The sequence below is a fragment of the Hyperolius riggenbachi genome, chromosome 9 (assembly GCF_040937935.1).
Source record: "Hyperolius riggenbachi isolate aHypRig1 chromosome 9, aHypRig1.pri, whole genome shotgun sequence".
NCBI lineage: Eukaryota > Metazoa > Chordata > Amphibia > Anura > Hyperoliidae > Hyperolius > Hyperolius riggenbachi.
Genome location: NC_090654.1, coordinates 28405480 through 28635053, shown reverse-complemented (window position 1 = coordinate 28635053; position 229574 = coordinate 28405480). Strand labels below are relative to the sequence as shown.

Below are 229574 nucleotides of genomic sequence, written 5' to 3'. Positions count from 1 at the left end.
AGAGTGCTTGGGGGGCCCCAATGTAAAACTTGCATCGGGGCCCTCAGCTCCTTTGCTACGCCACTGGATCAGATGCTATGTAGATTGGGACGAATCGTTGTTTGATGAATAGGCTACTCCTCAGTCCTATTTTATACATAAACACTTCCATCAATTGTCATGATGCTTGATAGCAATTTAGTAGCAGCAGCAGATCTGAGCGAAGTGCACAACAGTGACAGTCAGCAGCAAACACAACGAAATATCACCTCGGTCTGAAGGCAGAACAGCTTCAAAACAACGGGTGGCAACCAGGATCTCCCTGTATATCACATTGCATATGTTGGTTCAGCTCTGCATAAAGCATATAGCAGACAGTAGGTCACACGTAAGTGCATCTCACCCACTCCTTGGACAATTCACAGCATTGCTGGATCCGGCAAGAGGACAGGGAGCTGTCAGCATGTGGCATCCAATAAGTCCCTCCCAGAAGTGTGTGTGTGCACCAACTCCGGGCACCGGAGAGTGTTAGGAACCGGCCAGTTGGTAAGCCTATCCAAACCGGCCACCAGACGGGTGGCATGTGTCACGACCGTTGCTGGGTGTTGCGCTGCTGGGTTGGCGGCGTGGCGTCCCATGGAGGGAAAGCGGTTGCGTAGCGGTTGTAGCAGCAGTTTCTGGCCCCTAAAAGTGTCACTTAAGGCTAGAAAAAAAAATGAGTTTTACTCACCTGGGGCTTCCACCAGCTGTACCGTGCCCTAGCAGTCTCGCTAGGATCCTCCTGGCCCCGCTGGCAGGTATTTCCGTTTTCGGCGACAGGCCTGGGAGCGCAAGTGATATTCTTCGTGTTCCTGGCCACAATAGCAGTAGAGATGTAGCGAACTGTTCGCCGGCGAACGGTTCCAGGCGAACTTTGGTGGTTCGCGTTCGTCTGCACCAGGCGAACTTTTGCAGAAGTTCGATTCGCCCCATAATGCTCTATTGTGAGCAAAACTTTGACCCTCTACATCACAGTCAGCAGACACATTATTGCCAAACACACTGCTCTCACTGCTGGAGGCCCGCCCTCCCTCCTCCAAGCAAGGTCCTTATGCCATTTGACTCATTTGTCTGCCTACACTAATTAGTTAAGAGACAGCTGCTTCCCTCCTCCCCTCCTCCCTCCTCCACCTCCTCCACCCTCCTCCACCCTCCTCACTCCTCCTCCTCCACCCTCCCACCCTCCTCCCTCCTCCCAATGTTATTTGTCCTTGTCTAATTTTTCTTTTGGATTGAGCCTAAATTGTACATGCTAGGCTAGCTTCAGCTAGTAGTGTTGGTGGTATAAATGGATATGTTAGTTACCTACCATACACTGAGACCTGGGTTCAAATATCCCAGCCACGGTATGTAAGCTGGCTTTTGAAAATACTGGAATTCCCTGGCAGATGAGACCCTCCTCCCTCCGGTAGGGGGGAGAAGGGGTGGAGGGTGACCAGGTATTAGAACCCTTGAAACCTGTTTTCTATCTTTTTTTTAGCCAGTAGAAATATTTGTAAATTTTGAAGTTCGCATCCCCATTGAAGTCTGTTGCGGTTCGCGAACTTTTTTCGCAAACCGAACTTTCCGCGGAGGTTCGCGAACAGGGGTTCGCGAACCGAAAATCGGAGGTTCGCGACATCACTAAATAGCAGTATAGAGGGCGCTATTGCGGTCAGGTACACGAAGAATCACTTGCGTTCCCAGGCCTGTCGCCGAAAACGGAAGTAGCTGCCGGTGGGGTCAGGAGGACTCCGAGCGAGACTGCGTGGGCACCGGACAGCTGCAGGGGGCTGGTGAAAGCCCCAGGTGAGTAAAACTTTTTTTTTCTAGCCTTAAGTGTCCCTTTATGGTCCAGAAACTGCTTGGTACCGAAAAATAGAGCCTGCTAACTTCTCACCCTAGGGACCCGAATCGCTTGCCTGTTCGCGTCGCTCACCTGTCACCGCAGGCCACTCCCTCTGTCGTTGCTATTACGGCAGAGCTCTGTGAGCCGGTCAGGAGGCGATTTCATTGGCTCCTGACCCTGTCATCAATGTGTGCCAAGATTGGCTCACAGTGATCAACGGGGCCAGGAGCCAATCAAATCGGCTCCCTGACTGGCTCACAGAGCTCTGCTGTCATAGCGATAGCAGAGCAAGTGGCTCTATTTGTTGTACTTTCAACCATTTGATTCGATCATTTTATTGAATCGAAGAGAGAATTGAGTGTGCCCCCAGTATGCCTTGATCGATGAAAAACTGGCCGATATCATATCAAATCAACCAACCAAACAAAGATTTTGTGTTCACATGATTTCAATCGACTAAGAATCAATTTTTGGTTTCAGAGCATGGAGGCACGTCATTGTTCAGATCGAATGTGAAGGAGAATCCCATAAGATCTCCTTTGCTATGTGTGGGCCACTAGTCGATCGACTTAAGATCAGACACACTGAAGTTGATCGTCCAAGCGAGAGACAAATCTCTCTCTGATCGAATCTGATTAGAGATAGATCTGTTGGCTGCCCATTACTCTGCAGGCCGATTCCCGATCAGCATGAAATCTCACGGGAATCGTCTCCGGAAATAACTTCCTGAGCTGCGCCCCTAAGTGTTTAAATATGGCCCCCAAGTATGCATTTATACATTACCCGTCTTGTGCCATCCAGTGGGGCAACAATAGGGGTTGCCCCTGCACATTTGTGGGGGAGCCCAGGACCCCTCTGGGGCCCGCCCAGGGCCGTTTTGGGGGGGTAGGAGCGTGTTGCAGCATGAGGTGAGAGCATGGTCACCTTCATCGGCGGGAGGGGGGAGTAGATATTCGCCGGTGGCGTGTATAGCACTAAGGGAAGACTGAATGGGCACCACGGGGTGGGTGACACCAGGGGTGTAAATAGAAATCATGGGCCCCCCTGTGAAAACTTGGATGCCCCCCCCCCCCCCCCCCGCTCAGGGGAGAGCAATGCCACCTACATCGGTGGGGAGGGGGGCAACTCCCTCACTTTGGGCTCTCCCCACAGCGCTCCCCCACCAGCATTAAATAGGTGGCAGCAGCAGTGGGCAGGAACACAGACATACCTCCATGTGTTCCGTTCTCTAAGCATCTCACGCTACTTCCTGTTTATCAGGAAGTAGCATGTGGCACTTAGAGAGCGGACCTCCGCGGTGGAACACATAGAGATATGCCTGTGTTCCCACCCACCACTGCTGCCACCTATTAAATGCTGGAGGGGGAGCGCTGAGGGGAGAGCCCGAGGTGAGGGGGAGTGGCCCCCTCCCCGCCGATGTGGGTGGCATTGCTATCCCCTCATGCTGCGACCCATCCGGCCCCCCCAAAACGGACCTGAGCAGGCCCCGGGGGGGAAGGGGAGGGGGAATTTTCGCAGGGGAGCCCATGATTTCTAGTTATGCCCCTGATGTCATCCACCCCGCGGTGCCCATCTGTCTTCCGTTAGTGCTAAACACACCACCGGCAAATAGCACGCAGTCCATGTGTGATGTCACACACTAGGCTGACCAGGCGTCCTCTTAGTGGTATACATGCCACCGGCAAATAGCACGCAAGTCCATGTGTGATGTCACACACGCGCCACGCCGGTGGCGTGCATAACACTAATGGAAGAGTAGGGGATTCCGAAGTAGGATAGGCACTGCGCAGTGGGCGACACAGGACAAATAATGTATAACTATACACACGGTGGGCACACTTATATACTAGGGGGGGCAGCACCAGGGGTTTTGTCACATTCATTGCTCATCCCGACATCACTCGGCATTATTGCCGCTCACCTGAACGACCACGTCATCCCGACATCTTGCAGCATGTCCGATTGATACATGCAACCAATTTCGGCGCAAAAGTGGTGATATCGTTGGTCAGGCATGCCCTTGGCAGCACCGATTTATATCCAATATGAAATTGGATGGTCAATCGGCTACATTTCGAGAGATGTATGGACACCTTAAAGTAAACCAGAGACTAAGACATAGAACGAATCGATACTTACCTGGGGTTTCCACCAGCCCCATAAGCACTTGTAAGTTCCTCACCGTCCTCCCGCGGTCTACCGTTCAGCCTCGATCAGCCTCGGTAACTGGCTCAGTCGCATCAGTCATGGCCTTCTGCGCATGCGCGGGAGGTCCTTGCATGAGCAGAAGACCCAGACTAGACCTGACTGAGCCTTTTACCAGGGCTGACCACATCTGAACGGCAGACTGTGGGAGGACAGCGAGGGACTAACGTGCTTATGGGGCTGGAGGAAGCCCCGGGTAAGTATCAATTCGTTCTATGTCTTAGTCTTTGGAACATTTAACTTAAAGGGGAACTGAAGTAAGAGGTATACGGAAGCTGCCATATTTATTTCCTTTTAATCAATACCAGTTGCCTGGCAGCCCTGCTGATCTATTTCTCTGCAGTAGTATCTGAATAACACCAGAAATAAGCATACAGCTAGTCTTGTCAGATCTGACTTTAAAGTCTGTAACACCTGATCTCCTACATGCTTGTTCAGGGGCTATGGCTAATAGCATTAATACAATAATACAATACAATAACATTTGTAAAGTGCTTTTCTCCATAGGACTCAATTAGAGGCAGAGGATCAGCAGGGCTGCCAGGCAACTGGTATTGCTTAAAAGGAAATAAACATGGCAGCCTCCATATACCTCGCTCTTCAGTTCCCCTTTAAGTCAATCAAAGCAAAATTGCTAGATGTATGGCTCGGTTACCGTTACTATTTCAGCTTTGTTGCACGTTGAGCTTCTGTTTTGACACTATTAGTTCTGTTATGACGGCGGGAGAAGTCCCAGCGCTCTCTATTGCGCCAGAGCTGAGGCAGGGGAGGGAATCCCATCCACACAGAGAATTATGGAAGTTTAGAAAGTTTGAAAAGCGGTGGAAGTCCGTGAGTGGCTGTTTCCCGTTAGCTGTGTCTGGAGAGGAACAGGCTGTTCTGACGTGTGAGTCAGTGGACTTCCCTAGGACAAATCCGCAGCTCTGAGGAAGCGTTACGTACGCGCTGTGTCAGTGGGCACCCCAGCCAGGACCAGCCTGTCTCACGCTCATTATTAATCAATTATCGATTAATAATCACCTCCCAGTCATAGGCATCACCATGTTAAAGGGGCAGAACATAGTTTAATCTAATAAAACAGTAATCAAATACAGAAACCTGTTCAAGAAAGTCCCTATATCCGCAGACGATATCAGGGGATCAACTGATTGCTAGAAAAGTAACGTTATTTCTGTAGGTAACATATCACACAGCGCTGTACAATAGATAGGGGAGACATTACAATCTTAAAGTGGACCAGAACTCTTGCACAGGACAGAAGGAAACGTAGAGAAATGCACCCTGTATGTATTTAGAGAGTTTAGTCTGTCTAATTCCCCCTCATCTGTGACTAATCGCAAGTGTAATTTGATCTCTCAGCTGGGTGCCTCAGCAGAGCAGCTAATTTGTAAACACAGGATGTTAACCCTATGTCTGCTTCCATGAAAGCAGGAAGTAGACACACTGCAGATTCATTGCAGGATTTGTATCAGCTGTAACAAAGATCTGTTTTTCTTTAAAGTGAACCTCCAGACTAAAAATCTACTCAGCAGCACTGAAAAGGCTTGGTGTTTCTTTAACAGTTTCACAGCATCAGAACTGGAAGCAGGAGATTTGGGCGCATGAGACAAGTGGACAAAAAGGGCGCCCCATTTACTCCCATTATAAATATCGTTTAATGGGCGCCGAACAGGGAAAAAAAGGCGCCGGAGATTATTAACGTTTTACAAACGGCGCCCGGAGATTTTTAAGGTTTTATAACTGTGCTTGTGATGATTTAACTTTACAAAATGAGCCGGTGACGAATAATGTTTATAAAGATACTGAATCACTATTTCTAAAACATTTCTAAAACATTATTATCCACCCCAAAAAATTATTTACATTTTTTTATTTACATTTTTTATTATCCATACGGGGTCTTAGGTTTAGGCACCACCAGGGGGGGGGTCTTAGGTTTAGGCACCACCAGGGGGGTCTTAGGTTTAGGCACCAACAGGGGGGTCTTAGTTTTAGGCACCAACAGGGGGGGTCTTAGTTTTAGGCACCAACAGGGGGGTCTTAGGTTTAGGCACCAACAGGGGGTCTTAGTTTTAGGCACCAACAGGGGGGTCTTAGGTTTAGGCACCACCAGGGTGGTCTTAGGTTTAGGCACCACCAGGGGGTCTAGGGGTTAGGGATAGGTACAGGGAGAGTTTTTAACAAACGTAAATATAAGTTTCAGTTTAGAAACAGGGAAGATTAACGTTTTAAGAATTGCCGATCTCAATACACATTATTTAATGATTTATAAATTCTTAAAACACTATTTGTAAACGCAATTCTACACAATATTTTTATAAACGATAATACTGCTTATCGTTTACACCACGCGCCCTTTTTTCCCAACGCCCTTTTTTGATGTACGCTCAGAACTTTGTTTTTCTTATCCAAAACTCATTTTTAGCTGCACAGAAGAAAACTGCCTGGGTATTTTTCCCCTGATGCTGTGCAAAGCATGATGGGATTTCTGATGATGTTCTTGTTCTGCTGTTTTGGTGCAATTTTTTTTACTTTTTTTTTTTTTTTAATTTGAGATCTGAAGCCTAGCGTGTGCAGCTGGGAGGTTGTGATCAGGGCACAGGGATGTTGGAACTGTGTCTCATGCTCCCTGTCACCGCCTTTCAACCAAAAACATGGCTGCCCCCATTAAATCACAAACATTTGCCTGTTCTTTTAAAACAGTGTGGGTAAGAGATTATATTACCTATCTATTCTACTTAATATAGCTAATGTAACTTAATGACAGTATGTTTGTTTAGGCTGAAGTTCTCAATATGATCTTATCTTTTTAGAATAGAGAGGAAGTTCTTATTTTAGGTCTGCTTTTAAACAATGGTACACAAAATAGTGATACAACAATAAACAATGGTGCACAGATTGCGAGGTAGGGGATAAATATGGCAGACGAGACACTGAGTCCATATGGTGGAGGAGAAGAGCACAAGGGGAGAAGGGCCCTGTGCCAAATAGGCTTATAGGCTCATCATCTAAGAATGGAGAAGTGGGTCACATTGAATGGTGGGTCGGGGGGGGGGGGGGGGAGTTCAATGGGAGGGATTGAAGTGATAAAGATGGCGGGTAGGTTATGGGAAACAAGTAGGTCTTTTAAGGGAACCCGACGTAAGCCTCTGGGTGCTGTAAAGACTTCCTAGAGACAATGATCTGAGCCAGGAGCATAGCTGGCACTCACGAGGTCCCATAGCAATCTTTTTTGCTTGACCCCTCCTACCATCCATAGTCAAACAGTCCGCCCTATAACTTTCCCTGCTAGTCTAGTGGTCTCCCCTACCCCTATAGCTTTCCCTGCTAGTCTAGTGGTCCCCCCACACCCCTATAGCTTTCCTTGGTAGTCTAGTGTTCCCCCAACACCCCTATAGCTTTCCCTGGTAGTCTAGTGGTCCCCCCACACCCCTATAGCTTTCCCTGGTAGTCTAGTGGTCCCCCCACACCCCTATAGCTTTCCCTGGTAGTCTAGTGGTCTCCCCATGACCCTATAACTTTTCCTGATAGTCTAGTGGTTCCCCCTACCCCTATAGCTTTCCTTGGTAGTCTAGTCCCCCCACACACACACCCCAATAGCTTTCCCTGGTAGTCTAGTGGTCCCCCCACACCCCTATAGCTTTCCCTGGTAGTCTAGTGGTCCCCCCTATCCCTATAGCTTGCCCTGGTAGTCTAGTGGTGCTCTCACGCCTTTTTAGCTCCCTGGCTGCAACTAAAGATTAATTGTTGGGCCAGGGAGGTATTCATGTGCAGGCAGCAATAAAAATAGTCCCTCTTCACCTGCCTGCTGCTGCGCCACCTTTGTGAGGTAGTGGTTGGGGGTGGGTGTCTTAGTCAGGCGTTTGGTGCGGGGGGAGTTTCTGGCCCCGGTAAGGGAGTTCTAGGATTTATAATTTTATTACAGAGCATATTAGTTGCCTGCCGCTGGGCCCCTCCTTGGGCTACGGGCCCCACAGCAGCTGCTATGGCTGCTAATGGCGATCCCCACGCCAGTGTTCTGAGCCTCTGAACAAGTCCATTATACAGAGACGCAAGGAAACGCCATAAAAGGCATTAACTATTTCATATCCTATGTCATCGGTGTTGGGTTAATTGTTGCAAGTCCCGCTACCTGGATGTGGCGCAGAAGTTACACAAAGTTGTGCCAAAAAAGTTACAAAATAGCCCCTTTCAGCAGGACGTTCCTGAAGGGAAGCCTGAGGGAGTTTATGTTTGTGCCCCTACCATACCGTCTGCAGATTTTACAAATGTTCCACTCTCACAAGAACTCGGGTCATCCCGGCACCACCAAAAACACAGGATCTTGTCGCAAGATGTGCATGGTGGCCTTCCTTGGCATCCGACTGTAAGGAGTTTGTAAGAGAAGTGTGCAGTGTGCGCTAGGAGTAAAACCTCCCGTCTGGCACCTGTGGGAACATTGCAGCCTTTGCCCACCCTGAGTGAACCATGGACCCATTTGTCCATGGATTTTGTGGGGGAACTCCCGAGATCTGAGGGCATGTCGGTCATTTGGGTGGTAGTCGATAGATTTAGCAAAATGGCCCGTTTCGTGCCCCTGAAATCGTGGCCAATTTTTTTAATTGGGCACATCTTTCGGCTGCATGGCATTCGGGAAGATATAATGTCTGATCGGGGAGTCCAGTTTGTTTCGAAATTTTGGAGGGCATTTTGTCAACATTTGGGCATGAAGCTGTCATTTTCGTCAGGCTACCACCCACAGACCAATGGGCAAACGGAGAGAGTCAATCAGTCCCTGGAGCAGTTTCTCAGGTGCTATGTTGGCAGAGGCTCAGACTGACTGGGTCAAGTTCACAACGCAGAGAGCTGTCACATCACTGACGTGCTGAGACGGTGAACCGGGTGTTTGTCATGTACTTTTGTAATATGCATATGTAGAAGCGCTGATTGGTTAGTATTACCATAGGTATAAGTGGGGGTAGGTGTCGGCATTGTGGCATATCAGGATTGGCATTCCCAATACACTTGTGCTTATTTAGTATACTGCTTTAGTGCAAATTAAGACCTGACTAGCACCTAACTCCTCCTCCTTAAAGAGGCACCCCAGTGACATATAGCAGAATGCAGTAAATTATTCAGGATACCTACTTTTACAGTCATTTTCCTGGTTTTAGTATCAGAAACATTTCCTATAGCTATATATTGTGGTATATTGGTATGTAGCTCCACCCTCCAAGTGATGCTTAGCCTAGGCTGATTAGCTATGCTAAATTCTCCTCCCAGAGCATTCTGGGAGACCAGGTATATTTTTTTATACTGGCTTCAGAACTCTCAATAAACAAACATTCTGCAAAGATCACCTGACAGGACTAAAGTTATCCCAGATATGGGGTCACAATCAGGAACAAAAGGGTGGGCAATGGACACCACCAAGTTAAAAAAAAAAAAAAAGCCCACCTGTTTAATGTCGAGCGCTAAGCAACTAGCCTGTGTGCTGCCCCCCCCCCCCCCCCAGCACAGGCATGGCCACGACCCCCCCCCCCATGCGCACTGTTGCACAACCACTGCCCGAAACCTGCCCGCATATTGAGCATGCATGCCAGACACCTGTGGCACAGACGGAGGGAATTATTATGTAGGATGGTGATGCAATAAACCGTTAAAGGATACCTGAAGTGACATGTGACATGATGAGATAGACATGGGTATGTACAGTGCCTAGCACACAAATAACTATGCTGTGTTCCTTTTTTTCTTTCCACTGCCTGAAAGAGCTAAAAATCAGGTATGTAAGTGGCAGTTCCTGTCCAGGTCGGGGACCAGGGGTCGGACTCTAGCGTAACCCTCACTGATAACAAATTGCAGCCATAAAACACTTTTGTGGCAGTAAATGGCTTCTAAAGCCGCATCTACGCATGTTCCTTGTCAATCGAGCCGCTGACGCGGCTCGATGCGGCTCGATTGATAAGATCCTACAGGACGGATCTCCCACACCTTGCCGATTCCCTGCTCGCTTCCCCGCGAGGGGACAATGGCAGGGAATCGAGCGGAAGATAAGCGGCACGGGGACGAGCGGGAATCAAGCGGGTATTGATTCCGGCACATGCGCGGCGATCGGGGACGCGGAAGAGGCGATCCGGCGGCTAATCGAGCCGCCGGATCGCCGCCTCATCTACGCGTGTAGATGAGGCTTTAGAGCAGGAAAGAGATAAAAAGTGTCAATAGTTCATATATTTTAGCCCTGGCATACTTCAATTAATGTGTCATTAAGAAAAGGCCATGAAACAGTAAAAGCTTAAAAAGTTGATTGAAATATAAAATAAAACTGTGGGATAACTTTAAAAGTCATTATTAGAAGTAGGAGGACAGATACAATAGTGTATCTCAGTTTTTTTTTCCGCCTCGGATGTCCTTTAAGAGCTATTATTACTACTTTGTGGTGTCGATCCTTTTGCTTGTAGTTGGCAAGACCTGATATGCAGATAACCAGAGCCGGATTTACCATAAGGCACTGTAGGCACGTGCCTACAGGCGCCTGATGATGGAAAGGCGGTTCACTCCCCTCCCCTTGCGCCTCCCTCCCTTCTTCCCTGTGCAGAGTCCTGAGCACAGCATAAATGAGAGGTTACTTACCCTGCTCTCAGCATTCCACTGACAAACTCTCCGTTCAGTCAGGGCCAACACTAGCTACTTAATACTGAGGGTACCTAATACTAAGTGGCATCTGTAGCTACCTATGACGGGTAAGGGAGAGGTAATAGCTGGACCAGCCAGCACACTTGTGGTGCAGTTTGGCGGGGGTTTGTTGGTTAATGGAGGGCGGAGTCTAGGGTGCCAGGACATCTGTGCCTACAGGCTCCGGTGATGTAAATCCGGGCCTGCTTGTGTATACTAGTGGTGTTATCTGCAGTGTAACCAGACCTGATATGCAGATTACAGATGTGTAATTAATGCTGTCAGACTCAGCAGCCATGCTTGTGTATAAGATGGTAGTGTTATCTGCAGTGTAACCAGACCTGATATGCAGATTACAGATGTGTAATTAATGCTGTCAGACTCGGCAGCCATGCTTTTTTATAAACTGGTAGTGTTATCTGCAGTGTAACCAGACCTGATATGCAGATTACATATGTGTAATTAATGCTGTCAGAATCAGCAGCCATGCTTGTGTATAAGCTGGTAGTGTTATCTGCAGTGTAACCAGACCTGATATGCAGATTACAGATGTGTAATTAATGCTGTCAGACTCAGCAGCCATGCTTGTGTATAAACTGGTGGTGTTATCTGCAGTGTAACCAGACCTGATATGCAGATTACAGATGTGTAATTAATGCTGTCAGACTCAGCAGCCATGCTTGTTTATAAACTGGTAGTGTTATCTGCAGTGTAACCAGACCTGATATGCAGATTACAGATGTGTAATTAATGCTGTCAGACTCAGCAGCCATGTTTGTGTATAAGCTGGTGGTGTTAACATGGTGGTGTTATCTGCAGTATAAGCAGACCTGATATGCAGATTACAGATGTGTGATCAATACTGTCAGACTCAGCAGCCATGCTTATGTATAAACTGATGGTGTTATCTGCAGTGTAAGCAGACCTGATATGCAGATTACAGATGTGTAAGTACTGTTGTCATACTCAGCAGTAATGCTTGTATAAGATGGTGGTGTTATCTGCAGTGTAACCAGACCTGATATGCAGATTACAGATGTGTAATTAATGCTGTAAGACTCAGCAGCCATGCTTGTGTATGCTGGTGGTGGTAAAAAGACCTAGGGGTTGATTCACAAAAGAGTGCTAACTGATAGCACGGCCGTGCTATGCAGTTAACACGCAAGGTTACGTGCGCACGACCTTTGCGCACAATAAAGCGGACATTTGCGCACGATGGGCGCGCAAATGTCCGAATTATCGTGCGCAAACGTTAGTTATTGCGCGGGCATAAGACTTTGCACGTGCAAAGGTGCTATCAGTTAGCACTCTTTTGTGAATCAACCCTCTGATCTGTAGATAACAGATGCAGGACCCGGCCGAGGCGAGAGAGGCTCCAGCCTCAGGGCGCAGTGTAGTAGGTGGCGCACAACTCACTCAGCTATCATTCCCCTATTGTGTTTGAAGCAGAGAGAAGTAAGAATAGGGGATACATGGCAGTGTTGCTCAAGTCCAGTCTTATCAGCTGAACTGTACACACACCCGATTTGACGTGCAAATGACCGGACGTTCAAACGTCCAAACAACGGGTCATTTGCGAAAATCCGACGTGTGTATGTACCTTAAGTCTAATAGCAATCAGTGGGCCTGATTCACAAAGCGGTGATAACTCAGTTATCACGCCTAAAAGACTTTAGGCGTGATAACCTTTGCACCACACTGGTGAAAAGCCAGTTTAGGCGTGATAAGTTTAGGCATGCTAAGTTTAGATAAGTTTAGATCGCGCGCAAAATCCTGCACGCAAAGCAGCGCCATTAAACTCTATGCGAAGTGCACCAGACTTTGCTAGCGCAAAACTTTTGATCAGCTGTGCACTGCGGTGCTAACCCAGTTGGTGCTTAAACTTATCTCGCCTAAACTTATCACACCTAAACTTATCACGCCTAAACTTATCACACCTAAACTTATCACATCTAAACTGAGTTTAGGCGTGATAAAGGGGTTTTAACCAGCGTGCTAACTGTTAGCACCGCTTTGTGAATCAGGCCCAGTGAGTGATGGCTGGGGTGGGAGGGATGGAGGGGTGCACTTTGGCGTCTCAGGCTTGGGTGCTGGAGGACCTTGTCCCGCCTCTGAACAGATGTGTAGGTAATGTTGTCACACAGAGCAATGAGTGCTATATTGGAACATGTGCAGTTACACACACTATGTTACCTGGCTATGTATATTTTCCGGAGATGGCAGTTAAAGTGGATCTGAACTCTTGCACAGGACAGAAGGAAAACAGAGAACTGCACCCTGTATGTATTTAGAGAGTTTAGCCTGTCTAATCCCCCCTCATCTGTGACTAATCACAAGTGTAATTTGATATCTCAGCTGTTTCAGCTGGCTGCCTCAGCAGAGCAGCTAACTTGTAAACACAGGATGTTAACCCTATGTCTGCTTCCATGAAAGCAGGAAGTAGACACACTGCAGATTTATTGCAGGATTTGTATCAGCTGTAACAAAGATCTGTTTTTCTTTAAAGGTGATTATGCTGTTGCTTATCTTTTAGAGCAGAGAGGAAGTTCTGAGTTCAGGTCCGCTTTAAAGTTCATTTAGTAACGCGCATTTCGCAGGCCGGATCCTTGCGTTTCCAACATACAGAATGAAATTTGGGCAGATTAAAGCCTCTCGGGTTAAATAAACCTTGCGGTTTCCTTCTGTACAGAAAATAAATATAATATTGGAGTAACTGGTATTGACCGTGACTTCATTTTAATTACCGTTCGTGTGAATGTTTCTTATATAAGTAGAGGATGTTTGTTTTGCCCCAAAAGCAAGAAACCGCGTCTCGCGGCTGCAACCAGGGGAAGACAAGATAAAGAGGACCAGTCTGGTGATGTCACAGGACGGATATACCGGGGCCACGCTGGAGTCAAAGGCATCACCATCTGCGCAACCATACTATTCATTCTCTTATTGCATTTCCAAATTGTAATATTAATAGAGGGTGACTGTGGTCCGTGCAGAGACTGCTGGGAATGGGTCAGTGATCTCTGTACAGCGCTGTGGAATATGTCAGAGCTATATAAATGTATAATAATAATAGTGTGTGACTGTGGTGAGGACATTAGAGTGTAAGCTCCTCTGGTGCAGAGACTGATGGGAATGGATCAGTGATCTCTGTATAGTGCTGTGGAATATGTCAGAGCTATATAAATGTATAATAATAATAGTGTGTGACTGTGGTAAGGACATTAGAGTGTAAGCTCCTCTGGTGCAGAGACTGATGGGAATGGATCAGTGATCTCTGTACAGCGCTGGGGAATATGTCAGAGCTATATAAATGTATAATAATAATAGTGTGTGACTGTGGTGAGGACATTAGAGCATAAGCTCCTCTGGTGCAGAGACTGCTAGGAATGGATCAGTGATCTCTGTACAGCGCTGTGGAATATGTCAGAGCTATATAAATGTATAATAATAATAGTGTGTGACTGTGGTGAGGACATTAGAGTGTAAGCTCCTCTGGTACAGAGACTGATGGGAATGGATCAGTGATCTCTGTACAGCGCTGGGGAATATGTCAGAGCTATATAAATGTATAATAATAATAGTGTGTGACTGTGGTGAGGACATTAGAGTGTAAGCTCCTCTGGTGCACAGAGTGATGGGAATGGATCAGTGATCTCTGTACAGTGCAGTGGAATATGTCAGAGCTATATAAATGTATAATAATAATAATAATAATAATAGTGTGTGACTGTGGTGAGGACATTAGAGTGTAAGCTCCTCTGGTGCAGAGACTGATGGGAATGGATCAGTGATCTCTGTACAGTGCTTTAAAAAAACAAAACAAAGAAAAACCAAAAAAACCAAACAAACAAACAAAAAAACCACTCAGTTTATCTTTTGAATAGCAGCATTGCAGAAAACTAGGAATCAGAATTTAGAATTCGAGAGAGCGATTTACAGCAGCGCAGACAACGCGTACACCGAAACAGCTGTGTCAGAATTTGGCTTGCAGCCTCTTTGTTTCTGCAGTTGAACTTCATAAAATATCCCCGGCAAATTTAACCCCTTCCTTACACAATTTCCCATTTCCTCTGACAAATTTCCTTTTTACTCTTTGTTTGAAAGGAGGAGGATTTATATCCTGAGCTGTAAAAAAAAAGTTTGTGTTTCCCCATTTGCGTCTGAAGTTCATCAGTGTTTAGAGAAAGAGTGAAAAAAAAAAGTGGGCCAGCCCATCTCTGAGCAGTCACAGCAGCTGTTAAATACAGCACAGAGCAGCAGACCCATCAGTGAGTTCTTAGAACAAGAGCAAAGAGGAGGCAAGGGAGGGAGAAGCTGGAGTCAGCAAAGCCAACAAGGACTTCAAATTCTTTCCAAGAATTTTTCAAGCTAAGAAAACCAATTCGTGGATCAGGACTTTTGTTATCTGCTTCTTCTCTCGCAATCCTCAGACAGATTCTTTAGACCTTTTCTAAACATAAAAAGCAAGATTCTGTATTTTTTTTAAGCAGTTGCTTTTAGAATTATCATATATTTGTTATTTTATTATTATTATTTTTTAGAAATTACAGTTTTAAAGCTGTTTGTTAGTTGAGCTGCCAAGATGGACTTTGTGGTAGCTCCAAAACTTTTTTGAACTTTTCAAAGAGTTCTGAGACTCTTTTTTTTTATAATTTGGTCCTCATAGGATTCAGTTATTGTCTTGGTTTCAAGAATTTTTTACTTTTTAACTTTTTTGTTAAGTGACTGTTGCAGTTGTTTTACACCAAGTTTTTGGTCTTTTTTTATATTGTACTGAAAGATAATTCATTAATAAAAGTCACAAAAGTTTTCCTAAAGTTCTTAAAGGCAAGAGATTTAGAAGATGAGTTGTAGAGCGATGCTGTGCCTCTGTGTTGTTTCTGCCACTTGGATCCACGTGGTCCTGGCTTTTGGAGAGAAGTCCCAAGCCGGCTACAAGGAGGAAATCGTGTTTCCGGAAAGGCTGAATGCTAGCTTCCGCCAGCAGCAAGCAGACTGGACTGGAAATGATGGTGAGGGGACATCCTCAGAAGGCCACCTAGTTTTCCGATTTCGTGCTTTCGGGGAAGAAATAGTCCTAGATTTGGAGAGGGATCCAAGCTTCCTCTCCGAAGACCTGACGGTGCAGTACCTGGGCAGAAATGGGCAGTCGGACGCCAGCGGGCTCTCCGAATCTGGCAGCTACTTCACAGGATCCGTCAATTCCGACCCGGAATCTATCGCCGCCGTCAACTACAATGGCGCCTCTCTGCTTGGTGTGCTCCAGTTCAGGGGGTCCGAGTATCACATCCAGCCCTTGGAAGGCGGTGGACAGAACAGTGCCGAGGGTGTCGGGGCTCATGTCATCCGCAGGAAGGTCCCCGAGAAAGCCAACGGGCCCATGTGCAACGTGGGGCCTCAAGTTTCCATGCAGGTCACAGGAGAGGTCAACAACGAGAGTACTTACCGAAAGTACAAGATGTCAACTTCAAAAAGATCCAAGGTAAGACGACAAGTTTGAGCTAAAAGTCTGTGTTAAGATTTTGTTTGAAAGTTTTATACACTGCTTATTTAGAGTCTTCCTTGTCTATAAGAAAAAAAAATCAGTTGGCCAAAAAGAGGTACAAAAATATTGTTACAACAAAAATGAGTGCCAGCAAGTCTTGGCCAAATAGGGCTTTTACAACCCAGTCTTGTGTCCTAAACTGACTCAAAGTTTTGGGGCCCATCAGCCAACTCCTGGGTTTTAAATAGGTTGACGGAAAAATCAATTTTCATCTTCTGCCCTAGGTTGTACCCCACACAAAAATGTATGCATTTTGGCAGGGAATATTTCCAGCCAAGCCTAGGAAGGAAGGACTGGCATCTCAGTGGCTGGCAGCAGTGGGCTGGAGATCCCATCATTGTGGAATTTTGGCAGCAGAGTTTAGAAAAACTTTAAATGCTGAGTCAGCGGTTCTTGCACCGATCACTGCCAACCAGAGCGCTGTGGAAACATGCTCCCCTCACTAAGCTGGGTTCAAACTCCCCAGGGACCTCATTACCTACTCTCTGTCTAGTTAGTAAGGTCACCATGACTAATCTGACTAGTGATGGCTTCAAATAAAAAAGGGGTCACTTTAAATAGCAAAGGAATTGTTCAAAACTGAGCCTGTGTCCTTTAATAGGCCAAAAGGGGGTCCTAGTTCATAGTTCAGCTAGTTTAAAGTGGACCTGAACTTTTTGAACAGGACAGAAGAAAAAACATAGATAAATTGACGCTGTATGTATTTAGAGAGTTTAGCCTGTCTAATTCTCCCTCATCTGTGACTATTCACAACTGTAATTTGAACTCTCAGCTGTGTCAACTGGCTGCCTCAGCAGAGCAGCTAATTTGTATACACAGGATGTTAACTCTATGTCTGCGTCCATAAAAGCAGGAAGTAGACACACTGAAGATTTATTGCAGGATTTGTATCAACTGTAACAAAGGAATGTTTTTCTTTACACGTTATTATGCTGTTGATTATCTTTTAGAGGAGAGAGGAAGTTCTGAGTTCAGGTCCGCTTTAATGACCACCTCATCAGTGGTATCCTGTCATCATTTCAAAGGCTTAGTCCAATCACTTGTGATAAATCTTGCTTGGGTGGGTGGCAATGAGTTGAATTACCCTCTGGTCTCTCAGAAATGATGCTGGTGAGATCAGTTGCTTTGTGTTTCCACCGATGGTTAGTGGCCAAGGTGGCCTGTGCTGAGATTTGCAGTTTGGAGAACGCTCATTATGAGTTTTGACAGTAAAATACATTTTCACAACCTTTACAGACAGAGAAGCTTTGGAAACTCCTTTTGAATGAGGGTGGTTTAGTTTTGGGGAAGAATTTTTCCATTGCACTGCTGACTTCCTGTCTAGCTTTGGCACAGAATGACTGACTGACTACCGAGCCACATTTGAAGAAAACTTGTCCATCATCAAGTAATTTCGAGACATGCATGTGAATGTAATATGCCCGTTCTTAATCTCATCTCTATGCTTTGTTCATTTTGTAATAATGTATGGAGCTGAAAGTATTTGCTCATTAACTACACACTCTCTGCTTCCTGTCTAGCAGTTCTCTGCTGTGATTGCACTATTTGAAAACAATAGACTATGCCAGTGACCTGCAAACTTGGCTCACCAGCTGTTAAGGAACTACAAGTCCCACAATGCATTGCAGGAGTCTGACAGCCACAGTCGTGATTCATAAAGGCAAGTGCATTGTGGGACTTGTAGTGCGTTAACAGCTGCAGAGCCAAGTTTGCAGACTATGCCAAGGCTTAGCTGGGTACACACTAGAGATTACTGTTGCCCAACAGGGATTGGGAAACTCGGTCCTCCCTCGGGCAAAAGGTCGTAGCTGAGGCTGTACAGATAGGTTACTAGCGCTTCGTTCTGCCGCTAAAGAAGGGCTGGAGGGATGGTGTGTGGCGTAAGCCGTAACTGGAGGGGTAAGGAGAGAGAATAACAGTGTCAGGCAGACAGTGTTCGGCCGAGATGATCCAGATCTCTCGTTGACCCATTAGAGCGGGTCGGGGGCTTCTGTACACACACTAGTTTTTTGTATGAGTTGAAAGGACAACTATTACGGAGAATTTTAACTGCACACACACGTAAAATGCACTGTAGATTACTAAATTTCCTATGTTGCTGTCACTTACTTTAGGCAGTGGAAATCTGCCAGATCTGTCAGTCTCTGGACTAGTCCATCTCCCCATGGGGGATTCTCAGTTATTTTGTTATTTACAAAAGCACCTTTCTGAACTGCAATTGCTCAGTCCAACTGACGAAATAGTGTGCAAATTAGTAGGGAGACATTTTTGTTCAGATGCTTTCCAGTGAGTGTTTTTCAAGGAATAAAGGCGATAGTGAGACCCCCCCCTACCCCCGTGAGAAGATGGAGTACTCCAAAATCTGTCAGCATTTTACAACCTGCTGTAAGTGACGGCACCATAGGAAAAAGTAATATACAGTGCATTTTACTCCGGGAGAAATGTACATTTAACATGTGTGTATTTTAAGCTCTACAATCTTTCACGATAAACGTCTTTCAATCTCGTTTACAAGTGCTAACCTTACTAATCTTTATCTCAGCAGTTGGTTGCACTGCACTGCTAGGTACAGAAATGACAGCTAGGGCAAGAGGAACTGACAAAACTGAAAATGAAATTACACAGCAAGTTGCTACACGTGTGAATGTGACATCACTCATAAACATTACAGCGGTGACTCACAACGTGTCCTCAAAGCACGGCCAATCAGATGCCAATAATTCCAAGTTGATGTAAATATTATGCTAACTTTATGCAAATATATGCAGCTTGGAACTTCACAATTTACATACATTTGGCATCAGCTCAGAATGGGTCACAGTGTCTTCATTTTATTTGTACAATATTTTTATCTGTTATGGACTAGTCTCTGAAAGGAGCAGCAGTAGTTGACAGCAGGAGCAGAGGGGGCAGTGCTATGCTGAGCCAGATCATCCATTAGGCAACTAGGCAAGTGCTGAGGACCTGGTGGGTGCCAAGAGGATTGTCTGCCTCCTTCACAATGCCCCAATTTGGCGCCCAGAAATAGCCGATCGTAGAATATTGGGAAATTTACTTTTGCAGTGCTAATTCTGATAGCAGAATATTGGTAAATGATATCGGTAGATCATATCGATATTTTACTACACCTAACTGTGTTCTCACACAGAATACTCACTCTACCTATACCTAATGCTAACCAACCTCCCATCCGATGCCTAAACTTAAAGAGGAACTCCAGTGAAAAATAATGTAATAAAAAAGTACTTATTTTTTACAATAATTATGTATAAATGATTTAGTCAGTGTTTGCCCATTGTAAATTCTTTCCTCTCTGATTTACATTCTGACATTTATCACATGGTGACATTTTTACTGCTGGCAGGTGAGGTCACTGGAAGCAGATGCTGCTTGCTTTTTTGGCAGTTGAAAATAGCTGTAAACAGCTGTTGTTTCCCACAATGCAATGAGGTTCACAGACAGGAAACTGCCAGGACCATGGTCCTGACATCACACTGTGGGAGGGATTTCACCACAATATTAAAGTGGACCCAAATTAAAAATACAAGATTTCAGAAATAAAATCTATTTTCTAACTTATAATAATAAATAGCAACCCTTTTCAGCTGCATGATGACAAATATAAAATATTTTACATTTATTGGAGGAACCCCTCCCTTCCTTTCAAATTGCCGGGATTTTTCCAGGAAACTGGTGGAGTAGATGGTGTCCGGCAATGGAGGAATTGCTAACGGCTGCCCCCAGTATAACCCTAGCTATGAAAAGAGAAGGGTGAAAAGCATGCACTGAAATGATCATAGGCTTGAAGGAGTGTTTATTTATCTTTGCATGTGTCAGAGTGGTGCAACTAAATATTTTTAATTAAAAAAATGTTTGGTTTGGGTCCGCGTTAACCATACAGAGCCCCCTGATGATCTAGTTAAGAAAGGGAATAGATTTCGCATGTAAAAGGGGGTGTCAGCTACTGATGGGGATGAAGTTCATTTCTTGGTTCAGGGTTTCTCTTTAACTTCCCCCACTCCACGCCTAACTTTAACCGTTACCCCAATGCCTAACCTTAACCACCACCCCTCCACGCCTATCCTGACCTGTTCTCCCAATGTCTAACCCTAACCCCCCATGCCATATGTCCCCAATGCAAAGGTGTTGCAAAATATGGGAAATATTGGGTGCTGCACAAGCACCTGCTGTTTGTAACCCTGATTTCCACCCATGGCTGATATAAATATGGGTGTCTATGGCTGCGCCCGAACTTCTGAGGCACTCGGCACCCAAATGTCTTGCTTCCCCTTATTTGATTGGCTCAAATCCAAGCTGCTTCAAATGCATGATATCTACATGGAAAGCCCAATAAACATAATCTCATTGAGCATCTGCAGCGGTGTGTAAACAATGAACACACGCCAATATCCTGGGTAGTCTGAGGCTCCCGTCTACCCCATACTCACCTCCCAGCGTTTCCCAGGCTAGAGTCCCCCTTTAAGAGGGCCGGTGTGCCCCGTCCTCTGCATCTGCGGGTATAACATGAACACACGCCGATATCCTGGGGGGTCTGAGGCTCCCGTCTACCCCATACTCACAATGTTTCCCAGGCTAGAGTCCCCCTTTAAGAAGGCCTGGTGTGCCCCGTCCTCTGCATCTGTGGGTATAACATGAACACACGCCAATATCCTGGGGGGTCTGAGGCTCCCGTCTACCCCATACTCACAATGTTTCCCAGGCTAGAGTCCCCCTTTAAGAAGGCTGGTGTGCCCCGTCCTCTGCATCTGTGGGTATAACATGAACACACGCCAATATCCTGGGGGGTCTGAGGCTCCCGTCTACCCTATACTCACAATGTTTCCCAGGCTAGAGTCCCCCTTTAAGAAGGCTGGTGTGCCCCGTCCTCTGCATCTGTGGGTATAACATGAACACACGCCAATATCCTGGGGGGTCTGAGGCTCCCGTCTACCCCATACTCACAATGTTTCCCAGGCTAGAGTCCCCCTTTAAGAAGGCCTGGTGTGCCCCGTCCTCTGCATCTGTGGGTATAACATGAACACACGCCAATATCCTGGGGGGTCTGAGGCTCCCGTCTACCCCATACTCACAATGTTTCCCAGGCTAGAGTCCCCCTTTAAGAAGGCTGGTGTGCCCCGTCCTCTGCATCTGTGGGTATAACATGAACACACGCCAATATCCTGGGGGGTCTGAGGCTCCCGTCTACCCTATACTCACAATGTTTCCCAGGCTAGAGTCCCCCTTTAAGAAGGCTGGTGTGCCCCGTCCTCTGCATCTGTGGGTATAACATGAACACACGCCGATATCCTGGGGGGTCTGAGGCTCCCGTCTACCCCGTACTCACAATGTTTCCCAGGCTAGAGTCCCCCTTTAAGAAGGCTGGTGTGCCCCGTCCTCTGCATCTGTGGGTATAACATGAACACACGCCAATATCCTGGGGGGTCTGAGGCTCCCGTCTACCCCATACTCACCTCCCAGCATTTCCCAGGCTAGAGTCCCCCTTTAAGAAGGCCTGGTGTGCCCCATCCTCTGCATCTGCAGCGGTGTGTATAACATGAACACACGCCGATATCCTGGGGGGTCTGAGGCTCCCGTCTACCCCGTACTCACAATGTTTCCCAGGCTAGAGTCCCCCTTTAAGAAGGCTGGTGTGCCCCGTCCTCTGCATCTGTGGGTATAACATGAACACACGCCAATATCCTGGGGGGTCTGAGGCTCCCGTCTACCCCATACTCACCTCCCAGCATTTCCCAGGCTAGAGTCCCCCTTTAAGAAGGCCTGGTGTGCCCCATCCTCTGCATCTGCATCTGTGGGTATAACATGAACACACGCCGATATCCTGGGGGGTCTGAGGCTCCCGTCTACCCCATACTCACAATGTTTCCCAGGCTAGAGTCCCCCTTTAAGAAGGCCTGGTGTGCCCCGTCCTCCGCAGAGTGGCAGTCCGGAGCCCCAGATCCAGGTGACGGAATTGGTGCAAGCTGGGCTGGGCTCATAATATCCAGAAACAGGCAGAGGTGGGGGTATGATAGATGAAATCTGGATCGTATTCTGGGGTCATTGCCTAACCGTTCCCATCTGACGAGAGAGACGGCCGCACAATAATAAGCTATGTGGGGCCGCTTCTGTCACTCACTGGCGGTCCTCAAGGCCCCCCTAACCGCCGGCTTATTCGGTGCTCTACAGACTCGAAAGCAAGATTATTAGTGTTATTATCTGACATAGGGAAAGAATTAAAGGGTAACCAAACCCAAAGCTGATAATTCAGTGCTTGGTGTGGGGTGGAGACACCACTTAACTGTTTCTTCTCTCTTGCAGGGACTCAGGTAGTGGGATCTCTTCTCTCTTGAGTTCCCAGCTCTGTAGACCTCCCACTGTCACTGTGAGGGTCTTCTCCAGACCCTACATGTCCCACCCTTCTCTCGAGATGGGCGTGGCCTAAGGAGGCTGAAAACATGCCAATGTGACCAGACACCCTCTAACCCAGGCATGGGCAAACTTGGCCCTCCAGCTGTTAAGGAACTACAAGTCCCACAATGCATTGCAGGAGTCTGACAGCCACAGTCATGACTTATAAAGGCAAATGCATTGTGAGACTTGTAGTTCCGTAACAACTGGAGGGCCAAGTTTGCCCATGCCTGCTCTAACCTATAAGTGGCATATAGATAGGAGCCAGAACCAATGAAAATTATCAGGAAGTGCATACGATTGCTAAAATTTCAAATCTGCATACAATTTGCATTTCTTTCTGCTCTAAAACCTAAGCAACAGCATAATAACCTTTAAAGAAAAGCAATTGTTTGTTACAGCTGATACAAATCCTGCAATAAATCTACACTGCTTATACTTCCTGCTTTCATGGAAGCAGACATATTGCTAACATCCTGTGCTTTCAACTAAGCTTATCCGTGGCAATCAGGTGACACAGGGAGAGATCAAATTACAACTTGTGATTAGACACAGATAAGGTGAAATTAGACAGGCTAAACTCTCTAAATACATACAGGGTGCATTTCTCTATGTATTTCCTCTGTCCTTTGCAAGAGTTCAGGTCCACTTTAAATAAATCTGCCTGCAAGTAAAAGTGCCCATACACCAGGTGATGTATGGGCAGATCGACCATGAGACAAATCTCTAGCTGATCAAATCCGATCAGAAAGAGATCTGATGCCTGCCTGCCCATACACTGCAGACCAATTTCCAAAAGGTTTCAGCATATAACCCATCAGAAATCAGGCTAGCACTGCCGCCTCCGCTGCCTGCCCCCAAAAATGTCCCCTGGTGCTTGAGGCGGTCGTCATCGGTCGTCTCAACTAACTTTGATCATACGTTTGTATGTAGCTTTAGTTCTCAGGGTCCCCCAAGAATTCATAACAAAGATCTCAGATTTCCACGGAATTTCTGATTTCCCAATTTCCGCAGAATGTTTTTTTGCTATTTTTATCAATAAAGTTTGTTCTAAAAAAAAAAAAGGTTTTGCATAATCCGATATTTTCTTTACGTACATAGACTTCTGTGTTCTCTGGTTGGCCCCAGAGCCGGGACAAGATCCTCCAGCACCCAAGGCTGAGACACCAAAGTGCGCCCCTCCATCCCTCCACCCCAGCCGTCACACACTGATTGCTATTAGAATAAGGCACCCCAGGGCCCCCAACACCTTAATCTCTAGTTATATGGCTTGTAGTCACTTCCATGTATCTCCTTTTCTTATTTCTTTCTGCTTCAAACACAATTAGGAATGACAGCTGAATGAATTGTGCGCCCCCTCCTACACTGCGCCCTGAGGCTGGAGCCTCTCCAGCCTATGCCTCGGCCCGGCCCTGGTTGGCCCTATACTTCCGAGTCTTGGGATTGGCCTAAAAATTCTGTGGTATTCCGATTTCTGTGGTATAATACTAAAGGTGGCCATACACTTATAGATTTGCAGCAGATTCGACCATCAGATTTCTGTCAGATGCCTGTCAGGTCGAATCTGACACACACTAGGAACAGATTTTCCAATAGATTTCAGAATGAAATCTATTGAAATTCGATCGAAATGCAGTGTTGCACCATTCGATCCAATGCAACCCTATGGGCAATCAATCGGCTGCCAGGAGCCGATCGACCCAGATTTTCCGTCCGGACCGATCGAGCAAATCGATCGAAATCGGCCAGAAATCGATCGATCTACCGATCGATCATGCTTTCTGCTGCATTGATTTCTAGCCGATTCGGTCAAATGCTTGAATCGGCCGTCGATAGATGGCTTAAATCGACCAGTGTATGGGATCCTTAAAGGATACCCGAACTGACATGTGACATGATGAGATAGACATGTGTATGTACAGTGCCTAGCACACAAATAACTAGGCTGTGTTCCCTTTTCTTTCTCTACCTGAACAAGTTAAATATCAGGTATGTAAGTGGCTGACTCAGTCCTGACAGGAAGTGACAACAGAGTGACCCTCACTGACAAGAAATTCCAACTATAAAACACTTTCCTAGGAGAAAATGGCTTCTGAGATCAAGAAAGAGGTAAAAATAAAGGGGAGTTTCTTATCAGTGAGTGTCACACTGTAGTCACTTCCTGTCTGAGTCAGGACTGAGTTAGCCACTTACATACCTGATATTTAACTCTTTCAGGCAGAGAAAGGAAAAAAAGGAACACAGCATAGGTATTTGTGTGCTAGGCACTGTACAAACACGTCTATCTCACCATGTCACATGTCAGTTCGGGTATCCTTTAATTCTCTGCTTGGTCCAATACTTCCGAGTCTTGAGATTGGACTAAAATTTTCAAATCTCAGAAACGCGGAATTCTGATTTCGGCACACCGATTTCTGCCGCATGAAAACCTATTTTTGTTTGGAAAAACAAAAGTCAGCGAAATTGGAAGCGCATCTCTAATGGCGACAGGAAGTGAGGTAATTTACATAGAAAGTATTACCCTTCTCTGCCCCCAAAACATTTTTCAAGTACTTTCCAAACTATGTAAAACTTTTCCTCCCTGGAATTAGGTCACATTTCTGTGTGTCCCCTAATGCCGTATATAAACTTGTCTCCACGCTGCCTCAACCTGCCGTGCGAATTCCACTCCAGAAGCTTTGAAAGAACAGAAGCGTTTCCGTCACTTTGAACTTTATAAAAAAAGAGAATCCCTCGCTGAAAGTATCAATTAGGTAGCGAGCGTTTGGCACGGGGGGAGCGGACAGCTGCCATATTATGGTCGCGCTCTGATCGCTGCTGGATCCCGACCGCCTTTTCCGCGCCAGCCTACTGGCGGCGCCCTGCCACAGCAAACATCTCGCCTAAGCCGGTACAGGTGTATTTGCTGTTGAATTAAGTCCTGGAGAAGAGATAAGAGGATTGGACAGGGAAATCAGACAAGGCGAGCGTGTCCCGACCGACCACAGAGCGCGATTCAGAGAGATTGTTCTGTCACTTCCACAACCGCTTCTCAAAGGGCCAAATGCACTGATCAAAGCATGATTGTGTCCTATGGCACCAGCCTACTCCACAGCACCGTACAAAGAGCGATGATCCATTCCCATCACTCTCTGGACCAGAGGAGCTTACACTCTAATGTCCTCACCACAGTCACACACTATTATTATTATACATTTATATAGCAATGACATGTTCCACAGCGCTGTACAGAGATCACTGATCCATCCCCATCAGTCTCTGCACCAGAGGAGCTTACACTCTAATGTCCTCACCACAGTCACACACTATTATTATTATACATTTATATAGCAATGACATATACCACAGCGCTGTACAGACATCATTGCTCCATTCCCATTAGTCTCTGCACCAGAGGAGCTTACACTCTAATGTCTTCACCACAGTCACACACTATTATTATTACCGTATATTCCGGCGTATAAGACGAATGGGCGTATAAGACGACCCCCCAACTCTTCCAGTTAAAATATAGAGTTTGGAATATACTCGCCGTATAAGACTACCCCTATTCCAATGCACACCAAATTAAAATAAAAATAAAAAAAATCATGTACTGGTGCTGTGTATGAACAGGTACTGGTGCTGTACTGTATGTGTTACTCAGTATATAACAGTATGTAGTCAATTGACTTGTTGCATTGGTCAACTCTCCTTAATTAGACTGGTCTGCTCTCCTTGTCTACCTGTTTATCAGAGCGGTATGGAAGAATAGATTGCGCTCCCTCAGCAGGGAGATCTGAGAGGCGGTAACAGGATAGGGCGTATCAACCGGCATCAATGACGCCCGGCGTATAAGACGACCCCCAGCTTACCAGAAGATTTTGAAGGGTCAAAAAGTAGTCTTATACGCAGGAATATACAGTATACATTTATATAGCTCTGACATATTCCACAGCGCTGTACAGACATCACTGCTCCATTCCCAGCAGTCTCTGCACCAGAGGAGCTTACACTCTAATGTCCTCACCACAGTCACACACTATTATCACTATGCACTGATATACGTCTGACATTTGGAGAAGGACACCCCTCGGAGGCTGTGTAGCTTCGCCCCTCTCCTCGTACGATCTGGAAAAGTCCTTTTGGAGCAAAGGATAAATGCAGAGATGTCTTATAGGCGGAAGGCTCCCCACTCTCAGACGGAAGGAATTGCACATAAAAGGGGGTCTCGAGTCATTGATGTCTCCCACTGCTCTGCGTCTGGGCCGATTGTGGGGGCTGCAGGAAGATGGAAAAGGAAACATGGCGGCGGTCGGCTGACAGAGGCTCGGCCCCCTCTGAGCTGCGGCCAAAGAATTTAAAGGTTGTGTTGGTTAATGCCTTTACCACAGACGCATTTTCCGACAATCATGTCTTTTCCAGAGAGACCCTGTCATGCACTTTTTCCATCTTGCCTGGAGTTGTGGAGGAAGCTGGAAAAGCTCATTTGAAGGAGGATTCCTCTAAGCATTATTTCATTTTCAAACAAGAAAAAAAAAACGAAAGGGATTTTATCAAATCATGAAATAGCCAATGGAGTGAAGGACTCTAGCTAGCTCTAACACTCCTATCTGCGCATCTGGGAAGCCTCTCTGAGGGCTGGTGCACACCTGAGCGCTTTTAAAAACACCAGCGCTTTAAAAAGCGATTGGCTAGTGTATTTGAATGGGATGGATGGATCACACCAGAGCGATGTGATTTTCTCCCAAACGGAAACGCAGGTCCTGCAGCATTTTTGAAAAGATGGACTAGTCCGAAACCTGTCACTTCTGTCAGATTTCTACTACCTACTGTTATGGTGGCCATACATGGTACAATAAAAATGTTCGATTATCCCGTTTATTCGATCTTATGATTGAATTGAATGAAAGTTGAAAATGTTTTTTTTCGATCAAGAAATTCAAACCATTATCCATTTTTTTCGAGAAAAATCAGATCGGACATGCTGGAAAAATCTTTATATTCGATCTAACGGAATAATCGAACTAAATTATCTAATCGAGAAAAAATGAAAAATTGTACCATGTATGGCCACCTTAAGTGACAGCAACCTAGGAGAAACGTAATTTATGGCTCATGTTACTCGGGACACTGTATATGTTTGCACATATTTTAAATTTTACAATTTTTTGCCATAGCGCCCCTTTAAACAAAAATCCCTTTCATGTCCTTGTAGTCTTGCTTGTAACAAAAGCCATAAGACAAAGATTTGTGGCGAGACAGTCCACCTAAAATCCAGGCGTATCAATTGATTTTCACGCCCCCCCCCCCCCCCCCCCCCCCCCAGTGGCATAATCTTGCTTGACGTAGCATAGTGTTCTGTACACGCAGATAGGTACCCGGTATAACAAGTTAGAACTCTTTACTGAAGAAAATGCACAGATATAAATCATACATAACCATCAGGAAATGCATGCATCCTGCTTAGAACTGAGAGGATCACAGAGAGAGAATACAGGAAATAACAATACCATAGAGCTCACCATCATCGCATTTTACAGACAGTGACATCTTGTGGTTCTTTTACTATACTGCAGTTTAGGTAATAATCCTGTTGATACTTCCAACACTTCTATTTTTTGTTCTGCTTCAATAAGCATTCCCATTGACAAGGCCAATACAATAATTTGACGGTACTCCCCCATGCAAACTTGTAAACAACGAAAACAAGTGGGCGATTTTTATCTTGGCTCCGCTCCTGCAGAAATGTATTTGGAAATGTTTTGAACACAAGGACGTGTTTCTCACCCTTGATTCTAGGGCCCATAAAAGCAGGAGAACAGAACGCTCCAAAACGCTTGTTCTGCGGCGACTTTGGCCGTCCAGCGCAATAAGATCCGGAACATCGCCGGCGTTGGCCTTGTTTGTTTCTCCCAATGTGCTGACAAGGTGAGGAAGAGTTTGGCCAAGGCAGAGCCCAGCTGCGAGCAATTATTATCCTAGTACCTGCGCAGTTCTACGCTACTCCCTCCTGCTAGCAATTAATCACATTAGTTTATTAAAGTTTGGATTCCTTTGTTGTAAAACAATAAAGGCGATAAGACGTTTACAATCCAACAACAACAACAAAACCCGACTTCAAGGGGGGAAAATGTTAGTACTGATAGAGTGGAACAGGCTTAGAATAAATGTAACCTTTTAAAGAGAACCAGAGACGAAGCACCCTCATGTATTTTACCATATAGATCAGTGGGAACATTAGAGAAAACACCTACCCTGCTCTCTGTTTCATTCTGCACTGCACAGCTTGTTTCTTATCAGACCTGATAAAATCCCGACTGAGCATTCAGTCTGGCTTTGCTATAATCACTCAGCTATAATGATTCCTGAGCAGAGCCAGCAGGGTAGAAACACACCTGATTCTAAGAGTTTAACGAAGATATACCCTATTGGCGATTCATAAAACTTAGCTTTTATTATTAATACATAAAAGGGAACAAATATGCTGATCAAAATGCTAAGAAATGTGACCAAGTGGACTGGAGGTAAGGAGTAGTCAGTCAAAAGACCATCCTCCTAGTTCACACTTATATCTATTACAACCCTACACCAAAACTCAACATGTTTCATTTCCTAAATTGGAAACTTCGTCAGGAGAAAGAGATACCCTAGTGATAGAGTGATACAGTGCTCAAAATAATAAATACATTAAAGATTCACATATCTACATTAAGTTAGCATAGTAACAGAGTAACGGCCACTATCAGCAGCCTGCTAAGGAATGGCTCTGTAACCTCTCCTTTTATAGTGTAGTCCTACACCCAAAGGATGATGGGTAGGGAGGGTAGCAGACACACCCTTCCTGGGGGTGTGAAAATCCCTAGTGATTGGTCAGGACAGTTGTCCATCAAACTCAAGGACCAATCCCTGCTAGGGGCCATAAGAACCCATATATATATATTTTGAGCACTGTATCACTCTATCACTAGGGTATCTCTTTCTCCTGACGAAGTTTCCAATTTAGGAAATGAAACATGTTGAGTTTTGGTGTAGGGTTGTAATAGATACAAGTGTGAACTAGGAGGATGGTCTTTTGACCGACTACTCCTTACCTCCAGTCCACTTGGTCACATTTCTTAGCATTTTGATCAGCATATTTGTTCCCTTTTATGTATTAATAAGAAAAGTTAGGTTTTATGAATCGCCAATAGGGTATATCTTCGTTAAACACAGAGCCAGCAGGGGGCAGGCTTGGACTTGAAAAGACATGAGAGAACACAGACTGAGCTATAAATATTCCTGAGCAAAGCCAGACTGAATGCTCAGTCGGGGATTTTATCAGGGCTGATAAGAAGCAGGCTGAGCAGTGAAGAATGAAACAGAAAGCAATGTACTGTAGGTGTTTTCTCTAATGTTCCCACTGATATATATGGTGAAATACATGAGGGTAATGTACAAAGTGGAGACGGCACACAAATGGCTTCAGTAGCAAAACTGTATTAGAGCATGTAGAGGCACACACGACATGTTTCGGGCGGAGCCCTTCCTCAGGTGTGCCACACCCAACACCTGTGACCCTTAAATACCCACCCACAAAAGGTCATGAGACCAACATAGCCACATGACCAATTCGACATCAATAATAACAATACAATTTCCATCTGGGGAACTACACTAACAGTGTCTACCCCAGTTAACTGAGGAAAAGATCACCCAGATACTATCTTCATACATATCCATACATTTGTATACATTTTCAACATTAATTCATCATAATCATAGGTATACATCTTTCTTAACAAGAAACGATACCCCTCCAATTAAAGTCCTGTTTCATACAATCTGTGCAGACAATTTCACCCTAGAAGAAAAGAACATTTATAAGAAACACTTTAGGCTCAGGTATTCATTTAAGCCATTAGGACATACACAGTTGAATTTTTGTATCCATTTCGCCTCACATTGCAAAAGTAATTTCTTTCTATTACCCCCTCTCGCAAGTACTGGCACATCCTCAATCACAAACCACCTCAACTGGCTCGCCCTGTGGCGATGCTGCAAAAAATGTCTAGAGACCGAAGTCTCATACTCTTTTTTACCCAATGCAAAGTTTGTAACATCTCTCTTGTGCTCCTGTATCCTCTCTTTCACTGGTCTTTCCGTCTTTCCAATGTAAACATACCCACAGGGGCACTTGAGCCCGTATACCACATAGGAACTCAAGCATGTAAATCTGCCCCTAATGGGCATGCCAACACCGGTGGAAGGATGGGAAACACTGCTGCCTTTTATAATAGCACCACAACAGTTACAACTTAAACATGGAAATGTGCCTTTTCTAGCACTTGGGGTCACATCCCTCTTTTTTATAGCAATGTCAGACCTGCAAACCCAATCTTTTACTGACCTGCCCCGGCGGTAAGCAAACACAGGGGGTTCAGCAAACAATTTGCCAAACTCCCTGTCCTGCCCAAGCAGAGGCCAGAACTTCCTCACGACCGAGCGTATCCGCTCGGACATATAACCATAATTGCACACAAAGGGTAATCGGTCAGAGGTGCGTTTAGCCCTTGGCAACAATAATTCCTTTCTATTAAGGGATCTCACCTCATCACTCACTTTTTGAAGAGCATGTCTATCATAACCTTTTTCAGCCATTTTCTCAATCAGGCCTTCCGCTGCCTTATCATAATCCGCAATTTCCGTTGAAATGCGCCGGGCCCTTAAAAATTGGCCTTTAGGAATGCCCTTTTTCACCGTGGCCGCGTGAAAACTATCGGTGCGCAACAAATTGTTGCGCTCCGTAGGTTTCTGGTATAAGCTGGTCACAAGTTTACCACCCTTTTTGCTGATCGTCACATCTAAATAGTGGATGCAACTGGTGGACCACTCAGCTGTAAACTTAATGGTGGAGTGTGCCAAATTGGCCTGCTCCACCATTTCCTCAAATAGCTCAATAGGGCCATTCCATAACAGCAAAATGTCATCTACAAAACGAAAAAAACGAAAAATATGTTTACCATATAGTTCGTGATCAATAAACATGCTCTTCTCAAGATCTGTGAGGAATAAATTTGCAAACATGCTTGAGTTCCTATGTGGTATACGGGCTCAAGTGCCCCTGTGGGTATGTTTACATTGGAAAGACGGAAAGACCAGTGAAAGAGAGGATACAGGAGCACAAGAGAGATGTTACAAACTTTGCATTGGGTAAAAAAGAGTATGAGACTTCGGTCTCTAGACATTTTTTGCAGCATCGCCACAGGGCGAGCCAGTTGAGGTGGTTTGTGATTGAGGATGTGCCAGTACTTGCGAGAGGGGGTAATAGAAAGAAATTACTTTTGCAATGTGAGGCGAAATGGATACAAAAATTCAACTGTGTATGTCCTAATGGCTTAAATGAATACCTGAGCCTAAAGTGTTTCTTATAAATGTTCTTTTCTTCTAGGGTGAAATTGTCTGCACAGATTGTATGAAACAGGACTTTAATTGGAGGGGTATCGTTTCTTGTTAAGAAAGATGTATACCTATGATTATGATGAATTAATGTTGAAAATGTATACAAATGTATGGATATGTATGAAGATAGTATCTGGGTGATCTTTTCCTCAGTTAACTGGGGTAGACACTGTTAGTGTAGTTCCCCAGATGGAAATTGTATTGTTATTATTGATGTCGAATTGGTCATGTGGCTATGTTGGTCTCATGACCTTTTGTGGGTGGGTATTTAAGGGTCACAGGTGTTGGGTGTGGCACACCTGAGGAAGGGCTCCGCCCGAAACATGTCGTGTGTGCCTCTACATGCTCTAATACAGTTTTGCTACTGAAGCCATTTGTGTGCCGTCTCCACTTTGTACATTGACTACGGCTGTGCAGGGGTGGTGTACCTGCAGGAGGTGGGCACCGGCACGGGGGTCTGTCTTTCGGACCTGGAAAAGGTGTGTGACGGGAGAATCTTTTGAATAAAATACATGAGGGTACTTCATCTCTGGTTCCCTTTAAAGGACACTTGAAGTGAAGTATATGGTGGCTGCCATATTTATTTCCTTATAAGCAATACCAGTTACCTGGCTGTCCTGTTGGTCCTCTGCCTCTAATACTTTCAGCTGCAGACCCTGAACAAGCATGCAGCTCAAATGGCCCGTACTCACGGGCTGCAGAAGTGGCCTGTCGCCAGCACACGTGAGCGTGCTAGCGACAGGCCGGCGACAGCTTCTCTCCAGGTCCCTCCGCGTACACACGCGGAAGAGGGACCAGCGGCGAGACGGAAGCTGTCGCCGACGTTCCTCCTCCCCCCGCCGGAAGCTCCATTTACCTCTATGGAGGTTGCTGTCGCTAGTCCGCGTACTCACGCGGACTAGCGACAGTTGCGGCGGAGGTGCGGCGGCGACTGTTGCCATGCGATTGAAACTTTCAATCGCATGGCGACAAGAGCGACGGGCGACAGTTCGGGGTGCGCGCGCGTGCAACGGCCCATACTCACGGGCGACCTGTCGCCGCAACACGCGCGCGCCGCGTGTTGAGGCGACAAAAGTCCCTCGTGAGTATGGGCCAAAACGTTTCACTGAAGATTAACTGTATTAGCCTCATGCTTGTTTCAGGACGGTGATTTAGACACTACTGATGCATGAAAGATCAGCAGGATGCCATGCAACAGTTATTGTTGAAAGGAAAAAAAATGTCAGCGTCCATATCCTTCTCACTTCAGGTGTCCTTCAAAGTCTAGTTTCCTGTAGGCCACACATTCTCCCAGATGAGGATACAGCTGGCAATTAAACGCAAAGGAGAGTCTCCAACCATTTCCTATACACCGTATATAAAAATTCTCTCCTAAATTTTGGATGTAATGCCCAGTTATTCACCTTTCAGAATCAAAATTTAAGTAACGACAAATATAAAAAGTAATTGAAAGAGCCACTCATAGGTTACTCGGCGTAATAAGCAGAGATTTGCGAAATATCACGTGCAAACCTCCGCTTATCACGCGGAGTAACCCTTTGCCAAACCTTTGCGCGTGGCAGATCGCGTGATAACTGCTTCCTCCAAGACACATCTCCTCCCTGTTGGCCTGCAGCATCTGATCCCCAGGATGCCGGGTATATGCTGCACCTCCTCCCATAGCATCTCCTCCCTGCTGGCCCGCAGCATCTGATCCCCAGGATGCTGGGTATGTGCTGCACCTCCTCCCATAGCATCTCCTCACTGCTGGCCCGCAGCATCTGATCCCCAGGATGCCAGGTATATGCTGCACCTCCTTCCATAGCATCTCCTCCCTGCTGGCCTGCAGCAGCTGATTCCCCCAGGATGCCGGGTATATGCTGCACCTCCTTCCATAGCATCTCCTCCCTGCTGGCCTGCAGCATCTGATCCCCAGGATGCCGGCTATGTGCTGCACCTCCTCCCATAGCATCTCCTCCCTTCTGGCCTGCAGCATCTGATCCACAGGATGCCGGGTATGTGCTGCACCTCCTCCCATAGCATCTCCTCCCTGCTGGCCCACAGCATCTGATCCCCAGGATGCCGGGTATATGCTGCACCTCCTCCCATAGCATCTCCTCCCTGCTGGCCTGCAGCATCTGATCCCCCAGGATGCCGGGTATATGCTGCACCTCCTTCCATAGCATCTCCTCCCTTCTGGCCTGCAGCATCTGATCTCCAGGATGCCGGGTATATGATGCACCTCCTTCTATAGCATCTCCTTCCTGCTGGCCTGCAGCATCTGATCCCCCAGGATGCCGGGTATATGCTGCACCTCCTTCCATAGCATCTCCTCCCTTCTGGCCTGCAGCATCTGATCCCCAGGATGCCGGGTATATGCTGCACCTCCTCCCATAGCATCTCCTCCCTGCTGGCCCGCAGCATCTGATCCCCAGGATTAGTGTTGGGCGAACAGTGTTCGCCACTGTTCGGGTTCTGCAGAACATCACCCTGTTCGGGTGATGTTCGAGTTCGGCCGAACACCTCATGGTGTTCGGCCTTTTAAGTTCGGGTTCGCCCCGAACTTCTGTATGCCCCCGAACAGGGCCGAACAGGGCCCCTGTTCGGGCGAACAGGGCCCTGTTCGGCCGAACAGGCCGCAATACGGCCCCCCTATGAGGTCGCAGGCATAAGGGGGGAGCATGCCCCGATCGCGGGGGGGGTCGGAAATTCCCCCCACCCCCTCCGCTAGCGCTCCCCCCTCTGCCCGCTTCCCCATTCAAAAGTTTCAAGAAGTACCTGTATAGCGGATGGCCTGGCAGTGGCACTGTGGAGTGAGGAGGAGGAGTCCGGAGAGTGACGAGTTGAGGGAGGCCGGGCAGCGGGCGTGAGGTCAGAGAAAGGGCGAGTTCCGCCCTTTCTCTGACCTTACGCCCGCTGCCCGGCCTCCCTCAACTCGTCACTCTCCGGACTCCTCCTCACTCCACAGTGCCACTGCCAGGCCATCCGCTATACAGGTACTTCTTGAAACTTTTGAATGGGGAAGCGGGCAGAGGGGGGAGCGCTAGCGGAGGGGGTGGGGGGAATTTCCGACCCCCCCCCCCCCGCGATCGGGGCATGCTCCCCCCTTATGCCTGCGACCCCATAGGGCCCCCAAAATAGGGATGTTCGGGAAGTTCGGGGTTCGGCCCGAACATGCCGAACATCTCGGCCATGTTCGGCGAACTTTCCCGAACCCGAACATCCAGGTGTTCGCCCATCACTACCCAGGATGCCGGGTATGTGCTGCACCTCCTCCCATAGCTTCTCCTCCCTGCAGGCCCGCAGCATCTGATCCCCAGGATGCCGGGTATATGCTGCACCTCCTCCCATAGCATCTTCTCCCGCTGGCCCGCAGCATCTGATCCTCAGGATGTCGGGTATGTGCTGCACCTCCTCCCATAGCATCTCCTCCCTGCTGGCCTGCAGCATCTGATCCCCAGGATACCAGGTATGTGCTGCACCTCCTCCCATAGCATCTCCTCCCTGCTGGCCCGCAGCATCTGATCCCCAGGATGCCGGGTATATGCTGCACCTCCTCCCATAGCACCTCCTCCCTGCTGGCCCGCAGCATCTGATCCCCAGGATGCCGGGCATGTGCTACACCGGTGCTGTATCCCTCACCTGCTCTCAGCAGATTAGCGATGGGATCACCAGCCACACTGAAAATCCTGCTTCCTCTCTGACTACAGTGGCACCTCACGTGACCCGGCAGAATGTAACAGGGCACATGGGGCACCGCTGTAGCCATGGATTACAGGACATTGGACGGGCAGATTAAGATTCCATCAGTGAAACGCTGAGATCAGGTGAGTGAAGTGGCGCTGCGCAACTTGGGAGGGGGAGACAGGAGTGCGAGGAAGGGGACATTTGGGGAGGGGAGCTCCCTCTTGCTGAGCACTAGATTCACGTTGTTTTATGGAAGAACCGCCCCTGGTCTATGTTCCTATCCACCTTGGGGGTGTCTTCCCTTCTCTATTTGAATTCTCCACCCAAGAAAAGAATAAGTGCTGTCAAACTTCAGCCCTCGAGGTCCTAACATGTTTTTAGCACAGCTCAAAATTGATGGGACTGAATCAGGAAAGGTGTGGTCCATCAAGTAGAACACCTTTCTCCATCCTTCCTAAACACTGGCATGGATTTTGCCCTTGAGGACTGATGTTGGACAGCCCTGAATGCTCCAACAGGGGGAGGGGACACCCCTTGTAACGGGTACAAACCTTGGAGCTCAGGGGGGCAGAGATGTCACCACCAGAGTTCGTAAGAGACCGCAAACACCGTTGGTTTAACTCTACACCCTCACATCACACCAGAGCAACGAGATCCTCTAGGAAACTTTGGTGTGGCACTGGTTAAAGTTGCCTGGCCTCCAGAAGTGGCAGAGTGTGCCTCAGCCTTGGCACGGCAGCCAGGAAGAGCTTCGACAACCTTGCATGGACAGCTGCCAACAGGCATTCAAGGGGTCCAAACACGAGGCTCCATGTTACATTGCCTTCGTCTGCCCCCCGAACAAAGCATGAATGTCTCCTTTGTGCAATGGGCCCCGGGTAAGGTTACCGCACAATGCTCAATAGGTGAACGGCATCCAGGCCATTGAGGCGTAAAATCCTGTGATGAGCGACAATGCGCTGCGATGAGGGGAGAGATACTTCAGGAAATGAAAGCGGGACACAGAGGAAGTGAAGTCCTGCTTCTTCTCCCCCCCCCCCCCTTTTTTTTCGTTGTAATTGTACCGCCCTGATAACATCTTCCGAAAGGAGCGCTCGGGGGGCCTTTCTGACTTCAGAGGCTTTCGAACAAAACCTATGTTCTAAATTTCGTAGCCAAGTACCTCCTAGGACGGATCTCATGATCAAACTACGGACCTTGAAAGGACTAACGGCAGCTAATAGCGCAATTACCCAACTTTGTACATCGTAAACTTTTTTTTCCCTTCCTTTCTTCTATATATATTTAAAGCAGACTATTTGTAACAGAATGAAATCGATATTTTGCTGTATTTTCATAGGAAATAGTAGTTCAGAAAGTGATCTCTGGTGGAAGAGGAACGGGGGGCACCTATACCAGGCTGCCTACACAAGGGGCACCTATACTTAGCTACCTATACTGGGGCACCTATACCGGGTGCACCTATACCTGACTACCTATACAGGGGGCACCTATACCTGCCTTCCTATACAGGGGGCACCTGTACCTGGCTACCTATACTGGGTGCACCTATACCTGGCTACCTATACTGGGTGCACCTATACCTGGCTGCCTATACTGGGTGCACCTATACCTAGCTACCTATACTGGGGGAACCTATACGGAGGGCACTTATACCTGGCCACCTATACTAGGGGCACCTATACCTGGCCGCCTATACAGGGGGCACCTATACAGTCCTGGCTTACTGCGCAGGCAAAGCCATATTCATGTAGATAATCGTGCTAATACATGAAGAGGGGTGCAGCCATGATCAGGAATTCAAGAAGCTCTTGTCGGGTTTCTTTCGGGGTCCACGCACGTTGAGTACACTATAAATAACAATGGAACTATATTAAAAGTTTAGGTCACTGTTAGGCAACCACTTATACAGCTGGAGGGGAATTTGTGCCCATCCTCACATGGGCCAAGGATGATGTTCCATACCAAGCCACACTTGCAAAAAGAGTGCAGATCAAAGATCCCCCCCCCCCCCCCCCCCAGTTCCTTACAGCAGGTGTAACTGTAAAAACAGAACTGTAGGAGGCGCTCAGACTCTCTGACAATGTTTTTGTGGCCAATGCCACTTTCTCAGGAATGTGTGCCATTGCCAAATACCAAATAGAAGTAGACCACTGGCCCATACTGTTAGTGTATGGGACAATTACTTTCTTACAGGAAGTACCTATCCAAAAGATGGTCAGTGAGAGGCAAATAATTCCCCTCTGTTGTAGGATTATGCAGATTTTTTCATGCAGATTTATAGAGCTTGAAAATGGACCAATCAAATGAAGTTGAGGGGGGAATCTGATTGGTTCATTTTCAAGCTGCAAAAACATGGCTAAGCTATTTCGCCTAATTCTGCATTATTTCGGACTTACGTGCGTCTGATTGGCCACCCCCTAAAACGGCACATCCGACTCCACCCCTAACGGATAATTCCATGTTTGGTTTCTGTCGGAAGGTTAACCAGAAAAAAATAAATAAATAAACCAGATAGTAAATTGTTCCATCCTGGAATCATCTCAAGGAACAGCTAATAAACCTCTCTGGATGGCGGGTGCCAGTGACGTCATGTTATAGATAGTCTCGTGCTGGAACTATGGCGAAACTTCCCAGATATGGTTACAGTCGGAGATAATAACATTAAACTCTGAGCAATTCGCACCCCCCCCCCCTTCCTCCTCTTTGAGGATTGCACAGGACATCTGACAAAGTACGTACCGTACTCATCAGTTGTTCCCTCGGCCCACACACATGTGCATTAATGTGTATTACGCAGTGTTTATACAACGCAGGACATGCCATTAATACTGGGTTTGCGCAAGCTCTTAGAGAAGCGTTCTTAGCAGGCGAAAGACGTTCCAGAAAACTGTCACACCATTAATAACAAAGACGAGGGATCCTCTGGTAAGGAGAGCCACGTGGCGGTGTTTGGGTATCGGGGATGGTGGGAGGCTGCGATCGGTTATAGAGGGGATGGAAGACCGCATCCCGTCAGCAATGATGTCACCTTCATATATGTGAACACGAAATGATACGCGCCAGACGCAGGTCTTCAGTTCTGAGGATTAAGACATCTGTACGCTCGTAACTCATCAGAAAAGAATTGCAACACTGTCTTCCTGTACTTTCTGTTCGAAGTAACTGCATAATATTTGGCTGTCCCCCTCACCACATAAAGGGAACCCAAGGTGAAAGGGATATGAAGGCCACCTTATTTCCTTTTAACCTCCTGGGGGTTACAATTATATCGCCCAGGAGGTGGCGCAGCACTATTTTTTAAATTTTTTTATTTTTAAATCATGTAGCGAGCCCATCCACCCACCCCCTCCGATCGCCTCCGGCAATCAAAGCAAACAGGAAATTCCGTTCAGAACGGGATTTCCTGTTTGGCCTCCCCCGTCGCCATGGCGACGATCGGGATGACGTCATCGACGTCAGAGGGAGTCTCGATCCACCCCTCAGCGCTGCCTGGCACTGATTGGCCAGGCTGCGCACGGGGTCTTGGGGGGGGGGGAGCGGCGCGGCACAGCGGGTAGCGGCGAATCAGCGCGGAGCGGTGGCGATCGGTATATACACGCAGCTAGCAAAGTGCTAGCTGCGTGCAACAACAAAAAAAAATTATGCAAATCGGCCCACCAGGGCCTGAGAAATCCTCTGTGGCGCCTTACCCCGAGCTCAGCTCGGGATTAGCCCCCAGAGGGTTAAACAATGCAGATTGCCTGGCTGTTTTGCAGATCTTCTACCTCTAATACATCTAGCCATAGACCCTGAACAAGCATGCTGATCAGATGCTCTGACTGATCCCTGAGTGATGTCGGGCGTACGCTGTACACACATAGAATAGGGGAATGATCGCTGGCCGTTATCAGGGCTGGATTTCTGAAACGGCCACAAAGGCCCCGAGCTTGGGCAGCTGCTCTTCAGAGGGCAGCTGGAAATGGAGGCGGGGTTAATGCGTATGGAAGAGGAGGCTGTAAAGAGGAAGCAGCACATAGAAGAGGGGAGGAGCCCTGCTGAAGGGAGCAGAGCATGAAAGAGGTGGACTGCTGAACATGGATGTTACACATAGCAGACAGGGCTGCATATGGGAGGGGCACTGCTCCATATGGAAGAAACAAGAACGGTAGCCTAGGGGCAGAAAAACGTTTAATTGACCGTGATCTAATGTGTGTATGTACTTAAAGGACCACCATCGTGAAAATCGTAAAATGCGTGTAAACACACACAAATAAGAGTTAAAATCTGAAAGAACCAACAGGTTTTGAACTAGTCCATCTCCTCATGTGGATTCTCAGGGTTTTCTTTGTTTTCAACAGCATTGCCTGAACGACAGTTGCAAAGTCTAACTGACAAAATAGACTGCATGTGAACACACACAAATAAGAAGTATGTTTCTTCCAGAGTAAAATGAGCCATAGATTAATTTTCTCCTATGTTGCGGTCACTTACAATAGATAGTAGAAACCTGACAGAACTGATGGGTTTTGGACTAGCCCATCTGCTTGTGGGGGATTATCAGGGTTTTCTTTATTTTCAAAAGCAATTAGTGAATGGCGGTTGCTCCGCCCAACAGCCAAAAAAGTGTATGGTGAGCAGGGAGGCTGGACAGCAGCTTTGTATAAATCTTTTTCAGGGAGTGTCTTTATGAATAATAAAGGCCTTCCTTGGAGTCGGTTCACCATGAGCTTGCTGGGCAATATGTAACTGTGTGTTTCAAGTCCTACTCCATAGAGCCACATTAATCCATACTATGCATTAATGAGTAACAACCAATCCAAAACAGTCTGTATGCATGATGGATTATTGTGGCTCTGTACAATTAACAAGCTGTTACTTCATTGCATTCCAGCGGTTCTGGAGGCGTGGCTAGTTACAGGGACAACAAAGGGATGATTTGCATAATCAGCAGTGATGCATTGTGGGACACCTCATATGCTCACTCCAACCTGAATTATCACAAATACCTTCTGTTTTAAGAAGGCAAACTTTTGTTTTTCTTTTCTTATCGACCCTCTTTGCTGTAACCAAAAATAAGCTGATGGATGATTCCCCCCTCTGAAAATAGGAATAGGGTTCCAATCCTGAGACCTAGTTTTAGCTGGTGTTCCCTTTTCATTAAGCAATGCTTTTACTAGAGCAGTGATGACTGGGAAAGAGCTTGCGCTGCCACGAAACAGAGTCAGGCCTTTCGGATGACATCATCACAAGCTATAGCCAGGCTGTGGCGATGTGGCGGGATTAGACCGATCCGAGGCTGAAGGTCAGGGTCCCCAGAGATGCGTCATGTTCATGTATCTGGAGGCGCCATACGACTGGGCGGACGTAGATAGTTATGATGGATGGTTAATTGTTCAGTACACACTGCTGCAGAAAATATTCCAGCATGGATTATGAGTGGAATCCTGGGGAAGATGGGGCCTCTTGCTGCGTCTACAGCTCTGCATGGACTTTGTCAGTTTGTTATTAATGCTGTAAGCTCCAGAGACTAATAGAAAAGAGAATCTGTCATGCCGATTATATAGCACTAGCATGCCTATGTCTACTGTGGAAGACCATAGCTGATGAATAATTCACTTCCTGCTGGCTTTGATAGGTTTGATTTCCCACCCTTCCTGGGTTAGCGGATATTTGCATATTAGGAGAACTTTGGGTTCATTCCTAGTTTCTGCCCTCCTAAAGCTGGGGGAGACGTGTCTAGGAACTGGTGCTGGAGGAGAGAGGAGGGGTGGGGGATCCAGAGGAACTGGCAGCAAGATAGCAGCTGGAGGAGATATTTTGGGGGAGTTACAAGAAGCACCGGAGTCAGAGGAGAGATGTTTCAGGAGGGTTACCGGAAATTCCGGAGCTGGATGAGATATTTTTGGAGAGTTACATGGGGTGCCGGAGCTGGAGGAGATGTTTCAGGAGGTTTACAAGAAGCAACGGAGTCAGCGGAGAGACATTTCAGAGGGATTTGAGTCGGAGGAGAAATATTTTTGGAGGGTTAGAGGAAGTACCAGAGCTGGAGTAAAGATGGAGGGTAACAGGAAGTATCAGAGCTGCAGGAGAGATGTTTTCGGAGGGTTACAGGAAGTACCAGAGTCAGAGGATAAATACATCAGGACGCTTACAGGAAGTACCAAAGCTGCAGGAGACATGTTTCAGGAGGGTTATAGGAAGTCCCGGAGCTGGAGAAGAGAAGCTTAGGGAGAGTTACAGGAAGTACTGGTGTCAGAAGAGATGTTTAGGGAGGATTACAGGAAGTACCAGAGCTAGAGGAGAGATGTTTCGGGAAGGTTACAGGAAGTACCAGAGCTAGAGGAGAGATGTTTCGGGAAGGTTACAGGAAGTACCAGAGCTAGAGGAGAGGTTTCGGGAAGGTTACAGGAAGTACCAGAGCTAGAGGAGAGATGTTTCGGGAAGGTTACAGGAAGTACCAGAGCTAGAGGAGAGATGTTTCGGGAAGGTTACAGGAAGTACCAGAGCTAGAGGAGAGATGTTTCGGGAAGGTTACAGGAAGTACCAGAGCTAGAGGAGAGATGTTTCGGGAAGGTTACAGGAAGTACCAGAGCTAGAGGAGAGATGTTTCGGGAAGGTTACAGGAAGTACCAGAGATAGAGGAGAGATGTTTCGGGAAGGTTACAGGAAATACTGTATTTGGAGAGGGAGGGTTACAGGAAGTACCAGAGCTGAGGAGAGATATTTTGTGAGGGTTACAGGAAGTACCGGAGCTCCTTTTTCATCTGTAGTTACTTAGTTAAGACTGTGAAATAATTAAATTGCTGTAATTATTGCTACGCTGACCATAGTGTATAATTCACACTTATCTCCTTCTCTCCCCAACAGCGCTTTGCCTCTCTCCCCCGTTACGTGGAGACCCTGGTCGTAGCAGATGAGACAATGGCAACCTTCCATGGGGCAGGCCTGAAGCGATACTTACTGACTGTCATGGCAGCTGCGGCCAAATTCTTCCGACACCCAAGCCTGAAGAATCCGGTCAATGTGGTGGTGACGCGGCTGGTGGTTATCGGAAGAGGGGACCAATCCAGTACTTATGGAGGGCTGAAGATGACCACCAATGCCGCCGAAATGTTGAGGAACTTCTGTGAGTGGCAGAAGGGACTGAACAAGCCCAACGACTCCGACTCTGAACACTTCGACACCGCCATTCTCTTTACTCGACAGGTGAGTGGCTGCTTCCAGCAGCAAGAAGTTTAGCAAGAGTTAATTAGCAGATGTCTAAAGGAACGTATAGACTTATTATGTATATGCTTTATTTACAGAATCTCTGTGGGGTTTCTACGTGTGACACCCTTGGCATGGCCGATGTTGGCACAGTTTGTGACCCGTCCCGAAGTTGCTCCATTGTTGAAGATGATGGCTTGCAGTCTGCGTTTACAGCCGCTCATGAGCTAGGTAAGTGGCCACCTACGATACTAAAGAGAGTAATGCATGAAACGAGTCATATTTTACTTGAAGTGGAGGGTGGTATGGGCTTCCTTTGGGCAGCTAGGACTTGCTAGGGCATCTTCAGTGAGATGACTAGTAGGGATAGGAGTAGTCAATGGGACTGTCTGCCAAGACGGCCAAATGTCCACCTTGGCTGGGAAGCGTGTAGCGTGTGCACAAGGCTTTACATTCTGCACTTTAACCAGATGAAGGGGGGGGGGGGGGGGGATCCCTGAAAACGCTTTGTTTGGTGGTAATAATGAATTTCTTACACGCTGTTGTCCTATCTTGGGTGGTGTGTGATCCTTAGCTTGCACTTCTTTTTAAAGGACCACTATCATTAAAAAAGTTGGCAGTTAAAATCTGGCAGAACCAATAAATAGGTTTTGAACTAGTCCATCTCCTCATGAGGGGTTCTCAGTGTTTTCTTTGTTTTCAACAGCATTGCCTGAACAGCAGTTGCTAAGCCTAACTGACTAAATAGTGTGCAAGTGAGTAGGGAGGCTGGCTGGTATCTTACTGTTTTGGCATTTAAACTGCTGTTCAGGAAATGCTGTTGAAAACAAAGAAAACCCAGAGAATCCCCCATGAGGAGATGGACTAGCCAAAAACCTGTCGGTTCAGTCAGATTTTAACTGCCTACTTTTTTCGTGGTAGTGGTCCTTTAAGATCTTGGCTATTTTAGTCTGCTTGAGCGACTTCCAATGGCAAGAGATGGTCTTTAAACATTGGCGAGATTGTTGCTATAAAGGTCAAATAAAGGGCAAAAAAGAAAGTCAAAGAAAACAGTCTAATTTATAACGTTGTTTCTGCCTGCAGGCCACGTCTTCAACATGCTCCACGATAACTCCAAGCCTTGCATAGAGCTGAATCGACCAGCAAGCAATACCCGTCACATGATGGCCCCGGTTATGTCCTATGTGGATCCAGAAGAGCTGTGGTCACCTTGCAGCGCCAAATTCATCACTGACTTCCTGGACAATGGAAATGGTATGTATTTCTACAGTTCCTTTGGTTTAGGTTTCCACCTCTTTGTGGACCAGATTCAGTTACATTTATCACAGGCATTAAAGAGACACTTAAGTCATCCCCCAAAAAAATGAGTTTTACTCACCTGGGGCTTCCAATAGCCCCCTGCAGCTGTCCGGTGCCCACACTGTCTCCCTCCGATCCTCCTGTCCCCACTGGCAGCCACTTCCGGTGTCGGCGACAGGAGCCGACAGGCCGGGAACGCGAGTGATTATTTGCGTTCCCGGCCACAATAGCGCCATCTATGCTGCTATATGATATATACTCCATGCTATAGCAGCATAGAGGGCGCTATTGTGGCCGGGAACGCAAAGAATCACTCGCGTTCCCTGCCTGTCGGCTCCTGACGCCAAAACCGGAAGCGGCCACCGGGGGGGACACAAGGATCGGAGGGAGACGGCGAGGGCACCGGACAGCTGCAGGGGGCTATTGGAAGCCCCAGGTGAGTAAAACTCATTTTTTTGGGGGGATGACTTAAGTGTCCCTTTAAGGAGGAACTTCATCCCAATCAGTAGCCGATGACCCTTTTCCCCGAGAAATCTTTACCTTTTCTCGAATAGAGCCTCTGGGGGGTTTCTATGGCTGATATTGTGGTGAAACCCCTCCCACAGTGTGATGTCATAACCATGGTCCTTTAATCGAAAGAACCGCACACCTGAAATGGAACGAGGCTGGTGCAAGGAGCCCGTAGCAGCAGTAATCCAACACATCGAAAGAGGAATCCGCACACAGACTTTTCAAGAACAACGTGACTTTTATTGTACCAATGCACACATACACAGCATCCAATCGTTCAAGCCGTCGATTGTTTCGGGACAGATCCGGTCCCCTTTATCAAGGCATAAGCAGCCAGACATAAAGGGGACCAGATAGGCCCCAAAACCATCGTCGGAACAATAAAATTTACGTTGTGCCTGAAAAGTCTGTGTGCGGATCCCTCTTTTGATTTGTTGGATAACGATGGTCCTGACAGTTTCCTGTCTGTGAACCTCATTGCATTGTGGGAAATAACAGCTTTTTCCAACTGCCAAGCAAGCAGTATCTCCCTCTGTGCATAGAATTCTCAGTACTGAACATTCTGTACAGATCACGTGGCAGAACTAAAGATGTCACCACCCGTGATAAATTTAATAATCTATAACTGAATATTGTAAAAAAAAAAAAAAAAAAAAAAAAAAAAAAGTGGTTCTATTCATTACGTTAATTGCTAATTTTATTTTTTATTATTTTTTTTTTTTTTACAGTTTTCATTGAGACATTTTCTTTAGTCAGTGTTTGCCCCTTGTAAAATCTTTCCTCTCCCTGATTTACATTCTGAAATGTATCACAGGTGCGACATCTTTGGTCCTGTCAGGTGCAGCTCTACAGAATGTTTGTTTGTGAGAATTACAAAGCCAGTGAAAACAGCCTTGACTAAGCATCACTGGGAGAGAGGGTGGGGGTAATATACAACAATATATAGATATAAGAAGCGTTTCTGATTCTGAAATCAGGGAAATTACCATAAAAGTGGGTATTCTGAATAATTTACTGCTTTCTTCTATATGTAACTACAGGGCCTCTTTAACCTCATGCCGTTATTCTAAAGCACCAGTTTTTTCACTCTTGCCATTGAATCAGGCCCAGTAATTTTATATTTATGTCTCAAAGCAACCACAAAGGCACAAGATGACCGTTTTTCTTATTTCATTACACAGGTCGCTGTCTTCTCGACAAGCCCCGGGCTCCGCTGCGTCTGCCAGTTCCATTCCCGGGGAACGATTATGACTCCGACCGCCAGTGCCAGCTGACTTTTGGCCCCGAATCTCGGCACTGCCCAAACCTGCACACCCCCTGCTCCTCCCTGTGGTGTACTGGCAGGATCGACGGACACTTCATGTGCCAGACCAAGCACTTCCCCTGGGCGGACGGAACGCAGTGCGGCATCGGGAAGACTTGCATGAACGGACGCTGCATCAGCAAAGTGGAGATGAAGGCCTACAATGTAAGTTTTGTGGATCATTTTATTCTATAGACAATAGGTGAGAAATGGCAGCGAATCCTAAGCCTGCATCTGAATGACTACCAACAGAGGTGTGCAGAGCCCCCTAGAGGCAACATGCACACCTTGTATTCAAAACAGATGCTACGATTATACACTAGAGCCCTAATCTTTTGAAAAAAAGGGAATGCAAATATAAAATATCAAATGTGTGCAGCTAGCCATAATGTAAACTTTACATGTTTTCGACAGCAGGGAGGGGTGGCAGCGCTTTCCCAAAGCAGGCTGCATCTTAAAGGGGAACTGAAGAGAGAGGTATATGGAGGCTGTCATGTTTATTTCCTTTTAGACAATACCAGTTGCCTGGCAGCCCTGCTGATCTTCTGCCTCTAATACTATTAGCCATAGCCCCTAAACAAGCATGCAGCAGATCAGGTGTTTAAGTGGTTCAGACTTATAAGTCTGATCTGACAAGACTAGCTGCATGCTTGTTTCTGGTGTTATTCAGATACTACTGCAGAGAAATAGACCAGCAGGGCTGCCAGGCAACTGGTATTGATTAAAAGGAAATAAACATGACAGCCTCCATATACCTCTCTCTTCAGTTCCCCTTTAATGACTAACAGCAGAGGTGTGCAGAGCCTAATTATAGGCAGGCGCCACATCTTGCATTCAAAACAGATGCACCAAATGAACATTTATGGAGGATGTTCGCTTCCAAAAACAGTTTGCATGCAGAGTTTTCCGTACTGGACCTTTCCACCGTGATGAGGGACCTTAACTTTTAGCTAATTACCAAACAAGCTTTTATTCTACAAGAGATTTGCTGCGTTTTGAAATCCTGTTTCCGATCGCATGCAAATCGCAAAAATGCAAGGATGTCTGCAAACGAATGAAAATCGCAGGATCCCTTTTATACCACTGTGATACGATTGTTCCCGATTGCATGTTGTATTTCTTCCTCATATCTCCTTGTGTTCTTAACATCCAGAGAAAATCGCTAAACGCAATTCCAGTAAAATAGCATTTTTTAAAATCGCACTGCATTTTCTATTTGCGAATGCGTTTGCGATTACTTTTTGCAGCATACAAAGATTTTATTTGCACTAGTAGCGTTTTGCAATCCGATTCTGATCGCACGCAGAATGGAAAACGCAAGGCCACTTACTAGATAGCATACATTGAAAGGTTACCGGTACGTTTCCATTGGGGCAATGCAATTGCGATCCAATTTTCCCTAATTGCCCCAATCCTGCCTGCTGCATTTTTTTTGTACGTTCGCACTTATGTTCCCAGCATCCAGTCAGTGATATGCTCATAATTACAGCTTGCATGCAGATGTAATGCAAATTGTATGCAGCTTGGGATTGGACCAATCAAAATGAGCAGGAAGTATAGTTCATTGGCTCAATTCTAAATGGCATATAATTTGCATTATATTTGCATAGAAGATGAAATCTCAGCATTTCACTGGCCAATCTCTAGTGTCGATATGAGGAATGTCATCCCATTGGCTAGGAGTCAGCTGGGTTGTAAATAAAAGTGCAGTCTTCAAGGAAATGCAAAGAGCCAATTAAAGGAGCAGGAGGATGGAGAATAAACTCCTGTTGCGCTACTATAATAGTCATAAGAAAGATGAATGTTACAGTTTTACAATTTCTTTAAATGTTTTTTCCCACTTTTTTTTTTTCAGACCCCGGTGAATGGCGGCTGGGGTTCTTGGGGGCCGTACGGGGAATGCTCGCGGACGTGCGGAGGCGGAGTTCAGTTTTCTCACCGTGAATGCAATAAGCCTGTCCCCAGGAATGGCGGGAAGTACTGCGAAGGGAAACGCACTCAGTACCGCTCCTGTAATATCCAGGAGTGCCCGACCGGCAATGGTAAGCTCCGCCCTATAGAAAGTTAGTGCTGTTTCATTGCCTTTGTGGAAGCGAGTCCTCTGACCCAATTCTCCTTCTGGCCAAACAGCCATGTCCTACAGGGAGCAGCAGTGTGCCGTGTACAACCACAGGACCGACCTCTTCAAGGGCTTCCCCTCCCCCATGGACTGGGTACCCCGCTACAACGGCATCGCAGAGAAGGACCAGTGCAAACTCACCTGCCAGTCCCGCCCGCTGGGTTACTACTACGTCCTTGAGCCACGGGTAAGTGAATGTCGCTACCCTTTCACTGACAGTCTTATAGAGGAACTCCAGTGAAATAATGTAATAAAAAAAGTGCTTCATTTTTACAATAATTATGTATTAATCATTTAGTCAGTGTTTGCCCATTGTAAAATCTTTTAAATCCCTGATTTACATTCTGACATTTATCACATGGTGACATTTTTACTGTGGGCAGGTGATATAGCTGCTGCATGCTTTTTTGGCAGTTGGAAACAGCTGTAAACAGCTATTTTCCACAATGCAACAAGGTTCACAGACAGGAAACTGCCAAGAGTATGTACTCAGAATTTCTTTATGGGAGGGGTTTCACCACAATATCAGTCATACAGCGCCCCCTCATGGTCGGTTTGTGAAAAGGAATACATTTCTCATGTAAAAGGGGGTATCAGCTACTGATTTGGATAAAGTTCATCGACGTCGTGACGTCAAAGGGAGTCCTGATCCACTCCTCAGCGCTGCCTGGCACTGATTGGCCAGGCAGCGCACAGGGTCCGGGGGGCTAATCGTCGGGTAGCGGCGGCGATCGGAATGTACACGCAGCTAGCAAAGTGCTAGCTGCGTGTTGCAAAAAAAAAAAATTATGCAAATCAGCCCGGCAGGGCCTGAGAAATCCTCCTACACGGCATAGCCCGAGCTCAGCTCGGGCTTACCGCCAGAAAGCACGAGGTGAAAATTAACTGATGAGATAAACAATTGTATCTATCCTCCTGCTCCTAAAAAGGGCATTTTTTAACTATCCCCCAGTTTTATTTTATATTTAAATCTACTTTTTAAGTTTTTACTGTTTCATTGTCTCTGCTCAATGACACATTCATTGAAGTACGCCAGAGCTAAAACCTAGGAATTATTGATTTTATTGATTTTTTTTTTATGGGCTGGTGCAGACCAATCGTTTTTTGGTAGCGTGTTCAAAACCGTTGCCGCCTGTGAAAACGCTTGGCTAATGTATCTCTATAGGATGGTGCACACCAGAGGTTTGAGGTTTTTAGCAAACCGCCAACGTGGCTCCTGCAGCATTTTTGCGGTTTGCAGAAGCGTTTCTGCCTCAATGTAAAGTATAGGGAAAGCTCAAACCGCTCGGGAAAACGCCAGATCAGAGCGGTTCTCCAGGCGTTTTTGTCACAGAAGCTGTTCAGTAACAGCTTTACTATAACAATATATGAAATCTAACGCTCCAAAAAACGCTAGGCATGTTTAGAAAACCTCTCTAAACATGCCTAGAATCGCTCTGAAATCTGTTTCAAAAACCTCTAGCATTTTGGGTATCTGCTAGCGGTTTTTGGTGTGCACTGGGCCTATCTCTTCCCTGTTCTCAGAAGCCATTCCCAGCCAGGAAAGTGGTTTATAGTTATAATTCCTTATCAGTGAGGGTTACGCTGTAGTCTGACCTAGTTACGACCCGGACAGAAACTGTCACTTGCATACCTGATGTTTAACCCTTTCAAGCAGAGAAAGGAAAAAAAGGAACACAGCCTAGTTATTTGTGTTCTTGGCACTGTACTATCCACGACCAGTTGTGGACAATCGTTTGTTGAAAACGATCTATCTTGGTGGCTTCTCCACATAGAATTTCAATAATCGTCCTCAGTCGACACAGCGTAGAAAATGAACGAAAAGTCATTACGTTATATACAGAATCCTCATTGTGCGTCACATTGTTCACAGATGATGGTCGTTTAGCGGCAATTTTTATCTGGCTTGTGTACTTAATTTTGCAACTAAATCTCTACCAACCCCGGGAGGGAATTAAACTGAGCTTTAATGGTTTTAAAGCAAACCTGAAAAAAACCTTATGATATAATGAATTGTATGTGTAGTACGGATAATGAATAGCACATTAGTAGCAAAGAAAAGAATCTCATATTTTTACTTTCAGTTATATCGCTTTTTTACATAATATTGCATCATTCTGTCATATTTGCAGTTTAGAAACCACACTGTCTTTTAAGCTTTAAAACACAGCAGATATAATGACTCTTTGAACTTCCTTGCAGTAAAACCTTATCTCAAGCTGTCTATCACTGTTTCTTGGATGTTTAAATGCTCCAGAAAACAGGACTGTATTCCTCCCAGTGGGTCGAAGAGCTCAGAAAAGCTCTTTTGCATTGATAACTGAAGTTTTTTTTTTACTCTTCCTGTACTGGAAAACAATATGAGACTGTTTTCTTTGCTACGAATGTTGTATTTCTTAGCTGCACTACACATACAATTCATTACCTCATAAGTCTATTTTACTTATTTGCTTTAATATGCTCAATTTATTGTCTCTTAATTTACGTGTTAGGAGACTGTTCAGCTTAGCACTATTCAGGAGAGCATTCTGTATGCCCATCTGCATATGGCCGACATACCATAACTTGTAGTGATGACCATAATTAAGGCTGTCTGTTTTCTCTCTCGCCACAGGTAGCAGACGGTACCCCATGTTCTCCAGACTCCACCTCCGTGTGCGTTCAGGGCCGCTGCGTCCATGCTGGCTGCGACAGAGTTATCGGATCAAAGAAGAAATTTGATAAGTGCATGGTGTGCGGGGGAACCGGCTCTGCTTGTAGCAAGATCTATGGATCCTTCACAAAACCAAGGTGAGAAATAGGAGGGCTTCCCTTCATCATGTGGTGATGTAAAAACAGACCATTGTAAAAGCTGACACGAGAACAGATGGGCAGGTGCCAAGGGAGATAACACACCTATTAAGGGCGGAGCATCTGATCTCAGAGGAATTGTCACCTAACGGAAGGAGATCAAACTAGCCTATTTTAAAGCAGCAGGGACAACCATACTATCCCAGGGAAAAAACACATATATTAGTAGAAAAGTACTAGATCTACTTACATAACACATGTATTGTACTGTCAACATTTTGGTTTCAGTGAATTTTATATAGTAAATAAAAATTGTTCCAGGCAATTTCCATCTTTACTGCATATGACTGAAGCCAATCCTGGTGTCATTTCCTCTCTGTTTTTTTTTCTCCTTCCTGAAATGGTGTATGTATTGCCAGACCTTCTCCCCACTGAGCTCTGTACTAAAAACTGCACTGTCTTATCTAGCTTGCTTTGTAAACACGTGAGCATAGCATAGATTGTATTTCAGCAGCTTCTGCAGAGGGGTGAGGTGTATTTCCCTTCTCAGCCTCCTGTCCATCTGAGCTGCCAATCAGTGAGGAGCAGGAATGTGAGAGCGGAGATAACAAGCTTCCCTCTCCCCGGCAATGTACCAGAATAGAGTCAGGCTGACTAAGATAAGATTCATTACAGCAGAATCATTTATGATTATATTGGAATACTTGCAATGCAGACTGCATGTAGACTTCATAATAAACACAGAGCAGTGGGTAAATGGAATTTGATTTTATGGCTGACAATCCTGCTTTAAGTTCCATTACGACAAACTATTAACAAAGGATTCCTTCAATCTCATCCTTTGATCTCCATCAGTGCTGTCCAACTCCAGTCCTTGTGGGCCGAGATTCTCACACTCATTTTTTGAAACCGCTCAAATTGGCACTGAATCAGGAGAGGCGTGGCTTATCAGGTAGAACACATTCCTCCATTTCTCAGTCTACCCTGAACACTGGCATGGATTTGGCCCTTCAAGAACTGGAGTTGGACATGAATATGCTCTTCATATTATGTGATATTTAGGTGGACACTTTCATAAACTGTTTGACATTAATAACGTTTTCAATACTATCAGTACAAAATAGAAGCCGCAGTGCAGGGGGGTAACTAGAGGGGAGCAGCTCCTGCAATCGCAGGGGGGCCCACAGCTGTGGGGGTTCCCCCATGTACTAACCTTCTCTTCCTCAGATACAGCAGACTATACTTCACATCAGGTGTTTTTGTAGATACACTTGTTATGGGCGTGAAGATCCTGATGACCACATTTGTTTTATGACCTTTGTGAGATGGGCCCCAAGGCCGTGAGGGTCACTCTTGGGAGGCAAAGGAAGGGGTGTGCAGATTGAGGGGATCCCAATAAAGTTTTGCGGGGGGTCCAGATGAATTGTAGTTACGCCACTGTCACAGTGTACACTGATAGACCTTTTGTAGCTGGGTAAACTAAAAATAACTTCTAGACAAAACTCTACTACAACCTGAAGTTAGGTAACCCTTACAGAAGCATTCGTAGATGTCAAAAGGCAACAGAATTCACTTGTCCTACGTAAACCATAAGTAAATTCTCACTACCAAATGAAATATCCTTAATCCTGGTTTCCTTTATTTTTTAGGTACGGTTACAATGACGTAGTCACTATCCCAGCTGGAGCCACAAACATCTTAATACGTCAGAACAGCGGATCATCCTCCACCAGTGATGGAGTCTACCTGGCTTTAAAACGGCAAGATGGATCCTACGCCCTCAATGGGAACTACATCTTAGTGCCGTCAGAAGTCGATGTCAACATCGGGGGAGGGCTGAGCCTACGTTACAGCGGTGCCACCAAAACCATGGAAACCATAGTTGGACGTGGACCCCTGAAAGAATCCCTCACTGTCCAAGCTTTGGTCGTCAGTGACCAGCGAGCCCCACGTCTTAAATACACCTTTTTTGTTCCAAAGCCAACCACTAGAGCCACCCAACCCAAGAAACCAGCAGAAGACTGGATGAAACGGAGAGCACAGATACTGGAGATTCTGAGGAGGACAAGGAACAGCCGCAAATAATCAGTACTCGACATACTGGAACATTAATGTCTCGATTCACAGAGACGAGATAGCACATTCCTACCTAAATATCTTAGGCTGGAAGTTAATGTGTTTTTGAGGTGCCATCTTCAAGAAAAAGACTGGATAGAGACACCTTGCCAAAAAAACAAACAAAAACAAAAAAAAAACTTTCAAAATTTTCCAGAACTGAAATTAGTGGCTAACCCACTAGCTGCACTTTTCTACGTGCTTGTGATTTGGAAAGCTCTTGCTAATGTAATTCTATGTGTGTGATCCCACTTGAGGGATGTGATTATTTTTAAAAAACATTCCCCATAGCATTACATTAGCAAGCGTTTTTTAAATCACAAGTGCTTAGATTGCTAGTGAGCCCCGGGCCATAGTCCGCTTTAAACTTCTAAGCAAAATATCACAGAAGATAGATGACCTGGCGGGGTAAGGAAAGTTTCAAGAAGAAAACCTCAAAAACACTTCAAAAGACTTTTTTTATGCAGCTCAACAGCTGAAGAGGGAGGCCAAATGGACTCAGTTCTTGAATTAAAAGGACAGATTACTGAGCCTTAAGCCTGTGCTGCTGGCTGGTCCACCACCGGTGGCTTCCCTTTGGACTTAGGCCTACTGCCTCACATGACCAACCACCTACTGGACTTTGAACGTTAAAGACAGTCTTTAGACAGAACTTTGAAAGTTGTATTTGATCACTGCGGTGTTCAAAAAGGTTTGGCCCTGCAGAGGCAATCAAGACATTCAGCGTCAATTTCTACAGTAGCTTGTTAAGAGGAAAGGCCTCCTTGTGGACATAAAGAAGGGTCTGGTAACCCATTTTATTTAATAGGAACCTAAAAAGTTAGCTAGGATAACTATGTTATTAACATCCCTGAGGGACAGCTTGATGAGATTTGAAGACCTTCACAAAAACAGATCTTCACGAACGAGTATGAACTTGGGAGACATTTTGTTTTTGTGAACAGCTTCTTAACCACGTAGAAGATTGGTGGGAAATATTTCTGGGATCCGCTGTACAGCATTAACTACCTGTAAGCATGTGAGTTTTGGCCAGATGACCAGTGCTGCTCACACAGAGATAGAAGCCCATTCAGTTATAGATTTGTAATGTGTCTTTTGTGATTAACCACATGATCTGGTGCTAGACAGAGTTCTCTCCACCGCCAATCAGGCTTGGTGCTGCTATGCAGATCTGGTTTTCAGATACACTGAGAACATCTGCTATTAATCCCATTCCATGTTGAAGTACGAGGGAATAAGTGGTACATCAAGGCAAGCGAGAAACAAAGAGAGCTTCGTACCTGCTGTAAGGAGTTACCAAGCTCTACAATGGTGCTACCATTAGTAAACAGACCATGAACACAGATTTTCCACAAAGTAATTCTTAGCCGTGGAGTGCTATTCTAAATGAGATTTTCACAAGGGTGGCAAACTTACAGGGATCTCTAACTTTCGCTATAGTATGCACAACGTGGTAGCAAGTTGTATTTATAGCTATATATAAATATATGTATTTATTATTTTGTCTACTTGTCTCAGATTTTAATGGATAGGCCCTAGTAGACTGCAAATATCGAGACATACTATCAATGCAATGTTCTAGCAACCACCTTCAAAAGAGACAATTTAAGACAACCGTTCGGTTCACAAGGATTAATGTTTAGAAATGTCTGTACTTCACTGACACTACAGAGGTGCGAATTGTATTTATATCTTAGCGTAGGGACCCATAATGTTCTGCAACAACTTCAAATCCTAAACAATTTTGTAAAAAACATTGGTCAATTGCCATAAAACTGATATATATATGAATGAAGGAATCACATAGCTTTTCTAAATTTGTTTACTGGGCACATTTCAGTTTTAATTTTTCTCCTGGGAGTAATTCAATTACTTCAAGGATGGCAACTTTTTTGGACGTTTTTTGGCGAACCAGTTTTGAAGGTAGGAAACTTGACATCTCCTCCAAGATGTGTGGCCAAGTCTACAATTTGTTATTCAAGGCTTTTGTGGGCAAATCTTGCACAGGTGGGGTAAAAACACTGTCTATTCAACACTAATTTCTTTGACCACAATGGGTACAACCGCCCATCTGAAGCGCCTTATGATTACCTCAAAAATATTTGCCAACATCTCAGGCAACCAAGTTTCACAAATTGTTAGCGGTACTAAATGTCTCACGGATACATCCTTCATTACTTTCAACAGTTTTAAATTTTGTAAATTTTTACAGTGATAGAATTGCGCAAGGTCGTTCTAATGGGTTCTGTGTTTGCTAAGTGTAAGAACACATCTCTACTTACGAGAAAATTTTACAGAAACAAACCAGGTATAACGAGAGTTTACTAATGTAGCAAAGTTTCACCTTCGACCATCACATGACACAAATGACACGCCTGCTGACAGCTCTTTAAGCACCTGCTAACCACACTCCCTCTGGCTGTGATGTAACAGTCACGGAAGGAGAACCCACCAATTTCGTTCCAATGGCTGGGAACTCTCAGGACCGCACAGGGCCCACTGAATGAAGGGATAGGCAACAAATCCTCCATTAATTATGGTGATTTTATATATTTTTTTGTCTTTTTTTTCTATTGTTAATATGAAGATGCACAGAATTATTTAAATACTATTTATATAAAATAAAAAATTAAAATATGAAATATGGCTTTGGTTATGTCCTAATTCATCGTTCTCACCACAAGGAATACTCCTGGGACCTCTAGGACTCCCATAGATTTTGGTCTACCCACTCACCTCCTGTGTTCCCTATCCCCTTAGTAGATTATTTGAAGTAAAGTTATTGTACGCTCGTTTGATTTTCAACACCCAAATCATTAATTTGTGGTCATTTCTACTGCATGTCCGCCAACTTGGTGGCCACCCCCCGTTGCACAATTGGCCAAGCTGGAAAATCCTTGGCTGATATTACTGTTGTTCACAGAGTTGAGAACTAGGGATGAGCTCTCGGAAACTAAACTGTTCCAATTTTCCAATTTGGCCATCCCAAATAAAATCCCGATAATCGGAAATTTCGAGTACCACGTTCTGTGCTGCTGATGCAAAAATTGGCTTTGGAAACAAGAAATTTCAGCAAACACTGGGTTAAGCAGTTGTAGAAGAAAGGCAAACCAGGCAACAATAGTTTGCAAGTCACCAATTTATTTCATCCCATCCAAAGACAAACACAGGCAACAAGTAGCTGGTCTTACTTGTTGCCTGTGTTTGTCTTTGGATGGGATGAAACAAATTGGTGACTTGCAAACTATTGGTGCCCGGTTTGCCTTTCTTCTACAACTGCTGGACATTTCTGTTACTGGAGGCACATATAGTAACCACCAATAACCCCTTCCGAGTGTCTGACCATCATTGAATTTGGTGTCGATTTTTTTCCTTTGCTCTTTTGAATGCAAAACACTGGGTTAACATGGTAAATATTGGATTTGAAAACAAGAATATTCAGCAAACACGGCATTAACACAATGGCTAGAAAAGCGAAACTTGGCTTCTAAAACAAGAATTTTCGGCCCATTGTGATGTCAACAATTATGCGGGTTTTCACATGAATGGGGGGATCCTGTGCCCTAATCCCCTGGACCCCCAATCCATGTTGAAAAACGCTCATTCTGCCACTCTAAAGTGGCCTAAGGAGCTTCCACGGTGGCCATCTTGTTGGTGTCACTGTCTGCTGAAAAGCCTTGTTTCAGAAGCAAATTTTCACGACAAACTAATGACCGCATTGACTTCAATAGAAAATGCCTTTGGAACAAGAAGTTTGGTATTTGCCTATGGACTGCTGAATTTCGACAAAATTGGAATTAGGCTCTTCCCATCAACCCTATAGAGGACTTCCCACTTGTCCTCCACCCTCCCTTTTCCATAGAACAAAGCCGGTTGTTCAGCCTTGTGCCGAGAGACCACACGTCTGGACAGTGATCATTCCAAAGCGCTCAACAAGAATGATCAAGAATGGTTGCTTCCAGTGAAAATGATCCATGGTGTGTATGTAGCTTTAGAGAAATATTTGGGGCATGGAAGGAGATTTAGACCCTCATGGTGGTTGTGCACGCCATAGAATTCAAGAGCACAAGACCAGTAAACCACTCGTGTCCTCGAGAGAAAGAAGAAGCTGGAAGGTGGCTTTACTCTACACCATTCCCTGAACTCTGAGATATCCGTTCTAAGCGGAGTATCACTTTAACGTCACCTGTAAGAGAAAACACTCTGTGTTTCCGAGCACAATTGTGGTCAGATAATACAATAACTTGACAGTTTGAAGGCATCATTAGCAAACTAGCTTCCTGAGCCAGATTCTTATCGTTGACCCAATTAAATGTTGACTTTCGCCTGGGAAATTCTGGCTCAGACTAAACAATAAACATGCAGCTGCCTATGGGGTGGGCAGGAAATGCCCAGGTAACCCTCTGCCAGGTTCATTCCTGATATAACCACATGTGCTATAAATACTGAGGCCAAGACAATAGATCCCTGTATAGCGGGTTCCTGATTTAGCCTGAACGGCAGCTTAATTAAACTGTTCCACGCAAAGCAGATGTTGTAACAACACACTCTAGGCATATAAGATGCCTTGTGAAACATTAATAAAGGGGCTCTCTGCAGATAAACATGAGCTTTTGGAAGGTAAAGGGACCCTGTAGTAGATTCAAGTATATGAATACATTATTACATCCTGAAAGAGAAGCGTTTATTTAAAGTAATGTTGCAGTCCACTCATGTAGCTTAATGCTAGGTACACACGATGCAATTTTCTGACTGATTTGCTGTCAAATCGACTATTTCCAACATATCCGATCTGATCTCTGATCGATTTTCTGATTACATTTTCCATTCACTTCTATGGAAAATTGATCGGAAATCTCATCGGACATGTTGGAAATAGTCGATCTGACAGTATATCTGAAAATTGCATTGTGTGTACCAAGCATAAGATTACTCGATAGTGTAGCTGGATCTGCAGCACTGCTTCACCTAAATGTAAACTCCCAAGCCCCTCCCTCCTGATGAGTCATGCTGTCTGCTCCAAGTGTGCAGAGACAAAATAGCTGCTGTGTGTTTTCAGTGCTGTCTACAGAGCCAGCCTGTCTCTCCACACTGGAGAGCAGACAGCATGACTCATCAGAAGGGAGGGGCTTAGAATTAGCAGAGGGACTCAGAGCAGCAGATCCCTCCAGGCCAGGCTTTCTCAACCAGGGTTCCTTGAGTACTCTGCAGGGGTTCCTTGGCATTTCATCCCCCATCGAGAGGGAAGTATAATAGAGCACAGGGGACAGTGTAGCAGGGGGTATTTGGCTGCAGTAGTGTCTGAATCACACCAGAAACAAGCATGCAGCTAATCTTGTCAGATCTGACAATATCAGAAACACCTAATCTGCTGCATGTAGGGTTGCCATCTCATCCCTTTAAATACCGGTATGAATTATATATGTCTTGTGGCTAGTTAGATGCAATTTAGTCACTGATTATGTGAGTAGCCCCAGAACCTGTATAAATTAGATGTGTTGGTATTTAAAGGGATGAGGTGGCAACCCTGGCTGCATGCTTGTTCAGTATTCGAGGCAGAACATCAGCAGGACAGCCAGGCAACTGGTATTGCTTAAACGATACCGGAAGTGACATGTGACATGATGAGATACACATGGGTATGTACAGTGCTTAGCACACAAATAACTGTGCTGTGTACCTTTTTTCTTTCTCTGCCTGAAAGCGTTAAATATCAGGTATGTAAGTGGCTGACTCAGTCCTGACTCAGACAGGAAGTGACTACAGTGTGACCCTCACTGATAAAAAAAAATCCAACTAAAAGTATAAAACACTTTCCTGGCAGAAAATGGCTTCTGAGAGCAAGAGATAAAAAGGGGAATTTCTTATCAGTGAGGGTCACACTGTAGTCACTTCCTGTCTGAGTCAGGACTGAGTCAGCCACTTACATACCTGATATTTAACTCTTTCAGGCAGAGAAAGAAAAAAAGGAACACAGCCTAGTTATTTGTGTGCTAGGCATTGTACATACACATGTCTATCTCATCATGTCACATGGGGTATCCTTTAAAGGGAACCTAAAGTAATTGAACAAAAAGCCAATTTAACTTACCTGGGGTTTCTACCAGCCCCTTTAATAGGAAATAAATATGGCAGCATTCATATCACTCTCGGTTCAGTTGTACTTTAAAGGGGAACTGAAGAGAGAGGTATATGGAGGCTGCCATGTTTATTTCCTTTTAAGCAATACCAGTTGCCTGGCAGCCCTGCTGATCCTCTGCCTCTAATACTATTAGCCATAGCCCCTGAACAAGCATGCAGCATATCAGGTGTTTCAGACTTTAAAGTCAGATCTGCCAAGATTAGCTGCATGCTTGTTTCTGGTGTTACTCAGATACTACTGCAGAGAAATAGACCAGCAGGGCTGCCAGGCAACTGGTATTGATTAAAAGGAAATAAATATGGCAGCCTCCGTATACCTCTTACTTCAGTTCCCCTTTAAATATACAAGCCCCAGGGCTTTCATGCAAATACCAGATTCAGGGGGGTGTATGCCATAAATGCACGTAATTCTGCATAAAGAGAACCCGAGGTGGCAGATGGGACGCAGAGGAATGTTCTCTGCCTCATGACATTCCTATGTGTCCCCACAACACCGCTCTCTGTCCCCCCCCCCCCTCAAAATTTGTCGCTATCTCGGAGGAAAACACAGGGAGACAGGATTCCCTGTTCAAAACGCCTGCCAGGGGCATACCTGAAGGGTTTCCAGAGCTGCTATTGGGCAGCTCTCTATCCCTAGCCATGCCTCCTGCTGCTCCCCACCTCCCTGCGCGCTGGTGAGAGAGTGAATCTCTCTTTTTAGCGACATGACCTATAAGTCACGAAAGTGAAAGTGGACCAGTGCGGCCCACAGGAGCAGCGGTTATTTGGGCTACCTGAGCCGTTAAACCCCTCCCCCGGATCAGGTAGCCTACTTTTTTATCAATTTTTTGAGCCCACCTCGGGCTCTCTTTAACCCCCTTCCAACCACCTAATGCTGATCGTCGGCAGGAGGGTGGCAGCCCCAGGACCACCTAACAACGATCAGTGTCAAGTCCTGGGGGGTGGAGATCAGCAGGGAACACGCGTGCACATATGCAATGGTTCCCTACACAGTCACAGAGCGGAGCTCCGTGATCAGCCTGCAAGCCGCCGTCGCGGCTGGCAGGCTGTTAGTAAACAAAAGGGGGGAAAAAACCTCTTTGTTTACATTTGTACAGTGCTGTGATCTAGTGCAGCGCTGTATAGGGGACACTCGGCTGTCCCTCAGAGCGGCTCACAATGAAAGCCCTCTCATAGGCTGATGTGTATGAGAGGCGGGGAAGAGGATGGATCGCTGTCCTATGTTAATTTAGGACGGGGAAGGGGGGGGAAATGCTTTTTTTTTTAATTAAAAAACAATCACAGCAGCGATCAGACACCTCCAAAAGATTGTCCTGTTAAAGACAAGAAAAGGAGGTAAGACTCATTTGTGTGCTGAGTTGTAGGGCTGTGCAGCACACTGTCAAAGCTGCACAGCACTTCTTTGTGAAAAATGGCCTGGTCACTAGAGGGGGGTGTAAGCCTGTGGTCCTGTAATGGGTAAATATACAAGCCCTGCAAATGCCAGATTCATTGGGGTGTATGCAATAAACGCACGTAAATCTGCTTAACACAGTTTATTGCATACACCCCATCATTTGCTGAATCGTTTCTTGGACCAACCATCAGAACATTCTGGAGGGCAGCTGCTGCATGCTGGTTCCCGGGTGGTGGCTCAGTGATGACTGCAGCGAGGATCAGGATGGGGGGAGCCCCAGAGCTTGCATCTACGTTTCCCTGCACTATGGATGGAGACGGATGGTGAACAGCTTGTCCTCTGGAGAGGCCGTGTGTGCGCGCGCCTGCAGCTGCCTCCTGCTATAAATAATGACCGCGCTAATTGTGCTCCAGCCCTTGTAATACGCTCCATATGTTCCCCTTCTCTCTGCCTTGTACAGAATTGGCGGCATGTTGCTGGGTCATTAGTGCAAGCCGTTCTTGCATAACGGCCCCAGCCCAGCGCCACGGCGTTTCAGCTCCAAAACCAAATGCACACGTGGCTCCCAATGTTTATTTCTGTGTGCTGTACCTACTACAGTATAGTCTCGTTATCACAAAAAACCTCTGATATAGTAAACTAAGTGTCCAGGGGCGGGCCAAGCCCCATTATAAGCATATGGGAGTAACGCCTGGTAAAGTGAACCCTGATAAAATAGAACTTTGGTTATAGTGAACCTGTTCTTTGGCCCCTGCAGAGGCGAGAGAGGCTCCAGCCTCAGGGCGCAGTGTAGGAGGGGCGCACAACTGACTCAGCTATAATTTCCCCTATTATGTGTTTGAAGCAGAGAGAAATAAGAAAAAGGGGATACATGGCAGTGACTGCAAGCCAGATAACTAGGGATTACAGTGTTGGGGGCCCTCTTAGGCCTGGAACCCACTACAAAACGCTATCGATAATCGCAATCGCTAGCGTTTTGTATGAGTGGTTTGTAAGCAATTTTGGTAGCAATTTTAAAAAGTGTAATCAATTTGCCAGCGGTTGTGTAACGACTAGCGATTAGCGTTTTAAAATCTGATTGGTCCTTTCAATTAATTTTAATTTTGTTACAGTGTGCAGTAATGTAAAACCGCTAGCAAAAATCGCTCTGTGTAGGCTTTGACGAGCGATTATTCCAGCATTTATATAGTTTACATTGCAGAAACGCTAACCGCTAATCGCTGAATGCTAAAAATGCTGCATGTCCTGCGTTTGCGATTTTGGTAACCGCAATCGCTCCAGTGGAATTTGGCCCATCCATAAACATTAGCTGAGCGTTTAGGGAAATCGCTAGCGGTTTGAATCGCTCCCTAAACGCTCAGAAAAATCAATGTAGTGGGTTCCAGCCTTATTCTAAAGGTGGCCATACACTTATAGATTTGCAGCAGATTCGACCATCAGATTTCTGTCAGATGCCTATCAGGTCGAATCTGGCAGGAATGTATCGGATGTGTGCCACACACTAGGAATCGAATTTCAATCGATTTCAGGATAAAATCAATTAAAATTCGATCGGAATGCAGTGTTGCACCATTCGATCCAATGCAACCCTATGGGCCATCGATCGGCTGCCAGCAGCCAATCGACCCAGATTTTCCAGCCCGATTGATCAAACTCGGCCAGAAATCGATTGATCTGCCAATCGATCATGCTTTCTGCTGCATCGAATTCTAGCCGACTCAATCAAAACGGCCATCGAGCGGTGGCTAAAATCGACCAGCGTATGGCCTTCTTAATAGTAATCAGTGTGTGACGGCTGGGGTGGGAGGGATGGGGGGGGCACACTTTAGTGTCTCAGCCTTGGGTGCTGGAGGACTTTGCTCCGGCTCTGCCCTGCGGTATTCTGTATCCACCTATGGTGGAATGTGGGCGGGAACATGCGTCATACATCAGTCGGAGACCCATGAGCTGTGGGCGGGCTGGCAGCCACTTCTAGCTTGCTCGCTATCTGCATACTACTCTGGGCCAGCATGGATTACCTCAAAAACACCAGCTGATGAGACCTCTGCTTCCTGTGTAAGCTGCTGCCTGATTACTGAGGGAATTGCCTGTCCTCTGTGACTTGCTTGTGCATGGCTGCAACAGTACTGTACCTGCATCTACTGGTGAGACCTCTGCTTCCTGTGTAAGCTGCTGCCTGATCGCTGAGGAAACTGCCTGTCATCTGTGACTTGCTTGTGCATGGCTGCAACGCTACAGTATCATCCAGGCTGCACAGAAACGTGGACAGATTATTTAGCACACTATCAGTACTGTACCTGCATTACCTGGTGAGACCTATCCTTCCTGTGCAAGCTGCTGTGTGATTATTGCATGCAAATCCCTGCATAGATGAAGACTGTGCATTGTGATCTAGCTTAGATGCTGCATGTGCTTGTTCTGGTTACTGCAGCCAGTGTCTTGACAGGAAGTGGCAACACAGAATAGCAACACAGACAGTAGTATAACTAATAATATATAATAAGATATTACGTGGGTGCATTTGGGTTCGCCATGCTGGATCTAGTCCAGAACAGCACCAGCCTATGCATGTTGACCAAAGCGATCCCCTTTGGTACCACGATGCGTTATTTGTTACTATGGTGGCATGCATGCAATGGGGTGGAGCTACATCTGGGTCGCCTCCCAATATGAGGATAAGGGGGAGGGGTTTGCCAGGTTAAATACTCACCTGTACCGTCGTATTTGGGACAGAGGTGATGTTCCCTCCCAGATGCAGCCATGTTTCCAAAAACTGCTAAAGCTCTTCGGAAACCTCTGACTGCATCACCACTGTTCCACCCCCACCTCAGCAGCCAATTAGGCAGTGGGTGCCAGGCTGGGGGTGGCCTGTGGCAAAACCAATGGGTGTGGCCAGAGCCTTAGCGGGGATTTTGAAAAAAAAATCGTCATGGCGCTTTCTGTGAGGGAGACGGAGTGATCACCTGCGTGGGGGGGGGGGAAGACATCAGGACAGGTAAGTATTTAACCCCATGGCCACCCATGCTCCATCTTTAAGACAGAGCCTGTCATGACAACTGAAGAGAGAGGTATAGGGAGGCTACCATATTTATTTCCTTTTAAGCAATACCAGTTGCCTGGCAGCCCTGCTGATCTATTTGGGTTCAGCAGTGTCTGAATAACTCCAGAAACAAGCATGCAGCTAATCTTGTCAGATCTGACAATAATGTCAGAAACACCTGATCTGCTGCATGCTTGTTCAGGGGCTATGGCTAAAAGTATTAGAGGCAGAGGATCAGCAGGTCTGCCAGGCATCTAGTATTGCTTAAAAGTAAATAAATATGGCACCCTCCATATCCCCCTCTCTTCAGTTGTCCTTGGCTATCAGATAATCTATTTAATTGGGTCCGGGGGTAAGCTATCTTTTTATTTCATAATAAACACATACATGGACACAAGATACCATAAGATTCATTTAATAGCACCCAAAACACCCAAGAAATGTACATAGTTCATCAAGTGTAAAAACACAGAGAGCAATAAATATTTTTACAGCAACATAATAAATACAAACAGATACAGAATGAGCAAATGTCTTTCCCCGGAGTGCCTCCATAGAGAGGAGAGACACCCAGAGATACAAACGGAAGATTTGGGGCTCAGGCTGTGAGCAATACCGGAGATAATACCTCTCAGGCCTCGTACACAGAAGCCAACACACACGTTCAATCATTGGACAATCTGATCAAAATGATTGGATTATCCGTCAGCCCAAAACGAATCCTCCTGCCAACTGAACGGAAATGATCGATAACTGATTGTTTAGTCGGCCAGCAATCAGACCTGGTGGTGAATATCGATTGGTTATACATCCATGTTGTGTGGGAGTGCCAACAACCCACTGATCAATGCGACCAGAGCGAGTAATCTGCTGGGAACTGAAGATTAGGTGAAAGAGCCTTCATAAAATGTAAAATTCTGAGAATTCCGCCTTGCATGGAAATTTTAGTCAAATTGTATGCAAATAAGATTCCAGAACTATGGCCTAGGATACCATTGTTATACAGATGACACACAACTGTATCTGTCCTTCAAGCCTGGCACCCAAGACCCATCAGCATCCATAAATGCGTCTCTAGTGGATTTACAAAATTGGATGAACACCAGCTGGCTGAGGCTGAACTCTGACAAAACAGAGGTGTTGGTGGTAGGTGGTCCACACATGATGGATAAAGTTCAAAACGCTCACAACCTCAAACTATCAATTGGGGGAGATACTGTGTACAGTATAAAGACTCTGTGCGAAACCTTGGGGTGATCCTGGATAGAAATCTAAAGCTCAGACAGCAGATATCAGCTGTCGTCAAGTCTTCCTTCTTCCATCTAAGAAATATAGCGAAAATCAAACACCTTATCCCAGCTGAAGACCTACCTGCCCTGGTTCATGCATTTGTATCCTCCCGCCTAGACTACTGCAACTCCCTGTTCATCGGATCTACAGAAAAGGTTCTGCGCCTCTTACAGCTAGTACAGAATGCTGCAGCCAGACTCCTAGCCAATGCCCCCCGCAGCTCACACATCTCCCCAGTACTGCAATGCCCCCCGCAGCTCACACATCACCCCAGTACTGCAAACTCTTCACTGGTTGCCAGTAAAATGGAGAATCAATTTTAAGATCTGCCTGGTGACATTCAAGGCTCTACACCACATGGGACCCAAATCCATAGCAGATCTATTGGAACTTTATGCCCCTCCACGCACCCTCCGCTCTGCCAACAAGATGAAGCTGATTAGTCCCAGGATACACCTAACATTTGGTGCTCGGGCCTTTTCCTATGCAGCCCCTACTCTATGGAACTCACTTCCACAATCCGTACGAGAGGCTCCTTCTCTGGACAGCATGCTCTGCTTCTAGCTATGGTATCTAAAGTAGGGCACTACAATTCCCATCAGGATCAAACCATTAATTTCACCAGGTGTTGAGCAACTACAAGTCCCAGCATGCTCCTGGCCTCTGATTTTCTAGGTTAGGACCCCAGCACGCTTACAGCCTCTGTTTTACTGATCTTTGTGGAACTACAAGCCTCAGCGTGCCTGATAGTCATTAGGTAGGGGGGGGGGACTACAAGCCCCAGCATGCCTCCCTTCCCGTTTCCCAGAGTGCTACCAAATTCCAGCAGAACTACAAGTCTCAGCATGCTGTGCAGATGGGATGTGTAACGTGGCTCACTCTTGTTACAACAGTAGAACATCCTGGAAAGATGGTGTGTGAGCAGCTCCCCCTGCTGGTCATAGAGTAAAGTGCACACAAGGTGCTTGCATAGGTCATACTGTCAATTTCAACATCTGTTGCTACAAAACATAGTAAAACTACTGTTAGCGCCCAAGTCCTGTTATAATTGATCTCCAGGTCTCACAGGGGCCACAACAGCAAGCCGGTATGGATCTCTATCCCAGTGAGAAGTCAGTTACCTCCTTACACCGATAAATGCAACTGAACGGAGCAGAGAACTCCCATTGCTTTGCTGGAGATTGCAGCAGTATTGGATAGCAATACCAGACAACAGTAAGAAAGTGAGACTAATAGAGATAAAAAAAAAAACACAAGGACACCGGGAGCCCGATATAGTGTATTATCGTTGCGTAAGATGATCTATTGTAATAAAAATATACTCACAATTCTGGGTTGCTGTTTAGGCAACCACCATCAAGACATGTGGAGAAGTACCGTCTCCACTCGGCCTTGTCGGTCGCCGCTCCCGGAAAAAAATACCACTATAAATAACTACAGTAGGTATAACGCCACGTGGTGAGGTGCTATTTAGTATAGAATACTGTGGGAGGCGCCCTTAAAGTGAACCAGAGACGAAGCACCCTCATGTATTTTACCATATAGATCAGTGGGAACATTAGAGAAAACATTTACTCTGCTCTCTGTTTCATCCTCACTGCTAAAAGTGTCTGTTATCTAGCTGAGATAAGAATCCCGGACTGAGCATTGAGTCTGGCTTTGCTATAATGACTCAGCTATAATGATTCCTGAGCAGAGCCAGCAGGGGGCAGGCTTGGACTTGAAAAGACACCAAAGAACACAGTCTCAGCTATAATCATTCTGTAGCAAAGCCAGATGACTGCTCAGTCGGGATTCTTATCAGAGGTGATAACAGGCAAATTAAACAGAGAACAATGAAACAAAGAGCAGATTAGGTGTTTACTGTCATGTTCCCACTGATTTATAAGGTAAAATACATGAGGGTGCTTCGTCTCTGGTTCTCTTTAAATACATACAGGGTGCATTTCTGTTTTCCTTGTGTCTGTGCAAGAGTTCAGGTCCACGTTAACACTGGACCCGTTCGGTCCACTAAACCATCTGTTTTTTAGGCCTAGGTGAACCGGGCCTAACACTATGCAAGGATGATACAGACAGTCTCCTACCGTACTTACAAATGACTCTAGTTACATTTCAAAGATACTGGCTTCCATTCATCAAGTATTACCAGATTCAATGCATCAAGGTTGCTACCGCACGGCAACTGAAAATACAGAGCAGTGAGGTAAATTACCAGTGAGGTAAAAACACCTCAACAAATGTCAATTCATCAAGATTACAGCATGCGGGAAAGCCCAGTTCATGTTCGATGATTAATGGCAGCTGTGGTATGTCGAAAACAGGGCAGAGACTGTAAAGGGAGCCTTGACTTGCAGAAGCAGAGAGCCAATAGAAACAGCCTCTGCCTCCTGCAAGTCCCTGTGATACAACGCAATGCCTTCTCGGGAGGAACCAGCTTTTCCACCCCCCCAGGCAGCACAGGATAGATTCAGAACAAAACAGGTTCCCCTGTGGCTGTTTGGCCGTTTAACCCTTTAGGTTCCCGTTGGAAGTTGCAGAGGAGCTAGTGGGGAAGTTACCTAAACATGGGACGTGTAATATATTTTGGAAAGAATATGTTATAGAGATTCTGTGGAGGGTTTAAAAAACAAAAAACTGACATATACCTAAGGCTTCTATCGGCCCCCTGCAGCTGTCATGTCCCGCACTGTCCTCCTACGATCCTTCATTCCCCGCCACTGGTACCGGTCTAATTATTCTTCTAATACAACTGCGGCTGCACAGCCATGGCATCGTGCATGCTCGCTCCCACTCGTGTCTCCGGGAGCTTACTGCATAGGCGCAGTACAAGGTTTTCTTGTACTGCGCAGTAAGCTCCCATAGACGAGAGCGGGAGCGCGCAGTGTTCGTCTAGTTAGATGAATAATTAGACCGGGACCGGCAGTGGGAAACAGTAGGAGGACGGCGCGGGACATGACAGCTGCAGGGGTCCGACAGAAGCCCCAGGTAAGCGTCAGTTTTTCTGTTTTTTAAACCCTCCACAGAACCTCTTTAAGAAAGACTAATGGACACATTCAGAGCAAGCAGAGGAAACATAAACGTACTGTACATCTAAAGGGATGTCGGGATGCCTCTTACTATTGTAATGCCCTCACTGCACAGAACAGCTTGTGCCAACACAGAGACAGCGCCACACGGCCCTGTTGTTACCGAACAGGTTTTTGTGATTTGAAGTCAATGAGTTATCGGCTGGTAAGAGCTGGCGAAAAATACTGAACACTTTTGCCTGATTTACCGATTGCTGTGGCCTTTGTGAATTGCAATTTCTTGACATTTCTTGAGGCAATTTCCGACACAAGTTGGTAATTTACATCACTAGTAGGCCATTCTTATTTAATGTGTGGTAACAGGTTTAGCAAATTGGAATTTGGGACGGTGATCGGTAAAATCAGCTGTTTTCAGCATTACCGAATGCGGTGATACTTAGTGAACGCTGCCCTATATGTCCAAATCGAGAGTTGTCCAAAGTAAATCATTTATCCACGTTTTACCATGTGTAACACAGGACTCAACTTACAAACAAATTCACCTTACAATCTCCCAAAACGCAACACCTGTCTGTAAGTAGAGGACAGCCTGTACCAGTCTTGCTTCCTGCAGCTACATCTAGGGATAATCAATGAGATGCAAATTGTTCCAAAATTATGCAAATTTGTATGCAAATATATGCAGTTTGACCCAGGTTTTCATTGATTGGTCAATTTTCAAGCTGCATGTAGTTGCATAAGAAGTTGCATAAATTTGCATCAACTCTGAATAATTTGCATATCTGTGATTATACCTACGCACCACATGCTGGCATTCAGTATCTCTTCAGCTGCCCATTACCGGTACAATATATTCCTCAGAGGCGATTATTCGATACGATTTTTTCAAATTGTACCGGAAACCCGGATTGATGGAAAACATTTTTATGGTCGATTGGAAAACAGAATTTTGTCGATTGGAATCTTCTGAAGACAGAAAGTGCCCTAATCGACCCATTTGTGGGAACAATCAATTACCTTCCGACTAATTGCGATCTCACAAATCCAATCGTATGATCACAACTGAGGAAAATATTGTACCGTTAAAGGACACCTTTAGAAGCTTCAGTGATGGCAATTCCTACGCAGAAGCAGGGACGGATCAAGTCCAAGTTGCGCCTGAGGCAAGGTCAGGTTTTGGCGCCTAAAGGTCAGGTTTTGGCGCCTAAACTGCCATTCATTTTGCCGCCTTTTTAAGAATTCAACAAACTGCGCCTGGGGCAAGATACCCGCTTGCCCCCCCCCCCCCCCCCCTAGATCTGTCCCTGCGCAGAAGTCCAAAATACTGTCATCTCACCATTGTGGGAGGGGAGGAGACACAAAACCACTGCAGGGAAATCTCACCATTGTGGGAGGGGAGGAGAAAAACTACTGCAGGGAAATCGCACCATTGTGAGAGGGGAGGAGACACAAACTACTGCAGGGAACTCTCTCTACTGAAGTCTCTGGGAGATGAAATAGCCAGCTGGTGACTGAGCTTCCTGCCAAGGCAAATCTTTCACACATGATTTGAATGGAGCCGGCTTGTAATTAGACAGACATTACATTTATGTACATTATTCAGCAATACACACAGACGTTACAATAAGATCTTTATACATGGAAATTCCATGGGTCTTTGGTAAACAAAAAAGCTGAATCTCTCATGAGGAAGGGGCAGCCTGCTGCGACCCTCCATTTTGTCAAGGTGACGCCATATTTGAATTATCAATGAATAATAGCATGCAGAGCGTCAGGCTTGTGATGTCTGCGTCTTCTTTACACAAACACAGCGCCCAAACAGAATGCATCATAAAGAGTACCTGTAACATAACGGAATACGGCACCCAAATCTGCAAGCTCAATCCAGAGGGGAATCTGGAGAGTGAGTAACTTCCTTGGTTTTTTTTTTTTTAAGTAATTTGGAAAACCAAACTCCCCCCCACCCCCCCATGAACTACATGATGAACCCAACAGTGAGCAGCTTGGGTTAGTAAAGTGGGTGGAGCTTAAAAAGCTCAGGGTGAAGACTAGAATCCCAAAGAAGATTCGCCCAGAATGAAAGGACAACTGAAGTGAGTGAGGCTGCCATATTTATTTCCTTTTAAACAATACCAGTTACCTGGCTGTCCTGCTGATCCTCTTCCTCTAATACTTTCAGCCGTAGACCCTGAACAAGCATTCAGTAGATCAGGTGTTTCTGACATTATTGTCAGATCTGACAAGATTAGCTGCATGCTTGTTTCTGCAGCCAAACAGATCAGCAGGGCTGCCAGGCAACTGGTATTGTTTAAAAGAAAATACACATGGCAGCCTCCATATTATGCTCTCAGTGGTCCTTTAAAATCTCTTTAACAGGATAGAAGAATTTTTACATTTTGGAAAACCAACTCGCTAGGCGTTAGTGAGGCGACAGAGCCAGGCGACACTGAGGTCACAGAGGCACGGCGACGCCCCCAGCTCTGTGATGTCACGACAAATGCACAGACAGGACGCTCTGCTATTTCCAGTGTGTCTCTTCCTCGCTTTACATTGCGGCGAGATATAAAATAACAACAAATAACTTAAACATATATCAAAATATACAGAAAACACTCAGAGGCTCAGAGCTCTTCATTCATAGGCAGCACTCTCAGTGGCCAGAAAACCGGAAACCCCGACTGTAAGAAACCGTGATGGCTGCGGCCCATGGCAGGTGAAACAATTCACACGGTAAGTGTAGCTACATCCAAACGACGACGAGGGGATTCTGAATACGGCATAGCAACTAACAATGATCATAATCAGCTAATTACGATTGCGCAAAATTTCACAATTACGATTTGTAAATTCAATTAATTTTGTGTAATCGTTCGTAATTTCAAGTAATTTTGTGCCAACGTTAGCGGTGAATACCAAAGCCCCCATACATGTTATCATCACCAAAATTGCTACAAATGTTAAAGGATACCCGTGGTGACATGTGACATGATGAGATAGACATGTGTATGTACAGTGCCTAGCACACAAATAACTAGGCTGTGTTCCTTTTTTTCTTTCTCTGCCTGAAAGAGTTAAAAATCAGGTATGTAAGTGGCAGTTTCTGTCCGGGTCGGGACCGAGTCGGACGATAGTATAACCCTCACTGATAAGTAATTACAGCCATAAAACACTTTCCTGTCAGTAAATAGCTTCTGAGAGCAGGAAAGAGATAAAGGTCAATAATTCATAGGTTTGAGCTCTGGCATACTTCAATGAAGGTGTCATTGTTAAAAACTAGATTTAAATGTAAAATAAAACTGTGGGGGAAAAAAAAAAAAGTCATTTTTAGGAGAATGAGGATAGATAATTATTTTTCTCATCAGTTTGTTTTCACCTCGGATGTTCTTTAACCTTCCTGGCGGTAACGTTCGGGGTAAGCCGCGCAGGAGGTTTACTCAGGCCCTGCTGGGCCGATTTGCTCAATTTTTTTTTGCTAGCTGCGTGAGCACAACGATCGCTGCCACCCTGCGCCGATTCGCAGCTATCCGCGTCGCTGCAGAGCCCCCCTAGACCCCTGCGCTGCCTGACCTATCAGCGCCAGGCAGCGCTGAGGGGTGGATCGGGACTCCCTTAGACGTCACGATGTCCATGACGTCGGTGACGTCATCCCGCCCCGTTGCCATGGCGACGGGGGAAGCCCTCCAGGAAATCCCGTTCTTTGAATGGGATTTCCTGATCGCCGGAGGCGATCGAAGAGGGTAGGGGGATGCCGCTGCCTCCTGGCGGTTTTTAATAGACCGCCAGGAGGGTTAAGGAGAATAGTGGGTACAAGTATGAAAAAATGCTTTTCAAACTCAGAAAAATGAGGATTCAAGTTTAAAAACCATTTTTACTTTGCATTTTTAATATCGATTTTCTCAAAAACTACAAGGTCATTTTGAAATACAGCATGTATGGCAGCTTTGCTGTTAAAGCCCTGGAGTTTTTAAAAATGCTCAGAAGCGCTCTTGGCGTGCACCAGCTAAGAGTCCGACATAGGAAAAATGGCTGCCACAAGGTGGCACTGTTGGCAAATAAAATTCAGCACGGCGTCAGTTCCCCAACCCTGTCCTCAAGGCACACCAACAGTACTTGCTTTGCAGGAAACCACAAACATGCACAGGTGGGGTAATTAGTGTTGCAGAAGAGCTGATTACCGACCTCTGTGGATTTATACAAAGCATGCACTGTTGGTGGGCCTCGAGGACAGGGTTGGGGAACACCGCTTTAGATTAAATTACGTGGCTGATGGCAATTAAAGTAGATATTGCATGGACGCATTTAGGCTTGCTGCCTGGGTCGCCGTCACCCTATGTGGATTTGGTCCCCTCCACTACTACACCGCACACGTTATAGCGCTATTACGATGGTGGGCGTGCAATGGGGCGGAGCTACAACGCTTTAGAGCGAGGACGTAAAGACGCGGCCAGCTCTTCTCCACGCGGCAGCACTTTCACAATCACCCATGATCCCCCGCACACCAGAAAAAAAGTAAGTGCAGGGGGTGGGGGATGTGGGCGATCGTGAAATTGCATTTGAAGGGGTTAATGTATTTTAACGCTTTGAGTTAAAATGCATTTCAAAAAGTTAAAATAGCACTCAAAAAAAATGCACATAAAAACGTGAACGTGGTGAAATGCAATTTCTGAAGTGGGCGGCCAGCCTAATAACTGCGTGGAAACCGGCACAAGAGCGCCACAGAACTCTAGCAGCATCACCTCCATGCCGCAGCAGCCATCAGAGTCACAGCTGACCCAGAGTGCTGCCGGGTGGATTTTGCCATTATCCTGGCCACTGAGTGTACATAACAACATATATACATAGACTTTAATATCCCCCAAAGCACAGATCATGAAACGTCATAACAGCTTTAAAGGAAACCAGAGATGATATAAAATAAAAGTTTTATACATACCTGGGACTTCCTCTCCATCTGCACGGATCGCTCCCACGCCGCCGACCTCAGCCTTCTGTATCGCCGGTACCGGGTCCCGTAACGTAGGCCAGTCACACGCAAGTGAAGTGCGCTCTCTATGTATCTCTCTGGCGGCTAGGGAGCGATCCGTGCGGAGGGGGCTGGAGGAAGTCCCAGGTATGTATAAAACTTTTATTTTATATCGTCTCTGGTACACTTTAAAGGTAACCTAAACTGAGAAGGAGATGGATTTTTCCTTTTAAAATAATACCAGTTGCCTGACTCCCCTGCTGAGCCTATGTCTCTAATACTTTTAGCCACAGCCCCTGAACAGACATGCAGATCAGGTGCTCTGACTGAAGTCAGACTGGATCAGTTGCATGCTTGTTTCAGGTGTGTGATTCAGCCACTACTGCAGCCAAAGAAATCAGCAGGGCTGCCAGGCAACTGGTATTGTTTAAAAGGAAACATCCATATTCCTCTCAGTTTAGGTTCCCTTTAAGCTAACATTGACCACAGAGGCGTTTTGAGAAGCCTATAATAACTCAGGTATGTTTTCTTAAAAAAAAAATAAGTGCTAATTTTTGGGACACTGATCCCAGCTCCCGCACTGTCCTCTCACCTCGCAATCGCCCTCCTTTCATGTGCAAGGAAATGTGGTCGCATCCAGGAGGCGGGGCCCAGAGGAAGCGGGGTTTACAAGACCACCCACCAGTGTAAACCTACAAGAATTGAAAAAATACTACAGGAATTCGTTTATCTTCACCAGAAGGATTATGGGTAGAGCAGAGAGCCATGGTGCTAAATTCAGTAATCCAAGGCAACCAATCAGATGTGAGGTTATTGCGGTTCAGCCAGTTTAAAAAAAAAAAGTGTATTTTCATTGATGAGTTATTGTGAAAGAATACTGCAGAGTTAACTTATGGTAGCCTCCAGATTTTTATGTGATGGTTGTGTCAAGTTTTCATGATTGTACTGTATTAGGAATGGTCAATGAGATTCTCCTGATTCTGAGTAGATGCAAATATTATGCAAATATTGGCAGATTAGAAATGGACCAATCAAATACAGCATCTGCAGGCAGACCTGTGACAGTCAGAGCACCTGACCTATGTACCATTTCCAGAATAGGGATGATCAATTAGATGCAAATATTTCCGAGTCCATGCAGGATTACGTAATTTTTTATGCAAATATCTGCAGCTTGACAATGGACCAATCAATTTAAACCAGGATGGGACTTGATTGGCCTATTTTCAAGCTGCATACATTTGCATAAATGTTTACATAATGCTAATGCTGGAGACAAAAGGGGACAAGCAACAGGAGCCCACTATGGTGTAGTACATTAGGTAAGCCTTAAAAGGGTATAGGAATATGTGAGAATATACTCACAAAGGTGGGTTACCTCTGATTAAAGGGACACTGTAGAGGGGTCAGGGGAAAATGAGTTGAACTTACCCACGGCTTCTAATGGTCCCCCGCAGACATCCTGTGCCCGCGCAGCCACTCACCGATGCTCCAGCCCCGCCTCTGGTTCACCTCTGGAATGTCACTTTAAAGTCTGAAAACCATTGCGCCTGCGGTGCTGTGTCCTCACTCACGCTGATGTCACCAGGAGCATACTGCGCAGGCACAGACCATACTGGGCCTGGGAAATATACTCCTGGTGACATCAGCGGGAGTGAGGACACGGCAACACAGGCACAGTGGTTTTCAGACTTTAAAGTCTGAAATTCCAGAAGTGAACCGGAGGCGGGGACGGAGCATCGGTGAGTGGCTGCTCAAAATCCCGTGGCAAAATTCCACGACTTTCCAGGTTGTGGATTTTACTGCCCGGGGAGGCAGAGCTTTGTGCTGTAGCCCTGCCTCTGCTGGAGTCAATCGCCACGGATCTCCGGCAGAGATTCACTGGACTAGAGCCAAAGCTACAGCGCAAAGCTCTGCCTCTACCAGGAAGCAAGGGAAAAATTAACCTCGTTCTGGCGCGCTGTGGTGGCGAATCAGCTATGGTCTTATTGCTTAACATGGGCAATAAAAACAGGAAAATATTTTGGCTTCAAACTCTCTTTAAAGGTAACCTAAATTGAACTGGAAAGAACGAGTTTAAACTTACCTGGGGCTTCTACTAGCCCCCTGCAGCCACCCTGTGCTGTCACTGAACAATCCTCTGCAGTGCCCCTTTTTCGACTAGACGACACATCGAGTTGTTGGCCACAGCACATGCGTGGCCCTGGTCGCTCGCGTCCTTGATTGGAGCGTTCTGCGCATGTGCAATGGAGATTCCCCCATCAACGGGAACATGATCAGGGGGTGAACAGGCAGAGGCTGCGGTTTCAAAGAAGGGTGCTGCGGAGGACTGGAGGATCGGTTTGTCCCAGCGCGGGCACAGGGCGGCTGCAGAAGGCTGGTAGAGTCCCAGGTAAGTTAAACTCCTTATTTCCAGTTCAGTTGAGGTTCCCTGTAACTACTTCTGTGTACCTTTCCACAAAACCTGCACTGTTGGTGGTACTTCAGGGTGGGGTTGGGAAGCCCTGGTCTAGTGTTCCGTTAAGGTGGCCATACACTGGCCCGATTCGCGGACGTTTCGACAGCAGATTCGATCCTGGGATCGAATCTGCTGCCAATCGTTCGCGCTAAACGCACCCACCGATCCGATTTCCTCCCGAAATCGGATCGGTCCGTCGATCGCGCCGTGGGGGAAATTACCCTCGATCGCCCGCTGGTAGGGAGCGCGTCGCTAGCGGCGGCCGATCCGATCAGGTGTACATTACCTGACGCTGGCTCCCGGGCATCTTCTCCGCGCTGCACCCGCTCCATCCCGGCGCTTCCTGTCACTGCAGTGACCAGGAAGTTCAAATAGAGGGCGCTCTATTTGAACTTCCTGGTCACGGAGTGACACAGGAAGCACCGGGATGGAGCGGGTGCAGCGTGGAGAAGATGCAGAGAAGATGCCCGGGAGCCAGCGTCAGGAAATGTATGCGCGGGGGGGTGGGGGGGGGGACAGGCGGCAGCGGCGGCTCCACAGATTGTGATCGGTTTCAGGCTGAAATCGATTCACAATCTGTTTGCAGTAAAGGCAGCCATACGATCCCTCTCTGATCAGATTCGATCAGATAGGGATCTGTCAGCTGGTCGATCTAATGGCAAATCGACCAGTGTATGGCTACCTTAAAGATCATTTCGTGAATAACCAGTTGTACCTTCTTTAGGAGGTAACAGCTGTCATGTAATTTAAAGTAAAACTGAAATGACCTTAAAAACATTTTTTACAATCTTACAGTCAGGTTCCATAGAATTATTTTTCCTGGAGAATATCCGTTTGGGGAATCCCTGGACCCAAGTGAAAACTGTCCTAATTTTCCTCATCGACAATTTATAAGGTAGATGGTTATTTAGTTACCTGATTATAAAAAAAGTACACAAAAACTATTTAAAAAAACAAACATGATATAAATTATAAAAAGTAAAAATAACAAAACAACACTACAAAATCCCTTTAAGAAGAAACGGTGATTGGTTGTTCTGGGTTACTGAACTCCGCCCATCGTCTCTGCCATACTGAGTAACAGCTAGAGTTAGAGGTCAGCAACTTCTGCCAAGCACTAGAAGAGAAGCTGGCAGCGCTGCTTCAATACAGGTACCACAAGTACGTCTTGCTGCGCTCACAACCCCTTCCGGTATCCTAGTGACACCAGCAGGCTCACGCTTAAAGGGAAACTGAACTGAGAAGCAAATGGAGGCTGCCATATTCATTTCCTTTTAACCTCTTTGGCGGTAATCCCGAGCTAGGGTCGGAGCGGAGAACCGCAGTTCAGAGAGGTAATCCCGACCTGTTCTCGGGGTAGCCACCGGAGGCTGTGTGCAGAGGGAGCGTTTCTACATACCTCCCAGGGATACCGACGTAAGCCGCCATTCTCCTTCCTCTCCTCCGGGGCTCTGCTTCCTCCTGGTGAGATCGCTGGCTGTCGTCATGATGACAGCCGGCAATCTCACTTTAGAGTTGCAGCGCCACCCGGAGGATGGAGGGAAAACTGCAGCGCTGGAGCCAGGGAGGTGAGTGATTGCTGGAACTGCTGCAGATCTCCCTGACAGCATGATTTTTTCTAGGTTTTAGGGTCTGAAAAGGTGCAAAAAAAATTTCACCACTTTTAGCCCCTAAAATCCAGAAAGAATCATAACGCCAACGGGGTCAAGCAATACCAATTGCTCGGCAGTCCTGCTGATCTTCCATGCATCAGTACTGTCTGAATCACACACCTGAAACAAGCATGCGGCTTATGCAGTCAAACTTAAAGGGTACCTTAACTGAGAGAGGGATATGGATGTTTGCAAATGCCTGGCAGTCCTGCCGATCTCTTTGGCTGCAGTAGTGGCTGAATCACACACCTGAAACAAGCATGCAGCTAATCCAGTCTGACCTCAGTCAGAGCACCTGATCTGCATGCTTGTTGAGGGGCTGTGGCTAAAAGTATTAGAGATATAGAATCAGGCAACTGGTATTATTTAAAGTGAAAAATCCATAACCTTCTCAGTTTAGGTTCCCTTTAAAGGAGAACTGTAGTGAGAGGGATATGGAGGCTGCCATATTTATTTCCTTTTAAGCAATACCAGTTGCCTGGCAGCCCTGATGGTCTATTTGCCTAAAGAAGTGTCTGAATCACACCAGAAACCAGCATGCAGCTAATCTTGTCATATCTGTCTAAATTTGTCAGAAACACCTGATCTGCTGCATGCTTGTTCAGGGCCTATGGCTGAAAGTATTAGAGGCAGAGGATTAGCTGAATAGCCAGGCAACTGGTATTGCTTAAAAGGAAATAAATATGGCAGCCTCCATATACCTCTTACTACAGTTCTCCTTTAAGCCAAACATCTGATCTGCATGCTTGTTCAGGGTCTATGGGTATAAGTATTAGATGCAGACGGATCAGCAGGACAGCCAGGCAACTGGTATTGCTTAAAAGGAAATAAATATGTCAGCCTCCATATTTATCACTTTACAAATTGGTGCAAAGCCTGACGAGTTCCCAGGCTGAACAATGATAAAATCATACGTTAAAAACGAAAGCCAACCTGTGTCACACTTCCCGCTGTGCCCAAGAAGGCTAAGGCTTTGCTTTATGCAGCTTTAAAGGACAACTGAAGAGAGAGGTATATGGAGGCTGCCATATTTATTTCCTTTTAAGCAAAACTACTTGCCTGGCAGCCCTGCTGATTCTCTGCCTCTAATACTTTTAGCCATAGCCCCTGAACAAGCATGCAGCAGATCAGGCGTTTCTGACATTATTGTCAGATCTGACAATATTAGCTGCAGGCTTGTTTCTTGCGTGATTCAGACAGTACTGCAGTCAAATAGACCAGCGGGGCTGCCAGGCAACTGGTATTATTTAAAAGGAAATAGTTACAGTTGTCCTTTAAAGTATGTTGGGTGGGCAAGCACAGTCTTACCCCACCCACTGGGTCACAAATTTGTACTCAATGGGAGGATTTGAGGGAGGCGTGTTGCTGCACATGGCCACACCCCTTCCTGTCCACCTGACTACAATACACAGACTGAGGCTTGGTCAGGTGGGTAGGACTCTGGTTATGGTTGCAAATGCAATCATATCCCTTGTATGAAGAAGTAGACGATGTCTTGCATGCAGCATGCAAGCCTCCTGCCTGCTCGTATTTCAAAATGATTGTGACAGAGTGTAGTAAGACTGCAGAGAACGTAGCCGTACCCTTAGCGGACACTAGGTCATGTCTGACACAGGTTCTCTTTACCAATCCACAGAGTCCAAAGGGTGAATCCACCCAAAATTTCAGCTGTTTAGAGACAGAAACAGATGGACTGAATCTCATGTCCTCATAGGGCTTCCATAGCTTTTGGATCACCTGCTGAGGAATTTACATTCTCTCTGTGTACCACCTTACCATTTCATTTTACCAAGAGTGCAGCAGAAGAAGTGAGACTCCCTTGACCTTGCTCTGGGACAGCTGTAGAGAGAGAAAAAGCCAGAACTCTGATGGGAAGCCTCAATGCTGGAATCACCAAGTGATTTTTTTTAGGGATCGGAAATTCCACCTGTCTCCCATTTTGGGTGGAGCGAGCTTTCTTTCCAGGCCCACAAATGAGATGAAAGCGGCTTTTTGCAGTTGTCTGGGAGTAACGAATGTTCCTAGTGCGACGCTATGCAGTGCAAAGGTCCGGGGAGTCGCGGGGGCGTCCCGGTCGCAGAAGGCCGCTCCCCGCTTTACTGACCAGCAGCTAAAGCTGTAACTGCAGCTAGAGGAAGATGAGGCGGAGGAGAGAAAAGTGCAGCATGGAGGGCGGGGCAGCAAACCTCACAGAAGTCCGCCGCGCCGCAAATTTCACACATCGTAGTCCGGGAGATAGGTGTAGGCGGGTCCGCCAGAGGAGGGCGGCGTGACGACGGGGCAAAACCAGCAGATCATGTAACCTGGCAACGGAGAGAAGTCCGTTAGACTGACGTACATATTTGTTCTTTATCTAACTCATGCAAGAGAAGGGGCTAAATCCAGAATAAAGATATCGTCACATTTGCTTTAGCTGAAGAAATGACTCGCCCTCCTGTCCACCTGTTCGGCTCCCTGTGCGCCATGTATAAAGGGCCCATTCACACTAAGTGAACTCTTCGGAATGGACCAAGCTGCAGTGATGGATAGCGGGGCACTTGAGTATGATGTCACGACGGTGACTGGATGCGTCCAAAACAGGCAACACGGATGCAGTGACTAGCCTAGTGAGAGCAGATAACGTCTGTTCTCATAGGCTTGCACTGTACACGTTTTCCCATCCATTCCGGGAAAAAGTGTCAAATCCAGACTCTCCGCAACGTTTTCTTTCCGTGCAACACGGATCCGCGTGCGATTTTTAACATAGGATCAGTTTCCTGCGTTTCTGCAGAGCTTTAAAAACGTTTCCCATGGATACATTTTCAAAGAGAGCCCGAGGTGTTTTTTTTTTGGGGGGGGGGGGGGGGGGGGCAGTTGGGACACAGAGGCATATTTTCTGCCTCATGACATGCCTCTGTGCCCCGCCTCACGCTATAGCCCCCCCCCACCGTCGCGTTATAGCCCCCCAAGATTAGCGACAATATTTGTCACTATCTCGGAGGTAAATGTAGGAGAGAGGGATTCCCTGCTCAAGACGCCCGCCAGGGGCGTTCCTGTAGGGTTTCCAGAGCTGCCATTGGGCAGCTGTCTCTCCCTGGCCACTCCCCCTGCTTTTCCCCCGCCTCCCTGCATGCTGTGAATGAGAGACAGTCTCTCCTTCCAGCATCATGACCCGGAGGTCACAAAAGTGAAAGTGGGCCAGTGCGGCCCACGGGAGCGGCGGTTTTGGAGGCTACCTGATCCGTTCAAACCCCCGGATCAGGTAGCCTAATTTTCTTTTTTAACCACTTAAGGACCATAGGCTTAAACCCCCCTAGTGGCCATGCCATTTTTTTTACAAATTAGGCCACTGCAGCTTTAAGAGCTTGCTGCCGTACAACTCAGCACACAAATGATCCCCCCCCCCCCCCCCTTTCCCTTTTCTGCCCACCAACAGTGCTTTCAGCCTATGGCAGCGGATTGCTTCTCTTCCGCTCAGGGGGATGTATAAAGTAAAGAGACAGCGGTTCCTACAAAACCCTTCCCCAGGACTTCACGTCAATTGGTGTGGAGTGGTCCTGGGGCTGCTGACGCATTCACACCAATCGGCGTTATGAAGTTGGCAACAGGTTAAAACAAGTGTGAACCAGCCCTTACACCATAGCCCCATGCCCTCCCGTCTTCATACCCGCAGGGGCGCCTCTCCTTTGTGACCCAACGCCTGTTATTACGTAATATACCACCAGGTCACTGAGAGTATGCGGTCAGCAAGGATGAAGACGGGAACGCACAGACTAAAGGAGGAGCATGCTAGCTGGGACAGGTGAGTCACTACAGTAACAAAAATATTGCAAGGGCCCCGGGGACCACAAGGTTTCAGGGAGACCTGGGGGGAGGGAAACAACTATATTGTGGCCCTGGGCATTTACCATATGGAAGTGCCGACTTCCTCTCACTTTATAGGCTCCCTTTAGGAAAGCTTTAAGGTTTTTTTTCCCTCACAAATATCTAACAGGTGTAGTTAAAGTAAACCCGAGACAAAAGTCGGGGAAAGATTTTTACTTCCCTGGGTCTTCCTCCAGCTCCCCCTAATTTGTTGGCTTCCTCGCCGTCCTTTTGGTCCCCTCCGTTGTGCTCCAGTGAAGTCCATGATCCAGCTGGGTCACTGACTTCTCCGCATGCGTGGTTCTGGCCACATGCACTACCCAATAACGATTGCGTGGCCAGGAGTGTTTCATGCAAGCGCAGTTACAGTTTTAAAGAACAACTCATGAGGGGGTACACATGGCAAGGGCCGCGCATGCGCAGCAGTCCCAGACTGCCTCTGTTTGGGACTTTACCGGGGCTGAAATGGAGGGGACCGGGAGGATGGCGAGGGAGCACAACGGGGATGAAGGAAGCCACAGGTAAATAAAAATCCTTTTACTAGGAATCTCTCAGGGACACTTTCAGGAGGCAAGAAGACATAAGTGAACAGCAATGCTTTACTAATAACGCCTCACTGAGATACTGTCAAAATATAGATTTGGATCATTATCGATGGAATATTGTGACAGGGTCTCTTTAGTGGGCGTCTTACCTCTGCCGAACACCTCCCTCAGCAGCGCCAGCTTTGGTTTGCGTGAGTGACTGACTTCTTTATGCGCTTCCTTCAGCAGTCTGTTCCGCAGCTGTTCAATCGGGGTCTCGTCCGTAATTATGGACACGATCTACAAAAACCAGATCACACTCTGAGAACAAGACCACCAGACACAATGTACAAAACCAGATCACACTCTGAGAACAAGACTACCAGACACGATCTACAAAAACCAGATCACACTCTGAGAACAAGACCACCAGACACGATCTACAAAACCAGATCACACTCTGAGAACAAGACCACCAGACACGATCTACAAAACCAGATCACACTCTGAGAACAAGACCACCAGACACAATGTACAAAAACCAGATCACACTCTGAGAACAAGACCACCAGACACAATGTACAAAACCAGATTACACTCTGAGAACAAGACCACCAGACACAATGTACAAAACCAGATCACACTCTGAGAACAAGACCACCAGACGCAATGTACAAAACCAGATCACACTCTGAGAACAAGACCACCAGACACAATGTACAAAACCAGATCACACTCTGAGAACAAGACCACCAGACACAATGTACAAAACCAGATCACACTCTGAGAACAAGACCACCAGACACAATGTACAAAACCAGATCACACTCTTAGAACAAGACCACCAGACACAATGTACAAAACCAGATCACACTCTGAGAACAAGACTACCAGACACGATCTACAAATACAAAACCAGAACACACTGAGAACAAGACCACCAGACACGATCTACAAATACAAAATCAGATCAGACTCTGAGAACAAGACCACCAGACACAAGGTACAAAATCAGATCACACTCTGAGGACAAGACCACCAAGATGGGCAGATTCCTCACCCAAAACAATCATTAGTGAGGGTGTCCATGAGCCACTGATGACCATCCCTTCACTGAATAGCCATGGTACAAACCCCTCGGCTGATGCTACTGTTGGTCCCACGATGGGGGGCCTCCTGCTCACAGCCCTCCCTCATCCTAACAGATCACGCTGCTGAGCTAAGATCTGTACAATTACCGAGGACAATCTGCTATAGTGGCCATACACCTGTGGATCCGTCACCAGATCAACCATCAGATAGATCCCTCGCTGATCAGACAGAGATTTATTACCTTCACACACTGCAGACAAATTTCAGCATGATGATTAGTATTGGAAATTGGAATTTCCAATAGATGCATTTTTGATCTAATATAAGTTTTTTGCCTGTCAAATCAGAGTTTATTATAATGAGATTATACTGTACATGAGCCGAAATCCAATCATTGTATCATTCAAAGGATCAGAGGTGACCAAATTGTCCAAAGATCTGAAGCCAATCTTTCTGCAGACTGACTGAAAAACACCAATAACTGAGGTATTGAGCGGCTGGTAATCATCTGGGGATGACTATGAATATCCTTCAGTTGTGCACCAGCAGTATTTGCGCACGTGCAAACTGCCATCCATGTAATGTGACATTATTATAGGTTAATATTTATAGAGCGTCGACATCTTCTACAGCGCTATACAGAGTATATTGTCTTGTCACTTAACTGTCCGCTCACAATCTAATCCAGGCATGGGCAAACTTGGCCCTCCAGCTGTTACGGAACTACAAGTCCCACAATGCATTTGCCTTTATGAGTCATGACTGTGGCTGTAAGACTCCTGCAATGCGTTGTGGGACTTGTAGTTCCTTAACAGCTGTAGGGCCAAGTTTGCCCATGACTGATCCTAATCCCTACCATAGTCACATGTCTATGTACAGTATGTATTGTGTAGTGTATGCATCGTAGTCTAGGGCCAATTTAGGGGGAAGCCAATTAACTTATCTGTATATTTTTGAGACGTGGGAGGAAACAGGAGTACCCGGAGGAAACCGACGCAGACACACAAAAGCAATTGCATACGCATGTAGGGCGACCTGGCCCTCCCTTCCAATCAGTTACTGAAAGAGAAATTGCTCGAAACGATGGCTGCGCCTCTGTGCAGATGCGCTGCACCCTCACAGAGGTGCTAAGCTTGATACCAGACTTGCATGAGCTATATGCTCCGTTCATAGCCTAAGGAAGCGGAATATGCCTGCGAAACGCGCTGCACTTTCTGGAGTATATAAATAAATATTGATGTTGAATAATATCAACAGTATCTTGTGTCTGTTTGGAGGAGGTAAGTCCACCTTGACCTCCTCTTATTTTAAATTTTTTTGTGATTTTTATCCTTTTGGCGCTTCTGTTTCCTATACAGCACCTCTGTATGTGTTTAGTGGGGCTTAAAGTAAACCAGAGGCAAACCCAATGTAAAAAAAAACAGATAGCTAAGAAGAGAGAAGCCTGTGTCCTAGAGACGATCTTGGCTGCCCGGGATTCTCTTGAAGATCCTGACTGCGGCCATGCTGAACCCACACGAGGACCACGCCCGCACGGAGCAGTTCAGGTTTACTGCGCCGGCGCGGCCATACTCGCATAGTGTATGAAGTGGAGCACGGTCGCGATCAAAGATCCAAGAAGCTCCTTTTGGATTTTTTTCAGAGGTCCGAGCACAGAAATGGCAGTGCCAGGAGGATGTGGGAAGCCTCTGCTGGACCCAGAGGCTTCCCTCTTGTTTAGGTCTCTGTCTTCTTTACATTCGGTTCACCTCAGGTACACGTTAAAGAAATTGTGAGGTCGCTCAACTCTTGCACTCACCTGATCATAGAAAATAACAGTGACAAAGAGGCCAAAAAGCACCGATTCCACCAGCAGGAGGATGCAGTGAGCTCTGCGGGAAGAAAGATTAGTGTCAGTCAGGTCACATGACTTGGGCGTCCACAGGAGAGAAGCTTGGCCGATGCAGGAAGTCATTACCTCTGCTTCCCAAACGTAGCCGTAATCCAGGGAAATGCGAATCATACATAAACTGTATAACAATGGTCATGGGCAAACTACGGCAACCCAAAGAGAACATGGGAGAGCAGAAGCCAATATAGTGTTAGTAGGCTTCTGACACAGGAATTAAAGACTACCTAAAGTATAAAAAGACAGAACATGTCAAACCCTGTCTTAAAGAGGAACTCCAGCCTAAACAAACCTACTGTCATTAAGTGACATTAGTTATGTTAATTAAAATAGATAGGTAATATAATCCCTTACCCACCCTGTTTTAAAACAACAGGCAAAGGTTTGTGATTTCATAGGGGCAGCCATCTTTCTGGTTGAAAGGAGGTGACAGGGAGCATGAGACACAGTTCCAACTGTCCTGTGTCCTGATCACCCCTCCCAGCTGCTAGGCAACGAGAACAACATCATCAGAAATCCCATCATGCTTTGCACAGCATCAGGGGAAAATGCCCAGGCAGATGGGGCAGAGCTTAGCTTCTGTGCAGCTAAAAATGAGGCTTAGGTAAGAAAAACAAAGTTCTGATGCTGTGAAACTGTTAAAGAAACACCAAGCCTTTTCAGTGCTGCTGAGTAGATTTCTAGTCTGAAGGTTCACTTTAACCACTTGCCGACCGCACACTCATAACGTGCGTCGGCAAAGTGGCAGCTGCAGGACCAGCGACGCAGTACTGCGTCGCCAGCTGCAGCCTAATTAATCAGGAAGCAGCCGCTCGTGCGAGCGGCTGCTTCCTGTCAAATCACGGCGGGGGGCTCCGTGAATAGCCTGCGGGCCGCCGATGGCGGCTCGCAGGCTAGATGTAAACACAAGCGGAAATAATCCGCTTTGTTTACATTTGTACGGCGCTGCTGCGCAGCAGCGCCGTAAGGCAGATCGGCGATCCCCGGCCAATCAGCGGCCGGGGATCGCCGCCATGTGACAGGAGACAGCCTGTCACTGGCTGCACAGGACGGATAGCGTCCTGTGCAGCCCGGCTTACCAAAGGGGGCCAGGTAGGAGAGGGAGGGGGAGCATTTCGCCGCGGAGGGGGGCTTTGAGGTGCCCCCCCCGCCAGCCACTCGCAGGCAGCAGAGATCAGACCCCCCCAGCACATCATCCCCATAGGGGGGAAAAAAGGGGGGCAATCTGATCTCCCTGCCTGCACCCTGATCTGTGCTGGGGGCTGCAGAGCCCACCCAGCACAGATCAATCAAACTAGCGCTGGTCCTTAAGGGGGGGTAAAGGGTGGGTCCTCAAGTGGTTAAAGAGATTCTGAAGCCATAAAAAAAAAAACACACCTCTTTGTACTGGCGATTTATCTTAAGCAGTAAGGTCATAGCTGAAATGCCACATTCTTGCGGCATAACAATGCATTTATACCCCCAAAATCCCCGGGGCAAAATTTCATGACTTTCCAGGTTGTGGATTTTGCTGCCCGGGGGAGGCAGAGCTTTGCGCTGTAGCTCTGTCTCCAGTGCAGTCAATCTCCTCTGATCTCTGCCTCTCACCACCCCTCTCAGTGAAAGACGACAGAGTGGCGGGAGGAGGTGGAGATCGGCGGAGATTGACTGCAGCAGAGGCAGAGCTAGTGCACAAAGCTCTGCCTCTACCAGGAAGCGATCCCTGAATTTTGCCCTGGGGATTTTGGGGGTATAAATACATCGTTTTGCCGCGGGAATGCGGGATCCGGGGGTTAAATATTTACCTAATCTAACATAATAAGGGCTCAGGTGACGCGTCACCCACCTCTTCGGCAATGCAGTCACAGCCCTGTTTCTGAAGACTCCCGAACCTAGAGCCCACCTGTGTTGCTGTGGCCCACCCCCAGCTTGGTAGCCGCCAATTAGGTTGTGGCTGCCATGCTGGGTGCAAGTCATAGCAACACAGATGGGGTTGGCCAGGCCAATATTTTTTAAAAAGCCTGCCAAGGCTGTATTTCAGAGGGGGGCAGAGCAATCACCTGACTGGATGAATCACTTTGGATCAGGTAACTATTTACAACCTCCCCCCCCTCGACAACGTGAATAATTATAGTCACATTTGTGAGCAATGGAAGCAGCGTCATAACAGAAGTCAGATGGGGAGAACATACCCAACCCCACTAAGGTTAATGAGTCGCTCTCTGCAATTATGGACAAAACAACAAAGGGATTTACCCTCCACACGAGGGAGGTGGTATCATTTATATACGTAGTTCAGAGGTCCACTCCACACACTGATATCTCAATGTCTTTGTGGGGTTGGACTGTAGAGTAAAACCATTTCATGATTTATTTTTTATCTTTCGGGGACTTTGGTTATGGGATCTCTGCCTCCTAACTTCCCAGCTTTGTGCATCTTCTACAAACATCTGCATCCCCTTGTGGCAGATGGGTTTCCTTGCTATAAATTGGTTTATCTGGATTGCCATATGTACGTGGTTCAGAGGCACCAAACTGAAATAAAATTAATAAAAATAGAGGAGATATAAGTAAACTTCGCTCTTACTGGGGAACAAAACTCAATGGTGAGGTTAAAGAAAACCTGTAACATAAAAAAGTGCCGCTGCGGGGTACTTGCCTCGGGAGGGGGAAGCCTTTGGATCCCTCGTCCTTCTCCGTCCCATGGTGGTCTCGCTGGGCCCCTCTGAACGGCGGCCATGTAAATATTTACCTTTATTGGCTCTAGCGAAGGCACAGTAGCGGCTCTCGCCTTGGGATTAGGAGGAAATAGCCGATCCCAGTGCGGTCCGCTCTACTGCGCAGGCGCAAGTCATCTGCGCAGCAAAGTGGAACCAACTGGGATCCGTATTTCTGCCTGATCCCAAGCCGAGAGCCGCTACTGCGCCTGCGCTGGAGCCGGGAAGGTAAATATTGCAGGCGCTACTGCTGCGCCTGCGCCACAACTTGACAAATGATCGGCTGTGGCTTCGGAGATGCCCAGCGAGACCTCCGTTGGACGGAGAAGGACGGAGGAAGGCTTGATAGGCTCTAGAGCAGGCATGGGCAAACACGGCCCTCCAGCTGTTACGGAACTACAAGTCCCACAATGCTTTTGCCTTTATGAGTCATGACTGTGGTTGTCAGGCTCCTGCAATACATTGTGGGACTTGTAGTTCCTCAACAGCTGGAGGGCCAAGTTTGCCCATGCCTGATCTAGAGGCCCCCCCCCCCCTCCTGAGGTAAGTACCCCCAGGGGCATTTTTTTGGTTACAGAGTCTCTTTAAGAAGTGTAATTTTATTGCACCAAACTAACAAAAACACTCCTAGATAGCAAGACGTTTCTCGGGACAAGGCTCCTCCTTCAGGTGTATAAAGAGAACCTCAGTACTGAGGCGCTGGGCTCTACTACAGGTTATTGGAGGTTTTGCTCTCTTTATGTGCCTGAAGAAGCAGGAACCTAGTCCCAAGTAACGAGTTGCAATCTACAAGCGTTTTATTCATTTGGATCAATAAAATTGCAGTCAACCTCACCATTGAGTTTTTTTCCTGAGAAGAGCTAAGTTTACCTTTACCGCCTCTATTTTTAACCTGTTTTAAATAATTTTATTTTAATTTGAATCATATATATACGGCAACCCAGATCAACCAATTAAAGAGAACCCGAGGTGTGTTTAAAGAATGTTATCTGCATACAGAGGCTGGATCTGCCTATACAGCCCAGCCTCTGTTGCTATCCCAAACCCCACTAAGGTCCCCCTGCACTCTGCAATCCCTCATAAATCACAGCCATGCTGTGAGGCTGTGTTTACATCTGTAGTGTCAGTCTCAGCTGCTCCCCCGCCTCCTGCATAGCTCCGGTCCCTGCCCCCGTCCCTTTCCTTCCCTCCAATCAGCAGGGAGGGAAGGGATGCAGGCGGGGACTGGAGTTCTGCAGGAGGCGGGGAGAGCAGCAGACTGACACTATAGAGATAAACACAGCCTGCTCTGACAAGCTGTTTGTCAGCAGCATGGCTGTGATTTATGAGGGATTGCAGAGTGCAGGGGGACCTTAGGGGGGTTTGGGATAGCAACAGAGGCTGGGCTGTATAGGCAGATCCAGCCTCTGTATGCAGATAAGATTCTTCAAACTCACCCCGGGTTCTCTTTAAAGCAAGGAAACACATTGGCCACTAGGGATTACAGATGGTTATAGAAGATGCACAGAGCTGGGAAGTTCCACAAATGAAATTCCTGAAAGATTGAAGAAATTATTAGATCGTTTGAATCTAACAGAACAATCCAACAAAGACACTGAGATATCAGTTTTGTTCAGAGTGGCCCTATAAGTAATTTTGACAGTGACAGAAGCAGCAATATAGATCCACTGAATTCTATCTAATGACTGGACTTACATCTGGACGTGGCTGCGTACAGGCACCTCTTTCTCTGCACCCTCCTGTGCGTTCCTTAAGGCGGGCAGTAGCCACGTTCCTAGGACCAGTCCCATGGAGTACAGGCTGGCAAGTGCTGCAACACACCACAAAACAATGCCGCTGTGAATGTCTGGTGAACACAGCGCCATCGGCAGGACAGGAGAGGAAATGCATGTGTATAAAATCATCAGCCTGGCAGGTACCATTGCAACTAAAATGACAACATAAAACAGGGCATGCCATTCAACAGTCCAGTGTCAGAACATCTTACGTCCCCTGGGGTCCAGGCATTGGACTGTCATCACCCATCTAAACCCAAAATTGACAGCAATCAAGACGATAAGTGAATATAAACGGTGTATAAAAGCAAAGTACTGGACATGGGCTAAAAGTTCTTGGCACATGGAAATTTATGTAGCTTGTAAGTGGACCGTGCAGGTGCATAAAATCTGCATTAAATAATAGCAGCTCATTGAACATCGCTATTCACTATAAAGGTGCATTTGTACCTCGAGTGCCAGTTTGGGGATGAGTTCTGTACAGATGCGTCACAGCCTTCAGGCTAGCAATGGGTTCTGTTGCTATGGAGTGATGAGGAGGGACGATGCATGTTGCACGATGTACTGGGTGTCGTTATTAAACGGTTAACCAGTTCACCACTGAAGGGTTTTTCCCCTTAAAGCGGTATTGTCACCATAAAAATCAAATTTCAACAGCAACTGGTCCGAGTGTATTAATCCCCCTGGCGATATAAAAAAATCCGCCAGGAGGGAGCGCAGCAGTTTTTTTAAAAAAAAAAATTTCTTATATCGTGTAGCGAGCCCAGGGCTCGCTACATGATAGCCGCTGCTCAGCGGCATCCCCCGCCCGCTTCGATCGCCTTCGGCGATCTCCGATCAGGAAATCCCGTTCAAAGAACGGGATTTCCTGGAGGGCTTCCCCCGTCGCCATGGCGACGGGGCAGGATGACGTCGGGACGTCATTGGGAGACCCGAACCACCCCTCAGCGCTGCCTGGCACTGATTGGCCAGGCAGCGCACGGGGTCTGGGGGGGGGGGGGGCGCGGCGCAACGGATACCGGTGATCGAGCGCGGGGCGGCGGTGATCGGTATGCTGACGCAGCTAGCAAAGTGCTAGCTGCGTCCAGCAAAAAAAAAAAATTAAACAAATCGGCCCAGCAGGGCCGGAGAAAACCTCCAGCGCGGCTTCTACCGCCAAGGAGGTTAAATGATAAAGATGCTAATCATGCATTCAAAACTTTTTCTGCTGTTATGGTTTGGAGTTATTACATACTATAGGAGCACTGGCCCTAGTGCTAAATAGTGCCAAAGAGTTGAATGCTGGGAGTTCTTTTTATCTATAATATATTCCTCCTCTTCCATTTATTTCCCTGCCTAGCTGATCACTTGTGTTTACAAGCAAGGCTGAGGTGACTCAGTGATTGGATGTGTAAATAAAAAAAAGACTCTGGGAGGAGGGCAGCTAATGAATACACAATGAGCAATAGAAGGGAGGGGGGAAACAAGAGTCAGGGAGGATATGATGTCAGCATTAGCTTGGCAAGATGGCCACTGCCTAGAATAGGATTTTCTGCTTTTCCTTTGTAAAATTCACAGGAATCATTACGTGGATAGCACAATACATCTGTTATGCAAGTAGAAGTAGTATTTATCTACTTATATATGTGTTTTTTATTTCTAGGTTAGCATGGGTGTCGCTTGTTCTTTAACCTCCCTGGCGGTAAGCCCGTGCTGAGCTAGGGCTATGCTGCCGGAAGGCACCGCTCAGGCCCCGCTGGGCCGATTTGCATATTTTTTTTTTGCTACACGCAGCTAGCACTTTGCTAGCTGCGTGTGCAATCCGATCACCGCCGCTATCCATCGCGCCGCAGCCGCCCCCCCCCCCCCCCCCCCCCAGACCCCGTGCGCTGCCTGCCCAATCAGTGCCAGGCAGCGCTGTGGGGTAGATCGGAGTCCCCTTTGACGCCACGACGTCGTCGCCATGGCGACGGGGGAAGCACTCCAGGAGATCCCGTTCTTTGAACGGGATCTCCTGATCTCCGATCGGGCTGGGGGGGGGGGTGACCTTGTCTCGCTGCATGAAATAAAATAAGAATAAAAAAAACGGCTTTGCTGCCTCCTGGCAGATTTCAGCAAACCGCCAGGAGGGTTACGGACCAAAGCAATTTTCCACCTTTCAGCGCTCCTTCCATTAATTCCCCAATAAATGTATCACTACTTATCACAACAAAATGATCTATATCTTTTTTTTTGCCACCAATTAGGCTTTCTTTGGTGGTACATTTTGCTAAGAATTATTTTATTCTAAATGCATTTTAAACGGGAATAAAAAAAAATCATTATTTCTCAGATTTTCGGCCATTATAGTTTTAAAATAATACATGCTACTGTGGATAAAAGTCACACATTTTATTTGTGCATTTGTTCCAGTTATTACAACGTTTAAATGAAGCCCCTAATGCAATGAATGACAATATTTTATTTGAAAATAAAGGTGTATTTTTTCAGTTATGCATCCATCACTAATTACAAGCCCTTACTTGTAAAACTAATAGTAATATACCCCATGACGCACATATTAAAAAAAAGTTAAGTCCCTAAGGTAGCTATTTATATATTTTTTTTTTAAATGTAAAAATATTATATATATATATATATATATATATATATATATATATATATATATATATATATATATATATATATATATATATATATATATATATATATATATATATATATATATATATATATATATATAGGCAAGGGGTTAATTTTAATGGGTATTTATGCATAAGTGTGTAATTTAATGTGTGTATTTTTATTATTTGGCCACTAGATGTCCCCCCACTTTATCTTTCTGTGTGTACTGTTAGAAGACTAACAGGAAGTAACTTGTGTATGTTATGATTGATGCTGGTGATCACAGCCACTTCGATTGGTGAATGGGAACTGTGTTTCCATTCACTAATTTGTGTAGTAACGGGCAGCGACGTGAACATGCGGAGCGCACATAGTGGCCATCGTGGCGCGATACGTATATCTACTCCCCTGGAGCTAACATGAAGTCTCTGGTGGTGTAGAAATACTGTACAAATTTCATTAAGTGGTTAAAGGGAATCAGAGATGAACCCTAGATGGGAAAATGCAAAAGCTGTTATACATACCTGGGGCTTCCTCCAGCCCCATATGCACGGATCGCTCCCACGCCGCCAACCACCACTGCCTGCATCTACGAGAACCGAGTCCCGTCGCTGACATCAGAGCCGGGCTACGCTGGAGAAGTGCACCCTCTACGTATCTCTCCATACACTGGTGCAGAGCTACGCAAAGGGCGCAATTCCCTTACGCTTAGACTGGCTCCGACTGACGGCAGAGCGGGGTCCCGGCTCTCATAGCTGCGGGCAGAGGAGGACGGCAGCGTGGGATTGATCAGAGCGTATGGGGCTGGAGGAAGCCCCAGGTATGTATAAAATCTTTATTTTTTCAGCTCTGGTTCCCTTTAAAGGACAGCTGAAGGGAGAGTGATATGGAGGCTGCCATATATTTATATTCTTGTAAGCAATACCAGTTGCCTGTCTATCCTGCTGATCCTCTGGCTCTATTGAGCCAATCAGAGTGCGGAGATCATGTCCTTTAATGTGACTGGACCTGAAGGGGCTCAGGGCGGGAGGAGTGGATTGTAAGCATATCCTGCTGATCCTCTGGCTCTATTGAGCCAATCAGAGTGCGGAGATCATGTCCTTTAATGTGACTGGACCTGAAGGGGCTCAGGGCGGGAGGAGTGGAGCGGGAGTAAAGTTACTAGCATTTGCTATGCTGCAATACAGCAGCATAGCGTGAACTCATCGCAATCTCCCCTTAGTGAGCCCGATTATGCACGCTACACTGTCACTAGTACGCATAGCGTGCAGGGAGCCAGAATTATAGCACGGTGATTCACTAGCGCGCGTAACGGTAGCTAACTTGCGTTGTTACGCTGCGCTATTGTTAGTGAGTCAAGCCCTATGTGAGTAACAACCCCTTTAACGACCATGAAATATCCGGACAGGTGAACCAGTGCTTTGAAGAAATCCTAACAGAGACAGATAATGGCCACCAGGATAGCACCATAATGCCTTGGACTCACCTGTATAGAAGAGGAACTGGATGAAGTATTTTTGGTTCAGTTCTCCTACGCAGTTATTGATCCTAACGAGATTGGAAAGACAACATGAGACATAAAAGTAGTAAGAATTCTAGGAGACAATACAATAAATATACAACGTACCAGGGGCAGTGATGGTCCATTCGCCGGATACACCGGTGGCAAATGCGACAATGGTGCGCCCTCGGGGGCCGATAGGTCTCACAGCGATTGCACACCGTCCAGTCCTCATTGCCCTGGAAATTCAGTAATTATAGATGAATAAATATTATTTGCAGGAGGCCATATATTCCCACAGGACTCCGACTAACTCACCCGGTCATTTTTGCGTGGTGTGCTGCGCAGATCCGAGAAGTCGATAGCCATTTCTGGTAGTGGCACAACACCTAGGACATCACAAGCCATGGGGTTAATTCTCTGAATGCCAAGATGCATTTTACAAAATGGTAACCCTACAGCGATGAGTAAGTAGATTAGTGTTGTCTAAACCAGTGATCTGCAAACATGGCTCTGCAGCTGTTAAGGAACTACAAGTCCCACAATGCATTGCAGGAGTCTGACAGCCACAGTCATGATTCATAAAGGCAAATGCATTGTGGGACTTGTAGTTGCTTAACAGCTGGAAAGCCAAGTTTTTAGATCACTGGTCTAAACCAATTATTCTCAAACCCGTCCTCAAGATCCACCATCAGCGTATGATTTGTGGATAATCACTGATCTAGTCTATTTACATTGTTAAAGTGGATCTGAACTCTTGCAAAGGACAGAAGGAAAACAGACTGAAATGCACCCTGTATGTATTTACAGAGTTTAGCCTGTCTAATTCCCCCTCATCTGTGACTAATCACAAGTTACAATTTAAATTTTTCCCGTGTCACCTGACTGCCACGGCAGATAAGCTCATTTGAAAATACAGGATGTTAACAATATGTCTGCTTCCATGAAAGCAGGAAGTAGACACACTGCAGATTTATTGCAGGATTTGTATCAGCTGTAACAAACAAATGTCTTTCTTTAAAGGTTATTATGATGTTGCTTATCTTTTAGAGCAGAGAGAAAGTTCTGAGTTCAGGTCCGTTTTATCACAATAACAACCTTAAAGTCTGTACGCACGCTCAACTAAATTCATCGCAAACAATCGCTGCGGAAATGACTTTACCGGCGACAAAGAGTAACAGCGAGTCTTTCCAACTACGCTGTCCACACACAGATATTGCAAATGACCAATTTCATTTAATACCGCGTGCACAAGCATAAGTGACATTATGTATGACATGCAAGCATTCTGTAGAACAATATAATTTAAAGAGGAGCTGTCAGCCATACTACCTCAGGAAAAAAAACAAATATATCAGTAGATAAATACTTGCTCTACTTACATAACATATGTATTGCACTGTCCACGATATGATTCCTGTGAATTTTATAAATTCAAAGTAGAGAATTCTATTCTAGACAGTTTCCATATTTACTGTGGATATTTTGAAGCCAGTCGTGATGTAATATCCGCCCTTAGTCTCCTCTGCCTGATTTGTCTGCCCTCCACTATAGAAAGTGCATTGTTTCAGCATGAGAAATATTGGCCAATCAGAGAGGAACAGAGGTGTGGGAGGGGAAACCAGGAGGGAAAGAGGCTTCAGCCAATCAGGCTGCATTAGTTAAGTCTGAGGGGAAGTAGAGAAGCAAAAAAAGACAACCCAGCATGCCCTGCAACTTCTCTTTTGTGTACCAAATTTTCTGTGTACCAAATAAGAGTCATTTAAACTGGGGAATGATAATTAATCAAGAAAAGTAATAGTGATTTTAACTTTTGGATTGCCTGGTTAGCATTCTTATTAGTTGTTTGCCAGATAAAAACAAATAATTGATTTTTGATTTTATGCCCGACAGTTACTCTTTAAGCTACATTGTACACACATGGCTGTCTGTACGATTTCTTCCAAACAGTTGTCTCGAGTTGAGTTGATCTGCCATTTATCACTTGTCACTTAACACTGTCATTTGGCTACAATTTTTTTTGGCTGGGGACGCGAGTGATTCTTCGCGTTCCCAGACACATTAGCACCCTCTATGCTGCTATATGATATATGCTATAGTAGCATAGATGGCGCTATTGTGGCCAGGAACGCGAAGAATCACTCACGTCTCCAGCCTGTCAGCTCCTGTCACCGAAACAGTAAGTGGCTGCCGGCGGGGCCAGGAGGATTGGAGGGAGAGGGCGAGGGCACCGGACAGCTGCAGGGAGCTATTGGAAGCCTCAGGTGAGTAAAACTAATTTTTTTTGTTTGACTTAAGTGTCCCTTTAAGTGATAAAGATGCTAATCCTGCATTCAAAACTTTTTCTGCTGTTATGGTTTGGAGTTACCACATACCTTAGGAGCACTGGCCCTTTAACTGCCATTGCCATCGGCTGGCAAAACAGTTGCATGCTGGGGGCTCTTTTTATCTATAATATATTCCAGCTCTTCCTTTTATTTCCCTCTCCTTCTAATGACATAAGACAGTGCACTTCCTAGTATAGACCTCAGTGGGAGTGTCTAATGACTTTAGGTGGAGGGCAGGTAACGAATACACAATAAGCAAGACAAGCAAAAAGAGTGAGAGAGGAAATAATGTCAGGATTAGCTTCATTCAAAGGTAACCAAGATGGAAACTGTCTAGAATAGGATTCTCTGCTTTCCCTTTTACAAATCACAGGAATCATTACATGGACAGTGCAATACATCTGGTATGTACGGTAAGCAGAACTAGTATTTATCTACTTATATATGTTTTATTTATTTCTAAGTTAGCATGGGTGTCACTTGTTCTTTAAAGGGAACCCGAGGTGAGAGTGATATAAAGGCTTCCATATTTATTTCCTTTTAAACAACACCAGTTGCTTGGCAGCCCTGATCTATTTGGCTGCAGTTGTGTCTGAATAACACCAGACACAAGCATGCAGCTAATGTCAGAAACACCTGATTTGCTCCATGCTTGTTCAGGGTCTGTGGCTAAATGTATTAGAGGCAGAGGAACAGCAGGACAGACAGGCAACTGGCATTGCTTAAAAATAAATAAATATGGCAGCCTCCATATAACTCTCACCTCGGGCTCATTTTAACTCCGCATATGTGAGTTACCTGAGAAAGATGCACCGTTATTGAGATTTGAGGACACATATGGCAAACACTGGTCTAACCAATCACAATTTCTAAGATCTGTTTTGATTTTGTAAACTGGAAAATCTGAACACAAGTGGTAATGTGTCCAAAGCAAACCAAGCCTGAGTCACTCACATGTGTCCTTACCTGGATCTGAGAAGACTGCCCGCGTGTGACAGGCCAGCAGCATGAATACAATCAAGTTGAAAGCGATGGCATGGATAGGACACCAGACACTGTGGATGGAAGGACAGAACAGTCACAAAGGGCCAAACTTACAGGAAACACAAACTCAAAATACCACATCCTACACAGCGGCAGCAGGTTGACCTGTGGAAATATGACATCACTAATAGGTCATAGGCACCACTGTGAACCCAACAGACAAGCATGCCACCACTTAACCTCTCTGTCAGCCTCAGAACTCCTTCCGTCTCTGCATGGTCCTTGCAGCTCATGTCTTTCTGTATCCGCTTACATGGCCCTATACCTTAACTATTCCATATATTCCTCTGTCTCCTGTTCTCTCTGTACTCCACCAAGTGGCCTCGGGTCTCTTTACTACTCCCAGTGACCCCAGATCTCTCTTTACTCCTACTAGTGTCTCCTGGTCTTTGCTGTCCTCCCAGTGCCCCAGATTTCTCTCTGTTTCTCTGTTTCGAAAACGCTGTATTCTTCCCAGTGGCATATCTTGTTACCCCTCCAAGTGCCTATTGATCTGTCTGAGCTCTGCTCAAGGGCCCATCATCTCTATACACTATCCCCAGTGGCCCAATTTCTTTGTTCTCCCACTCTTGGTTTCTGATTTTTCCGTACTGCTCCATGTCACCAATCTCCCTGTACACACCTTGAGGCCTCAAAGTTATTTGTACTCCTCCCTGTGGCTCCTGATCCCTTTGTTCACCTCCCTGTGGCCCCTGTCCTCTCTGTACTTCTCCCTGTACTCCTCCCTGCTGTGGCCCCTGGCCTCTCTGTACTCCTCCCTGTGGCCCCTGGCCTCTCTGTACTCCTCCCTGTGGCCCTGACCTCTCAGTACTCCTCCCCGTGGCCCCTGATCTCTCAGTACTTCTCCCTGTGGCCCTGATCTCTCAGTACTTCTCCCTGTGGCCCTGATCTCTCAGTACTCCTCCCTGTGGCCCTGATCTCTCTGTACTCCTCCCTGTGGCCCGATATCTCTGTACTCCTCCCTGTGGCCCCTGATCTCTCTGTACTCCTCCCTGTGGCCCCTGATCTCTCTGTACTCCTCCCTGTGGCCCCTGATCTCTCTGTACTCCTCCCTGTGGCCCCTGATCTCTCTGTACTCCTCCCTGTGGCCCCTGATCTCTCTGTACTCCTCCCTGTGGCCCCTGATTTTTCTGTACTCCTCACTGTGGTCCGTGATCTCTCTGTACTCCTCCCTGTGGCCCCTGACCTCTTGCTTCAGCTCCCTGTGGCCCCTGACCTCTCTGTACTCCTCTCTGTGGCTCCTGATCTCTCTGTACTCCTCCCTGTGGTCCCTGACCTTTTTGTACTCCTCCCTGTGGCCCCTGATCTCTCTGTACGCCTCCCTGTGGCCCCTGATCTCTCTGTAAGCCTCCCTGTGGCCCCTGATCTCTCTGTACCTCTCCCTGTGGCCCCTGATCTCTCTGTACCTCTCCCTGTGGCCCCAGATCTCTCTGTACCTCTCCCTGTGGCCCCTGATCTCTCTGTACTTCTCCCTGTGGCCCCTGATCTCTCTGTACTCCTCCCTGTGGCCCCTGATCTCTCTGTACTCTTCCTGTGGGCCCTGATCTATCTGTACTCTTCCTGTGGGCCCTGACCTCTCTGTACTCCTCCCTGTGGCCCCTGATCTCTCTATACCTCTAGCTGTGGCCCCTGCCCTTTCTGTCTTCCACCCAGTGGCCCCTGATCTCCATGTACCCCTCCCTGTGAAACCCCACTGTGCTGCCCAGTCCCCCCTCCTGTCCGCCCACCTCCGGGCATAGTCCTCCAGCAGGATGTGCCGCAGGATGACATAGTCGGCATACACCAGGCTCAGGTAGGTGAGTAGGAGACACAGCAGCCCGCACGGGTCCCGCACACACAGCGCCATCGCAAACTCCACCCACTCTCCGCCCCTCTTTCCCAGCTCCGCCAATCACACGCTGCAGGACGACTTGAACACGCCCAACCCGGCATTTCCGGCGGCTCAGCGGTCAGCTGACTGTCTGTCACCAGACGCTTCCGGTGTGAGGAGGCGTCTCCATGGCAACCTCCTGTCACGGCTAGTGGAAGGGAGTGCTGCGCATGCGCGTAACATGAGACCGACCTGAGGAGATGGACACTGTGACAAAGAAAACGTCACGTCTTAGAGGATTATTATTATAACCATTACTATTATTTTGTACTATAATAATAACTATTATTGCTATTATAATAATATATTACTTTAAATGAGGAAAATTAGCAGGAAGTGGGACAAAGGCAGCAAAACTATTTGGTTATAGATGAGTCCCTGTGATAATGATTCATGGCTGGAACCCACTAGAGCGATTTTGTGAGCGAGTCAAACCACCAGCAATTTCCCTAAACGCTCAGCTAATGTTAATGGATGGGCCAAATTTCAGTGGAGCGATTGTGATTACCAAAATCGCAAACGCAGGACATGCAGCATTGTTAGAGCATTAGCGTTTCTGCAATGTAAAGTATATAAACGCTGGCGTAATCTCGTCAAAACCTACACTGAGAGGGATTTTGCTGGCGTTTTGAAGTTACTGCACACTGTAAAACATTAAAATTAATTGAAAGGACCAATCAGAATTAAAATCACTAATCGCTACACAATCGCTGGCAAAAAGCTTACACTTTTTAAAATCGCTACCAAAATTGCCAGAAAATGCTCATACAAAACACTAGCGATTAGCAACAGCCATTTGTAGTGGGTACCAGGCATTAATGATGAAAAAGTCTAACAAGCTTCAAACTGTATGAACTGATTATTTATTACACTAAACACCATGAAAGTACACAAACAAAGTACGAATGTTGAGAGGGTCCGCCTTTGCTTGCTCAGGGGAGGGGGGGATGAAAAAAAAAATCTTAAGGCTACTTTCACAGTGGGACGTTGCGTTTGATGCAACATTAAAGTCGCACAACATGCCTCTAATGCAGCGCATGTAGGTCATGAAATTGGACGTTCTTTTGCACTGCGTTATGTGTCTCTTGGTGCGCCGTTTTTATGGCATACTGATGGAACGAAAACGGCGCATGTGTTACATTTAAAAAAAAAAAAACATTACTGAGCATGTGCAACACACATAACGCAGCAAATGTATTGCTAAACGCACAGCATGCAGCACCTTCTAAATATTGCTACAAGTTACACACAATGCAACGTGTGCACTGTGAATGTCGCACAGACTTTGTATTGCTGTGCGTTTCTCTGCGTTATAATTTTTTATAACATGCGACTTTAACCTCCCACTGTGAAAGAGGTCTAAATGTTGTCCTATAAACTGTAACTTCTCTGCAGATAGTGCATCATATTGTATTTTCTGTCTGTTTGTTAGGCCTCCTTTCCACGAACTGTTGAGCTGTGTGCTCAGCAAGCAGTTACCCGGCAGAAGTAAGCAGTTATCAGGCAGCAGTGAGCAGTTGAGAGAGTCTGACAGGCATTTCACTGTCTATCAACAGTTCTTGGAAAGGAGGCCTTACTTTTATCCCTGTCTATGTTCTCCCTCAGCCACTGTGTATGTACCAGTATTTTAGCCTTGTGCATTAAGAAGGTTTAGGCACACTAAAAAAAAATAAAAAATCGAAATCCACTTACCTGAGGCTTCCTCCAGCCCGTGGCAGGCAGGAGGTGCCCTCGGCGCCGCTCCGCAGGCTCCCGGTGGCCGACCCGACCTGGCCAGGCCGGCAGCCAGGTCGGGCTTCTTCTGCGCTCCATTATGCGTGCCACGCCGGTGCGCTGACGTCATCGGACATCCTCCGGGCTGTACTGCGCAGGCTCAGAACTACTACTCTGGCCTGCAGAGCCATCAAATTTGGCCCACAAGTGGTTTCCCCACGTTGCATTATGTTTGGCCCACACCAGATTACCAGGGAAGCATTATTGGAATTGAAGCCTGAAGCTGGGTACACACATCAGATAAAAGTCTTTGGAAAATGAAAGATCACAGACCAATTTTACCCCCTTCCATGTAGTATGAGAGGGCTATGAAGCTGAACTCCCCATCAGATAAAAATCTTTTCAAAATAATGTACACAACGTTGCTGTACACATGCAACAGATCAGTTCTTGCAAAAGATCTGTTCCCTGCAACATGCATTCATAGTCTATGATACCTGCAGATCCTCATACACACCTTGTTTAACAGACATTCATCTGCAGATCAATGAGATAGTAAGGTTAGGAGCGGCACACCTTTCCGTGCTGTGCCTTGGATGCAAAGCAAACATCCAATAAATTCCATCAAAGTCCAAGCGTAGACTCGCACACCAGCTTCTCAATAGAGAAAAAGTGTAGTTTAATCATCCATCATGTGTGAAAACCTGCGCTCTGCTATCCCCTGTGCCGTGCTAGCGAGGCTGTTTACATGTGACTGTCTGTCAGTGCCACTCCCCCGACTCCTCTGTATCGGCGCTACCCGCCCGCGTCCCTTCCCTCTCGCTGAATGGAGGAAAGGGACGCGGGCAGGTAGCGGCGATACAGAGGAGGCGGGGGAGCGGCGCTGACAGACAGTCACATGTAAACAGCCTCGCTAGCACGGCGCTGGGGATAGCAGAGAGCAGGGGGGTCCTGGGGGCACACCATAGGCAACAGAGGCTGGTGATAGTGTGCACAACCAGCCTCTGTGCCCCACTAACATAATTAAATCCCACCTCGGGTTCTCTTTAAAAGGAAATCAATATGTCAACCTTTATATACCTCTCACTACAGTTCTCCTTTAAGACCCTACACAGGTATTCATAACCAGAGATGGAGACACATATATGCTGCTGCAGGGAGATGATCAGGAGAAAACATGTATATTGTATGTCCTGAATGTACAAACCGCTGATCCAGCTAGTACAGCTACTGACACCTCCATGCATTTATCTGCTTATCACTTTGCACACAGCAGCATTGGACAGAGTCATCAGCCTGTGTGTGATAGCACTATCAGCCCCAGACAGACACTTCCTGCTGCAGCTGCCAGTCATCACATCCCAGCTCTCTGATTGGCCTGTGTCAGACAGGCTCCGCCCCTGGTGCTCCTTCCCCCTTTCCCACGTGTGTGGGCGGAACCAGAATTTGCTAGTAGGAACTAGGAAGAGCTGTGCAGTTCAGCTGGTAAGGTTACATGTTAGTTGTTAGGCTTCCCTTTTTCAAATGTGTTCATGATATTTGTTGTGATATAATGTTACTGTATGAGTTCATAAATCTGACAGTCATGTTATCAACTGCCCTGACTGCAGTGTGTGAGTTGTGCTTTCAGAGTGAGATCTGTGTGTACATGCTGACCTCTTTAGACATGTGCAGAAGTTACATTGCTCTGTTCCATCTACCGTTACCTCCTGACAGATACATATTGTATATATTCTGCAGATTATCCCATTACTGGCCTCTCTAGAGAGCTGCAGAACATTGCTCTGCCCCTCCCCCTCCTGACAGATACAGATATTCTGCAGATTATCCCATTACTGGCCTCTCTAGAGATCTGCAGAACATTGCTCTGCCCCTCCTCCTCCTGACAGATACATATTGTATATATTCTGCAGATTATCCCATTACTGGCCTCTCTAGAGATCTGCAGAACATTGCTCTGTCCCTCCCCCTCCTGACAGATACATATTGTATATATTCTGCAGATTATCCCATTACTGGCCTCTCTAGAGATCTGCAGAACATTGCTCTGTCCATCTACCTCCTGACAGATACATATTATATATATATATATATATTCTGCAGATTATCCCATTACTGGCCTCTAGAGATCTGCAGAACATTGCTCTGTCCCTCCCCTCCTGACAGCTACATATTGGGCTCTATTCATAAAAAAGTTGTGGCGAAAAAACTCCTGGAGGGAAAATACCGCAGCGGTATTTTAGACTTCTGGGTGGTCATTCATAAAAATCTTGCCAGCTGCGATGCAAGTGCGGAGATCTCCCGCTGAAGGCTGGCGGTAAGCTGTCGGAAGGCATGCGGAAACACTTCAACCGGCAGAGTCCCTCCGTGCACTGCTCTCTCTGGGAGGTCTGTCCCATTCACTTGTATGTAATCCGCAAAATCAGAGGAAGCGGTATTTCCCGTCCACATACCGCTTCCTCTAAACTTTATAAATGGCCATTTTGTTACTTTTTTCTAGATAAATCTAGAAAAACACTGGAGAAGGCGGAAATTTCTCGCTCTGCTGGGGGATTGTAGATTTTCATGCAGGAACAGCTTTTATGAATGCCCACTTTGCTAAATGGACGGGAAAATCCGCTGTTTTGAGCGGAAAACTTGCGGTAACTTTTATGAATAGAGCCCATTGTATATATTCTGCAGATTATGCCATTACTGGCCTCTCTAGAGATCTGCAGAACATTGCTCTGTCCCTCCCCCTCCTGACAGATACATATTGTATATATTCTGCAGATTATCCCATTACTGGCCTCTCTAGAGATCTGCAGAACATTGCTCTGCCCCATCCCCCTCTTGCCAGATACATATTGTATATATTCTGCAGATTATCCCATTACTGGCCTCTCTAGAGATCTGCAGAACATTGCTCTGCCCCTCCCCCTCCTGACAGATACATATTGTATATATTCTGCACATTATCCCATTACTGGCCTCTCTAGAGACCTGCAGAACATTGCTCTGCCCCTCCCCCTCCTGACAGATACATATTGTATATCTTCTGCAGATTATCCCATTACTGGCCTCTCTAGAGATCTGCAGAACATTGCTCTGCCCCTCCCCCTCCTGACAGATACATATTGTATATATTCTGCAGATTATCCCATTACTAGCCTCTCTAGAGATCTGCAGAACATTGCTCTGCCCATCCCCCTCCTGACAGATACATATTGTATATATTCTGCAGATTATCCCATTACTGGCCTCTCTAGAGATCTGCAGAACATTGCTCTGCCCCTCCCCCTCCTGACAGATACATATTGTATATATTCTGCAGATTATCCCATTACTAGCCTCTCTAGAGATCTGCAGAACATTGCTCTGCCCATCCCCCTCCTGACAGATACATATTGTATATATTCTGCAGATTATCCCATTACTGGCCTCTCTAGAGATCTGCAGAACATTGCTCTGCCCCTCCCACTCCTGACAAATACATATTGTATATATTCTGCAGACTATCCCATTACTGGCCTCTCTAGAGATCTGCAGAACATTGTTCTGTCCCATCTCCCTCCTGACAGATACATATTGTATATATTCTGCAGATTATCCCATTACTGGCCTCTCTAGAGATCTGACAAGACACAAGACAAGACAAATAACATTTATATTGCGCTTTTCTCCTTGCGGACTCAAAGCGCCAAAGCAGAGCAGCAGCCACTAGGGCGCGCTCTATTGGCAGTAGCAGTGTAAGGGAGACTTGCCAAAGGTCTCCTACTGAATTTGTGCTGGCTTACTGAACAGGCAGAGCCGAGATTCGAACCCTGGTCTCCTGTGTCAGAGGCAGAGCCCTTAACCATTACACCATCAGCCAACTGCAGAACATTGCTCTGCCCCATCCCCTCCTGACAGATACATATTGTATATATTCTGCAGATTATTCCATTACTGGCCTCTCTAGAGATCTGCAGAACATTGCTCTGCCCCTCTCCCTCCTGACAGATACATATTGTATATATTCTGCAGATTATCCCATTACTGGCCTCTCTAGAGATCTGCAGAACATTGCTCTGCCCCTCCTCCTCCTGACAGATACATATTGTATATATTCTGCAGATTATCCCATTACTGGCCTCACTAGAGATCTGCAGAACATTGCTCTGCCCCTCCCCCTCCTGACAGATACATATTGTATATATTCTGCAGATTATCCCATTACTGGCCTCTCTAGTGATCTGCAGAACATTGCTCTGCCCCTCCCCCTCCTGACAGATACATATTGTATATATTCTGCAGATTATCCCATTACCGGCCTCTCTAGAGATCTGCAGAACATTGCTCTGCCCCTCCCCCTCCTGACAGATACATATTGTATATATTCTGCAGATTATCCCATTACTGGCCTCACTAGAGATCTGCAGAACATTGCTCTGCCCCTCCCCCTCCTGACAGATACATATTGTATATATTCTGCAGATTATCCCATTACCGGCCTCTCTAGAGATCTGCAGAACATTGCTCTGCCCCTCCCCCTCCTGACAGATACATATTGTATATATTCTGCAGATTATCCCATTACTGGCCTCTCTAGTGATCTGCAGAACATTGCTCTGCCCCTCCCCTCCTGACAGATACATATTGTATATATTCTGCAGATTATCCCATTACTGGCGCCTCTAGAGAACTGCAGAACATTGCTCTGCCCCATCTCCCTCCTGACAGATACATATTGTATACAGTGGTTTGCAAAAGTATTCGGCCCCCTTGAAATTTCCCACATTTTGTCACATTACTGCCACAAACATGAATCAATTTTATTGAAATTCCACGTGAAAGACCAACACAAAGTGGTGTACATGTGAGAAGTGGAACGAAAATCATACATGATTCCACACATTTTTTACAAATAAATAACTGCAAAGTGGGGTGTGCGTAATTATTCGGCCCCATGAGTCAATACTTTGTAGAACCACCTTTTGCTGAAATTACAGCTGCCAGTCTTTTAGGGTATGTCTCTACCAGCTTTGCATATCTAGAGACTGAAATCCTTGCCCATTCTTCTTTGCAAAACAGCTCCAGCTCAGTCAGATTAGATGGACAGCGTTTGTGAACAGCAGTTTTCAGATCTTGCCACAGATTCTCGATTAGATTTAGATCTGGACTTGGACTGGGCCATTCTAACACATGGATATGTTTTGTTTTAAACCATTTCATTGTTGCCCTGGCTTTATGCTTAGGGTCGTTGTCCTGCTGGAAGGTGAACCTCCGCCCCAGTCTCTTTTGCAGACTCCAAGAGGTTTTCTTTCCAAGATTGCCCTGTATTTGGCTCCATCCATCTTCCCATCAACTCTGACCAGCTTCCCTGTCCCTGCTGAAGAGAAGCACCCCCAGAGCATGATGCTGCCACCACCATATTTGACAGTGGGGATGGTGTGTTCAGAGTGATGTGCAGTGTTAGTTTTCTGCCACACATAGCGTTTTACATTTTGGCCAAAAAGTTCCATTTTGGTCTCATCTGACCAGAGCACCTTCTTCCACATGGTTGCTGTGTCCCCCACATGGCTTGTGGCAAACTGCAAACGGGACTTCTTATGCTTTTCTGTTACCAATGGCTTTCTTCTTGCCACTCTTCCATAAAGACCAACTTTGTGCAGTGCACGACTAATAGTTGTCCTATGGACAGATTCCCCCACCTGAGCTGTAGATCTCTGCAGCTCGTCCAGAGTCTTGGTGGCCCTCTTGACTGCATTTCTGATCAACGCTCTCCTTTTTCGGCCTGTGAGTTTAGGTGGACGGCCTTGTCTTGGTAGGTTTACAGTTGTGCCATACTCCTTCCATTTCTGAATGATCGCTTGAACAGTGCTCCGTGGGATGTTCAAGGCTTTGGAAATCTTTTTGTAGGCTAAGCCTGCTTCAAATTTCTCAATAACTTTATCCCTGACCTGTCTGGTGTGTTCTTTGGACTTCATGGTGTTGTTGCTCCCAATATTTTCTTAGACAACCTCTGAGGCCGTCACAGAGCAGCTGTATTTGTACTGACATTAGATTACACACAGGTGCACTCTATTTAGTCATTAGCACTCATCAGGCAATATCTATGGGCAACTGATTGCACTCAGACCAAAGGTGGCTGAATAATTACGCACACCCCACTTTGCAGTTATTTATGTGTAAAAAATGTGTGGCATCATGTATGATTTCCGTTCCACTTCTCACGTGTACACCACTTTATATTGGTCTTTCACGTGGATTTCCAATAAAATTGATTCATGTTTGTGGCAGTAATATGACTAAATGTGGAAAACTTGAAGGGGGCCGAATACTTTTGCAAACCACTGTATATTCTGCAGATTGTCCCATTACTGGCCTCTCTAGAGATCTGCAGAACATTGCTCTGCCCCTCCTCCTCCTGACAGATACATACTGTATATATTCTGCAGATTATCCCATTACTGGCCTCTCTAGAGATCTGCAGAACATTGCTCTGTCCCTCCCCTCCTGACAGATACATATTATATATATTCTGCAGATTATCCCATCACTGGCCTCTCTAGAGATCTGCAGAACATTGCTCTGCCCACCCCCTCCTGCCAGATACATATTGTATATATTCCGCAGATTATCCCATTACTGGCCTCTCTAGAGATCTGCAGAACATTGCTCTGTCCATTCCCTCCTGACAGATACATATTGTACATATTCTGCAGATCATCCCATTACTGGCCTCTCTAGAGATCTGCAGAACATTGCTCTGCCCCATCCCCCTCCTGCCAGATACATATTGTATATATTCTGCAGATTATCCCATTACTGGCCTCTCTAGAGATCTGCAGAACATTGCTCTGTCCATTCCCTCCTGACAGATACATATTGTATATATTCTGCAGATTATCCCATTACTGGCCTCTCTAGAGAGCTGCAGAACATTGCTCTGCCCCTCCCCCTCCTGACAGATACATATTGTACATATTCTGCAGATCATCCCATTACTGGCCTATCTAGAGATCTGCAGAACATTGCTCTGCCCATCTACCTTTTTGAATTTTCCATTATGAAAACTTGTGTAGGAAAGGGGCGGTATCTGCTGCTTTCTGAGGGCTAGTTCAGCAAGGCTTTGGGAAAATCTGCAGTTTTGCTGACCAGGGTGGGGGGGCTGAAGTCAGTTTGGACTGGGCCGTTGAGTTGTTCAGCCACATACCTAGTTTTAGGGCAAGCAGGTGAGTAAAATGCATTTTTGATTACGACCCTCTGTGCCCATCCATCCATGTAATCATGGTTTCCATTGTTACCGACATGTCATAGACACAGCCTGCCAAAAGCCCAAATAAAAGGGACTATAGAAAGCTGCAAAGCGATACCTAGAGGAATGGAGAAGTGACATAAAGAAATCCCAGAAGTGGTGAAGAGCCACTTTGTGGATCCCCAATCCAGCACCAAGCATTGTAAACTTACAGGCACGTACACTTGTGGTGGTTGCACCATGTGCCGTTTTATTCAGGTTGGAAGGAGTGTGTTGCTGCCGGATGGTAGGGATTGGTCGCTCTCACACTATGTCAATTGTGGCACTGTTCTTGTTGTTTATCTACTGATCTGCCCCTGTGGGGCATTTTATGTGGGAAAAACTAGGAACGAATTTCGCTCTAGGATGTCGCAGCACATTACTAGTATTAAGAGTTCGGGAGCGGCCGGTCTCACCCCGGTGGCAAGGCACTTCAAAGAAACCCATAACGGCAGATATTCATCTCTGCGGTTTATTGGACTGGATAGGATCCATGGTTCACCTAGAGGAGGGAATATGGACCGTCTCTTGTTACAAAAAGAAGCCAGATGGATATTTGAGTTAGATGCAACCAGGTATCCCGGCCTAAATGAGAACATCAGTTATGCCCCATTTTTGCCCATCTAGTATCGTCTGCTTGTGGGTCTCGGGGGTGCTGCTGTTGCATTCCTGCTCTGCTGTCTGCTGCTTTTAGGGGGGGACCATCCGTCCCATTAGAGTTCTCTCGTGGCCTTCTCAATTAGTTTTCAATTAGTCTTTATGTTTGGTAACTTCACCCATTTGGTGATATACTTGTCCCATATGATTGGCACCACATGGATATTCTCTAGGGCGCCTATTTCATCCATGGGACACATTATCTTATGTCATGATATTGTATTGGCTGCTGCCCTATATGAATATGAATCTGTTTTAGATAAAAGGCTAGTTATAATGCAATGATAGAATATTTGAATTTTGAAATCATTTGATATATTGACGTTCTGTGCGCGCTTCCTGTGCGCCCCCGCCGCCCGACCCGGCTTCCTGGTCTCCCTCGCCCCTGTCCCCGGGCCTGCGTGCGTGCGGGGGGGCGGGGCTTGGCGGACGCGCCGGGCGCACCATTGGTTGGCTCGCCCGTCGCGTCTGCCCGCCCCGCCCCCCTGCTCGCATTGGCCGGGGGGCGGGGGCGCGGGTGGCAGTACGGTATGGCCGGATTGGGCGGCGGCGACTACATAGGAAGCGTGTCACGGCTTTTCGGACACGCCCCCTGAAGAAGCCGGTAGTAGCCGGCGAAATCGATCGAGGACGCCGTCCTCTATGGCGGTGGATCCCCCTGGCACCTGAGCCCCCATGCTCCTCTAGGACATCACCTCCTCTCAGCCTACACCGCTGCTAGTTGCCGAAACCTGCCCGGATGAGTAAGAGCCCACTGGGCAATCACACACCATTTATATTTATATGCTCGGCTGATATACAGTGCTATTATGCTTCATGGCCATTGCTGCTGCTGATTTTTCATCTACTGGCTGTTTGACCTGCTTTCAGCAATGATGTGCTTTCTTGCAAGGATCTGCTAACATCAATACTGCTTACATCTGTTAACCTGCTTGTGGCCATCAAGCCCCTGCTGCATGGACTTTTGTTTCCATTTATGCTGCTACATACTAGCCCTAGTGCTTCTGCAGATTTGCAAGGAACTGCTGGCAATAATGCTGTTTTCATCTATCTGCTTTCTGCTAATGAGCCATTGCTACATGGACTTTTGCTCTCAACTAATGCTGCAATATACTTGCTCTTGGTGTGTGTGCAACAACTAACAAGCTGTCAGAATTGACTTGTCGGCATGGTGTGCTGGGAGTTGAGGATACCTGCTCCTTGTTTTGACCTCTCTCTACACCGGAATGTTTATATCCATTAGGTGACCAGTCTGAACTCCTTTATTGCATCCTAATTTTTGATTCTTGATTTTCGAGTTTTCTGCTTATGCTCTGGAGATTTTTTGATTTTTTGTCATTAAGCTGCGCAGCTTTGAATCATTATATATGTGCACTAAGTCCACTGGCTGGATTTCATCAGAGTAGAGGGCTCTGGGTATAGCGGGTTTTGGGGTGTGGGTGTTTTGGGAGTTGGGGGTTTCCTTCTGCCATACATGGTTTTATGTTATTTCTGCATAGTGTTTTTTGTAAATGAATAATAAAGTTTTGTATTTTTACAAATATCTAAGGTGTTTGTATTCAATCAGGCCATACCCCTTCCGCATTAGATCTCACAAGTATGTTTCCTTTTTGTAGGCTAAGCCTGCTTCAAATTTCTCAATAACTTTATCCCTGACCTGTCTGGTGTGTTCTTTGGACTTCATGGTGTTGTTGCTCCCAATATTCTCTTAGACAACCTCTGAGGCCGTCACAGAGCAGCTGTATTTGTACTGACATTAGATTACACACAGGTGCACTCTATTTAGTCATTAGCACTCATCAGGCAATATCTATGGGCAACTGATTGCACTCAGACCAAAGGTGGCTGAATAATTACGCACACCCCACTTTGCAGTTATTTATGTGTAAAAAAATGTGTGGCATCATGTATGATTTCCGTTCCACTTCTCACGTGTACACCACTTTATATTGGTCTTTCACGTGGATTTCCAATAAAATTGATTCATGTTTGTGGCAGTAATATGACTAAATGTGGAAAACTTGAAGGGGGCCGAATACTTTTGCAAACCACTGTATATTCTGCAGATTGTCCCATTACTGGCCTCTCTAGAGATCTGCAGAACATTGCTCTGCCCCTCCTCCTCCTGACAGATACATACTGTATATATTCTGCAGATTATCCCATTACTGGCCTCTCTAGAGATTTGCAGAACATTGCTCTGCCCCTCCTCCTCCTGACAGATACATACTGTATATATTCTGCAGATTATCCCATTACTGGCCTCTCTAGAGATCTGCAGAACATTGCTCTGTCCCTCCCCTCCTGACAGATACATATTATATATTCTGCAGATTATCCCATCACTGGCCTCTCTAGAGATCTGCAGAACATTGCTCTGCCCACCCCCTCCTGCCAGATACATATTGTATATATTCCGCAGATTATCCCATTACTGGCCTCTCTAGAGATCTGCAGAACATTGCTCTGTCCATTCCCTCCTGACAGATACATATTGTACATATTCTGCAGATCATCCCATTACTGGCCTCTCTAGAGATCTGCAGAACATTGCTCTGCCCCATCCCCCTCCTGCCAGATACATATTGTATATATTCTGCAGATTATCCCATTACTGGCCTCTCTAGAGATCTGCAGAACATTGCTCTGTCCATTCCCTCCTGACAGATACATATTGTATATATTCTGCAGATTATCCCATTACTGGCCTCTCTAGAGAGCTGCAGAACATTGCTCTGCCCCTCCCCCTCCTGACAGATACATATTGTACATATTCTGCAGATCATCCCATTACTGGCCTATCTAGAGATCTGCAGAACATTGCTCTGCCCATCTACCTTTTTGAATTTTCCATTATGAAAACTTATGTAGGAAAGGGGCGGTATCTGCTGCTTTCTGAGGGCTAGTTCAGCAAGGCTTTGGGAAAATCTGCAGTTTTGCTGACCAGGGTGGGGGGGCTGAAGTCAGTTTGGACTGGGCCGTTGAGTTGTTCAGCCACATACCTAGTTTTAGGGCAAGCAGGTGAGTAAAATGCATTTTTGATTACGACCCTCTGTGCCCATCCATCCATGTAATCATGGTTTCCATTGTTACCGACATGTCATAGACACAGCCTGCCAAAAGCCCAAATAAAAGGGACTATAGAAAGCTGCAAAGCGATACCTAGAGGAATGGAGAAGTGACATAAAGAAATCCCAGAAGCTCAGTGTCTCACCGGAGATAGACAGGGCAGCACAGACAGACATGGAAGCCCCGGGAGGAGAGACTGTGCAGACAATGTGACCAGGGGGCCCTGGAGGATGAGGCCCACTTCTAGGGATGGCCCTGCCTAGGAGAACTCACGGAGAAGCATGTGATCAGTTTGATCAGCTGATAGATTTGTAAGGTTCTGATTTGCTGGTCTGACTTCCTGGCTTAGCACATGATCATGACCAGCAAATCAGAGCCTTACAAATCTATCAGCTGATCAAACTGATCACATGCTTCTCCATGAGTTCTCCTAGACAGGGCCATCCCTACCCACTTCCTGCTACACTGCAGCAAATATGCACCTGTGAGGACCGCCCACTTCCAGAGACACTCCGCCCACATCCCAGATTTCACCTCCACAGATGAGGAGAGGAAACTCTACATCCTACTAGAGGAAGAGGAAACAACCGTGCATAATAGCGGCCCGATATGTCACTGCCTGCCATCAACTGAGAGGGACATGATAACCCAGGGACTGTATACCCCTATACTGCCCCGTATACCCACCCCAACTCTATGGACTAAATACCCTGTATATTGTCACCTATACCCTCCCCATGCCTATAACCCCACAACTACCCTCCTCCCATGCTAATGCTTATATTTTGATGTATTTGGTCCTGCCAATAAAGCTTTTTTGGATTGGATACCTTGCTATCTATGACATGTACGTGTTCCGTGTGGTGTCCAGAAAAGTCGTGCAGCGTTGGTACTCTGCATTCCGCGCTGTTGCAATGGTCATAACGAACATGTGTGAACCGATCCTACAGATAGCATAGAATCCTTGAACATGTCTGTTTGTTCATTGGTGTCTGTTGCCGAAAGTAGTACGATTTTGCCCCCTCTGTTAACCTAGGCTTAAAATGAACCAGAGACGAAGCACCCTCATGTATGTTACCATAGATATCAGTGGGAACATTAGAGAAAACACCTACCCTGCTCTCGGTTTCCTCCTTCACAGCTCAGCCTGCTTGTTATCAGCCCTGATAAAATCCCCCACTGAGCATTCAGTCTGGCTTTGCTCAGGAATCATTATAGCTGAGTCTGTCTTCTCTGATGTCTTTTCAAGCCCAAGCCTGCCCCCTTCTGGCTCTGCTATAATGACTCAGCTATAATGATTCCTGAGCAAAGCCAGACTGAATGCTCAGTTGGGGATTTTATCAGGGCTGTAAAGAAGCAGGCTGAGCAGTAAAGGATAAAACAGAGAGCAGGGTAGGTGTTTGCTTCGTCTCTGGTTCACTTTAAGGTACCCATACATCTATCGATTTGCAAGATGTCAGGCCCTTGTGGTCAGTCAGGTGTGCAGCGGTAATGGCTAGCATTATCGGGACGTTCCACAAAACCCTTGCCGCTGTCCACCCTAATGTCAAATGTGCCCGTCTGGTGCACTATACTTTGCCTGTCCATGTCTGCTGCTGGCTCCATCCTCCGTCCATACGCTTGCCGGCATACACATGGTCACATGTGTGACGTCACACGTACCCACAATACTCCGGCGACCTCTGGTGCACACGGGCAGGTAATGTATAGGGCCTTGAGCACCAGAGGGGCACATTTGATATTAGGAGGGTTGCCGGCGGGGCAGCAGATGCGGCGTCACAAGAACGATTCCTTATGGATTTCAGCATAAAACTGAAGGAGAATTGGCCTGTGGTGTGTGGGCACCCGACAGATCTCTCTCTCATCAGATTCGATTAGAGAGAGATTTGTCTCTTGGTCGAATCTGCCCATCAGCGCTAGATGTACCTTAACAGAGTAGTTGTCTTAGTGGTAATACGTGATAATGGTACAGTTATATTTTCTCTTTTCTTCTCTTGAACAGACGCTGTTGGTTCTGCAGATGCAGCGTACGGTCGTGGTAGCTGGTGGTGGGATTAGCGGGCTCACTGCCTGCTACCACCTGGTGAAAGATGCCAAAGTGTCCAAGGTGAGACGTCTAAGGAAGCATAACCACTTGAGGACCACAGCGCTATACCCCCCCCCCTAAAGACAAGGCCAAGTTTTGCTTAATCGGTCGCTGCAGCTTTAAGGCCTCGCTGCAGGGCCGCACAACAGCACACAGCACACTAGTGATTCCCCCCCCCCTTTTCTCCCCACCAACAGAGCTCTCTGTTGGTGGGGTCTAATCGCTCCCCCTCCCTCCCCCATTGTTTATTAATTTATTTTTTATATTTGTTTCTTTATTTTTGTATTATTTTTTTTACTATTTTCTCTTTTTTTTTTCTTTTTTCACAAACCCCTCCCTCCTCCCAGCTGGCCAATCCTGGCGATCGGCTGTCATAGGCTTCTGCCTATGAGAGCCGACTGCTCTCTAATGTCCCAGAGGGACAGCCGTGTTTTTTTTTTTTTTTTGTTAATTTCTCACACAGATGTCAAGAAAAAATTGCAATACAGTATAATCTCCTTATAATAAAATCTGATATAGTAAACATTTGGGTATAGTAAACTACTTCTCCAGGTCCTGGCCAGTCTCTATTATAAGTCTATGGGAGCAACGCCTGGTATAGTAAACACTGATATAATGTTTATAGTAAAAGTGTTTTTGTTCCTACATGTTGTTGACTGTGGTTATAATAAATAGTGGGCAGAGCATGCGTAATATGTCAGTGTGACACCCATGGTCGCTGCTCTCTTCAGGCTGTGTGAGTTAATGCCGGATAACATTTGTAAGACAAAAAGAATGGCGCCCGCGCTGGACATACAGTACTGTGCACATAAGCAGTGTGGAGAACATGAATAATGTGAACATAAACAAAAGAGGTTGCAGCGTTACCACTTCCACTTTGCAGTTGGCTGATGGTGTAATGGGTAAGGGCTCTGCCTCTGACACAGGAGACCAGGGTTCGAATCTCAGCTCTGCCTGTTCAGTAAGCCAGCACTAATTCAGTAGGAGATCTTTGGCAAGTCTCCCTTACACTGCTACTGCCAGTAGAGCGCGCCCTAGTGGCTGTTGCTCTGCTCTGGCGCTTTGAGTCCGCAAGGAGAAAAGCGCAATATAAATGTTATTTGTCTTGTCTTGTCAATCGCCAATAAAAGTATCGTCACAGTCCTCCCATGGGATTGTATGCACTGCCGGGTATCTCTCCCTTGTTAGCGATGACACTCCTGGTAGCGGGTGGAGCGCAGTACAGGCTACTTTCACTTGTAGTGCAAATCGGAGTGGGCCTACTCGCTGCAAAACTAAAAAATTAAGGAGAGTGGAGAGTAGAGTGCTAAGTCCCGTCCGCAGGGGTATCGGAGCCACTCGCATTACAGATAGGACAGGAAGCAGCCTCTATTCAGTGACGGCTGCAATTTTTAAGGAGCCCTGGATACTGTACTAGTGATTTGTCCAGCCTGTGTATGCAGCCCCTAATGTATACTTAACCTTGTAGTCCACCAGATGTGCAAGCGCTTGTATTGTACCTCCAATGGGAGGACAAAGTTGCTCCTTTGCAGAAGAGAATGTACCAAGGCATGCTGGGCCATTTCTACTACAATTTTTTTTTATAAAGTAAACCACTTTTCCTGACACCTTGGAGTTTACTATAATAAGATTATACTGTATTCAGAAGATTTGTCAGTGTTTTCCCTTGGCACTGTTGCTAAGTAATGACGTGATGGGTGACTTTGGGCCATGGATTGGCACACATGCAAAATGGGCACTGTGAAAATTTGGGTGCCCCCCCCCCCCCATGCCTACAACAACAACAAATAACATTTGTAAAGCGCTTTTCTCCCATGGGACTCAAAGCGCATAAGCATGGCTCTGACCATCGTGGTACAGAGGAAGAATTTTATAAGTCTGGAAATGCTAGGCTAAACAGGTGGCTTTTCAGTCTGGATTTGAATAGCTCCAGGGATGGTGCTGTCTTTACTGGGTGTGGCAGGGAGTTCCAAAGAGTAGGGGCAGCATGACAGAAGGCTCTATCTCCAGATTTTTTGAGGTGCACTCTGGGAGTGACCAAGTTTATAGAACTTGCTGATCTGAGGCTGTGAGAGGTGTGGTGCAGCTTCAGCAGGTCCTTCATGTATCCAGGGCCCAGATTGTGCAGGGATTTGAATGTCAGCAGTCCAATCTTGAAAAGTATTCTCCATTCTACTGGTAGCCAGTGCAGTGAGCGAAGGATCGGTATAATGTGACAGTGGCGAGGCTGGTTTGTTAGCAATCTGGCAGCAGCATTCTGCACTAATTGCAGGCGACGCAGGTCCTTTTGGGGGAGGCCAGCATAAAGGGCATTGCAGTAGTCCAGCCGTGATGTGATGAAGGCGTGAACTAGGGTTGGAAGATCCTCTGGGGGAATCAGATGTTTAATCTTTGCAATGTTCTTCAGATGAAAGAAGGAAGATTTAACTACAGATGAAATTTGGTTTCTGAAACTCAGTTCCCCATCGATTAGTACGCCAAGGCTGCGCACAAGGTTGGAGCTGTTTATGTCTGTATTCCCAATCCTGATTGGTGTTGCTTTAGGATAGAGCTGTTTTGATGGCGAGTGCTGGCTTTGGACAAACAGGACCTCAGTTTTGTCAGCGTTCAGTTTCAACCAGTTATCATTCACCCTAATGGAACTCCCCAACCCACCAATGCCTAACCTTAACTGACCCCCCTCCCCTCTGATGCCTAACCCTTCCCAACCCCCCTTCCAATGCCTATCCTTAACTGTCCAAATGGACACCTAACCTTAAGAACCCCCCACAAAGCCTAACACTAATGGAACTCTCCAAACCGCCAATACTCAACCCTAATGAAACCCTCCACCGGTGCCTAACCTACCCCCTCCCCCCTTACCAATGCCAAACCCTAACCACCCCTGTGCTGCAAACCCACCAATAATCTTTCCACCTTTGCCACTATACACAACAGATATGGGTGCCGCTGAAGTTTGGGTGCCCCATATGCATCCATATTAACATTGGCTATTAACAGAAATGTGGGTGCTGGGGCTGCCCACTATGCAGTCTGCAGCTACAAAAAGCGGGCAACTTGCTGGGGCCAACTGATGTTCTATAAATCTTCATCAATAATCGATAACCTCTCCGGCACGTCGATTTTCTCACTTTAGCTCCAGTTTGTTTGACCCCATAACCTGCCTAGTTTGTTATGGCAATAGTAGCCCAATCATAACTGAGCCAAGGGAGGTTAAAGCTTCGGCTCAGGTACACAAATCAAATACCTACCTACCTAAAGAGAGGTAAGCATTCAGTTCCTATTGAGGCTTCCCTTGCTGGTCTGATGTCCCTCGTTGCTGAGCTCGGCCCCCAGAAGATTAGCTTCCGAGTCATGGCTGCGTAATAGCTGACTGAGCCCGCCCATGCATGAGCAGTAAGCCAAAACCGTGGGTTCCATGCTACTGCGGGGGAGCGGCTGCCGCGGCTACAGCGCGGCAATGAATAAGGAAGTGGTGCCCTCCCGCTGATGTGAAGGGGGGGGGGGGCACGCTCTGCAATGGGGGCTGCCGACAAGAGAGGGAAGCCTCAATAAGATCCTGAGGCTTCCCTATCTGTGGGGTAAGTTCTTGTTTTGAACCTGAGCTTCGAACTTGGGTTCACTTTAAAGAGAACCCGAGGTGGGTTTGAAGAATATTATCTGCATACAGAGGCTGGATCTGCCTATACAGCCCTGCCTCTGTTGCTATCCCAAACCCCCCTAAGGTCCCCCTGCACTCTGCAATCCCTCATAAATCACAGCCATGCTGCTGACAAACAGCTTGTCAGAGCTGGCTGTGTTTATCTCTATAGTGTCAGTCTGCTGCTCTCCCCGCCTCCTGCAGAACTCTAGTCCCCGCCTGCATCCCTTCCCTCCCTGCTGATTGGAGGGAAGGGACGGGGGCAGGGACCGGAGCTCTGCAGGAGGCGGGGGAGCAGCTGAGACTGACACTACAGATGTAAACACAGCCTCACAGCACGGCTGTGATTTATGAGGGGTTGCAGAGTGCAGGGGGACCTTAGTGGGGTTTGGGATAGAAACAGAGGCTGGGCTGTATAGGCAGATCCAGCCTCTGTATGCAGATAACATTCTTTAAACACACCTCGGGTTCTCTTTAAGAAAAAAGCATCTGTTGCTTACAACCGCCAATCAGATTTGTGTTTTGGCCTCGATTCATCATTGTCGTTGAGATAACTTTTTTTTCCAGTTTGTTAAATTACCGAATTCGAAGTTTATCGATTTCTAGTTGTATTCATCAAGGTTTTTCCGCATTCGGTGTGAATTCAATAAAATATCGATAACAGTTCGGTAACCATTCGGTAATGTGTCGATATTTCCATTTTACAGCAGTAATTTATCACAAGGCCATAAGATTCCCATGGAATTGTGGGGTAAAAAGCAGTCCTTCCACATAGCAACATTCTGAATAGGGCTTGACACCTGGACCAGGATTCTGGAAGTGGCTTGGGGCAATCCCACAATTTCACCAGCTGCGGCTTGATAGGAGCCTTTTCTAAAAAAAAATGCAGTGCAGCTAGCAATTAACCCTGGCACTGCCTGTGTTCTCTTACAAGATGATTCAAAAGAAATGCAGATAATCCTGTTGTAGCAAATAAATCCATTCTCTTGCAAATTGATACGGTTCTAGACCTTATTCTTGCCCTTCTGCGCCTTTGAATCACTCTCAGCTGATACATAACCACTTCAAATGGCTCCATCTTCTCTGTCAGCAATGATCTGACGGAAATAACGACAGAGCAGTGAAGGAGATAACTAATCCTAAATGTAACGCTAAACCACGCCCACTTTCATTTTCATGAGTTGCACTTTCTTCCGTTTTTAACGCATCACTAACGAGTGATTACCGAATTATTACCGAATGCTCGCTAACAGCTGTAGATAAATTTGATGAATCCTGAAATCAACTTAATGAATTCTGTATTTTACCGAACTGTCGTTAACAAATTCGATAAGTCTTGATGAATCGAGGCCAATGATTGTCTCTGGGAGTTGGAGAAGTACAATGGCAAGAGGGAATGGCCAGCCAATCATGAAACAGAGATTGTCAGTTCAGAAGGGCTGAAGACCAAGCCTCATTCTATTACACAGCAATAAAGTCCGTATAATGGGTGATTGGCTCATACACTGTTGTGTTTCCGCAGGTCATATTGCTGGAGAGCAGTTCCCGGATGGGGGGATGGATGCACTCCACACGGACAGAAGATGGCGCTGTGTTTGAGCATGGCCCCCGCAGCATGCGCCCAGCCGGAGTGGTGGGGAAGAATTCCCTGTGCATGGTGAGACTTGCCATTAGGAGTTGTCAGGGCTAGAAGGCATCAATGGGGGAACAGTCGCTAGAGGGCAAGGTTAGGGTTAGGTGTCAAAAGAGGATAACGCTGGAAAGCTGGGAACCTGAAGATTTTGGAGGCTGCCATACTTATTTCCTTTAAGGCTGGTTTCACACATGGTGCGGTGCGATTGTCCTGTGGCAGGGGAGCTCGACAACACACTGCAGACTCTGCGTCATCGGAAGCCTGTCCGTAAAATTGTGTCGCACCACAGGTAGTGTGGCCAGTCTCATTGCGTTGTGAGAACGGTGGGGGAGAGGTCCACGGTAGTGTAAAAAATGCCTTAAACAATGCCAGTTGCCTGGCTGTCCGGCTGATCTCTTTGGCTGCAGTAGTGTCTGAATCGCACACCTGAAACAAATATGCAACTATTTCAGTCAGACTTCAGTCAGAGCACCTGATCTGCATGCTTGTTCAGGGTCTATGGCTAAAAGTATTAGAGGCTGAGGATCAGCAGGGCAGCCAAGCAACTTGTATTACTTAAAAGGAAATAAATATGGCAACCTCCATATCCCTCTCACCTCGGGTTTCCTTTTAAGGGGAACTATAGTCAACATAAAAAAAAAAAGTTAGATCCTTAGCTCAGTAGGGAGATGCCTCTGAATAGTCCAGAGTGGCAGCACTGCAGTCCCCTCCGTGCACGAGCATGGCAGCACTGTGATTCCCTCCATGCACATGCATAGCAGCACTGTGATTCCCTCCGTGCACATGCATAGCAGCACTGTGATTCCCTCCGTGCACATGCGTGGCAGCACTGCAATCCCCTCCGTGCACAAGCATGGTAGCACTGCTATTCCCATCGTGCACAAGCATGGTAGCACTGCTATTCCCATCGTGCACAAGCATGGCAGCACTGCAATCCCCTCCGTGCACAAGCATGGCAGCACTGCAATCCCCTCCGTGCACAAGCATGGCAGCACTGCAATCCCCTCCGTGCACAAGCATGGCAGCACTGTGATTCCCTCCATGCACATGCGTGGCAGCACTGCAATCCCCTCCGTGCACAAGCATGGCAGCACTGCAATCCCCTCCGTGCACAAGCATGGCAGCACTGTGATTCCCTCCATGCACATGCGTGGCAGCACTGCAATCCCCTCTGTGCACAAGCATGGCAGCACTGTAATCCCCTCCATGCACAAGCATGGCAGCAATGCAATCCCCTCCGTGCACAAGCATGGCAGCACTGCAATCCCCTCCGTGCACAAGCATGGCAGCACTGCAATCCCCTCCGTGCACAAGCATGGCAGCACTGCAATCCCCTCCGTGCACAAGCATGGCAGCACTGCAATCCCCGCCGTGCACAAGCATGGCAGCACTGCAATCCCCTCCGTGCACAAGCATGGCAGCACTGCAATCCCCTCCGTGCACAAGCATGGCAGCACTGCAATCCCCTCCGTGCACAAGCATGGCAGCACTGCAATCCCCTCCGTGCACAAGCATGGCAGCACTGCGATTCCCTCCGTGCACAAGCATGGCAGCACTGCAATCCCCTCTGTTCACAAGCATGGCAGCACTGCAATTCCCACCGTGCACAAGCATGGCAGCACTGCAATCCCCTCTGTGCACAAGCATGGCAGCACTGCAATCCCCTCTGTGCACAAGCATGGCAGCACTGCAATTCCCACCGTGCACAAGCATGGCAGCACTGCAATCCCCTCTGTGCACAAGCATGGCAGCACTGCGATCCCCTCCGTGCACAAGCATGGCAGCACTGCGATTCCCTCCATGCACAAGCATGGCAGCACTGCGATTCCCTCCGTGCACAAGCATGGCAGTACTGCGATTCCCTCCGTGCACGAGCATGGCAGCACTGCAATCCCCTCTGTGCATGAGCATTGTAGCACTGTGATTCCCTCCGTGCACAAGCATGACAGCACTGTGATTCCCTCCGTGCACAAGCATGGCAGCACTGCGATCCCCTCCGTGCACAAGCATGGCAGCACTGCGATCCCCTCCGTGCACAAGCATGGCAGCACTGCGATCCCCTCCGTGCACAAGCATGGCAGCACTGCGATCCCCTCCGTGCACAAGCATGGCAGCACTGCGATCCCCTCCGTGCACAAGCATGGCAGCACTGCGATCCCCTCCGTGCACAAGCATGGCAGCACTGCGATCCCCTCCGTGCACAAGCATGGCAGCACTGCGATCCCCTCCGTGCACAAGCATGGCAGCACTGCGATCCCCTCCGTGCACAAGCATGGCAGCACTGCGATCCCCTCCGTGCACAAGCATGGCAGCACTGCGATCCCCTCCGTGCACAAGCATGGCAGCACTGCGATCCCCTCCGTGCACAAGCATGGCAGCACTGCGATCCCCTCCGTGCACAAGCATGGCAGCACTGCGATCCCCTCCGTGCACAAGCATGGCAGCACTGCGATCCCCTCCGTGCACAAGCATGGCAGCACTGCGATCCACCCCCTGCACAAGCATGGCAGCACTGTCATTCCCTCCGTGCACAAGCATGGCAGCACTGTCATTCCCTCCGTGCACAAGCATGGCAGCACTGTCATTCCCTCTGTGCATGAGCATGGCAGCACTGCAATCCCCTCCGTGCACAAGCATGGCAGGACTGCGATCCACCCCCTGCACAAGTATGGCAGCACTGTCATTCCCTCTGTGCATGAGCATGGCAGCACTGCAATCCCCTCCGTGCACAAGCATGGCAGGACTGCGATCCACCCCCTGCACAAGTATGGCAGCACTGTCATTCCCTCTGTGCATGAGCATGGCAGCACTGCAATCCCCTCCGTGCACAAGCATGGCAGGACTGCGATCCACCCCCTGCACAAGCATGGCAGCACTGTCATTCCCTCCGTGCACAAGCATGGCAGCACTGTCATTCCCTCTGTGCATGAGCATGGCAGCACTGCAATCCCCTCCGTGCACAAGCATGGCAGGACTGCGATCCACCCCCTGCACAAGCATGGCAGCACTGTCATTCCCTCCGTGCACAAGCATGGCAGCACTGTCATTCCCTCCGTGCACAAGCATGGCAGCACTGTCATTCCCTTCGTGCACATGCATGCCAGCACTGTCATTCCCTCTGCACGAGCGTGGCAGCACTGCAATCCCCTCCGTGCATAAGCATGGCAGCACTGTGATTCCCTCCGTGCACAAGCATGGCAGCACTGCAATCCCCTCCGTGCACAAGCATGGCAGCACTGCAATCCCCTCCGTGCACAAGCATGGCAGCACTGCAATTCCCTTCCGTGCACAAGCATGGCAGCACTGCGATTCCCTCCGTGCATAAGCATGGCAGCACTGTGATTCTCTCCGTGCACAAGCATGGCAGCACTGTGATTCCCTCCGTGCACAAGCATGGCAGCACTGTGATTCCCTCCGTGCATAAGCATGGCAGCACTGTGATTCTCTCCGTGCACAAGCATGGCAGCACTGCGATCCCCTCCGTGCACAAGCATGGCAGCACTGTGATTCCCTCCGTGCACAAGCATGGCAGCACTGTGATTCCCTCCGTGCACAAGCATGGCAGCACTGTGATTCCCTCCGTGCACAAGCATGGCAGCACTGTGATTCCCTCCGTGCACAAGCATGGCAGCACTGTGATTCCCTCCGTGCACAAGCATGGCAGCACTGTGATTCCCTCCGTGCACAAGCATGGCAGCACTGCATGGTCGTGGGGTGCATCCTGTGCAGTGGCATGGAACTGCTTTTGCACCATTTTTCCCCCAAGCAAGAGTGGCTCCAGTGATAAAGGCACATACCCACTGGTGTCTGCGTAGTGCCCTGCTCATACACGGAGAGGTGCGCGGCTGTGAAGATGAAGATGGTCCTGGCCAGCAGCTTGTGATATCTTATTCTTTGTTTACTAATCGTAGCTGAAAAAGGAATGTAAACATTAGCAGAGTGCTAGCACTGAGCTGCCTCACATAGTAAAAGCAGAAACCGGTCGGAAGTGATCACTAGATAGATTTTAATATATAAATACAGCAGCTATACAGTAAAATGCAATGGCAGATTTCAGAGCATATAAACTGTACTTTGGGAACTTGTCATTTGTAAACAGACAATATCACATGTGCACAAAGGCAAATATAGTAATTTTTTGGGTAATACAAAGTAGGAAAACACATTTACATTGAATGTTGTGTCAGAGTTTTATCCCACTTTAGGAAGGTAATTTGAGATTTTGTCTCTGCAGGTTTCGGAGCTTGGCTTAGAAGGCGATCTTCTCCCGATCCCCAGGAGTCACCCCGCTGTGAAGAATCGCTTCCTCTACGTCAATAAATCCCTCCACAAACTGCCGTCCAGCTTAGGGTGAGGCCTGACTTGTGTTCCTTTCCTTCTAGTCTGATTTAGGGGTGCTTCACTAAATATAACTAGGTGTTTAATCAAAAATAAAAGTCAATAAAGAGGTGTTTTGTCAGGGAGAAGTTGGTACATTTCTGAGAAATAAAATAGTAACAGGAGAAGGCCAATTCCATTGGGTCCAAGTGGCACAGACAGCAAACACTATTCAAATCCCTTCCCCCCACTTTTGGTTACAATTTGTGTTTTATTTTAGGGGGGTCTTGCGTACCATCCCCCCATTCACCAGACCCCTGTTCCTGTGTGGTCTGCGGGACTTAACTGCACCACGTGGATCCCAGGAAGATGAATGTGTCCATGATTTCTTCACACGCCGCTTCGGAAAAGAGGTAAGAGGGGAAGCTGTCTAACTCTCCTCTCCTGATATACTCTGTGCTGCTGGATGACTCTGCTCCTCCCTCTTTCTAACTCTCCTCTCCTTATATACTCTGTGCTGCTGGAGGACTCTGCTCCTTCCTCTATCTAACTCTCCTCTCCTGATATACTCTGTGCTGCTGGAGGACTCTCCTCCTGCCTCTTTCTAACTCTCCTCTCCTGATATACACTGTGCTGCTGGAGGACTCTGCTTCTCCCTGTAACTCTCCTCTCCTGATATACACTGTGCTGCTGGAGGACTCTGCTCCTCCCACTAACTCTCCTGATATACTCTGTACTGCTGGAGGACTCTGCCCCTTCCTCTAACCCTCCTCTCCTGATATACACTGTGCTGCTGGAGGACTCTCCTCTCCTGATATACTCTGTGCTGATGGAGGACTCTCCTCTCCTGATATACTCTGTGCTGCTGGAGGACTCTGCTCCTCCCTCTATGTAACATATCAGCATTTCTCTCTGCAGTTGGCTGACATTGTGGTGGACAGTCTGTGCCGGGGGGTGTTTGCTGGCGATTGCCGTAAGCTCAGCCTGCGTTCCTGCTTCCCCTTCCTGCATGATGCAGAAGTACGTAAGAGATCGGTTGTCCTCGGTATGGTCACAGGTGGAGGTACGTGATTCCCCCATGAGTTACACAGAATTTATCAGAAGAGTATAGAGGTTTTTTTTCAGGTTAACTACACCACGGGCATGGTCGCGGCGGCAGTAGTCCCAGGACTGCCTAATGCCAATTGGCGTCAAGTCCTGGGGCTGGGATTTGCAGGAGATCGTGCGCAGGCTGCGCACGCATCTCCTCCTTGAAGGGCGGAGCTCCGCCCCGACTTCAGTCTCCGAGCGGCAATCGCCGCTCGGAAGACTGTTAGACGTCTTTACCCATTGTACAGCGCTGCAATCAGCAGCATCGCTGTACTGGGGACAGTGTGATTGGCTGGCGGGGGGAGGGAGGGAGGGGGGTGTTTATACATATACAGAAAAACAGCACATTTTTATTAAAAAAACAAGTAAATAAACAAACATCAACAAATAAATGTCTGGGGGGCCATTAGACCCCACCAACAGAGAGCTCTGTTGGTGGAGAGAAAAGGGGGGGGGGGGGAATCACTTCTGTGCCGAGTTGTACGGGCCTGCAGCTCTGCCTTAAAGCCGCAGTGGCCCATTTAGTTAAAATTGCTCTGGTCTTTAGGGGGGTTTTCCACTGCAGTCCTCAAGTGGTTAAAAGGAACCTAAAATGAGGGATATGTAAGCTGCCATATTAATTTCCAGGTAAACAATGCAGACTGCCTGGCTGTCATGCTGATCCTCAGCCTCTGATACTTTTATCCATAGACCCTGAACAAGCATGCAGCAGATCAGGTGTTTGACTGAAGTCTGACTGGATTAGATGCATGCTTGTTACAGGTGTGTGATTCAGACACTACTGCAGCCAAAGAGATCAGCATGACTGCCAGGCAATCTGCATTGTTTAAAAGGAAATAAATATGGCAGCCTCCATAAACCTCTCACTCCGGGTGTCCTTTAAAGTTCAACTGGTCAGACACTGATTCACTTATGGCGAGATCATAGTGTATAGCAGTAGATGTACTAGGAAAAGAATCCCAAAAGTTGGCACTAACGGTCCAATTTCTAGCGAAAAATCGTTAGAGCGATCAGTAATTCTGATCAGATTGGTTGTAAATAATCTCCATTGATAGGCACAATCGATTACGAACGATTATAAAAATAGTCGACCGATTTGATTTTGGTCAAACTAGAAATTGAATTTTCTACTAGGTTGTGATAGATAAGAAGCAAAGATTGGCTGGATGATGGTGTAGTGAACGATTTTTCTTCCAATCAGAATTATCTGATCGCTGGAATGATTTTTCGCAAGAAATTGGATTGTTAGTGGCCACCTTTAGTAATCTGTCCAAAATTCTGTAGCATTATCCCCCATTGTGCAGGCCATCCTCTCGCATGTGAATTTCAGTCATAGATGGAGTATGGTGGGCGGTATCATGCAGTACAGGCTACGCCCCCCCCAAGCCACGCCCCTGTAAGAATGCTGGCAGAAGGCATAGTGGAGAAAAAGCAGATGGGTGGGAGGCGTGAAGTATAACAGGTGCCAGAACAGCTATAGGTACCCCCGAGATGGAGGGTCTGTGGCTTGTGGCAGAAGTCTTCAGTGGTGTAGGGGAACATGAGGCATATTGGGGTGTCATTCATTTTACAGTCAGTGCTAACTGACATTACTATTGGCAGCAGTTTTGTGTTTTATTTTGGACCCAAGCTTCGGGCCGTGTACTCTTTTTAAATAACTTGTCTACCATTGCTCCGTGCGCCAATCTCTGCATGGGGGGAAACCCCCAAGACTCTGGAAAACTGTATAGGGGAACGGGTGTGGTTTTGAAAAAATGGGTCGTGGTTAAAAGTGTGGCAGGGGCGTGTCTTAGTGTCCCTTTTTCCTGGCTCTAAAAGTTGGGAGGTATGAGTAGGACACTTTTATGGTTATGAATTTGTGCCTCCTAACTTCTCCTCACCACTGCATCCATGGCTGGGGCCCCTCTCGCCTCTGCCTCAGCCTAACCTCTCACTCAGGCAGTGGCACCTGTGGGCACATACATACTGTGCCTAGTATCTGAGTATTATTGTATCATTTACATCTTCTGTAAGAATGGAGAAGACTTGTATCGTATGGTCAGAGCCTGAACCTTGTACTATTGCAGAGAAGGCTCCAAAGATTGACTCGCCCCTAATCCAGAGGGCCAAGAAGGAGCGCTGGAGTCAGTGGTCACTGCGGAGGGGGATGCAGACGCTGTCAGAGGCCTTGGAGGATTACATCAGGCAGAGAGGAGTGGAAATTCACAAGGACACGCCAGTAGAGGCGCTAGAGAGGACGAGCAATGGATGGAAGGTACTGAGTGGTGGGGGGATTACGGGGTCCTTCTTACAGAGAACCTGTACTGAGTAAAATTATTTAAAATAAACACATGAGGTAACTTCAAATGAACATTGCATAGTTACCTTGCCATCAGTTCCTCTCAGAAACTCACCATTTTCTGCTGACAACGATCCCTTCCAGTTCTGACAATATTTTGTCAGATCTGAAATATATCAGTTGCTGTCAGTAAAATATCAGTTGCTGTCAGTTACAGCTGAGAGGAGAACTGATGTGTCCATGTTTCCCTGTGGCTCAAGTGGGCGATGTTACAGTATAACAGTGTGCTGACCAGGAAGCTGTTATGGGGTAATGGCCATTTTCCAAATGGAGGACGGAGAATTCTATTGATCACAGTGAACAAACAGGATGCAGGAGAGGAAAAAGAGATTGAGGAGTAGACTACACAGTAGGTAAGTATGACTTGTGTATGCTTATTTTGACTTTTAATTTTCAGTTCAGGTTTTTTTAAAGAGAAACTCTGACCAAGAATTGAACTTTATCCCAATCAGTAGCTGATAACCCCTTTTACATGAGAAATCTATTCCTTTTCACAAACCGACCATCAGGGGGCGCTGTATGACTGATATTGTGGTGAAACCCCTCCCACAGGAGACTCTGCGGACTGTGGTACTCCTGGCAGTTTCCTGTGTGTGAACCTTGCTGCATTGTGGGAAATAGCTGTTTACAGTTGGGCCCAACTGCCAAAAAAAGCATGCAGCAGCTACATCACCTGAATGTAAAAAAAAGTAAAAATGTCACCATGTAATAAATGTCAGAATGTAAATCAGGGATTTAAAAATAATTTACAATTGGGCAAACACTGGCTAAATCATTTATACATAATTATTGTAAAAATGAAGCACTTTTTTTATTAATTATTTTCACTGGAGTTCCTATTTAAGGTGGCCACACGCGATACAATAAAACGATCCGATTTTATGGCAATTCGATAAATATGATTGGATCTCCTGGGAAAAAAATGAAAGCTTTTTTTTTTAATACGACTGAAAAGTAAGATCGGATTTCCGTTTTTTTTTTTTTTTATCCGGAAGATCTAAAGATTGTTGGTGGTGGTGGCCACACACCATACAATTTTTAAAATATCTGTTCAATTTAAGAATTGCAATCAATTTTTCTGACTGATTGTAACATTTCAAAAATCTGACCAATGTACCACACACATGTTCCCAGTTATGATAAAAATGATTGGAAACTCTGAGAAAATTGCTTGGGTGTGTACATTAATAAATTGACAATCCAACACACACCATACAATCTTTAGAAATATTGAAGACAAATTTTCAGCATTCCGGATCGACAAAAATGGGAAATCCGATCGGATTTTTCAGTCGAATGAAAAGAAACCTTTCGATTTTTTTTTTTTCGGGAGATCCGATCATATTTATCGAATTGCCGTAAAATCAGATCATTTTATTGTATCGTGTATGGCCACCTTTAGATTGTCAATTGATTAATATACACACCCTAGCAATTTTCTCCGAGTTTCCAATCATTTTTATCATAATTGGGGAAAAATTGAAGATAGGATTACATTGGTCATATTTCTGAAATGTTACAATCAGTCAGAAAAATTTATTGCGATTCTTAAATTGAACAAATATTTTAAAAAATTGTATGGTGTGTGTGTGGCCACCTTTAGCTATATGGAAGATGTTGTCACGTTTCTATGTATCTTTTTTATGGACATACCTCTGACCACTAGAGGGAGCACCTTCCTGTAAGCCAGACTGTATGGGTTGCAGCTTAGCATTCTTGTCTCAACTGCTGTCAGGAAGGAAAGAGGATGAGATTTAAAGATACACTGTAGTGACTCAGAGTAGAATGCAGGAAATATTCAGGGCACCAAGTTTTACTTTAATTTTCCTTCTTCAGAAGGACTCCCTATATCTTTATTACACTGTATATTGGTATTTAGCCCCGCCCTCCCCGTGATGCTTACCCTGGGCTGATTATCTATGCGGAAATCCACCCCCTTCACCACGAGCATTCTGGGAGTCCAGGTACACTTTGTACTGGCTTTGGAACTCAGTAAAATCTCTCCAGAGATGCACCTGACAGAACTAAAGATGTCACCTCCAGGGATACATTTCAGAATGTACATCAGGGAGAGGAAAGATTTTACAATTGGTAAATGCTGAATAAATAATTTATTAAAAAAATAGCAATTTAATTACGGTATGTTATTTTCACTATAGTTACTCTTTAACTACCTATGTGTCTCCGTGACATCCCCACAGTTATTTAAAGGACAACTGACGTAAGAAGAATATGGAGGCTGCCATATGTATTTCCTGTTAATGCCAGTTGCCTGGCTGTCCTGCTGATCAATTTGACTGCAGTAGTGTCTGAATCACACCAGAAACAAGCATGCAGCTAATATTGTCAGATCTGACAATAATATCAGAAACACCTGATCTGCTGCTTGCTTGTCCAGGGTCTATGGCTAAAAGTATTAGAGGCAGAGGATCAGCAAGACAGCCAGGCAACTGGTATTGTTTAAAAGAAAAAAAAATATGGCAGCTTCCATATCGCTCTTGCGACAGTTGTCCTTTCAATAGAAACCTTTTTACAATATCGTATTTTAGTCCATCTCCTCATGGGGGATTCTCAGCGTTTTCTTTGTTTTCAAAAGCATTTCCCGAATAACAATTTAACTGCCAAAACAGTAAGATACCAGCCAGCCTCCATACTCATTACTTTGGCAGTTAGACTTAGTAACTGCCGTTCATGGAATGCTCTTGAAAACAAAGAAAACTCTGAGAATCCCCCATGAGGAGAGATGGACTAGTCCAAAACCTGTCAGTGCTGTCAGATTTTCTGTTTGCAGGAGTGTTCCTTTTTCAAGACTACTATTGTCTGTGTTTTTACTACTACTGCACTGTTAGAATAAATAACAGTATTGCGAAGTATATTGATTAATGATTACTTTTTATATATTTTTTTCTGAATAGTATTGTTGCTTTCTGATGTGGGTCTGGGTCACTATGAGCTGTCTAGGTGTTCCTCCTTGATACAGTTTTATGCAGTTACACAGCAGCTTTAGTAATAAATAGCAGAAATCCTATGTACAGGTCTGTAAGGGCCCATCACCATTGAAAATTGCAATAGTAAATGCGGTGCTTTTGCAATTTTTTAATTTTACACTACATTTTTCATGCATTTCAGTGCAAATTTTTATGCGACTGGTTGGATTTTATGGTGCAATTGCGCTTGGGTTTTTTGTTTCCAAATGTTTTGATAAAGTTTTTTGCGCTTGGGATTTTACAATTCAAGATTCGGAAATTGTTTCTTCAGCTTGTTGCACTCCCTTTAACTTAAAGAGAACCCGAGGCGGATTTTTAAAATCTTAATAAGACAAAAAAGGCATGTTCTCTGCACAATGACATGCCTTACCTATGCACAAATAACTAGGTTGTGTTCATTTTTTTTTCTCTGCCTGATAGAGTTAAAAATCAGGTATGCAAGTGACAGTTTCTGTCTGGGTCGAGACCGGGTCAGACTATAGCGTAACTCTTGCAATTAAGGAATTACAGCCTTAAAACACTTTCCTGGCAGAAAATGACTTCAGATAGAAAGAAAGAGATAAAAAGGGTCAATAATTCATAGATTTTAGCTCTGGCATACTGCAATGAATGTGCCATTGAGAAGAGACTATGAAACAGTAAAAACTAGATTTAAATATAAAATAAAACTGTGGGATACCTTAAGGCTGGTTTCACAGTGGGACGTTACAGGCGCACGTTAGAGCAGCCTGTAACGCAGCCCACCGCACAGTAATGAAAAATCAATGGGGCTGTTCACAGTGCGGACGTTGCGTTACATTGTAACGCTGCGTCACAAGACAACGTACTGCATGCAGTACTTTGGACGCGGCTGAGCCGCGTTAGACTGCTTGCACATGCTCAGAAATGTTGGGGAGGAGCGGAGAGCGGCCAGGCACATGGCTAATTAATATGCACTGCACGTTATGACGTGCAGTGTTTACTTCCTGGAGCAGCCGCTCTGTGCGGCGATTGGCCGGCGGGACCACGTGATGCCGCATGCGCACAAGAGTGCGCATCACGGCATTACTGACGCCAGAGTGAGCTGCACAACGCGGCTCACTCTGACGTCCAGATCTAGCACCACCAGGCGTTCCGTTAGGGGGACGTGATGCGACCTTAACGCCCCCTCTAATGCAACGTCCTGGTGTGAAATTAGCCTTAAAAGTCATTTTTAGGAGAAGGAGGATAGATACAATGGTTAATCTCATTCGTTTATTTTCAACTTAGATGTCTTTTAAGGCTGAGCATTTGGAATAATCAGAATTTTCTGCTATCTTTTCAGGTCAGCCTTCCCAATGGCAGTGTCACGGCCGACCACATTTTCAGCGCAATCCCTGCAGCAGGTAAGTGTTTTCTGTGTCTGGAACGGTGACGGAAAGTTTTAAAATGTAATATATGTGCAAACATAAACAAGTAAGAAGTACATTTTTTTCCCAGAGTAAAATGAGTTATAAATGACTTTTCTCCTATGTTGCTGTCACTTACAGTAGGTAGTAGAAATCTGACATAAGCGACAGGTTTTGGACTAGTCCTTCTCTTCATGGCGGATTCTCAGGGATTTGTTTATTTTCAAAAGCACTTAGTGAATGGCAGTTTCTCTGTCCAACAGACAAAAATCTGTGTAGCGAGCAGGGAGGCTGGCCAGCATCATTGTTTAAATCCTTTTTAGGGAATATCTATATAAAGAATAAAAGCCTTGCTGAGAATCCCCTATGAAGAGATGGACTAGCTCAAATCCTGTCGCTTCCATCAGATTTCTACTGCCTACTGTAAGTGACAGCAACACAGGAGAAAAGTAATTTATGGCTCATACTTCTTGTTTGTCTATGTTTGCACATATCTAAAATTTTTCGCCTTAGTGCCCCTTTAAAGAGTAACTTTTACCCAGGATTGACCTTCATTCCAATCAGTAGCTGATTTCCCTTTTCCCAAAAGAAGTATTTACTTTTTCTCTAATAGATCATCAGGGATGCGTACATTTGAAATCGGCGCCGGTAGACTTGGGCGCAGGATACAACTGTTATACGGCTGATCCTGCTTCTGCACAAGTCCGGGCCGTGTTAATTACTATTCCCCCTCCAGGCCGCCATGGATAGTGGGGGAATTATCTAATTCGGCTTCCAGCGATTGCTGGAGGCCAAATTATTGTGTTTTAAAAGCAACTTCGGCTCTGTCTTCTGACGGATAACTGAATAAAACATTTACTGTATTTTTTTGACTATAAGACTCACTTTTTCTCCCTCAAAAGTGGGGGAAAATGTCACTGCGTCTTACAGTCCAAATGCCGGGAGCTCCTGACTTGTGAACGCCGGCGAATACCAACCTCTAACCCACTGCAATGTCAGGGACTCCCGGTGAGGACACAGGTGAACAAAGGGGCATAGAGGAGGACACGGGGGGCACAAAGGGGCATAGAGGAGGACACAATGAGGACAGAGGCAGACACATGGGGGGGGGGCACAGGAGGACACAAGGATGACAGAGGAGGACACATGGGGGACACAGGAGGACACAGGGAAACACAAGCGGTACAAGGAGGCATAATCCACAAGATGCACCTTCACCATGGATGCACCAGGTTTAGTATATATTGTTTCCCTTGGTTTTTGTCCTCTAAATCTAGGTTTGTCTTATGGTCAGGAGAATCTTATAGTGTGAAATATACGGTATGTTTTATAGGCCTCTTCCATATGAGCAGCTGAAGGCGCAGGAGCCGTGGACACCCTGATTGCGGCAGCCATGCTCAGATGGGACCTGTCACAGTTCCCTGCCACATAGTAAGACCACCGCATGTCAAGCGATGACACCAATGGGGTTACAAACAATGTTATTTGGCTGCACCTGAATGGCGCTCGTGGGCTGCGGACGGGACACAGACCTGCCCAAAAAAACGCACAATTCAGCCTCTTGTATAAGAGGCATAAGATACTGTGCATTTTCCAGGTTTTTTTTTTACTTGTAGTTTCATGCAGAATTGACTGAATCCCCAATACAGCTCTCCTATCATGCAAGCCCTGTAATAAGAGAACATGTGTAGTGTGTACAGGAGTATGGCTGCCTCTGCACATCCCATGGTGATCATGTGACCTAGCTAACCAGCAGCCATTTTGTTTTACAGCTCTGAGCAGGCTGCTGGACCCAGTCGCCAAGCCCATGGCAGACACCTTGCGTCAGCTAAATGCAGCCAACGTTGCCGTGGTGAATTTAGAGTATGATGGAGAAGTGTTGCCTGTGTCGGTGAGTGTTGCATTGTCTATATTTGCAGTTACTTATCAGGTAAGGCCATTTCTAGGTGTGATTGGTATACGGCAACTGGGTGGTCCTGACATTGAGGCTACAGTTTGACTTACAGAGAACCTGAACTGAAAATAAACATACACACATCATACTTACCTCCGGTTTGTCTACTGTGGTCAATGGAATTCTCTGTCCTCCATTTTGAAAATGGCCATTACCCCATAACAGCTTCCTGATCAGCACACTGTTAAACTGTAATATCGCCCACTTGAGCCATAGGGAAACATGGACATTACTTTGCACATTCCGTTGTAACTGACAGCTGCTGATATATAACTGACAGCAACTGGTATATTTCAGTTCTGACAAAATCTCGTCAGAACTGGAAGGGATCAGTGCAAGAAGAAAATGGTGAGCCTCTGAGAGGAACTGATGGTGAGGTAAGTGTGTAATATTCATTTGCAGCTATGTCGTGTGTTTATTTTAAATAATTTTACTCAGTTCAGGTTCTCTTTAAGTGCTTTGCTTGCATTGAGCACAATATAATAAGTGACACACATTATCTGCACAGCCCTCCTCCCTGTGTTAATACCTCTTGGCTGTCTTTTGTTATCATCTTGTTTTGGGGCAGCACAGTGGTGTAGTGGTTTGGTCTCTTGCCCTGCAGCTGGGTCCCCGAATTAAATACCAGTCAACATCTGCAAGGAGTTTGTATGTTCTCCCTGTGTCTGCATGGGTTTCCTCCAGGCACTCAGATTTCCTCCCACGTACAAAAAACATACAGATAAGTTACTTGGCTTCCCCCTAAATTGGCCCTAGACCACAATATATACACTACACGATACATACATAGACATATGACTATGGTAGGGATTAGATTGTGAGCCCCTCTGAGGACAGTAACATGACATGACAAGACTATATACTATGTACAGCACTGCGGAAGATGTCAGTGCTATATAAATACTAAATAATAATCTTGGAAACAAATACAGGTAGAAGGCTGCGCATCCCTGACCTAATACTACAGTTGAATGGTTAATCGTTGTGGCGTACACCGCCCCCCCTGGACTGAAATGTACGCCCGCATCCAAACAAGGCAATACTGGTTTATGGAGAAAGTTTAGCTTCCATTATAGTTTGCATGCAAAATACAATCTACGAGACATCTGCACCAGCGTTGAGGTCATTCTTCATACGGCGATTAACCATTCAACTGTAGTATTAGGTCAGGGATGCGCAGCCTTCTACCTGTATTTGTTTCCATAATTTTGTAACTACCAGGCTAGCAGCTCCCATTGTGCTTCTGCTGTGCTTCTGCTGTTTGCATAGTATTTAATTATGCATATGTTTTGCATCTGTTTGATTGCTGAGTGTGTATTTGAGCTATATAAGCGGTGCACATGAGGTGGATAAGTTATTCAGTCTCTATGATCACAGCGCCCTCTAGTGACAAAAGAGGGTGCTGCAGCCATACACTAGGAGGAAAGTAGATCATCGATGGAGCCCGGAGAAGTATGTAACTTCTGTCCGGTTCTCCCGTACTGCAATTCTTAGGGCCCCCTTCTGGTCTATATGAGACCCGCAGGGAACCCCCTTAATAAGGAGACTACTGGGTCCCCCTTGGCTGTAGGCCCCATAGCAGCTTCTATGGCTGTTATGGTGATTCCTATGCCATTACCCTTTTTCAATATAAATAGCATCAATATTCTTAGTCTGCATAATAAGAAAATGGATAGGTCAACTTTAAAGGACACTTGAACGGAGAGGGATATGGAGGCTGACATATTTATTTCCTTTTAATCAATACTGGTTGCCTGGCAGAAACACCTGACCTGCATGCTTGTTCAGGGTCTATTGCTAAAAGTACTAGAGGCAGATGATCAGCAGGACAGCCAGGCTTGTGGTTTTGTTCGAACGGACTATGGCAGCCTCCATATCCCTAAAGTTACACAGAGTAACCTTGCATCGGGACTAATAAAACTTTTATTATATCAATAAAACCCTGTATCATGCTGACTAGCATTAATGAACAAACTAACCAATGATGTGGGAAATCGGGTAAGTATGTAAAGGGCCATAATCCTCATTCCCTAATCATCGTTGCATATTATAAATTACACAACCCCCCACCAAAAACCCAACATGTTTCACTTCCTTAATTGGAAGCTTCATCAGGGTAAAAAGTACAAGAGTGCTAAGTGCATAAATACATTATATACAGAAACAATCAGTTCATTAATACAGCGTATAGGCCATTGTCAGCAACCTCCATATCCATCTCAGTTCAGGTGTCCTTTAATGGGATAAGATGGTGGCAGAGGACATGGTATAATTCTAATGGTTATATTGTATTCTTCCTGTATGTAAACTGTAATAATTGTATCCTCCAGCAGGAAGCGCTGTTCTCTAGTGAGCCGGTTCTTCTCTGTCCTTCTCTGCAGGGTTTCGGTCACCTGATTCCATCGTTTGAGGACAGCACCGTCCTGGGAATTGTTTACGATTCGCTTACATACCCCCAGCACAATCGCCAAGGCTTAGCGTCTACCAGACTGACGGTAATGTGACCCAATCTGAGGGGAGGGAGCGGAGAGGTGCACAGTCTTAGCATTCTTTTGTGGAAGACTCTTCAGCCTCCCTCTTGTGTGCTTGCCCTACATAATAGAGTGGGAATGGCTCATATAGAAGGATTCTGGAGATTTGCACTAATGTCATGTCATGCGATAAACTGATAGAAAAACAATTTATCAGCCAGGTAATTTAACCTGGTAATACCACCAAGTCTACCAGAGGTTCCCCAGGTCTGTGGAACAGCTTTTAGCACAGTTGACTTTACTGTGCACCTGAGAGGAAGTGAAAACTGGGAGTATCTGCAAACAATCAGCTCCGTCTTGAGAAACAAAAATATGACTTTCTGATATGCCTTTTGGCCTGGGGCACACCAGAGAAGTTTTTCTGAGCGTTTTGAGTTTTTAAATCTGCTGCTAATGTTATCCTATGTGTCTGTGCACACTGGAGCAATGAGGTTTTGTAAACAACCCCATAGCATTACATTGGGAAGAGCTTTTGAAACTTCTAGCGTTCAAACACTAGAGGTTTCATAAGCTCTTCCCAATGTAATGCTATGGGTTTTTTTTTACAAAACCTCATTGCTCCAGTGTGCACAGACACATAGGATAACATTAGCAGCAGATTTAAAAACTCAAAACGCTCAGAAAAACTCCTCTGGTGTGCCCCAGGCCTTAGATAGGACTCCCTTTCCACAGCTGTCTGTAATTGAAACACTTGCTGCAAAAAAAATGAGATGCTGTCTGGGGATGCTAAAGTTTTACTCCTGTGCAGACAATGGCCTTGTTCACAGTGTAGGTGTTTTTTGTAAAATTTTAAGCACGGGTGATTTTCACAATCTCCGTGAAAGCGCTTGTGCAATGATTCCCTATGAGAGAGTTCATATCTGAGTGGTTTGTTTCCGATCCGCTTTGAAAAGCGGCGCTTGGACCATTTTTGAGGCGATTTGTCTCTATGGAAGGAACGCAAAACGCTCACAAAATTGCTTTGGTAAGCGGTCGCGTTATCGGTTTTTAAAAAAAATACATTGTATTTTTTTTTTCTGGATTTTTTCCAGATCAAAAGAAGGAAGCACTCTGCAAAAGTGCTTACAAAAGCGCCCACAAAAAATGAGCGAACGCGCAGAAAATCGCCAGAAAATCGCTTAAAAAACCGCAAAAAAACCCACCGCGGATAGACACGGGCCAACGCAATGTGAATAAGGCCTCATTCAACTAACTTTTTACTCTAACTTTTCTCCTAGGAGGTAATATTGCATCTTCTGATTAAAATAACATTTCAGCACTCTCCATTAGGAGAACACTCAGGAGAAAAAGTTAATTGAATAAGGGCCAATAAGATTTGTGCAATGAGGTCAATTCAGGGCAATCTGTGAACTGTTACTATGGTTGCAAACAAGAGGAATTTTAATGTTCTGGCAGTTTTAGAAGACCGCGGCTGGCTGCGCTTTCAAATACTGCAAGTCATTTTTAACAAAAGCCATTACAATTCACCTAAGCACCTACACCATTATCATCTGCAGGGCCACAGCTAAAGTCTTTGTGGCCCCAAGCGGCACATCATTTGAGCCCCTCCCCGGCCCCCCAGAGCAAGCAGCTCTTGTTGTCACCTCTTGTGCCCCCGTGTCACCTTGTCCCGCCTCCCTCCCTGTGCTCCATAGCCCCCTTTTGCAATAACTCACATGGCGATGAACCCAGCCGCTCTACTGCTGGCTGCAGCTCCGGTCACCATGGTTACTTCCGTCTGACAACATGAGATACAGGCCAGATGTAACCATGGCAACAAGATGCCGAGCGGCTGGCAGGAGAGTGGCAAGGTTCAGCACTGGATAGGGGCCATGTGAGTTATTGCAGAAGGGGGCCGCGGAGGGAGGGGGGATGAAGTGACACAGAAGGGGAAGCTACGGGGCACAGGGCAGCCAGCCCAGCTTGGAGAGGCCTGCTCTAAAGGGAGGCCCCAAACAGGGGCGTGGCTTGCTTGTACCAAGGCAGCACCCCTGTCAATTAATGAGACTGTTGGCTGGAGTAAGTGGATGACTTTCAAGAGGTCCTGTAGTGACATATAGTAGAATGCAGTTACCTAATCAGGATACACAGTTTTATGGTCATTTTCCTGGTTTCAGAATCAGAAACACTACCTATAGCTATATATTGCTGTATATTGTGATGATGCTTTGCCTAGACTCTTAAAGAGGAGCTGTCAGCCATACTATCTCAGGAACAAAAAAACAAATATACAATTAGATAAATACTTGCTCTACTTACATAACATATGTATTGCACTGTCCACATTATAATTCCTGTGAACAGTAGAGAATCCTATTCTAGACAGTTTCCATATTTACTGTGGCTATTTTGAAGCCAGTCGTGATGTAATATCCGCCCTTAGTCTCCTCTGCCTGATTTGCCCGCCCTTCACTATAGAAAGTGCATTGTTTCAGCCTGAGAAATATTGGCCAATCAGAGGAACAGAGGTGTGGGAGGGGAAAACAGGAGGGAAAGCGGCTTCAGCCAATCAGGCTGCATTAGTTAAGTCTGAGGGGAAGTAGAGAAGCAAAAAAAGACAACCCAGCATGCCCTGCAACTTCTCTTTTGTGTACCAAATTTTCTGTGTACCAAATAAGTCATGTAAACTGGGGAATGATAATTTATCAACAAGAAAAGTAATAGTGATTGCCTGATTAGCATCCTTATTACTTGTTTACCAGATAAAAATAAAGAATTGATTTTTGATTGTATGCCCGACAGTTACACTTTAAGCTATGCGGAAATCTCCTCCCAGAGTATTCTGGGAGACCAGGCATTATTTTCACTGGTTTCAGAATTGTCAGTAAACAAACATTATGCAGTGGTGCACCTGACAGGACTAAAGATGTCGCCCCTTTGATAAATTTCAGAACGTATATTGGGAAGAGTAAAGGTTTTACAATGGTCAAACACAGACTAAATCATTTATAAATTAATATTATAAAAAAAAGAAGTTTCATTAACCCTTTGGGCACCGGCTGCCTAACCCCCCCCCCCCTTAAGGACCAGGCCATTTTACATGCGGGGGGGGGGGGGCATTTGGGGGAGTCAGGCAGCCGGATCCCCAGTATAGATAGCTAGGTATGGTGTCCCCAGTGTAGGCAGGTGTCTCCCATTACTTTACTCACCTTCCAGGCTCCAGTGATGAGCAGCTCTAGCACCCTCCGCTCTCACCGGCATCCCTGCTCGTGCTGCCGCTAATGACACTTAACGCAGAGCGAGCGGGGATGCCGTCCAGAGCGGAGGAGAGTGACGATCGCCGGGGGAACGTCAGGAAGGTGAGTCCCGTCCTCTTTTTCCCCTTAGACCGCCGCTGCCAATAGTGATCACTCTCCTTGGCCAGCGATCGTAGTGATCACGTGATCAGAAGCAAATCACGATGGCTCCTGATCACTGAGGGGTGATGTCAGCTGTCATGTGACAGCATAATCTCCCCTCTCGGGTGCGAAAGATCGCGTGAGGAGCGAAAATGGCAGGTGGCTTAAATCCTACTCGGCATCAGGCTTAGGCAGCTAAAACTGCGGAATAGGATTTACTACACACGGTCCCCAATAGGTTAATTACGTTATTTTCACTACAGTTCCTTTTTAAAGCGGTATTGTCACCATAAATATCAAATTTCAACAGCAACTGGTCTGATTGTTTTAAGTGATAAAGATGCTATTCCTGCATTCAAAACTTGCAAAACTTTTTCTGCTGTTATGGTTTGGAGTTATCACATACTTTAGGAGCACCGGCCATAGTGCCAAACAGTGCCAAAGAGTTGAATGCTGGGAGTTATTTTTATCTATAATATATTCCTCCACTTCCATTTATTTCCCTGCCTAGCTGCTTATCAGAAACACCCTCTGATTACTTGTGTTTACAAGCAAGGCTGAGGTGACTCAGTGATAGGAGGATAAGACAGTGTAGTTCCTAGTATACACCTCAGTGGGAGTGCCTGAAGACTCTGGGAGGAGGGCAGCTAATGAATACACAATGAGCAAGAGAAGGGAGGGGGGAAAACAAGAGTCAGGCAGGATATGATGTCAGCATTAGCTTGGCAAGATGGCCACTGCCTAGAATAGGATTTTCTGCTTTTCCTTTATAAAATTCACAGGAATCATTCACAGGAATCATTACGTGGATAGCACAATACATCTGTTATGTAAGTAGAAGTAGTATTTATCTACTTATATATGTGTTTTTTATTACTAGGTTAGCATGGGTGTCGCTTGTTCTTTAAAGCAGGATTGTCAGCCATAAAATCAAATTCCTTTTACCCACTGCTCTATGTCTACTATGTAGTCTACATGCAGTCTGCATTGCAATCATTCCAATATAATCATAAATGTGTCTGCTGTAATGAATCTTATCGTAGTCAGCCTGGCTCCCCCTCCCACATTCCTGCTCCTCACTGATTGGCTAAGGGCAGTTCCGTGTGATAGGAGGCGGAGAAGGGTAATGCTTCTCACCCCTCTGCAGAAGCTGCTGAAATATCTATGCTGTGCTCACATGTATTTACAAAACAAGCTAGAGTGCAAAACTCTTAGAGTAACAAAGAGTAAGGGAGGAAATTACATCAAGATTGGCTTCAGCCAGAGGCAGAAAAGATGGAAAATTCCTGGAACAGTTTTCTCTTTATCTACTATATAAAATTCAATGAAATCCAAACGTGGCCAGTACAATACATATGTAAGTAGACCAAGTATTTATCTACTTATACACAGTATTTGTTTTTTTCCTCGGATAGTTTGCCTGACCCTGCTGCTTTAAGTTGTCTCTCATTCGAGCTGAACAAGTTGCTTGGTCAGGGTGATGAAACTTCCTTAAGAATGCAAAAAGATGTCTTTGTTATGGGCTACTGTGTATTTATGCATAACAAATTACCGAGTGTGACTCATTTAGAGTGCGGAATAGGTCTGTGGAGTTCCATATTTATTGTTCTTTCTCTTGTCCAATCAGGTGATGATGGGCGGGGCCTGGTTTGAGAGCTCTCTGGGAGATCCAGATTCTGTTTCTGCTGAAAAAGTTCTGAGCCTGGCAACCGAGGCAGCTGCCACTCAGCTGGGTGTGACCAGCAGCCCCAGCCGCGCCATCGTCAGTGTCAACAAGGTAATCAAATCATGTGTCTGTCTATAACAACATTTTTCAAATAGGACTGCACAGTGAATACAGAGAGGTCCAGCTAATCACAAGATACAGGCACTGCCAGCTAGTCGTTTTTGTCCTGTAAAGATGGAATTTTTATCCCTACATCAAACACTCAACTGATCAGCAAAAACGTATACGTGACCAACAAATACCGCGTATACGCGCGAATAAGACCTCCCGCGCATGTGCGACTCTTAATTTCAGGCCTAAAAAATAGGCCAAAGACTATGATCTGGCAATTGGTCGACTCTCCCCTTCTCCATTGTGTCAGCATCGCCCCCTGCACAGAACGTGCACTCGAGTGGCCTGGCCAGTACAGAGTGCTCCATAGAGTGGGTTGCAGAAGGTACCCATTCTCACTGCAACTTGCTTTCCCATGCAGCTTCTAAACTGGCCAATAGAGTTCCAGGCTCACGGTCATGTGACTGCAGTGAGCCTGGAGCTCTAGTGGCCAGTGTGGAAAGCTGCCTCGAACACTAGAGGAGGAAGCAAGCTATATCTTCTGCAACATGCTCCACAGCGCACTCTGCATTTAGGGGCTGTCACAAAGAGTGGGCCTATCCGCTGTAACATTGCTGGGCCGGGCTGCACACACGTGTCAGGTGATGACACACTGTGTTGCTATGTCGGGGGGGGGGGGGGGGACTATGAGCGGTGTTTGCGTGATGTCACGAGGCAGGTGGCAGACTGATGCGGACAAAGGCATTGGTGTTACTGGGGGTGAGTAGATCTGCTGGGCGGATCGCTTGCGTGTTGCTGTACACATGCCTGATTATCAGCTGAGGTGGTCGTTATCGGTACCTCAGCCGACTAAAAGGACCACTATCACTTAAAATTTAAAACACATACAAATAAGAAGTATGTTTCTCCCAGAGTAAAATGAGCCATAAATTACTTTTCTCCTATGTTGCTGTCACTTACAGTAGGTAGTAGAAATCTGACATTACCGACAGGTTTTGGGCTAGTCCATCTCTCCATAGGGGATTCTCAGCATGGCCTTTATTCTCTATAAAGACATTCCCTGAAAAGGATTTATACAAAGATGCTGGCCAGCCTCCCTGCACACTATTTTGGCAGTTGGACGGAGCAACCGCCATTCACTAAGTGCTTTTGACAATAACGAAAACCCTGAGAATCCCTATGAGGAGATGGGCAAGTCCAAAACCTGTCGGTTCTGTCAGATTTCTTTTAACTACTGTAAGTGACAGCAACATAGGAGAAAAGTAGTTTATGTCTCATTTTAGTCTGGAAGAAACATACTTTATATTTGTATGTGTTTACATAAAATTTTATGAATTTCGCAATAGTGTTCCTTTTAATCCCCTGAGCGTTACACCGCTCAGAAAAATAGAAAAATGTGCCGTCACTCCACAGGCTGTAATATATAACACTTTATTGTTCCAAAAAAGACACACATGGGGGTAGCAATAAAACCAATTAAAAACACTGGAGCGCTCCTGCTACAGACATTCCACGTTCCTCACACTCAATCCACCACCCATACAGCGGTACCGGTACCTCTAACTGGTGTCTAAACTGCTGTGGGGGGGGTGTGCATCATCCTGAGCGGGATCGTGGGCAGTCCGTGGGCGTCATAACTATCAGCTGGGGACAGGTTGATTACCAAGAAACAACATTGGGTAGTGTGTAATCTTCACCCGCGTATGCGGGACTCACCACTCTTCATCCAACTTGTGTCTTGCGGTGGCTGCTGTGCGCACAGCTGGGGCTGACTTGACTTCACCGGTCCTCAATCCCGAAGGGAGAGGCTCCCGGCCACAAGATTCCCAATCGGGCCAGCACCTCCAACAAAAAGTCCCTGCTGAGAGACGCTCCTGAACGCTCCAGAGCAGCTGCGGGTTGTATCCCCGCCCACCTACGCGTTGCGTCCGCCCTCTGCGAACTTCAACTGGGTGTAGCTGTTGAGAGGAAGAGCACTCCCCCTTAAGACTGCGCGTCAAGCTGGTTTCTGTCACAAACAGCCTATCACTTCCTCTTCCGTCTGCAAAGTCCAGACTTCCACTTCACACTCTGTACGCACAACACAGTACGCACCATTATATGCAGATCAAGGAATCAACACAGGTACGGTCAACATGGGGGCATACTTGCAGGCTGAGCGAACATGCAGGCCCCTAGGGACATGCTTCCAACCTGAACAAGTGAATAATATACAGTCCCATAACTAACATTAAGAGTAAAGTAGGTGAATATATGGGCTAAGTTCCATCCAAAGTCCTAGAAAGGCGCTGTAACCCCGGGAGAGGGATGGAGAGGAGAGTCTTTTTAAAGGAAAGGACCAAAGTCCAATTCATTGTTCAAACCGGCAGGTTCTAAGGCGTTTAGCATATAAATCCAACGGCTTTCTTTTTGTAGGAGGATTTTTTCTCTATCACCACCTCTTCCTTTATTGGGCAGTCTGTAAATGCCCCTGAATCTAAGACCAGTTGGGTCACTCCCATGTGCCGCTCCAAAATGCTCCGCCACTGTACTCCTAAATTCCCCATTATCCTGTATCCCGCATCTAATGTCACTTAAATGCTGGCCAATTCTTTTCTTCAACGCCTTTGTAGTCATGCCCACATAAATCTTCCTACAGGGACAGGTGAGCTGGTAGATGACCCATTCAGACCTACAATTAATAAAACTCCTAATTTCCCATTTCCTATCTCCTGTGGAGTTAAAGAAAGTTTTCACTACATCCACGTATGCACATACAGAACATCCACCACATTTATACATCCCATTGGGGGCACGCCCACTTAACCAAGTCGCAGGGGTTTTCGCCAACACTTGAGAGTGTACCAATGTGTCCCGCAGGTTTGGCGCCCTGCGGGCCACCATGAGGGGTCTTTCTCCCACGATTTTTGCCACATCGGGGTCAGTGTGTAATACCCCCCAATGTTTACTCAGGATTTCCCAGGTTTTATGCCAATGTGCATTGAAGGGGCTGATGAATCTAGTGGCCATACAAGTGTCCCTCTTGCCTCCAATCCTGTCTCCCAAAAGATCCTGCCGAGGGGTTTGTATGGCCCTGTCCATGCTGGAGCACAAAGTGTCATGTTTGTACCCTCTATCACGGAAGCGCTCGTATAACGACCTGGCTTCTGTGCCAAAATCCTCGTCCCGTGTACAATTTCGGCGGATCCGCAAAAATTGGCCCGTTGGTATGCCGTTCTTAAGGCTACGCGGGTGATGGCTGGTGGCATGGAGCAGGGCATTACCCGCCGTGGGTTTGCGGAAGGTCCTGGTGGCCAGGCTTTCTCCCTCCATCCAGATCCAAAGATCCAGGAAAGAAATACCCAGAGAGCTGCTCGTGTGGGTGAGGTTGATGTTCCTCTCATTTTTATTGAGTAGATCAATGAACATCCCCAACCTCTCCTCACCTCCACTCCACACCACCAGCACATCATCCATGTATCTAAGCCAAACTCTGACATATTTCTCAAACATCTCCGTACTGTACACATCTCGGCGCTCCCATAGGCCTAGGTGTAAACAGGCATAGGCAGGTGCGCACACCGCGCCCATCGACGTGCCGCGCACCTGCCTATAATGGGAGTTGCCAAAAAGAAAACAGTTGTGCTCCAGAATGAACCTCATTGCCCGGCATATAAAATCATTATGGGTGATCAGGTCAGGATGGGCGTCACCGAGAAAAAATTCCAATGCTGTTAAGCCCATCTCGTGGGGAATCGACGTGTAGAGACTCTCCACGTCTATCCCCACGAGAATGTCGCCCGCCTCAATCCTAACCCCCTCCAGATTCCTCAAAACATCCCGAGTGTCTAACACAAATGATGGCAGCGTGGACACGATATCACGGATTTTTGTATCAATCCATTTCCCCAATCGTTCAGTGGGGCCATCAATAGCACTGACGATGGGGCGTCCCGGGGGCTTGTTGAGGTTCTTGTGAACCTTAGGGACAAGGTAAAGTAGGGGAACAGTGTAGGTGGTGACATGCAGGTATTCCCTCTCGGTTGGACTCAGAATTCCCATTTCCCCTGCATCATCCACCAGCTGGTTAACACCAAAGACAATCCTCTCAAAGGGATTGGATCTGAGTTTGGTGTAGGTATTACTATCAGATAACTGTCTATCAGCTTCCGCAAAGTATGCATCCTTGGTCCAAAGGACCACATTTCCCCCCTTGTCACTGGGGCGGATAACAATGTCCTGCATTTCCCTTAATTCAATTAATGCCCTTCTTTCACCCGGGGTGAGGTTGTCACGACCTCTTTGGTTCCAATTTATTGTTTTAAAGTCCTCTGAGACTAATTTCAGGAAAACTCCCAAGGCCTTGTTACTGCCAAATGTGGGCATATAATTGGACTTCCTCTTAAGGGACGTGTGAGAAATTTCCCCAAAATCATCAGAAACCAGCCTCTCTTCCTTAGTATGATATGTCTCATCTTTTAGTGCTTCCAAATCTATCAAACACTTACGGTCTTGGACTGTGAGTTGGGAACTCCAAGACACACCCTTATCCCCCTGGGACAGATCATTTTGCCTCTGTATGTCAGATGGTTCCCTTTGGCCATATTTAAGTTTTAACATAACTTTCCGGGCAAATAATTGTAGATCTTTTTGAGTTTCAAATTCATCCCCCCCATAGACTGGGGAGAAAGACAACCCCTTCCCCAGGAGGGAAATGTGGTCCGGACCCAAGGGAAAATCCGTGAGGTTTATGACATTGCATGGCGGTTCGTCCACCTGGGGTACCGAGGAGGTGGGTTCAGAAGGGGCCGGTAAAAGAGCACCACAATTATCACCCATAATTTTGGGTACACACATAGTATTAACTATTGATTTTTCCCTTTTCTGGGTGGTTGAATCCTAAAAATAGGTTTCAATTTCTGCTCTTTTCCTTGCCTCCTCTTTTTCCCTTTTCCTCTCCCTTTTTTTCTGATTGTTTCGACGACGTCTCCGTCGTCGCTTTCCTCTAAAAAAGTGATCGATTTTCCAGAGGCCGATGACACAGGGGAGCAAGAGCCCGTGCTGCTATTATCATCCCCCGAAGGAGGTGAAGGTTTACTGCCCACCCGGGACCTCTTACCACCCGGCAAATAGTCAAAAAATTCCCCACCCTTCCATTCCTCTAGATCCTTAATAAATTTAGATTGCTTTGAAGCTTTAATTTTCTTTTGATTTCTTTCCACCTCTTTTTTCAGCAGATCATTGAGCTTAATGAACAAGGGTTGATTGTTATATGGATCCAATGAGCGGATGCTGATGTCTACCTGATTTTTAATTTCTTCCAACTGGAATTCTTCCTCCTCGATTATGAGGTCAAGTACCCTGAACCCTCGCTCAAGGCACTCTACCTTCCACTTGGGGAGGAATCTGGAGTTACGTAGGTGATCTGCAGGAATGATCTTTTCCCGTACCCCCCCAAGGCAAAACTTTGGCATCCCGGTAGGAACGCAAGGTAAACACATTCCAGCGTCTTCTAAGATGACGTAGAGTAAGTTTTCTGTGCTGCCTGCATAATTTCTTAATATCTTTTTCAGTACCTGGTACCTCTCCCGTAACAACAGGTGTGGATCCAGTACTGAAAGTGGATTGAATATCTAGATCTATTTCGTCAGACAGAGCGTAGGCCATGAGGAAAACCAGTCCTCTTCAAACTCAATAAAGTGTATGTGGGAAACGGGGAGGTGCAGATAAGGATTGATACAAACAAACTAAGAGCCTGCACTTACTCAACCGCGTAGTGTAGCCTGTATACTGCTAAGCAGGATTGACAGCAACAGTGAACTGGGATAGCAGAAAAATAGAAAAATGTGCCGTCACTCCACAGGCTGTAATATATAACACTTTATTGTTCCAAAAAAGACACACATGGGGGTAGCAATAAAACCAATTAAAAACACTGGAGCGCTCCTGCTACAGACATTCCACGTTCCTCACACTCAATCCACCACCCATACAGCGGTACCGGTACCTCTAACTGGTGTCTAAACTGCTGTGGGGGGGGTGTGCATCATCCTGAGCGGGATCGTGGGCAGTCCGTGGGCGTCAAAACTATCAGCTGGGGACAGGTTGATTACCAAGAAACAACATTGGGTAGTGTGTAATCTTCACCCGCGTATGCGGGACTCACCACTCTTCATCCAACTTGTGTCTTGCGGTGGCTGCTGTGCGCACAGCTGGGGCTGACTTGACTTCACCGGTCCTCAATCCCGAAGGGAGAGGCTCCCGGCCACAAGATTCCCAATCGGGCCAGCACCTCCAACAAAAAGTCCCTGCTGAGAGACGCTCCTGAACGCTCCAGAGCAGCTGCGGGTTGTATCCCCGCCCACCTACGCGTTGCGTCCGCCCTCTGCGAACTTCAACTGGGTGTAGCTGTTGAGAGGAAGAGCACTCCCCCTTAAGACTGCGCGTCAAGCTGGTTTCTGTCACAAACAGCCTATCACTTCCTCTTCCGTCTGCAAAGTCCAGACTTCCACTTCACACTCTGTACGCACAACACAGTACGCACCATTATATGCAGATCAAGGAATCAACACAGGTACGGTCAACATGGGGGCATACTTGCAGGCTGAGCGAACATGCAGGCCCCTAGGGACATGCTTCCAACCTGAACAAGTGAATAATATACAGTCCCATAACTAACATTAAGAGTAAAGTAGGTGAATATATGGGCTAAGTTCCATCCAAAGTCCTAGAAAGGCGCTGTAACCCCGGGAGAGGGATGGAGAGGAGAGTCTTTTTAAAGGAAAGGACCAAAGTCCAATTCATTGTTCAAACCGGCAGGTTCTAAGGCGTTTAGCATATAAATCCAACGGCTTTCTTTTTGTAGGAGGATTTTTTCTCTATCACCACCTCTTCCTTTATTGGGCAGTCTGTAAATGCCCCTGAATCTAAGACCAGTTGGGTCACTCCCATGTGCCGCTCCAAAATGCTCCGCCACTGTACTCCTAAATTCCCCATTATCCTGTATCCCGCATCTAATGTCACTTAAATGCTGGCCAATTCTTTTCTTCAACGCCTTTGTAGTCATGCCCACATAAATCTTCCTACAGGGACAGGTGAGCTGGTAGATGACCCATTCAGACCTACAATTAATAAAACTCCTAATTTCCCATTTCCGATCTCCTGTGGAGTTAAAGAAAGTTTTCACTACATCCACGTATGCACATACAGACCATCCACCACATTTATACATCCCATTGGGGGCACGCCCACTTAACCAAGTCGCAGGGGTTTTCGCCAACACTTGAGAGTGTACCAATGTGTCCCGCAGGTTTGGCGCCCTGCGGGCCACCATGAGGGGTCTTTCTCCCACGATTTTTGCCACATCGGGGTCAGTGTGTAATACCCCCCAATGTTTACTCAGGATTTCCCGGATTTTATGCCAATGTGCATTGAAGGGGCTGATGAATCTAGTGGCCATACAAGTGTCCCTCTTGCCTCCAATCCTGTCTCCCAAAAGATCCTGCCGAGGGGTTTGTATGGCCCTGTCCATGCTGGAGCACAAAGTGTCATGTTTGTACCCTCTATCACGGAAGCGCTCGTATAACGACCTGGCTTCTGTGCCAAAATCCTCGTCCCGTGTACAATTTCGGCGGATCCGCAAAAATTGGCCCGTTGGTATGCCGTTCTTAAGGCTACGCGGGTGATGGCTGGTGGCATGGAGCAGGGCATTACCCGCCGTGGGTTTGCGGAAGGTCCTGGTGGCCAGGCTTTCTCCCTCCATCCAGATCCAAAGATCCAGGAAAGAAATACCCAGAGAGCTGCTCGTGTGGGTGAGGTTGATGTTCCTCTCATTTTTATTGAGTAGATCAATGAACATCCCCAACCTCTCCTCACCTCCACTCCACACCACCAGCACATCATCCATGTATCTAAGCCAAACTCTGACATATTTCTCAAACATCTCCGTACTGTACACATCTCGGCGCTCCCATAGGCCTAGGTGTAAACAGGCATAGGCAGGTGCGCACGCCGCGCCCATCGACGTGCCGCGCACCTGCCTATAATGGGAGTTGCCAAAAAGAAAACAGTTGTGCTCCAGAATGAACCTCATTGCCCGGCATATAAAATCATTATGGGTGATCAGGTCAGGATGGGCGTCACCGAGAAAAAATTCCAATGCTGTTAAGCCCATCTCGTGGGGAATCGACGTGTAGAGACTCTCCACGTCTATCCCCACGAGAATGTCGCCCGCCTCAATCCTAACCCCCTCCAGATTCCTCAAAACATCCCGAGTGTCTAACACAAATGATGGCAGCGTGGACACGATATCACGGATTTTTGTATCAATCCATTTCCCCAATCGTTCAGTGGGGCCATCAATAGCACTGACGATGGGGCGTCCCGGGGGCTTGTTGAGGTTCTTGTGAACCTTAGGGACAAGGTAAAGTAGGGGAACAGTGTAGGTGGTGACATGCAGGTATTCCCTCTCGGTTGGACTCAGAATTCCCATTTCCCCTGCATCATCCACCAGCTGGTTAACACCAAAGACAATCCTCTCAAAGGGATTGGATCTGAGTTTGGTGTAGGTATTACTATCAGATAACTGTCTATCAGCTTCCGCAAAGTATGCATCCTTGGTCCAAAGGACCACATTTCCCCCCTTGTCACTGGGGCGGATAACAATGTCCTGCATTTCCCTTAATTCAATTAATGCCCTTCTTTCACCCGGGGTGAGGTTGTCACGACCTCTTTGGTTCCAATTTATTGTTTTAAAGTCCTCTGAGACTAATTTCAGGAAAACTCCCAAGGCCTTGTTACTGCCAAATGTGGGCATATAATTGGACTTCCTCTTAAGGGACGTGTGAGAAATTTCCCCAAAATCATCAGAAACCAGCCTCTCTTCCTTAGTATGATATGTCTCATCTTTTAGTGCTTCCAAATCTATCAAACACTTACGGTCTTGGACTGTGAGTTGGGAACTCCAAGACACACCCTTATACCCCTGGGACAGATCATTTTGCCTCTGTATGTCAGATAGTTCCCTTTGGCCATATTTAAGTTTTAACATAACTTTCCGGGCAAATAATTGTAGATCTTTTTGAGTTTCAAATTCATCCCCCCCATAGACTGGGGAGAAAGACAACCCCTTCCCCAGGAGGGAAATGTGGTCCGGACCCAAGGGAAAATCCGTGAGGTTTATGACATTGCATGGCGGTTCGTCCACCTGGGGTACCGAGGAGGTGGGTTCAGAAGGGGCCGGTAAAAGAGCACCACAATTATCACCCATAATTTTGGGTACACACATAGTATTAACTATTGATTTTTCCCTTTTCTGGGTGGTTGAATCCTTAAAATAGGTAGATTCAACCACCCAGAAAAGGGAAAAATCAATAGTTAATACTATGTGTGTACCCAAAATTATGGGTGATAATTGTGGTGCTCTTTTACCGGCCCCTTCTGAACCCACCTCCTCGGTACCCCAGGTGGACGAACCGCCATGCAATGTCATAAACCTCACGGATTTTCCCTTGGGTCCGGACCACATTTCCCTCCTGGGGAAGGGGTTGTCTTTCTCCCCAGTCTATGGGGGGGATGAATTTGAAACTCAAAAAGATCTACAATTATTTGCCCGGAAAGTTATGTTAAAACTTAAATATGGCCAAAGGGAACCATCTGACATACAGAGGCAAAATGATCTGTCCCAGGGGGATAAGGGTGTGTCTTGGAGTTCCCAACTCACAGTCCAAGACCGTAAGTGTTTGATAGATTTGGAAGCACTAAAAGATGAGACATATCATACTAAGGAAGAGAGGCTGGTTTCTGATGATTTTGGGGAAATTTCTCACACGTCCCTTAAGAGGAAGTCCAATTATATGCCCACATTTGGCAGTAACAAGGCCTTGGGAGTTTTCCTGAAATTAGTCTCAGAGGACTTTAAAACAATAAATTGGAACCAAAGAGGTCGTGACAACCTCACCCCGGGTGAAAGAAGGGCATTAATTGAATTAAGGGAAATGCAGGACATTGTTATCCGCCCCAGTGACAAGGGGGGAAATGTGGTCCTTTGGACCAAGGATGCATACTTTGCGGAAGCTGATAGACAGTTATCTGATAGTAATACCTACACCAAACTCAGATCCAATCCCTTTGAGAGGATTGTCTTTGGTGTTAACCAGCTGGTGGATGATGCAGGGGAAATGGGAATTCTGAGTCCAACCGAGAGGGAATACCTGCATGTCACCACCTACACTGTTCCCCTACTTTACCTTGTCCCTAAGGTTCACAAGAACCTCAACAAGCCCCCGGGACGCCCCATCGTCAGTGCTATTGATGGCCCCACTGAACGATTGGGGAAATGGATTGATACAAAAATCCGTGATATCGTGTCCACGCTGCCATCATTTGTGTTAGACACTCGGGATGTTTTGAGGAATCTGGAGGGGGTTAGGATTGAGGCGGGCGACATTCTCGTGGGGATAGACGTGGAGAGTCTCTACACGTCGATTCCCCACGAGATGGGCTTAACAGCATTGGAATTTTTTCTCGGTGACGCCCATCCTGACCTGATCACCCATAATGATTTTATATGCCGGGCAATGAGGTTCATTCTGGAGCACAACTGTTTTCTTTTTGGCAACTCCCATTATAGGCAGGTGCGCGGCACGTCGATGGGCGCGGCGTGCGCACCTGCCTATGCCTGTTTACACCTAGGCCTATGGGAGCGCCGAGATGTGTACAGTACGGAGATGTTTGAGAAATATGTCAGAGTTTGGCTTAGATACATGGATGATGTGCTGGTGGTGTGGAGTGGAGGTGAGGAGAGGTTGGGGATGTTCATTGATCTACTCAATAAAAATGAGAGGAACATCAACCTCACCCACACGAGCAGCTCTCTGGGTATTTCTTTCCTGGATCTTTGGATCTGGATGGAGGGAGAAAGCCTGGCCACCAGGACCTTCCGCAAACCCACGGCGGGTAATGCCCTGCTCCATGCCACCAGCCATCACCCGCGTAGCCTTAAGAACGGCATACCAACGGGCCAATTTTTGCGGATCCGCCGAAATTGTACACGGGACGAGGATTTTGGCACAGAAGCCAGGTCGTTATACGAGCGCTTCCGTGATAGAGGGTACAAACATGACACTTTGTGCTCCAGCATGGACAGGGCCATACAAACCCCTCGGCAGGATCTTTTGGGAGACAGGATTGGAGGCAAGAGGGACACTTGTATGGCCACTAGATTCATCAGCCCCTTCAATGCACATTGGCATAAAATCCGGGAAATCCTGAGTAAACATTGGGGGGTATTACACACTGACCCCGATGTGGCAAAAATCGTGGGAGAAAGACCCCTCATGGTGGCCCGCAGGGCGCCAAACCTGCGGGACACATTGGTACACTCTCAAGTGTTGGCGAAAACCCCTGCGACTTGGTTAAGTGGGCGTGCCCCCAATGGGATGTATAAATGTGGTGGATGTTCTGTATGTGCATACGTGGATGTAGTGAAAACTTTCTTTAACTCCACAGGAGATCGGAAATGGGAAATTAGGAGTTTTATTAATTGTAGGTCTGAATGGGTCATCTACCAGCTCACCTGTCCCTGTAGGAAGATTTATGTGGGCATGACTACAAAGGCGTTGAAGAAAAGAATTGGCCAGCATTTAAGTGACATTAGATGCGGGATACAGGATAATGGGGAATTTAGGAGTACAGTGGCGGAGCATTTTGGAGCGGCACATGGGAGTGACCCAACTGGTCTTAGATTCAGGGGCATTTACAGACTGCCCAATAAAGGAAGAGGTGGTGATAGAGAAAAAATCCTCCTACAAAAAGAAAGCCGTTGGATTTATATGCTAAACGCCTTAGAACCTGCCGGTTTGAACAATGAATTGGACTTTGGTCCTTTCCTTTAAAAAGACTCTCCTCTCCATCCCTCTCCCGGGGTTACAGCGCCTTTCTAGGACTTTGGATGGAACTTAGCCCATATATTCACCTACTTTACTCTTAATGTTAGTTATGGGACTGTATATTATTCACTTGTTCAGGTTGGAAGCATGTCCCTAGGGGCCTGCATGTTCGCTCAGCCTGCAAGTATGCCCCCATGTTGACCGTACCTGTGTTGATTCCTTGATCTGCATATAATGGTGCGTACTGTGTTGTGCGTACAGAGTGTGAAGTGGAAGTCTGGACTTTGCAGACGGAAGAGGAAGTGATAGGCTGTTTGTGACAGAAACCAGCTTGACGCGCAGTCTTAAGGGGGAGTGCTCTTCCTCTCAACAGCTACACCCAGTTGAAGTTCGCAGAGGGCGGACGCAACGCGTAGGTGGGCGGGGATACAACCCGCAGCTGCTCTGGAGCGTTCAGGAGCGTCTCTCAGCAGGGACTTTTTGTTGGAGGTGCTGGCCCGATTGGGAATCTTGTGGCCGGGAGCCTCTCCCTTCGGGATTGAGGACCGGTGAAGTCAAGTCAGCCCCAGCTGTGCGCACAGCAGCCACCGCAAGACACAAGTTGGATGAAGAGTGGTGAGTCCCGCATACGCGGGTGAAGATTACACACTACCCAATGTTGTTTCTTGGTAATGAACCTGTCCCCAGCTGATAGTTATGACGCCCACGGACTGCCCACGATCCCGCTCAGGATGATGCACACCCCCCCCACAGCAGTTTAGACACCAGTTAGAGGTACCGGTACCGCTGTATGGGTGGTGGATTGAGTGTGAGGAACGTGGAATGTCTGTAGCAGGAGCGCTCCAGTGTTTTTAATTGGTTTTATTGCTACCCCCATGTGTGTCTTTTTTGGAACAATAAAGTGTTATATATTACAGCCTGTGGAGTGACGGCACATTTTTCTATTTTTCTGCTATCCCAGTTCACTGTTGCTGTCAATCCTGCTTAGCAGTATACAGGCTACACTACGCGGTTGAGTAAGTGCAGGCTCTTAGTTTGTTTGTATCAATCCTTATCTGCACCTCCCCGTTTCCCACATACACTTTATTGAGTTTGAAGAGGACTGGTTTTCCTCATGGCCTACGCTCTGTCTGACGAAATAGATCTAGATATTCAATCCACTTTCAGTACTGGATCCACACCTGTTGTTACGGGAGAGGTACCAGGTACTGAAAAAGATATTAAGAAATTATGCAGGCAGCACAGAAAACTTACTCTACGTCATCTTAGAAGACGCTGGAATGTGTTTACCTTGCGTTCCTACCGGGATGCCAAAGTTTTGCCTTGGGGGGTACGGGAAAAGATCATTCCTGCAGATCACCTACGTAACTCCAGATTCCTCCCCAAGTGGAAGGTAGAGTGCCTTGAGCGAGGGTTCAGGGTACTTGACCTCATAATCGAGGAGGAAGAATTCCAGTTGGAAGAAATTAAAAATCAGGTAGACATCAGCATCCGCTCATTGGATCCATATAACAATCAACCCTTGTTCATTAAGCTCAATGATCTGCTGAAAAAAGAGGTGGAAAGAAATCAAAAGAAAATTAAAGCTTCAAAGCAATCTAAATTTATTAAGGATCTAGAGGAATGGAAGGGTGGGGAATTTTTTGACTATTTGCCGGGTGGTAAGAGGTCCCGGGTGGGCAGTAAACCTTCACCTCCTTCGGGGGATGATAATAGCAGCACGGGCTCTTGCTCCCCTGTGTCATCGGCCTCTGGAAAATCGATCACTTTTTTAGAGGAAAGCGACGACGGAGACGTCGTCGAAACAATCAGAAAAAAAGGGAGAGGAAAAGGGAAAAAGAGGAGGCAAGGAAAAGAGCAGAAATTGAAACCTATTTTTAGGATTCAACCACCCAGAAAAGGGAAAAATCAATAGTTAATACTATGTGTGTACCCAAAATTATGGGTGATAATTGTGGTGCTCTTTTACCGGCCCCTTCTGAACCCACCTCCTCGGTACCCCAGGTGGACGAACCGCCATGCAATGTCATAAACCTCACGGATTTTCCCTTGGGTCCGGACCACATTTCCCTCCTGGGGAAGGGGTTGTCTTTCTCCCCAGTCTATGGGGGGGATGAATTTGAAACTCAAAAAGATCTACAATTATTTGCCCGGAAAGTTATGTTAAAACTTAAATATGGCCAAAGGGAACCATCTGACATACAGAGGCAAAATGATCTGTCCCAGGGGGATAAGGGTGTGTCTTGGAGTTCCCAACTCACAGTCCAAGACCGTAAGTGTTTGATAGATTTGGAAGCACTAAAAGATGAGACATATCATACTAAGGAAGAGAGGCTGGTTTCTGATGATTTTGGGGAAATTTCTCACACGTCCCTTAAGAGGAAGTCCAATTATATGCCCACATTTGGCAGTAACAAGGCCTTGGGAGTTTTCCTGAAATTAGTCTCAGAGGACTTTAAAACAATAAATTGGAACCAAAGAGGTCGTGACAACCTCACCCCGGGTGAAAGAAGGGCATTAATTGAATTAAGGGAAATGCAGGACATTGTTATCCGCCCCAGTGACAAGGGGGGAAATGTGGTCCTTTGGACCAAGGATGCATACTTTGCGGAAGCTGATAGACAGTTATCTGATAGTAATACCTACACCAAACTCAGATCCAATCCCTTTGAGAGGATTGTCTTTGGTGTTAACCAGCTGGTGGATGATGCAGGGGAAATGGGAATTCTGAGTCCAACCGAGAGGGAATACCTGCATGTCACCACCTACACTGTTCCCCTACTTTACCTTGTCCCTAAGGTTCACAAGAACCTCAACAAGCCCCCGGGACGCCCCATCGTCAGTGCTATTGATGGCCCCACTGAACGATTGGGGAAATGGATTGATACAAAAATCCGTGATATCGTGTCCACGCTGCCATCATTTGTGTTAGACACTCGGGATGTTTTGAGGAATCTGGAGGGGGTTAGGATTGAGGCGGGCGACATTCTCGTGGGGATAGACGTGGAGAGTCTCTACACGTCGATTCCCCACGAGATGGGCTTAACAGCATTGGAATTTTTTCTCGGTGACGCCCATCCTGACCTGATCACCCATAATGATTTTATATGCCGGGCAATGAGGTTCATTCTGGAGCACAACTGTTTTCTTTTTGGCAACTCCCATTATAGGCAGGTGCGCGGCACGTCGATGGGCGCGGCGTGCGCACCTGCCTATGCCTGTTTACACCTAGGCCTATGGGAGCGCCGAGATGTGTACAGTACGGAGATGTTTGAGAAATATGTCAGAGTTTGGCTTAGATACATGGATGATGTGCTGGTGGTGTGGAGTGGAGGTGAGGAGAGGTTGGGGATGTTCATTGATCTACTCAATAAAAATGAGAGGAACATCAACCTCACCCACACGAGCAGCTCTCTGGGTATTTCTTTCCTGGATCTTTGGATCTGGATGGAGGGAGAAAGCCTGGCCACCAGGACCTTCCGCAAACCCACGGCGGGTAATGCCCTGCTCCATGCCACCAGCCATCACCCGCGTAGCCTTAAGAACGGCATACCAACGGGCCAATTTTTGCGGATCCGCCGAAATTGTACACGGGACGAGGATTTTGGCACAGAAGCCAGGTCGTTATACGAGCGCTTCCGTGATAGAGGGTACAAACATGACACTTTGTGCTCCAGCATGGACAGGGCCATACAAACCCCTCGGCAGGATCTTTTGGGAGACAGGATTGGAGGCAAGAGGGACACTTGTATGGCCACTAGATTCATCAGCCCCTTCAATGCACATTGGCATAAAATCCGGGAAATCCTGAGTAAACATTGGGGGGTATTACACACTGACCCCGATGTGGCAAAAATCGTGGGAGAAAGACCCCTCATGGTGGCCCGCAGGGCGCCAAACCTGCGGGACACATTGGTACACTCTCAAGTGTTGGCGAAAACCCCTGCGACTTGGTTAAGTGGGCGTGCCCCCAATGGGATGTATAAATGTGGTGGATGTTCTGTATGTGCATACGTGGATGTAGTGAAAACTTTCTTTAACTCCACAGGAGATCGGAAATGGGAAATTAGGAGTTTTATTAATTGTAGGTCTGAATGGGTCATCTACCAGCTCACCTGTCCCTGTAGGAAGATTTATGTGGGCATGACTACAAAGGCGTTGAAGAAAAGAATTGGCCAGCATTTAAGTGACATTAGATGCGGGATACAGGATAATGGGGAATTTAGGAGTACAGTGGCGGAGCATTTTGGAGCGGCACATGGGAGTGACCCAACTGGTCTTAGATTCAGGGGCATTTACAGACTGCCCAATAAAGGAAGAGGTGGTGATAGAGAAAAAATCCTCCTACAAAAAGAAAGCCGTTGGATTTATATGCTAAACGCCTTAGAACCTGCCGGTTTGAACAATGAATTGGACTTTGGTCCTTTCCTTTAAAAAGACTCTCCTCTCCATCCCTCTCCCGGGGTTACAGCGCCTTTCTAGGACTTTGGATGGAACTTAGCCCATATATTCACCTACTTTACTCTTAATGTTAGTTATGGGACTGTATATTATTCACTTGTTCAGGTTGGAAGCATGTCCCTAGGGGCCTGCATGTTCGCTCAGCCTGCAAGTATGCCCCCATGTTGACCGTACCTGTGTTGATTCCTTGATCTGCATATAATGGTGCGTACTGTGTTGTGCGTACAGAGTGTGAAGTGGAAGTCTGGACTTTGCAGACGGAAGAGGAAGTGATAGGCTGTTTGTGACAGAAACCAGCTTGACGCGCAGTCTTAAGGGGGAGTGCTCTTCCTCTCAACAGCTACACCCAGTTGAAGTTCGCAGAGGGCGGACGCAACGCGTAGGTGGGCGGGGATACAACCCGCAGCTGCTCTGGAGCGTTCAGGAGCGTCTCTCAGCAGGGACTTTTTGTTGGAGGTGCTGGCCCGATTGGGAATCTTGTGGCCGGGAGCCTCTCCCTTCGGGATTGAGGACCGGTGAAGTCAAGTCAGCCCCAGCTGTGCGCACAGCAGCCACCGCAAGACACAAGTTGGATGAAGAGTGGTGAGTCCCGCATACGCGGGTGAAGATTACACACTACCCAATGTTGTTTCTTGGTAATCAACCTGTCCCCAGCTGATAGTTTTGACGCCCACGGACTGCCCACGATCCCGCTCAGGATGATGCACACCCCCCCCACAGCAGTTTAGACACCAGTTAGAGGTACCGGTACCGCTGTATGGGTGGTGGATTGAGTGTGAGGAACGTGGAATGTCTGTAGCAGGAGCGCTCCAGTGTTTTTAATTGGTTTTATTGCTACCCCCATGTGTGTCTTTTTTGGAACAATAAAGTGTTATATATTACAGCCTGTGGAGTGACGGCACATTTTTCTATTTTTCTGCTATCCCAGTTCACTGTTGCTGTCAATCCTGCTTAGCAGTATACAGGCTACACTACGCGGTTGAGTAAGTGCAGGCTCTTAGTTTGTTTGTATCAATCCTTATCTGCACCTCCCCGTTTCCCACATACACTTTATTGAGTTTGAAGAGGACTGGTTTTCCTCATGGCCTACGCTCTGTCTGACGAAATAGATCTAGATATTCAATCCACTTTCAGTACTGGATCCACACCTGTTGTTACGGGAGAGGTACCAGGTACTGAAAAAGATATTAAGAAATTATGCAGGCAGCACAGAAAACTTACTCTACGTCATCTTAGAAGACGCTGGAATGTGTTTACCTTGCGTTCCTACCGGGATGCCAAAGTTTTGCCTTGGGGGGGTACGGGAAAAGATCATTCCTGCAGATCACCTACGTAACTCCAGATTCCTCCCCAAGTGGAAGGTAGAGTGCCTTGAGCGAGGGTTCAGGGTACTTGACCTCATAATCGAGGAGGAAGAATTCCAGTTGGAAGAAATTAAAAATCAGGTAGACATCAGCATCCGCTCATTGGATCCATATAACAATCAACCCTTGTTCATTAAGCTCAATGATCTGCTGAAAAAAGAGGTGGAAAGAAATCAAAAGAAAATTAAAGCTTCAAAGCAATCTAAATTTATTAAGGATCTAGAGGAATGGAAGGGTGGGGAATTTTTTGACTATTTGCCGGGTGGTAAGAGGTCCCGGGTGGGCAGTAAACCTTCACCTCCTTCGGGGGATGATAATAGCAGCACGGGCTCTTGCTCCCCTGTGTCATCGGCCTCTGGAAAATCGATCACTTTTTTAGAGGAAAGCGACGACGGAGACGTCGTCGAAACAATCAGAAAAAAAGGGAGAGGAAAAGGGAAAAAGAGGAGGCAAGGAAAAGAGCAGAAATTGAAACCTATTTTTAGGATTCAACCACCCAGAAAAGGGAAAAATCAATAGTTAATACTATGTGTGTACCCAAAATTATGGGTGATAATTGTGGTGCTCTTTTACCGGCCCCTTCTGAACCCACCTCCTCGGTACCCCAGGTGGACGAACCGCCATGCAATGTCATAAACCTCACGGATTTTCCCTTGGGTCCGGACCACATTTCCCTCCTGGGGAAGGGGTTGTCTTTCTCCCCAGTCTATGGGGGGGATGAATTTGAAACTCAAAAAGATCTACAATTATTTGCCCGGAAAGTTATGTTAAAACTTAAATATGGCCAAAGGGAACCATCTGACATACAGAGGCAAAATGATCTGTCCCAGGGGGATAAGGGTGTGTCTTGGAGTTCCCAACTCACAGTCCAAGACCGTAAGTGTTTGATAGATTTGGAAGCACTAAAAGATGAGACATATCATACTAAGGAAGAGAGGCTGGTTTCTGATGATTTTGGGGAAATTTCTCACACGTCCCTTAAGAGGAAGTCCAATTATATGCCCACATTTGGCAGTAACAAGGCCTTGGGAGTTTTCCTGAAATTAGTCTCAGAGGACTTTAAAACAATAAATTGGAACCAAAGAGGTCGTGACAACCTCACCCCGGGTGAAAGAAGGGCATTAATTGAATTAAGGGAAATGCAGGACATTGTTATCCGCCCCAGTGACAAGGGGGGAAATGTGGTCCTTTGGACCAAGGATGCATACTTTGCGGAAGCTGATAGACAGTTATCTGATAGTAATACCTACACCAAACTCAGATCCAATCCCTTTGAGAGGATTGTCTTTGGTGTTAACCAGCTGGTGGATGATGCAGGGGAAATGGGAATTCTGAGTCCAACCGAGAGGGAATACCTGCATGTCACCACCTACACTGTTCCCCTACTTTACCTTGTCCCTAAGGTTCACAAGAACCTCAACAAGCCCCCGGGACGCCCCATCGTCAGTGCTATTGATGGCCCCACTGAACGATTGGGGAAATGGATTGATACAAAAATCCGTGATATCGTGTCCACGCTGCCATCATTTGTGTTAGACACTCGGGATGTTTTGAGGAATCTGGAGGGGGTTAGGATTGAGGCGGGCGACATTCTCGTGGGGATAGACGTGGAGAGTCTCTACACGTCGATTCCCCACGAGATGGGCTTAACAGCATTGGAATTTTTTCTCGGTGACGCCCATCCTGACCTGATCACCCATAATGATTTTATATGCCGGGCAATGAGGTTCATTCTGGAGCACAACTGTTTTCTTTTTGGCAACTCCCATTATAGGCAGGTGCGCGGCACGTCGATGGGCGCGGCGTGCGCACCTGCCTATGCCTGTTTACACCTAGGCCTATGGGAGCGCCGAGATGTGTACAGTACGGAGATGTTTGAGAAATATGTCAGAGTTTGGCTTAGATACATGGATGATGTGCTGGTGGTGTGGAGTGGAGGTGAGGAGAGGTTGGGGATGTTCATTGATCTACTCAATAAAAATGAGAGGAACATCAACCTCACCCACACGAGCAGCTCTCTGGGTATTTCTTTCCTGGATCTTTGGATCTGGATGGAGGGAGAAAGCCTGGCCACCAGGACCTTCCGCAAACCCACGGCGGGTAATGCCCTGCTCCATGCCACCAGCCATCACCCGCGTAGCCTTAAGAACGGCATACCAACGGGCCAATTTTTGCGGATCCGCCGAAATTGTACACGGGAGGAGGATTTTGGCACAGAAGCCAGGTCGTTATACGAGCGCTTCCGTGATAGAGGGTACAAACATGACACTTTGTGCTCCAGCATGGACAGGGCCATACAAACCCCTCGGCAGGATCTTTTGGGAGACAGGATTGGAGGCAAGAGGGACACTTGTATGGCCACTAGATTCATCAGCCCCTTCAATGCACATTGGCATAAAATCCGGGAAATCCTGAGTAAACATTGGGGGGTATTACACACTGACCCCGATGTGGCAAAAATCGTGGGAGAAAGACCCCTCATGGTGGCCCGCAGGGCGCCAAACCTGCGGGACACATTGGTACACTCTCAAGTGTTGGCGAAAACCCCTGCGACTTGGTTAAGTGGGCGTGCCCCCAATGGGATGTATAAATGTGGTGGATGTTCTGTATGTGCATACGTGGATGTAGTGAAAACTTTCTTTAACTCCACAGGAGATCGGAAATGGGAAATTAGGAGTTTTATTAATTGTAGGTCTGAATGGGTCATCTACCAGCTCACCTGTCCCTGTAGGAAGATTTATGTGGGCATGACTACAAAGGCGTTGAAGAAAAGAATTGGCCAGCATTTAAGTGACATTAGATGCGGGATACAGGATAATGGGGAATTTAGGAGTACAGTGGCGGAGCATTTTGGAGCGGCACATGGGAGTGACCCAACTGGTCTTAGATTCAGGGGCATTTACAGACTGCCCAATAAAGGAAGAGGTGGTGATAGAGAAAAAATCCTCCTACAAAAAGAAAGCCGTTGGATTTATATGCTAAACGCCTTAGAACCTGCCGGTTTGAACAATGAATTGGACTTTGGTCCTTTCCTTTAAAAAGACTCTCCTCTCCATCCCTCTCCCGGGGTTACAGCGCCTTTCTAGGACTTTGGATGGAACTTAGCCCATATATTCACCTACTTTACTCTTAATGTTAGTTATGGGACTGTATATTATTCACTTGTTCAGGTTGGAAGCATGTCCCTAGGGGCCTGCATGTTCGCTCAGCCTGCAAGTATGCCCCCATGTTGACCGTACCTGTGTTGATTCCTTGATCTGCATATAATGGTGCGTACTGTGTTGTGCGTACAGAGTGTGAAGTGGAAGTCTGGACTTTGCAGACGGAAGAGGAAGTGATAGGCTGTTTGTGACAGAAACCAGCTTGACGCGCAGTCTTAAGGGGGAGTGCTCTTCCTCTCAACAGCTACACCCAGTTGAAGTTCGCAGAGGGCGGACGCAACGCGTAGGTGGGCGGGGATACAACCCGCAGCTGCTCTGGAGCGTTCAGGAGCGTCTCTCAGCAGGGACTTTTTGTTGGAGGTGCTGGCCCGATTGGGAATCTTGTGGCCGGGAGCCTCTCCCTTCGGGATTGAGGACCGGTGAAGTCAAGTCAGCCCCAGCTGTGCGCACAGCAGCCACCGCAAGACACAAGTTGGATGAAGAGTGGTGAGTCCCGCATACGCGGGTGAAGATTACACACTACCCAATGTTGTTTCTTGGTAATCAACCTGTCCCCAGCTGATAGTTTTGACGCCCACGGACTGCCCACGATCCCGCTCAGGATGATGCACACCCCCCCCCACAGCAGTTTAGACACCAGTTAGAGGTACCGGTACCGCTGTATGGGTGGTGGATTGAGTGTGAGGAACGTGGAATGTCTGTAGCAGGAGCGCTCCAGTGTTTTTAATTGGTTTTATTGCTACCCCCATGTGTGTCTTTTTTGGAACAATAAAGTGTTATATATTACAGCCTGTGGAGTGACGGCACATTTTTCTATTTTTCTGCTATCCCAGTTCACTGTTGCTGTCAATCCTGCTTAGCAGTATACAGGCTACACTACGCGGTTGAGTAAGTGCAGGCTCTTAGTTTGTTTGTATCAATCCTTATCTGCACCTCCCCGTTTCCCACATACACTTTATTGAGTTTGAAGAGGACTGGTTTTCCTCATGGCCTACGCTCTGTCTGACGAAATAGATCTAGATATTCAATCCACTTTCAGTACTGGATCCACACCTGTTGTTACGGGAGAGGTACCAGGTACTGAAAAAGATATTAAGAAATTATGCAGGCAGCACAGAAAACTTACTCTACGTCATCTTAGAAGACGCTGGAATGTGTTTACCTTGCGTTCCTACCGGGATGCCAAAGTTTTGCCTTGGGGGGTACGGGAAAAGATCATTCCTGCAGATCACCTACGTAACTCCAGATTCCTCCCCAAGTGGAAGGTAGAGTGCCTTGAGCGAGGGTTCAGGGTACTTGACCTCATAATCGAGGAGGAAGAATTCCAGTTGGAAGAAATTAAAAATCAGGTAGACATCAGCATCCGCTCATTGGATCCATATAACAATCAACCCTTGTTCATTAAGCTCAATGATCTGCTGAAAAAAGAGGTGGAAAGAAATCAAAAGAAAATTAAAGCTTCAAAGCAATCTAAATTTATTAAGGATCTAGAGGAATGGAAGGGTGGGGAATTTTTTGACTATTTGCCGGGTGGTAAGAGGTCCCGGGTGGGCAGTAAACCTTCACCTCCTTCGGGGGATGATAATAGCAGCACGGGCTCTTGCTCCCCTGTGTCATCGGCCTCTGGAAAATCGATCACTTTTTTAGAGGAAAGCGACGACGGAGACGTCGTCGAAACAATCAGAAAAAAAGGGAGAGGAAAAGGGAAAAAGAGGAGGCAAGGAAAAGAGCAGAAATTGAAACCTATTTTTAGGATTCAACCACCCAGAAAAGGGAAAAATCAATAGTTAATACTATGTGTGTACCCAAAATTATGGGTGATAATTGTGGTGCTCTTTTACCGGCCCCTTCTGAACCCACCTCCTCGGTACCCCAGGTGGACGAACCGCCATGCAATGTCATAAACCTCACGGATTTTCCCTTGGGTCCGGACCACATTTCCCTCCTGGGGAAGGGGTTGTCTTTCTCCCCAGTCTATGGGGGGGATGAATTTGAAACTCAAAAAGATCTACAATTATTTGCCCGGAAAGTTATGTTAAAACTTAAATATGGCCAAAGGGAACCATCTGACATACAGAGGCAAAATGATCTGTCCCAGGGGGATAAGGGTGTGTCTTGGAGTTCCCAACTCACAGTCCAAGACCGTAAGTGTTTGATAGATTTGGAAGCACTAAAAGATGAGACATATCATACTAAGGAAGAGAGGCTGGTTTCTGATGATTTTGGGGAAATTTCTCACACGTCCCTTAAGAGGAAGTCCAATTATATGCCCACATTTGGCAGTAACAAGGCCTTGGGAGTTTTCCTGAAATTAGTCTCAGAGGACTTTAAAACAATAAATTGGAACCAAAGAGGTCGTGACAACCTCACCCCGGGTGAAAGAAGGGCATTAATTGAATTAAGGGAAATGCAGGACATTGTTATCCGCCCCAGTGACAAGGGGGGAAATGTGGTCCTTTGGACCAAGGATGCATACTTTGCGGAAGCTGATAGACAGTTATCTGATAGTAATACCTACACCAAACTCAGATCCAATCCCTTTGAGAGGATTGTCTTTGGTGTTAACCAGCTGGTGGATGATGCAGGGGAAATGGGAATTCTGAGTCCAACCGAGAGGGAATACCTGCATGTCACCACCTACACTGTTCCCCTACTTTACCTTGTCCCTAAGGTTCACAAGAACCTCAACAAGCCCCCGGGACGCCCCATCGTCAGTGCTATTGATGGCCCCACTGAACGATTGGGGAAATGGATTGATACAAAAATCCGTGATATCGTGTCCACGCTGCCATCATTTGTGTTAGACACTCGGGATGTTTTGAGGAATCTGGAGGGGGTTAGGATTGAGGCGGGCGACATTCTCGTGGGGATAGACGTGGAGAGTCTCTACACGTCGATTCCCCACGAGATGGGCTTAACAGCATTGGAATTTTTTCTCGGTGACGCCCATCCTGACCTGATCACCCATAATGATTTTATATGCCGGGCAATGAGGTTCATTCTGGAGCACAACTGTTTTCTTTTTGGCAACTCCCATTATAGGCAGGTGCGCGGCACGTCGATGGGCGCGGCGTGCGCACCTGCCTATGCCTGTTTACACCTAGGCCTATGGGAGCGCCGAGATGTGTACAGTACGGAGATGTTTGAGAAATATGTCAGAGTTTGGCTTAGATACATGGATGATGTGCTGGTGGTGTGGAGTGGAGGTGAGGAGAGGTTGGGGATGTTCATTGATCTACTCAATAAAAATGAGAGGAACATCAACCTCACCCACACGAGCAGCTCTCTGGGTATTTCTTTCCTGGATCTTTGGATCTGGATGGAGGGAGAAAGCCTGGCCACCAGGACCTTCCGCAAACCCACGGCGGGTAATGCCCTGCTCCATGCCACCAGCCATCACCCGCGTAGCCTTAAGAACGGCATACCAACGGGCCAATTTTTGCGGATCCGCCGAAATTGTACACGGGACGAGGATTTTGGCACAGAAGCCAGGTCGTTATACGAGCGCTTCCGTGATAGAGGGTACAAACATGACACTTTGTGCTCCAGCATGGACAGGGCCATACAAACCCCTCGGCAGGATCTTTTGGGAGACAGGATTGGAGGCAAGAGGGACACTTGTATGGCCACTAGATTCATCAGCCCCTTCAATGCACATTGGCATAAAATCCGGGAAATCCTGAGTAAACATTGGGGGGTATTACACACTGACCCCGATGTGGCAAAAATCGTGGGAGAAAGACCCCTCATGGTGGCCCGCAGGGCGCCAAACCTGCGGGACACATTGGTACACTCTCAAGTGTTGGCGAAAACCCCTGCGACTTGGTTAAGTGGGCGTGCCCCCAATGGGATGTATAAATGTGGTGGATGTTCTGTATGTGCATACGTGGATGTAGTGAAAACTTTCTTTAACTCCACAGGAGATAGGAAATGGGAAATTAGGAGTTTTATTAATTGTAGGTCTGAATGGGTCATCTACCAGCTCACCTGTCCCTGTAGGAAGATTTATGTGGGCATGACTACAAAGGCGTTGAAGAAAAGAATTGGCCAGCATTTAAGTGACATTAGATGCGGGATACAGGATAATGGGGAATTTAGGAGTACAGTGGCGGAGCATTTTGGAGCGGCACATGGGAGTGACCCAACTGGTCTTAGATTCAGGGGCATTTACAGACTGCCCAATAAAGGAAGAGGTGGTGATAGAGAAAAAATCCTCCTACAAAAAGAAAGCCGTTGGATTTATATGCTAAACGCCTTAGAACCTGCCGGTTTGAACAATGAATTGGACTTTGGTCCTTTCCTTTAAAAAGACTCTCCTCTCCATCCCTCTCCCGGGGTTACAGCGCCTTTCTAGGACTTTGGATGGAACTTAGCCCATATATTCACCTACTTTACTCTTAATGTTAGTTATGGGACTGTATATTATTCACTTGTTCAGGTTGGAAGCATGTCCCTAGGGGCCTGCATGTTCGCTCAGCCTGCAAGTATGCCCCCATGTTGACCGTACCTGTGTTGATTCCTTGATCTGCATATAATGGTGCGTACTGTGTTGTGCGTACAGAGTGTGAAGTGGAAGTCTGGACTTTGCAGACGGAAGAGGAAGTGATAGGCTGTTTGTGACAGAAACCAGCTTGACGCGCAGTCTTAAGGGGGAGTGCTCTTCCTCTCAACAGCTACACCCAGTTGAAGTTCGCAGAGGGCGGACGCAACGCGTAGGTGGGCGGGGATACAACCCGCAGCTGCTCTGGAGCGTTCAGGAGCGTCTCTCAGCAGGGACTTTTTGTTGGAGGTGCTGGCCCGATTGGGAATCTTGTGGCCGGGAGCCTCTCCCTTCGGGATTGAGGACCGGTGAAGTCAAGTCAGCCCCAGCTGTGCGCACAGCAGCCACCGCAAGACACAAGTTGGATGAAGAGTGGTGAGTCCCGCATACGCGGGTGAAGATTACACACTACCCAATGTTGTTTCTTGGTAATCAACCTGTCCCCAGCTGATAGTTATGACGCCCACGGACTGCCCACGATCCCGCTCAGGATGATGCACACCCCCCCCACAGCAGTTTAGACACCAGTTAGAGGTACCGGTACCGCTGTATGGGTGGTGGATTGAGTGTGAGGAACGTGGAATGTCTGTAGCAGGAGCGCTCCAGTGTTTTTAATTGGTTTTATTGCTACCCCCATGTGTGTCTTTTTTGGAACAATAAAGTGTTATATATTACAGCCTGTGGAGTGACGGCACATTTTTCTATTTTTCTGCTATCCCAGTTCACTGTTGCTGTCAATCCTGCTTAGCAGTATACAGGCTACACTACGCGGTTGAGTAAGTGCAGGCTCTTAGTTTGTTTGTATCAATCCTTATCTGCACCTCCCCGTTTCCCACATACACTTTATTGAGTTTGAAGAGGACTGGTTTTCCTCATGGCCTACGCTCTGTCTGACGAAATAGATCTAGATATTCAATCCACTTTCAGTACTGGATCCACACCTGTTGTTACGGGAGAGGTACCAGGTACTGAAAAAGATATTAAGAAATTATGCAGGCAGCACAGAAAACTTACTCTACGTCATCTTAGAAGACGCTGGAATGTGTTTACCTTGCGTTCCTACCGGGATGCCAAAGTTTTGCCTTGGGGGGTACGGGAAAAGATCATTCCTGCAGATCACCTACGTAACTCCAGATTCCTCCCCAAGTGGAAGGTAGAGTGCCTTGAGCGAGGGTTCAGGGTACTTGACCTCATAATCGAGGAGGAAGAATTCCAGTTGGAAGAAATTAAAAATCAGGTAGACATCAGCATCCGCTCATTGGATCCATATAACAATCAACCCTTGTTCATTAAGCTCAATGATCTGCTGAAAAAAGAGGTGGAAAGAAATCAAAAGAAAATTAAAGCTTCAAAGCAATCTAAATTTATTAAGGATCTAGAGGAATGGAAGGGTGGGGAATTTTTTGACTATTTGCCGGGTGGTAAGAGGTCCCGGGTGGGCAGTAAACCTTCACCTCCTTCGGGGGATGATAATAGCAGCACGGGCTCTTGCTCCCCTGTGTCATCGGCCTCTGGAAAATCGATCACTTTTTTAGAGGAAAGCGACGACGGAGACGTCGTCGAAACAATCAGAAAAAAAGGGAGAGGAAAAGGGAAAAAGAGGAGGCAAGGAAAAGAGCAGAAATTGAAACCTATTTTTAGGATTCAACCACCCAGAAAAGGGAAAAATCAATAGTTAATACTATGTGTGTACCCAAAATTATGGGTGATAATTGTGGTGCTCTTTTACCGGCCCCTTCTGAACCCACCTCCTCGGTACCCCAGGTGGACGAACCGCCATGCAATGTCATAAACCTCACGGATTTTCCCTTGGGTCCGGACCACATTTCCCTCCTGGGGAAGGGGTTGTCTTTCTCCCCAGTCTATGGGGGGGATGAATTTGAAACTCAAAAAGATCTACAATTATTTGCCCGGAAAGTTATGTTAAAACTTAAATATGGCCAAAGGGAACCATCTGACATACAGAGGCAAAATGATCTGTCCCAGGGGGATAAGGGTGTGTCTTGGAGTTCCCAACTCACAGTCCAAGACCGTAAGTGTTTGATAGATTTGGAAGCACTAAAAGATGAGACATATCATACTAAGGAAGAGAGGCTGGTTTCTGATGATTTTGGGGAAATTTCTCACACGTCCCTTAAGAGGAAGTCCAATTATATGCCCACATTTGGCAGTAACAAGGCCTTGGGAGTTTTCCTGAAATTAGTCTCAGAGGACTTTAAAACAATAAATTGGAACCAAAGAGGTCGTGACAACCTCACCCCGGGTGAAAGAAGGGCATTAATTGAATTAAGGGAAATGCAGGACATTGTTATCCGCCCCAGTGACAAGGGGGGAAATGTGGTCCTTTGGACCAAGGATGCATACTTTGCGGAAGCTGATAGACAGTTATCTGATAGTAATACCTACACCAAACTCAGATCCAATCCCTTTGAGAGGATTGTCTTTGGTGTTAACCAGCTGGTGGATGATGCAGGGGAAATGGGAATTCTGAGTCCAACCGAGAGGGAATACCTGCATGTCACCACCTACACTGTTCCCCTACTTTACCTTGTCCCTAAGGTTCACAAGAACCTCAACAAGCCCCCGGGACGCCCCATCGTCAGTGCTATTGATGGCCCCACTGAACGATTGGGGAAATGGATTGATACAAAAATCCGTGATATCGTGTCCACGCTGCCATCATTTGTGTTAGACACTCGGGATGTTTTGAGGAATCTGGAGGGGGTTAGGATTGAGGCGGGCGACATTCTCGTGGGGATAGACGTGGAGAGTCTCTACACGTCGATTCCCCACGAGATGGGCTTAACAGCATTGGAATTTTTTCTCGGTGACGCCCATCCTGACCTGATCACCCATAATGATTTTATATGCCGGGCAATGAGGTTCATTCTGGAGCACAACTGTTTTCTTTTTGGCAACTCCCATTATAGGCAGGTGCGCGGCACGTCGATGGGCGCGGCGTGCGCACCTGCCTATGCCTGTTTACACCTAGGCCTATGGGAGCGCCGAGATGTGTACAGTACGGAGATGTTTGAGAAATATGTCAGAGTTTGGCTTAGATACATGGATGATGTGCTGGTGGTGTGGAGTGGAGGTGAGGAGAGGTTGGGGATGTTCATTGATCTACTCAATAAAAATGAGAGGAACATCAACCTCACCCACACGAGCAGCTCTCTGGGTATTTCTTTCCTGGATCTTTGGATCTGGATGGAGGGAGAAAGCCTGGCCACCAGGACCTTCCGCAAACCCACGGCGGGTAATGCCCTGCTCCATGCCACCAGCCATCACCCGCGTAGCCTTAAGAACGGCATACCAACGGGCCAATTTTTGCGGATCCGCCGAAATTGTACACGGGACGAGGATTTTGGCACAGAAGCCAGGTCGTTATACGAGCGCTTCCGTGATAGAGGGTACAAACATGACACTTTGTGCTCCAGCATGGACAGGGCCATACAAACCCCTCGGCAGGATCTTTTGGGAGACAGGATTGGAGGCAAGAGGGACACTTGTATGGCCACTAGATTCATCAGCCCCTTCAATGCACATTGGCATAAAATCCGGGAAATCCTGAGTAAACATTGGGGGGTATTACACACTGACCCCGATGTGGCAAAAATCGTGGGAGAAAGACCCCTCATGGTGGCCCGCAGGGCGCCAAACCTGCGGGACACATTGGTACACTCTCAAGTGTTGGCGAAAACCCCTGCGACTTGGTTAAGTGGGCGTGCCCCCAATGGGATGTATAAATGTGGTGGATGTTCTGTATGTGCATACGTGGATGTAGTGAAAACTTTCTTTAACTCCACAGGAGATCGGAAATGGGAAATTAGGAGTTTTATTAATTGTAGGTCTGAATGGGTCATCTACCAGCTCACCTGTCCCTGTAGGAAGATTTATGTGGGCATGACTACAAAGGCGTTGAAGAAAAGAATTGGCCAGCATTTAAGTGACATTAGATGCGGGATACAGGATAATGGGGAATTTAGGAGTACAGTGGCGGAGCATTTTGGAGCGGCACATGGGAGTGACCCAACTGGTCTTAGATTCAGGGGCATTTACAGACTGCCCAATAAAGGAAGAGGTGGTGATAGAGAAAAAATCCTCCTACAAAAAGAAAGCCGTTGGATTTATATGCTAAACGCCTTAGAACCTGCCGGTTTGAACAATGAATTGGACTTTGGTCCTTTCCTTTAAAAAGACTCTCCTCTCCATCCCTCTCCCGGGGTTACAGCGCCTTTCTAGGACTTTGGATGGAACTTAGCCCATATATTCACCTACTTTACTCTTAATGTTAGTTATGGGACTGTATATTATTCACTTGTTCAGGTTGGAAGCATGTCCCTAGGGGCCTGCATGTTCGCTCAGCCTGCAAGTATGCCCCCATGTTGACCGTACCTGTGTTGATTCCTTGATCTGCATATAATGGTGCGTACTGTGTTGTGCGTACAGAGTGTGAAGTGGAAGTCTGGACTTTGCAGACGGAAGAGGAAGTGATAGGCTGTTTGTGACAGAAACCAGCTTGACGCGCAGTCTTAAGGGGGAGTGCTCTTCCTCTCAACAGCTACACCCAGTTGAAGTTCGCAGAGGGCGGACGCAACGCGTAGGTGGGCGGGGATACAACCCGCAGCTGCTCTGGAGCGTTCAGGAGCGTCTCTCAGCAGGGACTTTTTGTTGGAGGTGCTGGCCCGATTGGGAATCTTGTGGCCGGGAGCCTCTCCCTTCGGGATTGAGGACCGGTGAAGTCAAGTCAGCCCCAGCTGTGCGCACAGCAGCCACCGCAAGACACAAGTTGGATGAAGAGTGGTGAGTCCCGCATACGCGGGTGAAGATTACACACTACCCAATGTTGTTTCTTGGTAATCAACCTGTCCCCAGCTGATAGTTATGACGCCCACGGACTGCCCACGATCCCGCTCAGGATGATGCACACCCCCCCCACAGCAGTTTAGACACCAGTTAGAGGTACCGGTACCGCTGTATGGGTGGTGGATTGAGTGTGAGGAACGTGGAATGTCTGTAGCAGGAGCGCTCCAGTGTTATTCAATTGGTTTTATTGCTACCCCCATGTGTGTCTTTTTTGGAACAATAAAGTGTTATATATTACAGCCTGTGGAGTGACGGCACATTTTTCTATTTTTCTGCTATCCCAGTTCACTGTTGCTGTCAATCCTGCTTAGCAGTATACAGGCTACACTACGCGGTTGAGTAAGTGCAGGCTCTTAGTTTGTTTGTATCAATCCTTATCTGCACCTCCCCGTTTCCCACATACACTTTATTGAGTTTGAAGAGGACTGGTTTTCCTCATGGCCTACGCTCTGTCTGACGAAATAGATCTAGATATTCAATCCACTTTCAGTACTGGATCCACACCTGTTGTTACGGGAGAGGTACCAGGTACTGAAAAAGATATTAAGAAATTATGCAGGCAGCACAGAAAACTTACTCTACGTCATCTTAGAAGACGCTGGAATGTGTTTACCTTGCGTTCCTACCGGGATGCCAAAGTTTTGCCTTGGGGGGTACGGGAAAAGATCATTCCTGCAGATCACCTACGTAACTCCAGATTCCTCCCCAAGTGGAAGGTAGAGTGCCTTGAGCAAGGGTTCAGGGTACTTGACCTCATAATCGAGGAGGAAGAATTCCAGTTGGAAGAAATTAAAAATCAGGTAGACATCAGCATCCGCTCATTGGATCCATATAACAATCAACCCTTGTTCATTAAGCTCAATGATCTGCTGAAAAAAGAGGTGGAAAGAAATCAAAAGAAAATTAAAGCTTCAAAGCAATCTAAATTTATTAAGGATCTAGAGGAATGGAAGGGTGGGGAATTTTTTGACTATTTGCCGGGTGGTAAGAGGTCCCGGGTGGGCAGTAAACCTTCACCTCCTTCGGGGGATGATAATAGCAGCACGGGCTCTTGCTCCCCTGTGTCATCGGCCTCTGGAAAATCGATCACTTTTTTAGAGGAAAGCGACGACGGAGACGTCGTCGAAACAATCAGAAAAAAAGGGAGAGGAAAAGGGAAAAAGAGGAGGCAAGGAAAAGAGCAGAAATTGAAACCTATTTTTAGGATTCAACCACCCAGAAAAGGGAAAAATCAATAGTTAATACTATGTGTGTACCCAAAATTATGGGTGATAATTGTGGTGCTCTTTTACCGGCCCCTTCTGAACCCACCTCCTCGGTACCCCAGGTGGACGAACCGCCATGCAATGTCATAAACCTCACGGATTTTCCCTTGGGTCCGGACCACATTTCCCTCCTGGGGAAGGGGTTGTCTTTCTCCCCAGTCTATGGGGGGGATGAATTTGAAACTCAAAAAGATCTACAATTATTTGCCCGGAAAGTTATGTTAAAACTTAAATATGGCCAAAGGGAACCATCTGACATACAGAGGCAAAATGATCTGTCCCAGGGGGATAAGGGTGTGTCTTGGAGTTCCCAACTCACAGTCCAAGACCGTAAGTGTTTGATAGATTTGGAAGCACTAAAAGATGAGACATATCATACTAAGGAAGAGAGGCTGGTTTCTGATGATTTTGGGGAAATTTCTCACACGTCCCTTAAGAGGAAGTCCAATTATATGCCCACATTTGGCAGTAACAAGGCCTTGGGAGTTTTCCTGAAATTAGTCTCAGAGGACTTTAAAACAATAAATTGGAACCAAAGAGGTCGTGACAACCTCACCCCGGGTGAAAGAAGGGCATTAATTGAATTAAGGGAAATGCAGGACATTGTTATCCGCCCCAGTGACAAGGGGGGAAATGTGGTCCTTTGGACCAAGGATGCATACTTTGCGGAAGCTGATAGACAGTTATCTGATAGTAATACCTACACCAAACTCAGATCCAATCCCTTTGAGAGGATTGTCTTTGGTGTTAACCAGCTGGTGGATGATGCAGGGGAAATGGGAATTCTGAGTCCAACCGAGAGGGAATACCTGCATGTCACCACCTACACTGTTCCCCTACTTTACCTTGTCCCTAAGGTTCACAAGAACCTCAACAAGCCCCCGGGACGCCCCATCATCAGTGCTATTGATGGCCCCACTGAACGATTGGGGAAATGGATTGATACAAAAATCCGTGATATCGTGTCCACGCTGCCATCATTTGTGTTAGACACTCGGGATGTTTTGAGGAATCTGGAGGGGGTTAGGATTGAGGCGGGCGACATTCTCGTGGGGATAGACGTGGAGAGTCTCTACACGTCGATTCCCCACGAGATGGGCTTAACAGCATTGGAATTTTTTCTCGGTGACGCCCATCCTGACCTGATCACCCATAATGATTTTATATGCCGGGCAATGAGGTTCATTCTGGAGCACAACTGTTTTCTTTTTGGCAACTCCCATTATAGGCAGGTGCGCGGCACGTCGATGGGCGCGGCGTGCGCACCTGCCTATGCCTGTTTACACCTAGGCCTATGGGAGCGCCGAGATGTGTACAGTACGGAGATGTTTGAGAAATATGTCAGAGTTTGGCTTAGATACATGGATGATGTGCTGGTGGTGTGGAGTGGAGGTGAGGAGAGGTTGGGGATGTTCATTGATCTACTCAATAAAAATGAGAGGAACATCAACCTCACCCACACGAGCAGCTCTCTGGGTATTTCTTTCCTGGATCTTTGGATCTGGATGGAGGGAGAAAGCCTGGCCACCAGGACCTTCCGCAAACCCACGGCGGGTAATGCCCTGCTCCATGCCACCAGCCATCACCCGCGTAGCCTTAAGAACGACATACCAACGGGCCAATTTTTGCGGATCCGCCGAAATTGTACACGGGACGAGGATTTTGGCACAGAAGCCAGGTCGTTATACGAGCGCTTCCGTGATAGAGGGTACAAACATGACACTTTGTGCTCCAGCATGGACAGGGCCATACAAACCCCTCGGCAGGATCTTTTGGGAGACAGGATTGGAGGCAAGAGGGACACTTGTATGGCCACTAGATTCATCAGCCCCTTCAATGCACATTGGCATAAAATCCGGGAAATCCTGAGTAAACATTGGGGGGTATTACACACTGACCCCGATGTGGCAAAAATCGTGGGAGAAAGACCCCTCATGGTGGCCCGCAGGGCGCCAAACCTGCGGGACACATTGGTACACTCTCAAGTGTTGGCGAAAACCCCTGCGACTTGGTTAAGTGGGCGTGCCCCCAATGGGATGTATAAATGTGGTGGATGTTCTGTATGTGCATACGTGGATGTAGTGAAAACTTTCTTTAACTCCACAGGAGATCGGAAATGGGAAATTAGGAGTTTTATTAATTGTAGGTCTGAATGGGTCATCTACCAGCTCACCTGTCCCTGTAGGAAGATTTATGTGGGCATGACTACAAAGGCGTTGAAGAAAAGAATTGGCCAGCATTTAAGTGACATTAGATGCGGGATACAGGATAATGGGGAATTTAGGAGTACAGTGGCGGAGCATTTTGGAGCGGCACATGGGAGTGACCCAACTGGTCTTAGATTCAGGGGCATTTACAGACTGCCCAATAAAGGAAGAGGTGGTGATAGAGAAAAAATCCTCCTACAAAAAGAAAGCCGTTGGATTTATATGCTAAACGCCTTAGAACCTGCCGGTTTGAACAATGAATTGGACTTTGGTCCTTTCCTTTAAAAAGACTCTCCTCTCCATCCCTCTCCCGGGGTTACAGCGCCTTTCTAGGACTTTGGATGGAACTTAGCCCATATATTCACCTACTTTACTCTTAATGTTAGTTATGGGACTGTATATTATTCACTTGTTCAGGTTGGAAGCATGTCCCTAGGGGCCTGCATGTTCGCTCAGCCTGCAAGTATGCCCCCATGTTGACCGTACCTGTGTTGATTCCTTGATCTGCATATAATGGTGCGTACTGTGTTGTGCGTACAGAGTGTGAAGTGGAAGTCTGGACTTTGCAGACGGAAGAGGAAGTGATAGGCTGTTTGTGACAGAAACCAGCTTGACGCGCAGTCTTAAGGGGGAGTGCTCTTCCTCTCAACAGCTACACCCAGTTGAAGTTCGCAGAGGGCGGACGCAACGCGTAGGTGGGCGGGGATACAACCCGCAGCTGCTCTGGAGCGTTCAGGAGCGTCTCTCAGCAGGGACTTTTTGTTGGAGGTGCTGGCCCGATTGGGAATCTTGTGGCCGGGAGCCTCTCCCTTCGGGATTGAGGACCGGTGAAGTCAAGTCAGCCCCAGCTGTGCGCACAGCAGCCACCGCAAGACACAAGTTGGATGAAGAGTGGTGAGTCCCGCATACGCGGGTGAAGATTACACACTACCCAATGTTGTTTCTTGGTAATCAACCTGTCCCCAGCTGATAGTTTTGACGCCCACGGACTGCCCACGATCCCGCTCAGGATGATTCCCAACCCCCCCCCACAGCAGTTTAGACACCAGTTAGAGGTACCGGTACCGCTGTATGGGTGGTGGATTGAGTGTGAGGAACGTGGAATGTCTGTAGCAGGAGCGCTCCAGTGTTTTTAATTGGTTTTATTGCTACCCCCATGTGTGTCTTTTTTGGAACAATAAAGTGTTATATATTACAGCCTGTGGAGTGACGGCACATTTTTCTATTTTTCTGCTATCCCAGTTCACTGTTGCTGTCAATCCTGCTTAGCAGTATACAGGCTACACTACGCGGTTGAGTAAGTGCAGGCTCTTAGTTTGTTTGTATCAATCCTTATCTGCACCTCCCCGTTTCCCACATACACTTTATTGAGTTTGAAGAGGACTGGTTTTCCTCATGGCCTACGCTCTGTCTGACGAAATAGATCTAGATATTCAATCCACTTTCAGTACTGGATCCACACCTGTTGTTACGGGAGAGGTACCAGGTACTGAAAAAGATATTAAGAAATTATGCAGGCAGCACAGAAAACTTACTCTACGTCATCTTAGAAGACGCTGGAATGTGTTTACCTTGCGTTCCTACCGGGATGCCAAAGTTTTGCCTTGGGGGGTACGGGAAAAGATCATTCCTGCAGATCACCTACGTAACTCCAGATTCCTCCCCAAGTGGAAGGTAGAGTGCCTTGAGCGAGGGTTCAGGGTACTTGACCTCATAATCGAGGAGGAAGAATTCCAGTTGGAAGAAATTAAAAATCAGGTAGACATCAGCATCCGCTCATTGGATCCATATAACAATCAACCCTTGTTCATTAAGCTCAATGATCTGCTGAAAAAAGAGGTGGAAAGAAATCAAAAGAAAATTAAAGCTTCAAAGCAATCTAAATTTATTAAGGATCTAGAGGAATGGAAGGGTGGGGAATTTTTTGACTATTTGCCGGGTGGTAAGAGGTCCCGGGTGGGCAGTAAACCTTCACCTCCTTCGGGGGATGATAATAGCAGCACGGGCTCTTGCTCCCCTGTGTCATCGGCCTCTGGAAAATCGATCACTTTTTTAGAGGAAAGCGACGACGGAGACGTCGTCGAAACAATCAGAAAAAAAGGGAGAGGAAAAGGGAAAAAGAGGAGGCAAGGAAAAGAGCAGAAATTGAAACCTATTTTTAGGATTCAACCACCCAGAAAAGGGAAAAATCAATAGTTAATACTATGTGTGTACCCAAAATTATGGGTGATAATTGTGGTGCTCTTTTACCGGCCCCTTCTGAACCCACCTCCTCGGTACCCCAGGTGGACGAACCGCCATGCAATGTCATAAACCTCACGGATTTTCCCTTGGGTCCGGACCACATTTCCCTCCTGGGGAAGGGGTTGTCTTTCTCCCCAGTCTATGGGGGGGATGAATTTGAAACTCAAAAAGATCTACAATTATTTGCCCGGAAAGTTATGTTAAAACTTAAATATGGCCAAAGGGAACCATCTGACATACAGAGGCAAAATGATCTGTCCCAGGGGGATAAGGGTGTGTCTTGGAGTTCCCAACTCACAGTCCAAGACCGTAAGTGTTTGATAGATTTGGAAGCACTAAAAGATGAGACATATCATACTAAGGAAGAGAGGCTGGTTTCTGATGATTTTGGGGAAATTTCTCACACGTCCCTTAAGAGGAAGTCCAATTATATGCCCACATTTGGCAGTAACAAGGCCTTGGGAGTTTTCCTGAAATTAGTCTCAGAGGACTTTAAAACAATAAATTGGAACCAAAGAGGTCGTGACAACCTCACCCCGGGTGAAAGAAGGGCATTAATTGAATTAAGGGAAATGCAGGACATTGTTATCCGCCCCAGTGACAAGGGGGGAAATGTGGTCCTTTGGACCAAGGATGCATACTTTGCGGAAGCTGATAGACAGTTATCTGATAGTAATACCTACACCAAACTCAGATCCAATCCCTTTGAGAGGATTGTCTTTGGTGTTAACCAGCTGGTGGATGATGCAGGGGAAATGGGAATTCTGAGTCCAACCGAGAGGGAATACCTGCATGTCACCACCTACACTGTTCCCCTACTTTACCTTGTCCCTAAGGTTCACAAGAACCTCAACAAGCCCCCGGGACGCCCCATCATCAGTGCTATTGATGGCCCCACTGAACGATTGGGGAAATGGATTGATACAAAAATCCGTGATATCGTGTCCACGCTGCCATCATTTGTGTTAGACACTCGGGATGTTTTGAGGAATCTGGAGGGGGTTAGGATTGAGGCGGGCGACATTCTCGTGGGGATAGACGTGGAGAGTCTCTACACGTCGATTCCCCACGAGATGGGCTTAACAGCATTGGAATTTTTTCTCGGTGACGCCCATCCTGACCTGATCACCCATAATGATTTTATATGCCGGGCAATGAGGTTCATTCTGGAGCACAACTGTTTTCTTTTTGGCAACTCCCATTATAGGCAGGTGCGCGGCACGTCGATGGGCGCGGCGTGCGCACCTGCCTATGCCTGTTTACACCTAGGCCTATGGGAGCGCCGAGATGTGTACAGTACGGAGATGTTTGAGAAATATGTCAGAGTTTGGCTTAGATACATGGATGATGTGCTGGTGGTGTGGAGTGGAGGTGAGGAGAGGTTGGGGATGTTCATTGATCTACTCAATAAAAATGAGAGGAACATCAACCTCACCCACACGAGCAGCTCTCTGGGTATTTCTTTCCTGGATCTTTGGATCTGGATGGAGGGAGAAAGCCTGGCCACCAGGACCTTCCGCAAACCCACGGCGGGTAATGCCCTGCTCCATGCCACCAGCCATCACCCGCGTAGCCTTAAGAACGGCATACCAACGGGCCAATTTTTGCGGATCCGCCGAAATTGTACACGGGACGAGGATTTTGGCACAGAAGCCAGGTCGTTATACGAGCGCTTCCGTGATAGAGGGTACAAACATGACACTTTGTGCTCCAGCATGGACAGGGCCATACAAACCCCTCGGCAGGATCTTTTGGGAGACAGGATTGGAGGCAAGAGGGACACTTGTATGGCCACTAGATTCATCAGCCCCTTCAATGCACATTGGCATAAAATCCGGGAAATCCTGAGTAAACATTGGGGGGTATTACACACTGACCCCGATGTGGCAAAAATCGTGGGAGAAAGACCCCTCATGGTGGCCCGCAGGGCGCCAAACCTGCGGGACACATTGGTACACTCTCAAGTGTTGGCGAAAACCCCTGCGACTTGGTTAAGTGGGCGTGCCCCCAATGGGATGTATAAATGTGGTGGATGTTCTGTATGTGCATACGTGGATGTAGTGAAAACTTTCTTTAACTCCACAGGAGATCGGAAATGGGAAATTAGGAGTTTTATTAATTGTAGGTCTGAATGGGTCATCTACCAGCTCACCTGTCCCTGTAGGAAGATTTATGTGGGCATGACTACAAAGGCGTTGAAGAAAAGAATTGGCCAGCATTTAAGTGACATTAGATGCGGGATACAGGATAATGGGGAATTTAGGAGTACAGTGGCGGAGCATTTTGGAGCGGCACATGGGAGTGACCCAACTGGTCTTAGATTCAGGGGCATTTACAGACTGCCCAATAAAGGAAGAGGTGGTGATAGAGAAAAAATCCTCCTACAAAAAGAAAGCCGTTGGATTTATATGCTAAACGCCTTAGAACCTGCCGGTTTGAACAATGAATTGGACTTTGGTCCTTTCCTTTAAAAAGACTCTCCTCTCCATCCCTCTCCCGGGGTTACAGCGCCTTTCTAGGACTTTGGATGGAACTTAGCCCATATATTCACCTACTTTACTCTTAATGTTAGTTATGGGACTGTATATTATTCACTTGTTCAGGTTGGAAGCATGTCCCTAGGGGCCTGCATGTTCGCTCAGCCTGCAAGTATGCCCCCATGTTGACCGTACCTGTGTTGATTCCTTGATCTGCATATAATGGTGCGTACTGTGTTGTGCGTACAGAGTGTGAAGTGGAAGTCTGGACTTTGCAGACGGAAGAGGAAGTGATAGGCTGTTTGTGACAGAAACCAGCTTGACGCGCAGTCTTAAGGGGGAGTGCTCTTCCTCTCAACAGCTACACCCAGTTGAAGTTCGCAGAGGGCGGACGCAACGCGTAGGTGGGCGGGGATACAACCCGCAGCTGCTCTGGAGCGTTCAGGAGCGTCTCTCAGCAGGGACTTTTTGTTGGAGGTGCTGGCCCGATTGGGAATCTTGTGGCCGGGAGCCTCTCCCTTCGGGATTGAGGACCGGTGAAGTCAAGTCAGCCCCAGCTGTGCGCACAGCAGCCACCGCAAGACACAAGTTGGATGAAGAGTGGTGAGTCCCGCATACGCGGGTGAAGATTACACACTACCCAATGTTGTTTCTTGGTAATCAACCTGTCCCCAGCTGATAGTTTTGACGCCCACGGACTGCCCACGATCCCGCTCAGGATGATTCCCAACCCCCCCCCCACAGCAGTTTAGACACCAGTTAGAGGTACCGGTACCGCTGTATGGGTGGTGGATTGAGTGTGAGGAACGTGGAATGTCTGTAGCAGGAGCGCTCCAGTGTTTTTAATTGGTTTTATTGCTACCCCCATGTGTGTCTTTTTTGGAACAATAAAGTGTTATATATTACAGCCTGTGGAGTGACGGCACATTTTTCTATTTTTCTGCTATCCCAGTTCACTGTTGCTGTCAATCCTGCTTAGCAGTATACAGGCTACACTACGCGGTTGAGTAAGTGCAGGCTCTTAGTTTGTTTGTATCAATCCTTATCTGCACCTCCCCGTTTCCCACATACACTTTATTGAGTTTGAAGAGGACTGGTTTTCCTCATGGCCTACGCTCTGTCTGACGAAATAGATCTAGATATTCAATCCACTTTCAGTACTGGATCCACACCTGTTGTTACGGGAGAGGTACCAGGTACTGAAAAAGATATTAAGAAATTATGCAGGCAGCACAGAAAACTTACTCTACGTCATCTTAGAAGACGCTGGAATGTGTTTACCTTGCGTTCCTACCGGGATGCCAAAGTTTTGCCTTGGGGGGTACGGGAAAAGATCATTCCTGCAGATCACCTACGTAACTCCAGATTCCTCCCCAAGTGGAAGGTAGAGTGCCTTGAGCGAGGGTTCAGGGTACTTGACCTCATAATCGAGGAGGAAGAATTCCAGTTGGAAGAAATTAAAAATCAGGTAGACATCAGCATCCGCTCATTGGATCCATATAACAATCAACCCTTGTTCATTAAGCTCAATGATCTGCTGAAAAAAGAGGTGGAAAGAAATCAAAAGAAAATTAAAGCTTCAAAGCAATCTAAATTTATTAAGGATCTAGAGGAATGGAAGGGTGGGGAATTTTTTGACTATTTGCCGGGTGGTAAGAGGTCCCGGGTGGGCAGTAAACCTTCACCTCCTTCGGGGGATGATAATAGCAGCACGGGCTCTTGCTCCCCTGTGTCATCGGCCTCTGGAAAATCGATCACTTTTTTAGAGGAAAGCGACGACGGAGACGTCGTCGAAACAATCAGAAAAAAAGGGAGAGGAAAAGGGAAAAAGAGGAGGCAAGGAAAAGAGCAGAAATTGAAACCTATTTTTAGGATTCAACCACCCAGAAAAGGGAAAAATCAATAGTTAATACTATGTGTGTACCCAAAATTATGGGTGATAATTGTGGTGCTCTTTTACCGGCCCCTTCTGAACCCACCTCCTCGGTACCCCAGGTGGACGAACCGCCATGCAATGTCATAAACCTCACGGATTTTCCCTTGGGTCCGGACCACATTTCCCTCCTGGGGAAGGGGTTGTCTTTCTCCCCAGTCTATGGGGGGGATGAATTTGAAACTCAAAAAGATCTACAATTATTTGCCCGGAAAGTTATGTTAAAACTTAAATATGGCCAAAGGGAACCATCTGACATACAGAGGCAAAATGATCTGTCCCAGGGGGATAAGGGTGTGTCTTGGAGTTCCCAACTCACAGTCCAAGACCGTAAGTGTTTGATAGATTTGGAAGCACTAAAAGATGAGACATATCATACTAAGGAAGAGAGGCTGGTTTCTGATGATTTTGGGGAAATTTCTCACACGTCCCTTAAGAGGAAGTCCAATTATATGCCCACATTTGGCAGTAACAAGGCCTTGGGAGTTTTCCTGAAATTAGTCTCAGAGGACTTTAAAACAATAAATTGGAACCAAAGAGGTCGTGACAACCTCACCCCGGGTGAAAGAAGGGCATTAATTGAATTAAGGGAAATGCAGGACATTGTTATCCGCCCCAGTGACAAGGGGGGAAATGTGGTCCTTTGGACCAAGGATGCATACTTTGCGGAAGCTGATAGACAGTTATCTGATAGTAATACCTACACCAAACTCAGATCCAATCCCTTTGAGAGGATTGTCTTTGGTGTTAACCAGCTGGTGGATGATGCAGGGGAAATGGGAATTCTGAGTCCAACCGAGAGGGAATACCTGCATGTCACCACCTACACTGTTCCCCTACTTTACCTTGTCCCTAAGGTTCACAAGAACCTCAACAAGCCCCCGGGACGCCCCATCATCAGTGCTATTGATGGCCCCACTGAACGATTGGGGAAATGGATTGATACAAAAATCCGTGATATCGTGTCCACGCTGCCATCATTTGTGTTAGACACTCGGGATGTTTTGAGGAATCTGGAGGGGGTTAGGATTGAGGCGGGCGACATTCTCGTGGGGATAGACGTGGAGAGTCTCTACACGTCGATTCCCCACGAGATGGGCTTAACAGCATTGGAATTTTTTCTCGGTGACGCCCATCCTGACCTGATCACCCATAATGATTTTATATGCCGGGCAATGAGGTTCATTCTGGAGCACAACTGTTTTCTTTTTGGCAACTCCCATTATAGGCAGGTGCGCGGCACGTCGATGGGCGCGGCGTGCGCACCTGCCTATGCCTGTTTACACCTAGGCCTATGGGAGCGCCGAGATGTGTACAGTACGGAGATGTTTGAGAAATATGTCAGAGTTTGGCTTAGATACATGGATGATGTGCTGGTGGTGTGGAGTGGAGGTGAGGAGAGGTTGGGGATGTTCATTGATCTACTCAATAAAAATGAGAGGAACATCAACCTCACCCACACGAGCAGCTCTCTGGGTATTTCTTTCCTGGATCTTTGGATCTGGATGGAGGGAGAAAGCCTGGCCACCAGGACCTTCCGCAAACCCACGGCGGGTAATGCCCTGCTCCATGCCACCAGCCATCACCCGCGTAGCCTTAAGAACGGCATACCAACGGGCCAATTTTTGCGGATCCGCCGAAATTGTACACGGGACGAGGATTTTGGCACAGAAGCCAGGTCGTTATACGAGCGCTTCCGTGATAGAGGGTACAAACATGACACTTTGTGCTCCAGCATGGACAGGGCCATACAAACCCCTCGGCAGGATCTTTTGGGAGACAGGATTGGAGGCAAGAGGGACACTTGTATGGCCACTAGATTCATCAGCCCCTTCAATGCACATTGGCATAAAATCCGGGAAATCCTGAGTAAACATTGGGGGGTATTACACACTGACCCCGATGTGGCAAAAATCGTGGGAGAAAGACCCCTCATGGTGGCCCGCAGGGCGCCAAACCTGCGGGACACATTGGTACACTCTCAAGTGTTGGCGAAAACCCCTGCGACTTGGTTAAGTGGGCGTGCCCCCAATGGGATGTATAAATGTGGTGGATGTTCTGTATGTGCATACGTGGATGTAGTGAAAACTTTCTTTAACTCCACAGGAGATCGGAAATGGGAAATTAGGAGTTTTATTAATTGTAGGTCTGAATGGGTCATCTACCAGCTCACCTGTCCCTGTAGGAAGATTTATGTGGGCATGACTACAAAGGCGTTGAAGAAAAGAATTGGCCAGCATTTAAGTGACATTAGATGCGGGATACAGGATAATGGGGAATTTAGGAGTACAGTGGCGGAGCATTTTGGAGCGGCACATGGGAGTGACCCAACTGGTCTTAGATTCAGGAGCATTTACAGACTGCCCAATAAAGGAAGAGGTGGTGATAGAGAAAAAATCCTCCTACAAAAAGAAAGCCGTTGGATTTATATGCTAAACGCCTTAGAACCTGCCGGTTTGAACAATGAATTGGACTTTGGTCCTTTCCTTTAAAAAGACTCTCCTCTCCATCCCTCTCCCGGGGTTACAGCGCCTTTCTAGGACTTTGGATGGAACTTAGCCCATATATTCACCTACTTTACTCTTAATGTTAGTTATGGGACTGTATATTATTCACTTGTTCAGGTTGGAAGCATGTCCCTAGGGGCCTGCATGTTCGCTCAGCCTGCAAGTATGCCCCCATGTTGACCGTACCTGTGTTGATTCCTTGATCTGCATATAATGGTGCGTACTGTGTTGTGCGTACAGAGTGTGAAGTGGAAGTCTGGACTTTGCAGACGGAAGAGGAAGTGATAGGCTGTTTGTGACAGAAACCAGCTTGACGCGCAGTCTTAAGGGGGAGTGCTCTTCCTCTCAACAGCTACACCCAGTTGAAGTTCGCAGAGGGCGGACGCAACGCGTAGGTGGGCGGGGATACAACCCGCAGCTGCTCTGGAGCGTTCAGGAGCGTCTCTCAGCAGGGACTTTTTGTTGGAGGTGCTGGCCCGATTGGGAATCTTGTGGCCGGGAGCCTCTCCCTTCGGGATTGAGGACCGGTGAAGTCAAGTCAGCCCCAGCTGTGCGCACAGCAGCCACCGCAAGACACAAGTTGGATGAAGAGTGGTGAGTCCCGCATACGCGGGTGAAGATTACACACTACCCAATGTTGTTTCTTGGTAATCAACCTGTCCCCAGCTGATAGTTTTGACGCCCACGGACTGCCCACGATCCCGCTCAGGATGATTCCCAACCCCCCCCCACAGCAGTTTAGACACCAGTTAGAGGTACCGGTACCGCTGTATGGGTGGTGGATTGAGTGTGAGGAACGTGGAATGTCTGTAGCAGGAGCGCTCCAGTGTTTTTAATTGGTTTTATTGCTACCCCCATGTGTGTCTTTTTTGGAACAATAAAGTGTTATATATTACAGCCTGTGGAGTGACGGCACATTTTTCTATTTTTCTGCTATCCCAGTTCACTGTTGCTGTCAATCCTGCTTAGCAGTATACAGGCTACACTACGCGGTTGAGTAAGTGCAGGCTCTTAGTTTGTTTGTATCAATCCTTATCTGCACCTCCCCGTTTCCCACATACACTTTATTGAGTTTGAAGAGGACTGGTTTTCCTCATGGCCTACGCTCTGTCTGACGAAATAGATCTAGATATTCAATCCACTTTCAGTACTGGATCCACACCTGTTGTTACGGGAGAGGTACCAGGTACTGAAAAAGATATTAAGAAATTATGCAGGCAGCACAGAAAACTTACTCTACGTCATCTTAGAAGACGCTGGAATGTGTTTACCTTGCGTTCCTACCGGGATGCCAAAGTTTTGCCTTGGGGGGTACGGGAAAAGATCATTCCTGCAGATCACCTACGTAACTCCAGATTCCTCCCCAAGTGGAAGGTAGAGTGCCTTGAGCGAGGGTTCAGGGTACTTGACCTCATAATCGAGGAGGAAGAATTCCAGTTGGAAGAAATTAAAAATCAGGTAGACATCAGCATCCGCTCATTGGATCCATATAACAATCAACCCTTGTTCATTAAGCTCAATGATCTGCTGAAAAAAGAGGTGGAAAGAAATCAAAAGAAAATTAAAGCTTCAAAGCAATCTAAATTTATTAAGGATCTAGAGGAATGGAAGGGTGGGGAATTTTTTGACTATTTGCCGGGTGGTAAGAGGTCCCGGGTGGGCAGTAAACCTTCACCTCCTTCGGGGGATGATAATAGCAGCACGGGCTCTTGCTCCCCTGTGTCATCGGCCTCTGGAAAATCGATCACTTTTTTAGAGGAAAGCGACGACGGAGACGTCGTCGAAACAATCAGAAAAAAAGGGAGAGGAAAAGGGAAAAAGAGGAGGCAAGGAAAAGAGCAGAAATTGAAACCTATTTTTAGGATTCAACCACCCAGAAAAGGGAAAAATCAATAGTTAATACTATGTGTGTACCCAAAATTATGGGTGATAATTGTGGTGCTCTTTTACCGGCCCCTTCTGAACCCACCTCCTCGGTACCCCAGGTGGACGAACCGCCATGCAATGTCATAAACCTCACGGATTTTCCCTTGGGTCCGGACCACATTTCCCTCCTGGGGAAGGGGTTGTCTTTCTCCCCAGTCTATGGGGGGGATGAATTTGAAACTCAAAAAGATCTACAATTATTTGCCCGGAAAGTTATGTTAAAACTTAAATATGGCCAAAGGGAACCATCTGACATACAGAGGCAAAATGATCTGTCCCAGGGGGATAAGGGTGTGTCTTGGAGTTCCCAACTCACAGTCCAAGACCGTAAGTGTTTGATAGATTTGGAAGCACTAAAAGATGAGACATATCATACTAAGGAAGAGAGGCTGGTTTCTGATGATTTTGGGGAAATTTCTCACACGTCCCTTAAGAGGAAGTCCAATTATATGCCCACATTTGGCAGTAACAAGGCCTTGGGAGTTTTCCTGAAATTAGTCTCAGAGGACTTTAAAACAATAAATTGGAACCAAAGAGGTCGTGACAACCTCACCCCGGGTGAAAGAAGGGCATTAATTGAATTAAGGGAAATGCAGGACATTGTTATCCGCCCCAGTGACAAGGGGGGAAATGTGGTCCTTTGGACCAAGGATGCATACTTTGCGGAAGCTGATAGACAGTTATCTGATAGTAATACCTACACCAAACTCAGATCCAATCCCTTTGAGAGGATTGTCTTTGGTGTTAACCAGCTGGTGGATGATGCAGGGGAAATGGGAATTCTGAGTCCAACCGAGAGGGAATACCTGCATGTCACCACCTACACTGTTCCCCTACTTTACCTTGTCCCTAAGGTTCACAAGAACCTCAACAAGCCCCCGGGACGCCCCATCATCAGTGCTATTGATGGCCCCACTGAACGATTGGGGAAATGGATTGATACAAAAATCCGTGATATCGTGTCCACGCTGCCATCATTTGTGTTAGACACTCGGGATGTTTTGAGGAATCTGGAGGGGGTTAGGATTGAGGCGGGCGACATTCTCGTGGGGATAGACGTGGAGAGTCTCTACACGTCGATTCCCCACGAGATGGGCTTAACAGCATTGGAATTTTTTCTCGGTGACGCCCATCCTGACCTGATCACCCATAATGATTTTATATGCCGGGCAATGAGGTTCATTCTGGAGCACAACTGTTTTCTTTTTGGCAACTCCCATTATAGGCAGGTGCGCGGCACGTCGATGGGCGCGGCGTGCGCACCTGCCTATGCCTGTTTACACCTAGGCCTATGGGAGCGCCGAGATGTGTACAGTACGGAGATGTTTGAGAAATATGTCAGAGTTTGGCTTAGATACATGGATGATGTGCTGGTGGTGTGGAGTGGAGGTGAGGAGAGGTTGGGGATGTTCATTGATCTACTCAATAAAAATGAGAGGAACATCAACCTCACCCACACGAGCAGCTCTCTGGGTATTTCTTTCCTGGATCTTTGGATCTGGATGGAGGGAGAAAGCCTGGCCACCAGGACCTTCCGCAAACCCACGGCGGGTAATGCCCTGCTCCATGCCACCAGCCATCACCCGCGTAGCCTTAAGAACGGCATACCAACGGGCCAATTTTTGCGGATCCGCCGAAATTGTACACGGGACGAGGATTTTGGCACAGAAGCCAGGTCGTTATACGAGCGCTTCCGTGATAGAGGGTACAAACATGACACTTTGTGCTCCAGCATGGACAGGGCCATACAAACCCCTCGGCAGGATCTTTTGGGAGACAGGATTGGAGGCAAGAGGGACACTTGTATGGCCACTAGATTCATCAGCCCCTTCAATGCACATTGGCATAAAATCCGGGAAATCCTGAGTAAACATTGGGGGGTATTACACACTGACCCCGATGTGGCAAAAATCGTGGGAGAAAGACCCCTCATGGTGGCCCGCAGGGCGCCAAACCTGCGGGACACATTGGTACACTCTCAAGTGTTGGCGAAAACCCCTGCGACTTGGTTAAGTGGGCGTGCCCCCAATGGGATGTATAAATGTGGTGGATGTTCTGTATGTGCATACGTGGATGTAGTGAAAACTTTCTTTAACTCCACAGGAGATCGGAAATGGGAAATTAGGAGTTTTATTAATTGTAGGTCTGAATGGGTCATCTACCAGCTCACCTGTCCCTGTAGGAAGATTTATGTGGGCATGACTACAAAGGCGTTGAAGAAAAGAATTGGCCAGCATTTAAGTGACATTAGATGCGGGATACAGGATAATGGGGAATTTAGGAGTACAGTGGCGGAGCATTTTGGAGCGGCACATGGGAGTGACCCAACTGGTCTTAGATTCAGGGGCATTTACAGACTGCCCAATAAAGGAAGAGGTGGTGATAGAGAAAAAATCCTCCTACAAAAAGAAAGCCGTTGGATTTATATGCTAAACGCCTTAGAACCTGCCGGTTTGAACAATGAATTGGACTTTGGTCCTTTCCTTTAAAAAGACTCTCCTCTCCATCCCTCTCCCGGGGTTACAGCGCCTTTCTAGGACTTTGGATGGAACTTAGCCCATATATTCACCTACTTTACTCTTAATGTTAGTTATGGGACTGTATATTATTCACTTGTTCAGGTTGGAAGCATGTCCCTAGGGGCCTGCATGTTCGCTCAGCCTGCAAGTATGCCCCCATGTTGACCGTACCTGTGTTGATTCCTTGATCTGCATATAATGGTGCGTACTGTGTTGTGCGTACAGAGTGTGAAGTGGAAGTCTGGACTTTGCAGACGGAAGAGGAAGTGATAGGCTGTTTGTGACAGAAACCAGCTTGACGCGCAGTCTTAAGGGGGAGTGCTCTTCCTCTCAACAGCTACACCCAGTTGAAGTTCGCAGAGGGCGGACGCAACGCGTAGGTGGGCGGGGATACAACCCGCAGCTGCTCTGGAGCGTTCAGGAGCGTCTCTCAGCAGGGACTTTTTGTTGGAGGTGCTGGCCCGATTGGGAATCTTGTGGCCGGGAGCCTCTCCCTTCGGGATTGAGGACCGGTGAAGTCAAGTCAGCCCCAGCTGTGCGCACAGCAGCCACCGCAAGACACAAGTTGGATGAAGAGTGGTGAGTCCCGCATACGCGGGTGAAGATTACACACTACCCAATGTTGTTTCTTGGTAATCAACCTGTCCCCAGCTGATAGTTTTGACGCCCACGGACTGCCCACGATCCCGCTCAGGATGATTCCCAACCCCCCCCCACAGCAGTTTAGACACCAGTTAGAGGTACCGGTACCGCTGTATGGGTGGTGGATTGAGTGTGAGGAACGTGGAATGTCTGTAGCAGGAGCGCTCCAGTGTTTTTAATTGGTTTTATTGCTACCCCCATGTGTGTCTTTTTTGGAACAATAAAGTGTTATATATTACAGCCTGTGGAGTGACGGCACATTTTTCTATTTTTCTGCTATCCCAGTTCACTGTTGCTGTCAATCCTGCTTAGCAGTATACAGGCTACACTACGCGGTTGAGTAAGTGCAGGCTCTTAGTTTGTTTGTATCAATCCTTATCTGCACCTCCCCGTTTCCCACATACACTTTATTGAGTTTGAAGAGGACTGGTTTTCCTCATGGCCTACGCTCTGTCTGACGAAATAGATCTAGATATTCAATCCACTTTCAGTACTGGATCCACACCTGTTGTTACGGGAGAGGTACCAGGTACTGAAAAAGATATTAAGAAATTATGCAGGCAGCACAGAAAACTTACTCTACGTCATCTTAGAAGACGCTGGAATGTGTTTACCTTGCGTTCCTACCGGGATGCCAAAGTTTTGCCTTGGGGGGTACGGGAAAAGATCATTCCTGCAGATCACCTACGTAACTCCAGATTCCTCCCCAAGTGGAAGGTAGAGTGCCTTGAGCGAGGGTTCAGGGTACTTGACCTCATAATCGAGGAGGAAGAATTCCAGTTGGAAGAAATTAAAAATCAGGTAGACATCAGCATCCGCTCATTGGATCCATATAACAATCAACCCTTGTTCATTAAGCTCAATGATCTGCTGAAAAAAGAGGTGGAAAGAAATCAAAAGAAAATTAAAGCTTCAAAGCAATCTAAATTTATTAAGGATCTAGAGGAATGGAAGGGTGGGGAATTTTTTGACTATTTGCCGGGTGGTAAGAGGTCCCGGGTGGGCAGTAAACCTTCACCTCCTTCGGGGGATGATAATAGCAGCACGGGCTCTTGCTCCCCTGTGTCATCGGCCTCTGGAAAATCGATCACTTTTTTAGAGGAAAGCGACGACCGAGACGTCGTCGAAACAATCAGAAAAAAAGGGAGAGGAAAAGGGAAAAAGAGGAGGCAAGGAAAAGAGCAGAAATTGAAACCTATTTTTAGGATTCAACCACCCAGAAAAGGGAAAAATCAATAGTTAATACTATGTGTGTACCCAAAATTATGGGTGATAATTGTGGTGCTCTTTTACCGGCCCCTTCTGAACCCACCTCCTCGGTACCCCAGGTGGACGAACCGCCATGCAATGTCATAAACCTCACGGATTTTCCCTTGGGTCCGGACCACATTTCCCTCCTGGGGAAGGGGTTGTCTTTCTCCCCAGTCTATGGGGGGGATGAATTTGAAACTCAAAAAGATCTACAATTATTTGCCCGGAAAGTTATGTTAAAACTTAAATATGGCCAAAGGGAACCATCTGACATACAGAGGCAAAATGATCTGTCCCAGGGGGATAAGGGTGTGTCTTGGAGTTCCCAACTCACAGTCCAAGACCGTAAGTGTTTGATAGATTTGGAAGCACTAAAAGATGAGACATATCATACTAAGGAAGAGAGGCTGGTTTCTGATGATTTTGGGGAAATTTCTCACACGTCCCTTAAGAGGAAGTCCAATTATATGCCCACATTTGGCAGTAACAAGGCCTTGGGAGTTTTCCTGAAATTAGTCTCAGAGGACTTTAAAACAATAAATTGGAACCAAAGAGGTCGTGACAACCTCACCCCGGGTGAAAGAAGGGCATTAATTGAATTAAGGGAAATGCAGGACATTGTTATCCGCCCCAGTGACAAGGGGGGAAATGTGGTCCTTTGGACCAAGGATGCATACTTTGCGGAAGCTGATAGACAGTTATCTGATAGTAATACCTACACCAAACTCAGATCCAATCCCTTTGAGAGGATTGTCTTTGGTGTTAACCAGCTGGTGGATGATGCAGGGGAAATGGGAATTCTGAGTCCAACCGAGAGGGAATACCTGCATGTCACCACCTACACTGTTCCCCTACTTTACCTTGTCCCTAAGGTTCACAAGAACCTCAACAAGCCCCCGGGACGCCCCATCATCAGTGCTATTGATGGCCCCACTGAACGATTGGGGAAATGGATTGATACAAAAATCCGTGATATCGTGTCCACGCTGCCATCATTTGTGTTAGACACTCGGGATGTTTTGAGGAATCTGGAGGGGGTTAGGATTGAGGCGGGCGACATTCTCGTGGGGATAGACGTGGAGAGTCTCTACACGTCGATTCCCCACGAGATGGGCTTAACAGCATTGGAATTTTTTCTCGGTGACGCCCATCCTGACCTGATCACCCATAATGATTTTATATGCCGGGCAATGAGGTTCATTCTGGAGCACAACTGTTTTCTTTTTGGCAACTCCCATTATAGGCAGGTGCGCGGCACGTCGATGGGCGCGGCGTGCGCACCTGCCTATGCCTGTTTACACCTAGGCCTATGGGAGCGCCGAGATGTGTACAGTACGGAGATGTTTGAGAAATATGTCAGAGTTTGGCTTAGATACATGGATGATGTGCTGGTGGTGTGGAGTGGAGGTGAGGAGAGGTTGGGGATGTTCATTGATCTACTCAATAAAAATGAGAGGAACATCAACCTCACCCACACGAGCAGCTCTCTGGGTATTTCTTTCCTGGATCTTTGGATCTGGATGGAGGGAGAAAGCCTGGCCACCAGGACCTTCCGCAAACCCACGGCGGGTAATGCCCTGCTCCATGCCACCAGCCATCACCCGCGTAGCCTTAAGAACGGCATACCAACGGGCCAATTTTTGCGGATCCGCCGAAATTGTACACGGGACGAGGATTTTGGCACAGAAGCCAGGTCGTTATACGAGCGCTTCCGTGATAGAGGGTACAAACATGACACTTTGTGCTCCAGCATGGACAGGGCCATACAAACCCCTCGGCAGGATCTTTTGGGAGACAGGATTGGAGGCAAGAGGGACACTTGTATGGCCACTAGATTCATCAGCCCCTTCAATGCACATTGGCATAAAATCCGGGAAATCCTGAGTAAACATTGGGGGGTATTACACACTGACCCCGATGTGGCAAAAATCGTGGGAGAAAGACCCCTCATGGTGGCCCGCAGGGCGCCAAACCTGCGGGACACATTGGTACACTCTCAAGTGTTGGCGAAAACCCCTGCGACTTGGTTAAGTGGGCGTGCCCCCAATGGGATGTATAAATGTGGTGGATGTTCTGTATGTGCATACGTGGATGTAGTGAAAACTTTCTTTAACTCCACAGGAGATCGGAAATGGGAAATTAGGAGTTTTATTAATTGTAGGTCTGAATGGGTCATCTACCAGCTCACCTGTCCCTGTAGGAAGATTTATGTGGGCATGACTACAAAGGCGTTGAAGAAAAGAATTGGCCAGCATTTAAGTGACATTAGATGCGGGATACAGGATAATGGGGAATTTAGGAGTACAGTGGCGGAGCATTTTGGAGCGGCACATGGGAGTGACCCAACTGGTCTTAGATTCAGGGGCATTTACAGACTGCCCAATAAAGGAAGAGGTGGTGATAGAGAAAAAATCCTCCTACAAAAAGAAAGCCGTTGGATTTATATGCTAAACGCCTTAGAACCTGCCGGTTTGAACAATGAATTGGACTTTGGTCCTTTCCTTTAAAAAGACTCTCCTCTCCATCCCTCTCCCGGGGTTACAGCGCCTTTCTAGGACTTTGGATGGAACTTAGCCCATATATTCACCTACTTTACTCTTAATGTTAGTTATGGGACTGTATATTATTCACTTGTTCAGGTTGGAAGCATGTCCCTAGGGGCCTGCATGTTCGCTCAGCCTGCAAGTATGCCCCCATGTTGACCGTACCTGTGTTGATTCCTTGATCTGCATATAAGGGTGCGTACTGTGTTGTGCGTACAGAGTGTGAAGTGGAAGTCTGGACTTTGCAGACGGAAGAGGAAGTGATAGGCTGTTTGTGACAGAAACCAGCTTGACGCGCAGTCTTAAGGGGGAGTGCTCTTCCTCTCAACAGCTACACCCAGTTGAAGTTCGCAGAGGGCGGACGCAACGCGTAGGTGGGCGGGGATACAACCCGCAGCTGCTCTGGAGCGTTCAGGAGCGTCTCTCAGCAGGGACTTTTTGTTGGAGGTGCTGGCCCGATTGGGAATCTTGTGGCCGGGAGCCTCTCCCTTCGGGATTGAGGACCGGTGAAGTCAAGTCAGCCCCAGCTGTGCGCACAGCAGCCACCGCAAGACACAAGTTGGATGAAGAGTGGTGAGTCCCGCATACGCGGGTGAAGATTACACACTACCCAATGTTGTTTCTTGGTAATCAACCTGTCCCCAGCTGATAGTTTTGACGCCCACGGACTGCCCACGATCCCGCTCAGGATGATTCCCAACCCCCCCCCACAGCAGTTTAGACACCAGTTAGAGGTACCGGTACCGCTGTATGGGTGGTGGATTGAGTGTGAGGAACGTGGAATGTCTGTAGCAGGAGCGCTCCAGTGTTTTTAATTGGTTTTATTGCTACCCCCATGTGTGTCTTTTTTGGAACAATAAAGTGTTATATATTACAGCCTGTGGAGTGACGGCACATTTTTCTATTTTTCTGCTATCCCAGTTCACTGTTGCTGTCAATCCTGCTTAGCAGTATACAGGCTACACTACGCGGTTGAGTAAGTGCAGGCTCTTAGTTTGTTTGTATCAATCCTTATCTGCACCTCCCCGTTTCCCACATACACTTTATTGAGTTTGAAGAGGACTGGTTTTCCTCATGGCCTACGCTCTGTCTGACGAAATAGATCTAGATATTCAATCCACTTTCAGTACTGGATCCACACCTGTTGTTACGGGAGAGGTACCAGGTACTGAAAAAGATATTAAGAAATTATGCAGGCAGCACAGAAAACTTACTCTACGTCATCTTAGAAGACGCTGGAATGTGTTTACCTTGCGTTCCTACCGGGATGCCAAAGTTTTGCCTTGGGGGGTACGGGAAAAGATCATTCCTGCAGATCACCTACGTAACTCCAGATTCCTCCCCAAGTGGAAGGTAGAGTGCCTTGAGCGAGGGTTCAGGGTACTTGACCTCATAATCGAGGAGGAAGAATTCCAGTTGGAAGAAATTAAAAATCAGGTAGACATCAGCATCCGCTCATTGGATCCATATAACAATCAACCCTTGTTCATTAAGCTCAATGATCTGCTGAAAAAAGAGGTGGAAAGAAATCAAAAGAAAATTAAAGCTTCAAAGCAATCTAAATTTATTAAGGATCTAGAGGAATGGAAGGGTGGGGAATTTTTTGACTATTTGCCGGGTGGTAAGAGGTCCCGGGTGGGCAGTAAACCTTCACCTCCTTCGGGGGATGATAATAGCAGCACGGGCTCTTGCTCCCCTGTGTCATCGGCCTCTGGAAAATCGATCACTTTTTTAGAGGAAAGCGACGACGGAGACGTCGTCGAAACAATCAGAAAAAAAGGGAGAGGAAAAGGGAAAAAGAGGAGGCAAGGAAAAGAGCAGAAATTGAAACCTATTTTTAGGATTCAACCACCCAGAAAAGGGAAAAATCAATAGTTAATACTATGTGTGTACCCAAAATTATGGGTGATAATTGTGGTGCTCTTTTACCGGCCCCTTCTGAACCCACCTCCTCGGTACCCCAGGTGGACGAACCGCCATGCAATGTCATAAACCTCACGGATTTTCCCTTGGGTCCGGACCACATTTCCCTCCTGGGGAAGGGGTTGTCTTTCTCCCCAGTCTATGGGGGGGATGAATTTGAAACTCAAAAAGATCTACAATTATTTGCCCGGAAAGTTATGTTAAAACTTAAATATGGCCAAAGGGAACCATCTGACATACAGAGGCAAAATGATCTGTCCCAGGGGGATAAGGGTGTGTCTTGGAGTTCCCAACTCACAGTCCAAGACCGTAAGTGTTTGATAGATTTGGAAGCACTAAAAGATGAGACATATCATACTAAGGAAGAGAGGCTGGTTTCTGATGATTTTGGGGAAATTTCTCACACGTCCCTTAAGAGGAAGTCCAATTATATGCCCACATTTGGCAGTAACAAGGCCTTGGGAGTTTTCCTGAAATTAGTCTCAGAGGACTTTAAAACAATAAATTGGAACCAAAGAGGTCGTGACAACCTCACCCCGGGTGAAAGAAGGGCATTAATTGAATTAAGGGAAATGCAGGACATTGTTATCCGCCCCAGTGACAAGGGGGGAAATGTGGTCCTTTGGACCAAGGATGCATACTTTGCGGAAGCTGATAGACAGTTATCTGATAGTAATACCTACACCAAACTCAGATCCAATCCCTTTGAGAGGATTGTCTTTGGTGTTAACCAGCTGGTGGATGATGCAGGGGAAATGGGAATTCTGAGTCCAACCGAGAGGGAATACCTGCATGTCACCACCTACACTGTTCCCCTACTTTACCTTGTCCCTAAGGTTCACAAGAACCTCAACAAGCCCCCGGGACGCCCCATCGTCAGTGCTATTGATGGCCCCACTGAACGATTGGGGAAATGGATTGATACAAAAATCCGTGATATCGTGTCCACGCTGCCATCATTTGTGTTAGACACTCGGGATGTTTTGAGGAATCTGGAGGGGGTTAGGATTGAGGCGGGCGACATTCTCGTGGGGATAGACGTGGAGAGTCTCTACACGTCGATTCCCCACGAGATGGGCTTAACAGCATTGGAATTTTTTCTCGGTGACGCCCATCCTGACCTGATCACCCATAATGATTTTATATGCCGGGCAATGAGGTTCATTCTGGAGCACAACTGTTTTCTTTTTGGCAACTCCCATTATAGGCAGGTGCGCGGCACGTCGATGGGCGCGGCGTGCGCACCTGCCTATGCCTGTTTACACCTAGGCCTATGGGAGCGCCGAGATGTGTACAGTACGGAGATGTTTGAGAAATATGTCAGAGTTTGGCTTAGATACATGGATGATGTGCTGGTGGTGTGGAGTGGAGGTGAGGAGAGGTTGGGGATGTTCATTGATCTACTCAATAAAAATGAGAGGAACATCAACCTCACCCACACGAGCAGCTCTCTGGGTATTTCTTTCCTGGATCTTTGGATCTGGATGGAGGGAGAAAGCCTGGCCACCAGGACCTTCCGCAAACCCACGGCGGGTAATGCCCTGCTCCATGCCACCAGCCATCACCCGCGTAGCCTTAAGAACGGCATACCAACGGGCCAATTTTTGCGGATCCGCCGAAATTGTACACGGGACGAGGATTTTGGCACAGAAGCCAGGTCGTTATACGAGCGCTTCCGTGATAGAGGGTACAAACATGACACTTTGTGCTCCAGCATGGACAGGGCCATACAAACCCCTCGGCAGGATCTTTTGGGAGACAGGATTGGAGGCAAGAGGGACACTTGTATGGCCACTAGATTCATCAGCCCCTTCAATGCACATTGGCATAAAATCCGGGAAATCCTGAGTAAACATTGGGGGGTATTACACACTGACCCCGATGTGGCAAAAATCGTGGGAGAAAGACCCCTCATGGTGGCCCGCAGGGCGCCAAACCTGCGGGACACATTGGTACACTCTCAAGTGTTGGCGAAAACCCCTGCGACTTGGTTAAGTGGGCGTGCCCCCAATGGGATGTATAAATGTGGTGGATGTTCTGTATGTGCATACGTGGATGTAGTGAAAACTTTCTTTAACTCCACAGGAGATCGGAAATGGGAAATTAGGAGTTTTATTAATTGTAGGTCTGAATGGGTCATCTACCAGCTCACCTGTCCCTGTAGGAAGATTTATGTGGGCATGACTACAAAGGCGTTGAAGAAAAGAATTGGCCAGCATTTAAGTGACATTAGATGCGGGATACAGGACAATGGGGAATTTAGGAGTACAGTGGCGGAGCATTTTGGAGCGGCACATGGGAGTGACCCAACTGGTCTTAGATTCAGGGGCATTTACAGACTGCCCAATAAAGGAAGAGGTGGTGATAGAGAAAAAATCCTCCTACAAAAAGAAAGCCGTTGGATTTATATGCTAAACGCCTTAGAACCTGCCGGTTTGAACAATGAATTGGACTTTGGTCCTTTCCTTTAAAAAGACTCTCCTCTCCATCCCTCTCCCGGGGTTACAGCGCCTTTCTAGGACTTTGGATGGAACTTAGCCCATATATTCACCTACTTTACTCTTAATGTTAGTTATGGGACTGTATATTATTCACTTGTTCAGGTTGGAAGCATGTCCCTAGGGGCCTGCATGTTCGCTCAGCCTGCAAGTATGCCCCCATGTTGACCGTACCTGTGTTGATTCCTTGATCTGCATATAATGGTGCGTACTGTGTTGTGCGTACAGAGTGTGAAGTGGAAGTCGGGACTTTGCAGACGGAAGAGGAAGTGATAGGCTGTTTGTGACAGAAACCAGCTTGACGCGCAGTCTTAAGGGGGAGTGCTCTTCCTCTCAACAGCTACACCCAGTTGAAGTTCGCAGAGGGCGGACGCAACGCGTAGGTGGGCGGGGATACAACCCGCAGCTGCTCTGGAGCGTTCAGGAGCGTCTCTCAGCAGGGACTTTTTGTTGGAGGTGCTGGCCCGATTGGGAATCTTGTGGCCGGGAGCCTCTCCCTTCGGGATTGAGGACCGGTGAAGTCAAGTCAGCCCCAGCTGTGCGCACAGCAGCCACCGCAAGACACAAGTTGGATGAAGAGTGGTGAGTCCCGCATACGCGGGTGAAGATTACACACTACCCAATGTTGTTTCTTGGTAATCAACCTGTCCCCAGCTGATAGTTATGACGCCCACGGACTGCCCACGATCCCGCTCAGGATGATGCACACCCCCCCCACAGCAGTTTAGACACCAGTTAGAGGTACCGGTACCGCTGTATGGGTGGTGGATTGAGTGTGAGGAACGTGGAATGTCTGTAGCAGGAGCGCTCCAGTGTTTTTAATTGGTTTTATTGCTACCCCCATGTGTGTCTTTTTTGGAACAATAAAGTGTTATATATTACAGCCTGTGGAGTGACGGCACATTTTTCTATTTTTCTGCTATCCCAGTTCACTGTTGCTGTCAATCCTGCTTAGCAGTATACAGGCTACACTACGCGGTTGAGTAAGTGCAGGCTCTTAGTTTGTTTGTATCAATCCTTATCTGCACCTCCCCGTTTCCCACATACACTTTATTGAGTTTGAAGAGGACTGGTTTTCCTCATGGCCTACGCTCTGTCTGACGAAATAGATCTAGATATTCAATCCACTTTCAGTACTGGATCCACACCTGTTGTTACGGGAGAGGTACCAGGTACTGAAAAAGATATTAAGAAATTATGCAGGCAGCACAGAAAACTTACTCTACGTCATCTTAGAAGACGCTGGAATGTGTTTACCTTGCGTTCCTACCGGGATGCCAAAGTTTTGCCTTGGGGGGTACGGGAAAAGATCATTCCTGCAGATCACCTACGTAACTCCAGATTCCTCCCCAAGTGGAAGGTAGAGTGCCTTGAGCGAGGGTTCAGGGTACTTGACCTCATAATCGAGGAGGAAGAATTCCAGTTGGAAGAAATTAAAAATCAGGTAGACATCAGCATCCGCTCATTGGATCCATATAACAATCAACCCTTGTTCATTAAGCTCAATGATCTGCTGAAAAAAGAGGTGGAAAGAAATCAAAAGAAAATTAAAGCTTCAAAGCAATCTAAATTTATTAAGGATCTAGAGGAATGGAAGGGTGGGGAATTTTTTGACTATTTGCCGGGTGGTAAGAGGTCCCGGGTGGGCAGTAAACCTTCACCTCCTTCGGGGGATGATAATAGCAGCACGGGCTCTTGCTCCCCTGTGTCATCGGCCTCTGGAAAATCGATCACTTTTTTAGAGGAAAGCGACGACGGAGACGTCGTCGAAACAATCAGAAAAAAAGGGAGAGGAAAAGGGAAAAAGAGGAGGCAAGGAAAAGAGCAGAAATTGAAACCTATTTTTAGGATTCAACCACCCAGAAAAGGGAAAAATCAATAGTTAATACTATGTGTGTACCCAAAATTATGGGTGATAATTGTGGTGCTCTTTTACCGGCCCCTTCTGAACCCACCTCCTCGGTACCCCAGGTGGACGAACCGCCATGCAATGTCATAAACCTCACGGATTTTCCCTTGGGTCCGGACCACATTTCCCTCCTGGGGAAGGGGTTGTCTTTCTCCCCAGTCTATGGGGGGGATGAATTTGAAACTCAAAAAGATCTACAATTATTTGCCCGGAAAGTTATGTTAAAACTTAAATATGGCCAAAGGGAACCATCTGACATACAGAGGCAAAATGATCTGTCCCAGGGGGATAAGGGTGTGTCTTGGAGTTCCCAACTCACAGTCCAAGACCGTAAGTGTTTGATAGATTTGGAAGCACTAAAAGATGAGACATATCATACTAAGGAAGAGAGGCTGGTTTCTGATGATTTTGGGGAAATTTCTCACACGTCCCTTAAGAGGAAGTCCAATTATATGCCCACATTTGGCAGTAACAAGGCCTTGGGAGTTTTCCTGAAATTAGTCTCAGAGGACTTTAAAACAATAAATTGGAACCAAAGAGGTCGTGACAACCTCACCCCGGGTGAAAGAAGGGCATTAATTGAATTAAGGGAAATGCAGGACATTGTTATCCGCCCCAGTGACAAGGGGGGAAATGTGGTCCTTTGGACCAAGGATGCATACTTTGCGGAAGCTGATAGACAGTTATCTGATAGTAATACCTACACCAAACTCAGATCCAATCCCTTTGAGAGGATTGTCTTTGGTGTTAACCAGCTGGTGGATGATGCAGGGGAAATGGGAATTCTGAGTCCAACCGAGAGGGAATACCTGCATGTCACCACCTACACTGTTCCCCTACTTTACCTTGTCCCTAAGGTTCACAAGAACCTCAACAAGCCCCCGGGACGCCCCATCGTCAGTGCTATTGATGGCCCCACTGAACGATTGGGGAAATGGATTGATACAAAAATCCGTGATATCGTGTCCACGCTGCCATCATTTGTGTTAGACACTCGGGATGTTTTGAGGAATCTGGAGGGGGTTAGGATTGAGGCGGGCGACATTCTCGTGGGGATAGACGTGGAGAGTCTCTACACGTCGATTCCCCACGAGATGGGCTTAACAGCATTGGAATTTTTTCTCGGTGACGCCCATCCTGACCTGATCACCCATAATGATTTTATATGCCGGGCAATGAGGTTCATTCTGGAGCACAACTGTTTTCTTTTTGGCAACTCCCATTATAGGCAGGTGCGCGGCACGTCGATGGGCGCGGCGTGCGCACCTGCCTATGCCTGTTTACACCTAGGCCTATGGGAGCGCCGAGATGTGTACAGTACGGAGATGTTTGAGAAATATGTCAGAGTTTGGCTTAGATACATGGATGATGTGCTGGTGGTGTGGAGTGGAGGTGAGGAGAGGTTGGGGATGTTCATTGATCTACTCAATAAAAATGAGAGGAACATCAACCTCACCCACACGAGCAGCTCTCTGGGTATTTCTTTCCTGGATCTTTGGATCTGGATGGAGGGAGAAAGCCTGGCCACCAGGACCTTCCGCAAACCCACGGCGGGTAATGCCCTGCTCCATGCCACCAGCCATCACCCGCGTAGCCTTAAGAACGGCATACCAACGGGCCAATTTTTGCGGATCCGCCGAAATTGTACACGGGACGAGGATTTTGGCACAGAAGCCAGGTCGTTATACGAGCGCTTCCGTGATAGAGGGTACAAACATGACACTTTGTGCTCCAGCATGGACAGGGCCATACAAACCCCTCGGCAGGATCTTTTGGGAGACAGGATTGGAGGCAAGAGGGACACTTGTATGGCCACTAGATTCATCAGCCCCTTCAATGCACATTGGCATAAAATCCGGGAAATCCTGAGTAAACATTGGGGGGTATTACACACTGACCCCGATGTGGCAAAAATCGTGGGAGAAAGACCCCTCATGGTGGCCCGCAGGGCGCCAAACCTGCGGGACACATTGGTACACTCTCAAGTGTTGGCGAAAACCCCTGCGACTTGGTTAAGTGGGCGTGCCCCCAATGGGATGTATAAATGTGGTGGATGTTCTGTATGTGCATACGTGGATGTAGTGAAAACTTTCTTTAACTCCACAGGAGATCGGAAATGGGAAATTAGGAGTTTTATTAATTGTAGGTCTGAATGGGTCATCTACCAGCTCACCTGTCCCTGTAGGAAGATTTATGTGGGCATGACTACAAAGGCGTTGAAGAAAAGAATTGGCCAGCATTTAAGTGACATTAGATGCGGGATACAGGATAATGGGGAATTTAGGAGTACAGTGGCGGAGCATTTTGGAGCGGCACATGGGAGTGACCCAACTGGTCTTAGATTCAGGGGCATTTACAGACTGCCCAATAAAGGAAGAGGTGGTGATAGAGAAAAAATCCTCCTACAAAAAGAAAGCCGTTGGATTTATATGCTAAACGCCTTAGAACCTGCCGGTTTGAACAATGAATTGGACTTTGGTCCTTTCCTTTAAAAAGACTCTCCTCTCCATCCCTCTCCCGGGGTTACAGCGCCTTTCTAGGACTTTGGATGGAACTTAGCCCATATATTCACCTACTTTACTCTTAATGTTAGTTATGGGACTGTATATTATTCACTTGTTCAGGTTGGAAGCATGTCCCTAGGGGCCTGCATGTTCGCTCAGCCTGCAAGTATGCCCCCATGTTGACCGTACCTGTGTTGATTCCTTGATCTGCATATAATGGTGCGTACTGTGTTGTGCGTACAGAGTGTGAAGTGGAAGTCTGGACTTTGCAGACGGAAGAGGAAGTGATAGGCTGTTTGTGACAGAAACCAGCTTGACGCGCAGTCTTAAGGGGGAGTGCTCTTCCTCTCAACAGCTACACCCAGTTGAAGTTCGCAGAGGGCGGACGCAACGCGTAGGTGGGCGGGGATACAACCCGCAGCTGCTCTGGAGCGTTCAGGAGCGTCTCTCAGCAGGGACTTTTTGTTGGAGGTGCTGGCCCGATTGGGAATCTTGTGGCCGGGAGCCTCTCCCTTCGGGATTGAGGACCGGTGAAGTCAAGTCAGCCCCAGCTGTGCGCACAGCAGCCACCGCAAGACACAAGTTGGATGAAGAGTGGTGAGTCCCGCATACGCGGGTGAAGATTACACACTACCCAATGTTGTTTCTTGGTAATCAACCTGTCCCCAGCTGATAGTTATGACGCCCACGGACTGCCCACGATCCCGCTCAGGATGATGCACACCCCCCCCACAGCAGTTTAGACACCAGTTAGAGGTACCGGTACCGCTGTATGGGTGGTGGATTGAGTGTGAGGAACGTGGAATGTCTGTAGCAGGAGCGCTCCAGTGTTTTTAATTGGTTTTATTGCTACCCCCATGTGTGTCTTTTTTGGAACAATAAAGTGTTATATATTACAGCCTGTGGAGTGACGGCACATTTTTCTATTTTTCTGCTATCCCAGTTCACTGTTGCTGTCAATCCTGCTTAGCAGTATACAGGCTACACTACGCGGTTGAGTAAGTGCAGGCTCTTAGTTTGTTTGTATCAATCCTTATCTGCACCTCCCCGTTTCCCACATACACTTTATTGAGTTTGAAGAGGACTGGTTTTCCTCATGGCCTACGCTCTGTCTGACGAAATAGATCTAGATATTCAATCCACTTTCAGTACTGGATCCACACCTGTTGTTACGGGAGAGGTACCAGGTACTGAAAAAGATATTAAGAAATTATGCAGGCAGCACAGAAAACTTACTCTACGTCATCTTAGAAGACGCTGGAATGTGTTTACCTTGCGTTCCTACCGGGATGCCAAAGTTTTGCCTTGGGGGGTACGGGAAAAGATCATTCCTGCAGATCACCTACGTAACTCCAGATTCCTCCCCAAGTGGAAGGTAGAGTGCCTTGAGCGAGGGTTCAGGGTACTTGACCTCATAATCGAGGAGGAAGAATTCCAGTTGGAAGAAATTAAAAATCAGGTAGACATCAGCATCCGCTCATTGGATCCATATAACAATCAACCCTTGTTCATTAAGCTCAATGATCTGCTGAAAAAAGAGGTGGAAAGAAATCAAAAGAAAATTAAAGCTTCAAAGCAATCTAAATTTATTAAGGATCTAGAGGAATGGAAGGGTGGGGAATTTTTTGACTATTTGCCGGGTGGTAAGAGGTCCCGGGTGGGCAGTAAACCTTCACCTCCTTCGGGGGATGATAATAGCAGCACGGGCTCTTGCTCCCCTGTGTCATCGGCCTCTGGAAAATCGATCACTTTTTTAGAGGAAAGCGACGACGGAGACGTCGTCGAAACAATCAGAAAAAAAGGGAGAGGAAAAGGGAAAAAGAGGAGGCAAGGAAAAGAGCAGAAATTGAAACCTATTTTTAGGATTCAACCACCCAGAAAAGGGAAAAATCAATAGTTAATACTATGTGTGTACCCAAAATTATGGGTGATAATTGTGGTGCTCTTTTACCGGCCCCTTCTGAACCCACCTCCTCGGTACCCCAGGTGGACGAACCGCCATGCAATGTCATAAACCTCACGGATTTTCCCTTGGGTCCGGACCACATTTCCCTCCTGGGGAAGGGGTTGTCTTTCTCCCCAGTCTATGGGGGGGATGAATTTGAAACTCAAAAAGATCTACAATTATTTGCCCGGAAAGTTATGTTAAAACTTAAATATGGCCAAAGGGAACCATCTGACATACAGAGGCAAAATGATCTGTCCCAGGGGGATAAGGGTGTGTCTTGGAGTTCCCAACTCACAGTCCAAGACCGTAAGTGTTTGATAGATTTGGAAGCACTAAAAGATGAGACATATCATACTAAGGAAGAGAGGCTGGTTTCTGATGATTTTGGGGAAATTTCTCACACGTCCCTTAAGAGGAAGTCCAATTATATGCCCACATTTGGCAGTAACAAGGCCTTGGGAGTTTTCCTGAAATTAGTCTCAGAGGACTTTAAAACAATAAATTGGAACCAAAGAGGTCGTGACAACCTCACCCCGGGTGAAAGAAGGGCATTAATTGAATTAAGGGAAATGCAGGACATTGTTATCCGCCCCAGTGACAAGGGGGGAAATGTGGTCCTTTGGACCAAGGATGCATACTTTGCGGAAGCTGATAGACAGTTATCTGATAGTAATACCTACACCAAACTCAGATCCAATCCCTTTGAGAGGATTGTCTTTGGTGTTAACCAGCTGGTGGATGATGCAGGGGAAATGGGAATTCTGAGTCCAACCGAGAGGGAATACCTGCATGTCACCACCTACACTGTTCCCCTACTTTACCTTGTCCCTAAGGTTCACAAGAACCTCAACAAGCCCCCGGGACGCCCCATCATCAGTGCTATTGATGGCCCCACTGAACGATTGGGGAAATGGATTGATACAAAAATCCGTGATATCGTGTCCACGCTGCCATCATTTGTGTTAGACACTCGGGATGTTTTGAGGAATCTGGAGGGGGTTAGGATTGAGGCGGGCGACATTCTCGTGGGGATAGACGTGGAGAGTCTCTACACGTCGATTCCCCACGAGATGGGCTTAACAGCATTGGAATTTTTTCTCGGTGACGCCCATCCTGACCTGATCACCCATAATGATTTTATATGCCGGGCAATGAGGTTCATTCTGGAGCACAACTGTTTTCTTTTTGGCAACTCCCATTATAGGCAGGTGCGCGGCACGTCGATGGGCGCGGCGTGCGCACCTGCCTATGCCTGTTTACACCTAGGCCTATGGGAGCGCCGAGATGTGTACAGTACGGAGATGTTTGAGAAATATGTCAGAGTTTGGCTTAGATACATGGATGATGTGCTGGTGGTGTGGAGTGGAGGTGAGGAGAGGTTGGGGATGTTCATTGATCTACTCAATAAAAATGAGAGGAACATCAACCTCACCCACACGAGCAGCTCTCTGGGTATTTCTTTCCTGGATCTTTGGATCTGGATGGAGGGAGAAAGCCTGGCCACCAGGACCTTCCGCAAACCCACGGCGGGTAATGCCCTGCTCCATGCCACCAGCCATCACCCGCGTAGCCTTAAGAACGGCATACCAACGGGCCAATTTTTGCGGATCCGCCGAAATTGTACACGGGACGAGGATTTTGGCACAGAAGCCAGGTCGTTATACGAGCGCTTCCGTGATAGAGGGTACAAACATGACACTTTGTGCTCCAGCATGGACAGGGCCATACAAACCCCTCGGCAGGATCTTTTGGGAGACAGGATTGGAGGCAAGAGGGACACTTGTATGGCCACTAGATTCATCAGCCCCTTCAATGCACATTGGCATAAAATCCGGGAAATCCTGAGTAAACATTGGGGGGTATTACACACTGACCCCGATGTGGCAAAAATCGTGGGAGAAAGACCCCTCATGGTGGCCCGCAGGGCGCCAAACCTGCGGGACACATTGGTACACTCTCAAGTGTTGGCGAAAACCCCTGCGACTTGGTTAAGTGGGCGTGCCCCCAATGGGATGTATAAATGTGGTGGATGTTCTGTATGTGCATACGTGGATGTAGTGAAAACTTTCTTTAACTCCACAGGAGATCGGAAATGGGAAATTAGGAGTTTTATTAATTGTAGGTCTGAATGGGTCATCTACCAGCTCACCTGTCCCTGTAGGAAGATTTATGTGGGCATGACTACAAAGGCGTTGAAGAAAAGAATTGGCCAGCATTTAAGTGACATTAGATGCGGGATACAGGATAATGGGGAATTTAGGAGTACAGTGGCGGAGCATTTTGGAGCGGCACATGGGAGTGACCCAACTGGTCTTAGATTCAGGGGCATTTACAGACTGCCCAATAAAGGAAGAGGTGGTGATAGAGAAAAAATCCTCCTACAAAAAGAAAGCCGTTGGATTTATATGCTAAACGCCTTAGAACCTGCCGGTTTGAACAATGAATTGGACTTTGGTCCTTTCCTTTAAAAAGACTCTCCTCTCCATCCCTCTCCCGGGGTTACAGCGCCTTTCTAGGACTTTGGATGGAACTTAGCCCATATATTCACCTACTTTACTCTTAATGTTAGTTATGGGACTGTATATTATTCACTTGTTCAGGTTGGAAGCATGTCCCTAGGGGCCTGCATGTTCGCTCAGCCTGCAAGTATGCCCCCATGTTGACCGTACCTGTGTTGATTCCTTGATCTGCATATAATGGTGCGTACTGTGTTGTGCGTACAGAGTGTGAAGTGGAAGTCTGGACTTTGCAGACGGAAGAGGAAGTGATAGGCTGTTTGTGACAGAAACCAGCTTGACGCGCAGTCTTAAGGGGGAGTGCTCTTCCTCTCAACAGCTACACCCAGTTGAAGTTCGCAGAGGGCGGACGCAACGCGTAGGTGGGCGGGGATACAACCCGCAGCTGCTCTGGAGCGTTCAGGAGCGTCTCTCAGCAGGGACTTTTTGTTGGAGGTGCTGGCCCGATTGGGAATCTTGTGGCCGGGAGCCTCTCCCTTCGGGATTGAGGACCGGTGAAGTCAAGTCAGCCCCAGCTGTGCGCACAGCAGCCACCGCAAGACACAAGTTGGATGAAGAGTGGTGAGTCCCGCATACGCGGGTGAAGATTACACACTACCCAATGTTGTTTCTTGGTAATCAACCTGTCCCCAGCTGATAGTTATGACGCCCACGGACTGCCCACGATCCCGCTCAGGATGATGCACACCCCCCCCACAGCAGTTTAGACACCAGTTAGAGGTACCGGTACCGCTGTATGGGTGGTGGATTGAGTGTGAGGAACGTGGAATGTCTGTAGCAGGAGCGCTCCAGTGTTTTTAATTGGTTTTATTGCTACCCCCATGTGTGTCTTTTTTGGAACAATAAAGTGTTATATATTACAGCCTGTGGAGTGACGGCACATTTTTCTATTTTTCTGCTATCCCAGTTCACTGTTGCTGTCAATCCTGCTTAGCAGTATACAGGCTACACTACGCGGTTGAGTAAGTGCAGGCTCTTAGTTTGTTTGTATCAATCCTTATCTGCACCTCCCCGTTTCCCACATACACTTTATTGAGTTTGAAGAGGACTGGTTTTCCTCATGGCCTACGCTCTGTCTGACGAAATAGATCTAGATATTCAATCCACTTTCAGTACTGGATCCACACCTGTTGTTACGGGAGAGGTACCAGGTACTGAAAAAGATATTAAGAAATTATGCAGGCAGCACAGAAAACTTACTCTACGTCATCTTAGAAGACGCTGGAATGTGTTTACCTTGCGTTCCTACCGGGATGCCAAAGTTTTGCCTTGGGGGGTACGGGAAAAGATCATTCCTGCAGATCACCTACGTAACTCCAGATTCCTCCCCAAGTGGAAGGTAGAGTGCCTTGAGCGAGGGTTCAGGGTACTTGACCTCATAATCGAGGAGGAAGAATTCCAGTTGGAAGAAATTAAAAATCAGGTAGACATCAGCATCCGCTCATTGGATCCATATAACAATCAACCCTTGTTCATTAAGCTCAATGATCTGCTGAAAAAAGAGGTGGAAAGAAATCAAAAGAAAATTAAAGCTTCAAAGCAATCTAAATTTATTAAGGATCTAGAGGAATGGAAGGGTGGGGAATTTTTTGACTATTTGCCGGGTGGTAAGAGGTCCCGGGTGGGCAGTAAACCTTCACCTCCTTCGGGGGATGATAATAGCAGCACGGGCTCTTGCTCCCCTGTGTCATCGGCCTCTGGAAAATCGATCACTTTTTTAGAGGAAAGCGACGACGGAGACGTCGTCGAAACAATCAGAAAAAAAGGGAGAGGAAAAGGGAAAAAGAGGAGGCAAGGAAAAGAGCAGAAATTGAAACCTATTTTTAGGATTCAACCACCCAGAAAAGGGAAAAATCAATAGTTAATACTATGTGTGTACCCAAAATTATGGGTGATAATTGTGGTGCTCTTTTACCGGCCCCTTCTGAACCCACCTCCTCGGTACCCCAGGTGGACGAACCGCCATGCAATGTCATAAACCTCACGGATTTTCCCTTGGGTCCGGACCACATTTCCCTCCTGGGGAAGGGGTTGTCTTTCTCCCCAGTCTATGGGGGGGATGAATTTGAAACTCAAAAAGATCTACAATTATTTGCCCGGAAAGTTATGTTAAAACTTAAATATGGCCAAAGGGAACCATCTGACATACAGAGGCAAAATGATCTGTCCCAGGGGGATAAGGGTGTGTCTTGGAGTTCCCAACTCACAGTCCAAGACCGTAAGTGTTTGATAGATTTGGAAGCACTAAAAGATGAGACATATCATACTAAGGAAGAGAGGCTGGTTTCTGATGATTTTGGGGAAATTTCTCACACGTCCCTTAAGAGGAAGTCCAATTATATGCCCACATTTGGCAGTAACAAGGCCTTGGGAGTTTTCCTGAAATTAGTCTCAGAGGACTTTAAAACAATAAATTGGAACCAAAGAGGTCGTGACAACCTCACCCCGGGTGAAAGAAGGGCATTAATTGAATTAAGGGAAATGCAGGACATTGTTATCCGCCCCAGTGACAAGGGGGGAAATGTGGTCCTTTGGACCAAGGATGCATACTTTGCGGAAGCTGATAGACAGTTATCTGATAGTAATACCTACACCAAACTCAGATCCAATCCCTTTGAGAGGATTGTCTTTGGTGTTAACCAGCTGGTGGATGATGCAGGGGAAATGGGAATTCTGAGTCCAACCGAGAGGGAATACCTGCATGTCACCACCTACACTGTTCCCCTACTTTACCTTGTCCCTAAGGTTCACAAGAACCTCAACAAGCCCCCGGGACGCCCCATCATCAGTGCTATTGATGGCCCCACTGAACGATTGGGGAAATGGATTGATACAAAAATCCGTGATATCGTGTCCACGCTGCCATCATTTGTGTTAGACACTCGGGATGTTTTGAGGAATCTGGAGGGGGTTAGGATTGAGGCGGGCGACATTCTCGTGGGGATAGACGTGGAGAGTCTCTACACGTCGATTCCCCACGAGATGGGCTTAACAGCATTGGAATTTTTTCTCGGTGACGCCCATCCTGACCTGATCACCCATAATGATTTTATATGCCGGGCAATGAGGTTCATTCTGGAGCACAACTGTTTTCTTTTTGGCAACTCCCATTATAGGCAGGTGCGCGGCACGTCGATGGGCGCGGCGTGCGCACCTGCCTATGCCTGTTTACACCTAGGCCTATGGGAGCGCCGAGATGTGTACAGTACGGAGATGTTTGAGAAATATGTCAGAGTTTGGCTTAGATACATGGATGATGTGCTGGTGGTGTGGAGTGGAGGTGAGGAGAGGTTGGGGATGTTCATTGATCTACTCAATAAAAATGAGAGGAACATCAACCTCACCCACACGAGCAGCTCTCTGGGTATTTCTTTCCTGGATCTTTGGATCTGGATGGAGGGAGAAAGCCTGGCCACCAGGACCTTCCGCAAACCCACGGCGGGTAATGCCCTGCTCCATGCCACCAGCCATCACCCGCGTAGCCTTAAGAACGGCATACCAACGGGCCAATTTTTGCGGATCCGCCGAAATTGTACACGGGACGAGGATTTTGGCACAGAAGCCAGGTCGTTATACGAGCGCTTCCGTGATAGAGGGTACAAACATGACACTTTGTGCTCCAGCATGGACAGGGCCATACAAACCCCTCGGCAGGATCTTTTGGGAGACAGGATTGGAGGCAAGAGGGACACTTGTATGGCCACTAGATTCATCAGCCCCTTCAATGCACATTGGCATAAAATCCGGGAAATCCTGAGTAAACATTGGGGGGTATTACACACTGACCCCGATGTGGCAAAAATCGTGGGAGAAAGACCCCTCATGGTGGCCCGCAGGGCGCCAAACCTGCGGGACACATTGGTACACTCTCAAGTGTTGGCGAAAACCCCTGCGACTTGGTTAAGTGGGCGTGCCCCCAATGGGATGTATAAATGTGGTGGATGTTCTGTATGTGCATACGTGGATGTAGTGAAAACTTTCTTTAACTCCACAGGAGATCGGAAATGGGAAATTAGGAGTTTTATTAATTGTAGGTCTGAATGGGTCATCTACCAGCTCACCTGTCCCTGTAGGAAGATTTATGTGGGCATGACTACAAAGGCGTTGAAGAAAAGAATTGGCCAGCATTTAAGTGACATTAGATGCGGGATACAGGATAATGGGGAATTTAGGAGTACAGTGGCGGAGCATTTTGGAGCGGCACATGGGAGTGACCCAACTGGTCTTAGATTCAGGGGCATTTACAGACTGCCCAATAAAGGAAGAGGTGGTGATAGAGAAAAAATCCTCCTACAAAAAGAAAGCCGTTGGATTTATATGCTAAACGCCTTAGAACCTGCCGGTTTGAACAATGAATTGGACTTTGGTCCTTTCCTTTAAAAAGACTCTCCTCTCCATCCCTCTCCCGGGGTTACAGCGCCTTTCTAGGACTTTGGATGGAACTTAGCCCATATATTCACCTACTTTACTCTTAATGTTAGTTATGGGACTGTATATTATTCACTTGTTCAGGTTGGAAGCATGTCCCTAGGGGCCTGCATGTTCGCTCAGCCTGCAAGTATGCCCCCATGTTGACCGTACCTGTGTTGATTCCTTGATCTGCATATAATGGTGCGTACTGTGTTGTGCGTACAGAGTGTGAAGTGGAAGTCTGGACTTTGCAGACGGAAGAGGAAGTGATAGGCTGTTTGTGACAGAAACCAGCTTGACGCGCAGTCTTAAGGGGGAGTGCTCTTCCTCTCAACAGCTACACCCAGTTGAAGTTCGCAGAGGGCGGACGCAACGCGTAGGTGGGCGGGGATACAACCCGCAGCTGCTCTGGAGCGTTCAGGAGCGTCTCTCAGCAGGGACTTTTTGTTGGAGGTGCTGGCCCGATTGGGAATCTTGTGGCCGGGAGCCTCTCCCTTCGGGATTGAGGACCGGTGAAGTCAAGTCAGCCCCAGCTGTGCGCACAGCAGCCACCGCAAGACACAAGTTGGATGAAGAGTGGTGAGTCCCGCATACGCGGGTGAAGATTACACACTACCCAATGTTGTTTCTTGGTAATCAACCTGTCCCCAGCTGATAGTTATGACGCCCACGGACTGCCCACGATCCCGCTCAGGATGATGCACACCCCCCCCACAGCAGTTTAGACACCAGTTAGAGGTACCGGTACCGCTGTATGGGTGGTGGATTGAGTGTGAGGAACGTGGAATGTCTGTAGCAGGAGCGCTCCAGTGTTTTTAATTGGTTTTATTGCTACCCCCATGTGTGTCTTTTTTGGAACAATAAAGTGTTATATATTACAGCCTGTGGAGTGACGGCACATTTTTCTATTTTTCTGCTATCCCAGTTCACTGTTGCTGTCAATCCTGCTTAGCAGTATACAGGCTACACTACGCGGTTGAGTAAGTGCAGGCTCTTAGTTTGTTTGTATCAATCCTTATCTGCACCTCCCCGTTTCCCACATACACTTTATTGAGTTTGAAGAGGACTGGTTTTCCTCATGGCCTACGCTCTGTCTGACGAAATAGATCTAGATATTCAATCCACTTTCAGTACTGGATCCACACCTGTTGTTACGGGAGAGGTACCAGGTACTGAAAAAGATATTAAGAAATTATGCAGGCAGCACAGAAAACTTACTCTACGTCATCTTAGAAGACGCTGGAATGTGTTTACCTTGCGTTCCTACCGGGATGCCAAAGTTTTGCCTTGGGGGGTACGGGAAAAGATCATTCCTGCAGATCACCTACGTAACTCCAGATTCCTCCCCAAGTGGAAGGTAGAGTGCCTTGAGCGAGGGTTCAGGGTACTTGACCTCATAATCGAGGAGGAAGAATTCCAGTTGGAAGAAATTAAAAGAGGCACCACAATTATCACCCATAATTTTGGGTACACACATAGTATTAACTATTGATTTTTCCCTTTTCTGGGTGGTTGAATCCTAAGAAAATAGGTTTCAATTTCTGCTCTTTCCTTGCCTCCTCTTTTTCTTCCTTTTCCTCTCCCTTTTTTCTGATTGGTTTCGACGAACGTCTCCGTCGTCGCTTTCCTCTAAAAAAGTGATCGATTTTAACCTTCACCTCCTTCGGGGGATGATAATAGCAGCACGGGCTCTTGCTCCCCTGTGTCATCGGCCTCTGGAAAATCGATCACTTTTTTAGAGGAAAGCGACGACGGAGACGTCGTCGAAACAATCAGAAAAAAAGGGAGAGGAAAAGGGAAAAAGAGGAGGCAAGGAAAAGAGCAGAAATTGAAACCTATTTTTAGGATTCAACCACCCAGAAAAGGGAAAAATCAATAGTTAATACTATGTGTGTACCCAAAATTATGGGTGATAATTGTGGTGCTCTTTTACCGGCCCCTTCTGAACCCACCTCCTCGGTACCCCAGGTGGACGAACCGCCATGCAATGTCATAAACCTCACGGATTTTCCCTTGGGTCCGGACCACATTTCCCTCCTGGGGAAGGGGTTGTCTTTCTCCCCAGTCTATGGGGGGGATGAATTTGAAACTCAAAAAGATCTACAATTATTTGCCCGGAAAGTTATGTTAAAACTTAAATATGGCCAAAGGGAACCATCTGACATACAGAGGCAAAATGATCTGTCCCAGGGGGATAAGGGTGTGTCTTGGAGTTCCCAACTCACAGTCCAAGACCGTAAGTGTTTGATAGATTTGGAAGCACTAAAAGATGAGACATATCATACTAAGGAAGAGAGGCTGGTTTCTGATGATTTTGGGGAAATTTCTCACACGTCCCTTAAGAGGAAGTCCAATTATATGCCCACATTTGGCAGTAACAAGGCCTTGGGAGTTTTCCTGAAATTAGTCTCAGAGGACTTTAAAACAATAAATTGGAACCAAAGAGGTCGTGACAACCTCACCCCGGGTGAAAGAAGGGCATTAATTGAATTAAGGGAAATGCAGGACATTGTTATCCGCCCCAGTGACAAGGGGGGAAATGTGGTCCTTTGGACCAAGGATGCATACTTTGCGGAAGCTGATAGACAGTTATCTGATAGTAATACCTACACCAAACTCAGATCCAATCCCTTTGAGAGGATTGTCTTTGGTGTTAACCAGCTGGTGGATGATGCAGGGGAAATGGGAATTCTGAGTCCAACCGAGAGGGAATACCTGCATGTCACCACCTACACTGTTCCCCTACTTTACCTTGTCCCTAAGGTTCACAAGAACCTCAACAAGCCCCCGGGACGCCCCATCGTCAGTGCTATTGATGGCCCCACTGAACGATTGGGGAAATGGATTGATACAAAAATCCGTGATATCGTGTCCACGCTGCCATCATTTGTGTTAGACACTCGGGATGTTTTGAGGAATCTGGAGGGGGTTAGGATTGAGGCGGGCGACATTCTCGTGGGGATAGACGTGGAGAGTCTCTACACGTCGATTCCCCACGAGATGGGCTTAACAGCATTGGAATTTTTTCTCGGTGACGCCCATCCTGACCTGATCACCCATAATGATTTTATATGCCGGGCAATGAGGTTCATTCTGGAGCACAACTGTTTTCTTTTTGGCAACTCCCATTATAGGCAGGTGCGCGGCACGTCGATGGGCGCGGCGTGCGCACCTGCCTATGCCTGTTTACACCTAGGCCTATGGGAGCGCCGAGATGTGTACAGTACGGAGATGTTTGAGAAATATGTCAGAGTTTGGCTTAGATACATGGATGATGTGCTGGTGGTGTGGAGTGGAGGTGAGGAGAGGTTGGGGATGTTCATTGATCTACTCAATAAAAATGAGAGGAACATCAACCTCACCCACACGAGCAGCTCTCTGGGTATTTCTTTCCTGGATCTTTGGATCTGGATGGAGGGAGAAAGCCTGGCCACCAGGACCTTCCGCAAACCCACGGCGGGTAATGCCCTGCTCCATGCCACCAGCCATCACCCGCGTAGCCTTAAGAACGGCATACCAACGGGCCAATTTTTGCGGATCCGCCGAAATTGTACACGGGACGAGGATTTTGGCACAGAAGCCAGGTCGTTATACGAGCGCTTCCGTGATAGAGGGTACAAACATGACACTTTGTGCTCCAGCATGGACAGGGCCATACAAACCCCTCGGCAGGATCTTTTGGGAGACAGGATTGGAGGCAAGAGGGACACTTGTATGGCCACTAGATTCATCAGCCCCTTCAATGCACATTGGCATAAAATCCGGGAAATCCTGAGTAAACATTGGGGGGTATTACACACTGACCCCGATGTGGCAAAAATCGTGGGAGAAAGACCCCTCATGGTGGCCCGCAGGGCGCCAAACCTGCGGGACACATTGGTACACTCTCAAGTGTTGGCGAAAACCCCTGCGACTTGGTTAAGTGGGCGTGCCCCCAATGGGATGTATAAATGTGGTGGATGTTCTGTATGTGCATACGTGGATGTAGTGAAAACTTTCTTTAACTCCACAGGAGATCGGAAATGGGAAATTAGGAGTTTTATTAATTGTAGGTCTGAATGGGTCATCTACCAGCTCACCTGTCCCTGTAGGAAGATTTATGTGGGCATGACTACAAAGGCGTTGAAGAAAAGAATTGGCCAGCATTTAAGTGACATTAGATGCGGGATACAGGATAATGGGGAATTTAGGAGTACAGTGGCGGAGCATTTTGGAGCGGCACATGGGAGTGACCCAACTGGTCTTAGATTCAGGGGCATTTACAGACTGCCCAATAAAGGAAGAGGTGGTGATAGAGAAAAAATCCTCCTACAAAAAGAAAGCCGTTGGATTTATATGCTAAACGCCTTAGAACCTGCCGGTTTGAACAATGAATTGGACTTTGGTCCTTTCCTTTAAAAAGACTCTCCTCTCCATCCCTCTCCCGGGGTTACAGCGCCTTTCTAGGACTTTGGATGGAACTTAGCCCATATATTCACCTACTTTACTCTTAATGTTAGTTATGGGACTGTATATTATTCACTTGTTCAGGTTGGAAGCATGTCCCTAGGGGCCTGCATGTTCGCTCAGCCTGCAAGTATGCCCCCATGTTGACCGTACCTGTGTTGATTCCTTGATCTGCATATAATGGTGCGTACTGTGTTGTGCGTACAGAGTGTGAAGTGGAAGTCTGGACTTTGCAGACGGAAGAGGAAGTGATAGGCTGTTTGTGACAGAAACCAGCTTGACGCGCAGTCTTAAGGGGGAGTGCTCTTCCTCTCAACAGCTACACCCAGTTGAAGTTCGCAGAGGGCGGACGCAACGCGTAGGTGGGCGGGGATACAACCCGCAGCTGCTCTGGAGCGTTCAGGAGCGTCTCTCAGCAGGGACTTTTTGTTGGAGGTGCTGGCCCGATTGGGAATCTTGTGGCCGGGAGCCTCTCCCTTCGGGATTGAGGACCGGTGAAGTCAAGTCAGCCCCAGCTGTGCGCACAGCAGCCACCGCAAGACACAAGTTGGATGAAGAGTGGTGAGTCCCGCATACGCGGGTGAAGATTACACACTACCCAATGTTGTTTCTTGGTAATCAACCTGTCCCCAGCTGATAGTTATGACGCCCACGGACTGCCCACGATCCCGCTCAGGATGATGCACACCCCCCCCCACAGCAGTTTAGACACCAGTTAGAGGTACCGGTACCGCTGTATGGGTGGTGGATTGAGTGTGAGGAACGTGGAATGTCTGTAGCAGGAGCGCTCCAGTGTTTTTAATTGGTTTTATTGCTACCCCCATGTGTGTCTTTTTTGGAACAATAAAGTGTTATATATTACAGCCTGTGGAGTGACGGCACATTTTTCTATTTTTCTGCTATCCCAGTTCACTGTTGCTGTCAATCCTGCTTAGCAGTATACAGGCTACACTACGCGGTTGAGTAAGTGCAGGCTCTTAGTTTGTTTGTTAGCGTTACACCGCTCAGGAGGTTTTGTTAGTTTGTGCCCCCAAGATTAAATAATTTGCTCACATGGCTGTAAAAGCTTTAGCTAGCACTAGGCTAGCTAGTACAGGTGTCCGGCACCCCCTGATTCCCCAGTTATACATTACCCAGTCTGGATCCAGCGATCGCACAGCTCCGGTCTCTCTATGGGAAGGATCGGGTTTGCCCATGACGTCAGAGATAGTGAAGACCGGAGCTGTTCGGGGAGGCTGCGCTGATCGCTGGATCCAGGCTGGGTATCGTATAAACTGGGTGGATCGGGGGGTGCCGGACACCTTTACTAGCTAGCCTAGTGCTAGCTAAAGGTTTTACAGCCATGTGAGCAAATTCATTAATTCTGGGGGACTCCTTAGGACAGAGAGCGGTATGCCTGACACAGTGTTGGGAATACCGCTAAGGAGGTTAAAGCAGACCTGAACTCAGAACTTTCTTTCTGCTCTAGAAGATACACAACAGCATAATAACCTTTAAACAAAAACATTTCTTTGTTACAGCTGATACAAATCCTATAATAAATTTCAGTTTCTACTTCCTGATTCATTAAAGCAGACATATTGTTTACATCCTGTGCTTTCAAATGGGCTTATCTGCTTATCTGCCATGGCAGTCGTGTGACATCGGGAGAGATCAAATTACAACTTGTGATTAGACACAAATGAGGGGGAATTACACAGGCTAAACACATACGGGTGCATTTCTCTCCGTTATCCTTCTGCCCTGTGCAAGAGTTCAGGTCCACTTTAAGTCAGGCGTGTATACGGACAGACATTTTTTGTCAGATTTGACAACATTAGCGGCATGCTTGTTTTTGGTGTGATTCAGACATTACTGCAGCCAACTAGATCAGCAGGGCTGCCAGGCAACTGGTATTGTTTAAAAGGAAATAAACATGGCAGCCTCCATATACTTCTCACTTCTGGTTCTCTTTAAGCAAACCGGATTAAGCATACATTTCTGCCAGGTGGGAGTCATAGAGCACTTCAGAGTGAAGCATAAACCTTAGTATGGCATGTGTGATTGTTATCTAATACCCTCATTACAATCGATGTCTCTTGTATCCTTCACAGGCCTGCATCCCTCAGTACACGCTGGGCCACTGGAAGCACATAGGTAAGAGCAGTGTAACGGGTGTAATACGGGTGGCCTGACCTCTACACTGCAATACCACGCGCAGCCACTTGTCATGAATCATCGCCATAAGGCGTCTTACACCCGGGAGGCTGAACTGCGCACTTGTTGGGCTGTTCAGCCTCTCAGCTGCCGGCCATAAGCGCCATTCGGGTGCAATAAATACAGCTGCGTTTGTCAGTGCATGACACGCGATGGAGGCGTCACCCGGCTTCAGAGAACCGCAAAATGTTGCGTCTGAGCATGGCCGCTCTCAGGTGATTCCATGAGTACGGCCGCTCTCAGGTGGTACCGAGTACTAGCAAGCAACTTGGGAGTAGATGACAGGTGGGGAATTCACCGTCTTCAGTCTCTCGCACGATAGAAGCTTAATGAGACACTGAAGCGCAAAAAAATGATGATATAATGAATTTGTTGTGTAGTACGGATAATTATTAGAACATTAGTAGCAACGAAAATATTCTCATATTTTTATTTTCAGTTGTATAGTTTATTTTTAAAACATTGCATCATTCTCTAATATTTGCAGTTTACAACTACTGCAAATTCTAAATGATTTTACATAGCAGGCCAGTGAACTTTTGAACCCTTCTCTGCAGAGAAAAAGAAAATACAATGATTGACAGTTGAGATAACAAGCTTCAGAAGACCGAGCTCTCTGGGAGCTCAATGGCTCTTTTGCATAGATAACTGGAGTTTCTTAACTCTTCCTGTACTGGAAACAATATTAGATGTCTCTGCTCCTAATGTTTAATTTCTTAGCTGTACTACACATACAAATCATTAATTCATAATTTTTTTTTCGCTTCAATGTCTCAGCATTGTACACACATCCAATTTTGATTGGCCAATCAATTTTACCACCTCCATGTAGTATGAGGATATACTATGAGCAGATAGTTTGGGTAAACTCTTCCCCCTCCCCTCTCATTGTAAGCCTTTAGCAGGGCTCTCCCTCCTTGTCTATCCTACTTGACCATGCATCCTGTTTACAGAATAGTGCAAACTTTTATCATTTGGGATTACCACCGCAGTCCATAATCTGGCATTTTGTTTGTTACTGCCTATTACCTCTGTTGTGTTGTCTGTCACTCCTATTATCAATTTTTGTAACCTTATTTGTTGTCCAGCGCTGTGTAATATGTTGTGGCTACATAAATCCAATAAATAATAATACTATTACATGGAAGTGGTGAAATTGGTCAGTGATTGGCCAGTAAAAATTAAAGATGTGTACCAGATTTTAACCACTTAAGCCAATCTGGATGAACATTCTCGTCCAGATGGGCTGCGCACACTTCCGCGGGCCGCGCGCTCCGGCCTCCGGCCGTTAGCCCAGCGATCAATGAATGGGATTATAGATCCCATTCACTGATCGAAGCCCCCCGCAGAAAAGCCAACAGCCTCTTATCAGAGGCTGCGGTTTTTCTGTGTTACAAAAAGTTTCCCGTCCTCCCAATACTTCCAGGAAGCGTACGATCAAGCTTCCAGGATTTTTTGACTGTGGCCAAATAGTAAAACTACACCCACATCTATTTTTTATCAAATACATTATTTTACATTTAAAATTAGCTGTTTACCTTCCTCACCACAAATTACCCAAATAAAATGTTTAATAAAAAAAAATTACAATAAAAAAAAATACCTAAATAGTTACCTAAGTGTGTGAACTTTTTAAATATGCATGGCAAAGGAGTATATTAATATAATTTTTTTAAATTATGGGCTTGTAAATAGTGAAGGACGCAAATTGAAAAAAATGCACCTTTATTTCCAAATAAAATATCGGCGCCATACATTGTGATAGGGACATAATTTAAATGGTGTAATAACCGGGACAAATGGGCAAATAAAATGCATGGGTTTAAATTACGGTAGCATGTATTAATATCAAACTATAATGGCCAAAAACTGAGAAATAATTTTTTTTTTCCATTTCTTTCTTAATATTCCTGTTAAAATGGATTTAGAATAAATTAATTTGTAGCAAAATGTATCACCCACAAGAACACGTTGTTGTTAAAGTGAACCTTCGGACTAAAAATCTACTCAGCAGAACTGAAAAGGCTTGGTGTTTCTTTAACAATTTCACAGCATCAGAACTTTGCCTGACCCTGCAGGGCCTGACCTATGCAGCATAATGTTTAGCTGCATTTTTAGCTAAGCTCCACCCATCAAAGAAAAAAAGCCCAGGCTTTTTTTCCCTGATGCTGTGCAGAGCATGATGGGATTTCCTATGTTGTTGTTCACGTTGCCAAGCTACTGGGAGGGGTGATCAGGACACAGGACAGTTGGAACTGTGTCTCATGCTCCCTGTCACCTCCTTTCAACCAAAAAGATGGCTGCCATCATGAAATCAAACATTTACCTGTTCTTTTAAAACAGGGTGGGTAAGAGATTACCTATCTATTTTAATTAACATAACTAATGTAACTTAATGACAGTGTTTGTTTAGGCTGAAGTTCCCCTTTAAGCTGTGACATGTTGTCAAGCTCTGTTTTTTCTTTTTTTTTTTGTGTCAGTGTATTATATCAGTTATATAGTTCTTATGACTCTCAATGCTATGCTGCATAACCGTAAAATAACTTTTTCTTTTCCCTTCTGCCTATATAAGTACATGTAGGTGTTGTTTGCTATATACTTGTGGCATATCATATCCTATCTTCAAGATGTCCATTTTGACTTTACTGTACCAGGACATGTACAATCATGATTATGTAACCTGCTATTATCTTTGCATAATAATCTCAATGTCTGTATGCTATCCTTTTATATCACTATTATTAATAAAACAAATAAAAAAAATGTATCACCCAAAGAAAGCCTAATTGGTGGCGGAAAAAAACAAGATATCAGTTGTGTTCAAAATTATTCAACCCCCACTGAAATTGAGTGTTTTGGCCAGTTTGACATTGATTTTGATCATTTCAGTCATCTTGTTTACAATTAAATCAAAGAGGCACTTGTAAGTCAGACTAATATAACATAACATTTATAATGAAATAACCACAAATGTCTTTTCTGTGCTCACATCATCATTATCAGTTTTATTCAACCCCCAAGTGACATTCATTCTTAGTACTTAGTACAACATCCTTTTCCAGTTATAACAGCTTTTTTAAACGCGAAGCTTAGCTTGACACAAGTGTCTTGCAGCGATCTACGGGTATCTTAGCCCATTCTTCATGGGCAAAAGCCTCCAGTTCAGTCACATTCTTAGGCTTGCACGCTGCAACTGCTTTCTTTAAAGGGGAACTGAAGAGAGAGGTATATGGAGGCTGTCATGTTTATTTCCTTTTAGACAATACCAGTTGCCTGGCAGCCCTGCTGATCCTCTGCCTCTAATACTATTAGCCATAGCCCCTGAACAAGCATGCAGCAGATCAGGTGTTTCAGTGGTTCAGACTTATAAGTCTGATCTGACAAGGCTAGCTGCATGCTTGTTTCTGGTTTTAATCAGATACTACTGCAGAGAAATAGACCAGCAGGGCTGCCAGGCAACTGGTATTGATTAAAAGGAAATAAACATGACAGCCTCCATATACCTCTCTCTTCAGTTCCCCTTTAAGTCCCACCAGAGGTTCTCAATTGGATTTAAGTCTGGTGACCGTGATGGTCATTGTCCTGTTGAAAGGTCCAACGTCTCCCAAGCCTCAGGCTTGTGATGGACTGCATCACATTTTCATCCAATATTTCCTGGTACTGAAGAGAATTCATGGTACCTTGCACATGCTGAAGCTTCCCTGTACCTGCAGAAGCAAAACAGCCTCAAAGCATGATTGACCCCTCCCCCCCCCCCCCCCCCCTCCATGCTTCACAGTAGGCAAGGTGTTCTTTTCTTCATAGGCCTTGTTCTACCTCCTCCAAGCATAGCGTTGATCCATGAGCTCAAACGGTGCTAATTGTGTTTCATCAGTCCACAGATCATTATCCCAAAACTTTAGTGAGGCAGTCACCAGACTTAATGCGGATCCGAGATGAAAAACTAACTATAACAAGTAACTTGTCTATAGATCTTATCTAAAGTTTAGATAGTTTACACAGCAAATCTAGCTGCAAACAGCTTTAGTAGAATATGAGTATTTCTTCCTGTGATGCAATGACAGCAGCCATGTTGTTTGTAATCATTACAGAGGCAGCCTTTTCTAAATCTTAAGCACTCAGCCTGTGAAAAAAAAACCTAATCCCTCCTCTTCCTCCCTCCTCCCCTCTGCCTCTGAAATCAATGGCTAGTAACACCTTCCCCTCCTCCTGCCCAGACTGAGCTCCCATGAGCACTTGCTACTGCCAAGGCTCTCTGAAAACCTGTGGACGTGACTTGTTTAGTTTAAAGGGAATTAGAGTATTAAAACAAAAACAAAGTATTTGGCTTGAGGAATGCCCTATAAACAATAGGAAAGGAACACAATCATGCAGTGAGTAAAAGTTCACCTCGGATCCACTTTAAATCCGATTGAGAACCTCTGGTGGGACTTAAAGAAAGCAGTTGCAGCGCGCAAGCCTATCAATGTGACCGAACTAGAGGTTTTTACCCATGAAGAATGGGCTAAGATACCCGTAGATCGCTGCAAGACACTTGTGTCACGCTATGCTTCACGTTTAAAAGCTGTTATAACTGGAAAAGGATGTTGTACTAAGTACTAAGAATGAATGTCACTTGGGGCTTTGAATAAAACTGATGATGTGAGCACAGAAAATACATTTGTGGTTATTTCATTATAAATGTTATGTTATATTTGTCTGACTTACAAGTACCTCTTTGATTTAACCCCCTTGGCGCTACGCAGTTTGAGGTTGCGTCCGCCAGGAGGTTTTGAAAACGCTTTAGCTAGCATTTCGCTAGCTAAGCGTATGTATAAGGTTGCTCCGGTCCCCCCCATGCCCGCCCATCGCCGCCGCCTATACGTACCTTGCTACGATCTCACGAAGAGCGCAGTTTCCCTATCGGCTTCCGATGTTGCTATGGCGACGATCGGAGATGACGTCAGACGTCAGCCGCAATCCCGATCGCCGTCATGACGAAGCCTGGAGCCAATTGGGGGCGATCGCGGGGGAATGGAGCAACTTTGTGCATACGCTTAGCTAGCGAATCGCTAGCTATAGCGTATTGCACCAGTTTTAAAAAAAAAAAATGTCCTGGGGCCATGTGATCCTCCGCGGCGGCTACCGCTAAGGAGGTTAATTGTAAACAAGATGACTGAAATGATCAAAATCAATGTCAAACTGGCCAAAGCACTCCATTTCAGTGGGGGTTGAATAATTTTGAACACAACTGTAGATCAATTCATTGTGATGAGTAGTGATAAAGTTATTGGCAAATGAATGGGAGGTGAAAGTTGCTCAGATGCAAAAAATAAACAACCCTGTGGGCTTAAGTGGTTATAGCCTGGTTATCAACTGTGCAAATCCCTGGTGCATTAGACAATTCATGAAACCTTTTGTGTTGGCTCCATCCGGTGTGTGGTTCTAGCTGAGAAATTCCTCAGTACCGAAAGGAAATCCCTTCAAGGATAGAGTGAATTGAGGACATGTTTGATGTAAGATTATACTCCCCAAACTAAAATTACAGTAACTACTCTTAGATACAAAAGAATATTTGAAAGCTTTCACAAGCATTCCCTGTGTGTAAAAACATTTAACTTCACTGCATAAAGCAGTACAGGCTTGTTTATCTCTAGCTAATCTGCAAATGTAATCACTGCTGGCCAGGAGACACTCTCTGCCTGTGACTCAGCTGTTGCCAGGGCATTGCTTCTATTCAGCAGAGGGCTGGTTCTAGACTTTTTGCCGCCTGAGGCAAACTTGTGAGAATGCGCCCTCCCCCCGCAGGAAGGAGGAGCGGGTATGCAGCGGTGGGGAAAGGGGGTCAGACCCCCTCTCCCTCACCTGGGGCTCTGCCTTCCCTGCTCCCCCTCCAGAAGTGTGGCAGCAGGAGGGGAATGGCAATCAGCGGCAGCAGACAGGGAATGAATTACTCACCTCGACATGCTGCGTGCGTGCCTCCAGGTCTCCTCTTTCAATGCTGCCCACTGTGTACTACGTAATGTACGCAGTGGGTGGCATTGCAGGAGATCTGGAGGATCGCACGCATGCTTCGCTTATGACGGCTGGAATGCGGAAGCAGAGGTGAGTAGGGGGGGGGTCTGGCCCTCCTCCCCACTGCTGTGTGCTCGCTCCTCCTGCCTGCGCTGCTACCCCCTCCTGCTGACCTGCCCCCCCCCCCCCCCCACGGCCAGCCGGCTCATAAGGTAACATGGGTGGGGGGGGGGGGGGGGGCTGGAAATGCAGCTCCAGGGTCCATGCCGTCTGACGCAATTGCGTCACTTGGCGTCATGGGCCAACCCCTGGGGAGGAGGGAGCAGAAGCAAGACACAGGCAGACGATGATTACGTTTGCCAATAAGCCAGAGATAAGCAAGCCTGTACTGCTCTCTGCAGCGATATTAAACCTTTTTACATACAAGGAATACCTTTTATATGTTCTTTTATGCAGAGTAGTCACTGAAATGTTAGTTTTAGGAGTATAATCCCACTTCAAACACTTTGATGAGAACAGGCACTTTAGCAGATTAGCTGGAGAGTACAGTAGGCCATGTAGCTGTGTAAATTGGGGTAAAGCAGCAGCTTATGATACCATCCATTGTATCGCTCTATATTTCTTCCCATGTATCATCCTGAGATGGTATATAAAGGATCTGTGTGACACCCTACAAGGGTGTGATAACATGGATAGCAAGAGGACATAGAGACTTCAGGAACCCATACATTTTAGCGGCTGGTCGAGCATCCAATTCAATAATTATTGAATCGGATGAAAATCGGTGCCACCAAGCGAATGCCGGATCGACCAATTTAGGGCCGAGCACGTCGATTGGACATGCTGCAAGATGTCGGACGCACTGTGGTAACAGCAAGCGATATCGGAACCCCTGGCGTTGTTCCCGCAGTGTATATATGTAATGTGTGCATTTATACAATACCTATCCTGTGTCGCAGAGCCCATCCGTCTTCCAAATCCACCACTCTTCCATTAGCCCCATACACACCGCTGGCACATAGCTGGTGGCGTGTGTAGGGTTAAGTGGCGGATTCAGAAGACGGACAGGCACTGCGACAAAGGACTGGTAATGTATAAATCCACACATTACATACATTAGGGGAACATGGGCAGCTGACAGATCTCTCTAATCTCTCTAATCAGATTCGATCAGAGAGATTTATCTCTTGGTGGAATCTGCCCATCATCGCCTGATGTATGGGTACCTTTAATACTGCATCTGACATCAGGAGACCAAAAAATGAATTTACCAGTAATCATTTTTGAGTGAAAAGGTCTAGTGCATTTTTTTTCCCCCTTTCATTGTCCACAAATTTGCCTTTCTTTGTTGCAGAAAACCTTTCCTCGTACATCCGCCAGCAGGCGCTGCCCATCAGTCTCATCGGAGCCTCGTACGAGGGCGTGTCTGTGAACGACTGCATCTATAACGCCAAGAGATCTGTCCAGAGCTTTGCAGGATGCTAGTGGTAGAGAGACTGGCCTTCCAGCATTCACCAGGCTGGTATTGAACACGATGGCCTCTCTGGATATTCATCTCAAGTCTGCCCAGCCAGTCACAAGACAGATGTGCCGATGATCTCTCTCTAAACTGGGGGAAACTTGACTTTTTGAGAATCCAGGATTGTCAGTAAAGGTGCCACAGGCTGCTGAATTCTGGTTGTAGCTGGGCATCACTTGCAGTGACTGCACACCTTCCTGGAGGGGGCAAGAGTGAGCTCTTCTAACTCATTATTGTGCAGTAGACGGGGATTAGCTGGGTGATGCTGGATAAGTGCACTCTCCGGTTGCTTGAGACTAAATGTTAAAGAGACACTGTAACATCAAAAAGTTCCCCTGGGGGGTACTCACCTCGGGGGGGGGGGGGGGGGAGCCTTAGGGTCCCAATGAGGCTTCCCACGCCGTCCTCTGCCCCATGGGGGCCTTGCTGCAGCCCTCCGAACAGCGGCCCGACAAATCCGTCAGCTTGTTCAATATTTACCTTTCCAGGCTCCAGCGGGGGCGGTATTGCGGCTTTCGGCTCCGAAGTAGACAGAAATACTTCGGGTCCGCTCTACTACGCAGGCGCTGGAGACTTGCGCCTGCGCAGTAGAGCAGACCCGACGGCGATCGGGTATTTCCGCCTATTTCAGAGCCGCCAGAGCGCCTGCGCAGGAGCCGGGAAGGTAAATATTTACATCGCCGCTGTTCGGAGGGCTGCAGCGAGATCCCCAAGGGACGCAGGAGGACAAGTTTTCTATAATAATAGGCCTAGCTACTACAGTAATACACCCCATTCTGTATACATACCCTGAATGCTGTATTAAATGTCAGAATACAGTACTTGAAAGTAGATTTGCTTTGGGGAAGCTGTTGAATCCAGTCTTTAAAGGAAACTTGAGACTTCTCTTATGGGGGGTATTAATACTTACCTGGGGCTGCCTACAGCCCTATTAGGTGCGCAGGCTCCCACGCCATCCTCTCCTGTTTTAATTTCCCCTGGTAATCTGACCAGCCACGCACGCACCCCTGGGAGTGTTCTGTGCCTCCACAGTAGTACTGCACGGGGGGGGGGGAGGGGCATGAATGTTTACAATGTCAAAATGACTTATAAACCCCTAATTAACCAATGATCAATAATGCAAAAATAATTTGCCCCTTAAAAAGACCCCCAGGCTGAGCATTGTTTATACACAATTTCCTTTTCCCAATCAGTATCAAATCAACAATATGATTGAACGTCGAGAGAATCTCACTCATTTTTTTATTAGATTTTTGTTAGTGTTTTAATCAAATCTAACATCTAATAGATTAATGATACCCAAAACGAAAATTTCAGTAACTAATCTTAGTTATATATAAGCAAATTTAAAAGCATTCCTACACATTCCCTGTGTGTAAGAACCTTTATTTTCGCTGCAGTAAGCTGGAAGAGCTTTGTTCTCTCTTGAAATCTGCAAAGGTAAATGTAATCATTACAGGCTGGAGCTCTCTGAGGCATGTGTCTTCACTCTGCCCCCCTTCTCTGCTAAACAGACACATCGCCCTGGCAACAGCTGAGTCACTTCAGCAGAAAATAAGGGTGCAGAGTGAAGAGACATCCCTCAGAGAGCTTCAGCCGGCAATGATTGCATTTGCCAAGTAGCCAGAGATAAGCTATCTTGTATAGCTCTCTGCAGTGCAAATATGGGTTTTGACATGCAGGGAATGTTTTTAAATGTTCTTTTATGTAATTAAAGGGTTGTTACTGAAAATGTAATTTTGGGAGTATAGTCCCACTTTAAAAAGGAAAGCCTGTAGTTAGTCTAGGCTGAATGATTCATTCACATCTGCTAAACTTTGAAGTACTTGCTGTCGCCCCGTAGGATAGGGATCTCAAGACATGCTAGTCTCCAGAGGCTGTGCTTACACAAATCCAGGACGCCCTGAGATGTCTGACCTTCTGCTGCTAAAGATTTTGTGGCCTTATCAAAACTGCAGCTGTGTCTGCTCTAAACGCTAATCCAGAATGTCCACTAGGGGCACTACAGTGTCTGCTGCTTCTAATAAGATGAGAACTTCAGAAATAATTCCGTAACAGCTGTGTTAATAAAAACGGACAGAAATACCAGCAATGGCTTTTTTTGAGGATTTTATTTCATTCACTGCACCAGTCCCTGACCACAGCCTGCTCTTGTGATGCTGGGAAACCTTTTCTTAATCTGATAATCCTATTGTGTTCCAGCCGGACTCCTGCCAGAATTTCAACATTCTTATGCTGGGAATACACAAGCTTTTTCGGCAGATTTACTGACGGATCTATTTACCGATTGATTTCCAATTGCTTCTATGAGAAAAACGATCAGAAAAAAAAATGATTGAAATTAGATCGGACCTGTTAGAAATTATGTACAGAGTCATCTCTCGGCCAAAAAAAAAGTTTTTGTTTTTTTTTAGGCAGAGAGGTGGACACAGATCTGTAGATTTGGTGGCTGATCGATCATTCGATTCAATTATTTTCAAATCTGATAAAAATCGGTACGGCCAACAGCATGCCCAGTTGATCCCCCTGCATGAATACTTTACCTGCTGCTGTGTGCAGACTTCTCTTCCAGATTTGCGCCCCATGTGGTTGCTGGAGCATCACAAGCAGGGCATGTGTGTGCCCCTCGTGCATTAGGGTGGCAATCACATGGGGCATGAATCCGGAAGAGGAGCGCAGATGGCGGCTGGTAAGTATGAAGGCAGAGTGGGGTACATGCATATTAGGGGGAGCGGTGGCCGGAGGCGACATGAGGCCGATTACCACAAGATATCATGCTGAAATCGATCTGTAATCGGCGGCCATTAAAGTAATCTGGAAGGCACATTAAAAAATAACGTTCCCTCACTCCAGAGGCTCGGCCAGTCTTCCAGAGCCCCTCCATTACCGCACCTCCATTTGTGCAATCTTTGACATTAAAGTTGAAGATATCTTGTGACCTCGCATCCCTCCACTGCTCCTCTAGTGTCTGCTTGTGCTGAGTGCTTTGCAGAGTGATTTTGCACGCAATCCCAGTTCCTAGTGGAAAAGAGCCTTAAAGAGAATCTGTATTGTTAAAATCGCACAAAAGTAAACATACCAGTGCGTTAGGGGACATCTATTACCCTCTGTCACAATTTTGCTGCTTCCCGCCACATTAAAAGTAGTCAAAAACAGTTTTAAAAAGTTTGTTTATAAACAAACAAAATGGCCACCAAAGCAGGAAGTAGGTTGATGTACAGTATGTCCACTAGGGTTGCCAGGTGTCCGGTTTTACACCGGACAGTCCGGTTTTTGGCCCCTGTGTCCGGTGTAAAAAAACATGCTAAACCGGACAATTAAGTTGTCCGGTTTTAGCGACCCCCGCAGCGCAGGAGGAGAACAGCGCAGCAGAGAGAGAGCTGGGAGCAGCGGTGGAGAAGGGGGGCAATCTCCCCCCCCTTCCCTCACCTTAGGGTGCTCTCTCTCCCCCGCTGTCTCCTCCAATATGAAGTGCAAGCTGGCGGGTGGCTGCGGGCGGAACTTACCTCTGTGTCGCTCCAGCGCCGGAAGTTCGGGTCCCGCAGCCGCTGAGAGAGATTTGACTCAAAAAAGATCCGGATCAAAGATCCGAATCATTCATGAGCCGGACAACACTATCAGTCTGAATAGTGTTGTCCGGCTCATGAATGATTCGGATCTTTGATCCGGATCTTTTTTGAGTCAAATCTCTCTCAGCGGCTGCGGGACCCGAACTTCCGGTGCCTGCGACAGAGGTAAGTTCCGCCCGCCACCCGCCAGCCTGCTGCACATGATGGAGGAGACAGCAGGGGAGAGAGACAGCACCCTAAGGTGAGGGAAGGCAAGGGGGGGATTGCCCCCCTTCTCCACCGCTGCTCCCAGCTCTCTCTCTGCACTGTTCTCCTCCTGGGGGGGGGGGGGGCACCTGGCTACCTATTCTGGGCACATATAGCCCCTGGCTACCTATTCCGGGCACATATACCCCCTGGCTACCTATTCTGGGCACATATACCCCCTGGCTACCTATTCTGGGCACATATAGCCCCTGGCTACCTATTCTGGGCACATATAGCCCCTGGCTACCTATTCCGGGCACATATACCCCCTGGCTACCTATTCCGGGCACATATAGCCCCTGGCTACCTATTCCGGGCACATATACCCCCTGGCTACCTATTCCGGGCACATATACCCCCTGGCTACCTATTCCAGGCACATATAGCCCCTGGCTACCTATTCCGGGCACATATAGCCCCTGGCTACCTATTCCGGGCACATATAGCCCCTGGCTACCTATTCTGGGCACATATACCCCCTGGCTACCTATTCTGGGCACATATACCCCCTGGCTACGTATACTGGGACATATATACCCCTGCCTACGTATACTGGGACATATATACCCCCTGGCTACATATACTGGGCACATATATCCCTGGCTACATATACTGGGAACACTGGCTGTTTGTCATTATGTGCATTTAGTGGTGAAAAGCTGTCTCTTTTGTGCATTTACTGGTGAAAAGCTGTCTCTTATTATGTGCATTTACTGGCGAAAAGGTGTCTCTTATAATGTGCATTTACTGGTGAAAAGCTGTCTCTTATGTGCAGTTACTGGTGAAAAACTGTCTCTTATGTGCACTGGACCAGTACTACTGGTGAGGACAGTTAGTGACATGGCTATGTACTCTGTAATGTGCTGCAGAAGATGTCAGTGCGATATAAATACTATAAATTTTTTTTAAAAAAAGCCCATTGCTTAGCCCCACTCTACATAAAAGTGCGCTTCTGACTCCGCCCCTAACTCCACCCCCTGTCCGGTTTTCTCCATCAGCCGACCTGGCAACCATAATGTCCACACATAGAAAATACATCCATACACAAGCAGGCTGTATACAGCCTTCCTTTTGTATCTCAAGAGATCACTTGTGTGTTTACCTTCTGTCCCCTGCAGCTCTCCTGCACTGAACACTAGTGACAGGCTGTGAGGCTGATCATTTCTTCCTGTCTAATTCCTTAGTATGTGTCAGCCCAGCTCCTTTCACAGCCTAACAGAGGAGGATTTTTATCCAGCTCTCTTCTATCACTGATAAGATAGCAGAGACGCTGCTGGCTTATGTAAATAACACACACACTGGAGTGTGCATAGAGGGGCCTGGAAAGGGGTGTGCATAGCACGGAAGAGTTGGCAGCCTTCCAGACACAGGGCGACAAGTCTGACAGGGAAAAGATACATTGATTTATTACAGAGACAGTGATAGTAAAAAGTGCTGCAGTAAGCCAGAACACATTAGAATAGGTTTAGGAACTTGTAGGATGGTAGAAAAAACATTGTACATTTTTGTTACAGAGTCTCTTTAATCACCTGAAGACCACGGTCTTAAACCTCCTAGTGACCAGGCTATTTTTTTACAATTAAGACCACTGCAGCTTTAAGGCCTCGCTGCAGGGCCATACAACTCGGCACACAAGTGATACCCCCCTAACTTTTCCAACTGGTTGGTGAGCAGAAAAGTTAGGGGGGGGGGGGGGGAAATCACTTGCTTGGTGGACTATGATCGCTCCCACAATGTTTATTTTTTATTAATATTTTTTTTAGAATGAATTTCCCCCCTTTTTTTAATCCCTCCCTCCACCCCAGCCAATCAGCGCGATCGGCTGTCATAGGCTTCAGGCTATGACAGCGGATCGCTTCCCTGCTGCCCAGGGGGACAGGTGTCTCATGGCTGTCTCCAGTACAGCGCTGCCATAGATCGCAGCGCTGTACAAAGTAAATAAACGGCTTGCGCACGATCTCCTGCAAAACCCCGCCCTAGGGTCCTGGGGCTGAAGTTGGCGTTATGTGGACAGCAAGAGGTTAATGAACAACTAAAGTGAGAAGTATATGAAGGCTGCCATATTTATTTCCTGTTAAACAATACCAGTTGCCTGGCTGTCCTGCTAGTCAATTTGGCTACAGTACTGTTTGAACACCACCAGAAACAAGCATGCAGCTAGTCTCGTCAGAGCTAAAAATAATGTCAAACTCCTG

At 46.8% G+C, this 229574-nt stretch overlaps 3 protein-coding genes across 3 annotated transcripts; 2 read left to right on the top strand and 1 right to left on the bottom strand.

The window, feature by feature from the left end:
* Window positions 1–15514: 15514 nt before the first annotated feature.
* Window positions 15515–55707, top strand: ADAMTS4 (ADAM metallopeptidase with thrombospondin type 1 motif 4). Its single transcript, XM_068252265.1, has 9 exons — window positions 15515–16184; window positions 42591–42929; window positions 43028–43160; window positions 44013–44183; window positions 45920–46206; window positions 47897–48083; window positions 48172–48347; window positions 50775–50950; window positions 52600–55707. The coding sequence occupies exons 1-9, from the start codon at window positions 15546–15548 to the stop codon at window positions 53033–53035; spliced, it is 2544 nt and encodes an 847-aa protein (XP_068108366.1). The 5' UTR covers window positions 15515–15545; the 3' UTR covers window positions 53036–55707.
* Window positions 55708–77492: 21785 nt separating this feature from the next.
* LOC137531521 (palmitoyltransferase ZDHHC3-like) lies at window positions 77493–98176 on the bottom strand. Its single transcript, XM_068251444.1, has 9 exons — window positions 98053–98176; window positions 96248–96336; window positions 93273–93343; window positions 93081–93193; window positions 92940–93001; window positions 88770–88884; window positions 84289–84361; window positions 81569–81698; window positions 77493–79334 (listed from the first exon to the last, which is right to left on the bottom strand). The coding sequence occupies exons 1-9, from the start codon at window positions 98169–98171 to the stop codon at window positions 79246–79248; spliced, it is 861 nt and encodes a 286-aa protein (XP_068107545.1). The 5' UTR covers window positions 98172–98176; the 3' UTR covers window positions 77493–79245.
* A 2674-nt stretch (window positions 98177–100850) lies between these two features.
* On the top strand, window positions 100851–225652 carry PPOX (protoporphyrinogen oxidase). The gene is made up of 13 exons (XM_068252264.1): window positions 100851–101393; window positions 112895–112999; window positions 118141–118275; window positions 122486–122601; window positions 122849–122981; window positions 123487–123631; window positions 125724–125911; window positions 130286–130346; window positions 132122–132240; window positions 134685–134798; window positions 139779–139928; window positions 215949–215991; window positions 223400–225652. The coding sequence occupies exons 1-13, from the start codon at window positions 101106–101108 to the stop codon at window positions 223528–223530; spliced, it is 1728 nt and encodes a 575-aa protein (XP_068108365.1). The 5' UTR covers window positions 100851–101105; the 3' UTR covers window positions 223531–225652.
* Window positions 225653–229574: the final 3922 nt, after the last annotated feature.

Bases quoted from the DNA above. Each gene is read 5' to 3' on its own strand.
- ADAMTS4 (XM_068252265.1), top strand. From the start codon at position 15,546: ATGAGTTGTAGAGCGATGCTGTGCCTCTGTGTTGTTTCTGCCACTTGG. The intron at 43,161-44,012 runs GTAAGTGGCCAC...TTCTGCCTGCAG, and splicing joins TACAGCCGCTCATGAGCTAG to GCCACGTCTTCAACATGCTC. The intron at 48,084-48,171 runs GTAAGCTCCGCC...CTGGCCAAACAG, and splicing joins GGAGTGCCCGACCGGCAATG to CCATGTCCTACAGGGAGCAG.
- LOC137531521 (XM_068251444.1), bottom strand. From the start codon at position 98,171: ATGGCGCTGTGTGTGCGGGACCCGTGCGGGCTGCTGTGTCTCCTACTC. The intron at 93,344-96,247 runs GTAAGGACACAT...GTGATGTCCTAG, and splicing joins GGCAGTCTTCTCAGATCCAG to GTGTTGTGCCACTACCAGAA. The intron at 84,362-88,769 runs GTAAGTCCAGTC...TTCTTCCCGCAG, and splicing joins GTACGCAGCCACGTCCAGAT to AGCTCACTGCATCCTCCTGC.
- PPOX (XM_068252264.1), top strand. From the start codon at position 101,106: ATGTACAAACCGCTGATCCAGCTAGTACAGCTACTGACACCTCCATGC. The intron at 123,632-125,723 runs GTACGTGATTCC...GTACTATTGCAG, and splicing joins CGGTATGGTCACAGGTGGAG to AGAAGGCTCCAAAGATTGAC. The intron at 215,992-223,399 runs GTAAGAGCAGTG...TCTTTGTTGCAG, and splicing joins GGGCCACTGGAAGCACATAG to AAAACCTTTCCTCGTACATC.